We start from the raw sequence: 288,358 nt of genomic DNA, 5'->3' as shown, positions 1-288,358 counted from the left end.
AGCTGTGGTCAATTTGCTTCATCTCTGTTCAAATTATTGTTTGGGCTCAGCTCATTAAATAATGCCAAGTTGTACCCCATTTGTTTACAATAATAAATAAATAAATAAATAATGCCGAGACATTATATTTGAAAGCAGCCTTTATTTCACCTTTTGTAGATTTCCCTTGACAGCAAATAAATTTAATTTATGGCACTATAAATATTTTTGTTATGATTTCCCATTTTTCAACCACAAATATCAAACTCCTAGAAAAGCCACTCAGAATAATAAAGCAAGAAACTCAGTAAAGAAAAATTTATGTTTCTGGCTATAGTATTTTAGCTTTAAAAATTCCATCTCATAAAATGAGAGTAGGGCAGAGTGAAGTTGAAGTTGGGAGTCAATCAGTTCTGAAGGTTCCCATCTCTGGTTTATAAAATAATAGAAGTCTAATGTTTGGGGAGACTCAATTACCGCTATTGCCACCTGCTGGTAAACTTATGTCTCATTTAATTCAGTTAGTATCTTTCCCACCCCTAATTAAACAGTTTGAACAAAGAGAGAGATGTACAGTAGAAGTTTTGCAGGTTCAGAGGTCATCACTAGTTTTCAGATACAGTGGCTGGTGTGTTAGATGCATTAGGAGGGTGGATCATGCTGAGCCATGCCCTTCAACAGGTAGCACACAAAAGACAACCCGTCCCAGTGTGCAGATTCACTAAATATATCTACTTTCCAGTTCATCCAAAGATAGATTTTTTTCCCCTTGAAGAGACCTGTTTTCATAAACAGTGAACAATTTTGAGTGTTTATTTTTTAATGTTTAATCAAAACCTTTGGATCTTGCAAATAAATATTACCATCCTCCAATCCCTCCTCGTCACCCCACACTCACACACATGTACATAGGCATGGGTTTCTGGTTCTGGCACTGAAATTAGTTTGATGAACAGAGACCCATTTAATCTGCATGAAGCCTTTTTCTTGCTTCTCCTTTTCTTTCACTCTTCTGCTTTTTAAAACCCTACATTTCGTATTCAATACACTCAGACACAAACACTTAAAAATGCACAGTAGGGCTAAGGTAAACCAGAGTACTCTTTCTGGTAGCCCTTATGTATTTTCTTGTTTGTAGTAGCATAAAATCCTCAAATGAGCTGGAATCTTATTAAGTAGAAGAAAAATTGACCATTGCCCTCTGATGGTATCACCTCATAACACTAATTGACCATAATGCTTCCCCCCTAATACTGTGAGATTCTGAAGTAACTTTTGTTTACCCATTTACTTACAGAGGAACATTGGGTTGTTTCAAGCTCTTGGTGATTACGACTAGAGTTGTTATAAACATGCACATAACGATTTTTGTATGGAACTAAGTTTTCATTTCTTTAGGATAATACTCAAGTGGTAGACTCATTGGGTCTTAGGGTTTATGTACTTGTTAAGGAATGGCCAAACCATCCTCCAAAGACTTTCCCATTCTGCATTCACACTTGCCATGCATGAGAATTCCAGTTGCTCTGCACTCTTGTCAGCAATGTCAGTATTGTTTTAATTTTAGCCATTATACTAACTAGTGGTGATTCCTCATGGTTTTAATTGACATTTCCCTAATGGCTAATGTTGCTGAACAACTTTTTGTGTGCATATTTATCATCTGGCTATCCTCTTTGGTGAAGAATGCATTCAATTATTTTGCCCATTTTTAAAAAAATATTGAGTTGTTTGTATTCTGTTGTGTTTTAAGAGTGTGTTTTAAGAGTCTTTTGGTGATAAATCATTAGAAAAAGTGTAAACATTTAGGATCTCTTTGTGTAAACCTATTTAATTCTGTTTACTTATGGGTAATTTACATATGCAACACACATAAGTCTGTTAATTAAACTTTTTCATTACCTAGAATTGTGGGTATTTTGAATGATGAGGTGCTTTCCAAGGAGATCCAGAGGGAAAGCTGATGAGTTGCCCAGGTCCATCTCTAGAAGAGCCATTTGCCTTGATGAATTCCCCAAAGTCCAGGATTTAGTTTTTAGCTTTTGAAGTTCAGAAATATGATTTAACCAGTGTCCCAAAAGCTGTCCCCACCTGAGAACATTTATTCATATTAGCAAAGCTCTCAGGAACAATTGTGCAAGGTCAGTTTGGTAGCTAACATGTTTGCGGGAGCCTCTGGTGTCTCCTCCCTCAGACCCATACAATATTCATAAGGTTTCTTGGTGAACTTACAGTTGGAACAAGGGGGTCTTAGTTGTATCATTGGTTGTGATGAAATTCTCACTGGGCCATGATGAAAAATAATAGTTTAACTTTTCCTAATTGTTTCAATTTTAAGGGCTATCTTTTATTCAGAGTTTTTATTCTTAACTTTGATAAATTCTATACAAGTCCCCCCCCCCCCCCATGGGGTTTAGTGATGACTTGCTTGCCTGGAAACCATTCTGAAAGTGAAAGGTCATTCTATGCTCTAATTTCAGTTTTATATTCTGAACTGCTGAGACCTTGGGAGCTACCACCCCTTTCCACCCATCTATATATGTTTATGTCAACAGAACTTGACATTCAAGTCCTTGTATAATCTGACTCCTAGTTTCTTATTTCATTTCAATCCATCTTCCCACGTGAATCCTTTCCAGGTAAAGCAGTCTGCTTGCAATTTGCTGTGTTCTCTGTCGTTTTTTTTTTTTTTTTTTTTTTTTTTTTTTTTTTTTTTTTTTGCTTCTGGCTGTTTTCCACGCAATTTCTAACACACCTCTCTCCTCCGCCTATCTTCTTGGATATTTTCTAAGTCAGAAATGAATGCAGGGGATGTGATTGTGGCTCAGCATTAGAGCTCTTCCTAGCATGTGTGAGACACTGGGTTCGATCCTCAGCATCACATAATAAATAAATAAAGTTATTAAAAAAAAGAAGTGAATGCAGGACCTATCTTCAGGACCATTCCTAGGGCATATATCCCATAATTCTTTTCACTGTGGGTGACCGTGTATGGTGGATGATCAGAGAGCACCTCCACTGGATGGAACTGAAGTAGGAAGTGAGATGCTTCTGAAGCAGGAAGAAGGGAGGGCTTCTTCAGAAATCCTAGCACATCTCGTAGTGTATAGCACAGTGCTTCTCACTATAGGTGCTCAGGAAAGGTTTGTCAAATGATTAAGAAGAAATAAACAGATGAGAAATGGTATATTTAAATTCTAGCCACAAAATTCCTCTTTCACCAATGGTTACCGATGTATTTTGACCCTTGCACAATCTTATGCACACATCCTACATAAATATACCAATCAAGGACTCCCTTGGGCTTTGTCCTCAGATGTACATGAGTGGGGCCTGCACACCAGCGTGCCTAGGCAGAAGAAAAAACAAGCAGGCACTCCCAACTGGGAAGCCATGTGCAGTTCCTCCCATTACTACTGGCAGAACATCCTTATTTAAAACAAACAAGAGAGCTGGAGGCAGGAACTCAAGTGGCTGGCTATTAGCAAGTTCCGTTATCAAAACACAGACCTGGTCTTTAAATATATAAAATAGCACACTCTGAAAATCCACACCTGACCTTTAGCATCTCTGCAGTGGAATCTCCTCTAGCATGGTTCTTTAGGACCCTTTGGGACTATGTCTTGTTATCACATGGAGGCTATTTTTCAACTTGACTCTGCTGAAGATCCTGTCATTCATGACAGAAAAGGCTTTTCTCCCCTTTCTTTGTCTTCTTCTCTCAGGGCAAGGACTGCTCCCCAAAGGCAATCCAACTACCATTTTCCACCTCGTCTGTGGCTAGTTAAAGGAGTTTCTGAGGGTAACAGAGAAGTCAGGCCTGCTGTCCAGGTCCCAGAGACAAGAAGGGCTCCTGCAGAGTCCAGCAAAAATGACTAAAGAAGGGAGTTGGAACATAATCCAGAGCACATTTGGAAGATGTGGTTCATTTCTGGTTTCTGATGTCCATTGAGTGGTCCCATAAGCTGGGCTGCTTACGAGCAGGCCTATCCAAGCCCAAGGCGAGGGAGAGAAGCTTGGCTAAAGCTCCTTCAATTTGTGATGCTTGTGAATCATCATCATTGTGGTCATTGTCACAGACACCAATCCTCATTGAGCTACAGATGGAAAAGGGATGGAAACAGAGGAATTTATGTGACCACAGGTCACAGCCTGGCAGTGTTTTTAATGTAAATTAGATCTCTTAGCTTATTTGTTGTCTTTTACCTTTTTCTCTTAAAAAGTAGAGAGCATTAAAATACTGGTTACATAAATACTCTTTTTTTTTTTTTATTGTAATAACCTGCTTACGGAGTTGAATAAAAAGAGATACTTCAATTAAAAATACTTTGCACAGAACTGAGCTTATAGATATAGTTAATGAATGACAGTTATTTTATCAATTTCTGATTTCTTATTAGCAAAAATTGCATTATATTAATTGGAAATGCCTACTGAATTCATTCTTGGTCTCCTAAAAGAACTGCATTATGAGATTGTGTAGTGTGATCTGAACTATACAAGGAAGAAGAAAGGTTAAAGTTAGTGAGTTAGCTGGGTGCAGTGGTATACAACTATAACCCCAGCCACTTGGGAGGTTGAGGCAGCAGAATCACAAGTTCAAAGGCAACCTGGGCAGCTTAGTGAAACCCTGCCTCAAAATAAAAAATAAAAAATAAAAAGGGATGGGGATGTAGGTCTTCAATGGTAAAGTACCACTGGATTCAATTTCTTGGACCAAAAAGAAAGAAAGAAAGAAAGAAAAAACTTGAAGGAACTGTAATCAAATTAAAAGTGGTTGACTCTTTGGGTGGTGGTAGAGTGGTACAGTTATGGATAAATTTTCCTCTTTTTTATACTTTATACATTTTTTATGATTTGAATTTATTGTTCTTATATCTGGAAAAATCATGACTCCTCCCCAGTTTTATTTCCCCCCCAAATGTTGCATTGTTGAATGCAGAAAACTTTTTCCAACTCAATTTATTTTTGAAAGACTTTGCCATTTTCCAGTTAGGTAATCCTGAGTAACTATTTAACCCTTTGAATCTTTGTTCCTCCTCAATAAAACAGATAATAAATACGTTCTTCCCTCAAAGTGTACTGTGAAGATGAAATGAGAAAACAAGTGAATCACCTCACTCAGAGTCGATGGATCACAAGTACCCCAGAATAGGTGCCAGAAAACCTGTGGAGACACATCTTTCATTTCTCACAGGGTAAGGATCAGAAAGAGCCCATTTGGACCAGTCTTGAAAATGGAGCAAATTCATTCACTTACTGCCACTGTCACAATCTGCCATTGCATGATTTTTTGCTATTCAATTATGCCTGAGAATTGCTTGACCCAAATTTCAGAAGATTAATGCAGTCCTAAGGGCAATCATATGAGTGTAAATAACGCAATGATGTGGTAAAACGCAGGCACATGTGCTTTGGATTTGGGAAGACCAGAGTTTAGATTTTACTAATTACTAACCGTGTGATCTTGGGTAAGTGACTTAAGTTTCTGGCGTCTTGATTTCCTCATGGTTGATAATTCTAACTAACATCCATGGAGTCCTTATTACACACCAAACACTGGGTTAAATGTTTTATATGCATTAACTCATTTAATCAATATAGCAACCCCATGCTGTGTAGTTCTTGTCCCCATTTTATGGATAAGGAAGAGGTAAAGTAAGCTGCTTGAAGTCACATGGTTGTGTGCAGTAAAGACTGGATTTTAACTCTGGATAGTCCAATACCAGAGTCTGTGCTCTTCTCCACTCTGCTGTAGAGTAGGCATTCCAAGCTCAGAAGGTTATTTAGGGGTGCTGATGGAGGAGTTGCAGACACAATGTTTCTAATGGTTGAAAGTAAAGAGATGTGTTACAGTACAGTCATACAAACTTTGGCATCTCTCCTCACATTACTGGGGCTCATCTCTTCTGTATTCCTTTTCTTGACTCTTAGAGCACTTCAAGGAAAGGCAACAAATTTTAAAAAATCCTTTCTTTTGTTATACATTTTTACAAAATGTCTTTTAGATGTTACTTGGTGATAGTTACCGTTTACTGAGTACTTGTCAGTTATCAGATACTGGGTTAAGGAATTTGCATGCTTTATCTCAGCTTTCAGCATATCCTAACGGTAAACTTATGAATTAAATTTCATTAGCCCACTTTTCAGAGAAGGAAACTGAGAATCAAAAGAGTTAAGAAACTTGCCCAAGTTCACATGGGTAGTTGATGGTGGAACCAGAATCCAAGCCCAAATCTGTTGAATTTTGAAATCTCTGTACTTAATCTTATTACATTAACCCCCATTCTCCTCCTTTTCCTCGTCCTCCTCCACCTTCTTCTTCTTCTTTTGTTACATGGTAAGAGAATGACATAAAGGGTCATTCTGGGATTCAATTATTCTAGAGAGATATCTGACCCTTGAACTTTTCCTCTTTAGTTTGATGCTAGGCAAATAGGATTCACTATAGCAAGAGGCAGGGATGATCCATTGGCCTAGCATCCTAGGATTGAGATCAGCATGTCAAATCTACTATGCACCTTTGCAGTGGGCACTAGTGCTATCTGCCAAGTGTTTTATTTTCCTCACTTGTGGGCATAGGGTAGATTGAACTTCTGGGATTCTTGTGGTCGAGTGGAATCATTTAACTAGCTATAGTCTTTGAATGTTTTTCTTTTCTTTTTGTTCCCTTGCAGGGCTGAATTTCTCTTGCAGTATTGAATCCAGCACCTTGAGTTTGCTAGGTAAGTGTTCTCTGACTGAGTTATACCCCCAGTCCTTGGCCCATGAGTTTTGTATGGAAAGGACATGTGATACTTCTAGGCTCAATCCTGGAGCTTGTTTGACATTTTCTAGAACTTTCTTTTCCCTAAAATCAGCAACATTCAAAATATCGGTTACTCCATCAGCCTGAGTCTCCTGATGATTACAGTGAGTGAAGATCCTTACTGACTTGCAATGAATATGTAGTGTCAGTGAAAAATAAACCTTTGTTGTTTTAAGTCACTAAAATTTTGGAGTTATTTGTTACTACAGCACAACCTACTCTATCCATACAAAGTAGTACTTGGATGTCAGGTGCTAGTTCAAACATACTCTGCCTGTGAAAAGTATAGGGAAGGGGAGGAAGATAGAGATCGAGATAGGGAGAGAGGGAGAGAGAGAGAGAGAGGGGAGGGAGAGAGAGAGAGAGAGAGACAAGAGGAGAGAAGAGAAGAGAGAGATCGATTTTCAATTCTGGCAGAACTTTTAGGAGGCTGTGTCTTTTACTTTGAAGAAACATCAAAGAACCATGAGGGTTAAGACTGTCTTGCTCATTATTTCCACTGCTCAGTAAAGTGACTGACACTTACTAAATATTGTTGAATTCCTAATATGTTGGATTATCATCTCATGAACAATAAAACCTTTAGGGATACATATTCCTGGAACATTTCGTTTGGTTTTGGAATTTAATTTAGTCAAAATCAATACAACTTCCTAGTTAGCTTTTAAAAACCATGCTAGTTTAATTCTTTGCTTTTCTCACTGGTCCAAAGTTTCCATCCCTGGGGTCTCAGGACATGGGGATACACACATTTTTAAAAAATTAACATAATACTTATGCTTTCAGAGGGGATGTTGAAGCATGTTCATATTTAAATATGAGTTTTTCACTCCTTAAACTTTTTAAAATAAGTAAATATATCAACTCCAATTAAGCTTAGTCTGAAGACCCAGGTTCCTTTCATGGAGCACAGAGTGCTGCTGTGCATGGGTATGGTGGAGGTGACTCATTCTGTAGAGCAGTAGCCACATCCTCAGAAGGGGCACCCCGCCAGATTCCACAGGCCAACGGGAAAGTGTAGGAAGGGAAGAGAAGGAGAAGAGGGGACACTGCTGCCAGCAAGAAAAATGGCTTGTGGTTCCAGGAAAGACTGCAAGGTTGAATGCCTCTCCAGGTGATTCCAAATGCCCCTTCTCCTTCTTGCCAACCATTATCCCATAACTTATTCCAGGAACCATTTTGCCTGCAAGCCAAAGTTCCTGCCTTCATTAGACTGTGATTCCGGGAGTACAAGTACCATGTCTTTATTCATCTCCTATTCTTCCAAACCCACACTCCATGCCTGGTGCATGAAGGTTTCTAGCTGATACTAGCTGCAGTCAATAAGCTGACCCAGAGAGGGGAACCCCTGAACATTTGCCTCTGGACCCACCTGAGACTCAGGATTGCTCACTTTTCAGTCCACACCTTCATTTGTAGCTGCTTCCATCTCTTATTTGATTCCTTTGCTGCTGGAAAAGTGCTGGGTGGGGACTCAGCTGACTTTCCACCCAGTTACTTATGGGCAGCTTGGGATCAGTGCTTGGGACTGGCTTTACTGAAGGAATGAAGCCTACTTTATAAGTCAGAGGAGGGACAATAAGTGGAGTACACACTTTGATTTCTGTCTGTGATGCCCAGAACTGGGACTTCTGGTGGGTTTGTTTCTATCAACAAATCAGAGAATTAGAAGACACTGCAGGGCCTAGAAAAAAGACAATAGAGGCCACAAAAAGATATGGTCTAAGTCTTTAGAAATAGTTTGTCCTAAGAGATACAAAATGAAAATCCATACACAAAGGGTGTGATTAACCATCTGTGAAAAAGACCAATTAATTACCCCTGAGTATATGATATTTTGTGCCAGATAAAAGACAACAAATTAATGAAGGAAGTGTCAATATGTTAAAGTTAGATATAAATACTTCTAAAATTGAACTGAAGCTGAATCTCATGATTGATGTTTAAGAAGCAACGTTAGACTACAAAATTTTAAGTCACCCTTTTACCGATAGCAATAGATGGAACGACAAGGACCACCTAATTCATGGGTAACAACTAATCACAAGTAGGAGAACACAGAAAAGAAATAGAGCTGAACTCAAGAGAAAGAAATGTCTCTGTGGGTTTGCCAATGGTCAGTCGTGGTTATGGATATTTTTAAGGGAAGAAGGCATGTGTGTCACGACAACCTACTTGTAAGTTTTAACTCTACATCACTTACCTGTTGTATGGAGAGAAGCACCTGAACACAATGAACTGTATGCTTTATTTGCAGGATTATTCTTCTGATTTTCATACTAGACTTTTCAGTTGAAAATACTCTTCTTAAAGTTGTTTAGAAAATGTCTTATTTGAAAAACCCAAAGACAACTTCCATCAGCTCCAACTCCTTTTATTTTACAACTATGTCCATTTGTTGAAATGCTGTAAATACTCTGCTCATGTATGTGAGCTTACAGAGACTTGCTCTTGGAGAGATGCAACTTATGATAGTTCAGGGCAGCAGATAGCACACATCACATGATGAAAAACACATGAGTACAAAAGAAAACATTTTACTTATCTAATTTTGTGAGTCATGCTCATAATAATATACTCTTCCAGGTACTTTCAGCATCAGGGAGAGTGGGCCATTTATATTAGCACAGAGAGGGGTAGAATCTTGTCCCCATTTCCGGAGGAGTTACTGGTTGTTTTGTGGCATCTTAGTTGCTCATCCTCCTTCTGGCACCTTCCCTAGTGAAGCGTGATGACAATCTCTCATTCCCACCGCCATCATTTCAGGGACATCGATCACATGGGTGATGAAGTAGGCCCAGGTGAGTACAGTGGCGTACAGTGGACATAGTAAGCAATCATAGGAAAAATAACCTCAGTTTTCCCACTTATAAAATGGGTCTGTACATAATCTCTGTTCACTTGATGAGTGTCACAACATTAAAATTAAAAAATCTGCCTAGCTAGACATTCTACAGAAGTACTGCAACTACTATATTTCAAATTTTCTTTTATTAGTATATTATTTTATTTGTGCTTTATGATTATACATAATAGTGGGATTCATTGTGACATATCCATTCATGCACATAATTTAGTCAATTTCATTCCCCAGTACTGCCCCTTGCCCTCCTCTTTTCCCTCCCCCTGGTCTCCCTTCTGTTTTCATAAGGTACATTTTATAAAGTTTTATACAAGAAGATCATGCAAGAATTCCATTTTCATTTTTGTTAATTGGTTCTTTTTAGTTATATATAATAGCAGGCTCCCTTTTGATATGTAACATGGAATATATCTTATTCTAGTTAGATCCCCATTCTTATGGATGTACATGATGGTGGGATTCACTGTGTTGTTTTCATATATGTACATGGGAAAATTTGTGTCGGATTCATTCCACTCTCTTTCCTTTACTTATCCCCCCTCCCAGGGGTTGGGAATATGGCTCAGTTGGTAGAGTGCTTGCCTAGCATGCACAAAGCCCTGGGTTCAATTCTCAGCACTAAATAAATAAATAAATAAATAAAACATTTATCCCCCTTCCCTCTATTTCCCATTGTCTAATCTACTGTATTTCTAGTTTCCCCTCCACCCCCTCCCCTCTCCCTTATGGATTAGCTTCCACCTATCAGAGAAAAATTTGACCTTTGATTTTTGGGGACTGGCTTACTTACTTCACTTAGCATGATAGTCTCCAGATCCATCCATTTGCTGGCAAAAGTCATAAAGTCAAAGAATTACATTTCGAATCTCAGCAAAGTATTCCTTGTTATTAAATATAAAAAAAAAATAGAAAAAATTAGAGTGTAAACATTCCTAAAGCATGATGTGAAAGGTAATGACAAAAAGGAGGCTCTCTCCTGATCCTATCAGCTATGCAGCTATCTGCAGCTGCTGTCTTTGCATAGTTTCCTTCTGGAAAACTGCAACCTCCCCACCCTCCTCAGTCTATGTGATTGGTGTGTGTGTGTGTGTGTGTGTGTGTGTGTGTGTGTGTGTGTGAGGGAGGGAGGAAAGCATGCACATACCCCCACCCTCAGGCTCTTGTCTGCTGAGGACCCAGTGGGCTCAGGTCTCAGGAAGAACACAGAAGCTGTGCCTGCTCTGCCAAGTGAGGCTGTGATTTCCTTTGTTCCTGCTACTGGAGCCTCCTTGGCTGATTAAGTCTGGGGCTTCACCCAGGTTTTGTTGGCCCATGAATGGAGCCTCTTCAGTGCTCACTGGAGTGCAGTATCATTGATACTTCCTCCCCTGCCTTCCCCCAACCCCCACCCCCGACTCCTGTACAGCTGAGCTGATGGATTAATCCTGTTGTGTGCTTGGAAGGCTCACAGGCAGAAGTGCAAACTGGGGTAGAAAAAGAGGGTTAGGGTTAGTCGGGGTGATGGAGACCTCTTTATTACATCTAATCTCCCCATTTTGCCTAATTGGGCTTAATGGAGGCCCGGAACAGAATAGAACAGTTGAAGGACCTGGCCAATGTCTTGAAAAGGGTTAGGGCAAGCCTTGACTTGCTGGGCTTTCTACTCTTACCACCCCAGGATCTTCTCAGGGGGAAGTTGACAAGAAATCTGTTGCTCTTTACATAAAGCAATCATACTGTATCTAGACACAGAACAATGACCCTGAGACTAGATACAGAACAAAAACACTGCATCTGAACACAATCAGCAGCACATATCTACGCATCTTTCACATTTTTACAGCAAAGGGAAGGATCTGGTGACTAAGGTCCTGGATCTTTCTTAGGGAAAATGAAGATCCCGAGTTCTTCCTAGTAAGAGTTCGAGAACTGTTTGCTAATGAATGTCTTGCCTGTAGTTTTTATTTTCCTTCAATATCTTCCAGTCTCACACACATGCTCCTGACACTTTGGATCTGCAGATATCTGTCCTCAGTCCAGGAAGACACTTTGGTTTTTGACAATTTTCCTCTTGAGAGACAATATTTTATAGCATTTATTACTTCCTGATATCACCTATGTTGATGTGTTTGTTGCCTCTCACTAAAATATAAGCCTAATTTGGACAGGTACCTTGTTTTGTTCACTGATGTATCCAGTGTTTGAGTGCTTAACATAATGTAAGCAAATAAAAATGTGGAGTGAATGAACTACCTTCTTGTGCATTAGCACTGAAGAGGAAAAACTGCACTCCAGCTTGATGGAAGGGAAAGGACTTGTACCTTTGTGGCTGTCACTCCTTCTCAGACCCTTTTTCCTCCTCACTGGCTCTTCAGAACTCCAATCATTAGTTTCCTTTATTTCTCAAAACAATCTGGTTACTCATCTTCACGAGGGCATATAAATAGCTGACAGTCATTGAAAAGTATCACTTTCCAAGCTGGGCATGGTGCTGCATGCCTGTAATCCCAGTGGCTGGGGAGGCTGAGACAGGAGGATGGAGAGTTCAAAGCCAGCCTCAGCAAAAGTGAGGTGCTAAGCAACTCAGTGAGACCCTGTCTCTAAATCAAATGCAAAATAGGGCTGGGGATGTGGCTCAGTGGTCGAGTTCAAACCCCAGTACCACACACACACACACACACACACACACACACACACACACACAAAAAAGGAAGAAAGAAAAAAAAATCACCTTCTAGAAATAAAAGTATGTGCTTGTGTGTGTGTGTGTGTGTGTGTGTGTGTGTGTGTGTGTGTGTGTGGTGGGTGGGGTGGTATCACATGAAAGTAGAAGGGAGACCAGTAGAGTAGAGGAAGGAGTCCAGCTGGAGAGAGCAGGGGAGTCAATAAAGTTACGAAATTGTGTTATGTGTATGTCACAATGAGACCTTCTATTAGGTATAACTATTAATTATAGGTATAACTTCTATTAGGTATAACTATTAATTATAGGTATAACTATAATTAATTTTTTAAATTATTTTAAAAATAAGAAAATAAAAGAATCACCTTCTAGGGGGCATTTCATAAAAAGCCTAAGCCTTAAAACAAAAGGATGAATCCCTAATAGTAGAACTATAGGTATTGTCTAACAGGTGGAAGATGGTGTAGGAGGAAATGGACCTTTGTGGGGCTCATTGTAACCTAGCATGTTCATAGCCTTAGAATGCTACTGGCCATGGAAATGGAATTCCTAAAATCCTCTGCCCTTGACCATGGAATGGTGAGAGAGAGCTCCATCAGTAAACAGGTAGTGTTATAAATGATGTGAGAAAAATAGGTCCCACTAATGTTGACATTCCCTGTGTAAATTAGCAAAGCATTTAAAAATGCAATTTAGCAATATGTAATAAGTGCCAAAAAATATCTAAACTATTTGGTCCAAACATAATAAATACTACCACAAATTTATTATAAGAAAATAACCAAAGGGGCTTAAGATGTAGCTCAATTGTAGAGCCTGAGGCCCTAAGTTCAATCCCCAGTACAGGAGTGGGGTGGATCTCTGGAGAAAAATAATGAAATAATCAAGAATGAAAGAAAAACTTTCTGCACAAAAACTAGATTGTCATATTATTTCTAATAGTTAATCTTGGGGAAAAACTCCTAAATCATGAACAATGAAGAGGAAAAAGCCAATATAAACTACACAAAAATGTCAGATCTGAGCTACATTGCATCTAAATTATTTACTAGCTGTGAAGATTTGGTTAAACTATGCAACAACTCCAAGATTCACTTTCCTTCTCTATAAAATTCTATTTCTCTAAAAACAGCATCTACTTTATAAAACTATGAGGATTAAACAAAATCATCAGAGAAAAAGTATTTGGCACAGTGTCAGACACAGGTATTACTTATCATTTCAAAAGGTGGCATTACATCTTTGTGGAATGAATCAGTGGACCAAAGTATTTAAATCCCTCAACATTCTAGTTAAATGGATATTGGAGGAGCCCTATTGAGGCTAAGGTTCCTATTATAAGTACATATCTTTCTACCAATATTGCTTTTAGGATTTGATTCCGAATAGGCAGACTCAGAGTATATTTGCCCAGAATTTGCCTTATATTTTCACCCGCAAATTAATAAAAAATAACTTGGCTTTGAGGACCAGGGTAATAAACCATTTCTTTCAACTATTTTGCTTGGGTGCACTCTGTGCAGGAAGGAGAATTGTGGGTAGATAGAAAAGGAAGGAGAATAAAAAAGGTCCAACAAATGAGATATTTCTTTCCTCTGACTTCTCAGCTATTACTTTTTTTTGATACTGGGGATTGAACCCAGGGTGCTTAACCACTGAACCACATCCGCAACCCTTTTTTGTATTTTATTTAGATACAGGGTTCTCTGAGTTGCTTAGGTCTTCACTAGGTTTCTGAGGCTGAGTTTGAACTCGTGATCTTCCTGTCTCAGCCTCCCCAGCCTCTAGGATTACAGTTATGCACCACAGTGCCCAGCTCTGAACTTGGTTGGTTGGTTGGTTTGTTTTTTTTCAGTTGTCAATGGACCTTTATTTTGCTTATTTATATGTGGTGCTAAGAATCGAACCCGGTGCCTGACACATGCTAGGCAAGCACTCTACCACTGAGTTACGACTCCAGTCCTCTGAAATTGTTTTTAACCATGGAGCCCTTCATGATGTTTTGACCTCCTCCCCCTCTCCCTTTCAACTCCCAGCTTAATCATTTGGGCCATAGTAGCTCCAATCTGATGCCATTGGCATGTTGTGCTGACCTGGAACTCCTCAAAAACCGGGGACCAATTCCTGATGGGGAAACTCTGAGAGTCATCACTGATAAGCACCCTGATCTTGGACTGTGAAAATGTATAGCCACAGTTTGTAAACGTTATCTTTTTCTCACTTGTTCTTGCCCCTCTATTTATCTACTGCAGACTGGGCTCCAAATCTGGGAGTTTTTTCTTTGTAACTGCTCATGAGATGGTAATTTGAGATTTTTGCCTCCCTTGTCTATTTGTTTTATTGGTGTGTGTGTGTGTGTGTGTGTGTGTGTGTGTCTTATGTTTGTAGTGGAGGTCCTTGGACTTCTCCCTTCAACTTTATGCCCACAGGCAAGGCGAGGTATAAATCCTTGGTATAGCCTGTGTGTTTTGAACTTTAAGTAGCTGTTCCACTTGTATATCTTTAAGTATTTGGACATATTTGTATCAACTTTTGTGTTAACCAAAAAGAACAGCTTGCCAAGAGAAGCATGTGTTTTCTACTTAAGGGTTTCTAGAATGATATGACTCCCCAACTGAATGACAGGAGGCTAAGCTTTGCAAAGATTACAATTATCTACCATGCAATTACTGGATTATTTGGGAAAGCACACATGGCCACATTATGATTTTTGCAGGTCCTTGGTAATTTTGCCTTTGTACACCCCTTCTTCTATAAGCAAGTATTGAACATTATAAATTATATTCATTTTCCCCTTTTGATTTCATAATGAATTAAAATGTTTATAAGCCTTTTTTATTGGTCAGTACTATTTATACATTTTTCCTTGGTAAGATAAAAGATATTGCAACTGTTTCTAAATCAGCAACATGTACAGACAATAACCCAATAAACCTGAAGATATTACATCATCTGCAAGAGCAAATAACTCTGGATATTTATTTTTAAGTTGCAGATATAAAATTTAAAGACATTCCAACAATTATTCCTGGGCTGTGGGCTCCTGGCCCTGTGCCTGCTCTGCCTGTTGGATGTGTACCTGGAACTGGGATGTGGCTACGGTGAAGAACAGTGGTGAACGGGTCCCAGGACCCTTCCCACAATGCTCCACCACTACAGTCTTCCATTTCCAATATCCAATAAATTAGCTGTTTTTCATAAAAAACCTCTGTTACAGTTTGAATTAGAGGTGTCTCCCAAAAGTTCCTGTGTTAATACTGGAATGTTTGGAGGTAAAATATTTGGATTATGAGAACTGTAACATAATCAGTCTATCCTTATTTGAAGGGACTGGGTGGTAACTTTAAGCAGGTGGGGCATGACTGAAAGAGGTGGGTCATTGGGAGCGTGCCTTGGAAGGATTCATCTTCCCTGGGGCCCCTTTCCCTTTCTTTCTTTGCTTCCTGTTCACTATGAATGGAACAGCGCTCCTCCGCCCTACTCCCACCACAATGTTCTGCCTCATTTGGTCCCAGAGCAATGGAGTTGGTCCATCATGGACTGAAGCTCTAAAACTGTGAGCCAAAACAAACTTTTCCTCCTCCAAGTTGTCCTTGTCAGGTATTTTTGATCACAGCAACAAAAAACTGACTAATACAATGACATTTCTTGTTTATCAGCAAGAAGTAAGTATGCTGCAATGGTTAGGAGCATGATTCCTGTAGCCATGCAGGAATTCAGAGATGAATTCCAGCTCTGATAGTTACCAGTTACATGACCTCAGCCTCTCTGAACCTTAGTTTCCTCAGCTATAGGAAAATAGAAATAATACATAACTCATAGTATCATAAGAGTTTATGGAACTGATGAATATTAAATGCCTTAGCCCAGTGCCTGGTACTTTGGGTGAGCATACACTAAATAACAACTATTAAAATGTGTTTATCATTTCTGTTTTGGGGCTTTGGTGCAACATGAATTTGGTCACTTGGTTCAAAATGTAACTAAATCTTGAGGTGGCGATGTATCCCTGTAAGAGTCAGATGGTTCTATCAGAAAAGCTTACTTGTGCCTGGCCTGGTGGAGTACGTTTGTAATCACAGCGTTTTAGGAGGCTGAGGCAGGAGGATCACAATTTCAATGCAAGCCTCAGCAAACTTAGCAAGGCTTTTAGCAAATTAGTGAGACCCTGTCTTAAAAAAAAAAAAAAAAAAAAAAAATTAAAAGGGCTGGGGCTGGGGATGTGTCTCTATCAGTTCAATCCCTGGCTTAAAAAAAAAAAAAAAAAAAAAAAAAGTTCACTTGTGACACACATCAACTGCTTTACAGACTCAACAGGTAGCTCCACATGCCAGTCCCTAACCTATTCTAGCTTGAGTTTTTAGATGCAACATGCTATATTCTCACTGTAGCTAAAGGCACCTAATTTAGATCCTCCAACTTTTCTTGGACCACTGTCAAGTTTCCATCCTTCTGATTGCTCTCTCTCACTCCTTCCCACTTCTCAGTTGGCTTTTCCATTTTAGTTGCCACTCCCCCACAAATCTAAGTTTCTTCTTTCTTTCATTTTCCTAGTTCATTCCTGCATCCTTCACATATCCTAAAAAGTAACAGAAGCCTTTCTTTTACCTGGTGTGAGGTGCTACACATGCAATATCCCATTTAGTCTTCTAAATATGCTGTACAGTTGTCTCCATGACCTTGCTTTTTGCACATGAGGAAACTGAACTTCAGAGCAGTTAAGCAAATTCCCCAAAATCAGACTGATGAGATATTATTTCTTGTACCACAGGTTTAGGATGCTTTTTCTATTAAATAAATCCATAAGCTCTTATCTGCAGTTTCCAAACCTAAAAAGAGCTCTAAACCTCACAAAATATTTTTTCTCAAAAAATATTTTTAGTTAAAAACCTGACCTGAACTGACATGTGGCTAGTTATAATGTTCATTTATTTCATTAGTGTGGTCAGTAAAGTTAGGGCTTCGTAGTAATAAGCTTTTTCTACTATAATATGCTATTACTTAAAAGTTTAAAAAAGAAGCAAATGAGCCCCAGACCAGAGTATTCCCCTACAACTGAGCAGCACAGGTCTCTTGTGTCCTAGCAGTGACCCTGTAGAATAAGTGAAAACAAGCATGTTGAAATTCTGGACCACTACCCTGCAGCTCAGCCAAAGTGATATTCCATGTGGGCGGATACTGGACTTCCCATCCAGGTCCCAGCAGGGCTGATTCGAATTGGCTCTGCAGCAATTTCTCAGTAAGCAACCTTGGGCCTTAGTGAAGCAAAATAAATCTCCCAACTTGGCTATGGAGGAGAGAGAAGAATGAATCCTGTTGCTCACAAAGGGGCCTGCTGGGACAGCTCCAGCAAAAGGCAAGAGCAAAACAGGCAATGGAGTGTCCTTTCTTTAGGCTACCAAGATTTTTGAGTTACAAGATTATCTATTTGACAGCTCTTCAGTGACAATTCCTACCCTGCCCTTTAAAGTGCTGAGTTAGAAGTATGTGGGTGCCCAAAATGTAATAATATGAGCTCAGGAGAAAGGCACATGAGGTACCCTGTGGACTGGAGTCTAGAATTGAAGGTATCTCACCCTGAAATTTCCCTCCAGTGGGTGGTGTGCTTCATTTCCTTCTTGCCAATGAGAGGAAGTTAAATCTCAGGCGCGAATACAGCCTTTCCAGGTGTCTGAGATCTGGAACCCTGACAAGGTGACATGGGGAGAGGCAAGGGGTCCATGGGTTTGTGTTTGTGAAGCTTGAGAAGGCTCATATCTGTTAGGGAACTGTCAGAAGTGAATTCTGTGAAGTCCGTATGTATAGCATGCTCTGATGGTCCTGTCACATGCTGACCACTGACTGGAAACCAGGAGAGTGCAGAACCTCAGCCAACGGAGAGAAAGGCAAGCTGCGTAGGCCTTAGGTCTTTCAAAGCAACCTCCAACTTCAAATCTCAGCTCCCCATCCTTACTTGAGAAGTGACTGCAAATAGATCCTTGGTTTCTCCTTTCTTGAGTGGTGTCATTTCCATTTGGATCTTACTTTAGTGAAAGGATATGATCCATCCCTCACCAGAACAGGGGAAAATACACTTTTAGGTATAGAGCTGAGTCTAATCTAGCACAGTCTTGGTCTTTGCAAAGAGTGCCAGGTACCTTGTCTTTAATTCCTGGGTTATGTCTCAGTTGGGGTGAGGAGGATGGGAGAGGAGGCCCCCATGAAAGGGGATAGCACTGAGCGTGGGGCTTGCTTATGTATTAGTTTCTCTTATCAGTTGGATGAAAAGGGATAAAGAATAGTTTTTCATTTTCACTATCTTGAGGCCCAGGGAGGCACTTGGATGTCATCAGAAGCAACTGCTACTGATAGACTAAAGAGTACTCAGAGCTGGAGAATTCTAGATTAGTAAAGATACCTGGACATCATCACATACTATCCCTCTCATTAAGGGATAAGAATATCGATGCCCAGAGAGGCTGAGAGATGCTCTTCAATGACTGAAGAAATGTGGATTAAGAAACTACATAGTTTCCTTGTAGGACCAGAGATAATTTGGTGTCGCCAGGCTCTGGAACCACTAGCTACATCTATTTCTTCCTGATAAAAAAGAAGAAAGTTCACCCAGGCAAGCTTGTCTTTTCTTATATGTGGAAAAAGAAAAAAAAAAAGAAGAGCTGGATGATGATAAGCGTTGGCAGGGATGGGGCACAAAAGACCTCATGTACTATTGGTATGAACATAAATAGTGGAGGTATTCTGGAAAACAATCTGAATCTACCTAGTCAATTAATATTTAAAAACCTTATGATTCAACAATTAAAGTCTTCAATGTACTATTCCAGTGAAATGCTTACAGTGATTCATAGGACATGATTCAAGAATGCTTGCTTATTTCAGCTGGGTACAGTGGCACACGCCTGTAATCCCAGCAGCTTGGGAGACTGAATAAGGATGGTTGTGGGTTCAAATCCAGCCACAGCAATTTAGCGAGGATCTAAGTAACTTAGATAAAATGTAAAAAGGACTGGGGATGTAGTTTAATGGTTGAGTGCCTGTGGGTTCAATCACCAGTACTAAAAAAAAAAAAAAAAAAAAAAAGAATGCTTATTTTAGCACTCTGGTGTCAGTGTGGTGTCAGGGAGCTGAGGCCAAACTGGCAGTCTTTGGAATGGATAAAATTTGGTAAACTCTGACAATAAATCTACGACATAACCCTGATTATTCGATGAATCCTGATTTCAGATTAAAATGTGAAAAAAACATTGTCTTAAAATCCATGGACACAGAATAATATCTATTGCAAGAATACATTCACACACGTTAAATAAATTACCCAATAAGCGTTTGGGTGGGAAGGCAATGGCATATGGTGATTAAGAAGTAATAAGCCAACTAATGAAGGCATTTTATATAAACCAAAGGTGATAAGAGTTAACTTGGAACAATTGTGAATAAAAATGTGAGAAGACAAATAATAATACCTGCTTCAAATTTGTGGTGACAACTAATCAAGGGAACCCAGACACAGTCCTCAGCATGAAATAAGGTTTACAAGTTGTTTCTATTCTCTTTCGTCTTCTTTGTATTTAAAGATGCTGCCAAGGGTGGGTGTTAGATGAAAAACTTTGGCATTCTGAGTATAGTTCACTTCCTTCAAATATGAGTAAGTCTGAGTTTGCTTTGCATTCAAGTTCCAGAACACTGTTGATAAGTGTGGAAAACAGCAAGCAGATTTTTGCATGTCTGACACTAGAAATCCATTTGATTATTTGTTTATGGAAAGATTGAACAGCCAATGAGAGAGAAGGGCATCCGTGAGGACGCTGCTTTGCTGGCTGAAGCCAGTGTTTCACGGATGCCTGATCTCTAGGAGTTTTTTGAAGATGCAACACAAAAGCAATCCAATAAACAAATAATGTAGAAGCAAAGACTCTGCCAGGGACCACTAGGAAATGTGTTAGCAGCCTGGGAAGGAGGTTGTGCGTTGTTGAATCAGTAGCACGTTCAATCTGAAAACACAAAGCATTATCTTGAAGGAGCATTTGAGAACAACACTTCTTGAGTGCCTTGGGAAGGAAGAGTAAGGACTAATGATGTGCAATGAAAAGGTGATGGCTATCCTAACATCTTCACTTTAGAGTCGGGAGTAAGAGTTTATCTTAGGGACTCAATTAGACCACTAACGAATATGCTGAGCTATCTCCATTCCAGAATGAATCAAGGCTCCCAAACTTCAGGGGAAAAAATCAATCTTGGTGGTTAAAAGTCAGGCAATAGTAAACATCTTCATCAAAATGGACAAGGCAAGAACCTCTGCAAACTTTCCAGAGACAGCCAGCCCCGTGACTATGTTGGCTACCATGAGAAGAGCTGCGGCCATCAGTGCCGTTTTCTCCTGGTACCACTCTGGATTTTCTGCACTAATGGAGGTTTAAATACAATGAATTTCCACCCACAATGTCTACAATATATGCCATCATGAGGTATTAGAGAGGAAATGAGTGTGAAGTCTAGCTCTGTGTCCCAGTACAAGGGGACAGAGATTGAGGAAAGCAGCTCCAGAATCCCCAACTTTCTGGGTTTATCTTCCTTTTTTCTTTCCTTTCTCTCAAGGTTCATCCAAGTGGCTGTTTCCCATTGTGTAAGGACTCTCTGGGGTCTCCAAAGTTCAAGAGCTCTATGATGTAATATGTGGGGCACAGAGGAAAAGAATCTTTCTGTCCATCTCTTGTATTCACAAAGCGTCGTTGGAAATGAGCAAGGAAAGCTGTTTTCCTTAAATTTATAGACCAAAGACATTTGGGGGAAATTAAACAGTGCAAGGATTTAAACCTAAATAATGACCATATCTTCCATTCTGAAGGGTTCTCATTGTGTTCCCCTGTGAGGACAGAGCTAGCCAGTTCTGAGTGGGCAGTCCAGCCTGTGAGCAGACTGCTTCTCTGGGGGCATCATCGGGATCTATGAAAGGAGGGCATAGCCGGGCAACTCACAGCTTACTCATTGGCCCTCAGTTTCCCAAACTCAGAGAATCTCAGCATGGGGAAGTTCCTCATAGATGACTTGGCGTCCCTGTCTAAAGTTTAAGTTTGACATCTGACCAACAGTTAGTTGCTATGCAGGGAAGGGATTCACAAAGGCAAAACAAAAAACAAAACAAAACAAAATTAAAATCCATCAAACAAACAACAATGAAAGTTTAAAAGTTTTTCTTCAAACTTTAAAAGATTAAAAGAAATTATTACTCCTTTACTTTAAACAAACTCCCCAGTGGACTATTGTGCCTCAAAATTCAGTTGATAGTTCCTGAGAATCGGAGGCCTTGGTTGGCTGGTGATGACATCATTTCAAAAATACAGGGATGAGGGTCTTAGGGGTGACAAAACTGAAAACCCAAGATCTACATGGAGCCTCTCTTCATAGTTTTGAAAACAGATTCTCAGGGGGTTGTGGCAAGTTATGCAGAACAATCAGGTGGACTTTTTAGAAGCTCCCAGAGCAATAAACTAACTTTCTGCCTCCAAGTTCAAATAAAGTCCCTGAATAAATGAAGATTTTTTTTCTCAGATTCAAGATTAAATTTGACTAGGTTGCATTCCATTTTTTCACAGTTATAGGATGCTGAGGATGGAACATGAACAGAAGCTAGCCTGTTTTCCCCAAATTTCCTTAGAGACACAGTTGGCCCAAACCTTAAGAAAGGGCTGTAGACACCATGTGTGAGCTCATTTCCTCTTCCTTTTATAGGAATAGAGCAGACACCAGCTCCCAAATCTGAGATCCTGTTTGTCTCAACAGTCTGTTGCTAATGTCTTAAATGGTGCTTAGGACTCAGCACTTTCCTTTGCCAGTGCTAAACAAGCAACTGAAGTGAGCGTCACATGAAATTCTGTGGGAATTGTGCTGTGAACAGGTCAACAACATGACCTCACAGAACTGAAAGGTTCATGAAAAACAAGGACTTTCAACATTAGGACATTTTCTATGTGCTTAGAGTTATGTGTAGGGAGCAGGTTCTGATTGAACAGGGAAGTTAATACAACAGAAGAATGGATTGCTGGATTTTGTTCTTTATCATCATCCATATGGAAAATGATTTTGGTTCATTTAAATATACTGGATTCTCAGGGAAAGGAAAGCATTCCATACAGGCACTACAAGGTTACAGACATTAAATTAGGTAAAAAAGTTTTCCTAGAATTTTGTTAATGCTGAGCCTCAGGTAGACTGGGACCAAGTGAAAGAGATTTATCTCCAGGACTTTTCATGCTTGAAAAGTTTACTGGTTCTAGAGAAATTTTCAAAAAGGAAACTGGGCTTCTCTTATTTAGTCACTTTACTTGTATGAGATCTAACTATTTTTGGTCCCACTAAGATTTTCAGAGAATCCAGGGAAATCCTGGATTTTTAGGTAATGACGAGGTCCTGGAAAGTAGCAAAGGCATGAGAAGAAGACCCAATGTCAAGAGTACAAGGGGAAGAGAGTCACCACACCTAATTCCAGATCATTTCATTCCCCCAGAAAGGAACCCTATCCTCCTTAGCAGTCTTGTTGGCTGGCATGGCAGGTCTGCCTCAGGCTACCACGTTAAGCGTCCATTTGTTCATTCAGCAAACATTTATTGGGTACTTACCAAACTCTAGCTTGGGATAATTTAACCATCTCCTTTGCAGAAGGGGCATGCACAACACTAAGTGCAGAGGTTTACCTGAAGGGTTACATAAATTCTGCAGGTGTGAGGTTGTGGGAGGTAAGGGTGGGCTGTTTATCAATGGTTCACTGAGAGTCGGGAGGAAGAAATTGGGATGGACAAAAGTATACAGTGAAGTTGTATGTTCTTTGGGAAAGCTTGCTGTGCCGCTTAGACGTCTTAAAAGTTCATGGCTTTTAGGAGTCATTACCTCCTCAGAGGAGGTGTTTGCCAGCAAACCAAACCCTGACAGTTTTAGACTCCTACGCCTCTCCTTCACATTTCCTGCTCTGTCTGTATCCAGCTGTATAATTTCTTTCCATCTTTGACAATTTCCGTATTCATTTCTTTCACTTAGTTTTCTCCTGCATGTCTAATTATTTTTCCACCTGAATATTTTTTTTTTTTCCTTTATCACCTTTTTCTATTTTCTGTTTTTCTCCTTTTTACTCTTTCTCCTCACACCCACCATGCTCAGAAAGCTCAAGTGAAAGAGTTACCACAGGAGGGACTGTTCAGAGATAAGAAAGAGTGTCTCCTTTCCACACACACTCGCATTTAGAGGAAGTGTGAATTCTACTGGGCAGCCTCTTGGCTGCATGCCATTATTTTAATTACAGTAATATAAAATAATATCTATTAAGCTTGTTCTGCAAATCAAACACTGTGCTAAACTCTTTTTAGGCTTCATCTTGTTTAATCCTCACAACAATCCAATAGGGAAGGTGCTGTTATGATCTCTATGTTTCTAGGTGGGAAATCTGAGCCTTGAAATGATGAGATCACTGTTTTAATGTCATAAGCTAGGAAATGGTGGGAAGTCACCCAAAGCCAGCTCTGTTTGACTGCAGTACCTATGTGGTGACAATATTGTCTTACTTATATTCTGGGCTTTTATCTTTCTGCCAGTCCATCTCCTACTTAAGTGAGTTCCCTGTTCTCTTCCTAGAGTCAGGGCAGTTGGCTTCTTTCCAGTTTGAGTGAGCAGGAGGATCCTTGGCCTGGGCTCAGTTAGGAGTTCTATGGAGCATTGTAACTGCTGGTACTAGGGCAATAAAATCTTAACGGTCTCCAGAAAAGACGGCTGTAAATTTTTCCAAAGTCCAATTTGGGTGTAAAGGTTCACGCCTCTCTTCCCCCTCCTCCTCTCCCCTCCACCCTCATCTCTGTTAACTGCCCTGGGTTTCATGAAAGGGGCCATGCATTAAAACAAGGCATGAAACCCCAGCAGCCTCCAGCTGCAGCTAGGTTTGTGTTTTGTCTAAGAAACGTTCTTAAAAAAAAAAAAAAAAAGACAACTTTTGGAATCAGCTTTGTTCAGATCACAGACACATAGTTTAGGCTTAGGGGGAGAATATAGAGAAAGAAGAGGCCAAGAAAAAAGGACAAGAAAGATAATAGAAGGGAACAAAAAAAACCCCTGAGGATGGAAGGATGCCCAGAAGAAAGTCTGCAAAAATGACACCCAGGGGGTTCTGGGATATTTCCTCTCTGTTATTTTCATATTGTTACCTGGGTCTTGACAAGCCTGCTATGATCTTTCTGCAAAATTCATTTTTCTGAGCTGGGAAATAAATAGCAACAGAGGTCTGAGAGGAAAGGGAAACTCATTTCTTCCTTCAGGGAGCAAGTGAGCAGGTTGCAGGACCCTTGGAGGGAATAACATAGGGGAATAACAAAAGGACCCATTTTAGTGTCTCCTTTCTGCTCCAGCAATAATTGACTTACACTGAGACAAAACATGAATTTGGGGCCCAGACCTTGGAAAGTGACCACTGGAAAGATACTAAGGGAACAATGTGACCTAACTCTGGGCCCTCAAATTACAGCAATGTTGCAGCGACTTTTCTCCCCATAAAGAGTCTGTCCAGAGGGGGAGGCTGGAGGACTGAGGCTCGAGATGGAGAATGGAAGGGCTCAACAAGGGTGGCTGAGATCTAATGGGACTGGGGCTGTGATAAATAGGACAAAAGGGTTTTATGTGTCCTGTGAGATAAAACCCAAAATGCTTTGTCCAGTCCCTATGCATTTCACAGGAAATTAAATCTGTGTTTGTCAAATTCCTTTACCCTTACCTCATTGAAAGGAGGTGAGGCTGGAATTGGCTTATGTACCAGAAACTGCTAGGATTTCTTTCTTTAATTAATTTTGAATGCCTGTCTGATCAAAACTGAAATACAGGCAGGACCGTCAGCAACCAGGCCCATCCTTCGATGGTCAACTGGAGGAGGATACACTGCCAAAGTGTGTGTGTGTGTGTGTGTGTGTGCGCGCGCGCGCGCGCGCGCGCGCGCGCGCCTGAGTGTGTGTGCACATACTTGTGTGTGTACGTGTAAAGGAGAGGGTGTGGATAATTTGCACTCCAAATATGTGCTAAACCCCAAATCTCAAATTTCAGTCAAATGTTTAAAGAAGCATTGAAAGTATTGGAAGTTACCAGTTTTCTTCCTTTCTTCAGATGTTATTATTATGGGGTGGTGGATACGCCAATCTATTTATCTATTTCTTATTCTTTCTTCCTTTCTTCTTTCTTCCTTCCTTCCTTTTTCTTTCTTTCTTTCTTTCTTTCTTTCTTTCTTTCTTTCTCTTCTTCTTCTTCTTCTTCTTCTCCTTCTTCTCTCTCTCTTTTCTTTCTCTTTTCTCTCTCTCTCTCTCTCTCTCTCTCTCTTTTTCAGGAGCTCCTGGAGGGCAGAAATTATGTCTTACATATCTCTGTCCTCTCAGAGTCTGGTAAAGTATCTGGCATCCAATAGGCACTCAATGATTGTTATAGGCAACAGGGACACACTATCCAAAATAGGGCACCTTGAGAATGGAGAAAACTTCAGGAACAAAAAGGTCACTCTCTTACCTTCTCCTGCCTGTCTGCAGGAGAGCCATAAATGAATTCTCTGACCTACTCTCAGAAGGACCTTCATGGCAGGTGTCTTCCCCTATGCCCAGAAGAAAGGAAGGAAAAGATGAAGACACCAAGAAGAATCCAAAGAAGTGGGTCTTGCTAAGCTCCCTGTTTATTACATTAGAGCACATACCCTCTGATCTAATCATACTTCCATACAACTGTTTACTCTTCATCAAACCTAAGCATAGAAATAGTTTCTCTAAGTCTTTGGGTCTTCATTTCTGAAAGCTCCTGTGTCACATGAAGCTTAATTTTTTGTGCTTGTCTCTTGTCTGTCATTTGCTGTCGGGTTCAGCCATGAATCTCATCATGGATGAGGAAAAAAGGTTAACTTTTCTCCCCTACAAAGGGAAGTAGAAATCTTTACCCAGCTCCTTGGGCACCTCTTCAGCTTCTGCTTGGGGCTTCCTTCTCCTTTAATTCCTATAGACAGGAACACATGGTTTCTCTCTGAAGCCCCAAACTTGTCTCTTTTTCCTCTTTTTATTTTTTACAAATTTTTAAAAATTGTCTTTGTGGTGTGTGTGTGTGTGTGTGTGTGTGTGTGTGTGTGTGTGTACATGGTACGCGTACAGTGCTGGCAATCAAACTTGCACGTAACAAGCAAGCTACTGCTGAGCTACAACCCCAGCATCCCATCATTGACCTCCAAATTCTTTTGTACCTACCTCTCCACACAGCCTCCCCACATATTCTGGCTCTTCAGGATCCCTTGTTTGGGGAAAAGAGAAGTGCCAGACAGATACCTTATATTGGTGACTCAAAGCAATCCCGCTGGGATGGCTCTTTTAGGACCCTTTTCCTGACCAGATTTTCCTCTGCACAAAGTCGAGGGCAGGAGGCTCAGACTTCTCTGCTCTCATCCTGCAACAGAGTGCAGCAGTATAGTCTGCTGGGTCTCAGGGTGAAAGGGGGTGAGGCACAGTGAGCCTTGACATCTGGAGAGAGGCAGGAGGTCAGGGGGCTAGAAGGCATCCAGAGGTCCTGAGGTCTCAAGACACCACCAGTGGTAGGGTTTGCACACAAACTCTTGTAGGCATTATGGTTACTGTGAGAGGCCACCCTTTAGCTGAACCCTCCAAGCTGTGTTTCATCCAAATTTCCTTTCTTCCCAAATCCCAAGTTCACAACAGCATAAGACATCTTTGCCTTAGTTTCCTTAAGAGATCTATGTCCAACCTCTTTTATTATTATTTTTTCCCTTTTTCTGTACTAGGGATTTAACCCAGGGCTACTCTGCCACTGATCTACTTCTCTAGCCCTTCATAATTTTTATTTTGAGACAGGGTCTTACCAAGTTGCTGAGGCTGGCCTTGAACTTGCCATCCTCCTGTCTCAGATTCCTGAGTGTCTGGGTTACAGGTGTGGACTACTGTACTGGCTCCACTCTCTTTCTTTACCACAAATAGCTTGACTCTAAAAATGATTCTTACTGCTTTCCAAGGCACTAGACTTTAGCTCTCAAACTACCCCAGTAGTTCCATAATTTTAGTGTGGTTCAGAATCACCCACAGGGCTTACCACAGGTTGTTGGGTCCCACTCCAGATTTTGTTCAGTAGTTGTAGGGTGGGTCTCAAGCTTTGCATTTCTAACAAGTCTCCAGTGGATGCTGATGCTACTGGGGGAACCAAATCAGACCCAAAGGCTCCCAGATTACCACTCATCCAGTCTCTCATTCAAAGTGTGTGCTACCCTTCATTGGATTTGTTTTCTGTTTTAGGCGCTTCATCTCATTTAATCCTTACAACAATCCTACCGGGTAGGGTAGCTACTGTTAAATGTTATTCTAATTTTTCAGAGGAAGAAACTGAGGCACAGAGAGGTTGTATATCTTATCCAAAGTAAGTGATGGAGCTTGTCAATATTGCCTCCGAAGCTAGTGTATTTAATTGCCCTGCCTTAATGGGCTAAGAATTTTTTTCCCCATGGGTATCTCAGATTATCTACTCTTAAAGCTCAGGGCTTTGTGAACAAGGTGCCTTTTCATTCTGGACCACCCTCTTCCCAAATTTCTCTTTGCTGCTGGCTAAGTACAACAAGAGAAAACACACATTTAATCTCCATTAAGACTTGCAGACTTTTTGGAGAGGAAGTCTCGTCTGACTTGGGAAAGAAACTTGAAGTACTGCAAATTTTAAAGAAAGGCAGTTTTATTGCTTCCAATAACATATGGTAATACAAATGAATGACTAAAGGAGCATTTCCAAGAATTCCTCTTAGCTTTTCAACTAAATAAATATGGCTCATTTGCATACAATCAACTGTATTTAAGATGACTATTCGGCGGACTGGTTTAAAATGCACAAGAATTTTCCAGCTGACTTTTTAGAGGTTTTATGTGGGTTCCTAGGTTTGAAATGTGCAGGTTTCAGGCTCATCTCCTCAAATGGATGTCTTTTCTTTTGCTTCTAGGTTCAGGTTTTGGTCTCTCAGGAGACCTCTCTGGCAGAAACCACAAACACGTAACTGTGATGTCAAGGCTAAATGTGATGCATCCCAGGCAAGCTAGAATTTGATTTTGAATAAAGACAGCACAGACCCTTAGTGCTTTGCCTCAGCAGGAATTCTCTCTTTTACTGGGAGTTTGTGGATTTTTTTCCCCACAGATATTTTACTGTAGATTGTCTGGAGGGGTCCAGGGAATCTGCAATATACATGTTCTCAGATTTTATTTTGTCCCTCCCCCCACCCCCCACCAAAGTGCTTTGCTTTGTTTTATTTCTGAGGGAGTTCGGATGAGGTCCACTTTGAGAAACACGGCCAGATTGAGGGGAGGATGTGGACTGTGAGATGAGAATGGGTTTTTAGAACTGCTCACCAGTCCTCAATTGTGCAGCTCCGACTCTTGGCTGAAAGTTGGGTTCACTTACAGCTCTTCTCAGAAACACCAATTCCTCAGGCTTTACTCAGAATTATTGAGAGTGGTATTTTAAGATTGGACCTGGACATCAGCATGAAAAAGCAAACAGAAAAACAAAGCAAAACAAACTCCCTGGGTGAGTCTCATGTGGGAGGGCAGTGTTGAAAACCGCTAAGATATAGCTGATCTGGAGCAACGGATTTAGGGGTATATTTAGCTGAGGGCCAAGAGTGGATAAGTAGAGGTCAGGGTAAGGGTGGATGGGTGTGTGTCTTTTCCAAATTAGAGTGAACTGCAGTGGCTGGAGGACCCTAACTTAGTAAACAGGTGCAGCCCAGCTAGGACGTCTGGGGCCAGCCCCAGGATTCATTCTCTCTCCACCTCTTTGGCCACTGGCTTAAGGTATCCTGGGCAGGGGCCTCACACTTGGCAATTAGCTCTCTGTCTTGGACTTCTTTCTGGATGCTAAAATCTGGCAGCTGCACCAACCTCTGTAACCCAGTGGTTTCTAAATGATATCCCTTCAGCTTTGGCCCAGGGACTCTGGCTTTTCTGTTTGTTTTCTTTTTTTCTTTCTTACTTAAGAAGCTCAAGAGAACTCAAAAGCAGACCCTTGAAAATTAAGCATTCTTAATCACATAAAGGTGTCTGTGGGGTGGGCTGAAGAGGGTTTGGGGGCTTTCATCTTTCTGTGTATCCCCTTCCTTCTTCAAACAGTCTTTCTGGGCTCTTATCCACCCAGCTCCTTGCGGGATGCCCACCCCCATCATCTCCATGTTTGGGGCCCAGAGGGTAAAGGAGGAGAGGGGGCTGGCCAGAGGGCTGGCGGGGGAGGGAGGAAGCCCTCGGCCCCCATGCTGGGCCCAAGGAGACTGTGAGAAAGCCCCTCTCCATCTGCAGCCCAGCCCGGTGGGAGTCAATTAATTCTGAATAACCTAAACCGACAGAGGTATTTGCATTCACAACCTGACTGATGACCGTATAAAATTGATTTATGAATTAAAGTGCTTCCCCTCCCTTTATCCCGATTCAGTCTGTAATTGATTATACGTGCTGCAGCGAAATTAAATAAAAGAAAATTAAAAAGAAAAGAAAAAGCAAAGTGAAAAAAGGGAGAGACCCTTACTCGGGGGTCCAACATTCTCAGGACTCCCTGGGATTAGCCATTCTATTCATCACTTATCATTTTTTATTTAAAAAGTTACTTCCCTCTTTGTCTCCACCCCACTCCGCCCTCCCCATCTCCACCATGGCCAGCATTCTCCTCTCCAGCTTCCTGCCACTTTCTGGACCTTTGGGATGTAATGAGTTCCCTTAGCCTAGAGAGAAGCGGGCATGCGCAGGCATCTCCCAGGTAGCTCTGCTCCACAAAAATTTGAGGAATAAGCAAAGGCATCTTCAATCTCTGCCTCTCTCTGCTGTGTTGGTCTTTCATTTTGTTCCATTTCTGACTGACTCCTTCTTTTGACTGTCCCCCACTCTACCTACCCACAGTCAAAACTTTCTTGAGAAAATTCTGTCATAAATATGTTTTCAGCAAGGATTACATCAAGTACCAACTTTTTAATGGATAACTCATCTCAGCAGAAATTTCCCAAAGAAAATAAGAAATTCAAATAAAGGAATACATCTCTATTTGCAAAATCTCAAGTTCCTTTTACCCAAGGAAGGAATGCTTTATTAGTGGGAAGGTGATCTTAAGTGGGGAAGAAGGGGAATTTAAATTCAGTGCACCTAGAGAGCCTGAGAACAGACTTTGGAATCAGCTGGACTGAGGTTCTGAATATTACTAGCTTTGTATCGCTGTGCAAGTCAATTAACTATTCTTAACTTCTGTGTCTGTTTACGATAGAGACAACTGTGGACTTGAATAATGGATATTAATCCCCTTCAAGTGTGGCTCAGCAAATATGGCAGATACTCGGCAAAGACCAGAAATAGAGCCCACTGCCTTGCTTAATCTGCTTATGAAACAAGGCAGCTCTGACTGAAGGGTGTTCTCTTCATAGGATGCTGGATGGTTCTCTCCCAACTCAAACTCATTGCTGCTGTTTAAGTGACAAACATACAACTGCTTTTCATTACAAACTAAGTCATGAGAGCAGTGTTCTCTACCTTGGCATCTTGAGAGATGGCACACAAAATATACCATGAGGAAACTGCCTCACTCAGTCTACCCTCAATGCTTCCTTATCTTTTTTCTTTCCCCTTCTACCACAGGATGGCCAAGATTTTATCCCTAGTCTGACTACTTATTTTCCTGCCTCAGTTGCTGTCTTAAGAAGTCTCATTCCATCTCTATACCTTTGATTGTCCTTGACAAGTACAATATTGGCTTAATTCTTCTAAGATTTTATATATATATATATATATGTATATATATATACATATATATATATATATATATAAATACAATATATGTTGATGGACCTTTTTATTTAATTAATTAATTTAAATGTGGTACTGAGAATTGAACCCAGTGCCTCATACATGCTAGGCAAGCGCTCTACCACTGAGCCATAACCCCAACCCCTCCTCTAAGGTTTTAATGAGCAGTTTAGTGGGAAACCCATATTAACTGTTTTTGACCACATTTCACAGAAAGTTTAACAAAGTCAGGAGCAATTGCTTGGACCTGGCTGGCAGAGCCTATTTTGTTGATACCGCTCATGGTATTCCCTGCCCAGAAGATTGGCAGGTACACAAAGCAGGAATTCCATGAGAGCACAAAAACAGGGACTCTTGTCAGGAAACGTTCAGTAGGTGGGTTATATGATGAGAAAATTTCCATTAGGTATTGAGGCAGCTTGAAGTGGGGGGCTTACATGGAGAGAGAGTTTTTAAGTGGTTGGGAATCTTCCTTCTGCCCTCTCTGCAGGGCTAAACACTGCCTTCTTGAGGTAAGGTTAGGCACCTTGAAGTTTCACATATCTTGGTTTCCTCCTGGATGAAATGCAATAAAGGAAGGAAAATGCATATGCTCTTTTCATTTCTTCATTGCTTGGGATAATTTTGGGTTACTAGAAAGCCTGAAAGCAAATTATGAGAGGATATGGGTTCTGAGGTACTAAGTACTGGGGTACTGGGTACTAACTACTAAGGTGAGTTCAGAAAAACCATAAGGTAAGTAAGACAGAAATTGCTGTGAGTGGAGCCTGAGGAGACATCACCTCTGCAACTGTGCTAGCAAAGGACCTCAAATTTGTAGAAGAAGAAGAAGGAGGAGGAGGAGAAAAAGAAGAACACTCAAAATACATCCTAAGTGTATGTAGAGGTTGAGAGGACAGCAACTTAATATAGAAAAGGAGTCTGTAGAAGATATCTAAACTGGATGGTTCTAATTACTAAGCCCTTCTCTTTTTAGGTGAAACAAAGAACTTGATGACTATTTCCCAAAGGTCAAGCAGGGCTTAAAAGCACACATGTGTAAAGATATTAAGATTGGGGCTATCTGAGTATAGTATTTAGTTAGCTGGGTGTAATGAATGGAATGCTTGTGTCCCTCAATTTCATAGGTTGAAATCTTAAGTTCCAAAGTGATGGAATAAGGAGATAGAATCTTTGAGAGGTGATGAGATCATGAGATTGGAGCTGTTATGACAGATTATTACCTTATAAGAAGACATTGCTGGGTACAGTGGAACCACACCTGTAATCCCAGTGACTTGGGAGGCTGAGGCAGGAGAATCACAAGGTTGAGGCCACCCTTGGAAACTCAGAGAGAATTTGTCTCAAAATAAAAAAATGAAAAGGACTGGGATGTAACTCAGTGGTAAAGTGACTCTGGGTTTTAATCCCCAGGACCGGAAAAAAAAAAAAAAAAAAAAAAAAAAAAAAAAAGAAGGAGGAAGAGGAAGAGAAGAGGAGGAGGGAGAGGAAGAGAAGGAGGAAGAATCATCTCTTTTAACTTATGAGGATACAACTGGAAGGCAGCCATTTGCAAACCTGAAACTAGGCCCTACCAGACATCAGATCCACTTTGTATCCATCAGATACACTTTGATTTGGACTTTTCAACCTCTAGAACCATGAGAAATAAATGTTGTTGTTTAATGTTTAAGCTATCCAGCCTATGATGTTCTGTTATAGCAATGTGGACTGAATAAAGCACTAGGAATTGGCTTCAGAAGATGAAGGGCATGGACATGTTATCTCCAAGTGACCTTTAACAACAGAAGCCCGAGTTCCATGGGCCACAGGCCCTATGGGATTGGTCCCTCTGGGTGAGCTGAGACTCTCTATCCTACACAGTGGTGGTGTCTTACAGCTGTACCTCTTGCCCTGTGATCCGCCATCAGGCAAATTGGACATGAATATGACCTTAATCTTTGCCTTGTTAGGCTTGGTGGAGGACCAAGAGCAGTTGTAAAAATTCGGAGAATTCTGGGAGACCTACTGCTGTCTCTCAATTTCAAAATGAGAAAAATCTTCATAAAAAATGTTGATAGTAGCTTTATTCATAGTAGCCAAAGCTTGGAAGCAACGAAGATGTCCTTTGATAGATCAATAGGTGATAAATTGTGGTACAATAGGATAGTATTCAGATAAAAAGAAATGAGATATAGAGCCACAAAAAGTCAGGAAGAAACCTTAAATGAATATTGGTAAGTGGAAGAAACCAATCTGAAGATGCTGTGTATTGTATAACTGTATGATATTCAAACTACATGACATTCTGGAAAAGGCAAGATATGGGGACAGTAAAAAGAGAGTGAGAGATTTAGGGGCAGGTAAGGAGGGAGAGAGGATAGGTGAAGCCCAGGTGATTTTTAGAGAAGTAAAACTACTCTGATACTATAATGGTGGATAAGGTTCATTATTCATTTGTCAAAAATCCACAGACTCTATAACACAAAAAGTAACCTCTCATGTAACTACAGACTTTAGTTAACAATAAGTGTGTCTCAATATCATCTTTTTGATTGTAACAAATGTATCACACTAATAAGAGATGTTAATAATAGGGGAAACTGGAAGAAGGAGGTGATAAATGGGGAGTACAAAGGAATATATGGAACTCTACTCTGTTCAATTTTTCTGCAAACCTAAAACTACTCTAAAAATAAAATCTAATATTTTAAGAAAACAGGGAGAGAGCCCTTTGTCCTTATTGACTTTTGAGCTCTTTGTTTGAAAGATCCTGCATAAAGATCAGTTTATTTTATGATTCTCATTGAGAGAGTGGGAATGATTTCTGAAGACATGAAACAGTTTACTACTATGTGCAAATAGATGTAGCATGACCTGGTGACACTTAGGGCATGAGTGGCCATCATTAATGGTGACAGGTTCCTCACCTAGGACAGTCTATAAAACCCACAAGCAGAATGTGATCCTCCTTAAACAATGACTTCCTAGGAACTTCTAGAGACAGACTGAACAAAAGACAAAAACTCACACCTATGGTAAGAGGGGCAAACTGCAGAGAATGGATAGAGGGAGGGTCGTTGAAATCACAAAAATTAGGTGCAGAATCAGTTTGATCATAATAACAAAATCAAACAGTCTGGGCAAGTCACTCAGCCACGTGGATGCTTTTCTTTGAGCATCTTCCCTCTGGTATCCCAGGAGTTTGCCTTCTATTTTCAGTGCAGACTTCTCCACAAATGTCACAGAGAAAGTGTCTCTGTTGGTTTCAGGGAAAATCGAGTCTTACTCCTAAGCTATAACTTTAGCATCTTCCAAAGTTCTAGTTGGTCTTCCTCATATGGTCCCTCTACCACAGAGTGGCCTAAGCTTGACCCAGTTCTCATCTCTGCTGCTTTCTGTGCTCTTGCCCCCACCTAGGATGATCTTTCTAAATGCCAGAACCTGGCTCAGTCTGGACCTAATTTCCACTTGGCCCAATTTCCCAGTCAATTCAATGCTCTGGTACTCAGCAACTACACTTGAAGGAAGTTTTTATTTTTCATGTATTTATTTATTTTTGTGCTGGCGATTCAACCAGGGCCTCACACATGCTAGGCAAGTGTCCTACCACTAGGCAACAACCACAGACCTGTCATTTGTATATAGCCCTCTTCCTAATTCAGCTCAACAAATTTGTCTAACTTAAAAAAAAAAAAAAAAAAAAAAAAAAAAAAAAAGGCTCTGCAGAATCTGCAAAGAAAAACAATAGCCCTTTTCCTTGGAACTTGGTTCTGAAGCTAAGAATCGCAAAGTTAAATGAATAGAGAGCAATTCCAAGCCAAGATAATAAACAAGGGCTTGGCAGTGAGGGCCTGCTTATGTATGCATGTGCCAAGAGAATTCAAAAGAAGGAATAGATACCTGTGGGAAAGGCTCACAGTGAAGACTTCTGGAACAAAACTGAAGAAGGGTAAATGGATTTCTGAGAAAGATCTAGTAGAAAACTTGGTCGTTTAATACATGCACTTCCTTTGTTTCAGTAAAATGATTAAAAACAAAGAGTCTAGGGGAAAGACATATATGGTACAATAGTAACATATTGCTTTCAATTTTTCAGTACACAGTCCCTACTGAATTCAGGATAATTATGAAGTTTTCCAGGTGACTTCAGGATACTTTTATAGCATCCTTTCCTGCTTCTCTTATTTTGACTTGACTTCTGGTGATGTTAGGATATGAACTTAATAAAGGACAAAAATATAAACAGCGACTGGCATGGTGGTGCACGTCTGTAATCCCAGTGGCTTGGGAGGCTGAGACAGGAGGATTGAGAGTTCAAAACCAGCCTCAGCAACTGCCAGGTGCTAAGCAACTCAGTAAGACCCTGTCTCTAAAAATAAAAATACAAAATAGGGCTGGGGATGTGACTCAGTGGTTGAGTGCCCCTGAATTGAATCCCTGGTAACCCACCCCCCCACACACCAAAAATAAAATTAAAAACAGAAAGACTGAAAAGTAAAGTTGCCAAATATAACTTAGGGAGCTTCAAATAAGAAATAGTAAAGAGTGCAGGGTTCAGGGCAGACTAGTAGGAGTGGCTGCAGGGAGGAAAAAGGAGGAAGAAACTTACTGGTTATGTACTTTGAAAGACAAGTCTCTTTCAGTTCTGCAGGTGAGCAGGCCATCAGAAAACCTGACATTCACCTCTAGAGGCTAAGGAACAAAGGTACTCAAGAGCACCATTTATGTCATTAACATTCCGTCTTTGGAAAAGGACGATGCCTCAAAGAGTGTCGTGATGCTTAGGTAATTAAAGCATATTAAGCACTTGGAACAGTGTCTGGCTCGTAGGTACTATGAGAACTGACTTTGATTATTCACATACAATTAGCACACAAAAGAGCAAACAAAATAAAATAAAATAAAAAACCCGGTTACTGTTAACATCAACATTCAGTTAGTATGTTATTATTGTTTTTTTTTTATTGTAAACAAATGGGATACATGTTGTTTCTCTGTTTGAACATGGCGTAAAGGCATACCATTTGTCTGATCATAAATTTATATAGGGAAATGTTGTTTGATTCATTCTGTTATATTTTCCCTTTCCCCCACCCCCACCCCTCTTTTCCCTCTGTACAGTCCTTCCTTCCTCCATTCTTGCCCCCCTCCCTAACCCTAACTCCAACCCTAACACTAACCCCTCCCGCCCCCCATTATTATATTATTTTTAAGTAAGTGCATATTTGCCTTTTCCAAAATAAATGATATCTAGGATGAGAATGATTCAGGTTAAATGAATGTTATTCTGGGTTTAGTAACGAATTCATATTTTTGTTCAGATGAGGAAGTAAACCTTAATAATTATATCAAGATAACCTTTGATGATGGCCTGATATTAACATGTTTGAAACAGGAGAATGTTAAGACTATTTAAAAACGTATTTTTCTGATTAAGGAGTAACTTCAGGGGATAAACCTTTCTCACTGGAAATAAGTGGGCTTGTTTCATTAGAGAAACCTTTTCCAATCCTTGATTCAATGTTACAAACCTGCTTAGAAAAGGGAATTGTCAAATTCTTTGAATTTCTCTGGTGGTCTGCATTTCTTGTGCCACATCAAGGTTCTCTGATTTGGGAGGTATATCTTCACATATAATAGGCCTGGTCCAGGCATACGGTGGCACACGTAGGGAAAAAGTTCCCCTGATGGTTCTAAGCTATGCATTTGGTGGAGCAGAAGAAGACCTGGCTGGAGAACTCCTTTGTTCTGACAACTTGGAGAGGAACATCTTAGTCATGACTTACTTGCTCCCACAAAACGACGAGGAGTGCAAACAATACCTTAGCTACCTGAATGATGGCTCTTCACATTCCTTCAAGCTAACAACAGCTAGGAGTTTATGAATTGTGTTTCTGAGGACAGCCCTATGGTTCTCAAATCCTCATGGTGATGGTAGAGAAAGGAAGAGTCTTCACATTTGATTTTGACCCCTAATCTTTTAAAAAAAAGCACTATTCAGCTCTCCAAAATTAAGTTCTCTAACTACAGGAAGTTTGCTTATCTGATTTCCAAGAGATAGTCCTTAGGGGCTCAAAGGGAAATCTTCCATCAGATGCTGGATAACTCAGCAGCGCCCTGGAAAATAGTCTGCACCACTGCCCACGGAAGCTTGTACCTGCAGAAGGTGATGAAAGATTGTAGTTGAAGTGCAGTTGGAGGGAAAAGTTACTGTTTTGAGAAAAAAGTACAGAAAACTTATCCTTAGTGCTGAAAATTCAAAATGAATTTTAAAGTCTTTTTTGTTTGTCAGAAGTTAAATATTTATGCAAGTATTATTTTGAAATAACCAATGAATGCAAAAAGGCAACACTAATAATAAAATAGTAGAAATAAGAGTCAAAGTCATAGGTTTATAGGGACCTTAGTAACAGGTCTGGTTTTGAAAAACAACTTAAAATTCTTTCAACATGCACAACTTCATGTGATATTCGTAGCAGAGCTAACTGCTTTTTATTTTGAATATCTTTAAAGACTACATTCTCTAAAGGTATGAATTTTTTAAATACAAATATCTTTTGGAAGACAATTCACTGAATGTGTGGTGAATCATTCTTTAAGGTGTGCTAACAAGGTATGTTTTCCCAATTTTCTGTGGTGTAAATCGCTTTATTCCATAAACATCACCATGAATAGAAGGGAAAGAATAAATGTACCTGGTATAAAAACATGAGGTTGCCCAATAAATGAAATCTATTGTAAAATTAAAATTGGATTTCAAGTCTGAGGATGAAGTTGTAGGAAGTTGGCCACCTTTGATTCTGAAATGGGCTTTTGTAGTAGTTCTCTGAACCCCTGGAATAAAGAGGGTTGATTTGTGATGGAATCTCCAGAGCCTGCAGTCATATATTACAATATGTTGTAAATCCAGAGGGTACAATATAGATTTCACAGGGGGCCCTGGGGTTAATTGAAATTCCATCTGTTTCTTCTGTGTAGCAGACATAGTAGCCTAGGATATTTGCTCACGATAAGATATAAGTCTTACAATTTTTATTTTTTTATTTTTAACCTCAAGTATAAGTTTGCCTAAATCTGCTTTTTCCTACTTCCACTTCCTACCTTCAATTAAAGAAAAAAAAAGTTTAAAAGACAGCCTTTATTTTCCCCACAGCTGCCCCCGGCAGCCCCCCTTCCCTCCAGTGCATGCCGGGTAATGCCATGTATTCTTAGGCTCCCAAAGGCCTCCATTACTGTCAATTAGTTACGGAATGCTACAGAGATTCATGCCTGACAGCTCGAGTAAAGGCAGGAGAAATGGGCTCAGTAGGGAGCGAGGGGCCTGATTCTTTTTTGTCCACAAGAAATACCTTTCTCAGCAAGGCTTTTAATGGCCTTCCCTTCTTTCAGTCCCTCTGCCCAGGCGCCCCCCACGATCCCAACACACGGCATATACACATATGCTCATATATTCATACACTGGCGTGTTTGTGTGAACATGGCACAGGACTGTGAGAACTCAGAGCAAGAGGCTAGGTTTCCCTATAACCTCTGAAAACAACAGAGCTTTAAAAGTCCTGACTCCTAACTTTGCTATAGTCAGATTCCTAACTTCTCTCCTCAGCAGGTGTCACATTGCTAAGTGTCTCCTCGGCCTTTGGCTTATTAGTATATTTTCCTTCAATAACTCTCCTCCTTCCAAAGCAGAAATGGTCTAGCCACAGACCCTGTGTAGGGAACCCACTGCTCCTGTGCTGCTGCCCCATGGCTTGGGCAGTGGATGGTAGCTGGCCATTGCTACCACACCCATGTTCTTCTGAATTCTTTATCTTTTGTCTTTTTCTCCTCTACTTCCCAACACTTATCCCTTCTTCCTCCTCCTGTCTGGATCCTTCCACTTACTCTGAAGACTTGAGGCCAGGGATTTTGTTTCATTCATGCATCTTCTTTCTCTCCCCTTTCTATCTACCCCAACATGTATCATTATGGGACTTTGCTCATGTCCTATGCCCTTGCTGTCCTATTGCCTGGAACACTTGTTCTAGATTTTTGAACAAATGTCTCCTTCTCATCACTTACATCTGAGCTCAGATGCCACCAACAGAGTCCTTTCCTGACTTCCCAAGCTAAAGGAGTCAAAACTCATGTCCAGTTGCTCTTTCCCGTCACTCTATTTTATTCTCTTCATAGTCTGACTCATCATCTGAAACTGTAACCTTCATCTGTATGGTTCCATGTGTGCTGTCTGCCTCCTCCATCAGAATGAGTTTTAATGAGGATGAAAGACTGTTTTGTTCACCAAGGAACCTGAGCTCCATAGAATACCACCTGCCACAAGCAGTACTGAAAATGAGTGAACTAAAAAACATTGTTTGTTCTCAGGGTTAAGGAAAACCTAAGACTGCAGGGTGCCATGGTTCACATCTATAAGTCAGACACTCAAGAGACTAGAGCAGGAAGATTGCAAGTTTGAGGGCAGCCTGGAAAACATATCAAGGCCCTTCCTCAAAAAGAAAGAGAGAGAGAGAGAGAGAGAGAGAGAGAGAGAGAGAGAGAGAGAGAGAGAGAGAGAGAAAAGAAAAAAAAAAAAAAAAAAAAAAAAAAGAGTAAGAGTTGTGGATGTAGCTCAATGGTAGAGCACCCCTGCACTCCTGGATTCAATTCCCAGTAACACACACACACACACACACACACACACACACGCACACACAGAGTAAAATCCAGCATCACACCAAAATGTCTTGCCTGCTCCTGGTCTGCTTTCTATTATATGAGTATTGGACTTTTCTCACTATTCAAAGATACACTAAGAAAAAGTCTAATAAGAAGATAAGAGATGCTTAGGAAATAATGAATACAGTGCTTAAAGTGGTCATATTCCTTCAGATGGGTTTGAGAAAGATGACAGGGTAAAGGTAGCAGAAGATGACATGCCAGGAAAAGGCAGCCTGTGGCAATTCATGCCTGGATTCTTCATAGTTTCAGGCCCTTCCTCTCCTAGAGCCCAGCCTTCTGCAGGAGTCCCCCACAGACAGGAGAAGGGAGATGTTCTCTGACTGTCTCATCCAGCATGTGAGTAAGGGAAGGCAGGGTGGGGAGGCCGTGGAAGAGGGTAGAGTGGTGGAAACCAGTGAGACCTGGGGCTTGGAAGTGACTCTTGGAGACAAGGGTAAGGCTGCAGCCACATTTCTTGGTCCTTGCAGTCTGAGGAATAATTGGGAGAACTCTACCCACAGTAGGACTCTAGGCAGCTAACTGCTTCTACTTTATATTGTCAACCCATCACCAGCTTCAAGATGCTTCCAGAATCATCAGGCTTCACATTAATGCCATCTGAGGTGAATTTCGAATGCTGTTTTCTTCCTCAATTTGCCTTACTTCAGTGCTTTTCAATCTTAAATGCACACCGTTTACCTGACAATCTTATCAAAATGCTGATTCAGAAGAGGACACTGGGATTCTCCAATAAGTCTGGGTGACCAACAAATTCCCAGGTGATGCCATAGGCCACAACATACTAGTGTTGGTCCACTGGTCCACAACACACGGAGTACAAGACATCTCTTCACCAGCTTGGCCAGAAGGACAACCAGCTTTGTAGAGATGGATGGTCTGTAGTCTGAATAAAAGAAGTGAAAATTTCATTAATACCTATTTTGGTTCTGCAGAAGAGAAAAGTGCTGTATTTCTATCTGTGATTCTTGTAACTTCCTTATTTGGTAAATGAATTTAGGAGGTGCTATGAAATAATAAATCAACTCATGTCCTGGATTTATTAAAGCTGTTTGTCCAATGTAAATTTCTATTTTTTTCCACACACTTGAATCAAAAACCCTTGCAAAGTTTCTCCTGACCTCCCCTTCCCTCCCTCCCATCTCCTCCCTTCCCCTGCCTTCCCCTCCCCTCTCCGAAGTTACTTCAAGGTGCAGAAGGAAATTAGCTATTGTTATGATAAACGAGGTTACTTGGAACAGAACAGACTTGCTGTCTACCTTGCTTCTCCTTTTCTCATCTGCTAAAGAAAAGGCGGAATATGATGAGGTGAGATAAATACAATTTTATAGTGCTGTGGCTGGAATGCGTATATCCTCCAAAATTCATGTTGAAGTTTGTCATTGTGACAGTATTAGGAGGTGGAACTTGTAAGAGGTGCTTAAGCCTTGAGGGCCCTGCCCTCCTGGCTGGGATTAATGTCACTATGAAACGACTGGATTTAGCCTTCTCTCTCTTTGCCTTCTGTCTTGTAATGTTTTATGCCAAGTTACGACCCAAGAAGGCTCCTGCCATATGCTGGCACCTCTATACTGGGCTCCCTAGTCTTCAGAACCATTAGCCAACACATTTCTGGTCATAATAAATTACCCAGTCTCAGATACCCTGTTATAGCAGCACAATCTGATTAATACACACAGGTGGTCAATACATAAAGTTTAGTTTGGAAGGAAGTACAATAGGAATATCTACACCTGCACATAGTTTGTTTTGCCCCAGGTGTTTGTGCTCATAAACATGCAGGTTTGGGACTCAACTTACAGAGGCAACTTACATTTGTAAATCCAAGGAAATTCAGAAGAGGATAGGTAGATTTACTAAATCTGAGCTAGGTGGCCACTGGTGGGGGGCGGGGGGGTCCAGATCCAAAAGAAACAAGCAATCTAGATAGGAAGATAACAAGCAAAAACTAAGCATAAAAATTATAATTTTCATAATTTCATAAGCTGCCAGAAGCTTAAGGGAAGTAAATGGAATTTATGGGAAGAAGAGATTAGTTTCAAGTAAGATGGTCAAAGAAGGTTTTCTGAATGGTAGGATTCAAATTGAAATTTGAAGGAAGATCAAGTCAGGAGAGATGGGAATAAGAGGGATGTGTATATCAGGTGGGTGAAAGGACAAAATATAGTGTAGATATTAGAGAACATGAAGTGTTTGGAGTTTATGAGAAAAAGTTTCATTTTTTTTTAAGTTTCATTGATTTGAGGGTAAGCTGATAGAGGGAGAAACAGTGGGAATGACAAAGTTGAGGTTAGATTAAGGAAGGTCTTGAATATTTGGCAAAGGTTGAACTTGATTCTGTAAATAATGCAGAACACTGAATGTTTAAGTAGAAAAGTACATTTTAACAAAAACATTTTAAGAGATTAATTTCAATAGCCCATGTATGGTGGATAAAGGCCAAAATTAAGATGGAGGCAGAGGGAACTAAAGAGATGAAGTAGAGGATCTAAAGAAATCACAGACTTTTATGACTGGTGGGATGTTATGATCCATAGTTGGGCAGAGATCACAGGCTTGAAGTTAGCGAATGAAAATGAATGGTTATCGGGGAAATAAATTCAATTTGACATATTTTAAGCTTAATGAAGACTAGGACAGGGGCTGGGATTGTGCCTCAGTGGTAGAGTGCTTGCCTAGCATGTGTGAGGCATTGGGTCCGATCCTCAGCACCATATAAAAATAAACAAAAAATAAAGGTATTGTGTTCATTTATAACTAAAAAAAATATTTAAAAACAAGACTAGGACAGACATGTGGACAATTAGAAGACAACAGTAGACAAGTGGAAGAACAGCCCTGCTTAGAGGTGATCCTAACTAAGGCCATGGGGTGAGTCTGGGAAATGCCCACCTGGGAGGGCTTCATAGAGAAACAGCAGGAGCAGAATAAGCAGAAGCCTGTGGAGAAGTAAAAGAAAGAGAGAGTGTAGGACCAGGCAGTGCCCACAGCACCAAAGGCTGCAGAGAAACCATGCAAAATGAGATTAAGGACAGGTCCCCCGACCACAGGGGGACTTTCCCAGTGTGGACCATAAAGTGCAAAGGTGGAAACATGTAACAAGAGGTTAAGGAGCAGGCAAATCATAACAGTTGGAAACTGTGGACTTTCCTTTAGGAAAAATAGGAGGAAAACTGGAGGTAAAGTCTGGAAACATGGAGAATGTTTGAACTGACCATAGTTTTAGGAAATCAGCAAAAGGAAAACGGAAAGTATAATGTAAAGCTGCTACCCCGCCCTTTACACTGCAGTCATTTCCCGGCCTCCCAACTACTGTCAGTCTGTGAACATCCTAGCTAGCTATTGGTTCATCAGGCAGCTTGCAAGTATCCTTCTCCGTTATAGGTCCCCTGTTAGCCCCGGGAATTCTACTGCTTAAGGATAACTTCCCCGCCATCTTTTCTCATGCTTTCTCTCTCCTACTCACTTTCTTTCTCCCCCTCGCTTCTCACACTTTCTCTTGTACGTGCCCTTTCTCTTTTCCTCTCATTTTCTCTCTTACCCTGCAGGGAGACACTCTGTTTGCTTAATAAACCCTCTTATGTCAATTCCCACGTCCCGCGTGGTTTCCTGTGTTCTTACAGAAAGTATTACTAAATGACAATTGAAGGGAGCATGAATTGGCCAAGTCAACACAGCACAGACCTAAAGACAGTGGACAGTGGGCATTACTCAGGGATGGGAACCAACACAACAGGCAGCAACAGCATGCCAGGTGCTCAGGAAGGCAGCACAGAGGCAGCTGTCCACACGGGTCAGTACACTTGAAAGGGAGAGTCCAGCCACCACGGCATCTCATGAGAGGAGAAGGATGATTAAGAAAGGTGACCAGGAACAACCAAGAGACTATTTCAACCCCAAGCATCCCAATTTAAAGGGGACTTGTGCATTCACTGAAGAACAAGCCCTCCCTGAGTACCATATCAACACAGAGCCTTAGCATGTTGGGGATAGAGAAGTAAAGCATTCCTGCCCCCAGGGAGCCTCAGAGAAGTTAGTGAGCCTGAGAGGAGCCCCCTTGAACCCTGTGAGAGCATCTGCTTCATGCAGCAGAGACAGGATGTAAATACTGTGAAGAGATGGCTGGAATAGAGCCTGCCAAGAAGCTGCCTGGGTGACAGGGTGGGAGCCAGCCCCTCACTCAACACCTTTCCGTCCTCCCCAGTCCTAACAGCCAAGTCACACGAGCTGCACCTTCAAGAGACTAGAGATGGAGCCAAGGAGTTCATTGTGATTTTCTTACATGTGAAAGGCACCTGAAATCTCCAGGCACTATCTGCTTGGTGTCAGATGAGAAAGCAATATGGGCTTTCCTTTTGTGTCTGTGTGGGACACTTTGCTCAGCAGAGCAAGTTGAATTAGGAGGAAGAGAATATGTGGGAGGTAGAGGGACATTTGGAATCCTTGATAGGAAGGCAACAGCCTGAGATACCCCACAACCCACTGACATGGGGTGCAGGAGCAACCAGAGAAGCTTTCCTGAGACAAGGGAATGTCTGCTCTGGCCTGCTTTCTATTTTATCCCCATACTACCTGGGGACTCTTCACTCAATCGCTGGAGAAGTTCTGGCTCTGCCACCTACCAGGTGTGTGACTTGGACAAGGTCATCTGAGACAACTATTTCATTTCCCCCTCCAAAGGGGCAATGATCCTTGTAGGACAAGTGCTGGAACGAAGCAGTTGCTTGTTGTTGTTTTCAGTTTCTCTTACCTTCCTTTTCATTTCTTGACAATAAGGGATTTTTCTTTTATCCAGCCACAATGCTTGGAAGCAGAGATGGATCTGTCTCAAGTAATGAATCATTTGCCCAGCTCTGGATTAGTGACTGTTATTTGACTAATGCTGCTCCAATCCACTGAAGGGAACTGAGGTTTTCTAATGGCCGTGTGCATTAAGATCTATCTCTGTCTTGGTGTCTCTTTCTCTTACATGCCTACACACGTGCATGTGCGCGCGCACGGAATGGAATGAGTCCATTCAGAGCTACTAAATTAGAATCTTGAAGAGGTGAGGCCTGGAATGTATTTTTAAAAGCTTCCACCCTTGGTTAAGAATGTAGTTCCTATTCAGACTCAGGCACCCTGTGGGAATACATAACAATGGTGTAGAAACATGGACAAATTATTTTCTGTGAGCTAAGTAAGTTCAGAGGCTGAGACTTCTTCAATCGCGCACTTAGGAACAGACTGAGATTTGTCCATTGCAGAAAAGTTCAAGCTGAAAAATAAATTTTGTTTTTCATTTGTTCTTTTGTGGACACCAACACAATTGAAAGTTCAAGTCTTGGCTTGCTCGAATCTTTCTACTTTTATTGGCTGCACATCACTTTTGTCCCATTGTGGATCTCAGCTTCACCTGTCACCACTTAACTCCTGTCTTTCCAAAAAGAGTGACAACCTCCTCAACTTCAGCCTCTCTTGGGTTCCCCAGGCATCCTGGAAGGAGGGAGGAAGGGTGCATAATAGAAGAAGGAGGGATTAGAGCCTGGGAAGAGAGGTAGAGGAGTGGCAGGGAGGAGAACATCCTGCTGGAAAATTCAGCAAATCTTCTCTGAGAAAGTAACTTTCAGATATGTCTAATGTCTTGGTCACTGTCCCACACTTAAGTGTGTGTGTGTGTGTGTGTGTGTGTGTTGGGGAGGTGGGGTGGCTGTATACTTAGAGTTGAAAATAAAAAAGCTCTCTCTATTGACTCCTGAAAGGCCGAGATAAAGAGAACCACATGGGACACATTGTGAGAAACGAGAGCTCAGAAGCTGGCCTCCTTTTTCCCATTATTGTGCTATTCTCCCCCTTCCCCCTACCCCTCCCGCCTCAAAATGTCCTCCCAGCCCCCACTCCCCTTTCCCTCTCACAGCCCAAAGACCCTCTTTTCAAGCGCTTGCTGCTGAGGCCCCTCAGCGGAGCCCAAGACCTCCATTCAGAGTCACTGATTTGGGCAAAATCCCTTATTCACCCCCTTCCCACCCCCCTGCCCTATCAGCTGAGCCTCAGTTCGGACCTCACAAAACAAAACAAAACCAGCCCATATAATTGATGGTGGCTGCCGGAGGACCCCCTCCGCTCTCCCCCAGGGGCTCCTGCCCAGGCAGCTTCTATTCTCCACATTTCCCTCCCTCCCTGCCCCCAATTCCTGCTGGATTTTCGTAGTTAACAAGTGCGCACTGTTATTATTGTGCCCCTATCATATTTATCCCCTTTCAGAGCTGATCTGCGCTTTTGTTGGAGGCAACCGGCGCATCTTTTGACATTTCAGCCTTTCTGGCTGCTGGGGGGCGCGGAGAGTGGAGGCGGCGGGGCAAACGGAGCCTCTGGATGGAGTAAGCAAGGCCAGCGGAGGAAGAAGAGAACAAAACCCCAGAACAAGGGGGACGGGAGGCGAGAGAAAAAAAACATTGTAACTTGTTAGTGACCCAATGGGAAAGAGGCTGGGGGAGGAGGGCGCTAACGAGTGTGATCCAGTTGCGTTTGAAAGAATCGCACTTCCAGCGAGGTTGAGGTTGGGAGGCGGCCGTCTTTATTACACCTCTGAAGAACTTCAGTTTTACAAGTTCACAGAACACGAGGGAAATGAGAGAAACCGAGAAAGAATGAAAAGGAATGAGAGCAAGAGCGATTCAGAGAGCAAGAGTAACAGAGAAATAGGGAGAAAAAAAAAAAAAGCCCACATATTTTGGGTAGTCTTTAATGAAAGACATAACTGCAAGGGGCCAAGAGACTGGGCAAAGTTTTCTTAAGACCTTTTTAAATACAAAGCTTAGGACACATCTCAGAATCCGCAAAACTTTAGATTAGTAAACTTCCCAGGTTCTTTCATATCCATTTCCATTGAGCAGTTAGAAGTCCTGGGATAGAAATAATGTCTGGAAGTGTCCAACGAACGACGGCGGAGTGTTGAACTATCAGTGGAGAAGAACTTAAGGAACACGCAGCTAACTAATTTTCACTTGACCTCCCAGAGAGTGGCATTTTCATCCCAGTTGTGACCATGAGGAAGTGGAACAGCCCCTGAGCTGAGGCCCAAGGTGGAGCAGGGGATCAAGAACATCTGCCTGCTGGGCCCACAGCCAGCTGCTCACAAAACCACAGCCATGGTCCTTCACGGTCGTGTTTCTGGGGAAGAATGTACATCGATGAGGAAATCTGAGGGACGGAATTCCAACATTCTCCTTAGGAAAAGAGTGCGTGTCCGTGTCCAGAGGACATTGTGGGGAGAGATTAGCCTGTGGGATTAGTCATCTTCTGACTTGGTTTTCTTCCCTTATAAGACAAAAAGAGCACTCTCATGAAAGGGTTCCTACAGGGACCGGCTCCAACCTCCTAGCAGGGTGCTCTTTCACTTTTCTAAATAGTATGTTGTAGTCATAAAATCCTGGTCCTTCCCAATGGCTCAAGACATTTACAAACATTAATTCAGCCTCAGGATGGTGCTGGGTGATATTTATTATTGCCCTCAGCTTCCAGATGGTGAAATAGGTTTAGAGAAATTAAATCTCCAGTGCAAGGTAACAGCATGGTCGAGTGAGGACCCCAATCCATAATTCCCAGACTGAAATCCACCTACCTTGCTGTAGGATCAATGTCATCCTACGTGTTCTTCAACAAAATTTCCAACAGTTCATTTTTACTTTTATGCCCAGCCTTTTCCCCTTGTTTTCTTCTTATGCAAATTTTACTTTTTATTTATCGACTTATTTTTGGTACTGGAAATTGAACCCAGGGGTGCTCTACCACTGAGCTACATCACCAGTTGTTTTTATTTATTTTATTTATTATTTTGAGACAGGGTCTCACCAAGTTGTTGAGGCTGGCCTTGAACCTGAGATCCTCCTGCCTCAGTCTCCCGAGCTTCTGAGCTGTGCTCCACCATGCCTGGCTTGTACAGACTTTTAAAGGTGTCCTTTATGCCTTTTATAATCTACCCTGAAGGATGAGGGTTGAGATTCTTACAGGTTTACTTCAGAATAAACCTATCAACTTTTATTTTCACATCATACAATTTTTACCCCACATTAGGTTTGACTTGCTTGTAGTCAGAGGCAGAAACAGGATTCCTGCCCCAACTCCCTTTACTCAGAATTACAGGGCATGTTTTAGCAAAAAGAAAGAAAAATAAAACAATTGCTTCCATGACACTTGATATTTTATAAAAAGTTTTCAAATAGCCTTTCAGTTGAACTTCACTGTAGCCCTGAGAGTTACACAGATCAGGAAATTGAATCAGACTTAAAAAGTTTATGTGTCTGAAGTTGTACAGCTAGGAAGTTGTGGTATTGGAGGAAGGGGAGACTATATTCAGGCCTTTTAGGTCTGAGGTACAGAATATTTTGTGCTAGTGCAAGAGAGAGTCTTTGGAAAATAAATTTTCTCTGTTTGTAGCAGTAAAGTTAACATTGGCAATATAGTATCTCAAAATAATTCAACCTTGAGGAAAATTTGTAGGTATGATAGAGTAGAATATTTCCCAGGCCTCACTAAGGAATCTAGAATCACTACTTTATTTTATTTGTTTATTTATTTATTTTTGAATCACTACTTTAAAAGCAGACAGATCACAGCAAATGTAAGGTGAACTGAAACAATTTTGATGTGAGGACCCACAATTTGGAAAGACATTGAAATGCTCTCTTTGTGGGCATAATTTATCCTGGCAAACTCCACATTTTGGAGTGAAAAGTATCATCCATTTTAGAAAAGATTGTGTGTTCTGTTGATATTGGATAAAGTGTTTTAATATATTAATTAGGCCGTGATAGTTAATATGCTGTTCAAATTATCTGTCTTCATTAATGTTTTGTCTAGTTCTATTAGCTGCTGAGAAAAGGGTGTTAACATCTCTAACTGTGACCATGGACTTATCTGTTGCCCTGTAGGGCCCGCAGTGGTAGCTGGCTTTGCCCTAAGATGGCGCCGAGAAGCCCAACCGCAAAGAAAAACAACTTTAAGGAAGTGCTTTCTATTGGCTGACTGATCTCCTCCGCGTCTGTGCTTAGCTCATGATTAGTACATGTCCTCATTACCCACCATTAAGTCTCCAGGAGCCCAAACGCCTGACCCATTAAGGTGATTGGCTGTTATGTCCCATAAAAGCTGCATACTTTGCACGGCTGAGGCAGGCAGGCAGCAGCTGCTTGACGAGAGAAGAAGAGAGGCAGCGGCGGCGGGAGAGAAAAGAAGGAGAGAGAGAGCTGCGCGGCGAGAGGAAGAAGAAGAAGAAGACGGCGGCGGTGAAGGAGGAAGAAGAACCAGGCACTCGGCTCAGAAGCTCTCCCATAAAAATAAAGACCTTAAAACTTCATCTGAGAGCCGAGTCTTCATTGTACTCGCTGGACGAGACACTTATCTATTTTTCCCTTTAATTCTGTCCATTTTGCTTTATGTATTTTGAAGCTTTGTTATTAGATGCATACTCGTTTATTGTTTTATCTTCTTGATGAAGCTAGTCTCTTATCATTATGAAATGCCCCTCTTTATCTCTGAAAATATTCTTTACCTTGAAGTTTGTTTTCATCTGATGTTATCTTAGCTCTATGCTTAGTGTTTGCATGGCTGACCTTTTCTACCCAGTTTGTTTCAACCTTTAACATTTAGTCAATATGTTTAAATTCCTATTTCTAGAACTGCCTTTTGCGAATTTTATTACTTGGACTAAGAGATTGAGATCATGATCATTCTGAGTGAATCAATAAAAGGAAATCTCTGAACTCCAGCAGTCAAGATCAGGTGTGTGTCCCAGCTGACAGAAGTAGCTAGCTGCTATGACCCATGTTAAAACTCATCATCTGACCTCTCCACCCTTCTCTCTTCCCATTCAGACTTTCTACAAATTTTCTTACCTTCCAATTGCTACTTTCCACCTTTTCTCTCCAGAAATCAAATGCTAGTCTGTGATCTTGTCACCTTCATCCATGATCAGGAAGGTTTCCTTCACTCAAATGTCCCTGCCTCCCTATACTCCTACCAAAAGGCTCAAGCAGAAAATCCCTTTGAGTTCTTTCTTTTCCTGGGTTTTCTCCTTAATGCTCCTTTTGTTTCCTCTTTAACCCCTTGGTGTGGTAAACTTGCTTGCATGTCTGCTGAAATAGCCCACATTTTTCATGTTCTTCTTATTTTCTCCTTCGAATCCCTCTGTAAAACTCATTTCTTCTGTTGCTCTCCCAGTTTTTTCCTCCTTTCCAGCCACATGGACTCAAGTAGATGTCTCACTGTTTATTCAGGGTTTTGTTTATGTTTAAATCAGACAGTCAACGCCTTGAGGCTGGGGTTTCATTCTCAGAGTTCCACGCTTTGCAAAATGCCATCTGCACTTACCACACTATATAAATAATAAATAATCAGACCAAAGAATCAGTTAAACGGGTGCCAGGTCGCTGATTAGCATAAGTACTCAACCATCGAAAGAGTTGCTGCTGCTGCTGCTGCTGAGACAAAAACGTTTTCTCCAAGAAAAACAGAGTAGCAAAAAAGAATCTTGGAAAAGACGCTTGGTCACAATTCAATTTGGACGAGGTAGAGGACCAAATGACTGGAAGGGAAGGCTCCCAGGGCTCCTTCTCACCCTGTCTCTTAAAGGAGCTTTCATTTGGGCTGAGAGCTCTCTGGAGGTCTTGTTCTTCTCCTGTACCTTGGCACAGTGCCTGACAGGAAGTAGGCGTAGAAGAGATAGATTTCTTGGACTGGTCCCCTGAACATGGAGAATTAACATTTTGCTCATCTCAGTGCTGAACTTTGGTTATTCCTTGAGACAGACCCTTACTCTTAATTAACTTCTGGACATATCCAATTAACACAGGAACTAGATTGCTACATTAAACTACATTTGGTATTCATAATTTGATGCTCAGAACAATAATGAATTATGTGTAATAGGCTCTGGTTAAGATGGCAGATGGATATGTAAGTATCTAAAAAGTATATAATAGATGTTTTTATTATGTATGGCAAAATTTTCATTTTTCTCTAAGCCTCTTATAAGAAAGGGAAGGCTAGGAAGATGACTTACCATAAACCTTCTTGATTGTGTGAAGAGGACTTCTTCAAGAAGACTCAGTGCCTCTGAATTTGAGGAGCTCTGGGTTTGTGAATTGGCAGGAGCCTAGAAATTGGTTGAGGGGACACAAATCTCTATTATGGTGATTCAATTCAGACTGGTATTGGGCAAACATAGAGCTTTTCTGCATGTATGAATTAAGTAATACTTCAATAGATTTTATCTATTCATGTTGAGTACCTGACACCAAGCCTTCTGAGTTTCAAACCATTCTGTTTATTGCTCTATTGCCTATGACAGCGAATATATCCACCTTGTTTTGGTCATTAATTGTGCCACTTGGGCCCCTGCCACCCCTAGATCCAGTCAATCACAATGAATTCAGGGGAACCCATTAGAGGGCAACAGAAAAGATCAAGGATGCTGGAGTTCCCTCATGGATAGATCTATTACAGACTTGGTAAAAGGAATGTCCTCTGAACTCTCTTGGGAGACATATTTGAAGGGAGTGGTCTTTCATGGTAATCTATTCTTTTATATTTATATTTATATTTTATTTATTTATTTATTTATTTATTTATTTTGCCATACTAGGGATTAAAGCCAGGGGCACCTTATATCCCCAGCTCTTCTTCTTCTTCTTTTTTTTTTTTTTTTTTTTTTTTTTATTTTGAGATGGGTCTTGCTAAGTTGTTCAGGCTGGCATCCAGTGAATTTTTTTTAATCTGTTAAAATCCAGTCATCTAGATAATAGCCATTCTAATTTAAGTGAGATGAAATCTTAGAGTTGTTTTAATTTGCATTTCTCTAATTACTGGAGATGTTGACCACTTTTTCATATATTTATTAATCGCCTGTATATCCTCTTCTGTAAAGTGTCTGTCCAATTCCTTGACCCATTTATTGATTGGGTTCTTTGTATTTTTGGTATACTCCAATTAGAATGGCTATTATCAAGAACACAAACAATAATAGATGTTGGCATGCATGTGGGGAAAAGGCACACTTTTACATTGCTGGTGGAGTTGCAAATTGGTACAACCACTCTAGAAAGCAGTATGGAGATTCCTCAGAAAATTTGGAATGGACCCACCTTTTGATCCAATTATCCCACTCCTTGGTTTATACCCAAAGGACTTAAAATTAGCATCCTAAATAATGCAGCCACATCAATGTTTACAGCAGCTCGATTCACAATAGCTGGGTTGTGGAACCAACCTGGATGCCCTTCAACAGATGAATGGATAAAGAAACTGTGGTATATATACACAATGGAATATTAATCAGCCATAAAGAATAAAATTATGGCATTGGCAGGTAAATGGATGGAACTGGAGAATATCATGCCAAGTGAAATAAGCCAATCCCAAAAAAAAAAGATGGAATGTTTTCCCTGATAAGTGGATGATGATACATAATGGGGGTGGAGGGGTGAGAGAAGAATGGAGGAACTTTAGATTACATAGAGGGATATGAGAGGGAGGAAGGGGCGGGGATATGAAAGATGATGGAATGAGACAGACATCATTACCCTATGTACATGTATGATTACATGAATGGTATGAATCTATATCATGCACAACTGTAGAAATGAAAAGTTGTACCCTATTTGTGTACAATGAATCAATATGCAGTCTATAAAAATTAAAAAAAATTAAAAAAGAATCTAAGTCAAAAACAATAAAGTGCCTTTCTTTTTTTGAGAAAACAAATCCAAGGGTCTATTTTGAACTTTGGATTTTTATGGTTTTGTAACTTTATGCATTGGTCATTTGAAAAATATTGATTCACTGAGTTATGCAGATCTAAATTTTGATGTATTATATCATACAAGATTAATATTCATATTTTTTAATATCAGAAATTGAAAAATAGTTAACACATAGGGGGAGAAACAAGTTTTCCATTACTGATTTTCACTCTGAAGTTCAATTTTTGCCAGGCACAGTGGCGTATGCCTGTAATCCCAGCAGTTTGGAAGGCTGAGGCAGAAGGATTGCAAGTTCAAGGCCAGTCTGGGCAACTTTAGCAAGATGGTAGTTTTCAAGACAACCATCATACACACATACGTTGCAAGTGTTTCATAGCTACATTCCATTTTACTACACAGAATATTAAAAAGATGTACCTTCAAGTGTTAAAATTCAAAATATCAATATCTTTACTGCTCCATCAGAATATTTTTAAATGCAACTTGCATTCTTTTTTTTTTTTATTGAGTGGATTACAATGACTACCTGTACAATACAGCATTTGCTGCCTGGATTCTTGGTTCTAAGACTCCGGTAGCATTATCCATTATTATTACTTTTGCACCATCTGTTGAATTATCAACATAGTAAAAAATGGCAGTTAATATTTTGGGATTTTTATGAAAATAGATTCAAGCTATCTGAACAGTATAAATTGAGTCCAGAGTTCAGTAGACCACATCTTAAGAACTGTTACTACACAGTATACAAAGCAAGTTCTGGCATTTTTATTTAGAGTAGGTCATTTTTGCATCTAGGTTTCAATGAACCGACCACTGTCAGAGCCATCCCAAACACTCTCAGCTGCTCTGGTACTTGGAATTCAGGATCTCTGTGCGGTACATCCTTAATGCATTAGACCATACCCAACACTGTATTTCTTCTGTCCCTATCCATCACTCCTAGGATTCATTCCCATACATTTTCCAAATTTCTGTCAATAAAAATGGCCAAAAGTATGTAATTCTTTTTGAAAATTTTGCACTTTATCATGGGTCACCCACTGTTATGCTAACCTCTAGGCCTTCTGAGACTTGAGTCTGATCATAGGTCTAGAAGTAATGAAAACGTTTAAGGTAGATCTTCAAAAAACTCAGGAGTTTCTTGCAAGGCAAGGACCCCCAAATCAGCCACAGCAGGTGGTGAAGAATCAGGTAAGGGGAGATTAATTTCCTCAGGTAGGAAGGGAAAGGACCCTCCTTCTGGCAAAGAAGTCCAGAATAATTTAGGTATTTAAGGGCCCCAGGTTTGTCAGGATTCACCCATGTGTCCCTATTGAAAGATCAGCTGAAACCTGAAAGCCCTACGTCATCATTTTCTCTCTCCCAAGTTCTCCAGCATATAACTAACTTCATTGTCTGTATTTCTATTAGAATGTTCTATAGGGCCAGTTGCTTTGTCACAAAGAAACCTTGACTTCTATGGACAATTGATCCCATGCATTTTTAAGTGGTAGATGACAATGAGAATAAATTTTGCCTCATTGGGCTATGGACTACTAGTATCCCCTTCACCACTGGAAATAGAGTAATTAATGCCTTTAAGTCTAATCATATCAGAGTTTTAAGTCCATAAAATCCAAGTTAGTTCAAAGAACCATGCCTAAGCTTCTCTGAAATCACTTCCAATACCAATATCTTAAGGTTTGATCAGAGAAGCAGAAAGATCAGTGATATAACATTAGGGATTTTTGACAGGGATTAAACCTTCGACAGTCATGTAAACTGAGGAAATAGTATGTTTAAGGCTACTGAGTCTGATATTGGGCCCAAAGTCACCAGGACCAATAGACAGGAAAGAAAAATAGCCATGAACTGGGGGAAGGAAAATACTTGTCAAGTACTATTACATTCCCTCCATTCTTCTGAGCCCCATAACAATATCCTTGTCTACTGTACACCACTGGCCTTGCTGGCATTGGTGTCTAAAGTCTGTGACTCTTCTGGCTCTATTTTGGGATAGTAACATCCTTGGCATCTCTTGACCTTTCCATTCTTGAACTAAGACCTTATTCTATATGTGTCCTTGATCCAAGTATTCCTCTCTGCTAAGTATCACCTGAGACCCTCTTTGGCAAATTCTCCAGATAGATTTGAATGCTACAACCTTGGACATCAGAAAGTAACAGAAAGCTAGATTTCTATGCCTTTCTCTGCTTAATTATTCTGTTCTACTAGGTTTGCATTAAAGTAACATATTCTATGTTGATCTAAGAATAGCCTAGCAGGTAATATCCTTCCAGATCCTCGACTGAGAAGCCAGAATAAATATCTCTCTCCTTGGAATTTACTTGACTTAATTAGGTGCTTCTAAAACACTCTGCCATAGTCCATGGTGTGTGTGTATGTGTGTGTGTGTGTGTGTGTGTGTGTGTGTGTGTGTGTGTGAGAGAGAGAGGCGGGGGGAGAGAGAGAGGCGGGTGGGGGAGAGAGTGAGAGAGCACTCAAATGAGTGCTTTTCAGTCAGCAGCATGGTGGTCACCTAGATCTGTGAAACAGAAGGCCTTGGTCTATATTTTTTGCTTATTTCATGGTGTAAATATTCCCACCATGGCTCATCTCAAGCTACCAAAGATTTAACAACCTGCTTAGAAGTTTTCAGAATATTTAACAAGAGACTTTGATAGCTAGCATAAGCAGACTCCAGTATTCCACTGTCTGGATCCTTCCTTTACCTGCCTTTATTTATTCATCTCTTCTCACAATTCCCACCAGAAAGAGTAAGTTTTCTTTTCTTGTCAGTGTCTCATATCTTTCTTCCACTATGCAGTGTCAAGTCTCTTAGTTTGAGGGATTATATTATCTAGCCAGGACTTTTGGGGGTGAAGGGGAGAACTCGGTTATTTATCAGGACAAAAAATAAGTGAGAACTGGAAAACTGGAATGCCTGCTTTCCCTACTTCTGACCTAGTCTTCGTAATCAGGAGCCATGTCTTCTGTAAAAAGTGGGAAATACTCCATGATCTGAGTCCTCTCTGCTTCCCTCCAAAGAAATCCAGGAAATCTTTCTCATCTAAGCCTGGTTTTTTAACATCTGTTTTCTTTTGCATTGTCTTCCAGTGTTGAGGACTACAAACAAGCATCTATGTTTTTAATATTTTGATACCTTTTTCCATCAATACATTTATCATTGATCCCATTATAGGTCATTGAAAGGAAAGCCCTGTCTTTGAAATCAGATCAAGATATAAACTCAAGTTCTGACATCAAATAATATGTGGTCTTGAGCAAGTTTCTTAAGTTCTTAAGAGTTTCAATTCCCTAGTCAATGAATTGGGAGGCAGGGGGACCTTGGCTTCAAAGGCATTACCAACTCTTCCCAGTTTGCCCAGGACTATCCTAATTTCAAAACTAAAATTCTGCTTCCTGAGAACATTCTGGGTTTTGGAAAAAAGCTGAGATGGCTGGTCAGCCTCCAACACATCACGTAAGACACCATCTTGGGGCTGGGGTTGTGGCTCAGTGATAGAGTGCATGCCTAGCATGTGTGAGGCACTGGGATTGATTCTCAGCACCACATGTAAATAAATGAATAAAATAAAGGTCTGTCAACATCTAAAAACAATTTTAAAAAAAGAGACCATCTTATGTAGATGGAGCTGCTGTCCTCACGGTGGCCGGGGGATTACTGTGTGGTGAATGTGTTCCATTTTGCTTTGCTCTAGGCCCACTATGCGGGGTTTGCCTTCTGTTTTGTGGACATATCTATGGATGATAAGTCACCTCAGCTATACAATTAATTACTAGACTCAAAGGAAGATTTTGAAGATTCATTTCAGATAATTCTTCTTCCACCAGATTAGTTCTCCAAAATGACCCTTTGAAGAATACCTCTGTAATCCTCTTGCTAAGGAAAGCCCATGCTGTCCAAGGTAGATATGAATCTCCTTTGCTAATTCTGCTGGAATAATCCCTGCAATCAGAGAGATGGCCAGGCCACCAAGCTCCAAATTCCATCCATCCTTCTGGGACCTGCAAGGAGTTGTTCTTCCACAAAGGCTTTATTTAGCCTGGCTTAATAAGACTCTTTCTTCTTAAAATATCATGTGAGTTTAATGCTGATGACAGGGTTTGGGCATTGAGCGTAGAACCAAATCTACTCCCTGAGAAAGTGCAGCTGTGCACACTCCCTCTCCTCAGTATGAGAGGTGCAAGCCTGACAGGTAGGAAATAGCTCCAGAAGGGCCTGTTTGGTCTCAGGGACTCCTTCCAACTCTGACACCTCTGCTTCTGCTAGGCAGAACAAAACGACTCTCTCAGAGGCAGAGCTAGGGATGACATCAATATTTTTCCATCTGGAAGGAATTGAAATCACCAGCTCATTTTTTGATAGTCTCCACGGGAGTAAAGGTTGTGATTTAAAATTATGACTTGGAATTCAATTTAGGACAAATGACATTTTTTTCCCAATTGCACCAGCTGGTCCATATGCTGCATCTTCATTATCAGCATTCAACCTCACAGACCTTTTCTAAGTTTTCTAAGGTTCTTCATAGTTGGAAATAATGAAACTAATTCTTCCTGCGACAATACGTATTTAGGGTACTGGCTGCAAGGGAGGGATTAATGAAGTTCTCTTTGAATTCCATCTCCTTCTCCTACTTGTGAGCAAGCTATACTAGAAGTAGCAGCAGAAGTGCCAGGATTAGGAACCAACATAGCACCTGGCATACAATCATGGTGGTGGGTGAGACCAGGTTTCTGGCCCTGGCTGTATCACTCAATTAGCTAAATGACCTCGCTATCATTTTACCTATTTGGAAGTAAGGGGTTATGTTGAACAATCTTCAAAGCTCTTCCATTCCAAAGAGCCAATGAATTCTACGTCAGCAGCTTTTCTACTTCCTCTGCTTTTCTTTGTTTGAATTCCTCTTTTCTTCTCCTTAGAAGCTGAGCTGGTGGATGGGCTTCCCTGGATGGGGAAGAGAGGGATGATGTTTATGGTTGGCTAGGAGAAGGCATAGGTGTTTCCTTCCTTCATTTTCCTCCAGTCCTTCCTTCAATAGGGGCCTCCCCATGACACGAAATGGCTTTTCCATGGCCTGGAGACCTGCTCGCTAGCAGCCATACTGTCCTTTCTTGGGTCATTCCTTAGGTTCCCTCTAAGTCCATCATCTCCCATCTTGGGGGAAGGCCCCTGTATGTGGGGTAAACTGGCTGTATGAAAGCAAAGTCCTGATTTGTATCATTTGCCCATTTTCATGGTTTACATATTCTTTTTGCTATCAATTTCCAGGAAGCAATAGTTTAATAACCTGCACGAGAATTTTCTGAATACTTCACAGTCTGCTCTCGTGAACCAATCTGAGCCTGGCAGAGACTGTAAGTAGGAACCAGACCTTACTCTTCTTTCATCAGGCCCTGGTGTCAGCCCAATGCAGTGCGCACAGTAGGCACACATTGGGTGCCTTGATTGAGTGTTTTCAGGCTCATTTAGAAAAGTCTTTCCTTACCTTCATAATATTTCTTAAGAAAGCAATTGTAATAATTTTCCAGCCCAGTCTTAGCCTGAAGTCCCAATTCATTCCATTTTATTGTGCTATTTTCAGATCACCAGACTTTGGATTCTTTCTGCTTCTTTTCTCTCCTGATACTTTTATTTTGAATGCACAAACACTTGTGCATGAAAACAAAATTAAATCTATGCTTTCCTTCTTCTTAGAAAAGAGAAGGTGCTGCTAGAGCTAATTTTAAGCAGTGTGATCTCCTCTTGTGGGCCATTTCAGCCTTGATTTACTCAAGGATTCCTTCTCAAAATGCCATGTATGCAATCTCTGGAAACTTAGATTGTGGAAGATCCAGAGACCAATTTGCTACTGCTAGCAAAGCAGGTACTGATGATAATTTCTGTGGGTCTTTTCCAAAACTTTACTAAATTAAAAAGGTTATATCTGTTGGGCTTCTTCTCCTTCTAGTTCTTCTCTTGTTTAACTTGCACCCTGTCTTTATTGTGTAAGTTTGCTTTGCAGGGCTGTGCCATTTGTGGCTCTGGGACAAAGTGTTCCTTTTCCAGGCAGACACATTTCATCTGGAGCCAGCCCTGACTTTTCTTTCAGCTATTAAATGTAAGCAAGAAAATATGAAAATGAATAGCACAAATAAGGTTTTATGGCTTTCAACAGCAACAGAGGGAGCCAGGAAAGACAATAACAGAATTCAATCTTTCACTCTCCTTTCCCATTAACTTGATTTTGGTTTCTCTTCCAGAATAAATATTTGACAGATTTCTTCATTCGTGTGGAGCTGGAGGAAATGCAATAACTTTGGCTCAGGTGGATTAATACTGCTTTACCTTGGCAGTTCTGGCCTGTGGAGTTTAGTGTTCAGTTTATGATTCCTACAGGCCACATGGCAAAGACCAAATAAAGGCAGCAATGAGGTCACTGAGTAGGGGTCCAAGGCTAGAGCAGCCAAGAATAGACATCACAGTTGGGTCAAGGCTGAGGCACTGGAGAGATGAGCTCAAGACAAGACTGTGAGTCCACTGATTGCACTCCTTCCCCAAGCAACAGCCCTTTCTCTAAGGTGCAAAGTCACAAGAGGACCTTTAGAAGGAGAGGAAATTCTTCAATAATTGATCAGCACTCTCATTCTTCATAGACTTTAGAAGTCAAAGGAGGCTGATGGCAAGTTAGCTCAGGGAGCCATAACTCACACACACTCCAAAAAGGCACAAGAGGAGGGCCAGTCTGAAGCAGAACCATATGCTTTTTCTCGGCATCTCATCTCCTGCTTCTGCTATTCTACATTCAGTAATGGAATGGAGTGTTTTTTTTCCCCCCCTCTCACCCCAAATTCATAGGTTTGAAATGTTAACCCGAATGTGACATTAGGAGGTGGGATCTTTGGGAAGTTATTAGATTATGAGGGTGGAACCCTTATGAATGAGATTAGTGCCCTCATGCAAAGAGACTTGAAAGCTATCTTCCTCTTTCTCTTTCCCTCTCCACTCTCTCTTTCTCTGTTTTTTATCATGTGAGGATGCTGCAGGAATATGCCCATCTGCCAACCAGGAAGCAGGGCCTCACCAGACACTGGATCTACTGGTACCTTGATTTTGGATTTCTCAGAATTCAGAACGGTGAGAAATTGTATGTGTGTGTGTGTGTGTGTGTATGTGTGTGCATGTGCGTGTGTGTGTGTGTGTGTGTGTGTGTGTGTTTATGAAAAGTTAATAGTCAATAATGGGAGAATTTGGGTAAAGGTAATAAACTTCTTGAAATTTTCTCTTGGTTGAAAGCTATTTCAAAGGTATTCCTAAGATTAAATAATACTTTAAATTTTTTTATTGGTTTTAGTTAGTTATACATGACAGTGATACATCATATATAATGGAGTATAATTTCTCATTCTTCTGGTTGTTCATGATGTAGAATACCACTGGTCATATAGTTATATATGTACACAGGGTAATAATGTCTGATTCATTCTACTATCCTTCCTACCCCAATACCACTTCCCCTTCCTTCATTCCCCTCTACCTAATTGAAAGTAACTCCATTCTTCAGTAGCCAACCCCCAGCTTATTGTCAATTAGCATCCGCATATCAAACACTAGCATATTAAAACATTAGCCTTTGGTTTTTTGGAATTGACTTATTGCACTTAGCATGATATTCTCTAGTTCCATTCATTTACTAGAAAATGCCATAATTTCATTATTTTTAAAGGTTGAGTAATATTCCATCATATATGTATAACACATTTTTATTATATACATTTGTATTATATATATTATATATATATATATCAATTTTTTAATCCATTCATCTGTTGAAGGGCACCTATGTTGGTTCCATAGTTTAGCTGTTTTGAGTTGAGCTACTATAAACATTAATGTGGCTGCATTACCGTAATATACTGATTTTAAGTCCTTTGGGTAAAAACCAAGGAGCGGGATAGCTGGGTCAAATGGTGTTCGTTCCAAGTTTTCTGAGGAATCTCCATACCACTTTCCATAATGGTTGCACCAATTTTCAGTCCTACCAACAGTGTATGAGTGTACTATACACTCATATCTTTGCCAAAATTTATCATTGTTTGTGTTCTTGGTAATTGCCATTCTGAATGGGGTGAGATGAAATCTTAGAGTAGTTTTGATTTGCATTTCTCTGATTGCTAAAGATGTTGAACATTTTTTCATATATTTGTTGATCAATTGTATTTCTTCTTCTGTGGTGTGTCTGTTCAGTCCCTTAGCCCATTTATTGATTGGGTTATTTGTTGTTTGGACTAATGACACGTTAACTAACTCAGGCCATCTCCTTCCTGGCGGGTGAGAAAGATCAAGGCCTCAAAGGCGGTTTCAAAAGTTAATGACGATGAATTCGACCACCATCAGGGATTGGTTAACAACAGTTCCGCAAACGTGATCAACCCGTGCTTGCCATATAGTCCTATGGGACTCTCACCTGCGTGGAACACCCACCCCCCTTGCTGACCTTTAAGCTGATTGGTTCCCGCCTAGCCTTCACCCTACATAAAAGCTGTGTGACTTCCTCAATAAACAAGTACCTGCTGTGACTGGTCTCCCTGACGCTCTGATTGTCCTCCGCCTGGAGGGCTAGGGCTAGGAGGGCTGGGTGCGGGTCAGTCAGCCCTATCGTTCCAGGTCTGGCCTTGTTGGGGATGCTCCCTTCCCTTGTCGCTGGTGGAGAAGAGCAAGGGGGCTAAAGACCTCAACAATTTGTTTTTTGGTGTTAAGTCTTTTGAGTTGTTTATGTATCCTGGAGATTAATGCTCTAACTGAGGTGTGTGTGGTAAAGATTTTCTCCCATTGTGTAGGCTTTCTCTTCATGTTATTGACTGTTTCCTTTTGCTGAGAAGAATCTTTTTAGTTTGAGTCCATCCCATTTATTGATTCTTGATTTTACTTCTTGCACTTTAGGAGTCTTGTAAGGAAGTCAGATCCTAAGCCAAAATGGTGAATATTTGGGTCTACTTTTTCTTCTATTAGGCAAAAGGTCTCTGGTCTAGTGCTTATTAATTCTGATCCACTTTGAATTGTGTTTCTTGTGAGGTGAGAGATAGGGGTTTAATTTTGTTTTGTTACATGTGGATTTCCAATTTTCCCAGAACCATTTATTGAATAGGCTTTTTTTTCTCTGGTGAATGTTTTTGGCTCCTTTGTCTAGACGTTGTCCTTGAACCTCCAGCCATAGCAATCAGAGAGGAGAAAGAAGTTATAGGGATATGAATTGGAAAAGAAGAATTCAAACTATCACTATTTGGGGGTGACATGATTCTATATTCTGAAGAGCCAAAAAAATTCCACCAGAAAACTTCTAGAACTCATAAATGGATTCAGTAAAGTAGCAGGTTATAAAATCAATGCCCATAAATCAAACCACTTTACATTAGTGATGAATATACTGAAAGAGAAAACTACCCCATTCACAAAAGCTCCCAAAAATAAAAATAAAGTATTTGGGAATCAATCTAACAAGAGGTGAAAGACCTCTACAATGAGAACTACAGAAATTCTACAATGAGAACTACACTGAGAACTAAAGACAGAAATTAAAGAAGACCTTAGAAGATGGAAAGATCTCTTAAATAGGCAGAATTAATATTGTTAAAATGGCCATACTACCAAAAGCATTATACAGGTTTAATGCAATTCCAATTAAAATCCCAATGACAGTCTTCACAGAACTAGAAAAAACAGTCATGAAATTCATTTGGAAAAATAAGAGGCCCAAAATAGCCAAAGCAATCCTTAGCAAGAAGAATGAAACAGGAGACATCACATTACCAAACCTTAAACTATACTACAGAGTAACAGTAACAAACATGGCATGGTATTGGCACCAAAACAGACACGTACACCAATGGTACAGAATAGAAGACAGAGACAAACCCACATAACTAATACTTCTTAAAGTCACAAGTACCATTCTTGCACACAGAAATTATTTATTGAGCACTTGCTAAGCTCTAGGGTCTGCTCAGGCACTTACGACATATTAGTGAATAAAAGGGGTCACCTGTCTGCTCTTGTGCTGCTCCTGTGTCAAGTGGTGCTCTGTGTGTCTGTCCCTTCCTTCTAAGTTGAGAGAGGAAACTGTCCATACTGTTCTTATAAGCCCAGGAAACCTAGAGAAACTCTTTTAAGGCAGAGCCAGGTCTCCTTGGCAACCTGTACATGCCACCCCTCCCTGTGGTGGACACATGTGGTCTTCACAACAATCCAAATGTCTTAGCCCCTGCTCTCCACTGGGCAGAGCTGCCCACTCAGGGTGTCTGAGGCAAATACACCAGAGCACAGCGTCTCATTATTGTAACTTCTAAACACGTGGGCACAAACCCTTACAAAGGCTTGGTTACTGGTCTTAACCACCTGAGGGTGGTCCTAAGAGGCCTTCCTCGAGGGGCTTGATGGGGCTTCGGTTTAGCAGATATGGAATATCTAGGTCTCAGGCCCCATATTCCCTCCAGTCTGGGTTGGCTTTAGTAGGAGCCTGACCTTAACCTTGAGCCTGATGTCCCCCTGGCTGCCCTGGCAATGACCCCCACCTGACCCTGGCTAAGCAGCCTCCCCAGCATAAAAAAGACACATTGGGGAGGTTTGGGCAGCAGGGAGAGGAGTTTGGTGAAACACTCAGCTAAAGTTGTCTTTTACCACAGAGTAGACATTGTGGTTTTGCTGGAATCACATTCAGGTTCATGTGCATTTGGTTTTATGAAAAATGCAGGGCCGTTTGCCCAGGAAATGAGTTGACCCACCAGCCACAAATGATATTTTGGCTAGAGATAAGCTCCTGTAGTGAGAAGAAAAATTCCCCTATCCAACGGGGAAGGCTTTCAGGGACAAAGGGTGGGAAGAGAGGAAGAACCCTGGGATCCTGGGTTTTATTGGTGCTCTGCCACTAGTGAGCAATGTGATCACAGGTGGCGAGTTTCTCCCTTGGTGCCTCAGTTTCCTCATCTCTATGATGGACAGAGGTGGAGCAGATGATCTCTCAAAGCCTTTCCAGCTCCAGCGTGCCAACTATACATGATTGTGTGCATTGTTTGTGGGATTGAGTGTAAAATGAAAATGTAGGACCCTTTGTTAAAAAATTATTCAGAAGTTCAAGACTGTAGCAACAGAGCATTAAACCAAGCACCAGGCCCTCCTATACATGGGGCCTCATTTACCTTAACAGGCAGCATGTCCTTGAAGGTAGACTCAATTCTATGTGCCCCCATGATTACCCTTCTCTGATCACACTTGGTGGAGCATTTGCAAAACAGAGTGGGAAGAGCCCAGCTTTGCAGCTAGAAAGGCTCAGTCTTTATTTTTGGCCCTGTGGACCAGGGTGTGATCTTTCTGCTCCTTGCCTGAGTTTCCCCATATCTGAGACAGAGGTAATCACTCCCACCTAGCACAACGGTTGTGAGAAATAAAGATAGACACAGGACCTGTGGTGGGGCTCAGTACAAGCATTGCTGGTGTTGCTGGGTACCATGCATTCACATTAAATTCACCAAATTCCATCTGAAACAGGATTTCATGGTGCTGTGACTTTTAGCAGCAAGGTGATGTTAGAGAGACAGTCAGATTCAGAACAGATTTTATCTAAAAAAAAAAGAAAAAAAAGGTCACGAGAGTTGTTTTTTACAGTAAGCGCATCTGCAGGGCTCTGCTCTTTTCTCCTGCTAGTCGGGACAGCATATGGGTCTTGAGAAAACCATTTGCATTTCACATTCATTTCGTGGCTATGATTGTTCTCATGTGCTTTTATATCCACATGTGCGGTTTTTCTCAGATCTTGTGCAGCCAGAGAAACAGCCCAGCCCCTCCTCAGGACTCTCCGCTCTAGTTAACAGGGCTGTGAGTCTGTGAGTCAAAGTGAGCTTCCACCAGCAGGGGAAATGCCAGGTGGCCACGTGTTCATTCCTTTGTTCATTTGCTCATCACTATTTGAGTACCTAATGTGTGCAAGTCATGGTCCCAGGTGCTGAAATTCAAAGATGAATTAGAACCTTTGAGAAGTTCAGGAACTAGTGGGAGAATAACTGAGTATACAGAACATTTCAAACACAACAAGGTAAATATTTTTATAAAAATCTTGGAGGTGGGGGAGATAAAATGACTCCCATGGTTCAGTTTCCATCTGGATGTGCTAGAGATGGGAACATTTAAGTTGGGTGTGGAAGGGTGAGTAGGAGTTTTTCAGGAAAAACTACACCCATCTGAAAGGAATTGTGGAAACTCTGCTGACTTTGCAGAACTTTAAATCCTTTCTGGTCAATTCCCTGAAACATCTCTTATAGGGGCATCAGTGTGGAGTCCCAATTTCACAAACTCTGTAGGCCTCTGTGCACAGCGTGCCCTCTTGCTCGAGCAGGGTAGGAATATCTAGCAGTGAGGTTCCTCTACTCTCCTCTTTGTTTTAGTTATGTGATTTGTCACTCCTGACCCCTTCACTTTTTCCTCAGGGGAAGATGCCCTTACTCCTTGCAAAGGCAGCCCTGCCCAAGGAGCCAGATCCCTTCCCACCTCTTTGCAAGACTTTGCTTATTAAGTTGTCTGTCTTATAGCTTCAAAATCTTCTACTTCTCTGTTCCTTTTACTCTGTCAACAAACAGATTCCAGTGTTGTGCAACCTAAAAACAAACAGAACCTTTCTGAACCAGGCTATGCCCTGGAGCTATTGTAGGACCGCCTGCTTTCCTCCTACTGACTCGCTGGTTGAGGAATTGGTCTCTTCTAGCTCCACCGTTACATTCTTCTCTGCTTTCTTACATGCCTCTCTGCTCCTTACCTTCCCACAGTTTGGCTTCTGGCTCCCCGCTACTCTCACCTCCTGCAAGTCAACAGACCTCTGGGTCAACAGATCACTGTCTGTCGCCAGCCCTCATTCACACTGACTTCTGCCCCACTGAAGTCCTTGAAATGTTACAATTCCTTTTTTTTTAGTACAATTTTTTTTATTTCTATGACTGTGCACGATGCAGAGTCACATCATTCCTGTAGTCATACATGCACAGAGGGTAAAGATGTCTGTCTCATTCCACCATCTTTCCTTCCCCCGCCCACCCCCACCCCTCCCCTCATTTCCCTCTATACAATCCAAATGTCACAATTCTTGAACTGTCATTTGTTCTGGCTTTCACAGTGTCCTCTTGCTCCTGCTTGCTGTCCTCACCAGCCGCTCTTCTCTGTCACAGTTCCGTCTGTCCTTCCTCAGACATCTTGTATTGTCCCTTCGTCTCAGTGATAGGCCCTCAAAGTCAAAGCTGGTCCCTAGTGCCTCAGCTCCTCGGAGCCTCACACTCCCATTTCCAAGCATGTCTGTGACCTTTGACCCACTGGTATCCAGTACTGAGCTCATTTCCTTCTTTCCCTAATCTTTATATTTTGATGAGTAGTAAATCAGCACCCCAGCACCCAGACTCAAGATCTGACGATATTATTTCTTACTTACCTCTTCCCTTCTTCCACTTCCAATTAGGGCTCCGCTTCCCGAATCGTGTTACTCTGACATGGTTCCTGCCACCTTTGTTACGAAAGCAATGGCTTCACCTTCCCTGTCCGGGGATGCCTGATGCTCTGTTTTCATGCATTCCCAGCCTACATGAATTCACCTCGTAAAGCTTCCCTTGAATGGTGTCACAATCCCTTGCCTTTCTATACTCACCCATGTTTGTCTCTGATATTAGCTGAGTATTTTTAAAACCTCTGATGTTTCTCTTCAAGTCAACCAATTCTTACCCAGTATCTAGCAGAGGATTAAGGGGGTGTAGGCAAACTAAAATCAGTTTTCTTGATAAATTCTAAAATCCCTGTATTCCTTTAGAAAATATAGTAAATGGCAGAGCTTAAGACTTTGGCTTATTCCTCAATAAAAACATTTACTTGAGTTGAGTGCTGTGTGTATTTGTTGGGACACGCAGGCACGCACACACAGAGACCATGCTGGGCAGTGTGGATACACAGACCTTGCTCTTAAGGAACTTGTGGCCTCTTTGGAGAAGGGGGATGAGGGAATAAGCCATGGCAACATCATCACACTTTAATTAGGACATGTATAGCTGTGTGTGGTGCCTATGTCAGTGGGACCAGGGAAAGGAAATTGAGCTGGTATGGACTGGCAGCTATAAAGAGCAGCATTTTATTTAGACCTTAAAGAATAAGCATGAGTTTGCCAGTGGAAAGGGGAAAAGCAGGGCATTTTGGATAAAGGGAACAGGAAGACAGGTGTGTGCGTGCGAGTGTGTTTTGTGGAGGGCAGGGGAAAATATGTTCATAGAAGGGAAGCTGTCTTATGAGTCAGAGTAGTGGTTCTGCGTGGGAGATGGATTTGTCCTCTGATGGCTCTTTATGGGGGTGATTTTGTTCCCCAGAGGACACTTGGCAATGTCTCCAGGCATTTTAGAATTGTCACCACCTCAGAGGGGGAGAGTGTGTGCTACCAGCACTTAGTGTGTAGGGGTTAGAGATGCTGCTAAACATTCTATAATGCACAGGACGGACTGCTAGAAAAAAGAATCTACCATTCCAAATGCCAATAGTGCCAGGGTTCAGAAACCTTAAGGAAAAGCATGGTAATTCTAGGAAGAAATAGCTGACGAGTTCTGAAAGATAGATTAGTGTTATTTTGCAAAAGGTCTTAGATGTCTATCAATATAACACAAGTTTCTAGAAAGGTAAGAATTTTATGTTCATTAATTTAATTGGTCTCATTTGATCAAAGGTACTCATTCATAGCATAATTCAATAAAAAGTGATAATGCTTACAAGTAACAAAGAACATTTTCTTTATAAGATTCTTAGGATTTAAGTGTTGAGGTCTTTTGATTGTCGATCTTCTAATGGAAAGGCATCTGTGTGTCCTGGCTGTTTCCTAGCTAGATTCCTCTGCCTCTGCCGCTCCTCCACCCCCACTACCACAAAGCACCCAGGCTATCTGTTCACTGAGGCTTCTAGTGAGGTAGATCCAGAAAGGACAGGGTTGAGCTCAGGGTGAAGATGGACCTGTGCCTTCTGTAAGGTCACAGCTAGGTTTGGATTCTCAGGAAAGACTGGCTCTGGATGTTTGTGAACAGAAGTCTGGAGATCACTTTTTCTAAGTCATATTTATGTTGGAAAGGCTGAATTTATGTTGATCCCGTCCCCTTTTTTCAGTTTCCCATTACGAAGCCCTGACGCACACTCAGTATTGTGTGTCAGATCCTCTCTATCATGAGGAGGTTAATAATTGACTGGAAGTTATTTGGGAAACACAAGGTCTTCTAAGCCTATTTCAATTTTCTAAACAAAGATATCTCTCAAGAAATTATTAAAGTGGAACATATCCTTTGTTTGATCAAAGAACAATTACCGAAGATTCTTACTTGTGCTTCTCAAAACTGAGTTTAGGGCTTGTCACCTGAATTAGAAGTGAACCAGAATATCCCTCCCCTCCCTAGAAAAACAGGAGAAGTGGAGATGAGACTACCTTCGTGTCCAGAGTCCGTAGAAGCTAGGAGCTGATGGCCCCAGCACTACTGACAGGCATCATACCGAGAACTCCAAGAACAGAAGGTCCCCCATGCCCTTTGAGGAGGCTACCAGTTCCCCATATCTAGGGCCCACCTGGGTCGTCTGGACCTCCAGTCCCATCCTTCCCCTACCCCAAAAGGCTTCTGGGAGGCCCTGCACTTTGCACCCAGGTATCAATAATACTTGGTCCCAGCCATTCAGGACGGGAAACCATTTGCTCTACTGCTGCCTTTTCCTCTGGGAAGCCAGATGCCATGTCCTAGAAATTCCTTACCGAGGCCCACAGGGGGCATCCCCAAGCAGGACGGCATCATGGTGGGTAGGCTAGCCAACCACAGGATGTGAAAACCACGACTCAGTTCATTTGAAGGATCTGTGTCCCAGATAAGAGGGGAAGTCATGAGTTTTCTAGCCCAGCTGGTTGTGGGAGCCTGAATGTATACAAGCAGAGAGAAAGGAGCCAACCCTAAGCATCACAAAGTGCCTGATTCCTCAGGTGACAGGAAGCAGGATGTTCCATGCAGTGGCTTCCTCCTCACTTGTGACCCTGGGTCCAGCCCACTCTGGAGGGGAGAATCAAGGGCTATCCAAAGAAACAGGACTTGGCATTGGCACCAGGTGAGCCTTTGAAGAAAACATAGCAGTTATTTGTAATACACACTCCTGAGAAACAGAAAGCAAATAAAACAAAAACTTTAAGCTTGGGGAACATTTCTAAATACTAGAGTTTTTGATGGCACATTCAATGGGATTCAGTGGAATCCACTGTCACTGTCATTCTACAATGGCATTCAGACACTGAAGTTAAAAGGATACAACCCCTGAGACCAGAGCGGAGAGATCACAATTTAAAAGGTCCGCAATCTTCTCACCCTTCCACTTAGAAATTGTATACCCCATCTTAGGGTTGCCAATTAAAATACAGGATGCCCAGTTCGTTTTGAATTTCAGAGACACAATGAATATTTTTTTTTTTAGTACAAGTTTGTCCCATGATATATTCATTGATCTGAAATTTAAATTTAAGTGAACACCCTGTAGTTTTATTTGCTAAATCTGGCAACCCTATTCCAGAGACAATATGAGATGGGAATTTTCCATGTATTTGGGCAGTATCAGTGCCCACGCCCTTCTCTAGGGTGAGCATCTGGGCCCTCTCACTAAGGTTGTTGCCAAGATACATATAACACGACTCTTCAAGCCCAGCCATCAACTCCAGCTTGTGTTGATCTGAAGAGACCAAGATCTGTTTTAATGCTGGCAGAAGAAAAAAATAATTGAAAATGGACTCACGAAGAGATAGTGTGTCGATCTCTGATATGGTATATTTTTAAAATATTTTCTTCATTTAACAAATATTAACTAAGCATCTGAAATGTTCAAGGCATTTGGAATAGAACAAGGAACTAAATACCCCTGTTCTGATAGTGCCTGCAAGTTCACAGGGGGAGGTTTTGTTTTTCTTTTTTCTTTTCTTGGTACTGGAGATTGAGCTCAGGGCTTCATACATGGTAGGCAACTGCTCTGCCACTGAGATACATCCCTGGCCCACAGGGAGGGATTTTCATAGTTAATTTTAATAGCTTTGATTTTTAAAAATTTTTTCATTAATGCATCATAGTTCTACACAACAGTTGGGCTCATTCTGACACAATCACACATTCATGGAATATAATTTGCTCCATTTCGATCCCCAGTGCTTCTCTTCCACTCCTCTCTTCTCCTCCCCTGTTCCCCTTCCTCTTCTTTACAGGTCTTCTTTCTATTATTTACTGTTTTTTAAAGTTGATGCTTTATAGAGGTACATAAAGGTGTAATTCACTGTAGCATATGTGTACATAGTGTAATTCTGTCGGGTTTCATTCTGCAGCTCCTCCCTTCCCAACCCCTCTCTCTGGTCCCCTTCCTGTACTCTTCTGATCGTCCCCCTATTTTCATGGTATTTCCTGCTTTGTCCCCCTTACTTTGCTCAACTTCCACATGTGAGAGAAGACACTTAACCCTTAACTTTCTGAGTCTGGCTTATTTCACTTAGCCTGATATTCTCCAGTTCCATCCATTTACTAGCAAATGCCATAATTTCATTCTTCTTTATGGTTGTGTATATATACCACATTAAAAAAAAAAATCCATTCACCTATTGCCACGGCATCTGGGCTGGTTCCCTACTGTGATTTGTGCTGCTATAAACAACAGTGTGCCTGTATCACTGTGGTATACTGATTTCAGTTCTTTTGGATAAATACCAAGGAACGATAGCAGGGTCACATGATAGTTCATTCCTAGTCTTCTGAGTAATATTCAGACTGCTTTCCAGAGTGATTGTATTCACAGTTTGACCAACAATATTTGAGTGTACCTTTCCCCCACATCCTCACCAGAATTTATTATTACTTGTATTCTTGATGATCGCTATTCTCACTGGACTGAGATGATTTGCATTTCCAGTTGCCAGCAATGTTGAACAGTTTTTCATATATTTGTTGGCCATTTGTATATCTTCTTTTGAGAAGCATCTATTTAGTTTGTTTACCAATTCATGATTGAGTTATTGTTTTTATAGTCTTAAGTTTTTGAGTTCTTTATATATTCTGACTATTAATCCTCTGTTGGAGGTAATGTCCTTTGTTTTTAATCTTAAGTTGACTCAGTACCCTTGTCACTATTTGAATATATCTGCCTACTGATTTGATCATGTTTTCTTATGTACTATTGAGGCAAAATTTTTGCTATGCCAGCATCTCCTATGGTATATTTTATAAGAATAAACAGCAATAAATTCTGGTTTAAAAAGGAAGCTTCTAGAAAAATGCCTCTCCTAACTTGGTTTCTTAGCATGTGTGAATGTGTGTGTGTGTGTGCGTGTGTGCAATCATACAGATAAAGTGTGTCTGTGTGTGTTGGAAATGTTGAGTGTATGGAGACTATCTTTCTTGACGAGCAGTCAAAATCCAGCACTTTATAAAGATTTCCATAACAACTTCTTGGGCAGAAAAGATGGCCCCTCGGTTCAGCAGCAGACACTGAAACGTGGTTTGGCTTTGCCCCTTGGCACAGTTCTAGGGTGTTACGTTCCACCAGAGGCCCTGGTGGGAGGAAGCACTTGTACCTTTGCAGAAACTCACCAAATCAGGCACAGACATGCTGGCAGCCTTGATGGTGGGACCTCACTGATCTGTGCCCAGCTCTCAGGAGGTAACTGGCAAGAGAAAAGAAAGTAAAACAGCAACCAAATCCCTGTACACCTTATAAATTTGACTTGGAAATTTTGCCTCAAGGCTGTAAAAGAGTAGAAATAATGATTCCATTTTTCTCTAAGTCCAACTTTTGGGCATTTAGTCTTTAATGTGGAGAAAATGATCCAATTATCTGATTATCAGCTTTTTCCTTTTTTCTTTTTCTTTTCTTTTTAGTTTAGACATTTCCAGGATGAGGTGATTCTGCTCCTTGAGAATAAATTTAGGTTATGCTACTCCCATCCAAAACTAGGACTTCAAATCACATGACTCTCCTCCTCTTCAGGGGCCAAGCCTTGAAATCAGGCGCTTCTACTTTGCCTGCGAGACATTTCTTTGATTATCTGAATCTCCTCTGCCAAGGATAAATCGATTTGTCTCCATTCTGTCTGAGGTTGTCAAGCTGGGATTATCAGGTTCCTCTTGGTGGCTTCAGTGACCAATTTAGAGGGGAGTGTGTGTACAGCCTCCTGCCGCTCCCTGGTGGAAACAATGGGTATTGAACAAGACACACCAGGACTGATTTCTCAAGCAAAACTTAAGGTGTCAGTGCAAAGGCTCACGGGTAGTAAGTACTCTTCAAGCTATTCATTTGCACTAAAATGTCAATCTAGATGTTATAAATGAAAGATAAATTAAATGAATGGAATAACAAGAGTTTGTCTTCTTAGCATTTGGAGCTTCAATCTCACCTTTTTCTGTTTGCTGGGAACTCATTTCTCTTTCCCAATTTTTTTCTTTTCTTCAACCCTTATTTCATGTATCCTGGGATAATCCCAAGATTCCTGTAGGGTTATCTTTCAGCACTTCTGAAGAGTGAGAATCAGCATTTGGCCCAGGAAATGGGTGTATCCTTATACACTCCACATTTTAAACCCCAATTTTTATCTATTAATTCAGATCAAATTCCAAATCAAAATTCATTTCAGGAATGTAAATGGAACATGTTAGTCTTATACCTTCTGGCATTTTCTCAATGCAAGTGAGACTGTCTCCTTAAGACTTTTCATGCAAATTCATATTGAAAGAGAATATGTTAATTTTTAAAGCCCTAAAATTGAGAAAATTCTCAAAAAAATTTATCCAGGTAGAAGCATATGTTTTTAATTAAAATATACCACATGAAGCAAACCTTTTAGAATCAAGGAAAATTTTTGAGACTAGTATATAGGAATATTAACATATTATACATCAGTGCATGATAGGCCTTTCAAATGTGTTCCAGTGATTTCTAGAGCTATTGTGGTTTTATTTTATTTTATTATTATTATTATTATTTCTTAGTACTAAGGATTGAACCCAGGGGCACTTAACCACTGAGCTACATTCCCAGTCCTTTTTATATTTTTATTTTGAGACAGGATCTTGCTAAGTTGCTTAGGGCCTTGCTAAGATTATGAGGCTGCTTTTGAACTTGCTATCCTCCTACTTCAGCCTCCGGAGTTGCTGGGATTACAGGTGTGTGCCACCACGCCTGGCTTGTGTTTTGTTAATTAATAAATTATTAATGCCAGGCTACTACTTGGTTCATATTAGAAGGCTTTTCTACTTCCAAGTTAATTAATTCATCCAGCATGTTTTCAATGAGTATTTGCTGAGTGTCCTATGGCAGTACTATGGGAGGCATCTCTCACTTGCATGAAGCTGCTTGTAAACTGAGCCTAATATCTCAAGAACGAGGCAGACCAGGCAGAATCATGGGAGAGATGGGAGAAAAGTGAGATGGGGGTTCAGAGATCAGTGAAAACCAGGGATGTCTGTGCTGGGACTTTATTTACTTTTTTATTTACTTGGTGCTGGGGACTTGACCCAGAGCCTCATGCATGCTAAGCATATGAACTACCACTGAATTATATCCCCAGCCCTTGAAACTAGGATTTAATGGATGAATAATATTTGGCCATAAATTAGTCTGTCCATCAGGACTTTGGACATTTCTTTATAAGGAATAATTTTTCCTCAGGAATATAAATTATAGACAGGGACAAAGTGCCATATAAATGATTTTCTCTCAGGTGACTTTTGAAATGTGAGAATTAAGGACTGTTCAGGTACTGCCAATTCTTGTTTGACCTCTTTTCTTTAACTACAAAAAGATTTCTGCTCCGGTCCTTAAAATACTCTTCTCTCTCTCACCCAAACACAATAAAACGAAAGAGGAGGTATGAGTGTTTTATTTGCTTTCTCTGTCCCCATTTTTTTCCTTAAGCCATTGATGCCATTTATTTATTGATGTCATACTCCATTCTGGCTGCTGTAACAAAGATGCTGTAAACTGGTTGGCTTATAAACAACAGATATTTACTTCTCACCGTTCTAGAAGATAAAAGTTCATGACCAAGGTGGCTGCAGATTCAGTGTGTGTTGGGTGAGGGGTGGAGGAGGCAGAGGGGTTCCATTTCCTGATTCATATATGGTGCCTTCTTGCTGCGGCCTCACAAGATGAAAGGGCAAAAGAGTTCCCTTGGGCCTATATTTTAAGGGCATTGTTTTCATCAGCTTTTTCATCACTGTGTCCAAAAGACATGACAAAGACCAGATAGAGGAGGAAGAGTTTATTTTGGCTCACGGTTTCAGACGTTCAGTCCATGACTGACCGACTCCATAGCTCTGGGTCTGAGGTGAGAATGTGAAGGTAGAAGGGTCTGGCAGAAGGAAGCTGCTCAGGACATGGCAACACGGAAGCAGAGAAAAATTTCCACTCACCAGAGACAAAAATATAAAACCCAAGGACAGGCCCTCAGTGATAATACTTCCTCCAGCTACACCCTACCTACATGCAGTTACCACTAGGTTATCCAGATTGGTGGATTAAATCACTGGTAAAACTGGGCTCAGCGCACACACCTGTAATCCCTGTGGTTAGGGAGGCTGAGGCAGGAGGATTGCGAGTTCAAAGCCAACCTCAGCAGTGGCAAAGTGCTAAGCAAATCAGTGAGACCCTGTCTCTAAATAAAATACAAAACAGGGCTGGAGATGTGACTCTGTGGTCAAGTGCCCCTAAGTTCAATCCCCAGTACCACAAAAAAAAAAAATAAAATAAAAAAAAAAAAAATAAATAAATAAATAAATAAATGAAAAATCACTGGTAAGGTTACACCTGTTATAATCCAATCATTTCACCTCTGAAAATTCTTGCATTGTTTCATACATGAGCTTTTGGGGGAGGTCTCATATCTAAACCATAACAGTCACTGATCCTATTCATGAGGGCACCTATGGTCATGACCTAATCATCACCCCAAAAAGTCCCATCTCCTAATAATGCCTTGGAGACACAATGTTCAGGGGAGAATATTTAGTAAATGTTTATTGTGCATCTATTATATGCCAGATACTCTGCTAAGTACTGAAAGGCAACAGATATCAAGCATACATATGGTCCTTTCCCTAAAAACAAACAAACAATATTGGCTGATGATAGCCAATTAAGCAACAGAATAATATCACTTTGAGGCTGGTGATGTAGATAAGTAGTAGAATATTTGCTTAGCATGCTCAAGGTCCTGAATTTGATCCTCACTAAAATCAAAACAGAACAAAACCCTCAGTGTACCCATGGTGTGCTGCCTCACCTTGAACCCAGAGCAAAGAAGTCAGCTTTCTGTGGACTGTGATCTCTGAAACCATAAGCCCCATATAATTTTTTTTCCTCCTCTAAGTTGTTTCTGTACAGTATGTTGGCCATAGTGATGAAAAGCTGGCTAAAACAAGTATCTATAAAGACCTCAAGGTATGATATAGCAACACATCACAAAGGTCAATAACCTGGACTGTGAAAAGGAGACTGGATTTAAATCCGGGTTCCAGTGAATACTTGCCATGTGACTTCAAGCTAGGTTCTTAATCTCTTTGAACCTCAGTTTTTGATAGAAATATACTCCTAGTTTACCTGTGTCCGAGCAGGTGTTCCTGGTCTGCAGTGACTGCTCCAGCTCTGATTCCATCTGGTGGTATTCCCTGCCCTCCAGCTTCACCCTCACTGCTGAAGGGGAAAGAGAGAGTGTGGAAGAGGTACAGCTACTTCTTAATAGCACTGGTCTGAAAATGGTGTCCTTAGGGATTTGGGCACAGTTAACTCAAGAGAGACTGGAGAAGTTGCCCAATTGTGCACCCAGGAATAAGGAGAGCACAGACAAGATTTATAAGGAGTAATCTGGGCAGGAAAGTTAAAAAAATAGGAAGCTATTGTCAGAAAGGGAAATTTCTGAATTTATGCTGTAGAGATGGAATAATCCTGGCTAACCTTTTGGGTTCTCACTTGAGAGTGAATGGCTAAAGTGAAGTGGATATGACGGTTACCAGAGATGAGAATAATGAAGGATCTGGAATGACAGAGGACTTAGGATGGAGAGGAAGTAGTCTCCCAAGAATAGTCTCTTCTATGAAGGGGAAAAGGAATGAGGAAAACTCTTCCCTAGCCTCTTCCTCACCATCCTAATGCAACATCAGCACCGTCTCCCTTAGGATCCTGGGTACTCCATGATGGTGCCCTGCGGGAACCCCTCCCCCAGGCCTGGACCCCAGCTTCCCCTCCACCTTCTTGCTCCCACCATGTCTGGGGCTCTTCACTGAGCAGTCCCAGCTGCCACTTTCCACAGGGTGAGGAAACAGATTCTGGGGATGCTGCAGAGTGCAGGCTCCTGGGCCGCCGGCCAGGGCTTGCAGGGACTGAGGGGGACACAAGCTGAGGAAAGATGCACTCCTGCTATCTTAATTTTGATTGTGGAAAGCACTTCTCTTACAGGACTGGGGTCCATAGTCGGTCTCTGTAGAATCAATGGCAGAAACATCAGCAATGGCTGGAGTAGGGTCCTACCACTATCCTTTACACTAATTTTGCATTCAAACAGTGAGTGGACTTTGAGATGGTTTTTCTAAATTAGGGATTATCTGTGTTAAAATCTTAGGCTGGCCTCTCAATACTTAAAAAACTTGTGTTATCAATAGGCATTTTCTTTTCCTTTACATTTCTATCAGATTCTAGGAGTTGAGGTACAGTACTGTCAGCAGTGATCCTTGCTAAAAAGAGTGCTTTGAGTTTGTAACTTAGATATTTAAATCTTTAAAAATAACATCATGATATAGAAGTCGTTTGCTCATTCAACCTAATTCAAAAAGTAGAAATTTAGAAAATAAATCTCTCCTGTATTGTCAAAAGTCAGAAATAGCTATGATTCATATTTTGACATTGTTTTCATTCCAGATACATATTTTCTTTTTGCTTCTTTCCCAACTGGCAGTTCTACTATATATGAAATTTATAATTTCTTTTCTTCATTTAGTAAAATGTGAGCATTTCTCTGTGCCACTCATTACATATTTTACACTGTGACTATAGCAGAATCTTCTAGCTGTTCACCAAAACGCATTTCCTCTTCCGGGTATGCAGCTAGACTACATTTCCAGGTTCCTATGCACGTAGGTGCAGTTAGTGCAGGAGAGCTGCTGGGATGGGTGCTATCATCTGGAGCACATAGTGGGGTGGATCTGTTCTCCCCTGTTCTCCCTTTCCCTTCCTATAGCAGGATGCAGATGATGAAAAGGCACTCAGAGGTTCCAAAGTCACAGAGTGAAAGGAGCCTTAATTTTTTATAATCATATTTTGAGCACAGTATGGATGAGAATAAATCATCTGTTGGGTTTGACCTATATTTTCAGACCTGTTTGTCTCAGCTGTTTTGCCTACCTTATTTTTCATTCCAAGGGCATATCATAATTTTAAAAAAGGAAATGTTTCCCATTTCACTGCACTAGATTGTTAAAAAAAGACCTTCAATGACCTCAATTTCCAAGTATCATATTTTAGGTAGCATGTATTGGACCCCAGTAATATGTATACATTTTCAAATTTTTGTTATTGTAAATGACAGCGACGAGCATCCTTATGCTGGATTCCTTGTCCATTATGGGGCTCTATGCTGTTGAACTTGCTTAATCCTGGAAATTAAGAAGTCTTATCTCTCCCTTTTGGTGCTTAAGCCAGTTTTCTTGCCTCTATAATGTGGATGAAGTAGTATTTTAATAGGCTGTGATCTATTTAGTTCCTATAGACACTCTTATCAATTAGACACAACTAATGATCCCTCCTAGTCCAAACTGGTTATCATGTTTCTATCATTTATTACAGTGAGCACACACAGCTTGTCTTTCACAGTTAATCCTTACTAACTGGGCTTTGTCATTGTGGGATCCCATCATCCCCAGCGAACTCCTAGAGACCATTTCAATGGCAGTATCTTCTACCACCACTCTAACCTTCAGAAGACAGCTGGCACAGAAGATACTGCGAAGACCCTGGTAACCCCTTATAAATCTAATTCTCAATGCCTCAGTGGAAAGTGTGATTTCTGAGCCCTCTCAGGGGACATGGGGGTGGGATGGGTGTGCAAACCACAGATTATACATACACTCCAACAATCCATTTTCCCTAAGCCTTTGGATTCCTCCCTTTACGTTGTGCCAGCAAAATTCTGGCATCTTAACCTTACTGAATGTAGGTTACCATTAGGTTCAAGGTTTTATCACCAAAGAAAATGGTAAGACACATTCTTGGCTTGAAGACTTTCTGTGATGACCCACATCAGTATTTGGTCTCTTTCAGCATTTTATATTCCATGCTCGGTGATCTAGTAACCTTAAAATTCAACATTACTTTAGTTGTTACTAAGATTAATCAGTGTTCTAATGTTCACACATGAGAACTGTGAATCTATTAACTCTATTAGGTTGTAATTCTGCTCTGAAGCTATAAGGAATAAGTAATTCTTTTAGGGCTACTATAGAAGCCCTCTGGTTCTCTGTGACTTGAGCTAAAAGTTACAGTCCCAAGCGTGGGTCATTTTCTGTAGGGTCTCCAGTGCATTCAGAATCATCACTGTTGCTGTGAAGGAAATCTCGTTCCCTCACAATCACAATCAATCTTGGGTGACTAGGTACAATGACACACTGGGCATTTCTAACGTCCATTTTCCCCTCATGAAGAGATTGTTCTGTGTTCAGAACTAAGGACTATGCCAAACCAATCTCAGATACCAAATTGGGGGGAGGTGTGTGTTTCCTGGCATCTCTTCTGGTTCCAAAAACTGTTATCAGTCAGAGTCCTTCAGTAAAACACAGTAAATATTATGTTTCACCAGAGAGAATTTAAGGATTGTAATAGTGATTACATTGATGTAAGTGAAGTGCAAAACCACACCGCTGAGATAACACAGAGGTATCTGTGAAAGTAGCTACAACCCCTGAAACAAATCCAAGAATTTGGGATTAGCAGAAATTAGACTTTTAGAGGAAGGGGACCACAGAATTGGCACTCAAATCTTTGGGAACACCTTCTAGGCACAGCTAGTACCTCTGAGGGTAGTTCTAAGAGTGTGTTAAAGGGAGTCAGGGCCTGAAACCTACTGCCCTTACCTGGGCTGAAAAGTGGTTGTTGCTGAGCAACACTGTTGGAAGTAAGGAGGTCAAGTAACTTGTCTCCTCCTCCTGTCTTCAACCTCCCTCTAGTGGCCTGTATTGGTATAACAACCAGTTGGCAAAGAAAGTAGTTTTTGGAGTCCCAGTCCCAGTATCACAAAGCAGTTTGAAGCACCAGATTTAAGTTGAAAGGCCATAGGTGAATGGGCCAAAAAGTATGTCTGAATATTTTGGTGCATGTGCACATGCTCACACATGCAAACACACACACATCTCAAGACTTTGGTGCACAGTATTTTGGCATTGAAAATATTTTTTTTTCTCACTACAGCACTAACACTTCTATTTTTATTTTAAAATGGAAGATATAAATAAGCTCATAGAAGGAAAAATCTATCATATTGTTTGAAAAATTATCATGGCTAGTACTTTTGTTATGATCCCCCAGATTGTCTCTTCAATGTGTAGATACATATTTTTTTCATGGAATTGTCACTGAATGGGGGTGGGGCAAGGAGGTCCCTACAAAGATAACTGAACCTCAGCTAAGCTTGGTAAATTCTTGACTTTCAACACAGAAGAGAATTTCAGGACATTTCAGAAGCAAAGCACAAGCAAACATCTATTAAAGGGAAACAAAAGTGTACACACCAAAAGCGAGGGTGCAGGTGCCCCTCACTTTTTAGAGAAGATGAATGACACACCCAGGATTGAACTCTCTTATTACATATAGAACTTTGCTGGGAAGAAATGTACAGGTTCTCAGACAAGTTTCTTTGAAAGTCAACCCATGACGATCATTATATATTTGGGGTTCAGAATGTCTTTTTGGTCAAACAGCCTAGCCACGAATCATTTGTGGGTACATGATGTAAATCTTCGAATCTGGTGACATTTAAATTATGTTTTTGTTCTAATTGATCTGTTGCAAGCATATGTTGAAAATTATGTTCATCTAACTAAAGGGACAAGTATGACTAGTTATGCTCATAGATCGTGGTCTCCAGCTACCAAGGGTCTCTTTTTATCTCTCTCCCAGAGTTATCTCACTAAAGTTTCTTATGTCCTACCTCTATGGGGCTGGGGCAGGAGGCTTTAATGGGAGGACCCTGCATTCTACCATGCTCCTTAACAAGTGCAATTCCACTTTTATGTATTTGTTTTGTGCATTTGATTTCCTTGTAAGATTATGTGTGGGGAGGAGGGGGAAGAATTCCAATGCCAAAACATTAGAAAACAACAGATTCACTGTGTGGGTACAAATTGTTTTCAATTTTCATGATTACAACAATGAAGGATAACTTTGTATCTAAATTTTTGGGCAAAGAACTAGTAACAAGACATCAGACTTTTTTCTGTCTATTTGATAGTACCTCAAAATTATTTTAATTTGTATTTCTTGGATAATGAAGTGGACAACATTTTGGATAGATAATGATCATTTGAGTCTGTGACAATCTTTCTTTATAGTACAGACAACCAAAGCATGGCCTTAAAACCTGCCTTCCTAATAACCTGCATTCCTTCCGTATCCCCCAGTTCAAGAAAGTTCTGGGGACTGGGGTTGTAGTCAGTGGTAGAGCACTTGCCTAGCATGTGTGGAGGCACTGGGTTCAATCCTCAGCACCACATAAAAATAAATTTAAAAAATAAAGGTATTGTGTCCATCTACAACTAAAAGAAAGAAAGAAAGAAAGAAAGAAAGAAAGAAAGAAAGAAAGAAAGAAAGAAAGAAATAAAGAAAGAAAGAAAGAAAGAAAGAAAGAAAGAGAAAGGAAAGTTCTGATTTCCCTCCATTGCTCATCCAGAAGATCACCCCATCTTCCACTCTTGGTAATGACCTCAAATCCTTCTCTATTAACACAAAGGCTCTCATTTTTAGGCTCCCTCACCTTTCCATCACTGTGCTCTATCATATCCATATCTACTACCTATCTATATTTTTATTCCTGACTCAGAGACTAAAGGCACTTTGATCCTCAAGTCAATTCCTTTACATAAGCACTTGATACCACTCCTGTTGTCACCTCTGGTACTTAATATGGTGCTGGGAAAACAGCTGATGGTCAAACGATTTTGTTAAATGAATCTTGTCCCTCAATTCTCTTCCTTTTGTCTCTTGAGTATGTCCAGCTTTTCTTACTCTTTTTGTCCCCTTCTCCTTAGCATGATTAAGTAATTTCCCATCTGCAATGGCCAGTTTCATGAGTCAACTTGGCTAGGTTACACAGTACCTAGTTACTCAACCAAACACTAATCTAGGTGTTGATGTGAAGGTATTCTGTAAACGTCCAAAATTCATTTTTCTTATGTAAAGGAGACTATCCCAAGTAATGTGAGTGAGCCTGATTCAATTAGTTGAAAGGACTTAAAACTTAGGTTTCCCTAAAGACAAGAAGGAAGAAGATGAAATTACATCATGGACTGCTGCTTCAGTTTCTGCCTGAGAATTTCTCCTCTGCTGTACATATTTTGAACTTTCCTATCCAACCTCCACAATCACATAAGCCAATTTCTTTAACAAATATCTTCATATCCTACTGTTTCTGCTTGACTGGCGGACTTCAGATTGACATATCATCCTTAAAAATCTGAAAAAAAGCAAAACAAAACCCTTTTTGATTCTGTAGCTGTTGACAAAAATTGTCTTCCCTTCTCATTTAAGTTTCTAAAACACATTATTTTATAGCCACTACGTCCATTCCCTCCCTTTCTAATGACATTGGAGCTATTTATTCAACTCGTGAACTGGACATTTTCTTGTGGACAGCCAGTGGGCCATCTCAAATTCAGTATATCAATAGTTATCTCATTATTCCTGCCACCTATCTAATTTGGTTCTTCTTCTGCATACCATCTCTCAAATGCAAGATGAAAATATAGAAGACACCCTAGACACGTAAATATCTAAATAATAGACTTCTACGTAAGTCACATTCTCAGTCTCCAGTGCAGGTGGTAAGGTTCGGGCCTTCAACATTTCTATCCTCTCCTTCTAATCTCCATGTCTCCAGCCTCTTCCTTCTCAAATATGTTCTTTAGAGTGCTCTTCCTCTGATGCAAGGTGAGCAAAATTACCCTGCTGAGGACTCAGCAAATGAGTCTTGTCACATGCAGTAAGGGCCCCCGCAACCCACACTAGGGACCCACGGTAAAGCCCGCCTGCCGCTGGGCTTCTGGACCCGCCCCGCCCCTTTCTCCCGAATTGGCCTCACCCCCCTCCTCTGCGCTCCACTTAGTCTCGCCCAGCTCCGCCCATCGCAAGCCCTTCCCGCCTCCAAGATGGCTGCTGCCGTGCCGCCGGGCCCGGAGCCGTGGAACCGCGTCAGGATCCCCAAGGCGGGGAGCCAAAGCACAGTGACAGTGCGGGACCCCGGCACCGCCCTGAGTGAGTGAGAGGCCGGCGAGGGAGCGCCGACGTTTCCGAAGGAGCCTTCGGGCCGGCCGGCGCAAGTTGGGTGGGGCGGGACTTCCTGAGCCCGGGGGACGCTGGGAAGGGGCGCAGGGCGCCCGCAGCGCGGGGCAGTGTGCAGAGGGGACCTGTGGCCTCCGGTTCTGGTTGTTGCAGTGAACCCACGTGCTAACGCAGAACCTGGCTCAAGGGGCCCAGGGCCAGCGTCAAGCCCCGCACCCAGCGCACGGCAACTGGTGCTGGGTTCAAGTGCCGCCTGGGAACAGGCAGTGTTGGCTCAGGCCACCAGAGCGTGCTCTTTGAGTTACCCCCTCCGGCCGGAGGAGCTGGGTCGTCACCCAAGCACTCTGGGCTCCAGGCGCAATCTTGCTGGACCTCTGGCTCTTTATTTGTGAAACAAGAATTTGTCTCCCCTACTTCTAACCAGCACGATGGATATCCTGATGCAAATTAGGAGAGTGCTCTGTGAACTTAGGTGTTAGTAACGCGAAGTATTGCTGGTTTTGGCAGTAGGAAGTAGTAGGTGGGAGTCTGGGAGAATTATTAAACCTTTTTGTGCCTAAGGTCACTTTCTTATGGGAATAAAAATAGTACTTTCCTCTTTGTCTGCCTTGAGGAATGCGAGTCTATATTATAGATAAACCGTTTGGTACCCTGTATTTGGTATGGCGATAGACAAATTATATCAATTATTAAAATTACATTAATAGAAAAATGTAGTAAGGTTTATTAATGTCAAATACAGTCTGTCGAATAAATCATCACACCCCCCTTCCCATCTATCCATCCTCCCAGTTTACAGATTAATCTTCCTTCCTCTATTCAAAAACTTAAAATAGAATTCCTGTTAGGCATGGGAAATTGGCCAATTCACTCCTCATCTCCAAGGCAGCCTAAGCTGTCTTGAGTATTTGGAACAGTAAGATAATTCTGCATATTTTGTAGAAAACTGCCATTGTGTTACCTCCACCTATAGTGCTTGTGTTCCCTTAGAGCCGTAGAACAACTGACTTCCTTTACTTCACACCTTTGTAGATTAGGAAACCTCTGGGCACTGGTATTCAGTCAGATATTCAACTAATACGACTTCCAGTGGATGTGGTGGTTTCTTTTTTTGAATATGATCATTCTTCTGTTTACATGAGAAATTGGCTTCAGAAACCCCTTGAATTCCAAAAATCTACAGATGCTCAAAGTCCCTTATATAAAATGGTACAGTATTTGCATAGAACCTACACACATTCTTCTCCATACTTTAGATCATTTCTAGATCACTTATAATACCTAAATACAATGTAAATGTCAGGCATTCTTCTCCATATTTTAGATCGTTTCTAGATCACTTATAATACCTAAATACAATGTAAATGTCATGTAAATAGTTTTTTTACTGTATTATTTAGGAAATAATGACAAGGAAAAAAGTCTATAAATATTCAGTACAGATGGACTGTCCCCCAAATATTTTCAAGGTTGGTTGAATACACAGATTTCACCAATGAATACAAAGAACTGACTACATATTCCTGTCTTTTTTTTTGGACCAGGGATTGAACCCTGGATTGCTTAACCACTGACCAACATTTCCAGCCCTTTTTCTCTTTAGAGTAGTGCCTTGCTGAGTTATTTAGGGCCTTGCTAATTTGCTGAGATTGGCTTTGACCTTGTCATCCTCCTGCCTCAGCCTCCTGAGTCTCTGGGATTATAGGCATGGACCACTGTGCCCTGCTTTTGTCTTTCTTAAATGTGATATCCAAATACAGTTCCTTTTGACTTTGAAAGCTGTGAATCTATCCATTCTGTTTTGCTTACATGCATAGCAAAATTGGAGATTTAGAGAAGTAGATATGCCCACCTTCATGGTATTTAAAATGTACGCCAAATAAGTGGTTGTATTCAGATGAAAGATTACTTAAGTCATGGTAAAGTGCAACGTAAAGATGTATGTATTCTAGTTTAACAGTTGTTCTCTTAATGATTTCTTAGAGTTTAAATCATTGGTCATCATTTTTCAACTTATATACTTAGAATCTTTCATTGTGCAGTTGAGGCTGACTATATTAATTTTGTTTGATTGCTTTAAAGCAAATAAGGAAAGATGTTTCTTCCAATGTATTTTTCATATAATATCCTTAATGTAGAAATACACACCAAGTCTTATTAAATGTCTCTGCTTTAGACCTTTGCATTGCAGCTGTAATTAAAGAATGTCATCTTGTCACACGATTGCTGAAGAGCCAAACCTTAGATGCAGAAGCAGATGTGTTATGTGCAGTTCTTTATAGCAATCACAACAGAATGGGCCGCCACAAACCCCATCTGGCCCTCAAGCAGGTGAGGAAGAAGCCCTATGTTCAATACCCAGATTGTTATTTGATGTAGATCACACTGTTACTATTTTGTTATTATGGAACACTCAGTAAATTATTTGTGATTTATAGGTCTGTAGCCCACAGTTAAATGTGTGCCTTTATTTTTCCTGAAATAATTTCAAAAAAGTATTTTTTGTTTGAAAGGAGGTATGTTTAGATTGATTTTTTTCAATTTTTTTATTTTGTGCAATCTATAGAACAGTGTCTTTGTTCATTTCAAAGATAAAGTGATTTGATCAAGGCAAAGGTATCAGACATTGACAAACAATTATCTGAGCATATTTAAATCCTAAAATCCTAAAAAGAACAATGTTTTGGTTCATTTATTCTGGAGCACATAATATAATCAATAGTATTTGGAATATATAGCAAGTTTTGGTATAAAGTGTTTTCATGTAATTATTGGAGCTGTAGACAAAATTGAGTCCTCGAGCTTGGACTGCACCACAGAGTAGAAACTCTTAAGCCGTGTTCCTTATGTGTTCCTTTATTTATTCACTTTATTTGTATGACAGAATCACCTTACAAGTATTGTTTATAACTTTATTTGTGCCAGGCACTGTGCTTGGTTCTGGGTGTATAGGAGTGAAAAAGACAAACATTGTCTCCAATCTTATAGATTTATACTTTCTCTTCCCATTATTTAAGGCAAAAAGAATAAAGATCTCTTCATCAAAGAAAGATCTGGGATCATGGTCTTTCCCTAAAAGTTCCCTAGCATAGCTTCTATCTGAGTGGAAGTAATCCAAAAGCAAAACTGTTAATTCTTAGGTTTAACATATTTCTCCTCCTGACTTCCAGGTTGTAAATAATCACCTGGTCATAAAAATTTGGCGTTCTGTTGTCTCTGTTTCTTCCTTTTGTGTAGCCTCCCTGCCGATTTAAAAGTTGGAACTTTCTCTGTAACTGGTCTCCTCTTCAGTTCTAGTGGCCATGTACCTGTTTAGACTTCAGCTTATAGTTATAATCCTAACTGCCATTTTTTTAGAAAATAAATTTAAAAATGGTACTTGGTGCCTACTCAACACTCTTCTAAGAATTGGGTTGCACTGGTGAACAAAATGGACAAAATATAGTGTGGAACTTATAGAGCATTTTGGAGAGAAAGATAATGAATCAGTCAGTTAATCAGATAAGCAATAATGGTATGTCAGTGGGTATAAGTGCTATGGAGAAAAAATAGAGGGGGGAATTGCAATTTTAAATAAAGTATATTTTTATTTTGGAATTTAGTTAAGCATTTTATGTCATCTTATTTTTACTACTAGAAATTGGAAAATGTCTCATACTACTTTATCTTCTAGCATGCCTTGTTGAGATAACATTTGTTCAGTGACTAAGTCACTTTTCTCATATTTGTGGTACTTTACAGACTTTTGAAATTTAGTAGTTAATAATTTAATACCTCGTTTTAATAGCTTCACTAATATAAATCATCTTGCCTCAGCAAAATCATAAATACTCATTTTGGCTCCTTCTATCATGTTCTGCCATATAGTAATTTCTTAATCACTTGTATTTGAGCAGTTTGTTGAGTTGGATAAATTCCATATTTGTAACCAGAAGCAATTGTTTTGGGCTTTGGGTTTCTTTACCCTTTAAGAAAAGGTATTCTGTGTGTTTAGCTTTTTTTCATACTTTGAGAGTAAGGTTTCTTTGCTTTCCTGGTCATATCAGTGAACCCTGACTGCATTATATATATTCTAACTTGAGCTGCTCTTCCTTTTTCAGGTTGAACAATGTTTAAAACGTTTGAAAAACATGAATTTGGAAGACTCAATTGAAGATCTGTTTGAGTTGTTTTCTTCCATGTAGGTGATCCATCCCTTTGCGTTGTGGTGGGCTGAGAACTTGATGTCCTGTTATGATTTCCCTTTAGATTTTCTCTGCTTGGTGTTGGGGTATAACCAATTATACCTCAGCTGTTTTAATAAGGGGCACCTAGTGTTTGTGGTAGTACTTCTCCCTCTATTGGTCTGTGGGAGAGACTGGAGTGACTTTGAAAGCTGGGTCACAGTAGGCTGTATTGAAACGTCGTTTGGTTATTATTGAGTATAACTTTTTGAGCTTAACGTGAGTCTTCTCTTGAAAACTGTTATAGAAATACTTGGTGTTTAAAAATGAAATAATACACTTTTCTGTTTCTGTCAAGTGAATGTCAGCCTGCATCTACCAAAGCATGTGTCATCCCCAGCCAACCAGTGGTGGAACTGGTATTGATGAAGGTTTTGGGAGCCTGCAAGTTGTTACTCCGCTTGTTGGACTGCTGCTGCAAGGCATTTCTGTATCCTTGAATCTACTAAAATAACTTCCTGTGAGTGGGCACTGTCTGCACCTATTTAACAGTATTTTTGTTTAAAAGCAAGGGTTCTATAAGTGTTATAACCTGTGGGAATTCCAAAAATTTTGCTTCTTGGCCTTCTTTTCCTGATAATTGGTGAATATGGCCATGCCAGTCATTCTCTGGCACATATTGTCTTCAGAGCACTGATAGCTAGAAAATTCTTAATCTTAGAAGCTAAATTTAATAATGGAGTGTTTATTACTATATTTTTATATTTATGTGACATTAAGTGGAACATGTTCTAAGGCTTCACGAAGATTCTTTTTACTTCCAGTTTGTTTCTTCTTTTATAACTGTAACTTGCAAAACAGATTACTTCTATTTTGTTTTCCCACCTTAAATTAATTCTCCAGCTTAACTGTGAAACATCTAGGATTGCAAGAGTTTATTATTTTAAATCTTGTGATGATTGGGCTGGTGAGCAGATTGTGGTATGTACACGCCCTTTCTTTCTTTTTCATTTCTCTACCTTAATCAAGGTTTCTTATTAGTAGTTTTCATATAGTTTCATTTCATATTGTTTTTTAATGGGATGCTGAAGGTACAGGAGTCCCTTTCTTCATCTGATCAGTTTATTTTGGTAGATTGGGAAGTGAAGTGCTGATGATTATGTCAAAGGAGTAGGCTTTGAATATGAAGCCACAAGATTCAACCTAACACTTAACAACTGAACAAACAAATTCCTAGGAACTAGGATTTGGAATAAAAAAAAAGGTGGCAGGGATTGCACTGCAATTTATTTTTTTATTTTTTATTTTTTTGGGTACTGGAGATTTAACCCAGGGCACTTGACCCCTGAGCTACATCCCTAGTGTAAGGAAAAAAAAATGCTCAGCTTGGGACCTGTGGCGATTCTAGCCGCGCTGCGCACTTCCACTGAACTGCCGCCAGCTCGGTCGTCTCAGTTGCGGCTCACCAATAGCTCCCAGAAAAATGTACCACGGACACAGGCCTCACCCAAGAGACTTTATTATGTGGACAACTAACATGTCCGCTCCAGGGTGAAAAGAAAGGAAAAAAGGGAAGATGACGTGTGCGCTTCTACCAGATATTGGAATCTCCGGGCTGGAAGGAACCAGTAGCGGAGGAGAATACTTGCAAGCTGACTGATGAACCAATAGCTATTTAGCACGTTAGGACATAATGTGGGAAGCAGGAAAATGGGGGCAGCATAAGCCGGAAATTCCTGTAATGTAGGAGGCGGGCAGAGCGCAGATTGACAAGTGGCTGGGAAGCGGGGTATCGGCTTTGTATTACACCTAGTCCTTTTTTTTTTTTTTTTTTTTTAATTTTGAGACAAGGCCTCAATAAGTTATTTAGGGCCTCTCTTAGTTGATGAAGCTGGTCTTAATTTGGCATCTCCTGTCTCAGCCTCCCAAGCTGCTGTGATTGCAGGCATGTGCCACAGCACCTGGCTGGGTTGTTTAAAATAATATTCTTGTACTGGTTATACCATGATTCTTTTTGCCACTTAGTTTCTAATTTTTAATGAAAGTTAGAAATACAATTTGACATTCCTCATGTGCTCTAGATTTTCCTTCCACCTGAAACACCACTGTTTTTAGAGGCCTGTTTGGTTGGTATAAAGAATACTAGCACTATTTGCAAATTAAAGAGACATTCTCTTGAATTTCTCAATATATATTGTGAAAATGATCTGATGGATAATTAGACTCAGAATTGGTTCATTAGCTCTAATTTGAATGTAAGAAAACTGAAAAATGTAGAAAATTCTTTCTGCACTCAGTGATTGAAAACCTTGCTTTGATGTTTTAACTTGGATATATCATGTACTATTTCTTTTTTTTTATTGTTTGTTCTATTTAGTTATACATGACAGCAGAATGCTTTTTGATTCATTGTACTCAAATGGAGTACAACTTTTCATTTCTCTGGTTGTACACATTGTATCATACTATTTCTAATCACTTTGCTTTTTCTGCTTTTTCTTAATCAGGGAATACCATTTGAATTACTATCATATTGTTAAAATGCTTAACATTTGTTATTCTGTAATGAAAAGTGATTTTAACTTTTGCTGGTTACAAAAATGATACATGTTTATCTTAAAAAAAAAAACCAAACGTGAAGAACTTGAAATTTGCTTAAAATCTCAGCATTAAAATAAAACCACCCATTAAATTTTTATGTGCATCCTTTGACATAGCTCTCTAGGTAATATTTTGTTTTGAGTAATATTTTGTACTTTTTCTGTTTGCTGGATTAATACAACTACTTGCAAATATGTACCACAGTGGTGGTGTAGTTGTTTTTAAATCTATACTGGTAGAGCTTAATAACCATTTGTTTTCAGTTTTGAATCTTATAGTTGATTATGTAATTACTAGCTAATCTATGAGCTCCTGCTTCTTTCTAGGGTTCTCTATAAAGGTGTTTTAAGAAGATTGATTTCTTTATATGAGCCATTGTTTGGATTGCTTCAAGAGATTACTAAGAGTCAACCCATGCCTTACTTCAAAGATTTTACCTTTCCTTCTGACATTGCTGAATTTCTAGGACAGCCTTATCTTGAAGTCTTTAAGAAAAAAGTGCCTACCGCTTTTGCAGCAAAAGGAGTAGCTAAGTTATTAAACAAACTCTTTTTAACAAAAGAACAATCATCAAAGTCCAGCAAAGACACTTTACTTAAAATTTCCAAAAAAACTAAACAAATGAAGACCAATGTACAGAATAATGTGGATCTTGGACAGCCAGTAAAGAATGTCTTCAAAGGTAATTTGTTTGATATAGGACATATTCTAATTAAATAAAACTTTTAAAAGCATGATGTAGTCATGCATTGTACTGAAAGAAAATCCTCTATCTCACTTCTGAATGTTAACCCACGTTGATTATCATTAGAGAGGTATAGTTACACCTATGTTTTCCAAGCTTGAGCATTTAAAGTTCTTTGTTATTCCTTCATAGTTCTTTGCTTGCTTTATTCACTTTATTTCTTTTGTAGTAACTTGGCAAGAAATGTCGTGTACTTAAGAATTTCTTGGAGATTTGAAAGTAGCATGCCTGAAATTTTGTATCTGTGATTTTTCTACCTTCACAGAAGAGTTGACAGGATTTGGTGTGAGGTCTTTCTGCAAACAACTGAAACACAAAGTTACTGAGGTTTGTCTGGCTTAATTTAATACATCTTATGATTTCTGCTAATTTGTAAAGGATGTTACTCACCAAGAACAGGGAATAAATTCTGGATATAAACAGTGGAGTAGGATTTATGTGTATGCTTTTTTTTTTTTTTTTGACTCATTGTACACAAATGGCGTACAACTTATTTCTCTGGTGTACATGATGTAGAGTAACACTATTGGTGCAATCATACATGTACATAGGGTAATGATATTTGTCTTATTCCACCATCTTTTCTTCCCCCTGCCCCTGCCCTCCCCTCATTTCCTTCTACCCAATCCAAAGTTCCTCCATTCTTCCCTTACCCTTTCCCTACCCTCTGTCATGTATCAGCATCCAATTATCAAAGAAAACATTTGGCTTTTGGTGTTTTTGGGTTTGGCTTATCTCACTTAGCATGATATCCTCCAACTCTATCCATGTACCTGCAAGTGCCATAATTTTATTCTTTATGGTGAGTAATATTCCATTCTGTATATATACCAGTCTCTTTATCCATTCATCTATTGAAGGGCATCTAAGTTGGTTCCACAATCTAGCTATTGTGAATTGAGCTGCTATAAAATAGAAAAAGCGATAATGAAATTCATTTGGAAAAATAAAAGACCCAGAATAGTCAAAGCAATCCTTAGAAGGAAGAGTGAAGCAGAGCAATAGTAACAAAAATGGCATGGTACTGGCACCAAAATAGACAGGTAGACCAATGGTACACAATAGAAGACATAGAGACCAACCCACATAAATACAGTTATTATCTCACACTAGACAAAGGTGTTAAAAACATACAATGGAGAAAAGATAGCCTCTTCAACAAATGGTGCTGGGAAAACTGGAAATCCATATGCACCAAAATGAAATTAAACCCCTATCTTTCACCCTGTACAAAACTCAACTCAAAATGGATCAAGGACCTAGGAATTAGACCAGAGACCCTGCACCAAATAGAAGAAAAAGTAGGTTCAAATCTTCATCATGTCAGCTTATATCAAACTTCCTTAACAAGACTCCCAAAGTGCAAGAAATAAAAATAAGAAAAAACAAATGGGATGGAGTCAAAATAAAAAGGTTTTTCTCAGCAAAGGAAACTATCAGCAATATGAAGAGCCTACAGAGTGGGAAAAAATCTTTACCACACACTTCAGGTAGAGCACTAATCTCCAGAATTTATAAGGAATTCAAAAAACTTAACACCAAAAATACAAATAACCCAATCAATAAATGGGCTAAGGAACTGAGCAGATGCTTCACAGAAGATATACAATTGATTGACAAATATATGAAAAAATGTTCAATATCTCTAGTAATTAGAGAGATGCAAATCAAAACTGCCCTGAGATTTAATCTCACTCCAATTAGAATGGCTATTAATCAAGAATACAGCTAACAATAGGTGTTGGCAAGGATGTGGGGAAAAAGGTACACTCATACATTGCTGGTGGGATTGCAAATTGTTGCAGCCACTCTGGAAAGCAGTATGGAAATTCCTTAAAAAACTTGGAATGGAACCACCATTTGACCCAGCTATCCCACTCCTTGGCCTATACCCAAAGGACTTAAAATCAGCCTACTTCAGTGACACAGCAACATCAGTGTTTATATGTATGTTTTTGAATGAAAAGAGGCAGGGAAATTTTTAATGCTTTCAGTTAATTCAGTTAATAGAATGCCTTCAGAAATGTTTTAGTAGGAGTTTCTTTAGAACTTTAAAGTGACCATAAGATACGTTTTAAGTATGGATTCTGAACATCATAAGATCTATTATAAGTATGGATTCAGAGTCTGGATGAGCTTTGCAATCAAACAGATATTTTGAATCCAGAACTTGGTTTATACTAGGTTCTCTGGCTGTCATACCTGTATTTTTGTAATAATAGTATGAACCTCATAGGGTTTGGATAGTTTTAATGCATACAAAGTGCTCAGTGGGTCTGCAGTGTGGTTAAGCATTTAATTGGTGTTGGACATTATTAGCAACTGTCATCATTTTTGTCATCATCCTCCTCATGAGGCTTTTCTTCTTATTGATGTTCAAACTTTTAACATGATTCCTCTTTATGCCTATAAATTTTTCTTGTTATGAACTTAACAACAGCTAAGTACGTCAGTTTCAACCCTTTTTACCATAACTATTTTTACTGTTGTTTGTCTTTGTAAAATGTCTTTCTTCTGGTTTCATTTGTGGATTTTTTTCTTCCATTCTACTTAATAATTCTCAATCATTTCTAATAAGTCACAATTTTTTTTGGGGGGGGGGCACTTTTTACAAGGACTCCAGATTATGTTTATATTCTGCCCAATTCATGTTTATAAAAAATAATAGCTAATATTTTCTGTGTCTGACATTGTTCTAAATGCTTTATAAACATTAACTCATGCAAGCTTCTAAAAAGTACTGTAAAGTAGATGCTCTTATTACTGATTTCATGTTTCAGATGAGGAAATTGAGGCATAGAAAAATTAAACTGTTCAGGCCACACACTGAATAAGTAGAAGAGCTGGGGTGCAGGCAGTATATTTTCCAATTGTTCCAATTCCCAAAATATTTTTTTCAATTCTGACTCAGAGAGCTATGGTGCCTTGTAACCCTTGAAACTTCTGCATCTTGTCCATGTGCTTGTAGATGAGCAGGTTTTGAAGCTGATTAGTTGGTGTCCTTCTTATTCAAGAGTAATCATTACCACATTTTTAGTTGTTGGCACTAATATGCTGTTTGCTTTTAAGGGCAAACTTATTTCATTGATCACCAAACAAAATGTTGATGGGTCTCAACTTTTATATTTTCTATTTCCTTTTTAAGTTCTTGTTGAGTGTGGGAAATTGGGAAAGAAGGTAAGCTTTGAAAGGAGGATTGAAGCAGACTCAGTAGGTGGCATATTTTCACAGGAAGTACGAAAAGTTAGTAAAATCCAAACTTGACTTGACATACAGAAAGAAGGGATTGAAAAAATAAAGGTGCCTTGTAAGAAAATGGTTTAAGTGAAATAGAAATGTTGCCGACTTAAGCATTTTTAACATGTTCACTATATGTTAATTAAATGATTGGTAGGTCTGCTTTGTTGCATACTTTGCAGGCTCCACATCCCCCCATCCTCAAGTGTAACATTTCTGACCCATCATTGAAGAAGGTTACTTAGGGGATAGAAATAAGTATTTTTCTGCTCTTAGGCTTTGACCACTATTTAACTGTTTGGAGTTTCATTCTTGTGTGTATGTTGATGTGTGCACTACAATATTTATACTGAGTTTCCTATGTCCATCTAAGTCAACTGTCTTAATACAAAGGAGGAAAAAAAAATCAAATTGTGTTAGGAGCAGAGGATAAAAAAAATTAAGTTTTTTAAGACAAAAGAATGCAGCAAAAAGTTTTCTTTTAAAAAGACTATTTTAGACTTTTGATTGAGTCAGCTTTCCTTCTTGTCATATATTTACAAGCCATTAACAAGCCATATTTATTTTCCTCACCTTTTCACATTTCAGGAGACTGGTTTTGAGTTAAAATGTTCTCAGTCTAAACTGAAGCCAACGAAACATTCTTCTCAGAAAGTGATAGGAACTCCTCAAGCCAAAAGTTTTGTGCAACGATTCCGAGAGGCCAAGACTTTCATACAACTCTCTGAAGAAATCCAAATGGCAATTACATGGTGCAGGAGCAAAAAACTCAAGGCTCAGGCTACCTTTCTGGGTAACAAACTTCTTAAAAGTAATAGGCTTAAACATGTGGAAGCTCAAGGTTATAGGTAAGGATATTACAAATATTATATTTCTTTACGTTTTCTGTTGTTGCTCAGGGCAAAAGTGTATATGTTCAAGTCTCTTCTTTACAATGGGATGTCTAGACAGTTCTAGTAGTGCTGAGAGTGAGATCTACTCATATTGCAATTTCATTTGTTGCTTTTGTCATATGGGCATAGTTATATCATTGGGAGAAAGAAAATAAACAGGTTACTTGGACCTACTCACTAATACTCCTTATCATTCCCGTTTATTCATTCAGGACGAGTTAAGAATGTCTGGTGTGCAAAGCCTGGGGACACAGCTGAGTAGATAAACTAGTCTATCCTTAAGAAGCTCATGCTTTAGTGGGAAGGTGGCCTTTCTGCACACAGTGCAGCCGGATGAGAGTGTGAGAGCAGGAGGGGGAGACCACCTCAAGGCCCACACCAGGCTGCCAGCATCAGGGCCAGGCTAGGTGTTCACAGGAGTTACTACCCATGTATTGATGGCTTTCTTTTCCTGTGATTTTTTACACTCAGAACTGTTTATGATTGTAGCCAGTATTGCCTGAAGGACTGTTTAACAGTTTCACACATAGATAGGTATAAAGATCTTTATTCTTCTTCATAGAGGCAGTCATCACTCTGACTAGTTTTTTATGTTCAATAAATGTTCTATCATGTACCATAATTTCTTACTGATAGTTATAGACATGTGTCTATCCAGTGCTTTATACTGGTTCCTGTGGATGAACTACTGTAACTATCTAAAATTTAAGGTTTATTTTAAAAATTATGAAAATGATGTTTCTGCTTTAGAAAAAAATTTGTATATAATGGGGGTTTTGTAGCAAGTTCTCACAAAGATCCTTGGGGGAAGTTGTTGAGTATTCCTAGGGATGTACTGGAAGGGTCTTAACACTGGGATCCCATGACTGTCTGTAGTCACCTCAAAGTTATCTATGCTAGGATTGGAAACAGCTAGAGATGGAGAGAGGCCTTTTGTTCAAGATCGGGTTTAGAGTCAAGGGTTAGATGAGGCAAAGAAGATAATGATTAAAAGCTAATGAGAAAGGGGAGGTAACTTGAAGTTAATCAGATTGTTGTATGTATGTATGAAAATGTCATAATCTCACAATTATGTCTAATTGCAAAGCACAATAAAATTTATAAAGAAAAAAAAAATAAAGATCTTATCAGCTTGCTTGAAGGGGATAGCTCTGAACGCCCCTCCCAAAAAGAAGTTAATGAGAATAGTCACAAAATTGTTTATTGGTTAAATCATTATAGTCTGTACTTCCCTAAGTGCAGTCCTCTTTTATATTGTCCTCTTTAGCTGTTTTTTGTAACACACTCTATAACATATTTAATTTCTATAATAACTCCATGAGATAGGCAGCGTTATTCTCATTTTGTAGATGAGGAAATGGAGGATTTTGCATAAGATGTAAGTACTGGAGATCTAGAACCCAATGCAGGTTCTCTAATTCCTGTTCTTATTCATTCTCTTTCCATTTCAATATAAGAGTTATACCCACCCACCTTCTCCTCAGTTAAATGTCATTGCTTAGAGTAACACAAAATAGTTTTGAAACAGAGATTATGGATTACTTCAAATGTTTATTTGTTTTAAAAGTAAGGAAGAAGGTGGAGTAGGGGGTTTAGACCTTTGTTAATATTTAAAATTCGGCTTTCAGTGAGGCAGTTCAGCAAGCATTGGTGAACAATATGATAGTGTACCCTATTCAGAAGCCAAACACCTCTTAAAATCAGTTGTTTGAATTCTGAATTTTGCAGGCTTGGAGATGACATGCTATAGATTTCATTTCAGGAAGCTCAAGGCTGTCAGTTTGTGTGTGGCAGAGGCCCTGTGTTCTCGATTTTCATGAACCCTCTCTGCACTTTGATTCCTTTTTCGTTGTTCATTTCTTGCATCAACATGAGTTGCTTATCCACATATGGATAACTGTGTACTGATGGATTTTTTTTCACTTGTGATGTTTTCCCATTTCCATTCCTGATATGTTATGAGGACATAGTTCACCAATAAGCCACTCTACTGTGCTAGGTAGCTGTAGCATTTAATTTTTGTTAAAGGTAAAATGAAGACACATTTGCCTAATCTTAATCAGAGGGAGGTTTTGCTCTGAAAAGATAGATTTGGGTTGAAACTCCAATTTCCTTACTTTCTTGTTATGATTCTAAGATTATAAAGAGGGAGAGGACTTGTAAATAAATTGTATCCTTTTCTGTTGGAAGTTGGTAGAAAAGAAACATATTTAAAAAGTGTTGGAGAATTATTTTGCATCTTAACAAGCTCTGACTTTACTCTTCTTTTTGTCTTTTAGTTTGCCAAAGAAACTGAAGTGCATAAAAACGTCTGTTAGTAACTGTCTTCTTCATGGCTCAGGTATCAAAACTTCAAAGCATCTTTTGAGACAAAGAAGATCACAGAATAAATTTTTACTGAGACAAAGGAAACCACAGAGAAAGTTACAGTCAACTCATCTGAAGGAAATACAGCAGTTCTCTTCACAGAGTGCTACTGGCACCAGTGCTAAGTGGAGATTCTCATGCCATATAGTTCAGAGAACTGATCCCAGTCCTAACAGTAAGCAGCTCTTGAGTAGCAAACTTTTAAGTCCTGTCAAACAAACTAAGGAGAAACAGATTCCTGAAAACCTCACAGGAAGAAATGGAAATGAAAGTGATTCATGGATAAAAATACAAATAAACAAAGACAGTATGCCAGGATCTGTTAAGGAGACAGATGACATTGATGACATTTTTGCTTTAATGGGAGTTTAGATGTTCATATGTGAGACTTTCAAGTAGTTAACAAGCTGAGTCAGTCTTCTGCTGTTTTAAATGGAACTTCTGAGACCTGGATGTTCTACTTGGTCTCAGAGGAGCTGCTTCTGTGTAACATCATTTCATAAACATTTATAGTTGATTTGTGCCATGATCAACAAGTATTTATTTGGCTTTGATTACATGCCAGGTGTTAAGATGGAAAGTCTGTCATAGCCTGCCCTTGAAAAACAAACTAACTCCTTGACTGGGCCTGATAGGTCCCTGAAAATTTGAATAGTTTTATGATTTACCAGGGAATGAAGACCTGAACAATTAACTGCAAAAACTTCTGTGCCTTAAGGTAAATGGGGAGTGAGGTTGGAGAGTAGCAAGGAAGTACCCTAGAGGGTTACTTAGTCCTCATTGACTCAGTTGTAGCTAAGTCTGCCTCTAAATATCAAGTTTGTAGCTTCCAACAATTGTGCTGTCTTGTTTATGTATTAGACAGTATTATCAAAAGGCTCAAAAGTTTTGTCATTAATTGTATTTATTACCAGAGACTGGGCACAACTATTAGTTCTTTTCATGTGTTCACTTATCTCACAGGAGGGCATATTAAAATGTTTTTGTAGTTTTCCAAGAGATTTTCAGTTATTTATTTATTGTTAATTTATGTGGTGCCAATCAATGATTTTTTTCCCCCCAAATAAACCTTTTCCAAAATGGATATAAGGTGGCTTGTGGTTATATGTGAAGTACAACAGGATAACAAAGAAGTAAAGGAGAAAGTATTAGGAGACACAAAAATATACCCAGGAATAAGGGTAGTCATCAATTTGTAATTAGGTGCTGATGCAATTATCTGATATTTGTACATGCTTATACAACTGCTTTGAGAGGGTAAATCTTCCATCTATTTCCAAATAATGATGTGAAATTTGAGCTATTGTTCAAATACTGACAACTAGAATTAGGTTAATATGCTTCTCAGGTAGTCTTAAGTTTTATATTGTTACAGAGACAGGAAAAGAACACAGTGCCCTCATATATATTCTGCATCCTTCCTTTCCTCAGCTATCCTATTTTTTTCCTCTGTATGTCCTTTGCATTTTTTAAAATCCAGCTTTGTTCTTTCCATCTGTTTTCTGCATTTTCTCACTTATCTATGCCAGTGGTTCTTGAACTTTTCAGATTTTTTTTAATCACTGGTGGGTTAGTTAAAAACAGAATCATAGCTTCTTTCCTGAGACTGATAAACATGGACCAGGGATTGGGCCAGAATCTGCACGTTTATTTTAATAGGGAGCCCAGGTGATCTTGACTGAAGTGGCCCCAAATCCAGAGCCAATGAAATAAACACTGGTTTAGCTTCTCTCCTGAAGCCCTATTAAACATCCTGTTTTAAATCCAAGTTCTTAACCTCTAGTATTAAGACGGCCTGTATTCTATCTGGCTTTTTGACAAGTGGAAGTAGCTACTTGGTACCTTAAAACATGAACAGTGACATACAAGCACACTCCATCTCCAGACATGAGAAGCCTAGGGACTGCTAGCAAGAAAGCCATCACTACATGAGACTCCTCAACCTTGTACCCCAGGACCATAAGCCAACATAAATCTCTTTTCTTGATTTTTTTTTTTTTTTTTTTTGCGGTGCTGGGGATTGAACCCAGGGCCTTGTGCTTGCAAGGCAAGCACTCTACCATCTGAGCTATCTCCCCAGCCCTCTTGATAACTTTTAAAGAAAAATTACCAAAAACTTCAGGACAATACCAAGGATGTTGTATTCATGACAATCTAGAAATGTGATCAACATCTAACTGGCTTTGTACTCAAGTGTATTTCCTTTACATATTGGGAAATGAAGATGAATTAGTAAGAGAAAAACTGGTGTGGTATAGCTTTGTTACCCATAGGGCCTGGTTTATTTGCTGGCAGTTGTTAATATTCAAGTACCTACTATCCCAAGAAACCTCTTGGAAGACTTCACATCCTAATTTCTGATTTAGAAGATAAAATGAAAGGTCTCTAGAGTTATGATTTAAGGCCCAGTCTTGCTGCTACTTTTACTTTTGACGTGATTCCACTGAGCTAATCAGTGTTCCTATGTTTAAGTTTCAGAATGTGAAGTGGCATTTTTGTTCAATAATCATAAATTTTTACAGTTCAAAGAAACTTTGGCTAACATCCCTCAATGAAAAAATCAGAGTGGGTTAGTAGTTTAGGTTGAATTATAAAATCTGGGTTGGACTATCAGCCAAATATTTTTCTATTTCATTAATATTCCTTTGGATTAAGTATCTTTATCTCTTTTCTCTTTGCAAATTAATCTTGCTTAAAGGTCATTTTTTGTTTTTTTGCTTTTCACTAGAGAAAATACCAATTCTGTAATAACAATGTTTTGTGATAAATACCTATGAATTTTGCTGTATTCCTTGGTTGGTTTGAGTTTATAAATATGTAGCTGTCTTCATATATATCACCTCATGTAATACTATTTTAATCTTAATAGTTTGTGTGGTTATAGTTACAAATGAATTTAAGAGAAACCAAGTAATTCCCCAAAGACCTAGGTATAATAGATGTTAGAACTGGAACTTGAACTGGAACTTGCATTCCTTGTTTTCCAATTCTGAGTCTTGTGTTCACCTGTAAGTGAATGATTCCAGCCAGAAATTATTGGTGTTCCAACATGGACTGACAAGTTTTACCAAGAATAATTCTTTCACTATTTAACTAAGGCTTTAAAAATTAATTACAGGCATACATATGAGTATTTATCCTTCAACTTACCTATTAATGCTTAATGGAAAAGCAGCTACTTTTATTTAGTCCATTTTAATACTTGAGAAATACGTGATAATTTTCTTTAAAAGATAAAGGCCCAATAAATAACATGGCAAACCTTTCTCTACATAGTTTACATTTTATGGATTTTTAAAAAAAATATGTTCTTGCTTGTGAGTTTGTTAAAATAGGAAAATCAGCTAGCATTTGTTCTACTGAACAGATAATTATTATAAACCTTCTGTCCCCCACGCACCAAATCATTCTTGTTTGGGGAAGATGCAAGTTTTAAAGCTGAAGTGATCCTTCTGCAAGTTACTGATACACAACATTTAAAACAATATTTAAATTTTTCTAGATGTTGAATTCCAGTGGCACACAGAATTTTGAAACTTCATCTTTGAAACGAATGGATACCATTAGTTAAGATTTCCTGTTATATTTGCTATAAAACATTTCAGCAGATGGATTCCAGAATAGGTCACAGAGCTGTGAAAAGAAAAGAAATATAATTTTCTCCCTTACCTCAGGTAGTAAAAGATCTGAATTTATCTAACAAAGTTATTTACAAACTTTTGTGATTCCATGTATGAAGCAAAATGTCTTTTAATTTGTTCTGCCTTTACTCTCTTCCCTCAGCTTCTTACAGAATTTTATCATCTGATAAAATTCTGAACAGTATCTGATCTGTTTCCCTCATAATTCTAAAATTTTTACTGTATCTTTTATTGTTTTCCAGTACCAGTTTTGATGTCTTTAGTTTGTTCTTTTGGTAACAAAAATTCCACCACCTTGATAATTTAGAACTTTATTCAGGTAGGTTTTTTTGTTTTTTGTTTCTTTGTTTTTAAGTCACCCTCACCATTATTGTGACTTTTATTTACCTGTCTGTCTTCCTATATCCACCCATAAAACTATCCTTCCCTCCCCCCCTTCCTCCCCATCCATCCATCTATCCATATGGAGCCCAACCAAATCACTTCTCAAGTTTTCTAATACACTGTGATTTTATATACAGGTGGAATATTTCCTGCAGTATCACTAATTCCTTTCATAATTAAGTGAGCATTGTAGACTTTTTGGTCAAAGCTGCTTCCTTGAGAAAAGCCCATAGTGATTTTTATAACTGAAGTTGTACATACACAAACATTTAAAAGAGAGACACAAGTTGGATAGTTCTAACAGTATGACACCTTGAGTTTTGTGTAACAAACACTTCTGTCAACTCACAATTTTCTGACCTCAGAAACACTTCTTATCTGTTTGGAATTGTACACATAGACAACTACAGAAGCAATTATGTAGTACCTACTTATAGATTTCTTCCATGCCATTTATGAAATGGATTGATCCCAGTATCTAACCTTAGGGAAGCCTTTCACCAATCATTGATACTTTCTGGCCTGCTGGGCTAGAGTTCATACATAAAGATTAGTTAGCACTTGACCTTTGCCTGCAAGCTTGAAAGCCAAACCTTGCCAGTCTAAATGTCCACCCACAATTTACCTTCTCCTATCACGAGTATACAAAGAAAGAAAGAAAACCTGACTTATTTTATAATAACCATTTGTGACTAGGCTGAACTCCCTTCTGGAGGGCTGACCAAGGGCTTGGTCATGCAAGTAAAAGCAAGAAGTCTACATAACTATTTTCTGCATGGGGTTTTAAGAGTTATGAGTACTTTCCTATATATGGTTACTGTATTACAGTGAAAGATTAAGTTCTTGAAGTTCAGTAGGCTTCCATGTCTTAATTCGTACACTGAAAGTGGTATAAGACTTTCTGTACTACCTTGGTCACCTATGTTGAGTATAGTAGCAGAAGTGATTCCAAGGTCATGCCAGCAGAGAATATTGGCATATCTAAAGAAGAAAATGTCCCTAAAAAGTACCAGGAATCTGACTGATAATCTGGGTCACAGGCCTGACCCTGCCATCCCTGGACTGACAACTGGCAAGAAAGGAAACTAAACATTATTATGTGCCTCACGTATGTGGCAATCACATTCTGGCATCACATTTTTTTACCAGAGAGAGAAGAGACTGAGGAATGAAATAAGCTGCTTTAAAAGCAGTAACCAAGAAGTAGAGAAACTATGCTCTGCAAGACCAGAGTGGTCTTTCAGCATATAACTCTCTGCAATTCTCAATTTCTCTGATTTGTAACCTCTGTGAAACAGGCATGTTTACTATGAGGATCAATGAAGTATTTTGAATGCTCAATAGCCTCCCTTCAAGACCATCTGTTTTCAGACAGCCCTAATAGTTCTTAATATCAAGCCATGGTCTGACAGGAATGGTCTAGAGGCAGAGCCTGCAGGAGTATGGGACTATTGCTTGATCAATGCATTGTTTTGAACACCATAACTCCACTTGATGTAGCCTAAAAAAAAAAAAAAAAAAATCCCAATTTTCTCCAGTTACACTGTGGTTAATTCAAACTCAACTTATATCAACTAAATAATATTTTTCAACAAATGATTTTGTTTAAACATGATGTGCTAATCTTATGTTCAAGTGATCTTTTTAGCTGAAGCTTCACTTCCTTCTTATTAAATAGTTAAATAGCCATTTTTATGACAATGCTCACAGCTCTAAGAATTAAGATTTCCCTCCAATCTCTAGGAATTTCCAATATGTATGTGGGACAGACAAACAGGATAGATAGCAGAATGTAAGTCAAAAAAGAACAGCATTTTGTAGGGATGAAGGAAGAAAGGTTCTGATAGGCATATTCATAATTTAAATCTGATCTAGATTGGCAGGACCTAAAAAGGCTGCTTTTGGATATCTAGATTTTATCTGGTTTCATTATTTTCTCTTAGCAACTAGCATAGTGCCTTCCACAAAGAAGTCAGAGTAAGGAAATCTCAGAGGAGTTGTGCTCTATCTTTGCCACAGAACATGTTACTTACTGTACCCAAGATACATGAAGAAAGTACAAACTCATGCTTTGTCACGAAACCACATCATAACATCTCAGAAATTACCAGCTCGGGAAATAACCCATTCTGTCTGCTACCACTAATTATTCTGAACTCATATGAAGCATTTTTTCTTCCTATATGTCCTTTTAAAGGAAAAATGTAAAAGGAAAAATTTAATCCCTCATAGCCTGACTGGGCTTTTTATTATAAACATAGTTGTTTCTCTTTCAAATTAAGAAAGAGTTCTTTATTGTGGCTATTTTTAAAAAGTCAAGTTTTCATTTCTGCCATGGTCTAGGGCTGAGCTAGGCTGAGACAGAAAGAAAATGAAATACCTTGAAGAAAGATCCAGTGAGAAGAACAGAAGGAAAAAAACAAAAAACAAACAAAAAAACCCAGAAGTACTAAAAGACTGTACCAACAAATCATGGCTAAGTATATAGTCTTTCAAATTTTAAGTGATACCTCAATTTAAGAAACACTGACAATATTAAAGGTTTTTAATACATAAAGTTATTAGAACAATTCAACTTTTACCTTACAGGAAATAGCTGAGGAAAACATCCTTGTGTTTGAGTGTTGACAAATTTCTGGATCTCAAGTACTTGTTTTAAAAGATGTCCTTTGGAAGGCTTGTCAATTTTTGTTAATACCATCTATAAGAAAATAAAATTTTAAGCATTAGAAATAAAATATTTCTTATTATGCAGTTATATACACTTTAACTACAATTTTTCAGTTACAACTAAGTGACCCATGCATATTTCTTGATCTCTCTGTACCCATTTCCTCATCTACAAAATAAAAATAACCCAGAAAGAAGTTGCTCTAAAAATGAAATGAGTTAATGTATGTAACATATAAAATGTACATGATGTGTCTATTATTGAACAGTGTTTCAATTACACAGAGCCTCGATATCTTGGACTTAAGATTAATAAGGAGGATCCTGGAACCTGTTTTTAACTGCCATCAGCTGTTTCATATGATCACAATATATCTTGTGATAAAATATATATAAATGAATATTAAGTTGATGTACATAAAACTGTGAACTTATGATCACAGTTGAGTTCTAAAATGATCCAACCTTATAAGTAATATTCTAAAAGAAAAAATTTGAAATTGGGCTATTTGTAGATTTTATCTACTATAGTTACAACTCAGGTAAATTAAGAATTTTACTTGTCCAAATACATCTACATACTGAAGAAAGATCAAAGAATGGATGCTTAAATTAAATTGATGGATGCATCAATTAAGATGTAAAACACTGATCCATCAGGTTTTCTCGGAGGAATTTCTGTAAAATTAAATTTCCTGATGAATCATTTATGCCTTCTATCATGAAAGTGCTAATGGCAGGAGAAGTGAGAAGCAGAAAGTATATGGTTGCTAATGACCTGTGAATCACTTCAAATAGGAGTCTTTCCTCACAAAGGCAAAATGTGCTGAAATATGTGTGCATATATGTGAATATACATACGTGTATAAAATGTGTGTGTGTGTGTGTACGGTCTTTCTTTTGTTTTGGTAGTACTGGGGACTGAACTCGGGATGTACTGATATTTAAAATGAGATATTTCCCTCAGTTACAGCTGAGGAAAATACATAATTTTATAAACTGGTACTTATGTTACTAAATTATGAACACTATTAATTAATAAAACCAGTTTCACAATACTTAAGCATTTTTACTATGTACACTATCATCCTTTGATGCCTTCTAAGTTAGCGTGATTCACAGAACTTTTACAAACCCCAAGATTTTCACAATTCTAAAGAAGACAAAAAAGTGGCTATTAGATGAGGCAATGTGGATCCTGAGTTCAAAGCCAGCCTCAGCAAAAGCAAGATGCTAAGCGACTCAGTGAGACCCTATTTCTAAATAAAATACAAAATAGGGCTGGGGATGTGGCTCAATGGCTGAGAGCCCCTGAGTTCAATTCCCAAGAACCACCCACCACCACAAAAAAAAAAAAAAAAAAAAAAAAAAAAAAGGCTGGAGATGTGGCTCAGTGATCAAGTGCCCCAGAGTTCAATCCTGGGTACCCACTACCCCAAAAAAGTGGCTATTAACATGATTAGATTTAAACTCCATAAAAAAATTAGATTTAAACTCCATATAAAAATTTAAATTTTTATAGTTCAGAAATTTAATATTATTTTTCTCTATATTGTGCAATTCTTGAAATAGAACTGTCACTTGACTACCTATAGAGACATATAGGTAAAGATAACATTTAGTGGTTTTCTGAAAATTAGTAGAAACTGAACTATAGTCATTAAGTTCTTTACTTGTCTTTATAAGGGAACTTTAAGAATGCTATTTTATCTAGAAATATAAGAAAATAAAATTAATGTAGATACCAGACTACTAATCTGTATTTTATTCTAGGTCAGCTGACAGAAAGAGTGCTAGTAAGATATTCCCAGAAAAAAATTGTTTCTTTAAGAATATAAAAATATGTGCTTCTATTTATATTTGGTAAGTATTATCTGCCAAGCTGCTGTTAAAGAGCTATTAACATGTTTTAGACAACACTTTATATTTCCATTAAAAAAATGGAAAATGAAAGCACTAAGGAACACTAAGTGAACAGCTTAAAATACTTTTACTTTGATTATAATTTTAAAAACTTAAAACTGAGAGAAGGAAAAAAGTGCCACTCAACATAAAGTACCAACATAAAGGCACTTCCTTTGTATTTTGAGAAGGTAAGACCAATTCATTCATTAAAAAGTATTTGCACACATCACACTGAAACAGAACTGATGTTTCTAACTGCAACCATGAGTCAAAAGAAACACTTACCACATAAGGTAATGCAAATTCTTCACACATTTCTACAGCAATATTGTCTGTTTTTGTAATTCCAACGGCACTATCCACTAATAAAAATGTTCTCTTCAAGCTGTAAGAATGTAGAAAAGATTAATGGCAATATAAGATATATTCATTCATCTCTCCTACCCACCCTTACTATACTAAGGAATTTCCCTTTAAGTATTTTTGATCCAAAATTTTAAAATTTCTTTAGGCAAAAGGAATTCTAAATTCACCAGGAAGTTCATCCTATAATCTAATAGGTCTCAAAGCTGTTTACTTCCAGTACTTAGTTTGCTAAATATTAATTTATTTTAATAAGCATGTATTAAACCTAAGTCTGACTGGGATTTTTGTTCTGATGAGTAAGTCCCTTAAACTTTAGTGGGGGGAAAAAAAGACACAAATCAATTTTACTATATGTTATCACAAGTATTTAACTTTTTAAATATTATTTTAAGATTAACAGATAACAGAAATCAGACACATGATATTTTGCATTTTCTTTTGTAAATATTTCACCTTAGTTCCTATGTAAAGTTACAAAACTAATACAGTTACCAACACTTTTTGTTTTTAAATTGGTGGGCCTAGGGATCAAAACCAGAGCCTCTAGCATGTTCAGCAAGCACTCTACCACTGAGCTACATCCCCAGTCCTGAACAAATTTTTATAGTTCAGAAATTTAATATTATTTTTCTCTATATTGTGCAATTCTTGAAACAGAACGGTCACTTGACTACCTATAGAGACATATAGGTAAAGAGAACATTTTCAGAGGATAAAGCTGAGTATTTTAAAAATAATCAGAATTTACTGAAGTTTATTTAAATCTGATAAATATCACATTAACCAATAATTTTCATTTTCAGAAATTATTTAGGAGTTTGGTTTAAAAAAAAATGAACAAACTACTGAAGTACTCTAGAGTTTCCAATTTAGCAAAACACTTGAAAATAAGATTACAATCACCTACAGTCAGAAGCCAAAACACACCATTTTCCTAAATATTATAGAATATTATGAGAATAAAAAATGGACCTTCTAAATTAAGTCATTTGATAAAAATGAAATGTTGATCATGTGTAGAATACTCCACTGATAAAAATAAGAAAATAAATTTCCTTACTTCCTTCGTTCTTTTAGATAGGCCTCTACCATGTCAACAAAATCTTCTGGTGCTCTATAGCCATAACCTGGCATGTCCACCACTGTAAAATACTTTCCAACTTTGAAAAAATTCATTTTCTTTGTATGTCCCTGATAAATGAAAAAATAAAAGCTGACTTAAAATGTCTTTTATATATTTCATGTGTTGCAGTGTTTTCTATTCAACTGTCAAATATTTATTAAAAGCCCTGTATACAATCCCAGGTACTCTATGACACAGGAAAATGACAGAAGGGAAATGGTTGAATATAAGTTTGGCTCATACTACTTTCTCCTTCCAATTCATTTTTCTGAAAATAGACTCTGTATTACTTAAGAACTTTAGATTCCATATAAGACATATGGAAACATACAGGCAAAATGTTATGGAGTCTTGCCTATTTCACTCTCCATGGAAAACATCACTCTGTTTCAAACTGTGTGACTGCCATAGTCATAATAGGCTTTTTTAACATCTAGATACAAAACCTGGTAAGTTTCTGACCCCTAGATTATTGCTCCCCTATAGTCAAGATGTTTTTATGTTTTATTATGTGAGTTTTAGTGCTCTCATTAAACCTTTTAAAATCATGTACAACACTATAATTTTAAAATATCTGCCCAGCTAAAATTGATGGAAAGATGATAATAAGTGGTTTATTCTTTTGTCCATGGACATTTATTAATCATAAAAAGAAAAGACAATTTAGTCAATTGTTCTGATTGTAGGAAAAATATTATCAAAGTCTTCTTAATGGTGATTAAACTTTCAGTAGGCTTATCTGTCCATTAGAAAATGATTTTAGAATTATATGACTTGACAAGACTGAGGTTGACAATGTAAAGAATAAATGTCATCCATGGTCCTCTTACATTGGAAGGGGATTCACCCTACCTAGAAGTTATAGTTTAGTCAGTTTATATGGTAAGGCAGGGTAGGAGTGAGGATGGAAAGGTTAAGGAAAGAATTATTAGTGATAAATCCAGAGAATCAACTACATGAAGAAATGGCAAGCAAAAGACTAGTTAAGTCTCATGGAAGGGCTCCAACTTAAAGAAAGGATCAGGGAGCAGTGAGCATTGGAGCCAGTGGTTTTGCCATGGATTGATATTAAGGTACCTGGGGTTGATTTGACACTATAAAATTTGACACTATAAATGTCATCTTAGATATTGGTAGGTTCTGCCTTATTAAGGCAAAGGAGGAACCGGAAAATGACAGAAAGTTATCATAGTAGGATGGCTGGGATAAGAAGCATATGGTTTGGTCTTGGAAAAACACAATATGCCTGACAGGTAAATGTGTAAGAATGAGTGTGTGCGCATGTGGAGAGAGAAAATTAGTAAGGTATAAAAGATTGCAGGAAGAAAAAGGAAAACAACAAAACAAAACAAACAAAAACCCATTAAAGCTATTTCCCCTAAAATCAATGTGGAACTAGATGATCATTATTTAGAAGGAAATAGTACAATTCTAATAAAAGACTTCGTTAACTCTTTGGATGATATGGACAAAGAAAGCTTTCCTCAAGATACTGGCAAGACTACTAAAATTAATTCAGTCATACTTGCTTTTTTTTGGAGAAATACACAGGATGAATGAAATGTCCTACTTTAACTGTTTGAAAAATTCTTTTTCTCTAGGCACTTACCAATTATTTCTTTTATCTTCCAATATTTATTACTCATTTTACTCAATTTGAAAGGTAGTCCAGATATATTTAAAGTATCAACATACCGGTTTTTTGGAGACTCTAACTTCAACCTCTGGGGCCAGGGAGAATAACGCCTTTATTAGGGACGATTTTCCAACATTGCTTCTGCCTATAAAACATACCTTACACAAGAAAAAAAGATAACTGAGCACTAAGAGAACTGACTACTAGTTTATTAATTAAATGTTATACCCCTCACAAAACGAAACTATTCAGTCTTGTCAAGGCACATAAAAAGTGGCTTCTGTGTGGTCAGATCTCAAATTCTAACACATGGCTAATATTTATGAACTATTTCAAGGTGCTAAGTACTATTCTAAGCCTTCAACAATATTTTCTTTCTTTTTTTTGGGGGGGCGGGGTGTACTGGGGATTGAACTCAGGGTCATTCAACCACTGAGCCACATCCCCAGTCCTATAATGTATTTTTTATTTAGATAGGGTCTCACTGAGTTGCTTAGCGCCTCAATTATTCCAAGGCTGGCTTCGGGATCCTCCTGCCTCAGCCTCCACAGTTGCTGGGATTACAGGCGCATATGCCCCACCATCCCCAGTTCAACTTTCTTTTCTTTTCTTTTTTCTTTTACAACATACCTATGAAATGGGTAATATAATCATCTCCATTTTGTAGATGAGAAAATATAACTAGCCCCAATTATACAGTGAGAGTGAAGGATTTGGGATTTGAAATCAGGACATTTATATCCAGAACCTGTACCTTTAATTTCACTATGCTACTCAAGAATATCTGCATGTTTTATTAAGCATTACATGTTTGCAAAGCTTTCTGAAGTAACAAAAATGTTATTTCACTCTAAAGTACACCTACAGCTTGGAAGCATATTTTCTTAAGAATTCCCATAGTATATTGTAACACCAGGGTATTCCAGGTTTTTTTTTTTTTTTTTTTTTTTTCCCTTGATCTTTTTGGTTCCAAGATTTTCTCCTTTGTTTTGTGGGAAGCAACAGAATAGTCTTGTTAATCACCATTAGTACACATGATTTTACTTTTTAATGGTATTAAAGGGTAGACAACTTCAACTAATTCTAAATGAGGTCAAAACTGGTCCTTGGAGGACACTTTGGAAATGTGTAAGGGCATTTTTGGTTATCAGTACAACTGGCAGGCATTTAGTGGACAGGGGCCAGAGATGCCATATATTCTACAAAACTGTTAGTCTTCAAAATGAATGATATGAGTCTTGCATAAGTTTCAAATGCTTGACTGATTAAACCCAATGCTAATATACAAACAAAACTGAATAAAAAAAATAGTATACAAAAGTCCATTAATTATAGCAGTTCTTCATAATTCAGAAGAAAAATTTCAGGGCAATGTTCCATTTACAGGGCAAAGGAGATCTGAGCCGCCTTTTAGCAAACTCAAAATATTAAATTGCAGAACATGCATAAAATGTACACTCTGAAATTTCACTAATGAAGTTTAAAAATCTCATTATTGCTATCTATAGACGATTATTCCTGAAGATGAGAAATTTAGATAGGGTGAAAATTACATATTGATAAGGATCATCTCATTTATGGATCTATCACGTCTCCTTCCCTAACTTGTAATTTGTCCCAGGATGTTTTTCTACTTCAATTAATTAGGAAAAAATAATGGGCAGAATTTTCTTTTTGAACTCTTAGTTCAAGTTTCAAAACCCCTTAAAGTCTTCCGTATTCATCATTATAATTAAAACTATGTGTTTTTTCGTCTCCACTTCTGGTTCTGGGGCCAAAAACCGCCAGGCAACTGGTCTACCACTGAGCCACATTCCCAGCAAAACTATATATATGGTTATCTAAAATATGCCTCCACACAAACCCAGAAAACTTTTCTGGTCGTGTGAAACTAGTGGTAGCAGAATTCCCCCCGCGGGCCTTCTTCGTAAGCTGCGGCAGGTGGGGCTCGGGTGGTTTGAGCGCTAACCCCTTGCGGGCGGTAAACCCGTGCAGTTGGAGCCCTCACCTCAGGTCGAGAGAGGGCCGGGGCGTGGTCGAGCCGGACCGCGGAGCTGACGTACTCAATGCGGTTCCGCTGCGAGGCAGCGAAAACGCTCTCCGCCCTTGCGATGTCCTCCAGGCTAGGGTCGAAGACCCTCATGTGAAGGTGGGGCCTTGTGTCCCGGACGAGGTGCTGCTCGAGTTCCTGCAGCGGGTACACTAACTTTGTCAACTGACTCTTCGGCAGCCGCAGTACCTCAGCAAAATTCTGGGACTTGCTGTAAGCTCGACTCTGGCGCCCCACTGCCGCCGGCATCTCAAAGAGCTTCTCCATTCCAAGCCGCAGGCCCGGCGCTGCCATGTTCCTTTCCTTGAAGCCCCGCGGCGGAGTCCTTTTCCCACGGCCTGGACCGCGCGTGCGTGAATGCCGCTGGCGCGGCGCCTGCTGGGAATTGTAGTCTCCTCTGGCCTTTCCCGCTTCTGCGGGCGGTGAACCCCGTGATCAAGCCGGTTGGGTTCCTCAAACACCCTTGCCTTAACGACTGTGCCCCGGACTAGTACCTTACAGCAGGAGGGTGTCAAACGGTTTCCAGAGGTGAAAGACTTACCTTGCTATGTGGTCCTGATACGAAGGTCCTTATCTCCATTGCCAATCTAATAAAGAGGACAAAGTTTTTAGAAAAAGGAAAAAAAGTTTAATTTGCTAGGAAAACAAAACAAAACAAAACAAAACAAAACAGGGGATTCCTGTCCCATAGGCTGTGATTCTCTGTCAGAGGGAACGCAGAGGTTTAAAAATAGGAATACAAGGGCTGGGATCAAAATATTGTCAGTAGATATAATTAATTAGTGTTCATCAGGAGTTCTTGAGCCCTTGCTTCAGTTCCCAGGTTTCGAGTTTCTTTAGCCTTGCGGGCATGACACTGGGGTAGAGAATATGATAGGTTACCCTGGGACAGGACAAATGTTAGGATTGGGGAGAAGCAAGAAGAAAAAGAACAACAACAACAACAACAAACAACGACACAAGTCTGTTTTAAAATAAGCCATCTGAGGTGAAGCCGCAAGGTTTTACTCAGGCATAAACTGGACCCTGACTACAGTCCTTGGTTCCCAAGTGAAGGTGTAATGTGGTGTGATGCTCTGGTGGATTCCAAAGTCTTTCATTTTCACGATTTCTTTTGTTGTTTAAGGGATGGTTAACCCTTGTCATGCATTCATATAACTAAGAAATACACTTTTTATTTTTATTTTTTGAAAAAACAACTGGTGAGAAATGTGGTTGGATTAGCATCTCATTTTCAGGAAGAGGGAGTGTTATCTCTGCTTTTCTCTAGAGATGCAGGAAGCCTCATTAAAGTTTGGAGATTTCTTACAAAATAAAAGCAAAACTCTTGCTTCATGGAAGTTCCATAACAACATCTTATTTCACAAGTTTCTTCTTAAAGCAGTTTAAACTGATAAGTGGTGAAATGGGAGATAACAGGTTTCGGTTTGATGAATTGAATAACTGAAAGATATTCCTGTGTAAAAACCAAAGATCTTATAAAACACCAACAGAAAACAGAAATGTAGTGGTTACTCACGTACTCTTAGCTATTTCTCATGTTGTTTGTTGTTTGGTAACTTTGTTCAATTCTTGAATAAACACAATATAAAAATTAATAAACAAAACCCAGGAGTTTCTGGTAGCCAACACAGCAATTGGACTAATGTTGGCTGGCTAATATTTGATTGATTCTTGCATTAGGCCCTAGACTCATTCCCCCATAATAAAACCTTTATTATATACAACCAGAAACCTGGGATTCATATGTTGCTGTGTATCTAATATGCTTTAAAATGCTTTCTAAATATTGGAGCCTCAGTTTTGGAAATAAACCAGAGGATAAAGGATGTTTCACAATTCTCAGAGGAGTTTTGGAGGAATTCAGGGATTAATAGATGTCATGGTACTCATTTTGTAATATTTCATGAGTCTGAATCCTAAATCGTTGTGGAATTCACTTGACAGCGAATCATTTTGAAATCATTTGGCAGGACAGTTTTTGCAACTTAGGACCATCTTTGCAAAACTAAATTGTCTTGTCATGCAAAGGGTGGCAAGTCAAATAGATAATCCACTGGAAATATATATAACTAGGAAAATTACTTGACAATTTATTTAATCATCTTTTCCCCTCTTTCATTCCATTCTTTTAAAGCATATAAAATTTCAGAAAGATAGTTTACATGCTGTTTTTTTTTCCTGGGCCCATGTGATCAAACTCTTCCCTAATTTCAAGTAGGTCAAAGATAGAACATGGACAGCAGTAAGACCTACTAGTGGGGGAAAGGAGTAGAATTTGGAGGAATTAGGTTAAGAGAACCAACTCCATTACAGAGCTGCAATGGAAATAATAGAGGAATACAGAGAATTCCGAGTCCAGGAAAGTCAAGCCAAAATCAGCATCAAAGGGAGTCAGGTCTGGTGACTGGGGTGTTGCAGTAGGACTCTGGTTTCTGGCAATACTCTGATCTAGTTGTTGGCATCATTCTGGTTCCTGGTGGTCTGTGCACATGAAGTAGGACTTTAGTCAAGCACTATAGTATGGGAGTTAGAATCTAGCCTTCTAGACCAGAGCTTGGTCTGGGCTTAGATTCAGAATTTGATTTAATCCTGGGACAGGAGGGAGGAATACAGATTAAAAAACCATGCTATGTAATACACACCTTCAACTTACAATATTCAAAAGAGGAGTCCTGATAGTCTCTCATTCTTCCCTGACCTGGTCTGTTTTACAGTCATTCTCATCACAATAATTGGTAATCCCAGTCTCCCAAATGACACAGCCAAACTACTTGGGAGCAATTCTTGATTTTTCCCCCTTACACTCCACATTCACTTTGTTAGCAATTCTGGTTTTACTTTCAAAATGTATCCCAAATTTAACACTTTTTTGGCACATCCACTGCTACCATCCTGACCCATGCCCCATTATCTCCTACCTAGTTAACTCCAAGAGCTTCCAAACTGGTCACCCATCTTTGCCCTTTGCCCCCTTCAATATATTCCCAGTATAGCACTAATCATTGTTTTGTTAAAATATAAGCTAAAACCTCCAACATCTTCTTTTCTCACCCAGAGAAAAGCCAAAGTTTTTACACTAACCTAAAAGGCCTACATGGTCTTCTTTTCCTGTTCCCACTCTTACTCAACTGACTTCATCTAGTATTATTTTCCCCCTTCTCTACTCTGTGCTAGGCACACTATTCTCCTTGCTGCCTTCAAACTAACTCCTTACACTGCTGCCTAGAATGCTTTCCTAGGTGATCACATGACTTATTCCTTTCCATTTAGGGTGTGTTTATGGTCTTTCTCAGAATAACTGCCTTCTGTTTTGAGAACTGAGGAGGTCATTCACCACAAAGTTTAACACATTTAAAAAATTTATTATGATTTGGACAGACATTACATACTTTAACCCATAGCTTAGAGTCAGTTTTATCTCTAAAGTTAATCTTACCTAAATGCCATAGTTATACTCAGTCAGGTTGAGCTACCAAGAATAGGAGGAAGGTAGGACAGTGATGAGATCTTACCACTAGAACAGGGTCATCTCAGTTGTTCCTTCCATCATACGTACCTCTGCAATGAATGACCATGGGGTCCAGAGTGATCTCAATTTATGTTCAAGTCCTAATGTTGTCAAGTTTAGGGAATTCATCTAAGAGAGGAAGAAGGTGATCTTTGTAAACATAGATAGGTGGGCAGAATCTTGGACATTAAAAAGGTAGCAAGTAAAGTATACACATAAGTTAACTCTCATTCTCGCCTAGTCATGTTTGGAATACCCAGACAGAAGCAAGGGCAGAAGCAAGGGCAGATACACTAGAAATACTTACTTCTAGTTGAAGAGAGAAGTAATGAATTAAGTCCTGGCATTTGATTTACACAAGACTTTTTCCTACCATCACTTCTCCTTATTTTAATAATATTACTGAATGCATGCTATATATGAGAGTTGATCTGGGTACTGGGACTTAACTGTAGGATAGACCTGATCATGTTCAAATTGTGACCTCAAACTCGTAATAAGACAAAATTATTGTGGAAAGGAAGAAGGAAGAGGCATTATATGAAAGAGACTGACGCAGGAGAATCTTCAATATTCAATTTAAATTGCTTGAATTGTAATAACTACTCTCTGAATAAATGATTTAAATTTAACATGCCTTTAATTACATTTTCTCCAAGTTGTGTTTTTCATTTAAAAATTTATATTACATATCACCTACACATTGACACAAATTTGTGGCATATACATTACAAGCAACATGATGTATGAATTTTCCATCTAATTTATCAATTAGGTATAGGTTACTGTTTTTGGGATTTATTATATAAGCATCATTCCAGAAAGAATAGAGTCATATCTACCATAAATCTTCTTTAGAAGCTTATCAGATCATTGAATTTTATTTATATCTCATTAAATTACTTTTAGAGAATGTTTCTAACTTCAGAGAGTTTCTTTTTTTCTTCAGAAAAACTTTTTGAACTTTCTGTTAAGGTTGTGTCTGCTGTACCAACAAATTCCTCTAAAGAGATCAGGAGATTAAGTATCAGACAGTACTCATGTGTGGGAGGTGAGTTCTTAGAATGATTTGGGGTGTGGAGGAGAAGCACAAATTCACTTCTCTCCAGATTTTTTTTAATCAATAGAGAGAAAATCAATTGCCCTAAATAATCATCATTTTTCTCTTTGATAATTGTGTATTTGGCTCTGTCATACTAGTGCTATTAAAATATATTGAAACACTTTGCAACACTCAATTTGTGTTTTTATATTAGTAGCAAACTCAGAGTTTTGTTTTGTTGAATAAAGCATGGATTTTGGCTTTATTAATTAACATTCTGATTAATTAACATTTAACTATTCTGGCTGATTAATTAACATTTAACTATTTGTTACTTTGGTAGGCAAGACTATTCTAATAGGCGATATTTTTTGTACATATCTCTAATTCACATCTTACTGCCTTATTGCAAGTGAACAATATGCTCTTTGACACCTGAGAAGTGAGACAATGTTCCACAGGCAAATATGCTGATATATATTCCAGCTTTTAACTTATTCTCAGGTAGAGGGTCAGATGTCCCTAGGCTCAGCTCCCAAAGGTGAAATACTAGGATTCATAAGATTCAGCATGTAGTTGTGCTCATGGCTATGGTTTATTATCATAGCAAAGGGTACAAAGCCGATGGGGTCTGTGGAAGTCAGGCACTAGTCTCCAGAGTTCTCTCCCAGTGAAGCTGTAAAGACTGTCCTTAATTCTACTGGCAACAGGTGTGATGGGTGAAATGCTGTCCACAGGAAAGCTCATGTGAGTGTAGGAGTCCAGGGTTTTTATCAAGGGCTGGCTGTGTAAGCACCTAGTGTCTGTGCAACTGACTGTGTTCAGTGAAATCTCAGATTCTCAGAAAGAAGTCAGTGGTCAGTATTGCTATAGTTTGAATTAGAATGTCCCCAAGGGCCCATGTGTTAAAGCTTTGGTTGGTCTCCAGGGAGGCACTATTGAGAGGTTGTGTAAACTTTAAGAGGTGGGGCACAGTGGGAGGTCTTTAGGTCACGGGCAGGGGATGGGGGGTACCCCTGGAGAGGATGTTGGGACCCTGATTTCTTCCTCTCTTTCTCTTTTACTGCCCAGCTGTGAGGTAAGTTTGCTTTGAGCATGTAGCTGTTTCTTTGCTACATGCTCAGTCCATGATTTATTGCTTCACCACAGGCCCTCAAAACAACAGGATCAACTGATCATGGACTGAAACCTCCAAAGCTGTGAGCCTAAATAACCCTTTTCTCTTTATAGGTTGATTGTCAAGTATTATAGTGATGGAAAACTGACTAAAACAAATATAAACAATATCGTTCATATAAATGGTTTAGTTGCAACACAATACTCTTACCATTTAAAGAAGATTTTCCATCAATGGAGAGAATTGTTTACCAGTCATGTTCTCAGATGTTAACCCAGGGCCAATTATATAAATTATATAAGCAAGTCTTTTTTTAAAGATGGACATGATATATCTTTATTTATTTATCTATTTAGTTAGTTATGTGGTGCTAAGAACTGAACCCAGTGCCTCACACATGCTAGGCAGATGCTCTACCACTGAACCACAATCCCAGCCCCTAAGCAAGTCTTTTTTAAAGATACTAGTTTTAGACATTCTATGTTAACTGTTTCTGCATATATATTATTAAAAGTTAAAAGACTTAAAAATGAGAAGTTTCTCATCTACCCTTATTGGGATGTTGTATACTTATAGGAAAGTTCTGTTTTAAATAAAAATTCTAAATTCTGCTTTAATTAAAAATTATCTGTGGAAATTTTTGAGAAAATTGGACAGACCTGCCCTTGTCATTGGGTCAAGGAAGTTATAATCAAAGCTTCTGCTTCAGCTATCTATAATGAAGTATTGGATCTCTACAGAGCAATGCAATGAATTTTAGTCAATGAGCTGGTATGAACAGCAGGTTCTCAAATGACTAAATGAGCTCTTGGATATTTAGTTAGAGTTCAGTGCAGCTAGGTTATTAAATATTCCCTCCCTCCTTACACATCTTCTTCCATGGGTTGGACAATAAATTATGAAAGTTTTTTTTTTTTGTGTGTGTGTGGTTACTCTCTAGAAAGGTATAATGCTTGAAGTAGAGGTAATAGGGGGTTGCCCAATGGGCAGAATCTAATGAATGGAAGGCAAATAAATAGTTAAGTCTATATGGTCTTCATGCTGTGATGCTCTCTCTACTGCCTAGATTATTTCCCAAGAATCTAGACTTGCACTCTTCACCCCAAATATCTTATTTGCCAAGGTCGGTGATTTTACATGATAATAGGACCTCACAAACTCACATTATGAACCCAACAAGTTCTTCAAGTGAAGACAACAACAACAAACCATTCTAGAAGTAATCAGAGAGAATAAACCTGGTGGACAAAGAATTTAAAACAAAACAGTAAATATCTTCAAACAAATAAAGGAATAAACAATAAACATGAATCAAGAAGCTTCAAAGAGGGACCAGTTGGACATATTGAATACAAAATATATTATTGTTGAAGTAAAGATCTCAATGGGTGGGTTTAAAAATTAATCTCAAAGGATGGGTTAGGCCAAGAAAAAATGGTGAGTTGGATGATTAGGTTGTAGAATATTTCAAGAAAAAATTAGGAAGAGAAAAAATATGAAAAATTCAAAGGTTAAGAGTAGTGGTGGTAAAAAGAAATTTTAATATAAATATTATAGGAATCAGTTAAAACAAATGGAAAGAGGGAATATTTAAAATCATAATTACTGAAAATTTTTAGAATTAAAAATGTAAGATTTTGGTTTGGAAGGATTCATATAAAAGACTATATAATAGAAACCCACCACTTAAACATATCGTATTAACCTTTAAGAGGGTCAAAGTAAAAAAGCAAATGCTAAAAGTTTTCAGAGGATACATGCAGGTTACCTACAAAGCAACGATAAGAGTCAGATTAAATTTTCTGTGTTCTAGCACTGGATGGAAAATAAGACCAAAGTCATGTTTTTAAAGTTTGAAGAAAATGAATACCAAACTTAGGATTTTAGATGTAAGCTATTAAACATGTAAAAATGAAGAGTCACAGCATGCAAGGCCAGAGTAAATTTCCTACAGAACAATAATTTTAAATAGCACTTTTGAAGAAAGTACTCAGGCAAGGAAAAAAATAAATCTAAGAAGGAGCAATGAAATCTGTGGCATATGGGTGAATAAATAATTTAACAATGTTGTTTATCTAAGCAATGACACAAAGTATATTCCAATGATCCAGAACTGAATTTCCAGTCTAAGTGGTTGCTGCTCAAAGTGCTATCCAAGAATGGTTTGTTAGCCATCTACATGAGAAAAGGAGCTACAGTAGGAGTGCACATGAACAGACAGATGCCAAGTTGTTTGTGAACCAGTGCCTGTTCATACACCACACTTTAAGCAGTCCTGGTCTATTGTTAGCACCGTGGGGTGGGTGTGGGGTGGAGGTATACAAGACACGAGAATGTACCAAGGAATATATCTTGGTTTTGTGGTGGAGAGAAGATTTAGATATTGATAAACCTTAAAACTTTGTAAGAAAAAGTAAATAAAAGGATGAAGTTTTCAAAGTTGAGCTGCTCACCATAAGAACAAAGTAGTATACTGATAATTTAAAATAGAATAAGAAAATTGAAATCATGTATAGAAGTAGAGAAGGGTAAGTAAATTGAAAAAGTATGGTCCATAGGAAACTGGGAATATGATGCAGGAGACCTACTATGAAATGAGACCTATAACAACAGCAATATGATAGCTGTAAGTAATTCAAACTGACCAAAAAAAGTTATAGAACTCTCATATTAATTAAAAAACAAATAAAACAATAGAATTGCAAGGTTTAAACCTATCAAAGAATTCAAATCTATCAAATAGTTTGATTACAATTATTCCATAAGATAACTCTAAAATATACCTATAACATAAACAAAACATAACCTAACCCATATTTTAAAATGTGGCAAAAAGATGGAGTGGGTCCAAACCAGAAGGTAGTTGAGCAGATACATATCTAGAATATAAGGAATTCAAGTATATCATCAAAAAATATAGTTAGCCTGTATTAGGATTCTCTAGAGAAACAGAAATAATAGGATTTATCCGAATATACAGAATGGTATTTATTATGAAGGATTGGTACATGCACTTACAGAGACTGAGAAGTCCCATTTTCTGCCAACCACAAGCTGAAGGTCCTGGAAATCTAGTGGTGTCCTTCCAGTCCTGAGAAGGTCTGAGAATCAGGAGCACTGATGTCTAAGGGTAGGAGATGACGGATGTCTCTGCTTGAGGAGGGAGGGAGGGAGGAAGTGGCAGATGGGCCAGTGGAGAATATGAACAAATAGAATGAATTCACGCTTCCTCAGCCTTTTGGCTCTATTCAGGCCTTCCTTCAATGGATTGGATGATAGCTAGCCACATTGGTGGGAATGTTCTTCCAGAGATAATGCTTTACCAGCCATCTGGGCATCCATTAACCCGTCAAGTTGACATATACAACCAACCATTGCATAACCTAAATAAAAAAGAGAAAAGATTAGGCAAAATATATAAATATTCAATTCTCTAAGAGGAAAAACTGAATCATGAAGAACCAGAAAAACTTCTAGCATAATTATACAAAGGCTTATGAATTATATGTTTTATGACTGTTCCGAACATAGATGACCCATCAAGAGAACACTCAAATGTATGTAATTATAACTAATTTGGCCATCTTTGAAATTTTTCCAACATTTTGTCTTAAATGAACCATAGGTTTATGTTTAAAAAATTGTTTGGAAGTTATATATGATAAGGTAGGAGGAACACATTTTATTTAACATTCGTTACCTTGACTTATACTTTAAAATATAGAAACATGGGATATGTGACCATCCATCTTTTCTCTCACCTAACCCTCAAAAATATCAGAAGTGAGCCTAATAAAGACGGAAGAATAATACAAGAAAACTGCAGCAGGCTTTTATACATACTGTGGAAGATTATACAAATACAGGAGTAGCTAAGTGGTGTACAAATATCCTTTTGCTGCTGTAACAAAATATCACAAACTAAATGCCATTGTAACAACACAAATTTATTGTCTCAAAGAAATTCTGGAGGTCAAAAGTCCAAAATGACTTTTAGTAGGATAAATCAAGGTATCAGCAGGACTGTGCTCCTCCTGAAAGAGCTTGAATCTGCTTCTTTGTCTCCTCAGCTTTGAGAGGCAGCCTGCATTCCTTGGTTCACGGCCCCATCTTCAATCTTCAAAGCCAAAAGTGTAGCATCTTCCATCTTTCTCTGCTTCTGCCTCTCTTCCCTCTAAGCACCACTGTGTTTACATTGAACCCACCAAGATAATCCGGGATTATCTGAATTTCAAGACACTTAAACTAATCATATCTTCAGAATTCTTGCTATCTAAGGCAAAGTATTTATAGATTCTAGGGATTAGGACATGGTCATCTTGAGAGCAGGTAACATTTTCTTTCTATCATAAGTGGAAAATGTGAAAGGGAAGGCAGATGGAGATTGGTGTACTGGATAGAATATTTTTACTTTTCCCTTTACATAATTTTATACTGTTTTTATTATTCTTGACAAGCAGATATTATTTTTATAATAGTATCCATTTTAATTGACAATTTGGTCCCTCAATCATCATTTATTTTTGTAGGAAATTAGTTTTATATTATATATCTCTGCTTTGTAGAAGCATTTTTCAATGTCTTCTTAGAGTCATTGTTTAATCCCATTTAATAGAGATACAAATTGGTGTATGCTGAGAGAAATTGAGTTACCTAATATTTGTATTTGAATAGAAAGAATAACTTTTGGAAGAAAAATAACAATGGAATATAAACTATAAATAAGGGAAGAATGCTCAGAAAGTATTTCAGCATGTCACTTCCTCAAAATGGATTCTAATCTGTGTATTTAGTCTTATTCATTAATTCTGGTGTCCCAATGCCAAGTTTTCTTTTGTTTCCAAAAGGGACCATGGTCAAAATCAGGTTATACATCTAAAGACATATTTAGGTTATACACCTAAAGTCAGCTGTGGTGATAGTTTGTCCTCTTTTTCTTGATTAGGTCATGTGGACAAGCCAAATTTAAGCAGTCATAAATCACATCATTTTAAAAGAGATATTTGATACATCTTGCTGTGGTTTGGACATGGTTTGCTCCCCAGAATTCCATGTGCTGCAAGGTGGTGGGACCTTTGAAGATGGGGTCTAGTGGGAGGTAATCAGGTCCACCCTTGGAAGAGATGCATGCCCATTTCCCAGAAGTGAGTTAGGTCTTTGGGACTACATTAGTTACCGCAAATGTGAGTTGTTATAAAGCAAGTTCATCATTTTTAATTCATTTTCTTTCTTCCTCTCTTGTCAAGTGACCTTTTTCTCTCTCTCCTGCACGTACTCTCCCTACGTGATCTTCTGGGCCTTGAGGCTCCATCAGAAGCTGATTGCTGTGTAGATTTGGACCTTGAGAGCTAAATCCACATCCCTTCTCTCAAAAGTATCTCCCAAGACATTCCTATGCCTGGGTGTCCTCCTTCTGGATGAATGTGTCTGAAGATAGATATTATGAAAGTGATTTGCTTTTGAAAGTTAGGGCATGGCTGCTTTGGCCCCATTGCTGTCGGTTTTGAGATACTTGTTTTGAAGAATGGGGATTTATAGATCCACTTGTGTGCTAGCTCATGCTTGGTTCATTTCACCAGGGCTGCTATCAGTGTACGTTCAGTCATAATGGGTTTGTTTACTGTTAGGACACATTCGTTAGAAGCAGGACACCACTTCTTATAGGGTTAGTTGCTTTATTATGTTCAGCCAAGTAAAATATAGAACCCTAAGACAAAAAAGATCTTATCTACTTCCTTTTCTAGATGTAGAACATTCAGCAACATTTTCAGCAGTCTCATAATCCTTACTTCTTCTTTTCCCAAGCTGAGGTAATCATAACAGTATTTTTTATAAAATTCCCCTAGAAACACTTGCAATCATATTAAACCACTCCAAAATTATTTGGCAGTACTATATATTAAACACATGAATGGATTAGATCACACAACAAAGAAAGATCAATAGCCAGGAAAATAGTCATAGAAACATGATATAGATGTTAACGTAGCACAAAATGCAATACAAAACATGAGCAATGCCTGACCCAAGAGAAGACCAGATTTCACAGAAAGAACCAACAGAGATTTGTCCACAGAAAATTTATTCATTTAATGTTCCAGAACATCAAAGAAAAAAGTCTGGTACTGGTAGAGAACTGGAAATTATAAAAGTGATGTGAGTATTTTTTAAATTAAATAGACATTGTAGAACATAAAGAAAATAAAATAATCCAAAACTAAGTGGAAGATCTAAAGTTTGAACCCAGGAAGTTCAAACTTAGGAGCCATAGTCTTAAGAGTTACTCTCAAAACTAGAAACTGTGACATCTTTAATTTAACATACTGGAATTCAGCCAACAAACTGCTTTTCAGTTATTCGCTGAAAACATTACATTATTTTATAAAATATAAACAACATGATCAAACATGTAATTTGGGGACAAAAATTTTAAATCACTGATACAATAAAACCATGACAGTTCAACTGAACATTTGTCATGCCCTAGAGAAAGGCCCAATGAAGTTTGAATGAAAAAAAATAATAAAATCGAATGATTGCAGGCAAACGTCAGCTTCTATGATTGAAATGCATAATTTTTGTTTCATATGATTTCCCTAAAAATTTTTCAGAACTCATTTATTTATTAATTGAATACTATCTGAGACATGTAAAGTAATCCCACTTGGCTCCATCTGGAATACTCCTTTTAAAAATGTTCTCATCCTTCTTGACTTTAGTCATTAGGGTGCTTGGAGATCAGATAATACTGGTCTCTTTTCATAATGCCTTGATGGTAATTTTTAGCCAAGTATATAATTGGGATTTTAATTTTTTAAAAAATTTATTTCTGTATTTTTCTGGACTTCCCAGTGGCCAGTCGTAAATGCAAATGACATAGCTATCTGAAATGGGAAGCATCTTAATGCAGAACTACTTCAAGTTTATATCTTCAACAAAATTTCCCATAAATTTGGTTTTGGGGGAATGAACACAATTTATTGAATGGAATACCACTGTACTTGAGGCCAGAATTAGGATAGATTATTTTCCAATATTTATCTACATGGCAGACTCTGTGAGGTGCCATCTGATCCCCTGCAATGAAACACTTTGTTACTCCAGTTTTAATGGTGTCTGCAGTTCAATTCCCGCATGGATTGCCTTTCCCAAGTAGGTCCTTCCTGTGGCTCAGTGACTGACTGATGCAGCACTTTAAAGGCCTGACCCTTGGAGGCCAATAGAGGATAACTCTAGAGGATAGATAGTTCAAGTTACAGAACTCTGCATGGGGTAGTTGAGTTGGGTGCAGACCTACTTTACAGTTTGACTTCTGTCCTTGCCTACCAATCAGTTCCTGTTCCTTCATTTCCACAAGTGATAGACCCTGACATTTCTGCTGAATGATCATCTTTCACATTAGACCCCATCTCAGAGGTTGATTCTCAGGGTACCCAATGATGATGGTCTTCAAATATTCCTCAAATGAGGATGGAGTTTATCATCCATCCACCCATCTGTCTATCCATTTCTTTGTACTATTGTTTTTATTAAGCCATCCTCCAGGCAATTCAGAAGATTAATTATTATTCTCTTTTTTTTTGCGGCCATGGGGATGGAACCCAGGGCCTGTGCTTGCAAGGCAAGTACTCTACTGACTGAACTATCTCCCCAGCCCCATTATTATTCTTTACAATAACATTTCTTCAGGTTATAACATATATACTACCCATTAGATAGCCATTTGTTATGTTTAGCTAATTTCCCAAAGTTTTAAATTAAATGTGCAATGTTTAGGCATATTAACATATATTGTGATCAAAATCTCAAAGTGCATCTGTTACTGAATTTGATGAAAATATTAGCTGATTTCACCAAATTATCTTTTTTTTTTTTTTTTTTTATTGTAAACAAATGGGATACATGTTGTTTCTCTGTTTGTACATGGCGTAAAGGCATACCATTTGTGTAATCATAAATTTACATAGAGCAATGTTGTTTGATTCATTCTGTTATTTTTTTCCCTTCCCCCCACCCCTCCCACCCCTCTTTACCCTCTATACAGTAGTTCCTTCCTCTATACTTGCCCCCCTCCCTAACCCTAACTCTAACCCTTCCCTCCCCCCCATTATGTGTCAACCTCCACTTATTAGCGATATCATTCGTCCTTTGGCTTTTTGAGATTGGCTTATCTCACTTAGCATGATATTCTCCAATTTCATCCATTTGCCTGCAAATGTCATAATTTTATCATTCTTTATGGCTGAGTAATATTCCATAGTATATATATACCACAGTTTCTTTATCCACTCATCAATTGAAGGGCATCTAGGTTGGTTCCACAGTCTGGCTATTGTGAATTGAGCAGCTATGAACATTGATGTGGCTGTATTTCTGTAGTATGCAGATTTTAAGTCCTTTGGGTATAGGCCAAGGAGTGGGATAGCTGGGTCAAATGGTGGTTCCATTCCAAGTTTTCTAAGGAATCTCCACACTGCTTTCCATAGCGGCTGCACTAATTTGCAGCCCCACCAGCAGTGTATGAGTGTACCTTTCTCCCCACATCCTCGCCAACACCTGTTGTTGCTCGTATTCTTGATAATCGCCATTCTAATTGGGGTGAGATGGAACCTTAGGGTGGTTTTGATTTGCATTTCTCTTATTACTAGAGATGTTGAACATTTTTCCATATGTTTGTTGATTGCTTGTAGATCTTCTTCTGTGAAGTGTCTATTCATTTCCTTAGCCCATTTGTTGACTGGACTGTTTGAATTCTTGGAGTAGAGTTTTTTGAGTTCTTTATAGATTCTGGAGATTAGTGCTCTATCTGAAGTATGATTGGCAAAGATATTCTCCCACTCTGTAGGCTCTTTCTTCGCATTGCTGATAGTTTCCTTTGCTGAGAGAAAGCTTTTTAGTTTGAATCTATCCCAGTGGTTGATTCTAGCTTTTATTTCTTGTGCTATGGGAGTCCTGTTAAGGAAGTCTGGTCCTAGACCAACAAGATGAAGATTTGGACCTACTTTTTCTTCTATAATCTGCAGGGTCTCTGGTCTGATTCCGAGGTCCTTAATCCATTTTGAGTTTAGTTTCGTGCATGGTGAGAGATATGGGTTTAGTTTCATTCTGTTGCATATGGATTTCCAATTCTCCCAGCACCATTTGTTGAAGAGGCTATCTTTTCTCCATTGCATATTTTTGGCCCCTTTGTCTAGTATGAGAAAATTGTATTTATTTGGGTTTGTGTCCGTGTCCTCTATTCTGTACCATTGATCTACCTTTCTATTTTGGTACCAATACCATGCCGTTTTTGTTACTATTGCTTTGTAGTAGAGTTGAAGATCTGGTATTGCAATACCCCCTGTTTCACTCTTCCTGCTAAGGATTGCTTTAGCTATTCTGGGTTTCTTATTCTTCCAGATGAATTTCATAATTGCCTGCTCTATTTCTGTAAGGTACGTCATTGGGATTTTAATTGGAATTGCATTGAATTTGTATAGCACTTTAGGTAGTATGGCCATTTTGACAATATTAATTCTTCCTATCCAAGAACATGGAAGATCTTTCCATCTTCTAAGGTGTTCTTTAATTTCTTTCTTTAGTGTTGTATAGTTCTCATTGTAGAGGTCTTTCACCTCTTTTGTGAGATTGATTCCCAAGTATTTTATTTTTTTCGAGGCTATTGTGAATGGGGTAGTTTTCCTAATTTCTCTTTCTGAAGATTCATCACTTATGTATAAAAATGCGTTGGATTTATGGGCATTGATCTTGTAACCTGCTACTTTACTGAAATCACTTATGAGTTCTAAGAGTTTTCTGGTGGAATTTCCAGGTTCCTCTAAATATATAATCATGTCATCAGCGAACAGGGATAGTTTGAGTTCTTCTTTTCCAATTCGTATCCCTTTAATTTCTTTGGTTTGTCTAATTGCTCTGGCCAGAGTCTCAAGAACGATGTTGAATAGAAGTGGTGAAAGAGGGCATCCCTGCCTTGTTCCAGTTTTTAGGGGGAATGCTTTCAGCTTTTCACCATTTAGAATGATATTAGCCATGGGCTTAGCATAAATGGCCTTTACAATATTAAGGAATGTTCCCACTATCCCTATTTGTTCTAGTGTTTTGAGCATGAAGGGGTGCTGTATTTTATCAAATGCTTTTTCTGCGTCTATTGAAATAATCATGTGATTCTTGACTTTAAGTCTATTAATATGGTGAATTACGTTTATTGATTTCCTGATGTTGAACCAACCTTGCATCCCTGGGATGAAACCCACTTGATCATGGTGCACTATCTTTTTAATATGTTTTTGTATGCGATTTGCTAAAATTTTGTTGAGAATTTTTGCGTCGATGTTCATTAAGGATATTGGTCTGAAATTTTCTTTCCTTGATGAGTCTCTGTCTGGTTTAGGTATCAGTGTGATATTGGCTTCATAGAATGAGTTTGGGAGGGTTCCCTCCTCTTCTATTTTATGGAATACTTTGAGAAGTATTGGAATGAGCTCTTCCTTAAAGGTTTTGTAGAACTCGGCTGAGAACCCATCTGGTCCCGGACTTTTCTTTGTTGGTAGGCTTTTGATGACTTCTTCTATTTCAGTACTTGAAATTGGTCTATTTAAATTGTTTATGTCCTCCTCATTCAGTTTAGGCAATTCATATGTCTCTAGAAACCTGTTGATGTCTTCGACATTTTCTATTTTGTTGGAGTATAGATTTTCAAAATAGCTTCTAATTATGTTTTGTATTTCCATCCTGTCTGTAGTGATATTTCCTTGTTCATTCCGAATTTTAGTGATTTGGGTTTTCTCTCGTCTTCTCTTTGTTAGTGTGGCTAAAGGTTTATCAATTTTGTTTATTTTTTCGAAGAACCAACTATTTATTTTGTCAATTTTTTGTATTGTTTCTTTTGTTTCAATTTCATTGATTTCAGCTCTGAGTTTAACAATTTCCTGTCTTCTACTACTTTTGGTGCTGTTCTGTTCTTCTTTTTCTAAGGCTTTGAGCTGTAGTGTTAGGTTGTTTATTTGTTGAGTTTTACTTCTTTTATTAAATGCGCTCCATGAAATAAATTTCCCTCTAAGTACTGCTTTCATAGTGTCCCAGAGGTTTTGATATGATGTTTCTTTGTTCTCATTTACCTCTAAGAATTTTTTAATTTCCTTCTTAATATCTTCTGTTATCCATTCATCATATAATAGCATATTGTTTAACCTCCAGATGTTGGAATAGTTTCTGTGTTTTACTCTTTCATTTATTTCTAACTTCAATCCATTATGATCTGATAGAATACATGCTAGTGTCTCTATCTTCTTGTATTTGCTAACATTAGCTTTGTGGCATAATATATGGTCTATTTTAGAGAAGGATCCATGTGCTGCTGAGAAGAAAGTGTATTCACTCTTGGTTGGATGGAATATTCTATAAATGTCCGTTAAGTCTAAATTATTGATTGTGTTGTTGAGATCTATGGTTTCTTTGCTCAATTTTTGTCTGGAAGATCTGTCCAGTGGTGAGAGCGGCGTGTTAAAATCACCTAGTATTATTGTGTTGTGGTCTATTTGGTTTCTGAAATTGAGAAGGATTTGTTTGACATACATAGATGAGCCACTGTTTGGGGCATAGATGTTTATGATTGTTATATCTTGCTGATTTATGCTTCCCTTAAGCAGTATGAAATAACCTTCTTTATCCCTTCTGACTAACTTTGGCTTGAAGTCCACATTATCGGAAATGAGGATGGATACTCCAGCTTTTTTGCTGAGTCCATGTGCATGGTATGTTTTTCCCCATCCTTTCACCTTTAATCTATGGGTATCTTTTTCTATGAGGTGAGTCTCTTGCAGGCAACATATTGTTGGATCTTTCTTTTTAATCCAGTCTGCCAGTCTATGTCTTTTGATTGATGAATTCAGGCCATTAACGTTCAGGGTTATTATAGAGAAATGATTTGGTTTCCCGGTCATTTGGTTCATTTTTAAAATTTTGTTTATTTATTTGTTTGACACAACTTGTTTCCTCCTTTATTTGACAATTCCTTTAGGATAATTCCTCCCTTTGCTGATTTGCTTCTTTGTTTTTCATCTCTTCCTCATGGAATATTTTGTTGAGAATGTTCTGTAATGCTGGCTTTCTTTTTGTAAATTCTTTTAGCTTTTGTTTATCATGGAAGGATTTTATTTCATCGTCAAATTTGAAGGTAAGTTTTGCTGGGTATAAGATTCTTGGTTGGCATCCATTTTCTTTCAGGGCTTGAAAAATGTTGTTCCAGGACCTTCTAGCTTTTAGGGTCTGGATTGAAAAATCTGCTGATATGCGTATTGGTTTCCCCCTGAATGTAATTTGGTTCTTTTCTCTCACAGCCTTTAAAATTCTGTCTTTATTTTGTATGTTAGGTATTTTCATTATAATGTGCCTTGGTGTGGGTCTGTTGTAATTTTGTGTATTTGGAGTCCTGTAAGCCTCTTGAACTTGATTTTCCATTTCATTCTTCAGATTTGGGAAATTTTCTGATATTATTTCATTGAATAGGTTGTTCATTCCTTTGGCTTGTTTCTCTAGGCCTTCCTCAATCCCAATAATTCGTAAATTTGGCCTTTTCATGATATCCCATAGTTCTTGTAGATTCTGTTCATGATTTCTTACCATCTTCTCTGTTTGTTCAGCTTTGTTTTCAAGGTTAAATATTTTGTCTTCAATGTCTGAGGTTCTGTCTTCCAGGTGTTCTATCCTATTGGATATGCTTTCTATGGAGTTCTTAATTTGGTTTATTGTTTCCTTCATGTCAAGGATTTCTGTTTGGTTTTTTTTCAATATCTCTAACTCTTTATTGAAATGATCTTTTGCTTCCTGTATTTGCTCTTTTAACTGTCGATTGGTGCGATCAATCAATGCTTGCATTTGCTCTTTCATCTCATCATTCAATGCTTGCATTTGCTCTTTCATCTCCTCGTTTGCTTCTCTGATCATTTTAATTATGTACATTCTGAACTCCTTTTCTGTCATTTCTTCTGCCATGCTGTCATTGGGTTTTATTGATGTAACATCTAGATTTGTTTGCAGCATTTTCTTTCCTTGTTTTCTCATGTTGTTCAGATATCAGTGGACCGCTGAGATATTGCAGATTTCCTCTGTTGATTTACAATGACCCTGAAGATTTCTATATATATCCCCTCTTAGCCTTCAGTAGGCTGAAGTCTTGGAGGAGGTTGATAATGCGGTGCTCCACAAGGAAGCTGCCTCTCTAGGAGTGGTGGCCTTCAGGTGGGGTATATTCCCTGCTAGTGGGCAGAGGTGCCTCCACTTGTTGACCAATGGTCATCCAAAGGGGACCTAGGCTGTGGGCTGAGGCAAGGCCTGTTTGGGCCTGAGCCTCTGGTTTTACCGTCCTTGTGGGAAACCTCACCCAGCAGGGAAGACTCACCCGGTGGGGAGGTCTCGCTGGTCAGTTTCCTCCTAGAGGTTCCCCTCAATTTACATCTACTGCCTGGGCTGGGCTGCCTTCCTCTGCAAAGTTTCCAGGGGCCCGGCCCTACCTCCTGGGCCTGGGAGCCTCACCCTTCGCAGATGAATCTCCTTAGGCTGCCCCTCCTCAGAGAATTTGCCCATAGGCCTGGAACCTTCGCTCCGCCCTAAGCCTGTCTCTGTGCGGCTCTTCCACCCAGAAGCCTCCTAGATCCTGGGACCCTGTTCTGCACCTAATCGCCTGGCTGCGTGGCCCCTCCTCTGAGCAGCCACCTGTGGCCCCGAACAATCGCTCTGAGTCCCAGAGACCCGCCACTGGCCTCTTCCTCCAGACAGCTGCCCAGTATGCCGGTGCGGTCACTAGGAGTCCAAGAAACTCACTTCGTGCCTCCTCCTCCCACCAACCACCCGTAGCCCGGGGCAATCAATCACTCCGAGTCGAAGTGACCCTGCCCGTTCCTCCTCCTTCTCCAGATAACCCCCCGGGTGTTCAGGAGCAGTCCCTCTGAGTGGCTCTGAATCCACGTGACCCGCTGCACGGGTCCTCTGGGCCACCGCCCGGAGCTCTGGTGTGGACCCTCAAGACCAAGCGTCCCACCACGCTTCTCCTCCAGGCAGCCCCCCTGTGTTCAGGAGCTGTCACTTTAAGACCAAACCACTCACCACTCGCCTTCTCCTCTGAGCAGCCGCCTGGAGCGCTAATGCAGTCACTGCGAGTCCAAAGGACCCGCCGTGCTCCTTCTCCTCCTTCTCCTACTCCTCCGGGCAGGCCCCGGGGTTCAGAAGTGGTCAGGGTCCAAACAGCTCGCCACGCAGCCCCTTCTCTGGCAACCGCCTGTAGTTCCCGTATAGTCGCCCGAATCCAAGCGGCTGCTCCTCTTCCTCCTCGTCCTCAGGGCAGGCCCCGGGGTTCAGAAGCGTCGTTCTGATTCCAAACAGCTCGCCGCGCGGCTTCTCCTCTGGCAACCGCCTGCAGCTCTGGCGCAGTCTCTCCGAATCCAAGTGGCCACGCTCCTCTCCTCCTCCTCAGGGCAGGCCCCGGTGTCCTGAGTCCACACAGTTCTCCCCGCCACTCCTCCCCCGGGCAGCCGCCGGAGCCCCAGTGGCTGCTCCGAGTCCCAGCGCTGTGCCGACCGGCCTCCTCTATGGCGCTCCAGCGGGGGGAGGGGCGTCTCGCCGGCAGTTCTACTTCACAAAGTTTCCTGCATTCCGGGACCCCCGTCCCATCCGGGATGCCCCCCCAGGGGGTGAGAGTCACCCGGCTACTTTGAGTTGGTCCCAAGCGTCTCAATATCTCCTCTCTTGAATCCTGAGTTCTGGAGCAACACGTAATGCAGCCACCCTCTAGGCCGCCATCTTGAAAACCCTCACCAAATTATCTGAAGGGGGCAGCAGAGAATAATCTTAATGTAAATAGATGATAAGTGACCAAGCACAAGGTTTGTTTATTGAAACAAAACAGATAACTATGAAGTCAATGTGTACAATTGGAAGAAAAAGTGAGGGAATAGATGAATAGATCTATTTATGGATGATGTATCAGAGACAAGACAAAGAATTAAAAAGCAGAAAATTAAAGAGAGTCTAATTAGTCACATAGTTAAGAAATAGATTTTGGAGTGAGATTTCTTAGGCGTGAATCCTGTCTCCATCACTTATCATCTATACAGGTGTCTTTGTAAAATTTTTATGACTTTAATTTCTTAAACTATAAAATGAGGTTAATAATATTTAGGGTTGTTGAGAATATTAAATGAGGCAATATTTTAAATTATTTAGAACAGGGCCTGGGTGTTAAGCTTAAGGCTTTGACAAACATTTACTCTGAATATGGCCAGTGAAATCTAAAATTAACACTAGGCATCCAATAAAACATAGTTACTAATTTCTCTGTTTGATGTAGCAAATATCTACTCCTAAATATTTCTTTTTGTACAATCTATAAAATCATAATAAAAAATAATCATTAACTTTCAGGTGGCTATATTTTTCTAACTTTCTAAGGCTAATTTTTGTGTAGTGAAAATTTTTGAGTTAAATATCAGTATAACAGTAGAATGTTAAAATAGATATGTACATTTTGTGAGGTTCTTTTAAGTTACCAATCAACACATTTAATTGTGCATGGAGGAAGAGCCAGGATTTCAGGCGAATCTTGAGAGCTTGGGTTGATGAAAATTGCAGAATTGGAAAATAGAAATGGGTATGTCTAGAAGTACAGTCATTTAATTTTACAGTGCACTGCAGTGATTGTTAGATTCAGATCTCTAATTGTGCCATAGGGGGCACAATAGGGACAGGGAGGAAATAAAATAGTGGAGTATTGTAGAGTTTGGGTTTCTTGAAATTTTTCATACCATTAGGCATTGTTCTTTTACCTCTGTGAAATTTCTAAGTTAGACTTGAGTAGTGGTAGGACAAGGTAGATTGAAGGAAATGGGACTAAGTGTTTAGCTGGTGTGTTTGTGTGTGTGTGTGGAAGGGTAAATCAGACCAGATATCTGAGCCAGAGAGCTCACCAAAAGTAAAGATGCCAAAGAAGCAGATATTGGGCCATTTTTGCAAGGATACATATCCAGAAATTTCAGCTATGGTGCCCAGGAGCAGGCAGGTATTGGAATTCCAGGTGGTCAATATTCAAATAAAAGATGGATGATCAGGTAGTGATGCTGCAGAACAAAGAGCCCAGGGAACAAGAGGTCAGGAATAAAAGGCCATAGAGTCTGCAGTAAATATGAAATCTCCATGTTCAGCTTCTTCCTAATGGGAGGAGTCCCCAGGCAAGACTGCTGTGGCCTACCTTAAATGGTTTCAGATTGTGGCTAAGTCTGAATCTGACTTGGAGAAAGAGAAGTATACCTGATTGGAAGAAATTTACTTCAATGGCATTTGTCGATAGATGAAATAATTTTGAGTAAATCAGCAGTGCAAGTTCGGGGCATTATAACTTAGATGAGCTCTAAAACTTACTAAGTCTTTTTGTTTTAGCTGCTACAACTTTAATTGGCATCTCATCATTCTGGTTTTTTTTTTTTTTTTTCCTTCTCACATGCCCTAATTCTCAGTAGGTATTATTGAAGAACATACTGATGGAGCAAATGGTTTGTGATTCTGGCTTGACCTCTACCTTTCTCTTGTTCCATTCTTGCTCTTCTGCTGTTTTCTGGGTCCCTGTGGCCAAGGCACAGCCAAGAAGAACGTGGGGCCTTTAGATTTTTCAAAGAGATACATTTACCGGACAAATATCTTTCTCTTATTATACTGAGTTTTGGGGTATATTTTTGGTGCATGATTTTGCTAATTAACCCATGGTCCCTTTATTGTTTTGAACACTTGCTCTCTTTAAGAAGTAAAAGTGGGAATTTGAAGGTGGAAGAGATAAGAGAGTAGAGAAAGAAACAATCTCATCCGGTCGAATCAACTTGGTGAATCGTTCTTTTTGATACCACTCAGCTGACTCAAACTGCTGATTGCAGGTTGTGGTCTGATCTCAGATGAGAAGATGGGAGTGTGCCTATTAGAGTTGTTGCCTGAAATTTCAAACCAGAAGAACTCAGTTGGGAGAACACGGGTTAGCAAATGTGAAATATTTTGCTCTCTGGTGTGTTACCAAGTCACTTTGAGACTTTAAGTGGAAGGTCATTTAGCCCTTCTGTGGTCAGATTTGACTGTGTCATTGAGCAAACATTAAAATAAATGATCATCAAGAATTTTTGATGACGTGTGAAAAAGTTGCTGTCAATTTATTAAGTGGAAAAAAGGCTATAGATTTGATTAAGAAATGCACCCCATGTCATTGGACTATTTATTGCATAGCAAAGACAACTCTAGGTCTGTTATCAAAACCCATGGTCTGATCTGCTTTATGTGGTGGAAATCAAGAGTCTTATATTTTAAATGGCATTTTCTCACTGATTTTTCTCACGCCTAGTTAAATGAACAAAGAGAAGATCGCAATAGCTCACTCATTGTCATAACTCATTTTCTGTCTTCCGTGCATTAAGGGAGCTCATTTTACTGTCTGAGCCAAATCAATTCACTAGGAAGAAAGCAGAGAAGGGGAAGGGGAAAATATATATATAGTTTAATGGTTGGCAAGAGGGAAGATGGAACTGCTAACTTAGAAAAAAAAAATGCATGTTGTTTAATCTTTTTCCTGTTTGCAATGTTTTCTTCCCCTTCCTGGAGAGTTTTGCCTTGGGGTAGGAAATTCTTACTACATAGAAGACTTTTTTCTTTCTCTCTAGTGTATCTAAATGCATACTAACTGACAATGTTAGGCAGAGTTTTCCTGGAAAGTTGGAATTCCAGATGCGTGTCAACTAAAAGATGAGTGTTTATTAATTTTGTTAAAATGACCAATCTAACTCTTCAAAGATGAAAGTGATTGTCAATGACTACTGAATTGTAATATAGAATAATGATCCCCAAGGTATAAGTCTATGTCTACTTATGAACATATCTCATTTTACAGGTCAAAATGGACTTTGGGGATGCGATTAAAATAAAGATCATGAGATGGAGAGATTTTCCTGGATTATCTGGTGAACCCAATATAGTCACAAAGGGTTTTTATAAGAGGGAGGCAGTGGGGTCATGATCGGAGAAGGAGATGTGACTGTGAAGTAAAGGTTAGAATGATGTGGCTACAAGCCAAAGAATGCAGACTTCCTCTAGTAACTGGAAAGGACAAGGAAGAGGTTCTCTCCATAAGCCTCCAGAAAAACTATAGTTCTGCTCATGCCTTGGTTTTAGTCCTGTAAGATTCATTTCAAACTTCTGACCTTCTGAATGGTAAGATACTAAGTTTGCCTTATGGTAAGCCACTAATTTTGTGGTTATTTGTTAGAATAGCAGTGGAAAACCAAACTATTTATGATGCTTCCAGACATGTATGCAGATTTCCTTTCTAGACAGAAATTGCACTCAGGATTTTTAAGCAGAAATATTTCTTCCAGATCTGAATACTAAGGTTGTATGCTTCAACCTGGAGAAAGCTTCTAAAAGTTATCATGACTGGGAAATGTATAGCCATGAACCAAAAACAGAGAAATATCCTGCCTTATTTTTTAGAGTAAGTTTAGACAAATCCGTTGTCTTGGGCATGTTCAATGTCTTTCTGTAAAGTTTATCTGTGAGCAGCAGAAGTGAGAGGAGAACCAATGAGCTGAAAGATAACCCCATCAATCTGCTTCCTCCGTCTTTGCTTCAGCGCCTTGTACAGGAAATCTAATGCTGTGTCAAGTTCCAGAGAACAGTTTCTTCTCTTCCAAGTTACTAATCAGACTAAAACACATCCAGTAAGAGAAGGCTAGGAGGAAAGAAGCCCCTGCCACTGCTGGACTAAGAGGAACCAGCACGGAGAAGTCGACAGGAGGGAACCTCGTCATGCTCACAGCGGCTCCTCTACCTGTCAGGAGGAAAAGTACTGAGTGAAGGGCAGAAAACAAAACAGAAATGCTCTGCCCTTGCAGAACTCACAACCTAGGGCTACTCTTGATGTTGACCGTCTTCTTCGTCTTCTTCCTGGCGGGTGAGTCTGGGTTCTCTTCGGAAGAATGACTGACGAAAGACCTGTCCTAGCTCCTCTGGAGTTTTCCTTGCCTTTCGTGTGGGACAGTGCAAGCCAATTGTAGCCATAGATGTAGAACATTATCCACAGATTTATTTGACTTCATCATCTTTAGTTTCTGTTTTCTCTTGCTTATTTTACCCTATTCTTCCACAGTATGTGCTTTTGTATGAATTGCCTTACTGCCTCTTTCTTATCCCCCCACCCTTCTTTTTTGGACAAAACAGGCTAAATTAAAACATACTAATAGCAATCAAAGTTGTCTGGATTCTCTTTATCTTCTTTGCCTCGTTAGAAAAAAATTAAATAATTATCCCATTTAAGTCCACATTGTTGATAGTGTAGATTAGGAAAGTTTATTGCTTTCTATTGCTTTTTATGACTAGGTACTTTTAAAATATAATGTATGCATGCAGTTTTGCCCTGTGATGTGTGTCTGTATTTTTCTTGAAGGTGCGTGGGCTGTAGGAGACACTTTCTGAATTAGAGGACACACTCCTTATCTTAGGTTCCTGTAGGAGTTGAAGAGAATGTGGGGGCTACTGTGGGGGTGTCCTGTTTCACTACAGAGGGTTGTTAGGAGTCGATGTGGGAGGGAGTTTGCAGGTTTCACTTTTAGTAGATGGAACAGCTGCAAGGGAACAATGTAGTTACTTTTAAATTTTATAAATTTGATAATTCAAAGAGAAAAGGTATTTTTTTTCCTCATTTGAATGACTGTCAAATAATTTTTGTCTATCTTCCAGCAAAAAAAGAAATATCACAGGTAAATCTTACTCGTGAGTGCATATAAAATGACCATCCTCGACTACTGTACCTTTCTGAGCATTTTCACATACTTTTTCTCTTTTAATCTGCACAGTAACCTGTAAAGCAGGCATGGAAAATATCATTTTACAAAGATAGAAACTGAGGCTTAGAGAGGTGAAATGATTTGTTCAAGGCTAGAACCACTAGTATATGTTCACGCTCAGTTAGTAAGTCAGAGAACACCAGGAAACATTTGAGAGAGTGATTTTCTTCAGTGTTTAACCCTTGTGCTACTCTCTGCATCTCACTGTACCACTGTCCAAAAACCACTGAAAAAGGCGAAGCCAATAATTTGTTATAAACTTAGTATGGACTGTTATTCACTATAAAATAGTGATCTGAATCTTTTGATAGTTGGAATCTTGTTTTAGAAAGCTATTCTAGAAGCCTGCTCAGTGCCCAACTTGGTCAGGGGAAGCCAGATAGTCAAGGAACTATATATGTTGATTCAGACTATTACTTTTGGGAAAGGGAAAAGCATAATGTGATGAAAAGATAATAATTTAAAATTTAAACATTGAAAGGTGTGAAATTTAAAACTGTTTCTGTGTATAGCTAGGAGATATTACAAATGTCAAATCTCTGAAGTTTATTTTTGTATCATTATAAAGTTGTCAAAATGTTTAGGCATCAAGATATTTAAAAACCCAGTTATGTGCAATGATTTGGCATGATAAATTCACCAAAAAATGGTTTAGGAGAGTGAGAAGAAAACCACTGGGGTCACGGCTTCATGTCTCTCTTACTGTTACTGCTTATTACGGATACTGCCTACTAGAAGCAAATCACTACGCCCATGACACATTCACCAAGGAGCAAGAGAGATCTTGGCTTCAAGTTAACCATGCTTAACTCTTTACTTTTGTCTACTTATTTGCTTATAACTTCAAGCAATGTGGAGGTTAGTAGACAAGATTTAATAACAAAATACCTGAGGGTAAAACTAAAGGTAATTGTTGTTGTCCACCCCAAAACCAAGTTCCAAACCTTGAATCTGGTCCTCCTCCCTTCCGCTCCTCATATTCTCTGCTGCTTCTTCCTCTTTTTAGTCCTGTTGTCTTCTAGATTTCTTTTGGTATGTGTTCAAATTTTATTTTCCCATTTCAGTTAAAACCATTGCACCTTTAACAAAAGTTGCCGTTTTTACCAAAATGAGTTGCTGAATAGGAACCCTCACTTATTTTATTTTATTTTATTTTATTTATTTTTGGCAGATAATTTTTATTAATTTAACATTATCTCCCACTAGAGGGCAAGCAGGGAACAGAAGTAGATAAAAATTAAGATAGCTATGGGATAGTTTGAGCAGAATTGCAAAAGATGGAGAAAGAGATTAAGAGCAGTTGTGAAAAAAAGAAAGTTGTCTTTCTTTAATTTCAGCCCTTTTTTTTTAGTTGTGATAGTTGTGAATTTACATATTATAATATTTTATAGGTGTATTTTCCTATAAATATTTATGTTAAAGCAATTACTAAATGCATTGGAAGTCCTTATTAAGAGCATGGAGTATATTCGAAGCTGAGATGAAGTCATTGGGGAAGATTTTTAAAATCAGTACATCTTGAAATTGTCTTTGAACCCAGGAACAATCTGGAGAAAGTTGAAATGATGGTGGGTTGCCTTGCTGAAGGCTTCCTGGAGAAGGGTCTTGAGTTGGGCCTTGAATGATAGGTTTGGCAAAGTCAGTAACTTTGTAAAAGGTGGAATGATTTTAACTGGAGCAGGAAAATATAATTTGAACATACACCCCAAATCTAGAAGATGGAAGGGGTAAAAGGAGGAAGAAGTGGTCTCAGATAAGAGGAGTGGAGGAAGGGGGACCAGGTATGATGTTGGAAACTTGATTCTGGGATGGATGATTGAAATTATCTTTTGTCTCCCCCTCAGGTATTTTCTCATTAAATCTTGTCTACTAACAAGAAAGGCAGAGAAAGAAATTGGGAGGGGGAACATGTAATGTGAACAAAAGCAAGGGAGTTCAGGGGAGAAAGAAGTCCAGTTTGATGGCACAGATATTGTGTGCTGCATGATAAGAGAAAGGCTGGATTTCAGGTGTCTTTGGTAACTGAGTAGAGGAATCTGACAATTGTGCAATAGACAATGAGGAGTCATCTATTGTTTTGTGAACAGGAAAGTAATGTAATAAGGTGATATTCTGGGAGAATAGTATAGCAGCAGAATCCCATTGAATGCTGGTTGCACTAAGTAAAAGATGGATTTGGAAGCAGGAGTGGAAAGATTCTACCTCCATGTTCTTATTTAGAAAGTTTCATGATCCACATTGTTGGCTGAGAAAGGAGTTTGTAGAGGAAGATATTCAATTCAGTTTAGGGAGGGAGAACACTGGAGAGGGAAATTCCCATATGTACTTGGAAATATAGCAAAATCCAGGATTTGTGAGCAATTTATGAAGAGGATAATCCCACAAAGAGACTACCCATCAAAATAAACATAACAGAATAAGCACTGGAAATTTCCAGGTTTGGTCCTAGGAGCCTAACTATCTCTTTCCTCTCTGTAACAGAGGGCAGGATCTAAGAAGAGATAGGAAGGGACACTTATGAGCTATGAATTGTGTGGATAACCTTAAATAGGAGGAAAGAAACTTTGCTAAAATCGAAGAATGAGTTGAGAAGTTAGGTTCAGGAGGGCTCGTAGGTTAAGAATGGCAATAAGGAGAAGTGAGAAAATTACAGTGTTCATTGTAAATAAACTGCTTCCCAATAAAGTTTTGAATATTCCAATTAATGGTGCTCACTAATAAAATCAAACAGACGTCAGGTGGTTTTATGCTGAATCTAAAATATTGGTCTGTACAGTGACTAAAATATAAAAGTCAATAATATATTTTTGCCTCTTTTCCCTTAACACCTTTGACATGCTTTTGCCAACTTCTGACTGGGATTAGGGAGCAGATCTGTGTTTGTGAAATAATTTTGGAATGGAGTAATGCCGATACTGCTACCAATAGCCATTACTTTTAAAACAATTACAATAATAACAATGATAAATATCACATATTCATGTAACTCACATAGTAGTCACACTCACAATTAGCTCATTTTTTTTTCTTCCACATATCATTCAGGCATCAACAGTAAGAAAACAATTTCCAGTTTTTCCTAGATAGAATTTGTGTGCCTTGCATATCTGAAAACCTAGACCCCATTCTGAGAACAAAATCTCTTTTGTGTTTGAGGGAAGCAATATAGAAGAGTCCCTGGATTGAAGGAGGACTGGAAGTTTTTCCATTTCTAAAGAAATAATTTTCTTCAAAAACCTCTAGTACTTTGAGTTACTGATGATGTTGCAGGTTATCAGACAGATGTAGTTTTGTGTGCAGAATATTTACTGGCAGTGGGAGAAATCATCCTGCATTCTCAACCAGCAATCACCCACTCCTAACCCTTCAGGGAGCTCTCCGGATAAAATGGCCTTAGAGAGTCCCTGCACTGTCAAATTGGCTGACCCTTTTACCTTAGTCTCAGTCACTCATTGGATGAGGACTGTCCAAGGAAAGGTCCAACTTTGGGCAGAGTAACTGAGGCAGATTGCTGAAGATGCTGGAGATGGAATGCTGTCTGTTGGTGGTGCTCCAGTAACAGTTGCAGAGACTTTCCTTGAAGGAGATCCCAGGGCATGTCCACATCCACCATAGTTGTGGTTTCCAGTACTCTTCATTCCTTCTTGATTTTCCCAGTTTCTGTCTAGTATTATTTCCCTTTAGCTTGAAAATTTTCTTTTGTCATTTCTAGAAGTGTAAGTTTTCTGGTAAAGAGTTCTTTTAGTTTTCTTTGATATGAAAAAGTATTTGCTTTCATTCTTGAAGCATATTTTGGCTGGATGGAGAATTTGAGGCTGACATTTTTTTTCTTTCAGTACCTTAAAAATGTTTTACTATCTTGAATTAGAAGTCAGTTGGCCCCACACATAGTTTTCCTGAATATAATGTGTTATTTTTTCTGACTGCTTTCAACATTTTTCTCTCTATTATATTCAGCAATTATAACATGCCTATTTTATGCAGCTATTTTCATTTTTAAGGAATTGCTTAGCCTCTTTAGATAGTAATTTCCTCATTTCTGTAATGAAAGATATGCACAATGCTATTAAGAAGTATAGAGTTAGTTTACAGACAGGAAGAACTTTAGAAATCCTTAAATAAAATTCTTTCATTTTATATGCAGGTAAATAAAGCCCAGGCATGTTTGAGGAATTGAATTGTTAATTATATCTATCACTTAACTTTATAGTGGATAAGCTGAGATTGAACACCTCTTTAGTACCAAAAATAGAGGGGAAAGAGATGCGGCAAGTGGGTTTGGGAAAATCTAGGACATTTTGATGAGGTGCACTTGAAATGACAGCAAGATTTCAGGAGGAATAGCAGCTAAAGGTTTGTGATTCTTATGCAGGAAAAATAAGTTACAGCTAAAATGTGCGTCATTTATACTGTCGGCCAATAAATAAAGGAGTGTCAGTTATGTGTTAGTCACTGTGCTTCATGCTGGGGATACTTGGTCAAGGGAGATGTAGATCCTATTTTCATGGAGCTTAGAATCTGGTAGGGAAGGTAGAGATTAAATACATTGTTGCAAATAAATAAGAAAAAGTGTGAAAGGGAAAATATCAGCTTATGTAGAAACATGTCACTGGTAAGTTTGATCTGGTCTAAGGTTTAGGAAGCTTCCCTGAGAAAGATGTTTAAAATGAAGACAAACAGAAAGAGCTAGATAGAGTTGTGAGATGAGCATTCCAAGCAGGTCAAACAGCCTGCATGAAGCACCAAGGAAGCTAAGCCATGACCACAGTGGTAGAAATAAGGAGATAGGTGTGGAAAGGTTAAGTTGAAGTTCTGGGGGTTAGGGAGAAGGACGACGGAAGATGCAAAGAGAAAGGAACAGGTGGGACTTTGGGGAAATACCCTCACATGCATACCTGAGGAAAATAGAGCTTGCAGAGAAGATATGGGAATAAGCTGTGAAGACAGGGAAGGATACAGAAAGAGGGAAACATATAAGTGTCATGGAGGAGGAGAAAGTGGTTAATTGTTGATGCCTTCTCTAAGCATTCATAAGTGGATTTGGGAGTAGCATTGAATTGGGAATACATGTGTAATAGTAAACCATGTGTTGTTTCAAAGAGGTTGAGGCAAGAAGTTTTCGAAGGCAAATAGAGGGGGATTATAATGTATTTTGAAACAATAATTCTTGGCTGTGAGGACCAGTAACAGGGGCGGGGGCAGTCTAAGAATAAAGGCAGTTGTTGGGCAGATATCCTTGCAGAAGTATTCCCTGTATAAGATTATAATAGCCTTTACACCATTGTTTATAATAGCTCTTATCAGACATAAATATGGGATTTCCTCCTTCATAACCTTCTGGTTCTATTTATTTTATTCTGGTTTTAAAAATTAAGCCTTAATACAAACAACCTTGTTTTAATTCAAACAACTTTTATGGTATCAAAATCTGCCAAGCAGAACATAATGCTGCAGAGTAGCAAAAAGTTTAACTCTCAAATGCTGGCGACCTTCGAAATTGCATTTTGAGTAGAAAGTGTGGGAGCAGCCGATTGCTGCTATTGTGGAGGGAATGTGTGGGAAGGAACTTGAGGCTGTGGGCACAGACTTCTCATTCTGGAAGTTAGGTAGCAAAGAAAGGGGAAACGATTGTAGCTGAAAGGGGAAAGCAACATCTAATTTTTTTTTTTTTTCTGTCAACACAGGGGAAACCTGGGTGTGCTTGAAGGAAATTATTTGAGAAAATTCAGTGACTCAGTAAAAGTGTATTTCCAATCTGTATGTGTTCATGTAATTTTAAGGTGGTTAGTGATTTTTATTTTTTTCTTGACATTTTCTTACTTTACCATGAAAGGCTCCTTTCTTCTAAAGAGTTATCCATTATGTACTAAGGGAATAGTTGATTACACAATCCATTTTGGGGTATTGACAATTTTTTGAAAAAAATGTCCAACTGGTAAATATTTGTAGATTCCAAATAATGAAATCTAGTTATTTTTAGTCTCCAAGAAAAATCATTCCCTCTATTCTTAATTGACTCCCTCCTAAATGTTCCCCAGGGTTTGTTCTAAGCCAGTAATTTTAAGATAGTTGCCGGACAGAATCTCCTACAGAGCCCAAAATATTAGAGATCCAGGGTGCTATCTCAAACCTACGTACTCAGACTTTTCTAGGGTCTAGGCAAGTAGACTTCATGAATCTTTGCAGGTGATTCTGATGGGAGCCAGAATTAGAAGCACTGTCCTAGGTTTTCTTAGCTTGATTTTTATTTTTATTTTTTTGCTCAAACTATCCCTGCCATCCTGTTCACCTCCTGATTGATCCATCAATCAATGTGGACTTTTTTTTAAAAAAATATCCCTAGTTGGTAGGCTCCTAAGAGCTGGGAGCTTGCCTTATGGATTCTGTCAGGCCCTATTTGACACTGAGTAGCTACTCCCATGTTTGTTAACCTAAACTTCCTGAAAATGTCTCCTTCTTAATCTTTTTGTTCCTTTCAGGGATGAAATACCTGTTTTTTCACAAGTAACTCTCCAAGTCTCATGACCTTCAGGACCCTTCGGGTTATTTTCCTGGTTAGACTTCTCCTTCACTCCTGAAATTCTACCTCTCCCTTTTCCTGTCTACAAACATAGTGTGCTCCCTGTTCTTAAATGCTTCCCCTGGCCTCACTGCTCCAGGCATTGTTTTATCTCTTCCAATCTCCGATGTGAACAGGTAAAGCCACTGTCCTGTTTCTCCCTCTTTCTAGGTCAGAATTCTTGAAAGACTGAGTCTACATTCGTTGACTGGATTGCCTCTGCTCGGCCCCTTTCAGTCTGGTTTCCTCCGACCTTTCTACTAAAAGTGCTCTCTTAGATCTTAAAGGTCATCAGTGACATGCTTATTACGGAATCAGACATCTCCTTAGATCTTACTTTAAGACTTTCCCCACAATTTGATCTTGATTTTTCCTGACATGAATTCTCTTACCCTGGCTTCATGGCGCTGCATTTACCATCTATTTTTCTTCGTTGTTTTTGCTAACTGCCCTGCTTCCAAGAGAACCCTGTGTATAAATGTTTTCAAAACTCTGGATTTGGTCTTTCCCCTAATTTCCACATCAGAGACAACAATTTGGCAGCCCATGGGATAGATCTGGCTGTGGATACTTTTAGTTGACTCAGGTAATATTTTTAAAAATTTGAATTAGCTGCCAATTAATAATAAAATTGGGAAAGATTTTTACCTAAAATCCATTACTTACGGTATGGGGTTGCTTGAAGATTAAGGCAAATGATGCATATGAAGTACTTTGTACTGTGTATTAATAAACATTCCAAAAATGACAACGTTATTGTTTTGTGATCTTCAATGCCTTTGCACATACTTCATTTCATAACATTTGAATAGTTCCCTCCAGATTGACTTTTTGATTAGTTTCAGTATTTTTTCTGAAATAAAAGCCATGCTGGAATTAATATTTTAGTATATATATCTTTACATATATGAATGTGCATATATATTCAATATCAATATATTCGCTGAACACATTATTCCTTGTGATTACTGATACACACTTGTACAACATCAACTAGTTTTAGGCTAGATGACAGTAAATGCCTCGAGACAAGGAAAAAAATAAAGGTATAGCAAGATGCCCTAACCAGCTGATGCAGATATTATGATTATATTGTCTTGAAAACTAGGATGAAATTTATTATTTACTAGAATTCTCTTTTGCTTTTGAAATTTTATCCATCCATTGATTATTATTCAGTTCTTTTTATTTTTTATTTTTTTATTATTCAGGTCTTGTGTTTTAGAACTTACTACTTTTCTTAACCATGTCTCATATTTTCTTTTTATGAACCATGTGACTGTTTTATTTTTATCTCTGTGGTATATCTTAAGTATTACTAGCTTAATCACCTTCAACATATTACTTCTTTAATCAGCCTATTCATATCTTTTACCCCAGTTTTCTTTCAGTTGGATTGTCTATTTCTTTTTTATTGGTTCGTGTGTTTTCTGTATCATTTTTTATCTTTTTGGTGGGGAAATTAACCTTTGTTTATCATAAATGTGAACAATTGTCCAGGTTTTTGCTTGATAGCATTATTTAATTACTTAATTTATTTTTGGTCATACAAAAGTTTTAAATTCTTTATAGAGTCAAATATCTCAATACTTTTGTTTAGAGTTTTTGTTTCATATCAGGGTTAGGCGGGTTTTCACTAAAGTAAGCAACTGTTGCAGTTTGCCTGAGACTTTTTCCTGGTTTTAGCATTGAATATCCGGCATTGCAAGAAAGTCCTTGGTCCCAGCAAAGCAAGATGTTATTCATCCTATGTCCTGTTTAAGATTAAAAAATCAAAATTACCCATTGTTTCTTTTGCTACTTTAATTTTTGACTTTTACATTTAAATCTTTATTTTATTTTATTTTGGTCTGAGGAATGAGATTTTGGTGTGTTTTTCTCTAATCACTCTGCTAAAACTTTGGATTTCCACCCAAAATTTTATTTACTGAAAATCTAATTAGGTGTTGTATGCTACTAAATTGATATATTTAAAAGTAAAAATCAGTATTATAAAGTATAAGAACATGAAATGTATGCCATTATCAGTAGTTCAAATTTTATGTAAAGTGTTAAAAATAAAAAAGTAAATGCTAATTTATGCTTATTATATTTCTTTATCTATCTTTTCTTTTTTATTAACATTACAACATATATTAGAATTTACTATATACATATATTTAAAAATAATTATAAAGTTGATACCCAGGTAATTAAGCAGTTGACTATTGCCTGTTCCTCCTGGTTGTATTCCCCTGCCTCTGCTTTAAAGCCATTATCTTTTGGGAGAATCATTCCATGCTTTTCTTTATGTTTTATCATGTGTTTATACAGTCCAAACAGTAAGATTTATTTTAATTCTTTTTGGTATTGTGCATAAATGGAATCATTGTATATATTCTTTTATGGCTTCTTTTATTCACTCAATATCATGTTTGAGATTTACCCATGTTTGAGTTTGCAATTGTAGTTCATTGATGTAAATAATTTTTATCCTAAAATTTCAAATATTTGTAAACTAGTTCTCCTCCCTGAAAAGCTCTGTTGTAAAAATAATGAACACGATTGCAAATCAGAAGTTTTGTATTTAGTATTTCAGTTGCTTTCACTTTTTGAAGCAGGAATTCATCACAATTGAAATATAAAACTATGAGGCATATGAAACGGAAAGTTTTAATTTAAAAATCATGTTGCATTTCATATTGATATAATGGCAATTTTTTCCTTTTTCATTCTCTTTCCATAGGAAAATATATTTGTCTCAGGGAAAAAAAAAAAAAAAAAAAAAGAAAATGAAAAAAGAAAAAATTCTGAAAATTTTCTACCCCTGCCCCTGGTTTTTTCTTTAAATACTAGCAGTTCCTTTAGACACACATCCTTTGCATATAATATTAGGTTCCTTTGGAATGTTCGTTTCTCCTCCTCCCCCTCCTCCTCCTCCTCCTCCTCCTCTTCCTCCTCCTCCTCCTCCTTCTTCTTCTTCTTCTTCTCATCCATTAGATCTTGTATTAGTTACCTGTTATTACATAATAAGCTTACCCTCAAATGAATATCTCACAGTGATCCAAGAGGAGAGAGAGAGAGAGAGAGAGAGAGAGAGAGAGAGAGAGAGAGAGAGAGAGAGAGAGAGAGAGAAAGGAGAACATGAGGAGGACCATAGACTTAATACAACCTAATCCCAGCACTGATGTTATATCACTTCTGCTACTTTCTCTTTGCTAGAAGTGAGTAAGTAGGTCCCGCCCGGGCTCAAGAGGAGAGAATATTACAAAGACATGAATATCAGGTGGGAGAACACTGGGAGCCATCAGAGAGGGTGCCTACCACAAATCTCAGTATCAGGATCTATAGCTTACCATCCATTTTCCATACTTTTCCTTTATTATTATTGCAATCTCACGTAATTGTGTAATTGTTTGATTAGTTAATGTCTATTCCCCTTATTAAATTAAAAGCACCTTGATAAATGGAATTGAGTGTCCAGCTATTGTAATTGATTAAATGACTTAATAAAGCTCAAGCTTCTCTCCATCAGTTCAAAAGTTTTATTAAATCTGATATGTGATATAATAAACTCAGGTACCACTCAATAAAAATTTATAGTGAGAAACTGATCATTATCTTAAAATGATATCTTAATAGTTTATCTTAGTAATCTACTTCTAAAATTTATCATAAAATTAATACCTTAGTCTTCAGTAAACTGTAATAAAGAGAAAGATTACATAGATACTTTTTCCCTATCATTACTGTTTACTACTTGGAAATAACAGCATTTGCATAAAAAAGGTCTTGTTTTCAATCACACCTGCAGGGTCTACTGATTTTAATTTTATATCAGAAATAAAATTGTACTTCGAGCTTCCTCCCCTAAAAGATATAAAGTTCCTGGACTTTCTGTCTAGCTACCATGAACTTCCACTAGTCCCCAGATGGTTCTGAGAGGACCACTGTTTTAGAATCAGAATCAGAAATATAATTAACCCATTTGGATGACAACAATCTGATTTTCAGGACCTCTGAAAAAGAGACAATTTAATTCCACAACTTCCTTTTTTAAAAATTTATTCTAATTAGTTATACATGACAGTAGAATGCAGTTTAACACATCATACATAAATGGAATATAACTTCTCATATGCCTGGTTGTACATGATGTAAAGTTACATAGGTCATGTAATCATATATGCATGTAGGGTAATAATGTCTAATTCATTCTACTATCATTCCTACCTCCATGCCCTCTCCCCTCCCTTCACTACCCTCTGTCTAGTCCAAAATACCTCTCCCCCCTCTCCCCACTTTATTGTGAATTAGCATCTGCATATCAGAGAAAACATTTGGCCTTTGGTTCTTTGGGATTGACTTATTTTGCTCAATTGAATCCATTCACAACTCCAAAATTTCTTGGGAAATACTCTTTTATCTAAGTTGCAATTACAAAATGTAGTTTATAAAATGCAGTAAAAGCATTCACTAATTAAAATATTAATTTGCTATTTTAAACTTTTTTGAGACAGGAGATTCATAGTAAGTTTCTGTAGTGTATTGACTTTACCATACTGGTGATAAGAAAAAATCATGTACTTGGTGTGACAAAATAAAAGTTGCTCTGGTAAAGTCATTTGAAATTCTAGATCTCACTCTCAAAGTCACATTCATTTTAAATGAAACTTTGACTCTAGGAGAAAAAACTATTGCTTGATTTTAATGGACTTAATACCTCCGTTTACAGTGTGTTGATATTCTACTTATTCCTTACTTATTGCATATGAATTCATTTAATTACCTAAAAAGATTCAGGAAAAAAGAAACAAAGGAAGAAGTCAACTCATATCCCTATGTTTTCCAGTCATTAAAAATGGCTTCAGACTTAATTCATAAAGGCTCTAAATTTTTAAAAATAACTTTGAAGAGTTACTGAAGTTTGCAAGAAAATAGTTTTGAAGTTTGAATCCTAGAATCATTAAACGAAGAAAGAAATAATTTTGTTTTTTTCCTCATGAAATGTCAGGACATTTTTACGGATTTCAACGTATATTTATTTGCATCCTATATTTTAGAAGTAATAAATTTATTAAGTATTAAATAGCAATAAAGATGACAAGTTGTAAAGATTGTAATAAGCAATAAGAATTAATTCTACTTAGCTTAGTATAAGTTTAGAGGCTCCAAGTATTCCTAGTCCTATAAAGAAATATCAATAAAATGTAAAAATGAAACTATTCTTTCTTGGGTTATATAGTTATGAAAGTATAGTGTCATTTTTTTTTTTTAGTCTGCAGTTTTATCAGACCTATATCTGTGTGTTGTTTGTGTTCCATCAAAGCCCTGCAAGTGAATGAAAGTGCAGGAAATATTAACTTTATTTTTGTTTCCTATCTGGAAACATTAGGAAAAAAATAAATATTAACAATGATATTAACTATTTGAGTTGGGCATAATCCATGCTCTATTTTGGTTAATAATAGTTACTGAATCAGGAGTTATTAGGAATGGTGAAATTTCAGAAATGCTATTTCTAGATTTTTTTTTTTTAGAGTAGAGAACACACTATACAGCATTTTACAATAGATGAAAACTGTTTAGCATCACAAGAAAGTCATGTGCTGTTTCTGAGAGCCCTTCCTCTCGCTGGAGGAAGCTTCACGGAGTCTGGGTTTGCACAGTCATGGCTGTGCAATGTCTGCTGCGTGGGTGGTATGTGTTTGCTGGGGCATATGACAGTGATGACTTGGGAAAGGAAACTTCTGGTGCTCGAAGTTACTAAGAGGTTTCACTAGTAGTAAAATCACAAAACAGCCTTACATCTGCAGATGGCTTACTTAAATGGAAAAGGAGTTTCTTGTTAACATTATTTTTAGTGGCGAGAGTTTTTGTTTGTATTTTGTTTCATATTTGTGTGGTTATACATTCTAATGCTCTGTGTGTTAAATCCTCATGTTTCTGACACTACTTTTAATACTGCATGTTTCAAACATGGAGTGTGAATGGAACATTGGAGTTTTATCCCAGAGCACTTTTAAACAGCCAAGTCTTAAGGGGTGGGGGTGATTTGCCCCCACACATGCAAAGCCTTTCCTATTATTGACATCCCCCACTGGAATGGTACATTTGCTTCAGTTGATGAATCTACACATTTGACACACATCATCACTACACAAAGTTCTAGTTTGTTGTTTGTTCACTCCTGGTGTTTTATATTCTGTGGGTTTGATGTTAATGACATTTTTCTACCAGTCTAATATCATATAGAGTAGTTTCACTATCCTAAAAATCTTTTTTTACTTCACCTATTCATTTTTCCCTCTCCCCTTAATCCCAGCAACTCATGATCTTATACTGTTTTCATAGTTTCACCTTTTATAGAATGCCATGTTGTTGGAATGATACAGTATGCACCCTTCTCAGACTGGATTTTTTCACTTAATAATCTGCATTTAAATTTCTTCCATGTCTTTTCATGACTTGTTATTTTATTTCTTCTAAGTAATATGTAATATTCCATTTTCTGAATGTGCCACAGTTCACTTATCCATTGACCTACTAAAGAACTTCTTGATGCTTCCAAGTTTTGACAATTAGGAATGAAGCTGCTCTCAAAGGCTGGAGTTGCTCTCTTTGCATGAGCAAGGCCCTGGGTTCATTCTCCAGTACTGCCAAACACAGAGGAGGAAGGTATGAAGCTGCTATTAATATCTGTGTGTAGGTTTTCATGTGGCCAGAACTATAAAAGTAACTTTATATCCATGTTCATATCTGTATTTTTTTTGCAATCCCTTTTCTTGTCTAACTTGCATTAGTGAGACCATCCAGTTGAAAAGCAGTGATGAAAGTGGTCATCTTTATCTTGTTCCTGATTTAGTAGGAAAGCTCTGGTTTCTCGCTATTAATTATGATGTGAACTCTAGGTTGTTTTTGCAGAAATTCTTTACGAAGTTGAGAAAATTAACCTCTATTCCTAGTTTATGGAGAGTTTTCTTTCTTTTTTTTAACTCATGAATGAGTGTTGGATTTAGTTAAGTGATTTTTCTACCTCTACTAATATGATTATGTGATTTTTCTTTTTAAGTGATGTGACAAATTACATTAATTGATTTTCGGATGTTGAAACAGTCTTGCATATGTGTGATTAATCCAACTTGGTCATGGGGTATAATCCTTTTTATATTCTTGGATTTGATCTACTAAAACTTTGTAGAGCATTTTTTTTTCATGTATGTTCATAAGCTAGTTGATAGTTTTCTTGTGATGTATTTTTCTGGTTTTTGTTTAAAGGCAATATCTGTCTCATAGAGTGAATTAGGAAACACTACCTCTGCTTATATCTTCTGAAAGAGATTGCTCAGAATTAGAATAATTTCTTCCCTAACTATCAGGCAGAATTCACCAGTGAACACTTCTGGCCCTGGTGTTTTCTGCTTTGGAAGGTTACTAATTATTGATTAATTTGTTTAATATATATAGACCTGTTATGATTGCCTATTTTTTCTTGTGTGAGTTCTGGCAGATTGTCTTTCAAGGAATTAGACTGTTTCATCCAAGTTACCAAATTCGTGGGTATAGAGTTATTTATAATGTTCTTTTCTTTTTCTTTTTTCCAATGTCCTTCTAATCTGTAGTGGTGTCCCCTCTTTCATTCATGTATTAGTACCTTGTATGCTTTCTTTTGGTTAAATAGTCTGGAAAGTGGCTTATTAATTTTATTGTTCCCTTCATGAAATAGATTCTTAATTTTGTTCTTTTTAAATTTATTTTTTATTTTTTTATTTTTATTGTAAACAAATGGGATACATGTTGTTTCTCTGTTTGTACATGGCGTAAAGGCATACCATTTGTGTAATCATAAATTTACATAGAACAATGTTGTTTGATTCATTCTGTTATTTTTTCCCTTCCCCCCACCCCTCCCACCCCTCTTTTCCCTCTATACAGTACTTCCTTCCTCCATACTTGCCCCCCTCCCTAACCCTAACTCTAACCCTAACACTAACCCTTCCCTCCCCCCCCATTATGTGTCATCCTCCACTTATTAGCGATATCATTTGTCCTTTGGCTTTTTGAGATTGGCTTATCTCACTTAGCATGATATTCTCCAATTTCATCCATTTGCCTGCAAATGCCATAATTTTATCATTCTTTATGGCTGAGTAATATTCCATTGTATATATATACCACAGTATCTTTATCCACTCATCAATTGAAGGGCATCTAGGTTGGTTCCACAGTCTGGCTATTGTGAATTGAGCAACTATGAACGTTGATGTGGCTGTATTTCTGTAGTATGCTGATTTTAAGTCCTTTGGGTATAGGCCAAGGAGTGGGATAGCTGGGTCAAATGGAGGGTCCATTCCAAATTTTCTAAGGAATCTCCACACTGCTTTCCAGAGTGGCTGCACTAATTTGCAACCCCACCAGCAATGTATGAGTGTACCTTTCTCCCCACATCCTCGCCAACACCTGTTGTTGCTCCTATTCTTGATAATTGGCATTCTAATTGGGGTGAGATGGAATCTTAGGGTGGTTTTGATTTGCATTTCTCTTACTACTAGAGATGTTGAACATTATTACATATGTTTGTTGATTGCTTGTAGATCTTCTTCTGTGAAATGTCTATTCATTTCCTTAGCCCATTTGTCGACTGGATTATTTGAATTCTTGGAGTAGAGTTTTTTGAGTTCTTTATAGATTCTGGAGATTAGTGCTCTATTTGAAGTATGATTGGCAAAGATATTCTCCCACTCTGTAGGCTCTTTCTTCACATTGCTGATAGTTTCCTTTGCTGAGAGAAAGCTTTTTAGTTTGAATCTATCCCAGTTATTGATTCTTGCTTTTATTTCTTGGGCTATGGGAGTCCTGTTAAGGAAGTCTGGTCCTAAGCCAACATGTTGAAGATCTGGACCTACTTTTTCTTCTATAAGATGCAGGGTCTCTGGTCTGATTCCGAGGTCCTTAATCCATTTTGAGTTTAGTTTCGTGTATGGTGAGAGATATGGGTTTAGTTTCATTCTGTTGCATATGGATTTCCAATTCTCCCAGCACCATTTGTTGAAGAGGCTATCTTTTCTCCATTGCATATTTTTGGCCCCTTTGTCTAGTATGAGAAAATTGTATTTATTTGGGTTTGTGTCCATGTTCTCTATTCTGTACCATTGATCTACCTTTCTATTTTGGTACCAATACCATGCCGTTTTTGTTACTATTGCTTTGTAGTAGAGTTGAAGATCTGGTATTGCAATACCCCCTGTTTCACTCTTCCTGCTAAGGATTGCTTTAGCTATTCTGGGTTTCTTATTCTTCCAGATGAATTTCATAATTGCTTGCTCTATTTCTGTAAGGTACGTCATTGGGATTTTAATTGGAATTGCATTGAATTTGTATAGCACTTTAGGTAGTATGGCCATTTTGACAATATTAATTCTTCCTATCCAAGAACATGGAAGATCTTTCCATCTTCTAAAGTGTTCTTTAATTTGTAGAGGTCTTTCACCTCTTTTGTGAGATTGATTCCCAAGTATTTTATTTTTTTCGAGGCTATTGTGAATGGGGTAGTTTTCCTAATTTCTCTCTCTGAAGATTCATCACTTATGTATAAAAATGCGTTGGATTTATGGGCATTGATCTTGTAACCTGCTACTTTACTGAAATCACTTATGAGTTCTAAGAGTTTTCTGGTGGAATTTCCAGGTTCCTCTAAATATATAATCATGTCATCAGCGAACAGGGATAGTTTGAGTTCTTCTTTTCCAATTCGTATCCTTTAATTTCTTTGGTTTGTCTAATTGCTCTGGCCAGAGTCTCAAGAACCATGTTGAATAGAAGTGGTGAAAGAGGGCATCCCTGCCTTGTTCCAGTTTTTAGGGGGAATGCTTTCAGTTTTTCACCATTTAGAATGATATTAGCCATGGGCTTAGCATAAATGGCCTTTACAATGTTAAGGAATGCTCCCACTATCCCTATTTTTTCTAGTGTTTTGAGCATGAAGGGGTGCTGTATTTTATCAAATGCTTTTTCTGCATCTATTGAAATAATCATGTGATTCTTGACTTTAAGTCTATTAATATGGTGAATTACGTTTATTGATTTCCTGATGTTGAACCAACCTTTCATCCCTGGGATGAAACCCACTTGATCATGGTGCACTATCTTTTTAATATGTTTTTGTATGGGATTTGCTAAAATTTTGTTGAGAATTTTTGCGTTGATGTTCATTAAGGATATTGGTCTGAAATTTTCTTTCCTTGATGAGTATCTGTCTGGTTTAGGTATCAGGGTGATATTGGCCTCATAGAATGAGTTTGGGAGGGTTCCCTCCTCTTCTATTTTATGGAATACTTTGAGAAGTTTTGGAATGAGCTCTTCTTTAAAGGTTTTGTAGAACTCAGCTGAGAACCCATCTGGTCCCGGACTTTTCTTTGTTGGTAGGCTTTTGATGACTTCTTCTATTTCAGTACTTGAAATTGGTCTATTTAAATTGTGTATGTCCTCCTCGTTCAGTTTAGGCAATTCATATGTCTCTAGAAACCTGTTGATGTCTTCGAAATTTTCTATTTTGTTGGAGTATAGATTTTCAAAATAGCTTTTAATTATGTTTTGTATTTCACTTATGTCTCTTGTGATATTTCCTTGTTCATTTCGAATTTTAGTGATTTGGGTTTTCTCTCGTCTTCTCTTTGTTAGTGTGGCTAAAGGTTTATCAATTTTGTTTATTTTTTTGAAGAACCAACTATTTATTTTGTCAATTTTTTGTATTGTTTCTTTTGTTTCAATTTCATTGATTTCAGCTCTGAGTTTAACTATTTCCTGTCTTCTACTACTTTTGGTGCTGTTCTGTTCTTCTTTTTCTAGGGCTTTGAGCTGTAGTATTAGGTCGTTTATTTGTTGAGTTTTACTTCTTTTATTAAATGCGCTCCATGAAATAAATTTCCCTCTAAGTACTGCTTTCATAGTGTCCCAGAGATTTTGATATGATGTTTCTTTCTTCTCATTTACCTCTAAGAATTTTTTAATTTCCTTCCTAATATCTTCTGTTATCCATTCATCATGTAATAGCATATTGTTTAATCTCCAGATGTTGGAATAATTTCTGTGTTTTACTCTTTCATTTATTTCTAACTTCAATCCATTATGATCTGATAGAATACATGATAGTGTCTCTATCTTCTTGTATTTGCTAACATTAGCTTTGTGGCATAATATATGGTCTATTTTAGAGAAGGATCCATGTGCTGCTGAGAAGAAAGTGTATTCACTCTTGGTTGGATGGTATATTCTATAAATGTCCGTTAAGTCTAAATTATTGATTGTGTTATTGAGATCTATGGTTTCTTTGTTTAATTTTTGTCTGGAAGATCTGTCCAGTGGTGAGAGAGGTGTGTTAAAATCACCTAGTATTATTGTGTTATGGTCTATTTGGTTTCTGAAATTGAGAAGGATTTGTTTGACATACATGGATGAGCCACTGTTTGGGGCATAGTTGTTTATGATTGTTATATCTTGCTGATTTATGCTTCCCTTAAGCAGTATGAAATGACCTTCTTTATCCCTTCTGACTAACTTTGGTTTGAAGTCCACATTATCGGAAATGAGGATGGATACTCCAGCTTTTTTGCTGAGTCCATGCGCATGGTATGTTTTTCCCCATCCTTTCACCTTTAGTCTATGGGTATCGTTTTCTATGAGGTGAGTCTCTTGCAGGCAACATATTGTTGGATCTTTCTTTTTAATCCAATCTGCCAGTCTATGTCTTTTGATTGATGAATTCAGGCCATTAACATTCAGGGTTATTATAGAGATATGATGTGGTTTCCCAGTCATTTGGTTCATTTTTTAAATTTTATTTATTTATTTGTTTGATACAACTTGTTTCCTCCTTTATTTGACAATTCCTTTAGGATAATTCCTCCCTTTGGTGATTTGCTTCTTTGTTTTTCATCTCTTCCTCATGGAATATTTTGCTGAGAATGTTCTGCAATGCAGGCTTTCTTTTTGTAAATTCTTTTAGCTTTTGTTTATCATGGAAGGATTTTCTTTCATTGTCAAATTTGAAGGTAAGTTTTGCTGGGTATAAGATTGTTGGTTGGCATCCATTTTCTTTCAGGGCTTGAAAAATGTTGTTCCAGGCCCTTCTAGCTTTTAGGGTCTGGATTGAAAAATCTGCTGATATCCGTATTGGTTTCCCCCTGAATGTAATTTGGTTCTTTTCTCTCACAGCCTTTAAAATTCTGTCTTTATTTTGTATGTTAGGTATTTTCATTATAATGTGCCTTGGTGTGGGTCTGTTGTAATTTTGTGTATTTGGAGTCCTATAAGCCTCTTGAACTTGATTTTCCATTTCATTCTTCAGATTTGGGAAATTTTCTGATATTATTTCATTGAATAAATTGTTCATTCCTTTGGCTTGTTTCTCTAGGCCTTCCTCAATCCCAATAATTCTTAAATTTGGCCTTTTCATGATATCCCATAGTTCTTGTAGATTCTGTTCATGATTTCTTACCATCTTCTCTGTTTGTTCAACTTTGTTTTCAAGGTTAAATATTTTGTCTTCAATGTCTGAGGTTCTGCTTCCAGGTGTTCTATCCTACTAGATATGCTTTCTATGGAGTTCTTAATTTGGTTTATTGTTTCCTTCATGTGAAGGATTTCTGTTTGTTTTTTTTTCAATATCTCTAACTCTTTATTGAAATGATCTTTTGCTTCCTGTATTTGCTCTTTTAATTGTCAATTGGTGTGATCATTCAATGCCTGCATTTGCTCTTTCATCTCATCATTCAGTTCGTGCATTTGCTCTTTCATCTCATTGTTTGCTTCTCTGATCATTTTAATTATGTACATTCTGAACTCCTTTTCTGTCATTTCTTCTGCCATGCTGTCATTGGGTTTTATTGATGTAACATCTAGATTTGTTTGCAGCATTTTCTTTCCTTGTTTTCTCATATTGTTCAGGTATCAGTGGACCGCTGAGATATTGCAGATTTCCTCTACTGACTTACAATGTCCCTGAAGATTTCTATATATATCCCCTCTTAGCCTTCAGTAGGCTGAAGTCTTGGAGGAAGTTGATAATGCGGTGCTCCACAAGGAAGCTGCCTCTCTAGGAGTGGTGGCATTCAGGTGGGGTATAATCCCTGCTAGTGGGCAGAGGTGCCTCCACTTGTTGACCAATGGTCATCCAAAGGGGACCTAGGCTGCGGGCTGAGGCAAGGCCTGTTTGGGCCTGAGTCTCTGGTTTTACCGTCCTTGTGGGGAAACCTCACCTGGCAGGGAAGACTCACCCGTTGGGGAGGTCTCGCTGGTCAGTTCCCTCCTAGAGGTTCCCCTCAATTTACAGCTACCGCCTGGGCTGGGCTGCCTTCCTCTGCAAAGTTCCCAGGGGCCCGGCCCTACCCCCTGGGCCTGGGAGCCTCACCCTTCGCAGATGAATCTCCTTAGGCTGCCCCTCCTCAGAGAATCTGCCCGCAGGCCTGGAACCTTCGCTCCACCCCTAAGCCTGTCTCTGTGTGGCTCTTCCACCCAGAAGCCTCCTAGATCCTGGGACCCTGCTCTGCACCTAATCGCCTGTCTATGTGGCCCCTCTTCTGAGCAGCCACCTGGGTCCCCATACTATCGTTCTGAGTCCCAGAGACCCACCGCATGCCTCTTCCTCCAGACAGCCGCCCAGTATTCTGGTGCAGTCACTAGGAGTCCAAGCAACTCACTGTGTTCCTCCTCCTCCCACCGACCACCTGTAGCCCGGGGCAATCAATCACTCCAAGTCGAAATGACCCTCCCTGTTCCTCCTCCTCCTCCAGGTAACCCCCCGGGTGTTCAGGAGCAATCACTCTGAGTGGCTCTGAATCCACGTGACCCGCTGCACGCATCCTCTGGGCAACCGCCCGGAGCTCTGGTGCGGTCACTCGAGACCAAGTGACCCACCGCGCTTCCCCTCCAGGCAGCCCCCCTATGTTCAGGAGCGGTCTCTTTAAGTCCAAACAACTCACCACTCGCCTTCTCCTCTGAGCAGCCGCCTGGAGCGCTAATGCAGTCACTGCGAGTCCAAACGACCCGCCGCGCTCCTCCTCCTCCTCCTCCTACTCCTCAGGGCAGGCCCCGGTGTTCAGAAGTGGTCTGAGTCCAAACAGCTCGCCACACAGCCCCTCCTCTGGCAACCACCTGTAGCTCTGGTGCAGTCACTCCGAATCCAAGCGGCCACGCTCCTCCTCCTCCTCCTCCTCAGGTCAGGCCCTGGTGTTCTGAGTCCACACAGCTCTCCTCGCCACTCCTCCCCTGGGCAGCCGCCGGAGCCCCAGTGGTTGCTCCAAGTCCCAGCGCTGTGCTGAGCGGCCTCCTTTTTGGCGCTCCCAGTTGTCAGAGTTCACTGCTCCAGTGGGGAGAGGGGCGTCTCGCCAGCAGCTCTACTTCACAAAGTTCCCTGTGTTCCGGGACCACCGTCCCATCCGGGATGCCTCCCCAACGTGAGAGAGTCACCCGGCTGCTTTGAGTTGGTCCCAAGTGTCTCAATATCTCCTCTTTTGAATCCTGAGTCCTGGAGCAACATGAAATGCAGCCATCCTCTAGGGAGCCATCTTGAAACTCCCCTTGATTTTGTTGATTTTCTATATTAATTTCTTTTTTCCAACTTCATTTATTTTATCTAATTTTACTATGTATTTTCTTCTGCTTTTTTTTTTGGAGGGGGGAGGGGAGTACCAGAGATTACACTCAGGGACACTCAACACACAACCACTGAATCACATCCCCAGCCCTAGTTTGTATTTTACTTAGAGACAGGGTCTCACTGAGTTGCTTAGCGCCTCACTGTTGCGAAGCTGGCTTTGAACTTTTGATCCTCCTGCCTCAGCCTCCTGAGCTGCTGGGATTACAGGCATGCACCATGGTGCCTGGTCTTCTTCTGCTTCTTTGAATTTAATTTCTTCTTTTATTAATAGTACCATAAATTTGGAGTTTGGCTGATTTTACATCTTTCATCTCTTGTATATGCATTCAATGCTATACATTCCTTATAAACACAACTTTTGTTACATCCCCAAAAGTTGGGAAAGTTTTATTTTCATTTACTTCAGAATCTTTTTAAATTTGTGAGACTTCTCTTTTCATCCATGCCTTATTTAGATATGTATGGTATAATCTCTAAAAATTTTGGGATTTTCCATTTATCTTTCTGCTAATTTCTATTTTAATTTTGCTATGCCTGAGAACAGACATTGAATGATTTCTGTTCTTGTAAATTTGCTGAAGAAAAAGTAGGCCCAAATCTTCACCATGTCACCCTAAGATCTCAATTCCTTAACAAGATCTCTAAAGCACAAGAAGTAAAATCAAGAACCAATAAATGGGATGGACCCAAACTAAAAAGCTTCTTCTCAGCAATAGAAACAATCAATAATGTAAAGAGAGTCTACAGATTGGGAGAAAATATTTACCACATACACTTCAGATAAAGCATTAATCTCTAGGATCTATAAAGAACTCAAAAAACTTAACAACAAAAAACAAATATCCCATTCAACAAATGGGCTAAGCAACTGAAGAGACATTTCACAGAAGAAGATATACAATCGATCAACAAATAGATGAAAAAATGTTCAACATCTCTAGAAACTAGAGAAATGCAAATGAAAACTACTCTGAGATTTCATCTCATTCCAATCAGAATGGTCATTATCAAGAATACAAGCAACAATAAATGTTGGCAAGAATGTGGAGAAAAATGTACACTTATACATTGCTGGTGGGAATGCAAAATGGTGCAACAATTATGGAAAGCTGTGTGGAAATTCCTCAGAAAACTTGGAATGGAACTACAGTTTGACCCAGTTATCCCACTCCTTGATTTACACCCAGAGGACTTGAAATCAACACACTACAGTGATGCAGCCACATCAGTGTTTGTAGCAGCTCAATTCACAATAGTTAAAACTATGGAACCAACCTAGGTGCCCATCAACAGATGAACGGATAAAGAAAATGTGTCGTATACATATATATACATACACATGATGGAATACTACTCAGCTTTAAAAAAGAATGAAATTATGGCATTTTCTGGTAAATGGATGGAGTTGGAGAATATTATGCTAAGCAAAAGAAGCCAAACCCAAAAAACCAAAGGCCAAATGCTTTCTCTCATATGTGAATATTAATTCAACATAAGTGGGGTGGCTAAGGAAGAATAGTTACTTTATATTAGGTAGAGGGAAGTGAAGGGAGGGGAAGGGATGTGGGGGTGTGGGGGTAGGAAGGATAGTAGAGTGAAACAGCTGTTATTACCTCATGTACGTATATGACTGCGTGACTGATGGTGATCAATAAGAAAAATGAGAGCTTACACTCCATTTATGTATGATCTATCAAAATGTATAAGTGCATTCTACTGTCATGTACAACTAATTAGAACAAATACAAATTAATAAAAAAATTTAAAAATTTGCAAATATGCATTTTATGGTTTCATAATGTGATTTATTTTTTTGGTGCAACTGTTAGATTAGCTTGATGTGAATCTGTTATAGGGAGAAATCATTTATAGATGCCCATTATGTCCATTTGATAGACCATTTTGTTAAGTTCAGCTAAATTCTGCTCATTTTATGCCTGGTGTTCTGTCCATTTCTCATACAGAGATGCTGAAGTCTCCAACTATAAGAGTGGATCATATATTTCTCCTTAAAGTTCTATCAGTTTTTGTGTCATCTATTATGATGCTTCTTTCTTAGGCACATACATGTTAAGGATTGTCATGACATTTTGCAGAACTGACCCATTTATCATTATGTAATTTTTCTGTCTCTGACGACATTCCTTGGTCTTATCTCTTCCCTGTCTAAAATTCATACAGCTACGACTGTTTTCTTCTGATTAGCGTTAGCATGATATGTCTTTCCTCATTTTTAAACTATATATGTTCTTATGTTTATGGTGCATTTCTTACAGACAACATACAGGTTCATCTTACTGTTTAATTCATTCTGATAATGTGTCTTTTAATTGGTACATTTAAACTTAATATTCAAAGTGATTACTGCTATATTTGGATTAATATCTATCATACCTATTACTGTTTTCTATTTGTTGCTCATATTCTTTGTTCATTGTATTTGTTTTCCACCTTCTTATGCTTTTTATGGTTTTAACTGAATATTTTATATCATTTTTTTCTTTTTAGCATACCACTTGTGCTATTTTACTTGCACCATTTGCAATATATTTATAATTAGTCCAAGTTCACTTTCAAATAATACAATACTGCTTCATGGGTAACATGAGGACTTTAAAGTAAAAAAAAAAGAAAAAAAAACTAGTCTTAAGTCTTCCATCCTGTTCTCTGTGTAATTGCTTTTTAAAATAAACTGGAATTTAGGAATTTTTCAGAAACTAAGTTTGAGGTTCATGAGGACTATTTTGACTGTAAGAAATTCTGTAGAATCCAAAGGGAGAAAAGCATGTGGGTTGCAGAAACTGTTGAACTAGAAAGTTGAAGTAGATAAGAACTCTGATCTCTGTTCCTCCTTTTGATTCTGCATATTTTTTCTTTATTTACTTCCAAAGTAGGAAAAAATAGGGAAAGAAGGAAGATAACTCAATTCTGATTCTGAAATCCTTGAGGAATGGCTCTGCTTTGTCCATTTGGGTGAGGTTCCCATCATTGGACCAACTTTAATTAGGAAGCGGCATATAGGGAAAGGAGTTTAATCAAATCAGTTCATGTGAAATGCCCACACTGGGTCAATCAATCCCCCTAGCTGAGAAGGGGGTTGGGAGTAGAAAAAGGGGAAGACAGGGTTACTTTGTATAAAATGGCTGACAAAGCTTGGTGTTTCATAAATGGGAATCTTTAACATTTTGTAATGGTCAAGATATTACCATACTTTTACCTCTATGTGGCACAACTTCTAATTTCTGTTTTGCAATGATTTCTGTGTAATTTTAGTGATGGTTAATGGATTGCCTCTCCTGTTGAATGAGACTTTGTGGAGAAATAATGGACCCATGTATATAAGAATATAAAATTGATTTAATTTATACTTCTCTAAATATTCTCTAGATTCAAGTAGTTCGTGCATGGATGAAAAGCAGACGACATTATCTCCTACAGAAGGTAATATGCTTCTTTATTGAGGGCCAGCACTGAGGGGATGGAGAGTTGAAATTTGTTAGAAACAGTGACTGATGGCTTGGCTCAGTCCAGCTCATGTCTAGCTTTAGAATATGGCAATCTCGTTGCTGTGGTATGAGGTACCCCAAATGACCCTATCACTACTTGCTCTCCAAAGAAGTCTCAATCTCACTTGCCTCTACACCTCTGTCAAGTTGGAATTGTGGAAAGAACATGGGTTTAACTTCCTGTCAGGACTGAGTTCAAGTCCCATCTCTTTCTTTATCTAGTTATGTGATCTTTATTTGACCATGAAAGGCAAGGGCTTGAAAGTACCCAGAGGAGACAAGTGACACTATAATGGAAGCAATATATACTGAGTGCAGAGTTTACTACAACCAAGGTTCATTCACATAAAGGTTTACTCCACCATAGCTGCTTCTGCCCATGTTGAAGAGGTGATGTCACTGACCTCACCTTTGTTAGAGGTGAGCTGTGGCAGATGCATTGGTTGAATAATCACCTCTCCATAAACCATTATCAGTCACAGACAGCTTATAGTGGTTTATGGGAAGTATGAGAGTCTGTGTTAAAAATTGCTTAAAGGGGTTGGGGATGTAGCTCAGTTGGTAGAGTGCTTACCTCAAAAGCATAAGGCCTTGGGTTCAATCCCCAGCATTATAAAAAAAAAAAAAAAGCTTGAAGATCATAGAGCTTAATTTTTCCATTAAAAGATGGACAAAAGGGTCAATTTTTATATTTAATCCTGATAATTAGATTGAACATACAGAAAACAAATCTTTGATAAAAATTGATAGCTGAACTATCTGAAAGTGTATGTGTAACTGAACTGTAAGAAAGGGAAAATTATCTAAAGGCTATGTTTGACAATATCACACCTTGGCAATCCAAAACCAAATATGTTGTTTCTTAATTTATATACTACACCACTTTTTCACCAGAAGTAAATATCTTTAAGCATCTATCTCTAGACCTCATCATTTTTCATTTTCATGTAATTACCCATCTGATGAAGCAGTAGATTATTCTGAACTCTGTTAATTTCATTGACTTTTTAATTTTCTAAAACCATAAAAAGTTTTCAGTTAGTTCAACCTGAATTTCATCCGAATTACTTTTAGTGTACATATCTTATACTTTTCACATTTATGTCACTAGTTAGGAATTGACATTTAGATTTGATGTTACTGATATTTTTACTTATCAAAACTCATGGGGAGACAACCACATGACTAATTATTACTTTATAAATTATATGATAGATCCAACATTGCTCACTACAAAAACATTAGATTTAGGACACAGTTTTTGTCATTTAATCTAGAATTCTCTTTTTTGTCTGTTTCTATATACCAAAATTCTGATTTAATTCCAATATTCTTATAATGCAGAGTCTTTCCATGGTAATGAATAAATTAGGATAAATTGGCCAACATTTGGATTTGGTTTAATACATTTTATATATTTTGCGAATGTTAACTTATTGTGTAGGTCTGTAATAACATCACCAAGGAAACCAGGTTCTAGTCAACTTTATGTAATCTGCTGTGAACAAATTGAAAACAAAGTTCTTAATCAAAGTTTTCTTTTCTCATTCTCCTTGTGTGCGTCCAGTTAATATTTCACTGTCTGTGCAGACAGGTGCAAAGGTTGTGCTCTGTTGTCCTTTTATTCCACGATCAAGTGTGTTGGTGATTGTAACATGGCAAATAATCCTCAGAGACAAGCCTTTGTGCAGCATTTCCTACAAGAGAGAAACAAATGAGACTTTGGAGAACAACTGTGCTGATGGGAGAATCACCTGGGCCTCCGGACCTGACCAGAGTCCTCACCTTCAGATCCATCCAGTAGCCATCTCTCATGAAGGGAATTACAGGTGTCAAATGGCAACAATTGATGGGAATTTCGAACATAAATATCACCTCCAAGTGTTAGGTAAAGAAAGTCACATATTTTGATATATTGGGTTACTGGATTTGTGTCTGAATCAAATGTCTCTCTAAGTCCCATATCCCTGTGTTGAGAATGAAGCATGATTTCCCTTACACCTCTGCAGTGCCCCCTGATGTGACTGTGTTTCCAGAGAAGAATAGAACCGTGGTGTGCCAGGCAGTTGCAGGCAGGCCAGCTGCACAGATATTTTGGACCCCAGAGGGGGATTGTGTCCCTGAAAAACAGGACTGGGTCAATGGCACAGTGACCACCAGTAGTACATGCCATTATCCAGATGGCAACGTGTCCACCGTGACCTGCTTTGTCTCCCACCCAACTGGCAACAGGAGTCTATCCACAGATCTGCTTCCTGGTTAGTATTTCTAGTTTTTTGTTTGATTTTTCCATTCTTTTAGAGGAATTATGTTAGGAAGGAAAAAAGAATGTACAGGGAAATGTCATTCATACTTGCTCTCTTTAGCTTCCACGTTATCTTCTCTCCAAAATAAAAAGATAGGTCTAGAAGAATATTACATAAATTGTGGTAAAAAGTGATATTTTAGGATATAGTTTATTCCACTTTTAAAGCTCACTTCTATGCTAATAATAATGGAGTTGAATAGTGTATTTTTAAAAGAACACATATAGTTTAATTCAAATATTTCATTCTCCCTTCCCAGAGCGCTGATGGTCAGTCAGGCTTTCTCTCTGAGGTAGGAGGCTTGGAGAGTTTTTTCCTGAAACCACTTTTCAGAGCCAGGCCTCCCTTTAGTATGCCCTGCAGTCTGGCATCTCATCTCCACCCTCCATGATGTCTGGATCCTTGACCCTGAGTCTCTCTAGTTCACCTTCCCTTTTTCTGTTGGTTGGGGAAGGTATGCCTCACAGGGTGTGGCCGGGGTCTTGGCAGCCTACCTGTTGTAACACAAACTTTCATAGAAGCTCCTCAACTTTCAGCCCTATACTTTAGCCTCCTGCCAGGTACCACCTTTTCTATTGCTTTTCCAAATTTATCTCTTTCTAAAGCTCTATTTTATTTGGAATTGATAAATAATAATTTTATATATTTATAGGATATAAAGTGATACTTTGATACATGTGTACATGGTAGAATGCTCTTTCAGAGTAATTTAGCATATTTCTCAACTAAAATGTTTATCATTTCTTTATGGACAGATCATTTTAAAATCCTCTTTTAGTGATTTTAAAATATCTAAAATATCTGATGCTTTCTATTCTTTCTGGGGTTTTGTAGGCACTAAGATTTTCACTTACTTCACTAAATCATTTACAATTCCTTCATTTGTTTACTTTTACTTAAAAAAGAAGTTTTAATCTTTCATCTGTTCTTGTCTTCATAACTGTTCTCTTGGTCTTTGAAGTCTATTTTTAAAAACTTTTCTTACTGATATTTTAGTAAGTTTTAAGGAGGGATAAGAGCAAAGCCTGTGTGTAAACTACCATTTTCAATATTCATTCCCATTTTGTTTTAAAAGAGTCTAGAATTATTTATTAAGAAGAGTAATTGTGCCTTGATGGTGCATAAAATCTACTGTCCAGTGTTATGACAAGATACCATAGTCAGTCATAGAATATAGAGTTGAAGGGATCATCTAGTCCAAACTCCCATATAGGGCAAAGATCTACTTTGCCTTCCCTGCACATTCAGTAAGAGACAGTTTATTAGTTTGGAAGAGAGAATTTCAAAAACAATGTTCTTTTTACAGTAAAAGTCAAATATTCTTTTTCATATAAAATACTGAGAAATCTGACTTTTAAAAGCATGAACTATTGAAGGAAGTTGGGGGGACGGGATAGCGGCCTGCTCAGCCTCCACTTCCCTCTCCATCTGCTGCCCTCCAGCCACATTCATGCAACACCAGGAACACAGTTTTGAAAACAGTGAATGCATTTCAACTCATTGTACACAAATGGAGCACAACTCTCATTTCTCTGACTGAACATGATGCAGAAACACTGTTCATGCAATCATACGTGTACATAGAGTAATAACATCTTTCTCATTCCACTATCCTTCTCACCCCTACACCCCCTCACTCCTCTCTGCCCAATCCAAAGTTCCTCCATTCTTCCCTGCCCTTCCCCACCTCCCATTATGGATCAGCATCCACATATAGGGAAAACATTTGTCATTTTGTTTTTTGGGGATTGGCTTATTTCACTTAGCATGATATTCTCCAGCTCCATTCATTTACCAGCAAATGCCAGAATTTCATTCTTCTTTAAGGTCAAGTAATATTCCATTGTGTATATATACCACATTTTCTTTATCCATTCATCTGTTGAAGGGCACCTAGGTTGGTTCCATAGTTTAGCTATTGTGAGTTGAACTGCTATAAACATTGATGTGGCAGTATCACTGTAGCATTCTGATTTTAGGTCCTTTGGGTTTAAACTGAGTAGTGGGATAGCTGGGTCAAATTATGGTTACATTCCAAGTTTTCTAAGGAATTTTCATCCTGAAAGCAGTGCTTCTTGATCTGGCAGTTTCATTTTGACTTGTGCAGTTTGAGTTACATTGTGGCCAGCAGCTAACAGATATTTAAGGTTACTGCCTTGCCTTCATCATAGTTTCAATGCTTGAGCAGAAAAGTGACTTTAGAATTAGGGTTATTTTCCCAACTACTTTCCTTTATAATGACCCATTTTTTTCTAAATGCTGAAGATGAGAAACACTCTGTTTGTACTTATAACAGTGATATCTAAATTTCATGTCTTTCCTTTAAGAATTCACTATTTATGAATCTTAAGGCAACAAAATCCTAAAAATTATGTCTTGCTGGAAACTCTAAAGTGTAAGCTGATAATACAATTTAATATAATAATTTCTTAATCTATCAATGGGCCAGAAATGTTTAAAATAAATGTAAAAAATGAATTTCATATACAGTGAGACATCATTGAATCACATACATATTGTGTATTTGAATCAATTTAATTTTTTTAGAGCACTTTAGGTCCAAACCAAATTTGGGTAGAAAATACAGAAAGTTTTCATATAACCCTGATCCACCCAGGCACAACCTCCCCTACTACTGACATCCCACACCACTATTATATTTATTACAATCCATGAACCTACATTGGCACATTGTCCAAAGTCCACAGTTCATGTTAGAGTTCACTCTTGATGATGTACATTCTGTGGGCTTGGACAAATGTATATTGACATGTATCCCTGATTCTGATATCATAAGGAATAGTTTTGCTGTTATAAAAATCCTCTGTGTTTCCTCCTTGCCTTCTATTCCTGGCAACCACTGATCTTTTTATTGCTTCTCTTATGGTTTAGATATGAGGTGTCTCCCAAAAGCTCATGTCAAGACAATGCAAAAAAGGTTAGAGGTGAAGTATTTGGATTATGACAGCCTTAACCTAATCAATGTATTAATTCCTAAATAGGGATTAGCTGGGTGGTAACTGTAGGAAGGTAGGGTGTGGCTGGAGGAGGTGGATCATTGGGGGCATGTCTTTGAGGTATGTATTTGGTCCATGGTGAGGGGTATCTCTCTTTCTACTTACTTCCTGGTGCCATGTTCCCATTGGCTTCCCTCTTCCACACCCTGACACCATGATGTTCTATCTCCCTTTCAGCCCAGAGCAATGAGTTGGCTGTCTATGGACTGAGGCCTCTGAAACCATGAGCCCCTAAATAAACTTTTCCTACTCTAATTGTTCTTGTCAGGTCTTTTGGTCCATAGCACTGAAAAATCTAAAACAGTCTTCTCAGATTTGCCTTTTCTAGAATATCATACAGTTGGAATCATATAATAAGTAGCCTTTCAGTTTGGCTTGTTTCACTTAGTAATATGTGCGTTAGTTAGTCAGCCTTTTGTCCTTGGGACCAAAATACCTGACAAGACCAATTTAGAGGTGCAAAAATTTATTTTGGCTCACGGTTTCAGAGGTTTAGTCCACCATGCTCCGCACGTTGCCTTTCTCTGGGTCCAAAGTCAAGTGAAGCGTTGTGGTGGAAGGGCAGCAAGGAGGAAAGCTGCTCAGTTCATGGCGTCTAGGAAGGGGGGGGGGGGAGACAGGGAGAGACAGGGAGAGACAGGGAGAGAAAGGAAGGAAGGAAGGAAGGAAGGAGCCAGGGGCACAGGATACAGTTCTCAAAGGCTGACCCCTAGGAATTCACCTTCTCCAGCCATTCCCCCCTGCCAGTTAACTTGATCAAATTTGGGTGGACTGATTAAGTTATAGCTTTCATAATCTAATCGTTTCACCTTTGAACATTTTTGCAATAACATAGGAGTTTTTGGGGGATACCTCACATCCAAACCATAACATTATACATTTAAATTTTCTTCATGTGCTTTCATGGCTTAATAGCTAATTTCTTTTTATCATGGAATAATATTCTATTATCTGAATTTACCACATTTGAATCACACATTTTTGTGTCTATGGTTACAGGTGCCAAAGGATCAGAAAAACTATATTATCTATTCATCATCATCCCTGTTATTTTGATCATCGGTTTCATTTGGTTTTTGAAAATCAGTGGTTACAGGTATTGACTGATGAATTTTTTTTTGGTTGTGGCTTTATTGGACCAGAAAAGAGTTAGACATATGGAATTGACTGACTTGCTAACTTGGAATATTAACAGCCATTCTCTCATAGTCAAAAAGAGTACCTTGGAGGTGTTAGACTTGTATACTTTGAATGATAAGAGTGATTTTGCAGAGTACTGAGGCATGCAAGCATGGGGAATTAGGTCATTTAGGGCAGGATCTTGGGAGAGACAGTAAATGCTAATTTTTTTATTTAGGAAAATAATCATAATAATTCCTTTAATGTACCAAAGAACATATGTGACACACATATTCTACTGCTTTAAGTTTCTGTTGCATAATTTTACTTCCTTTTCCAAAATTCAGAATTTTTTTCTTTGAATATATTAACCACAAGCAATATTTTTAAAATTTATTTATTTTAATTAAAAATCATAAATTTACATAGGGCAATATTGTTTGATTCATTCTGTTATTTTTTTCCCTTCCCCCCACTCCTGCCACCCCGCTTTTCCCTCTATACAGTCCTTCCTTCCTCCATTCTTACCACCCTCCTTATCCCTAACCCTAAACCTAACCCTAACCCTAACGCTAACCCCTCATGCCCCCCCATATGTCCTCATCCGCTTATCAGTGAGATCATTCGTCCTTTGGTTTTTTGAGATTGGCTTATCTCACTTAGCATGATATCCTCCAATTTCATTCATTTGCCTGCAAATGCCATAATTTTGTCATTTCTCATGGCGGAGTAATATTCCATTGTATATATATGCCACAGTTTCTTTATCCATTTATCAACTGAAGGGCATCTAGGTTGGTTCCACAATCTGGCTATGGTGAATTGAGCAGCTATGAACATTGATGTGGCTGTATCTCTGTAGTATGCTGATTTTAAGTCCTTTGGGTATAGACCAAGGAATGGGATAGCTGGGTCAAATGGTGGTTCCATTCCAAGCTTTCTGAGGAATCTCCATACTGCTTTCCAGAGTGGCTGCACTAATTTGCAACCCCACCAGCAATGTGTGAGTGTACCTTTTTCCCCACATCCTCTCCAACACCTATTGTTGCTTGTGTTCTTGATAATCGCCATTCTAATTGGGGTGAGATGAAATCTTAGGGTAGTTTTGATTTGCATTTCTCTTATTACTAGAGATGTTGAACATTTTTCATATATCTGTTGATTGCACAAGCAATATTTTTCACTCATTTCTGGTAGTTCATTCCTGATATTTCATGACTTCTATCGAAATTAACTTTGTCATATTTTTTTTTTGCATTTTTCAATCTAAACAATGATATTTCCTGTATTCATTTCAGCTTATTTCATCTTTATAGAAAATGTAAATTGAAAAAAACAGAAGCTACTACAGTTGTTGAGGAGGTAAGATAAGACAAAAAAAGAATATTTAAAAACTTAAGGTGCATAGTCTGAATATTTTAGAAACATAATTTGTAACTTACATCAATTTGGTTTCCATCAAAACTAAAAAATTCTGATTTTACAATGCTGATATTTAGGTGTACTTATTTTTGTTAATTATCTATCAAGTACTATTTGCGCATTACCCAAATCCACATTTTCATTTCATAAACTGTATCCTAACTGCATAATATTTGCCTTCTGTGGACTTTGAAGAAACTGAATTGGTGTTTCCATTCCCATAGAACCATCTTTAATTCTTGACTTCCCTTTTTCAAGACAATTATCATTTTCTTTGTACCCAAACTGAAAACTTATCTTATATAAAGTAGCTTAATAAATCTTCAATTCTCTCCTTTGAAAAATACTTCTTATGAATCCAACTACTATGTATAATACTTAATAAAAAAAGAAAAGTACTTCTTGTGTCACTCTTTTCTCCATTTCTTCTTCTGCACAGCTATTATCTCACACACAGATGTAAGTAATCAACAAATATTTTTAAATAAGGTCTTAGAGCAAGATCTTGTTCCTATGTTCACATATGCTCAGAGATACAAATATAAGTACTATTGGTATGTACTAAAGCTGTGGACATCTGTTAGAAAAACACAAGTAATTTCTATAATGATTTATGGCCTTTGTGAACTGATTTTGACTCGGAGTTCTTTCTTAGGATGAAATGCAGCCCTATGCCAGCTACGCAGAGAAGAACAATCCACTTTATGATACTGCAAACAATCTCAGGTGAGATGAAGTGAAGTCGATGGCACCAGTCTCCATACTTTATAAATTATTGGACTCTAGCACCAAGAAAAACAAATCAAGATACAGTCCAACTACTGTTTTGATTTTCTTACAGTTCTTGAACAGAAGACCTATTCTGAAATTAGTTTTTCAAAAGGTCTTAGAGGACAGAGCTTTTCTAATGGTTTTGCATTTCTATCTTTCTGCAATTGTAATTTTAGATTCTTAGCTGCTATTAGTTTTTTGAAGAACTGATGTTATTATCACAAAGAAAGTGCATGCTCATGATAAAATTTGAATGGTGCAACACAATAAATAGTGAAAAATTTCCTCAAGAAATAACTTTGAAGAAGGAAGAATCATCAATAGTTTATTATGTATTCTAGAAATTTCTATGTACATATGACATGTGTATATGACTGTAGTATATGTATCCATTTATATATCATTTTACATATGTTTATGTACTACATAAGTACATAGTATATATATACACATGCACACACACTTCTTGTCAAGATACAAATGGGAACATGCTGTAATGCTGTTATGTACTTATAAAAAGCTAATAATGCAAATCTTAGAGATCTTTTCATATCAGCAGAAGCAAAGCTACCTCATTCTTTTATGGTTACATAAAATTCCACTATATGATGGTTTCATTAGCCACTTCCCTAGTGGTGGACTTTTGGTTGTTTTAAGTTTTGTTTATGGTATAAACTATACAATGTCAAATGTTTTCTGGATATATCTCTTTGCATTTATTTAAGCGTGTCTGTGAGATAATTTTCTTCAGCAGAATTGGTGGATCAATTGGTGTTTATTTTTATGCCAAATCGTATGACCTTACCTTCTTTTCAACAGTGTTTGTGCCTTTCCCAATACTCTCATTGTGATAACTGAGAAATTCTCATTTCTGCAGTTCCCATTTTTCCTTTCCATTAACCAGTGGTCTAATATGATATAAAATTATAATAAGAATTATACTATTTAATAATAGTGGATTTGTATTTTTGTCATGTTTGCAAGAGAGAGAACACACATGTGAAGACATTGTATTCTTTTGAACTCATTGCATCTCTAAAGAAATGTGGACACTTTATGCCTAAGTTTTGCAGACATTATAAATTGGCATTATGTATTTTTATGCTTTACATTTTATTCTGATGTATTTATCAAATAACAAATGTCTATGGATGATTAATCAGCTAAATGTGTTATGGAGGACTTGGGGAATCTACATAATAAGAGAATGGCCATAGAATGACATGATCCTTCTGTCTATTTTTCTGTGGAGCAAAAATGTTTATAATATGCATATTCATAATTTTTAGTATCATGAAAACATTTTGATTATAAAAATTATGAAGAATAAGCTTGTTTATGCCATAGCAGGAAAAACATTAAAAAATTTTTCATCATGATATGATATAAATTAAAACAAAATCAGTTGTTTTACCTGAGACATTTAAGACAATTACCTTGTTTTATTAATATGTTCCCCTCCCTCCAGACATTTAGCTATTTTAGGTTTATCATTAAAGGGATTTTTAGTCTATTTTGGATATAAAACTACTATAAGGACACTTGGCACGTGTCCTTTGATACTTTCATCAAACCATTTTGACTTCACCAAAGAAAACCCCAGTGTAGGGCTGGGGAGATAGCTCAGTTGGTAGAGTGCTTGCCTTGCAAGCACAAGGCCCTGGGTTCCATCCCCCAACACTGAAAAAAAAAAAAAAAAAACCCAGTGTATTTTTTCTTCATATGAATATTATTGAGCAGCGTGCATAATAGATAATATTATGCTGTCCTTGAAGTTTATTAATTTTTCATCCATCTGTATTTAGGATAAGGCTCATATTTAGGTATAAGACTGTTTAAATACTGAAACATAAAGTAAAAGTTGATAATGTCATAGCAGGCATAGGAAATGTGCTACAGTAAAGATTCCAAGATAGTTTATAAATGTTACATTATATTGTACAGGAAAAAACTAATGAAAACTGCTGGCTGTGGTGGTAAAACATGGCTGAAAATTGGAATTGTGGAGAAATTTTAAAAATTATAGATTCCTCAAACTCACTCTAAATCTGCTGAACAGGAAAGATAAGGATTAGTTCAGGAAGCAGAGGCTGAGAGAGAATTAGGAGTGATGAGAGTTAGTTGGGACAGGAAGTTATACTTGTGAAAGATTAAAGGGTGAGGAAGCGGCTAGGGAGGGCAAGCCTTTAGACAACGATGCTGATCTGAATGAAGCCAGTGAAAGGAAAGAGGGGAGGCGCACATTTGAGGAAGAAGAACCGGGATGGCAATATTAGAATTGTCCAAGTCCTGACCAAACCGATGGGCAGCTGGAGTCAAAGTGGTCTTTCATATGAGGAGTTGATCAACCCTGATACCCCCTCAAGATTAGTCACTGGCTGGGGGCTGTCCAGGAAGAGCATAGCTTGGCTCAAATGCCAAGATGGCTCCTGAAGCTGTAAGCAACAGGAGATCATCAGTTAACTGCACTTCTTGCAATGGACTGGTAAGTTTTTTTTATTGTTGGGGAATCTGAAAAGCACGCTTACGTGACTACGGTATTCTGTCTCTTTATTTACAAAAATATATAACTGACTTTTATTAAAAAATTTGAGAACTTTATAAGGGAGTTTAAACCACACACATTCATTGTGACTACTTACTGTTACGGGGCGCAACTTAAGAACAGACCAATCACCACTGAGAAGTCCAAATTTGAGAGTCTTTATTAAGCTGGCCAGCTGACTCACACAATGCCCCAAAAATGACTATTGGGAGAACAGTCCCAACCATAGGGTGGTAGCGGTTCTTATACCAAAGATCATATCAATCATAAGTGACTGTTGCTATGATTCGAAATTACAAACTAACATCATGAGATCATCAACAGAGGGAGACATGGGTCAAAACGACCCTTACCTAGGTACAAACTAAAGAAAGGTTACTAACATCCATACAATCACTGTTCACATGGTACATTGTTTAGGAGCAATAGGAATCAAAAGAGAGCAATTTTTCATTACATAAGAATTGTCATTTTGTATTGTTAAACATATCACACTAAGTAACTGATGATGGGGACAGAGGAGGGGTGTTCCCATGGGAGAAGCTAAACAATTGTTGATGGGTACAGAGGCAGGGTGTTTCCATGGGAGAAGTTTATTTCCTGTATAACATGGAGTCTCAGAGCAAAATGGAGTCTGTTTAGTCATTTCCCTTATAGTCTGGCCTATAACATTCTCATGGAGCCAGCTCTGTCAGCCCATCACACTTACAAATTTGGTCATATTTTTACAATCTTATTTTATATGTCTCATTTACTATGCTCTCTCCTGCCCCTTCATTTTATTTTATTTTTTTCCTCTATGTATTTTACTGGATTGGTAAATTCTTCTCCCTCTACCCCACCTCCAATAGTTTCAAAGTTATCCATTAATAATGCATTATAACATATCTCCATTAGTAGTTATGCTTTATCCATGAACATCTATAAATAGCTTTATTAAGGTATAATTGACAAAGTGTATGCATTATTAAGTTTATGCATAGCTTTTCACTTGAGAAATCATTATGATAGTCAATGTAATGAACTTGTCCATCACTCTAAAAAGTTTCCTTATGTTTCTTTATAACTGTATGCCCAAACTCTTATTGCCCCTGACCTCTGCTCCCTAGGTAACATGGATCTGCTTTCTATAACTATGTTTTAATTTGTATTTTACCCTCGATTTTATTCCAGAAATTTTATAGTTTTAGGTTATACGCTTACATTTATGATTTAAAGTACTTTTGTATATGTTGTGAGATATGGATTAAAGTTCATTTTTTTTGCATGTGGATATCCCAGCATTCAAATACTTTGAATTTCCATATGAATTTTGAAATCAATTTGTTAATTTCTGCAAAAATGTTTGCTTGTGCTTTGATTAGCTTCTGTTAAACATACATCAGTTTGAGGAGAACAGATATCTTAGCAACATTGAGTCATCCAATCCACGAGCATAGTAGAACTCCCATTTATATAGGTCTTTTGCGTTTTCCCTGCAATGTTTTATATTTTTCTGTGTACAGTCCTTGCACATCTGTTGTCAGATTTATCCCTAAATATCACATTTTATACTTTTTGATGCTATTCTAAATGGCATTTTAAAAAATGTTAATTTCTAACTTTTCCTTGATATGGTGGAAAAATACTATTAAATTTTGTATATTGACCTTATATCCTGCAACCTTGTTAAATGTATTGGTTCTAATAACTTTTTTTGTACACACTATCAGATTTTCTACATAAAAGATCTTAACATCTCTGAGTAGGGACTTCACTTTTTCCTTTCCAATCCAAGTGACTTAATGTGTTTTATTCACCTAATGTACTATCAAAAACCTCTAGAATTAGGTTGTTTGAAAGTAGCAAAAGTGGACATACTTGTCTTAATTATGATTGTAGGGGGAAAGCATTCAGACTTTCACCATTAAATAATAATTTATCTGGGAATTTTTTCGTAGGTGCCCTTTACTAGATTGAAAAATTTCCCTTCTATTCCTAGTTTTCAGTTAGCTAAAAAAAAACAAAACAAAACAGGAATGGATGTTACATCAAAGCCTTTTCTTTATCTATTAAGATGGTCAAAATAATTTTCTTTTTTGATTTCCTAATGTGTTGACCTCATCTCTGTTTCTTTTTGTATAGTTTTTATTGCTATTAAATTTAGTATCCTCTTCTTCTGCAATTTACAAACTGATTTTTATTCCATTCTCTGTATTTTTTTAAACCTCAGCTTTAGTTTTTATTTTTAGAAATTAGATTTGGATCTTACTTTCTGTCTTCTCTATCCTGATTTAGCTTTTGGAACATATGAACTATATTCATGAAGATTGTTTAATGCTGATTCTTGTATCTTTGTCAGGTTTTGCCTTAGTGTGGATTCTATTTTTTTGCTTCTTCAAATGCCTGGTAATTAAATTTATTGTCATAAATATACATAACATAAAATCGATTATTTTAACTGCACGATGTAGTGGGACTAAGTATATTCTCATTGTTGTGTAACCGTTACCACCATCCATCTCAAAAGATTTTCAACTTCCTTAACGGAAATTTTGTACCAATAAACAACTCCTGTTGCCTTTTCTCCCCTGCCCTTGGTGACCAACATTCTATTATCCGACTCTATGCATCTGACTAGTATAGTTACCTCATATAAGTGAAATTGTATAGTACTTATCTTTTTATGGCTGGCTTATTTCACTTATAATTATCTGTGGCCTCATCAATGTGATAGCATGTGTCAGACTTCATTTTTTTGGCTCAGGTATCGATGCTGCTACGAACAAACTTATACAAATATCTGTTCATATCTCTGGCTTTCAAATATTTTGAGTATATACTCAGAGGTGGAATAACTGAATTATATTGCTATTGTATTTAAAATTTTTGGGAAACCAACATACTTCTTTCCATAGTGATTGCGCCATTTTACCTTCCCTCTTGCTGTATGCAAGTTTTCCAATTTCTCCACATCCTTACCAACTCTTAGGTGTGAAGTGGCAATTGTGTTTTTGATTTGCGTTGCCCTAGTGATTAGTGACATCAAAATCTTTTGTTTATTGACTATTTGTATGTCTTCTTTGTTGAAATGTCTATTCAAGTCCTTTGTTCATTTTTTTCTCCTGGAATTTTTTCGTTGTTTTTTGAACCGTAAAATGTCCTAGGCTTCTCCTGTACCTTTATTGCCTCTGATCTAGAATAAACCATTTCCCTAAGAGCCCTGATTCCTTTTGGTGGGAAATGGTGTAAGAATCACTATCTGGATTTTGGGTGTGCTCATAACTGGAGTGTGCTCATTATCTCTGGAGTGACATTGTTTTTAGGATGAGCTTTCTCTTGGCTACTGTTTGTCTTTTAATCTCTATCCTTTACACCCTCTTAATCTCTATCTTTCCATGTCCCAAAGATTTAGATGAGTTCTTTTGTTAAGTATCACATAACTGAGTTTTAAATATCAAAAATGACAATTTTGATATTGTTTATATGCTTAAATATTTAAGTATTAATAAACTATATGTTTACTCAGAATTTTCTATATAGCTCCTTTGTTCTTTTCTTGCTTCCTTTTGGATGTACAGAGTCTCTAAAATTCTATTTTTTTTGTACTAGAAATTACTCATTCAACTTCTATTCCTTTGAGATTGTCATTCAAAATTTAACATTCATGCTTAAAATCAGATACTACCACTTACACAGTTAAATGACTGTTGAGGGCCATCTTGGACAAGATGGCACCTGGCAGTGAGCCAAAGGGCACTGGATACCAAAATAAGGAAGTACCCCAAAAGGTTGCTTGCCTACTAGTTCCTTGGAGACTTATGACGGGTTAACCTCAGGCTCTAGGATTGGCTATCTAATATCATGCCGGGCTTGGACAGCTCCTGATCCATATAGTGCTATGCTGACATTCCTCTGCATGCTCTCCTGCATGAGAGAAAGCTTTGCTATAATTGGCTGATAAGCTAGGAGCCTGGGGGAGGAGAGAGGGAGAGGGTAGAAGAAGGGAGATAGTGGCAGAAGAAAGGAGGCAGGAAAACAGGGAGGATGCAATAAATCTCGTCAACTAAAGATTGGTGGTGTCTCCTTTCTCCACGCCGGTTCCGCTGGACGGAACAAATGACCTGACAACGTTTTAACTCCAATTATTCCTTCTTTTATTTTAGAGTTGTTGTCATGTAATATTGAAAATTTAAGCTGACATGGTGGCACATGTCTGTAATCCCAGCAGTTCTGGAGGCTGAGGCAGATCTCAGGTTCAAATTTAGCCTCAGCAAGAGCGAGGCACTAAGCAACTCAGTGAGACCTTGTCTCTAAATAAAATACAAAATAGGGCTGGGGATGTGGCTCAGTGGTGGAGTGTCCCTGAGTTCAATCCTGAAAAAAGAAAATTTATCATCTTTTAAAACCATTCTGTAGACCAACTAGATATTACTTAACCAAATATCAGCTTACTAAGCTAGATATTAATATTAGTGGTTTAAAAAGCTTGACCCACCCATTTACCATTTTTTTTTTTTTCTTCCTCAGTGTTAGACTTTTCTTTGGGGCTCATTTTCTGTTTTCTTATTCTTGTTTTTAAGGGTATTGTTCAAAAGTTCAGGTAGCAAAGGTCTGTATTAGTAAGATCTGTCTCAGTTTTTGTTTCTCTACAAAACAGGTCTTCATTTTCTCATTTATGAAAAAAAATATTTTCCAGATGGACTACTTTCTTTCTCTCCCTTTTTCTCTTTCTTTTCTTTTTCTTAGTGCTGGGGCTCAGGGCTTTGAGCATGTTTATCAAGTACTTCTCCACTAAGCTAGACCCCCCAGACCATCTTTTTAATTTTATTTTTTTTTGTTTGAAATTTTTTTGTGTATCGTGAATCTGAGGATTTAACTTTAGTTTTTTTTTTTTTTTTTAATTACTATTGGAAAATCTGTAGTTATTATCCCTGGTAAGAGTAAATTTCACCATTTTTATCTGTTCTCTTTTTTTGAAATCTGTTGAAGTGTTCACATTCTCTGTTCCTTGACTAAACATCTTTTTAATAATTCCTAAACCTTGTCTTTCCGTGTAGCAGTTTTTTGTGATTTATTTGGATCTCCCTAGAGACTACCAATGTATCTTCACCTTTGTCTAATCTACTGTTTGTTATTCATTAATTTTAAATAAATATTAAAAAATATAAATATCAAATTTGATTCTACAAGTTTTATTTAGTTCCTTTAAAATATTTTTTCATGTTTGAATGACATTTTGGATTTCTGCAAACATGTTAAACTCAGTTATTTTATAAGCTCATTAAATATACATTGTCCAAATTTGTTTGAAAGTTATAACACTTAAATCTTTTGACAGGTTTGTTTATTTTGCTTTCTGTCACCTCCACATATGGATATTTGTCTTTTTTAGTTTTTTAAATAAATTTTGAATTTTTAATAACTTTGTGATCTTATGTTTGGCTGTCTATATCTGTGAGAAACACATTGGAAATGGGGTGAGAGAAGGTTCTTTCAAAAGACTCACTCTTCCTCCCAAGTGTTACCAAGCTGGGGCCACTGTAATTGATTTTCTTAGCTTAGAGTTTCTTAGATAACATAGATAATAAAAATTCAACTCTTAAACCAGTGTTATGGTGATGAATTCATGGTAGAGACCTTTTCCAAATCTTTTCTTCACCCAGATCTTAGTGTATGACAAATAACTTCATCTTCCTCTCCTAATACTTGGATTTATTTAAAGTTTATCCCAGCTTTTTGTTTGTTTGTTTGTTTGTTGGGAGTTGTGTATCTCAGTCTTAACTCCTTACCTTGTATGGTTCAAGGTTTTCTTCTTCCTCGAAGGTCATTAAAATTCAAGTCAATAGATTCCAACTACCACTTTCAGGATATTCTTTGTATTACCTCCATCTTCTCCATCTTTCCAGTCCATATTCTTGCTTCCTTTCAGTTTGGATTCCAGAAATTCTCCTTGATTTCCTGTGAGCTCAACTAAGCTTTAAAACCAACTTTTTTCGGTATTTTATTCCTCATTTTTGGTGTTTTTAGTTGACTATTTTTCAGAATATACAATTAACAATGTCCAGAAATTGAAGTTCTAAATAGAATAATATTTTTTGTCTATTTCCTACACTAGTTCTCTCAGGGATCAGTTGCTTTGCTTCCTAGTGTGTACGTGTCAGTGTGTCTGTGCTTCTCTCTTTCCATGGTATTGGTTTCCTTAAGCAGCTGATGCTGGTGAGAGAGATTGAGGAGTTTGGTAGTTAAGAGTACAGACTATAGAGTTAGACTGGATTTGATTCTTGTCTCTTCCATTTCTTAGATATTTGACAAGGAACATATGGTAGTGATAGGTGGTCAATTGTACTGAAATGGCAATATTTGAGGATTAGTTGAACTAAAATGTAAACATCTACCAGTGCTTGGTAGATGCTATAGATTTTACTAGCATGACTTGTATGAATGTTACCTGAATGCTACACTAACCACAGGGTTTTTGGGAAGTGTGAGTGAAGGCAAGCAAATAACCAGGCTTCCCCAAAGGTAAAGATAGGGACTGTGGACCAGTTTCCATCAGGATGCTGTGATTACTTTAAATAAAGAGCAGTTTAGTGGATCTCCTATGTGAGATGGCATATTTGCTAAAACTGATATAATAAAGTACTACAGAATTGAAATGCTTAGCCAACAGAAGTTTATTGTCTCACATTTCTAGAGGCTAGGAGCCCCAAATCGAGGTAGGGTTTCTTCCTTCTGAGAGCTGAGAGGAAAGGATCCATTTCATGCTTCTCTCCTTGTCTTGTAGAAGGTCACCTTTATGCTCACATAATATTCTGCCTATATGCATGTCTCTGTCCCAATTTCCCATTTTATTAGGATGCCAGTCATATTGAAATAAGACTCATTCTCATGACCTCATCTTAACTTGATTTTCTCTATAATAACGCTATCTTCAAATAAGGTTACACTATCTTCAAATAAGAAACTGGTGGTTAAGATTTTAACACATGAATACTGAGGAGACACCATTCAACCCATGAGATAAAAGTGCCTTTTCATTCCTTCCCATCCAGTGCAGCAGAGGATGATTTTCTCCAGTCTACAAATTTGCCACCATAGATCCCTTGTTTCATTTAAAGTCCGATGATCTCTATGAATTTTGGATGGGTGCAAATAGGACTCACAATCTCTACTTTAGAAGGCGGAACAAGCTTGTTAATACTGTATCCTCCTTTATTAGCTTCATTTATTAGTTCTAACAGCTTTTGTTGAATTTCTAGGGTTTTCTTTTTTTTCTTTTTTTACTCATGACAGCCAGTGGCTATTTATTGAAAGAAGCAAAGGAGAGCTGGGGTGCCATCCTCAGGCCTGGATGTGGCTCTTCGCACTGAAGGCCAGGTAGTAGATCACTAGGCTAATTACTGCGGCCAGTACCTCAGTGGAGACCAAGGGCCCATGCTAGGCACCCAGAAGGTCCACGCTGACTGTAAACAGGGGTGGGATGATTGAAATGTCCTTGTTATTTCTCTGAGCCTTCCTTAGGAGGCTGTAGGACTCCTCATCAAAGAATCTGACCTTAGAGGTGCCTGCATGGGTGCTCTTATGGTCTAGGCTCCAGGACACCTGATAACGACCCACATCCTGGCCCCTGGTGACAGGGAACAGTTTTCCACTGATATCAGCATAAAGAGCCATGTTCTGGACCCTGTTCTTGCATGTCAGGGAGAGCTCCACGATGAAGACAATCTCGGTGGAAAAGACAGCATCTGAAGTGGTGTAGTAGGAAGGGGTGATCTGGGGCTCCACACAGGCCTCTGAGCAGCAAGAGAGGCGGGACAGCAGGAGTAGCGCCAAGAAGCGCGACGCGTAAGCGGCCACAGCAGCCAATCGCGCCCAGGCGGGCAGCGTCCGGCCTCCTGATGTGGCTGGCGGCACTCCTGTAGGGTTTTCTGTATATGAAGTCATGTAATCTGAAAACAGGAACAATTTTATTTCTTCCTTTCTAATTTGGATTCTTTTTTTACTTGTTTTTCGTGCTTAATTTCTTTGGCTAGAACTTCCAATACTATGTTAAACTGAAGTAGTGAGAGTGAGCATTTCTTGATCTCAGTGGAAAAGCTTCTGGTTTTTCACCATTAACTCTAATGTTTCCTGTGGGCTAAATTATACTAAAAATTATTATGTTGAGGTACATTCCTTCTAAATCACTTTGTAGAAAATTAAAAAAAAATTATGAATGGGTGTTGAATTTTTATCAAATGTGTTTTCTCTACCTATTGAGATGAACACATGATTTTTATCCTGTGATAATGTGGTATATCCCAGTCACACACACAGAACACCCATTAGTTAATATTTATATGTTGAGCTATTCTTGTATCCCAAGAGATAAATCTAAATGACTATGGTGTATGATCTTTTTAAAATGCTGTTGAATTAATTTGCTAGTGTTTCCTTTAGGATTTTGGTATCTAACTTCTTCAGGGATATTCTCCTGTAGTTTTCTTTTCTTGTGGTGCCTTTGGATCTAGCATCAAGGTAATGCTAGCCTCACAAAATGAAGCTGGAAGAGTTCCCTCCTCTGCAGTTTTTTTTTGAAGACTTTGAGAAGGAGTGCCACTAATTAGTCTTTACATGTTGGGTAGAAGTTTCCAGTGAAACTATCTGTTCCTGAGACTTTCTGTTAGAATTTTTTTTTTTTAATTACAATTCAATCTCAGCACTAGTTATGGCCTGTTTAGACTTTCTAGTTACTCATGAAATGGTATGTTTCTAGAAATTTATCCTCTTCATTTAGGTTCTCCAGTTTGCTAATATAATTGTTTATAGTGGTCTCATGATACTTTTTTTTTTTTCAGCAACATCAGTTGTAATGTTTCCTCTTTCATTTCTGATATTATTTATTTACATCTTCTCTCTTTTGTTAGTTGAGTTAAAAGTATCAATTTTATCTTTTCAAAAAACTTGATTTTAGTCTTGTTGAGTTTTTCTGTTCTCTATTTTGTGTATTTTTGTTCTAATTTCTATTACTTCCTTCCTTCTGCTAACATAGGATTTAGTTTATTCTTATGAAGGAGGGATGAGGGCACAGAACAAATGGAAAGCGTAAGATTATTGCCTGTTCAAGGAAGATGTCAGGAGAATTTATGAGCAGAAACTTTAGCCTACTGGTCAGCTACCTCAGTCTTCATCTTCACACTCCATTGAAAAATGGCAAGAGACAACATAATTCATATTGATTTAGCCAGAAAAAAAGTTAAAAAGAATAAAAAAGAAATAAAAAGTATAAAGTAGGAGAAGCTAACACTCACTTAAGTAGAGAATTGTTTGCACTGTCTTTTTTAGTATTTCACTTTTAAATATTTTGTGTCTCACTGTTTCATACTCTTAGACAGAGAGATCATGCTTAATTTCTATTGTAAATTACCCCCCCCCAAATTCATAGAAACACACAAGCAAAATACAATGAAAGATAAGGGAAACTACCCATGAAAAGATCTTATTATTATTTTTTCTTCTTCTACTGCACTGTCTTTGACTGACTTCAGATAAGTTGCTTAAACTTTCTCTCTACTTCCTTATTTATAAAAATGAACAAAGTGATAAGAATTATTTTGACATAGTGAAGATCATTGCAATTGAGTATGAATTATACATGTTTCTATGGAGAAAAATGTAGGAAAGTGATTCTCAGGATGCATATAAATAAATATATAAATAAATAAATAAAGATCTATTAAATGAAAAATATACGTATATATATTTGTAGATATATTTTAAAAAAGAAATGTAGGAAGGTCTATCAATAACTAAAAAAAATACATATATGTATATTTGTAGATATATTTAAAAAAAGAAATGTAGGAAAGTGAAGAAAAGGAAATTTGATCTTTATCACCTCAACTCTGCAAACAGAAAATGTTTATTTTTAAATTGCTCATGAACCAAAACTACAAAGGGCTAATAAAGCGAGGGACATTTCACCCGTGCTAATGATACAGTAAAGAAAAGTAAAAGATAGTGGGGCAGAGAGGAAATCATGGTGAGAAAATACACTAGAACATTTCTCACTAGAATGTTTTATGTTTTTAAAAATGCTCCTCTTTCTTCTTCTCTTCCTTAATTCCTTGGATAAGAATTTTAGAAGAGTCATTGAATGGGGGGCTACTCTTACAAGCTTCCAGATAATGCTGACACTGCTGATCTATAGATCATACTTGATTAGCAAGGCTTCAAGGAAGTCTTATTATTTGAAAAGACAGGCTTATAATAATTCTTAGGATATATCATTGCACCATACTAAAAACAAGTAAAGAGTTTAAAGGAAATTCCCACATAAATGCAAATATCTTTATAAATGGGCATGTGCTATTTAATCCACTTTAGGGGGAAATTGATTAATTAATTAATTAATTCTTGCAGAGGTGGTCAGGAGGGAGGCAGTATGATGTAGAAAAGGCCTGGCCATTCTCTGTGCTCTCTCTTACTGACTGGGTTTGAATCTGCTCTGTTCCTTTGGAGGCAGACTCTGCATCTGTAAAATGGGATGGTTATTTTACCCTCTCAGAGAGTTTTTTAGTATGGAATGCAGAAATGCCTCTCACAGGGTAGGTGCTCAATAATCATTTTCTTCTCTCTTTTCCACCTTATCTTTTAAAGAATTTATTTATATATTTATAAATAACTAATGTTTTTACATTCAAACCAACTTCAAAATTTATGTCTGATTATCATTTCCTCATGCTCTTCATTTCAGGGACTTTGAATGATCAAGGAAGCTTTGATAGTGAGAATAATACTGATGTTAAATTGGACATTGAGACTTAGAGCTGTCTCCTACTAGTAATATTTGTCAAATTATCTCATATCAGTTTCCTCAGAGTAAAATGAGGGCAATGTTTTCTCTCTCAATGGGATGGTGTAAAGTAAGTGTAAGTAAATATAAAACTACTCCATGCTAGAAAATAGTGAATCACCAATATTAACTACTAAGTATCCTTTGCTTAGTATGCTTGCTTCCTCTAGGTTGCCTTCATCTATCATAAATGTTCTTGAACAGCTGGGCACAAATTTGTACACATGCATTTTCTTTCCCAGAGGATGTATTTATATTTATCCCCATTTGTCACTTTAACCAATGAAGAAAACGGAACTAGGATGAGCTTAATGATCATTGGCCTTAAGTCATGTGATGATTACACAGTGAATGAATACAAACTTTTGTTTTGAGACTTCGCCTAGTGTTTCATGATACATGGGGAAATGAATTCATGGAGAAGTGATAAAACTAAAAACAAAATAATAAAGTAAATCAAAACTCATTAATTGAAAGAAATCTTTATTTTAAAATTATATAATTCTTAAATTTCTGATTTTTGATGTTAAAATATCTCTTTAAAAAATAAATGGCTGGTGCGAGTAATTTTTAAGTGTCTTCACTTTAAAATATTTCCATTATTTTTTTAGCAATTGATAACACACCATCATCTAAGTACCTTTATTGTAGAATAGAAGAATACCACCTTAAACAAGTGTCGATGCACAGGTTATCTAGAGAATGTGCATATAGGAAGATGACTACGAGTCAGTAGAAGATTATATTTAGAGATCTCTCTACTCATCTTTGTTTTAGTTTTTCTTTTTATTTTCTTTCTTCCCCTGCATCCACCTCCCTCTTTCCCTTCTCCCCCTCATTTCTCCCTTCTTTTCCTTCCTTTTAGCTGATTTAGTTTCTCTGGTATTAAGGAGATAAAGATACACTGGAAAGATTTTGAAGTGACACATTTGAGACCTAGTTTGCAAGTACCCTAATTGTAAATCCAAGGGAAACATAAAACTAAGGTGAGTGGGGGACCAAGGAAACAAACAAGCAAAAGTAAATGCCAAAAAACTGAGGAAGGAAACCAACATTGATCAGGTTCTGCTCCTAATTCATTTTAACTCCTTCCCTTTATGTCCCTTCTCTGTGGGTCCTTACCCTCCTGACATTTCTTCACTTCTATTACACAAGGAGTGGAGTATTTAAGTAGCGTTCGTGTCAATCGTCTTCTGTATAAGAGTCTTTTTTCACTCTTTGCCTCCAGGAAACATCTCTGCATTTGCACCTTAGCAATTCATCCATGTTCAAAAATCTTGGAGTTGGTTATCCTGTTGTTTTAATCTCCCAGCACTCAGCAATGTTCCTTCAGATACAGGTAGCCCTGGCAGTGCCCAGCAGTGCAGGACAGGAGTGTCAGCTGTTCTGTCCAGAAAGGTGCTGTGTCTCTTACCTACTTTCCAGGTCTTACCTAACTATTATCCTTCGCCTGGATAGTAACCTGATCTTCCAACCCATCTCCCTATGCTTAGACTCTTCTTCAGAGACATCTTTCATGATGCAAGGAAATCACATCATAAAATAATCCTCTGTCAAAACCTTCCTCCTATTTCCAGACTTTTCAGTAGCTCCTTACTTATTCTGCCACTGGATGAAGTATTTATTCTTGAGCACAGAGATCTAGACCTCTGTTAACCAACCCATCTTGAAAACTCTTTTCTTATTGTATATGCCTTTCTCATCAGACCCCACTAAATTGCTACCATGGACTCAGTTTGTCCTTCATCTATGTGTGAGCTTGCCCCACACAATTCTTCTTTCAGTAGCTACACCTCAAAGATTCAGTTCTAAAGTCATGTTCTGTTTGACTTGAGATAGTCAATACTGGGTCATTTATGTCTCACTTATGCTTTTTTAGACAGTGGTATGCAAGGTAAATTATATGCTTATTAAATTTTGGGTTTTTAGTTATTCAGTAGAGAAGAGACATGTGGTTTGTATCTGTAGTTATATGCATATGGACACTCATATTTATATCAAGTAGATCTATGAAGGATATTATTTAATATTTATCTTTAGGCATTAAAAGTGTTTTAGGTAAAAGATATTGTTAGTGAGCAACATTGAATAGTGCCCTCTAAAATGATGGATTCATGGAGATCTTTATCAATTCTTTCTTCCTATGTCTAGTGTTATGATCTGGACTGGATCATCCTCCAAAGACTCAGGTACATAAAGGCTTGGTCCCTAATGCAGTGATGTCCAGAAGTGAGTTTTTAGGAAATGATTGAATCATGAGGGATTTAACCTCATCAGTGAGGAGGTTAAACCATTTGAATGGATTATTGAGAAGTGGGACCTAGTTAGAGGAAGTAGGTCACTAGAAGCATGCCCTGGAAGGGTTTATCTTGTCTTTGGTTCCTTATTATTATTTCCTTTCTCCCTCTTTCTTTCTCTCTGCTTCCTGGTTGCCATAAGCTGAGAAGATTTCCTCTGCCTGTCTTCAGGCCCAAAGCAATGGAGCCAGCCAACAATGGACTGAAACCATGAACCAGAATAAACTTCTCCTTCTTTTTAAGTTGTTTTTTTTTCTCAGTTATTTGTCACAGAGACAGAAAATTGATTAACATATCTAGTTAATACTTACCTGTTGATACTAGTAGCTACAAAGGCTGTGACCTCTTGCCCTTCCTATGCTCCTGACAATGGTGATGCTAACAACATGGGAAATAGTCTTTAGAGACAAACCTTCCCGCATCAGAACTTGCAGGTGAGATAGAAGTGAGATGATAGAAATGAACTGTGCTGACAAGAGAATAACCTGGGCTTTCAGACAGAACTGAATCTTGCCCTTCAGAGTGGTTTGGTGGCCATCACTAATGGATATTGAGTGTGTATTCTTCCAGTGCTCAACTGAGAATTCCAAGATGGCCATCGCCTTGTTGTGTGGGTAAAGAAGCACATCCATTGGCAGAATGATACACCAGTCCAGGTCTAGAATTGAGAGACAAAATTTGCCCAAGATTCTTGGAAGTATGATTTCCTTTTGACTTTTTTTTGGATAATTCATGTCACCTATTCCAATGATTCAAATTTACTAATGTTGATATCTGCTGAGCACTTATTTCACATTAGGTGCTTATCTAGGTATTCAAGTGTATTAATTCATTTAATCCTCATAATAAGTGTAATTATGATTAGCTTTATTTTACAGAAACTGAAGCATAGAGGTGCTAAGCACCCTATTTCATTATATGTAAGATACAGATTATTTTTCACATGTTAACATCTTGAAAATGAGATGTGTATGTCAGAGCCACAGCAGGAGGCAAGTTACACACCCTAACTGGATAATTTGAGGAGTTTATTAAAGAGGTGTGTACTTTACAAATATATGGCCAATTCAATGGTTGGAAAAAAATAAAAAGAGATACTGAGATCTCTGAAATTTGTCACCTCTGGGAGACATTTCACTCCTTGGCTTCAAGTTTCAAAATAAAGGAATATGGAGAGTGTAGGATTTTTGTTTTTGTTTTTGTTTAGAAAGGTCTGGCTATAAGACAATGATTATAGTAGTGAGATAGAGAAACTCATAATATCTCCACAGGAATAACATTCTGACCTCATTCTCCGCCTACCCTCTGATCTTAATGCCAGTTTTACAGCCAGTGTTTTCACAGGGCACAGAGAAAGTTATACGACTAGGAAACAGGAGTGGCAGAATTTGAAGTCAAACAATCTGATTGTAGAGGAATGCCCTTACCTAACATTCACTAATACTCCTCACTAACCATGCATGAATTCTTGCTTTGTAAAAATTAAACTTGAATCAACTTTCTGTCTCATTTATGGTCTTCAGAGGTGGCTCTTCTTTCAAGGAAAAACAAAACTTAAGTATGCAAAAATCAACAGAATAGATCTTTTGGGCCACAGAAGGAAATTGCATCACTGGGCATGAACCTCAGATTAACAGGACGATGACTATGAGAAGCACATATACTGGGTGGATGGCAATTTGTCTCATGTGACCTGCTGTGTTTTACACTGAGGAACAAAAGTCTGATCAGAGGTAAGTATGCTTGTAGTTACTGGTCTGATTATGAAAACGTCTGTATTCACTAAATTAGCCCCTCAGGAAATTTTAATAGGATTACATTGGATTTTTGCATTCTGTTCTACAAGTTATTATCTCTTTTATATTTTCCTTCTCTCTATATTTTATTGTTGCTGCAAGATTGGTCTTCTCCGATTAATCTTCCACTTGACTATTTCTTTTCAACTATCTACACTCTTTTTTAATCCATCATTGAGATTTAATCAATAACATTATGTCTTATTTCTAAAATCTTTGTTCTTTCAGTTTACTTTCTCTCTTTTTAAAAAAATCACCTTAACCATATGTTATTTGATGATGGTTTTCATACTGTCCTATTATTTCTAGTTATTGCTGTAATAGAATTACAAAATTAAAGAACTTTATGTTATATGGTAAATGGGTTGGGAAAAACCAGAGAGTACTTTGCAAAGGAGATGAATTTTATACCAGGCCTAAAGGGTACATAGGAGTTTAAAAAGTTAATTAGGCTGACACAGTCAAAAGAGGACAGTCTAAGTAAAGAGTTTTGCATATGCAAAGGCAGAGAATCATGGAATTTCATGTTGGCTAAAGAAGAAACATGGTGTGGCGGGTGGGTGGTGAGTACAGCAGAGGTAACAAGGGGCTTCAGAAGCAGACAGACACCACAGATGAGCCCAGGGGCCAAGTGGGACTGTGGTGAGAGAAGGTACAAGAATAATTTAACTTTTCAGCTCCAGCTGATAATTTCCATTTGAAAATGAGAACCTGGCACTATCAGATCTTTGTTTCTCAAGACAACTTGACATCTAAATTTTATATAAAACTTTAGTCATTTAAAAAATATATTAGCTTAAAACAAATATAAAGGTCTATAGTTCAAATTAGTCCTATATTTAAAATCTCTGGCTTGGTTATAAAACATTACAAATAAAGACCCAGTTGTAAAAAGCCATGTGTGATGTTCTCAGGAGTTTGGATTTTACCCAGTAGGCAATGAAAGGAATGGAGGATCTCAAGTAAAGGAACAGCATAACCACAAGACATTTTGTTTGTTTTTGTATGGACTAGAATTAAAACAAGTTGGTGTCAAAGAGATCAGTCCGGAGCCTATTTTAACAGTCTGGGATGGGTATGATAAGTGCTGGGCTTGGATATAAACAGTGAAAAACCTTAAATATTCAAAATACTTGGAAGATGTTTTAGTTATAGAATCAACAAAAATTTTATATCAATTAAATATGGGAGTTCAGTAGGGGTTGCTGATGACTGGGTATTTTCCTTAATGTGGATGATATTGTCACTGATCACATAAGGAACATTGTTTCAGTGAATACATTTTGAGATGAGTTGGAAATACGTATGTAAAGCACAGGAAATGATGAATGAGATTCAGATTTGGAAGTAGTTTTCTTGTAAGCCATAGGAGTAAACGAAATTTCTGGGGCAGAGGATTGAATTGGATAGAGAAACAGGCACAGGATGGAATCTGAAGAATGCCACGTTTTTAAGGGTGGGACAGAGAAAAGAAACTAAAACAAGAGACAGAGTACAGTTAGTGGAGAAATAAAATCAATGGAACCAAATAAAGAGTTTGAAGAAGAAAGCAGCAAAAATATCAAGTTCCTTAAAGAGATTAGGTGGAATAGGAATTTAAAATTACCTTCAAAGTGACCATCACAAAGGCAGTTTCAATGGAGTGTTGTGGAGAGTAGTGGTAGCATGTAGGAATGACAGGGGCTAACTCCTCTGTTTTTCTTTGAATTATTGTGAAACGTATCCGGAAACATTTCAAAATACTTCAGGTTCCTTTGTGCAATATCACAGTACTAACAAGATCCAAACAAATGTAACAGATTCCCCATTTATATCTCCATGTAGATTTCCATCCCCCTACACTCTACCTTTTTGACATATTCAGTTGGATATTTAACAACTCAAATTCAACATGTCCCAAACAACTCCCTTTATCTTTCCAAACATGCTTCACTCCCAGATTTGTTGATGGCACCTCCATTCTTTTACTTCTGGGGACTAAACCCCTTGAATGGTCTTTAAATTCTATTTCTTTCTCTTTCTTTTTTGTTGTACTGGGTATTAAGCCTGCAACTTACCACATGTAAGGCAAGCACTCTACCACTGAGCTACATCCCCAACCTGTTTTTATTGTATTTTGAGACAGGATCTCACTAAGCTGCCCAGTTGGCCTCAAATTTGCAACTCTCCTACCTCAGCCTCCTGAGTAGCTGGTATTACAGCTGTGTGCCACCTCTCCTGACTTAAATCCTCCCTGTGTTACATTCCATAAGTAATCCATCAGCAGCTCCTGCAGTCTCCACCTTCAAATATTTCTAGATTCCTACCACTTCTTAATCCTTTTACTACTATCATCCTGATCTAAGTCAAAACCAGACCTGAACCATTGTAATACATTAACCTCATAACTGGCTCCACACCCCAGCTCAAACCCAATCTATTTGTAACACAATAGTCTGAGTGAGGCTGTTAAAACTTGTGGATGATGTTGCTCCTCTTCTTTCATCACTCTAGTGGATCCCCACAGCTTTAAGGAATCTGCCTCCCACTCCTTGGCACCTCTCTGTCCTTACCTCCCTTCCTACTAGGTAGGCTCCCCATTGCTCACTTGCTCTGGTCACTCTATTTCTTCTCTCCATCGAACTTTCATGGGATTTTGCAACTGCTTTCATGGATTTTTGGATTACTGTGTTCTTCTTTTTTCTTTTTTTCTCCTCCAGATATTACAGGTTCCTCACTTTTTTCAAACTTTTGTTCAAAAGTAATCTTTTTCTCTAATTTCATCCATTTGCCTGCAAATGCCATAATTATTTTATTATTCTTTATGGCTGAGTAATATTCCATTATATATATATATACACACACATACACACACACACACACACACACCACAGTTTCTTTATCCATTCATCAATTGAAAGGCATCTAGGTTGGTTCCACGTAGTGGGGGGCGAGAGGGAGGTAAGAATGGAGGAAGAAGGGACTGTATAGAGGGAAAAGAGGGGTGGGAGGGATGGGGCAAAAGGAAAAAATAACAGAATGAAGCAAACACTATTATCCTATGTAAATGTATAACTACACAAATGGTATGCCTTTACTTCATGTACAGAGAAACTGTATGTATCCCATTTGTGTACAATAAAAATAAATTAAAAAAAGTAATCTTTTTAATGAAGAGGAACCTGACCACCAAATTTAAAATTGCAACCAATTCCTACCCCTAAATTTCCATCCCCACATTTTTTTTACTAAGGTTTTGAAACAAATAATGTAGTTCCTACATCACTAATAATAGTGTTTCTTGACCATTTTCTCATTCTTTAGTACAGTGATTTTCAGAACCATCTATTCCATTGCTGAATAACTTGTCTAAAAATCACTCCAAACAGAACTAGAAACTTGCATCCTATATTCCATAATATTGGTTATCATCTTTAAGAGTATAAGACAAGGAATGGGTTATGAATTCTTCAATCCTTTGTTTTAATTTGACCTTCATGAGGTTTATACATTCAAAATTGGAAACCTACTCCAAACGTCAAATGGTAAATAAGAAAAAAAATTTAATGACTCACATCACATATTTAAACAATATATATTGCCATACTCCATGTATTTGTACGGGTTTCTATTTTTTTGGTAAGGCAAACAGATCATGGATTTATTTCTACATGTGCAGTTTTGTGGTGATCTTTTATCTTCTTGCTGCCAGTGTCCCCACAAAGCTTTCACGAGCAGATTGATGAACAGGCCCTATATTGTGTGTGTGAACGTAAACACACACGTATGTATGGGGAGGGATGAAAATAGTGATGAGTAGTCTCATTTCTGTTATAGTGTTTTATCCTTGTCTGATTTATCTGGATTGAAAACAAACAGATTTCTGTCAAATAAATGAAGAATAAATCTCATGGAACCACTAAGCAGAGTGAGAGTGTGAGATGCCAATCCCAGATGGTACGCAGACGCTCTTGGTTAATCTTTTTTTTTTCTTTTTTTACTATTTTTTTTTTTTTTTTTTAACCAGGAATTGAATCCAGAGGCACTTTACTACTGAGCCACATTCCTAGCTCTTTTTGTTATTTTTACTTTGAGTCAGCGTCTCACTAAGTTGCTTAGGGCTCGTCTGCAGAGGCTGGCCTTGAACTTGGGATCCTCCTGCCTCAGCTCCTGGAACCACTGGGATCATAAACATGTGCCCCCACAACTTTCTTGGTTAATCTTATCAACTATTTGTGGGATCATGAGGGAAAAAGTGGATTTGACAGACCCTCAATCTTGTGTCATGATTTGTTTATGAAGTGTCCCCCCAGAGCTCCTGTGTTTATGCAGGAATATTCAGAGGTGAAATGATTAGATTATGAGAGCTGTGACCTAATCAGCTGTGACCTAGTTTGAATGGACTGACTGGGTGGTAACTGTAGACAGATGGGGAGTGACTGGAGAAGGAGGGTCACCAGGGGTGTGCCCTGGCAGGGTGCATCTTCTCTGCAGCCCCTTCCCTCTCTGTGCTTCCTGGCAGCCAGGACTGGGCAGCCCTCCCCCACCATGCCTTTCTGCTTCACAGTGGACCCAAAGCCACAGACTGGGCTGCTCATGGACTAAGCCTCTGAAACCAGTAAACAAAAGAAACTTTCCCTCCTCTGTATTGTTCTACTCGGGTATTTTGGTCACAATAGTGCAAAGCTGACTAACACGAACTTGGAGTGGCATTGACCTTAGATTTCTTCATAAATTTGGAATAGCAAAGACCTGTGTCTATTTGATGTCTGTGCTATCATTTATCTTTAGGTCATCCTCACGTGGCTTAGTGTATCAGAATAATGTCTATGGAACATTAAGGAGGAAAAATGAGAATCATAAGAAGCAATTTTCATTCCTAGGGAGTATGTATTCTATTTAACTAATTCATTTTAGAATCACCCATTTTTAATAGAGTTCACCTAATTTTTTTTCTCATTAACAATATTGACACCAAAGATTGAGAGTAACTAACCATTTGTAATGAAAACTTTTGTGTCTTATATGCATAATTTTTGAGATATGGCAGGGAGTAGCAGTAATCTTTGTGGGGGAAAATAACAGAAAGAAACATGTTCCCTTTACAAGTGGAAATTTATTAAATTTACAGTTGTCAGTGATGTTTGTGCAGGAACATAACATAAAAAGAAACAGATTTCCTTTTATAAGTGGAAGTAAATTTGTTATTCAGTATTGCTTTGCAGAGAATAACTAATCCAAATCAGATTACACCGTCTTTCTTTTCCAACTTCCTAATGTCTCTGACACTCTAGAGGGTAGGCAAGAATAAACTTTGGTTTTCCAAGCTTGTTTTAGCTTAGCTGTAGCAAAAATGGGATGCAAGGACCCAAGGCAGTCCTTTTAAAGAAGTTCTTAAGGTTGTTTCTGTTCTCACAATAATGTTAAGATGTTATTGCCTTTTAAAAAATATTGATTTTATTAAATGTCAACTCCTAATAGATGTTTTAAAATATCCCATTTGAGGAAATGCTAAGTAGACATAAAACACTTGTGATACCGCTGAAAGTATGATGGTTTTTGGCTTTAACACAAGTACTTAGGTGGTTTTTTGAGTTTTGAGTTGAATAAACTGCTTACTATTTTTTTTCTGAAACACCATTTTACCTGAATGAACACATGACACACACTATGGTTATTACAGGTTGAGTTCCTCTTAGCTGAGAAGCTTGTGACTGGAAGTGTTTTGGATTTTGGATTTTTTGGATTGTGAGATATGCATATACATAATGGTATATCTTGGCAATGGGACCCAATTCAAAGCATGAAATTAATTTATGTTTCACATGCACTTGATACATATAGATTGCAGTTATTTTTATGCAATATTTTTAGTGCACCTGTTTTGACTAACCGGTCACATGAGGTCATGTGTGGAATTTTCCACTTGTGGTGTCAGGTCAGTTCTCAAAAAGTTTTGAATTTTGGTGCATTACAGATTTGAGGGTTTTTGTTTGTTTGTTTGTTTGTTTGGTTTTGACCCTTAATTTACTTCTGAGTGCACATTTTCAAGATACCACGTGACACGTTCATATTATTACTTTAACAGATTACAGAACAAGTTCTTGTGCATATTTGTGTTTTCTAAGTGCATTATTTGGGATCTTTACTATAAAGTTATGTCTTCAATATGCTTTAAGAGTGTACTTTTTTTCTCTTTTTCAAGTTTTTTTCATTTTTAAAAATTTAACTTTTAGAATCTATTGATGGTATAAATTAATGAGTTTTGTTGTGACATTTTCATACATGTGAATGGAGCCTAAAATAAAAAAGAAAAAGAGAGAATTTCATTACTTGTTTCAGTTGATATGAAATTTATATTATGACCACCTAAGATTAAATTAATTTTAACTTTGGAAGCATTCTTTAAACATTATATACTTACAGAACATTGTCAAGTGCAGAAAAGTTAATAAAAATTCATAAATTGGCATTATTTGGTTGATGTGAATGGACCTGAGTCTTTGGTTTTAGATTTAATAAAAACATCAATTCCAGTAGTTGAGATGTGTCCTTAGCTGCAGACTTTGTTCTCTCTTTCTCTGTTTTTCTTTTGTTTTACATATAAAGTGACTTCTGGTCTTTTCTTTAAAATTAAAACTGGCAGAACTTTCATTTTTTTCCTGATTATTAATTTATACATTCTCCAACCTTAACAACCTGCCCCCTTCTGCACAAACACAATGTATGTAAGTCATTATGACTATTTATGCAGTCTAGCGCATTGTGGAATGTAGTCTAACCTTCCTTAAATAGTGTCCATGCTTGATGGAAATAGTTTTCCAATTTTAACCCTAGTAAGCATTTGAATTTTTCTACTCATTCCTCTTACTGCTCTTGTCTTCTCAAATTGCAGTTTGCTATATGATCTTCTGGGGCCTTTCAAATCTTGAAACAATTCTGTCAAATATGTTATAAATCAGCATTAATATTTACTGTGGGAATACTAATCAGGGATCAATTAGGCTTTTATTTTTCCTAATTTTTTTAAAAAAATGACCTTTTATTTTTGTGAAAATGAAATATACTTATATGAAATTCAACAAATACAGAAAAATCTAAGTGCTCACAATTCCACCGTTCATAAACAAACAGTGTATTAGCTGCATATTTTTCTATGGATATATATAAAAAGGAAAAATTAATAATTTCACAAAAATACTTTCATATAAAAATCTTATTTTAAATAGAAAGTATTGTTACTTGATCTGAAACAATTTCTAATTTTGAGGTAAAATTTTTTTCCACAATATTCAACACTAAGAGTGAACACAGAAAAATGAGAAATTATACTCATAATTATAATCATAAATTTACATAGGGTAATGTTGTTTGATTCATTCTGTTATTTCCCCCCCACCCCTCCCACCTCTCTTTTCCCTCTATACAGTCCTTCTTTCCTCCATTCTTACCACCCTCCTTAATCCTAACCCTAAACCTAACCCTAACCCTAGCGCTAACCCCTCCCACCCCCCATTATATGTCCTCATCCGCTTATCAGCGAGATCATTCGTCCTTTAGTTTTTTGAGATTGGCTTATCTCCCTTAGCATGATATTCTCCAATTTCATCCATTTGCCTGCAAATGCCATAATTTTATCATTCTTTATGGTGGAGTTATATTCCATTGTATATATATATGCCACAGTTTCTTTATCCATTCATCAATTGAAGGACACCTAGGACATCTGGCTATGGTGAATTGAGCAGCAATGAACATTGATATGGCTGTATCTCTGTAGTATGCTGATTTTAAGTCGTTTGGGTATAGGCCAAGGAGTGGGATAGCTGGGTCAAATGGTGGTTCTATTCCAAGCTTTCTGAGGAATCTCCATACTGCTTTCCAGAGTGGCTGCACTAATTTGCAACCCCACCAGCAATGTATGAGTGTACCTTTTTCCCCACATCCTCGCCAACACCTATTGTTGCTTGTGTTCTTGATAATCACCATTCTAATTGGGGTGAGATGAAATCTTAGGGTAGTCTTGATTTGCATTTCTCTTTTTACTAGAGATGTTGAACATTTTTTCATATATCTGTTGATTGCTTGTACATCTTCTTCTATGAAGTGTCTGTTCATTTCCTTAGCCCATTTGTTGATTGGATTATTTGTATTCATGGTGTAGAGTTTTTTGAGTTCTTTATAGATTCTGGAAATTAGTGCTCTATCTGACGTATGAATGGCAAAGATATTCTCCCACTCTGTAGGCTCTCTCTTCACATTAGTATTTTATGGTTTACCATAATGATGTGTAAAACATTCAATGAACTAAAAAGAAGATGTTGAATAGAAAGAGAAATCTTTGTAAACATATACTTCAATGAATTTGGATCATTGTCTCGTTTTTTTGAAAAAAAAAAGAGAGAGAGAGATCTTTGCCAATAAGATATTAATTTTTAAAGGATGATGCAACTAACCATTCATTTTTTTGTTTTTGTTTTTAAAAACTAAGTTGATTAATTTTTATCAGTTCTTTTTAGATATACATGACAGTAGAGTGTATTTTGACATATTATACATACATGAAGTATAACTTACTCTAAAGAGGATCCCATTCTTTTGGTTGTACATGATATGAAGTTACACTGGTCATGTATACATAAATGAGCATAAGAAAGTTATGTCCAATTCATTTTACTGTCTTCCTATTCCCATTTTTTCTCCCTTCCCTTCAATCTCCTTTGTCTAATCCACTGAGTTTCTGTATTTCCCCTCCCTACTCTCCCTTGTGATGTGGTAGCATTCACATATCAGAGAGAACATTCAGTCTGTTTTTGTTTTTAGGAATTGACTTATTTCACTTAGCATGATAGTCTCCAGTTATATCCATTTACTGGTAAAGTCATAGTTGTTCATTTTTATAGCTGAGTAATATTCCATTGTGTATATATACCATATTTTCTTTATCCATTAATCTGTTGAAGGGCATCTAAGTTGGTTCCATAGTTTAGCTGTTGTGAATTGAGCTGCTATAAACACTGATGTGGCTCAGTCACTGTAGTATGCTGATTTTAGGTCCTTTGAGTATATACCAAGGAGTGTGATAACTGGGTCAATTGGTAGTTCCATTCCAAGTTTTCTGAGGAAACTGCTTTCCAAAGTCTAACCATTCTTTCTTTATTTATTTTTTCGGTACTGGGGATAGAACTCAGGGCCTTGTGCTTGCGAGGCAAGTACTCTACCAGCTGAGCTATCTCCCCAGCCCTAACCATTCATTTTTAAAGTCATGTTTTCACTGTCAGTGCCATGCCACAAAAGAAAAGAAATCTTGCTTTCTTTCCACTTTCTCATTTGTTATTTCTTATTTTTACATTTTTGAGGGTTTAAAGCATTTGCATTCTGTTGTTTAGCCACAGTTCCTTCAAATATTTAGTCTTAACTATATATTTAATGAATTTTTTATCACCTACCATTTTTTAAAATTTTGATTATCTCTTGGTTGATTAGACATCACCATCTAGAATTTTGTTGGTTGTTTTAGAGAAACATAAGAGAGAAGAAGAACGGTTAAAGGAAGGAATGTTTATATTTGTTTTCTCAATCTCTCCTGTCCACTTTAATATAGATATACAGGCAAGAAAAAATAAAACCTATCATTCCTCACTTTAATCCAGGTGTCTATTTCTGCAATGTAACTCATTTGACATGTTGTAGGATCTATTGCCTGATAATATAATAATGAATTAATAAGCAGGGCTAGTTTTCATTCTGAGAGAGGAAAAGAAGAAAAGGAAACAAACAAACAAACAAAAAAACCCAAAACCCAGATGCTGAAGAACAAAGCCAATTCTGACTCATTATCAAAATTATTTGGAGACTACTGAATAAACACTATTTTTCTCAAATGCTACAGAAATTGTAGCATGCAAACGACCTTGACTGTGGTTTAGATGAGAAATAAACAAAGGATAGTGTATTCTAAGCTATGATGCTTGCAACAACCACAAGAGACCACACCGTGAGAACCTAATACCTGCTTTGTGTATTCATATATTTGTGTTTGTGCAATTATTGCTATTATGAAATACTTGTATTAGTGGTGGAAATATGTGTTACAACATCAACCTGAACAGGAAGTTGATGTGGGTAACTATTTCAGTGTTAAGTATGCACTTTAGAAAGGCCAGTGGAAGAAAAAGGGAAGTGCTGTCCAGAGCAATGGGGGCTGGTGATTGTAGTTGGCTGGGTAAGGAGTCTCTAGAGACCCTGGAAACCCTGGCATGTCCAAACAAAAGCAAGCGAAGTCATATCTGATGAAAGGCCTTAAAAATGTCTAAAAGTGACTTTGAAAGTGAACATAATTTTCATACAGGATGTAGGCTATCTCCAGTGGAAATAGAAGAGTTTACCTTTTGACAACAGCAAGAATCCAGGGGTTTGGAAAATGCAGAGTGGTTAGGGATTATGGCGTAGAAATGGTCCAAGGTCATTTAAAGGCAATTATATTGAGTAACATCAATAAAAATGGTGAAGTAGGAAACTCCAAAACTTTGTTCCTCTAGTTCTTTGTAACTCTGAAATTTAATTAAAATACTTTATCGCAACCAAGGGAATGCTTAGTGAAGAGAAAATTTACTAAACTTCAGTAAGAGAGAGATATGGCATTTTACCTTACCTGCCTACCATCTCACACCACAGCTGGATAATGACTAACAGAGGGGGCAATACAAATCTTGTTCTCAAAGAATTGCGGTGGCAAGTTTTGGCTTGTCTAGTGACTCTATGAGGGTGTGGCCCCCAGATGGGGAGTTTGCCTTTGTTTTTTCCACTTTGAAACTATCTCAGGGCTGAAATGTCTTGAATGGCATTTGCTAAAAACCATTTAAAGGAAAATGTTCTAGGAATGGCTCTCTCGGGTGAAGGATAAAAAATGGGGCAAGCAGGACACTGTCCAAAGAGCCTAGGAAGAAGCTGGGAAAGGAGATATATGAGAGGCTATGAATTTTGCAAAGCTTCCATATACACTGGGGAATCTAAAATCTGTCCACTTTACTAGGGCTGGAAGTATGCTCAGAAAAGATCTGATAAGACCCTAAGTTCTCACATCTGACTGACATTCAGGCAGGAAGACAGTGAAGTTTAAGGCAGATTTGTAAGCTGCCTGGTGAGTGTTGAAGGTTTTCCTAATGTACACAGAACCCATCTGCAAAGACTAGGAGATGTTTTCTTTGGGTTGCGTATGTCTAAGGAAATTACTGCCAAATCAATAACTAATTAATAAGCTAATGGAAAACAGAAGTCATTAGGTACACACAACGAAGAATTTAGATTTTAAAAATTAGTTTAGAAAATTCATTAAACAAACAGAAAGAACTATGACAAGTAGCAGCAACAAACCCAAAGAAGAAGGAAGAACCTGATTTCCAGAGGTATTGCATTATAATATTCAAAATATTTAGTTTACAGCAATTAAAAAAAAATCTGAGGAATGCAAAGACACTAGAAATTTTGATACATACACAGGGGGAAAATAAAGAAAGACAATAGAAACTGCCTCTAAGGAAACATGGACAATTTCTTACTAGTCAGAGGGTTCAAATCAAGTATTTTTACTTGCCCGAAGAATTAAAGAAGACCTTGTAAAAAGAAACAAAATAAAACCAGAAGAGCCCAATTTCACCAAATTAAAAAACAACAACAACAAAGATAGAAATGCAATAAAGGAAAAAAACAGAAACTTTGGAGCCATAAGTACAATAACTGATGTGAAAAAATTCATGAAAGATATTCAATAGCAGATTTGAGTAGGCAGAGGAAAGAAACAGAGAACTTTGAAACAGAGAAATTGACAATCCCAATTGAAATTATCTAGTGTGAGAAGCAAGAAGAAAAATTAAAAGGAAGAAAAATGAACAGAATCTAAGAGGCTTGTTGGAATATTATCAAGTATACAACATGTACAACAAGGTACAGAAGGAGGGGAGAGGAGGGGAAAGGAGAGGAGATTAGGGGGCAGAGAGAGAGAGAGAGTAAGTGAGAGAGAGAGACAAAAAGAATATTTGAACAAATAATGGTTGGAAAATTCTGAAATTTAATGAAAGACATGAATTTACATATCCAATAAACTCAATGAATGCCAAATAGGATAAATTCAAAGAGATCCACACTGATGCACATTATAATCAAACTGTCGAAAGACAAAGACAAAGTGAGAATCTTGAAAACAGTAAAGAGAAGTGATTCATCATGCCTAAGAGAACTTTAACAAGATAAACAGTAAGTGACTCATCAGAAGTGAAGAAAGTCAGAATGTGATTGAATGACATATTTAGAATATTGAAAGAAAAATAATTATAAGCCGATAATTCCATATCTGGCAAAATTATCTCTCAACATTAATGAGAAATCAATATATTTTCAGAAAAGCAGAAGTTGAAGGAGTTCATTCCCCATAAAAAATAACTCATAGCCATATGAGAAAATAAGAAACACTAGTAAAGATTGATATGTGTGTAAATATGTCACTATTAGTTTATTTTTAATTTCTAATTTTTCCCTACATAATTTAGAAGGCAAATGCATAAGGTTCATCTATTAAATGGGCACACATGTTTAAAAGATGTAATTTATGACAATAGAAATTTTAAAGGAAAAAGATGAAATTGTACAGAACCTAGTTTCTCCTTTTTCTTTTTGTTCTATTGAACCTAAGGTGATATTGATTCAAACTAGATGGTTATAAATGCAAGTTTTAATTATAATACTGAGCTCACTCACATAAATAAAAAATGCAAAAATAAAATGAAAAATAAAATAAAATATTACTCTATAAAAGAATCAGATTTTAAAAAGAAAGCACTAAAGAGGAACTGAGAAACAAAAACCAATGTATAAGATACAGTGAAAACAACTGGAAAAATAGCAGAATTAGTACTTTCTTATCTGTAATTATGCAAGTATAGATTAAATTTTGCATTTAAAAGTCAGAGATTAGAGAATGGTGGGAAAACAAACATGATCCAATTATGTGTTATCTAAAAATGAGATTAATTTTATATCCAAAAAACACAAGTTGAAAATGAAAGGATGGAAAAATATATTTATGTAAGTAGTAACCAAAAGAAATATGTACCCAATATCAAACAAAATAAATTTTAAGTAAAAAATAGTTATAAAAAGACAAAAATGGCATTTAATATTGATAAAATGTGAACATGTAGGATACAACAGGTGATAGAATAATTATAAGCATCCACACCTAAAAACAAGCTCCAAAATGCATGAAGTAAAAATTGACAGAATGATAGGAGAAATAGTTCTATAATAATTATGGGAGGTCTCAGTTCCCTACCTTCATAATAGATAAAACAACTAGATAGATGGTCAGTATGGAAATAGAGGGCTGAGCAGCAATATGTACTATGATACAGGTAGATTTAACACTTCACCCCCAAATAACTGAAAACTGGTTTTTCTTAAGGGGATATAAAATAGTCCCCAGAATAGATTGTATGTCAGGCCACAAAATAAATCTGAATAAATTGAAGAAAATGCAATAAAATAAAGAAAAAATCTTATCTGAAAACAATGTAATGAAAAAGGAAATCAGTCTCCAAAGGGCAATAAGGAAATTCAAGAATGTGTGGAAATTAAACAACTAATGGGACAAAGAAAGAATCATTAGGAAATTATGAAATACATTGAGATGAATAAAATTGAAGATATACTATGCCAAAACTTAGGGGATGTAGTGATATTTCTCAGAGGGAAATTTATAACTATAAATGCTATATTAAATAAGAATATCTCAAATCAGTAACCTTAAATATACAACTTAAGGAAATATAAAAGAAGAGCAAACTAAATCCAAAGCTAGCACAAAAATGAAATAATAAAGATTAGAGTGGAGGTAAAGAAAAATCAATGATAGGGAAATACTACAGTCAATAGAACCGAAGCCCGGCTTTTAAAAGTTGAATAAATTTGACCAGTTGGCTAAAATAGAAAGAGAGTAGGAGGCTCAAAATTATTGAAATTAGAAATGAAAGCAGGGGCATTACAGCTGACCTCATGGAGAGAACAATTATGAGAGAACACTATGAATAAGTGTACACTGATAAATTAGATAACCTATGTGAAATTAACAACTTTTTAGAAACACACAAAGTACCGATATTGAATCAATAAGAATCAGAAAATCTGTGAAAGGCTGAGGCAGGAGGATTGCAAGTTCAAGGCCAGTCTGAATAACAGAGTCCTCATCTCAAAAAAAAAAAAAAAAGGCCAGTTATGTTCTCAGACATAGAGCATCTCTGAGTTCATCCCCCAGTAATGAAGAAAATAAAGAGGCCTGTAACGAGGCCTATGAATAGACCTGTAATGAGGAAAGAGATTGAGTTAATAATCAAAAAAGGAACATCTTAACACTTTTGGTTGGATTGTAAATTAGTGCAACCACTATGCAAATCAGTAAGGAGGTTCCTCTCAAGACTAGGAATGGAGCCACCATATGATCCAGTTATTTGACTCCTCAGTGTTTATCCTAAAGAATTAAAGAATTACAGTCAGCATACTGTAGTGATACATGTGTGCCCACATTTGTAGCATGTTTATAGCACAATTCACAATTGCCAAACTATGGAACAAGCCTAGGTGTCCATCAGTGAATGAATGGTGAAAGAAAATTTGGCATATATACACAATGGGGCCATAAAGAAGAATGAAGCTATGTCATTTTCAGGAAAATGGATGGAATTTGAGAGCACGATGTTAAGTGAAATAAGTCAAATGCAGAAAGTCAAGGGTCATGTATTTTCTCATATGAGGACAGGGAAAAGAAAGATGGCAGGGGAATCACATGAAAGTGGAAGGGAAATCAGTAGAGTAGAGGAAAGTGATGGGGCGGGGTTGGGGGAGGTAGAGGAATAATCCTGGGGAATGTCAATGACCAAATTTTATTGTTAAAATGTGTGCATATATGAATATATAACAGCAAATCCCACTATTATGTATAATTATGATGCACCAGTAAAAAAAATGTGGAGGGAAAGAACTTCCCTACATAGAAGAGCTCAGTACTAGATGTCTTCATTGGTGAATACTATCAAACATTTAAACAGTTAACACCAAGACTCCTCAAATTCTTCCAATAAATATAAGTGAAAGGATCACTTCCTAACTAATTCTATGACAGCAATATTAACTTGATACCAAAGCCAGACAAAGATATCACAAGAAAACTACAGACCAACATCCCTTACATGTATTGAAAAAAAAAAAAAAAAAAAACTACAAAATACTGACAAACTGAATCTAGTAGCATAGTAAAAGCATTATACAGCATGTTAAGTGAAATTTAACCCCAGAATGTAATGTTGGTTGAACATATGAAAATCAATGTAATAAGCCACATTAATGTTATACAGATAAAACCCTACGCATGACAATCTCAATGATACAAAAAAGAAGAAATCCCAAACCCACTAGGACTAATGAAGAAATTCAGTAAGGTTTAAGATACTAGAATAACAGGCAAAAATGAGATGAATTTCTGCTGGATGCAGTGGTAAATGCCTGCAATCACAAATTTAAGGCTAGACTCAGCACCTTAGTGAAGTCCTATACAACTTTGTGAGATCCTGTCTCAAAATAAAAAATAAAAAGGGCCGGGGATATAGCTCAATGGTAAGGCACCCCTTCAATTCCCAGCACCAACCAACAAACAAACAAACAAAAGAGAGATGCTCTTCTATACATTAGCAATGAACAACATGCAAAGGATATTAAGAAAACAATTCCATTGACAACAGCATCGAAAACAATAAGAATCAATTTAAGCAAGGAGTTACCAGACTTGTACAGTGAAAATTATAAAGCATTGCCAAAATAACTCCTGAAGATTCAAGTAAATGGAAATACATTCTGTGTTCATGGATTGGAGACAATATTGTTAAAAAGACAATACTTCTCAATAAGATCTACATATTCAATGCAATCCCTATTAAAATCCCAATGACATTGAACTGAAAATCCTCAAATTCATGTGGAATCTTAAATTTTAAACCAAAATAGTTAAAAACAATATTTAAAAAGAACAAATTTAGAGAACTCACATTCCTAATTTCAAAACTACTTAAGAAGCTACAGAAATCAAAATAGTTTGGTACTAAAAAGACAGACACAGGTCAGTGGGTTGGAATTTAGAGACTAGAAATAAATCCGCACCTTATGACCCACTGATTTTCTACAAATAGGCCAAGGCCATTCAATGAAGGAAGAATAGTCTCTTCAAAAAGTGATGCTGGAATAAATGGATCACCACATGTGAAAGAATAAAGTTCATGCCATATACAAAAAGTAACCCCAAAAAGATCGGAATCCAAAGAAACCAAAACTATAAAGTGTTTACAAGAAAACATTTTCACTACCTTGGATTTGCAATAATTTATTTGTTATGACACCATAAGGACACATGAATCCAAAGAAAATATTAAAAAATGGACTTCATCAAAATTATGAATTTTGTGGTACTGGGGGTTGAATCTAGGGCCTTGCACATGCTAGGAAAATACTTTCTGAGCTATATCCCCAGTTCTTTTTAACATTTTTAAATTTTGAGATAGGGTTTCACTAAGTTGCCCAGGCTAATCTCATACTTGTGATCTTCCTGCCTCAGCATTCTGAGCAATTGGGATTACAGGTGTATTCCACCATATGTGATTTCAAAATTACAACTTTTTTTTTATTGTAAACAAATGGGATACATGTTGTTTCTCTGTTTGTACATGGAGTAAAGGCATACCATTTTTTGTGTAATCATAAATTTACATAGGGTAATGTTTGATTCATTCTGTTATTTTCCCCTTCCCCCCACCCCTCCCACCCCTCTTTTCCCTCTATACAGTCCTTCCTTCCTCCATTCTTACCACCCTCCTTAACCCTAACCCTAAACCTAACCCTAACCCTAACGCTAACTCCTCCCACCCCCATTATATGTCATCATCGGCTTATCAGCAAGATCATTCGTCCTTTGGTTTTTTGAGATTGGCTTATCTCACTTAGCATGATATTCTCCAATTTCATCCATTTGCCTGCAAATGCCATAATTTTATCATTCTTTATGGTGGAGTATTATTCCATTGTATATATATGCCACAGTTTCTTTATCCATTCATCAATTGAAGGACATCTAGGTTGGTTCCACCATCTAGCTATGGTGAATTGAGCAGCAATGAACATTGATGTGGCTGTATCTCTGTAGTATGCTGATTTTAAGTCCTTTGGGTATAGGCCAAGGAGTGGGATAGCTGGGTCAAATGGTGGTTCCATTCCAAGCTTTCTGAGGAATCTCCACACTGCTTTCCAGAGTGGCTGCACTAATTTGCAACCCCACCAGCAATGTATGAGTGTACCTTTATCCCCACTTCCTCTCCAACACCTATTGTTGCTTGTGTTCTTGATAATCGCCATTCTAATTGGGGTGAGATGGAATCTTAGGGTAGTCTTGATTTGCATTTCTCTTATTACTAGAGATGTTGAACATTTTTTCATATATCTGTTGATTGCTTGTACATCTTCTTCTGTGAAGTGTCTGTTCATTTCCTTAGCCCATTTGTTGATTGAATTATTTGTATTCTTGGTGTAGAGTTTTTTGAGTTCTTTATAGATTCTGGAAATTAGCGCTCTATCTGACGTATGAGTGGCAAAGATATTCTCCCACTCTGTAGGCTCTCTCTTCACATTACTGATAGTTTCCTTTGCTGAGAGAAAGCTTTTTAGTTTGAATCTATCCCAGTTGTTGATTCTTGCTTTTATTTCTTGGGCTATGGGAGTCCTGTTAAGGAAGTCTGATCCTAAGCCGACATGTTGAAGATTTGGACCTACTTTTTCTTCTATAAGATGCAGGGTCTCTGGTCTGATTCCGAGGTCCTTGATCCATTTGGAGTTGAGTTTTGTGCAGGGTGAGAGATAGGGGTTTAATTTCATTCTTTTGCATATGGTTTTCCAGTTTTCCCAGCACCATTTTTTGAAGAGGCTATCTTTTCTCCATTGCATATTTTTGGCCCCTTTGTCTAGTATGAGAAAATTGTATTTATTTGGGTTTGTGTTCATGTCCTGTATTCACTAAGTTGCCCAGGCTAATCTCATACTTGTGATCTTCCTGCCTCAGCATTCTGAGCAATTGGGACTACAGGTGTATTCCACCATATGTGACTTCAAAATTACAACTTTTGTGCATCAAAATATGCTGTCAGGAGAGTGAAAGATGACCTACGTAACTTGAAAAAGTATTTGAAAATTATATGTAAGATTATAGTATCCAGAAACTTTGCAAAGAACCCATGCTAGTCAAATAAACAATCTAATTAAAAAATAGCTGACAGATTTGAACAGACAATTTTCCAAAAGAAATACACAAATGGTCAACAAGTATAATATGATGACCACTCTCACTAGTCATCAGAGAAATACAGATCAAAACCACACTGAGATACTACTTCATACTCATACTTCATACTTCATACTTCATACAATTCTACTAATTGTTATAAAGATAATAGTTCTTAAAAGATGGAAAATAACAAATGTTGACAGTAATGTGGAGAAGTTTGAAGACTCATATATTGCTGATGGGAAGTTAGAAAAATTGCAGCCATTGTGAACAAAAAATGGCAAGTTTTTAATAAGTTAAACAGAATTACAATACAACCTAGAAATTCCACCATATGGCCCAAAGAATTGAAAACAGAAATTCAAAAACCTGTACAGTAATGTTCATATTAGTACTATTAGGAATTGCCAAAATTGGAAACAACTCTCAAATCCATCAACTAATGAATGCATAAGCAAAATGTGGTATATCCAGACAACTGAATATTATTTAGCCATGGAAAAGAATGTGTTTGTGCAAGCATGACATGGAAGAAACTTTAAAACATGCTGTATAAAAGAAGCCAGGTACAAAAGACCACATATTATATGATCCCATTTATGTAAAATATCCATAATAGGCATATTATGGATAGAAAAAGGAAGCAGATTAGTGTTTGCCCAGGGTTTGGACTAGGGGGAAGGGAGAGGGATGGCTTAAGGGGTAGCGGGATAAAAATCTCCTGGATCTTAGTATTGGTGACCAGTGAATGGTATACTTCTAAATGATTAAAATGATGAAGTTTATGTTATGTATATTTACCACAATAAGAAATGTAGCTTGTTAGTTATAATTTCTACCATGTATTAGTCAGGGTTTGCTAAGGGAATAGAACCAATATTGTGTGTATGTATAAACAAACAAATAAATAAATTTCCCAGGTTAGCCTTGATCTTGTAATCTTACCTCAGCTCCCAAGTAGCTGGGATTATAGGCATGTGTGACTTGTATCTGGCTACAAGTTGTAAGTCATCTAAAATTATATGGTTAAAAAGTAACTAAGAGTAATTTTTTGGCATTATTCTCTAGGCCTGAGAAAGGATTAAACATATTTGTTGTGAAAATGTTTTATGAGAATATTTTGGTGTATCTCTATGGTGATTAAAACAGATTTGCTTTTGAGCAGTGGTAATCCATTCCTTAGCCTTGATCCACAAAGCCTGCTTAACACTTGAAATGGGCTTGATGTGAACTGACATGTGAAACGTGGAGAACCGGCTGGGCGCCGTGCAGATGTCCCTTTATAACTAGGAGGAATGAAAAAGGCACTGCTGGCGTGGGAGTGCATTGGTCTGCTAGGGCTGCTGTAGCAAAGTACAAGCTAAATGGCTTAAACCACAGAAATGTATTGTTCTATGGCTCTCGAGCCTAGGAGTCTGAGATCAAGGTGTCAAGGAAGGGGGTTGGTTTCTTTTGAAGTTTATATAATATATATATGATGCATTGACTCAGTTTTGAGGCCCTGGTTGGGGCAAAAATGTTTCCTTCTTGAGTACTGGTTGAGGCCAAAACTAAACCACTTCCCTTATCTGGGCTTTCATGCTCCTGGCCACTATGCACCTGCTCAAATTGCCCCATGATCCTACACCAGACAACTAGGAATGGCCCTTCTGCTTTGGAACCCACAAAATTATTCAAGCTGACTGATGCACAGGGAGCCCAGGAAAGCTAGTGAGCATCACCTTGTTTGCAGTAAGATGCTGCCCCCACAACTCTAGCTGTCCCTGGTGTGACCCTTGTGTGATCCTTGTGTGACCTTGTGGCAGCCCTCTCATTTTGAAGTTGTCAGTAACAAGAGTTATTTTTATCAGCGCATCGTGTGGTGTCCCACAATTAAAAGACACAATTGGTGAGCAGAACAGCATGACTATGAACCTGGCTCTGGCATAGCTTCTCGGAGGTCTGCTCTAGGCTTACTCTTTGGTCCAAAACCACCAAAAGAGCAGCTTGGGAAGGAGCTGTTGCCTGTGATGAGGTTTTGCTTTAGATTTGCAGTCTGCTACTATGTCTGCTGATGGTTTTTACATCTTTCCTTACTTAAACTTCCTTTGTGTTGAAATATTAAAAATGAGCAGTTTTAACTGGCTAAACTTGGTGGGCGAGAGACTAGGCTGAATGGGGCCTCCCAATTAGGGCTATAGGAGGGACAAACTTCTTAAGTCACACTTTCCTGGGTCAGGCGTTTCAGTGTGGTTTCTCTCAGCCTGTGGTTGGTAAAGGTCTATTTAAGAGGCCCTCACATTTTTGGCACTAGTGTTTCTTTATTATTTTGGGGGGCAGAACCCGGGCAACCCCTATGGAGGAAAGTGGATTGGCTCCCTCACAGAAGAGAAATGGTACCTGGGTTCCTTCAGAATTGCTGAAGTGGGGTAGCAACCCATCTATCTTTGCTATGGCAGACCTGGCTGCTTTTGCTGTGAACTTCTACTCCCCAGACGCTCAAGGGTATTGTGGGCCACACCCTTGGACACCAGCTGCCCGGTGTTGAATCTAAAGGAGTCCTCTGAAACAAGGGAACAAATAGTTCATCCTCATACCCCCAATCCCATCCCAGTGCTTGCCAAAGATACCCACTAGTTAAAGAATGTATAATGCCCAGTTACTGTGTTTGGGCCTTAACAAGTGCTGCATGTCAACATGCAAGGGGATTGACATGCGGGACAAGGATTATCTTAGGGTAGGCTGCAATAACAAAAATATCATAGACTGGGTGGATAAATAACAAGTGTTTACTCCTCACATTTCTCACAGGAGGCTGCAACGTCCAAGATCAAGACACTGGAAGATCTGTTATTTGGTGAGAGCTTGCTTCCTGGCTTGCAGACAGTTCTCATATCCTTGCATGGTGGGTTATTTAATTTATAAATTTTGGGGGAACACAAACATTCAGTCCATAGCAGGAGCTTAATGTGCTGTCCAAGGAGAGATAAGTTTCCAGTGTCTCCATGTTTACTACAGTCACATTATAAAGCCTCATGGAACATTGCTTATCCCCTTCAGAGTTCCAAATATAACTAATTGTAGCCAAGGCACACATTTCTCCTTTCAAATACACAATGCTGAGCTCTTGGAAAAGGCATTCAGTAGAACTGTCATGTCCCTAATGGGACCCAAACAGCCTATTTATTTGAGACATATTTATTTCTTCAACTCCAATCTGGCAAATGTGTCCAATCTGGCAAATGCATCCCTTAAAGAGTCTTTGTCATGCTCTAGACCTTGATCTCCCTTGGCCAATTCACACCTCACACAAATTTTTAAAATCTTTCCCATCACTCTTACATGCATTCAAAGGGAAATTTATTCCACCTTCTAATATATAAGGACCAATTAAATATGAAGACCTTTAATAAGGTCTGATACAAGACCCATTTAGGTCTGAACTTCTATCACTCAAAACACACTCCCTCAATATTCGGATCATAGAGAGAGGGTAAATTCATCAGGACTTTGCTTCTAAAACCCTCCAGGAAATTGAAATTAGTTCTTCAGGTCTGTAACTGCAGACAGTTTGTATTAACAAGATGGGAGATAGAAATCTCCACACAGTCAATAAAAATTATATTTATAGATAATAATAAAATCAATACCATATTTCAGTCATAAAACCAAAACCATATAAAACCTCCTTGGTGATAAGACATGCTGCAAAAAAAATCAATATCAGACAATAAAAACCTTTCAAATAGGCTGCACACCTTTCTGTTAATGGATGCTCTTGTTTGTTTGTAGATTTGTGATCTCAAAATCTAAACTATCCAAATAAGTCATGTTCGAACCAAACAAATTTGAGCCAAGTTTTAGACTTGGCTATCCTTAATTGAAGCTTTAATTATGCTCCACTCCATAGCAAGCAGGCCTAAACTTTGCAGCTCAGGGTTCTCATTAGTTTGTCTATCATCAACCAAATTGACAACAGAGGCAAAGAACCTGTAGTAATTGGCTGAACCAAAGACCCTTCTCTAGTCTTAAATTCCGGTATTAGCCTACATCTTAGTCCAAGCTTATTTTAATTAGCAAACAACCTGGCACTCTATTAACAACATACACTAAATAAAGCTATATGATTTAAAACCTATTTGTAAGGTGACTGGGGCTGTAGCTCAGTGATAGAGTACATGACTAGAATGTGTGAGGCTCTGGGTTCAATCCCTAGCACTCCCCCCCAAAATAGAATTAAAAATAAAAACTATTAACAGCAAAACCTTTATCATTACCGTTAGAAGTTTTAGACTTGGCCATCCTTGACTTCAGCTTTAAGTATGTCAGTCCATTCTGTGCTTTGGTGCTTTATGGCAGTGTCATGGATGCTTACATCACCTTTGTTAACTGTGCACCCACGAAGCCCCTTGACTTTTAAAGATGTTTGCAAGTCAACCTTCCAGGTCCAATGCTGCATTCAAATTTCATAAACTGCTCAACTTTGTAAAATAGCATACGTTCACAAAATAAAGTCCTATATCAACCACAGTGGGTATCCACTTGAAAATAATAGCCCTATTCAACATCGTAGATGGCATTGTTCCATCCTATGACCTTGGCATTTGAGATAAGTTCTTCAGGATAGCTTCACCCAGGACACTGAGACCATTGTCCCATGTGTTTCTCTTCTAAGGCACTGACAAATTGGACACAGGATATCTTAATGCATTTTGTGCTACTATAGCAGAGATTGAGCAATTTATAAAGAAAAGAAACTTAGTTTATGGTTCTAGGGACTGGAAACTCCAAGATTGAGGGGTAGATTATGGTGAGATCCTCTTGCTGCATCGTCCTGAGGTGGAAAGGCAAAGAGAGGGCAAGAGAGAGCAAGAGAGTAAATGTGTAACTTTAAACACTTTATAATTAGGATTGCTCCATTCATGAGGGTAGAGCCCTCATGACCAAAATGCCTCCCATTTTGCTCCACCTCACAATATTGTTGCATCTGGGATTAAGTTGCAACACATGCCTTTTGGATGGTACATTCAAACCACAGTACATGATATTTATTGCTTTCCTTTCTTTGATAATGGAATGTATTCCCTTACCTGAATTTTCCATTTGCTTAGCCCACGATTCTATTATTCCTTGCTTTCTGTCGAAACATACATCCTTATACTCCCTGTACTTGGTGTAATTACAAAAATTAGTGGAGAGTATTGCTTTCCTATTGATGCCCCATACAGGATCACCTCTAGATGGGCTAGGGTGAGGACCTCCCACTCTTTAGCACCTTCTCCTACTCCTCTAATTTGTCAGTACAACCTCCTGCCCATATCTTACCCCATATCTTAACCCATCTTTGATCATGACCACAGCAATTACCCCTTTACCTCTACTACAAACAAACACATTGACTTTTACCCATACCCTACTTAACTATGTAGATCATATTCTCAATAATGCAATGATTACACCTTCCACTTTGAACCCTGGAATAGAGTGAAGATATTATTGTAAAAATATAACACATGCTTTTAATATACTTTCACTCAACCAAGATAATGTCAAAGATCCTGGAAAGCCCAGATTAGTTTTTTTTTTTTTTGGTCTGGGGGTTGAACCTAGGGTCTCTCAACCACTGAGCCACATCCCCAGTCTAGTATTAAATCCTTTTCTATTTCCTTAAATGATTTGAGGAGCATTGGCATTAGTTCTTTAAAGGCCTGATAAAATTCAGTTGAAAATCCATCTGGTCTTGGACATTTTTTTTGTTGTTGTTGTTGTTGGAAGACTTTTTATTACTGCTTTTATCTCATGGCTAGTTATTGGTCTGTTTAGTTTTCCTATATCCTCTTGATTTAATGCTGGAAGGTCATATTTGTCTAGAAAAGTATTAATTTTTCTAGGTTTTCCAATTTATTGGAATATAGATTTTCAAAATGGTCCCTAGTGATTCTGTGGATTTCTGTGATGTTTGTGATGATTTCTACTTTTAAAAATCTCTAATTTTATTAGTTTGGGTCTTCTATCTTTTAATTTTTGTTAGTTTGGCTAGGGGTTTATCAACTTTGGTTAACTTTTCAAAGAATCAACTCTTTATTTCATTGATCCTTGGTATTGTTTTTTTTTTTAATTCCCTATTTCATTGATTTTGACTCTGATCTTAATTATTTCCCATTTTCTACTAATTTTGGAATTGATTTATTCTTGTTTCTCAAGGACCTTAAGATGCAACATTATTTATTTATTTAGGATTTTTCTGATTTTGTCATGTAGACACTCAAAACTATAATCTTTTCTTTGTCTTCATAATGTCCCAGCAGGTCTGGTATGTTTGTCTATTTTCATTTGATTCTAAGAATTTTTAAATTTCTTCCTGGATTTACTCTATCACCATTTGTCATTCAAAAGTGTATTGTTCAATCTCCATGTGTTTATAAACTTTCTGTAGGGTTTTTGTTTTTGGTGTTGCATTCTAATTTCATTCCATTATGATCAGATAAGATGCAAGAAATTACATACATATATGTATTTCATTTGCTGAGTTGCTTTGTGACCTAAAATATGGTCTGTTTTAGAGAAGTTTCTATGAGCAGTTGATAAAAAAGTGACTTTGGTTGTTGCTGGAGGAAATATTTTACACATGTCTGGTAAATCCATTTGATTTATAATACTTCTTTAGGTTTGAAAATTCTTTGCTGAGTTTATGTCTGGATGACCTACCTATTGGTGAGAGAGGTATCTTATGTAATTTGGTAAATCAACATTTGGGACACAAATATTTACAGTGGTTAAATCTTCTTGGATTGTTTGCTTTACTAGCATAAAGTGTCTTTCTTTGTCTCTTCTGATTTATTTTAGCTTGAAGTCTACTTTGTTGAATATGAGAGTAACTACCCTTGTTTTTGGGGAGAGTGTTCTAGTTGCCTGATATATTCATTTCCAGCCTTTTACTTCAGTCTGTGATTGTCTTTGCTTGTAAGGAAAGTCTCTTGCAAACAACATATAATCGAGTCATGTTTTGTAATCCACTCTGCCAGTCTATGTATTTTAATTGGAGAATAGAGATCACTTATATTCCATGTTATTTTAGGGAGATGTGTATTAATTCCTGCCATTTTGATTTATTTCTAATGCTTAATTTGTTCCTGTTTTTCATTTGCTTAGCTGATATTCAAAGGAGATTTGTCCACTTGTAAATTCTGGGATTTGCTTTTGATTTCTTCTCTGTGTAGTATTTCTTAAGTATTTTCTGTAGTGCCAGCTTAGTAGTCATAAATTCTTTTAGTTTCTGCTTAACTTGGAAGATTTTTATTTCTCTTTGATTTTGAAGGATAACTTTGTTCAAGACAGCAATCTTGGTTGACATTTATTTTGGGGGCAGGGGATTGGAACACATCATTTCAAGTTCTCTTGGGTTTTAAATTATATGCTGAAAAATCAGAAGTATTTCTGATTAACTTGCCTCTAAATGTGATCTGTCATTTTTCTCTTGAGGTTTTATAATTCTATCCTTGTTCTGTATGTTAAGCATTTTAGTTATAGTAAGTCATGAAAAGTTTTTTGATCTTGTCAAAAATGATACATTTGGGGTTCTAAATGCCTTCTGTATCTGAATGTCCTTCTCATTATCCAGGTTTTTAAATTTTCCTGTTATTATTTCCCTGAAGATGTTATCCATGACATTGGCCTGCATCTCACAACACTTTTTGATTCCAATAATTCTTAAATTTGATCTCTTAATGTAGTTCCAGAGTTCTTGTAGATTCTGGAAATGGGTACTTATTTTCTTTTCTATATACTCTCTGAATATTCAAGGCTAGGCATTTTGTCTTCCATCTGTGAGATTCTGTCTTCAGTATGGTCTACACTATTTTTTTTTTGAAATGAGTGTCTTTATTGCTTGTACCGTACAAATACAAAGGACAGGACAGGCCAGTGGGGATGGGAGAGCTGTCAGATATACATCATACACACACAGAAAGGAAAGACCCCCACCATCCCCACCCCACCCCACAATGCCTTTTTATGACCCGCCCAGTAAGGGAGGTGGGATGGGGAGGTCAAAATCACAAAAAATAAATTCCAAACACCCAGAGATGTTGGGGGCAGAGGGGGAGCGTGGACGTGGGCAGGGAAGCAAGTGGATCCCAGGAACCCGCTCCCCCCAGGATGAAGCGCTGGACCACATGGGGCCCGAGCGCACACACGCCACACACACTTGAGGGCCAGACACACTGCGTGCGCATGTGCACAAACACCCCCCCCACACACACACACATACACACAGTAACGCATACCTGCATCCCAGAGCTCAGGGACGCCCGGGGGCAGTCCAAAGCACACACAGGTGTGCTTACAGCACTGACACGTCCTCTTGACCACGTTCACCTTAAGGCTGCAGAATATGGGGCCCTGGAGATGGGAAGGGGTGAGGTAGCCTCCCTGCTTAGAGGTCCCCAACCCCAGTATGTACCAGAGACGCCTCCCCTGCTCCTTCCCGCCCCAAGTCCACAGGGCCCAATACTGTCTCAGTGAGATGTGTAACAGCCGAGGCTGGCGCCCCTCTGCCCCCTCTGTAGAAAGGAGGGGGTGATCCTGGCCCCCGTCCTCCAAAGGGGCTGGGGCCAGACCCAGGGTCCAGTGGGAGGTAAGGCCAGCTGGAAGGAAGCCCTGGTAAGGCACGGGGTTTGGGGGCAGGCAGGCTGGCCCCCGATTGTTCTTTCTGTCTCACCCACAGAGTCAGCAGAACACCTTGGGGAGGGAAGGGAGAGGAAGGGCCAGAAGGCAGTGACGCTCTCCTGGTTCCCCATGATGGAGGGCTCTGGCTCCACTCACAAGGAGCCCCGGCCCCGATCCCACCTGTCCCTGGACATATTGCTTTTCTGACCCCAAAGGGGTGGTGGAAGGTGGACCTCCTCTCGCCAGACCCCTGGGGCCTAGACGACAGGCTTGGAGGGGCCCAGGGTGCTGTCCGCTAGGCGGCCGTCCCACCAGAGGCAGCGTCATCCAGAAGCAGCAGGGAGCCAGGCTGCCTGCGTAGTGCCCTGGCCAGAAGTTCAGGCAGGACCCGGGGATCCAGGCTTCACCCTCACTGGGGCCTGCATTGATTAAAACCCTGAATCTCTCTGTCCTCCCAACAGCCCACACTGCAGTGGGAGGTGGACAGTCCCCCCACACAAAAGGGAGGTTGGAAGCCAAGGCTGCAGGGATCACTGAGGTGAATTGGGGGCAGGACTGAAGGAGGAACTGGAAATGGGGCTGAGGGAGTGGGGGATGGGGGCACAAACCAAAAAGGTAAAAGTTTGTTTTAAAAAGCCACTCAGGTGGTGGATGGTGGCCATGCAAGGATCCCGTGGTGGCAATAGGCTGCTCACTCCCGGATGCTGGCTGAGTAGGAGAACTGGGGGAAGTGCGTCCGCTGGTCCAGCTCCAGAGAGCCCAGGCTGTCATAGCGGTCCGGGGGTGTGATTGTGATGGACTGGGCGGTGAACTCATCATCGAAGTACCTTGTGTCAACCTCAGAAGTGACCTGAGGCTTGAGGGGTGGCAGGAGCTTCTTTTGTACCACGTCCTGCCAGTTGATGCTGAGGAAGAACCTGTGCTCCATCACCTCCTTGGCATCGCTGGGCCCCCCACCGAGCCTGGGCAGAGACGGCCATCAGTGGCCATCAGCGCCCATCTCCCAGAGCAGCCAGGTCTGGGAGATGGGCTTCAGTGCAGGCAGACCTGAGCCTGCAGCAAGGCCACGCACAGCCCTTCTCGATTCTGTCCCAGCCACACAGAGGAGGACACCAAGGCTCAGGGAGGGGTGCTCATGGCAACCTGGACCAGGTGGTCTCACAGCCTGCCTCACTAAGTCCAGCAAGGGAGGTGACGGGAAGGCTTGTCAGAGCCAACCCACATCCTGGCTTGGCCACAGACAACGCGATGGTCCTAGGCTGGGCACAAGACTGCCCAGTCCTCGGAATTCCCACATATCACATAAGGGCAGAGAGGACCAAGCATGGGGCTGGCCATGGGGAAGCCCTCTGAGTGCTAGCTGTGGGCCACCATAGGCTGCACAGGGGACAACACACACTGCGGGCCCACAGCAAAGGGCACGGGCTGGGTGGACAGATGCCAGCCCTCACCTCTGCTCAGGGTCCTTTTTCAGCAGCATAGCCAGCAGGGATTTGGCCTCGGGACCAAGCGTGCGTGGGAAGCGGATCTCCTCCATGACGATGAGCTCAAAGAGGCGCTCGTGGTCCTGGTTGTAGAAGGGTAGGCGGCCGCACATCATCTCGTACATGACCACGCCCAGCCCCCACCAGTCCACAGCCCGGCCGTAGTCATTGTCCTCCAGCACCTGAGGAGGGAGGGGCAATAAGCAGCCAAGCCACAGTCCAGGGGCCGGGCAGGGGACAGGGGACGGAGGAGTCAGTTCTGCCCTCAGTGTCTGAGCCAGGAGGGCGCACGGGTCCTGGGGCCCTCCACCCTGGGCCTACATGTTCCTGGGCCCCCCAGCTCTAGACACCTCAGGCGCCAGGTACTCCGGGGTCCCACAGAAGGTTTTCATGGTGGCCCCGTCACTGATGCCCTCTTTGCAAAGGCCAAAGTCGGTGATCTTGATGTGGCCATCTTTATCCAGCATGAGGTTTTCCAGCTTGATGTCACGGTATACCACGTCCCTTGAGTGCAAGTACTCCAGAGCTGAGACAATCTCCGCACCATAAAACCGTGCCCGATCCTCTGTGAAGACTCGCTCCCGAGACAAGTGGAAGAACAGCTCGCCCCTGTTGGCGTACTCCATCACAAAGCACAGGCGGTCGTGGGTCTGGAAGGCGTACTTCAGCGCAGTGAGGAAGGGGTGCCTGGTGTTCTGGAGGACCCGGCTCTCGGTGACCGTGTGGGCGACTTCATCCTTGGCAATGATGACCTCCTTCCGCAGGATCTTCATGGCGTAGTAGCGGCCAGTGGCCTTCTCCCGCACAAGGATGACTTTGCCAAAAGTGCCCTTGCTGAGGAGTTTGAGATAGTCGAAGTCATTCATGGTCACTTTGGCCCGTGCCTTGCTGACTGCCACTTCCATCTCCTCGGCTGTGGAAGAGTCACTGGGGGAACCACACTTGCAGTCCATGGGGTCCTCGCCTGGGCCCCGCTGCTTGAGGCTGTTGGCGACCATTTGGATGGCCCGCATCCACTCCTCCCTCCCATCTGGAGAGTCTACATGGAAGGTCCTCTCAATGACAGTGGTCCACTGTAGGCAGCGAATGACAAAGGTGTTGGGCCTTGGTCTCTTGGTCTTCATCAGCTGACATTCTGCTGCAGAGAAGTTGTTTAAGGGTGGTAAAGTCTGATCAGGGGCCTCAGGCCTCTCCTTATACCCAATGAAGGAGCCATCACTCTTCAGAAGGAAGTACAGGGGCCTCCACGTCTTGATGTATTCACCACGTTTGTGCAGCCAGCCTTCTTTGATGACAGACACCTCATTCATAGTGGCAGCGTGACACTGTCACCTAGCTTGGGACAGCCCAGGGCAGCAGGACATGCAGGAGGCGCTGTGGGTAGTTTACTCTCCAAGAACTGGAGCAGGACTCGGAGGCCACTACTCACACCTCAAGTCGACTCCAGTCGACTCTACCACCTCCAGGCTTCACAGATTGCTTCTCTGAACCTTAGCTTCCTCATCTGTCACCGGCGGCCGCCCAGCCTCTCCGGGGGGCTCTACCCACGCCCATCGCCACGCTGAGCTAGCTCCAGCTCCTTGTGTCTTCTGGCTGCGGCAGCGGCGGCGGCGACGCCTTCTCCGAGCCAGGCCCACCGGCTCGCGCTGCGCCGCCTCCCCGCCCCCTCCCCCCAGCCCCCCGCTTGCCCTGGTCTACACTATTAAAGAGAGAAATTCAATTGAAAATTTCATTTGATTTATCATGTCTCATTCCCAAGGTTTTTGTTTGAGTTTTTCAATATATCTATGTCCATTGAGTTTCTCCTTCATATCCTGTACTGACTTCCTTAATTCATTTCATTGTTTTTCTGTGTTCTCTTGGAATTCAAGATCATTTTTATAATCATTCTTTTTGATTCTTTATCTGATCTTTCAGTTACTGCAATATCTTTGGAGCCAGTTGCTGGTGAATTAAGAACATTAGGAGTTGTCATGTTACTTTGTTTTTCATGTGTTTTGTGTTCCTGTGTTGGGTTTTATGCATTTCTGGGGATGGATTTCTCTTCCACTCTTATGTGTGATTGTTATGTTTAGATGTGGTAACCACCAAAACTCAAGTGTGAGATAATGAGATAGGTTTGGAGGAGAAATTATTGGGTTGTAGCCTTAACCTAATCAACAAATTAATCCTTGATGGGATTAACTGAGTGGTAACTGGAGGAAGGTGGGGTGTGGCTGGAGGAAGTGATTCACTGGGGGCATGGATATGAGGCATATTTGTATCTGGCATGTGGAGTCTCTCTCTTTCTCTGCTTCCTGATCACCCTGTAAGCTGCTTCTCTCTGTCATACTCTCCTGCCATGGTGTTCCCATCTCACCTGGAGCCCTGAGGAATGGAGCCAGCTATCTATGGACTAAGACTTCTGAAATTGTGAATCCTCAAATAAACTCTTCCTCCTCTATGGTTGTGCTGGTCAGGTCATTTAGTCACAGCAGCAAAAAAGCTGACTAAAGCAGTGGGCCATTTTAGGGCACAACCTTGTCGTGCCAAAGTGTTCTGGGATGTCAGGATTTTGTGAAATTTTTAACGTATTTCCAAATGGGTTTTGTAGTATAGTTTCTATGCTAGTTCTTTGGTTACAATAAGTGTATTTTGTTAAAAGTGTGTATTTTGTGAGGGTTGAGAATTCCACTTTCCCTGTAGCCTCTAAAAAGAATGGCATTATTCTTGTAGATCTGGCAATTGCGTTGTACATAGCAGGGTTATGTGGAGTACACCGTCTATGACTGTTTTTCCCTTAAGAACTCTGTATTGAGATCCCTCATAGGTGTGATGTCCATAGTCTTTGTGTTAATTCTCTGTTTTTGCTACAGTAGGAGAGGATGTCCATGAATGGGTCCTGAGGGTCCCCCTGTTGTTCCTTCTTGGGGTCTGTTTATTACTTTGAGGTTTTTGTCTTTTCCATTTTTTGTTTTAAAGTATCATTGAAACCAGGCATAATGGTGCACATCTGTAATCCCAACAACTCAGGAGGCTGAGGTGAAAGGATCTCATGTTCAAAGCCACCCTCAGCAACTTAGCAGGGCCTTAAACAACTTAGTGAGACCCTGTCTCTAGAACAACAACAACAAACAAACAAACAAACAAACAAAGGGCTGGGAATGTGACTCAGTGTTTTAGCACCCTTGGGTTCAATCCCTGCTACCAAAGGGGGGAAAAAATCATTGAAGTTTCAGCATGTTTAGTTTATGTGTGGAGCAAGCACGGTGCACTCTTTGTTAGCTGGTTTTTAGCTCAGTAGCAAAGATTCTACCCTGTGAATTTCTGGCGTCCCAGTAGTTTTCTAGCACTTCCCACAAAAGGATAAAACAAATAATAGCAACAATAGAAGCAAAAAATATACAACATTAAAATAAATATCTGTTGCCCACTATGACTTATACAACACTAATTACCATAGAAACAGAAATAGTGGGATCAGCACCTGCCAAAAGCAAGAACAATAATTAGCTGTGAACTAGATCTGGTGTTAGAGTAAACTTCAGGTGTCAAATACGCCATCCACAGTAAATTCAGCAACATGAATGGTGGAGGCAGAAATTATATAAACCAAATAATTCTAAAAGATAAAAAATACAGTTCATTAAGAGAAAATAAAGTTTGATAGGAAGGTAAGGAAAAGTTGAGCAATTTCAGAATTTGAACAGCGATAAAGCAGAAGAGATGTGGCAAGCAAGGGTTAATAAAAAGAGAAAAATAAATAAAAGAAAAAGTAAGTAAAGAGAGACAGAAAGAGGAGAATTTGGCTATTAGAGGAAGAAGAAACAATAGAAACACAAATAAAAACAAAATGAACAAAAAACTTATCCTTCAAAAGAAAAGACAAAGAAAAATAGCAATCATTAAAAAATGCTAAAAGTGGGAAAAAATAAATATGTAAATGTACATATATCCACAAACCATTCAGCACAGCATAAATGCACACATACACACGTCTGCCACCACCACCAACATGGAAAAAAGACTCAATGAAAATGAAGAAATTGTTGTCACTGAGTTGGTCAAAACTGTCAAGGAGGCTGGATGATCATTGCCTATTCCTGACTTTCCTTTCCATTTCTTCCTGGGTTGTGTACCCCTTAGAGCAAAAGCGGAGCTTTTTCAAATCCTTTCTCTTTTTATGTTGTTCACTGAGGTGCCAGCTGCCATGGCCTAAACTGGCTGGTTGAAATAGCTTTCAGCTTCCCTTCTCATCAGTTAAGGTAGGACAGGATGAGAAGTACTGTTGATTGGAATTTTGTCTGAACAAACTGGACTGATACACTTTGAGGGTGGGACTGCTTCAGAGGTCTAAGTGGGGAGTTCTGATGGCATGGGTTTTACTAGAATCAGGCTTTTGGAACTTCCTTAGGTAGTATCTGCTCTAGAAAGATTAGGTCAATGCACCCCTAATGCCAGGCAGATGCCAATCTCCCCAGGGTGTTTGGATCTCAAGAGTCCACCAAGAATTCTTCTTGAAGGTCAGGGAAGCCAAGTGTCCAAAGGTCTCTCACATTCTGCTGCCCACCAAAGTGGCCTTCGCAAATTCATCTCTAGGTGTATTCATGCCTGCCTGTTCAGTCTTTTGACTCTCTTCACCTGGTCATGTGAGCCACCAGATTCAAAGGGAAAGCGAGTTGCACCCCTCCGTATCTCTGAATTGAGCCCTCCTGGGTACAATATTCTGTTTGCGCCTGTTTATGTTATGTTCTTCTAGGTACACCCTAAACCTCAAGGCTGGTGCTTGCCAGGACAGTGTGGCAATATTTGCTATGATCTCCTGAGTTCTCACAGCAGCAAGTTGCAGCGCGGGCTCTTCATGATGGCTCGCCATCTCAGCTCTCCTTTTGCCAGTTGAGAAACAGTAATTTTCGAAGACCAGTTTGATATGCAGGCTTGAGATCAGCTAAGTTCAAACTGTTTTCCATTCTGTAGGTTTTTCCATGCCAAATTTGTCCATCGTGTTTCTCTCTTTGTGTTAACCCTCCTCTCTGTGGTGAACTGGTAATGGTGCTGCAACTGGCCTGGCTCCAATGTATTCTTCCTCGTTCTGTGCACAATGCACCTGAATTTCTGTGTTTCCATGAGACCCTCACTGTATGATATTGAATTTCAGTGAATTCCCTCTTTCACCCAACTTTCTGGGAAGAAGTACACCTGCTGCCTGAACCTCAAGTAGTAGAGCAAGTGGAAATTCAGACTTCCTCTAATACATTATCTAGCTCCAATTTCAAGGCCTTGACAAGAGGCTGGTTAGTTTCCCTCCTCGAGTACCTGATTGATATACGTCCATGCCTCAACCACTTCTCTTGTGTGGACTTTCACATTCCAGGTCATTGAGCAGCCACCCTATTGTTCCAGAAACAGCTGTCAGAAAACTAGCAACAGCCCCATATGCAGCTACACCAGATCTCATGAGATAAATCAAATTATTCACTGTACAAGAAGCCATGAAGACCTAGTCCCCTCTCCGTAGCTTGCCATATATTAGTTGTCCTCTGTAGCTCCAGCTTGTGGTAACCCTGCTTTCAGGTGGAACCCCTGTGTAGACCTTCATGGCAGACTTCTCTTATTTGTAGCTATAAGTAACGAAAGTTCTGCCCTTCATTTATCCAACTGTCTTTGTGTTATGACTTTTTGTCGAATTAGTCTTTGAATTCTATAAAGCACAAAGGAAGAATCAATTCCTTGTCTCTCTTCTAGTCTCAGGTGTTACGCTGATAGTCTTTGGCACTTTTGTTACCTTATAGACAAAGTATCACCCTGATCTCTGCCTTCACCTCACATGTTCTTTCCCTGTGTGCATGGTTATGCCTAATTTTCTTCTCTTTATAAGGATATCGGTCATCTTCAACTTGGTCCAGGCTGACTCCAATAGATTTCATCTTAACAAATTGTATTTGCAATGATGCCATTTCCAAATAAGATTGTATTCTGAGGTACTTGGGTTAGAACTTCAATATAAGAACAGTCAATTTGACTCATGACAGGAAGTATTTATTAAAACCACACATACAGCTTTCCTGTGACCCATCATTTTTTTTTATTGTGCTTTGCTTTATTTTTCTATTTGTTATTTTTAGATATACAAGACAGTAGAGTGTATTTTGACTATTACACATACATGGATCACAACCTATTCCAATTAGGATTCCATTCTTGTGGTTATACATAATGTGGAGTTAAACTGGTAGTGTATTCATTTATAAGCAAAGGAAAATGAGATTATTCATTCTATCATCGTTCTTATTCCCATTCCCTGTCCCTTTTCTTCATTTCCCTTTGTCAAATCAATGAAATTCTGTTATTCTCCTCCCAACCCTCCCTACTGTGGGTTAGCATCCACATAACAGAGAGAACATTTGACCTCTGTTTTTTGGGACTGGCTTTTTAAATTAAGCATTATAGTCTCCAAATCCATCCATTTACTGGTAAGTGCTATAATTTCATTATTCTTTGTGGCTGAGTAATATTCCATTGTGTGTATATAACACATTTTCTGTATCCATTCATCTATTGAAGGGCACCTAAGTTGGCTCCATAGCTTGGTTATTGTGAATTGAACTGCTATAAACATTGACGTGGCTGTGTTACTGTAGAATACTGATTTTAAGTTTTTTGGGTATAAACTGAGGAGTGGGATAACTGGATCCATTCTGTTTTCTAAGGAATCCCCATACTGCTTTCAGAGTGGTTGCACCAACTCACAGGCACACCAAATGAGTGAACATTTTTCCCCGCATTCTCACCAACATTTATTGCTACTTATATTTTTAATTATTGCCATTCTGACTGGAGCAAAATGGGTTCTCAGTGTAGTTTTAATTTGCATTTCTCTAATTGCTAGAGATGTTGAATATTTTTTCATAATTTTTTTCACTTTTTTCTTTTTTTCTTTCATTTGTTCTTTTTAGATACGGGATGACAGAATGTATTTATTTGTTTATTTAAATTATTTTTTATGTTTACATAATATTTTTTAACCATTTGTATTTCCTCTTCTGTGAAGTGCCTGTTCAGTTCCTTTGACCATTTATTGATTTTTTTTTTTTCAGGGTCTTTTTTTTTTTTTTTTGGGGGGGGGGGCATTAAGTTTTTTGAGTTCTTTATATGTCCTGGAGATTAATGTTCTATCTGAGGTGCAGGTGATAAAGATTTTTCCCCCATTCTGTAGGCTCTCTCTTCACATTCTTGATTGTTTCCTTTGCTGCAAAGGTTTACAGTTTGATAGCACCCCATGTATTGAGTGTTGATTTTACTTCTTGTGCTTTAGGAGTCTTATTGAGGAAGTCCATTCCTGAACCGACATGATGGAGAATTGGGTCTACTTTTTCTTCTAGAAAATGCAGAATCTCTGGTCTAATGCCTCGGTCCTTGACCCACTGTGAGTTGAGTTTTGTGCAGGACGTGAAATAGGGGTTCAATTTCAATCTATTACATATGGATTTCCAGTTTTCCTAGCACCCTTTGTTAAATAGGCCATCTTTTCTCCAATGTATGTTTATGGCACCTCTCTCTAGGATGAGATAGATGTATTTATGTATGTCTCTGTGTCTTCTATTCTGTCCCACTGGTCTACATGTCTGTATTCCTGCCAATACTATGCCATTTTCTATTACTATAGCTCTTAAAGTCTGGTATTGCAATCCTCCTGCATCACTTTGCTCACTATGGATTGTTTTGACTATTCTGGACCTCTTTTTTTCCCAAATGAATTTAATGACTACCTTTTTTATTTCTGTAAAGAATGTTATTGGGATTTTAATAGAAATTTAACACTTTTGGTAGTTTGGCCATTTTGACAATATTAATTCTGTCAATCCAAGAGCATAAGATATCTTTCCATTTTTCTAAGGTCTTCTTCAATTACTTTCTTTAATGTTCTGTAGTTTTCATGGTAGAGCTCTTTCACCTCTTTTGTTAGATTGAGTCCCAAATATTTCTTTTCTTTTCTTTTTTCTTTTTTTCTTTTCTTTCTTTTTTTTTTTTTTTTTTTTGAGACTGTTGTGAACAGGATAATTTTCCTGATTTCTCTTTCAGTTGATTTGTCATCGGTGTAAAGGAGTGCAAGTGATTTATAGGTGTTAATTTTATATCTTGCTACCTTGCTGAATTCATTTATGAGTTCAAGAAGCTTTATGGTGGAGTTTTTGTGTCTTCTAAATATAGATTCATGTCATTGGCAAATAGAGATAATTTGAGTTCTTTTTTTCCTATTTGTATCCTTTTAATTTCTTTCTTTTGTCTAATTCCTCTGGCTAGGGTTTCAAGGATTATGTTGAATAGGAGTGGTGAAAGAGTGCATCCCTGTCTTGCTCCAGTTTTTAAAGGGAATGCTTTCAACTTTTCTCCATTTAGAATGATGTTGACCTTGGGTTTAGCATATACAGCTTTTGCAAAGTTGAGGAGTATTCCTATTATCTATAGTTTTTCTAATGTTTCAAGCATGAAGGGGTACTGTATTTTGTCAAATGCTTTTTTGCATATATTGAGATAATCATGTGATTCTTGTCTTTAAGTCTATTTTTGTGATGAATTATGTGTATTAATTTTCATATGTTGAGCCAACCTTGGAAAGAACCCCACTTGATCATGGTACACTATTTTTTAAATATGCTTTTGTATGCAATTTGCCAGTATTTTATTAAGAATTTTTGCATCTATGTACATCAGGGATGTTAGTCTGAAGTTTTCTTTCTTTGATGTGTCTTTGTCTGGTTTTGGTATCAGAGTGACACTAGCTTCATAGAATGAGTTTGGAAGGGTTCCCTCTTTTCTGTTTCATGGAATAATTTGAGAAGTACTGGTATAAGTTCTTCTCTGAAGATCTAGTGGAACTCAGCTGAGAATCCATCTGGTCTTGGGCTTTTCTTGGTTGGTAGGCTTTTGATGGCATCTTCAATTTCATTGCTTGAAATTGATTTGTTAAAATTGTCTCAATTCTCCTGATTCAATTTGAGTCATATGTCTCTAGAAATTTGTAGATGTCTTTATGATTTTCTATTTTATTGGAGTATAGATTTTCAAAGTAGTTTTTGATTATCGTCTGTATTTCAATAATGTTCATGGTGATATTTCCTTTTTCATCATGACTCTACTGTCATGTATATCTAAAAAGAACAAATAAGAAAATTAAAAAAAAAAGAATAGTAAGAAAGCATAAATGAAATTTTGAGTAATGAAAATGAGTGCTACCTTGGTTTTGAAAATGTTTATGTGGGTGTATATATATGTACAAATTCATCAAGGTTTACCCTATCTGTGCATTTTACCATATATAATTTATACTTTAAATAATGCTACTTTTAAAATGAAATTGACCAATCATACTATGTGCATATACAAATATAAAGAATCTCACTCTTTTTATAATTATAATGCATCACTAAAAATAAAATAAATTGCTATGTAATTTATTTTTAATAAATAAATTAATAATTAGTTTTTAAAAATTAGTGTCTTATGGATGTACATGATGGTGAGATTCACTGTGGTATATTCACAAATGTACATAGGAATGTTAGGTCAGATTCATTTCACTGACTTTCCCTATCTCATAAACTGCTATGTAATTTATTTTGTTACTTTATTGCTATGGGAGAATGAATGATTCTTGGCTTTTTTCCTTTTTCATTCAGCAAAACTCACTGTATTTCCTTCCCATGACTAATCAGCTAAAATCATACAGAAAGGAAATGAAGATAAAGATAAGCAAAATAATAAGGAGAAATGACATAATCCTGCTGAACTGAGAGTAAACAGAAGTGAACAGGAGGGAGAGTTTCTTTCAATGAGCCCAGTGATTGATTGACAGTGGATTTGTGTTTAAGTAGAACACCACTCCAAATGCACACTTTGGGGAGTACTTTGGCTTTGAGATTACTGACCTCCATCATTATCATGATACCTGGTAAGTGTGACATTCTTACATTTTTGAAAGAAAAATAAAACTATCTTTAAATAGTGATGAGGATTCTTAATTCCCTCATAAGATGCTGTTTGAATTGTTTTGTAGCAGTGATAAACTTGTGCACTATCTAGCACACTTCTGATATATCTTATTCCAGTGATGCACTAACTGTGGTCACCAGGAAGTACAATAGGCCACTAAAACTTATTCCTCTGGTCTAATTAAAACTTTGTACGCTTGGACCAACACCTTCCCTTTTACTGTTCTCCCACAAACTTCCAGTCTCTGGTAACCAGTTTTTTACTCTTTGTTCCAATGAGGCCTACATTTTTAGATTCTACATAAAAGTGAGATCATATACTATTCATTTTCCTGTGTATGACTTATTTCATTTAGCATAATAAATTCACTTAGCACTTCCATCCCCGTTGTCATGAATGACAAAATTTCCTTCTTTTTAAAGTGTGCATAGTATTCTGTTGTGTGTGTGTGTGTGTGTGTGTGTGTGTGCGCCCCACTTTTTTAATCCATTCACCCAGTGACATTTAAGTACTTGTATAATTTGGCTATTGTGAATAATGCTGAAATGAACAGAATACTGCAGATATCTCTTAACATATGTATTTCAAATCATTTGGACATATAGCCAGAAGTAGATTGCTGGGTGATATGAAGGGAGAAGGGATGGGATAAGGAAAGAACAGTGAAATAAACTGACCTAATTTTCCTGTGTACGTGTATGAATATACCACTATAAATCTCACCATCTTGTATATCCATAAAACACTAAATAAAAACACTGTTTAAAACAGAATATATATTCCTTAGTTGTTGAAAGTAGTCTAGAGATGTCAGTTATACCCAGTTGATTGATGGGGTGGTTGAGTTCAGAAATGCCCATCCCAATCTTATGCCTGTTGGTTCTGTCCATTTTGATTTCTCCTTGAAGTTATATCAGTTTTAGCTCCACACATTTTGACACTCTGTTGTTAGATACATGTGTTAAGAATTGCTATGTCTTCTTGGAGAATTGATCAGACAATGCCTATTTTTCACTCTGATACCTTTCCTTGTTCAAAATTTTCTGTCCAAATTAATATAACTATTCACTGTTTCTCTTATTAGAATTATCATAATAATCTTGTTTCTCCCCTTTACTTTTAAACTATGTTGAGCCTTATATTTAAGTGAATTTCATGCAGATGTCATATATTTGGGTATTGCTTTTTTATCTATACTGAAAATTTTCTTTTAATTGGTGCATTTAGGTCATTGATATTCAGACTGATCACTGATGTATTTGGGTTAACATCTACTATAGTTTCTACTGTTTTCCTTCTGTTGCCCTCTTTCCTATTTTTGTTTTATACTGTCTGCCTTTTATTGTTTTAGTGAAGCATTTTTAATAATTCTATTTTCTCTCCTTTCTCAGTATACCTAATATGTTTCTATTTTTACATTTAGTAGTTGCCCTAGAGTTTACAATCTGCATTTACAACTAACCTGAATATACTTTCATAAGTATATTTCACCAATATTTTGCTCCATGGTTAATATGAGTACCACATAATAACAAAATAACTTGAATTTCCCACTCCTGCACCTGATACTCTTTTTTTTTTTTTTTTAACACACGCACAATAAAGCAAGTTTTCAGTAATCATGTTTGAAAGTGTTTAGGACTATCTTGATGGGAAAAAATTTGATATCACCCAAGTGTCTTAGGAACTATGAAATTAGAAAGTTGAAGTAGATAAGGACTCCCATCTTTGTCCCTCCTCTGATTTCACATCATCCCCCTTTTTCCTTTTAAATTAGAAAGAATAGGGAGAGAAGAGACGTAAATGAATTCTTCTCAATTATGATTCTAAAATTTGTGAGAAGAGGCTCTGCCTTGTCCATCTAGGTGAGGTTCTCACCATTGGACCATACAACTTTAATTAGGGAGTGGCATATACAGTTAGGTGCCCGCACCATACCAAACCCTCTAGCTAGAGAAGGAGTTGGGGTGGAAGAAGGGAGACAGCATTACCTTATATAAAAGCATTGACAAAATGAGGTGTCTCATAAATGAGAAATCACTGATTAATACCTTATGAAGAGTTCCGGCCGAGAGCGTGGTGAGAAACGGAGTGCGGCCTGCTCTCCGGGCCCTCCGGGGCCCTCCGGCCTTAGGCCAGCGGGTGAGCTGGGGGGCCCGGGGACAGGCCGCGGCCTCTTTCCTGCAGACTTCGGAGCTCCCGCTGCGACTGCCCACTGGCTGGCCCTGCCTGTGAAGGACCTGCGAGCCTCTTCCCCTGGCTGGATGACCCGATGGCGGCGGCGACCTGTCGGATCCCGGACCCCGGACCCCGCGGGCGGTCAGGTCTCCGGGCCCAGCCCTGTTCATCCCAGCCGGAGCCGCCGCAGAGCTCGTGGCGCCTTTGGGTGGCGGCGGGCGTGGCGGGGCGAGAAGAATGGCGGCCGCCCGGGGCTTCGAGGGCCCTCGGAGGAGAGTGGACGCCCGAAAGCTCGGCCACGCGTTGGACAGAGGAGCAGCGCAGACCAGGGCCGTCCGCGACCGCGCGGGGCGGCTCCTCGAGACCGCGCCTGGTCGGGACAGGCGAACAAAGGCCTTAACGGCCCCGGAAGGTGAGCGAAGCCCGGAGGACGACGACGCGTGGAACGGTGAGCGGCCTCGGCGGTTGGTGTGCGTTCTCCCCGAGAGAAGCGGTCGTGGGCGCGTGGCCGCCACCCTGGGGAGATGTCCTGGCCTGCGTAGAAGGCCTGTGTATATAATATGAAAAAGCTGCTCTCAACTTGCCCCATCCTGTTACAACGTGTGCTGCGTCTGGACATCTCCATGTGAAGAGGTTGCCGAGGTCTGATGGTTAGAAAGTAACGTCTTGCAAATGGCCTTTTGTTTTTAAAAATCGGAAATGTCTCCTGCAAGTGGCTTTGGAATGGATTCCTTAGCCCATCTCTGGAGCTGCGCGTGTCCACGCTTGTTAAGGGGGTTAGAGGACGTGGAGAAGACTGACCGTGAGGCGGAGGAGGTCCTGTGCAGACTGGTTTTATGTAAAAGACATTTTCCTCTTGTAACCATTGTTTTGTGTTGTGCATTTTATTCCTCATTACTGTGTAGATAGTTGAAAATGATGAGTACTTTTTTGGAAATACCTAGGCTTTCTAGATGGTTCTAAAGTGCCTGATATATGGTAAAAGTAGAAGTGGTAACATACAACACGTTTTGTACATTTCTTTTTGTTAAAATTCTTATGAAATTTTTTTGGGGGGGCAGTAGCCAAACCCCCTTTTGAGTCATACAGAGTTGTGTGCTGGTCCTTGGGTGTGCCTACGGTGAGCTAAGACTTGTATGTCTATGGGTTTTGTTTTACTTTGCTGTGTATATAGTGTATATAAAGGACAAATGAATCCTAATCTGCATCTAGTCTGTCTAGATGTTAAAGAGGTTGCCAGTGTATGACAAAAGTAGAATTAGTAAACAAATTTTGTATGTTTTGTGTTAAAATTCCTAGGAAGGATTGTCTTCTGAAAATTTTGAGCATTATAGCCCACTGGGTCAGTGACAGGCCAGAATGCTCATATTTTGAAGACATTTTAAAATTAGAACTATTGTTACATGTGTGCAGTTTATTCAAGACTGTCCTGTACATAGTGGACAAACTGAGTCCTTACTTGAAACATCTAGCCTGGCTAGATGTTTAGAAGTGCCCGATGTATGTTAAATGTAGAGATAGTAAAATATCACTTTGTAAATATCTTTTTGCTAAAATTCATATGAAATAGTCTTTTGGGGAAGGGAACTGTTAAACCATCTCTGTGAGCAGTATAGTACTGTCTGCACCTGTTCGGTGATGTGGAGGAGGTGGGAGGGAAGCAATTGCAAAAGGTAATATGTTAGTGTGTTCATACTTGGGACATTTTCAGACATCAATTTTCTTTGTTTCGTGCATTTCGTTTTGCTGTGTATATAGTGTATATAATGGGCAAATGAGTCCCAGTTTTGCAACATCTAGTCTCTAGATGTTAAAGAGGTTGCCAGTGTATGACCAAGTAGTTAGTAAAATTAGCACATTTTGTACACTTTGTGTTGAAATTCATAGGGAAGCTTGTCCTCTGTAAATGACTTTTGAATATGAATTTGTTCAGCCATCTCTAAGTGTTACATATGCCTGTAATTGTCCACTGGACTGAAAGATAGAGGGATGTGAGGATAGAAAGGTTCAAGGACAAAATGGTCATATTAGAAAATACCTCAGATTCTAACCATTGCTACGTGTGCAATTTTATTTACCAGTGCTGTGTGCATAGTGGACAGGTTATTATGTGGAATATCTAGTCCTTCTATTTATTTAGAAGTGCTTGATATATTTAAAAGTAGAAGTGGTAGAATTAAAACTTTGTAAATAGCTTTTAAAAAGTGATGGGAAATACTGTTTGGGATTGTTAAGCCACCTCTGAACAGAATACTGTCTGTACTTGTTCACTGGGTTGAGGGAGGTGGGAGGGAAGAAGTTGCAAGGGTGTTTTGGTAAGAGTGTGCTAGAAAACTTCAGCTTACCCATTGCCCTGTGATGTGCATTTCATTTAACTTTGCCGTGCTGTATATATGTATATATACTGGACAAAGGAGTCCTAATTTTATAATATCTAGTCTCTAGATATTAAAGAGGTTGCCAATGTATGACAAAAGTAGAGTTAGTAAACTAACACATTTTGTACACTTTGTGTTAAAATTCATAGAAAGGCAGTCTTCTGAAAAGGACTTTTGGAAGTGAAATTGTAACATATCATGTGACACTCATGTGGCACATGTGACACAGGAGAAAGAAGTGGAAGAAATGAAGGATACTAGGCCAGAGTGATCCTACTTAGAAGACACTTTCAGATATAACCATTGTTACATGTGTGTAGTTTATTTAACACTACTATGTACATAGTGGACAAACTTAAGTCCTTATTTGAAACATCTAGTCTTTCTAGATGTTTAGAAGTGCACAAAGTATGTTAAAAGTAGAGGTAGTGAATAAAACATTTTGTAGGTATCTTTTTGTTAAAATCCATAATGAAATAAACTGTCTTTTAGAAATGGAATGATCAAAACAGTTCTCTGAGCAGTACACATTGTATTTGTGCTGTTCAGGGAAGAAGAAGGAAAAGAAAATGCAAAGGGCTTTATACCAACGTATTTTTTGTAAAGCAAGATTGACCATTGTCTCTTCTATCTGAGTTTTGTTTTACTATGTAAATAGTGTATATAAAGGACACAAGTCCTAATTTACATCTAGTCTATCTAGATGTTAAAGAGGTTGCCAGTGTATGACAAGTAGAGTTAGTAAACTAACACATTGAGTACACTTCATGTTAAATTCGTAGGAAAGTCTGTTCTTAAAACCACTTAGGAAGTGAAATTGTTAGTCATCTCTCAGCATTACAGATGCATATATCTGACCCCTGTGTTGATAAGAGACTAGAAGGGGAAGGGTTCTAGGCCAGAATGTTCTTGTTTGGAAGACACTTTCAAATTCTAGCCTTTAAAAAGAGGAGTTTTGCTTCAGAGTGTAGCCTTTGTTCAGTAAGTTGCAGTTTATTCAGTGCTACTGTATGTATAGTTTAAAACTTAGGTCCTTGTTGGAAACATCTAGTGTTTCTAGATGTTTAAAGGTGCACAACACATGGTGAAAGTTGAGGACTAAAGTAATGCCTTTTAAGTATTTTTTGTTACTATATAGGAATGGTTGCCATGTAGGAGAATGGAATTGTTGAATTTGATGTCTTGGAGAATACGTGGAAGATTCACTGGGTGGTGGGTGGGGGAATGAGAAAGTATGCATAGAGAAGCACTCTGTGCCCTTAGATTAGTTCCGATTGTCTAGCCATTGTTATATGTGCATTTTAGTTAGTATTGCTGGGTATTAAAGGATAAGTCCTAATGCCCAAAGTTTGTTAGAAGTAGCAAAATAATCCCTATATAAATATCCTTGTTAGTTTGTAGGAAGAACTGTCTTCTGGGAATGACCCTTGTTAATCCACCTCTTGGAGCTAGGGGCAGTCCTGAATTTAGTCACTGAAATGGTGCTAAGGGAGAAGAGGAAGGGTGAGGGGACGTGCTCTTTGCTAGTAGCTCCATATCTGGAAGGCAGGTTTAGATTATAACCATAGATCTATATGCATTTTGGTAAAGTCCTTGTGTTTATTGTGCACAAAGTTCATACTTTATTTCACAACATCTAAGCTTATAATTGATAGAAAAGATGCATCTGGGACATGGAATTGCTTTGTCTCTGGGCTATGTGTATCAGGACTTGCTCGTTAGGCTGGCAGCAAAGGGGCACAGGGGCGCACACAGGGAAAGACAGGAGCAAGTGCTCAAGGATTGACATTTCCATGTGAGCCACTGGTGTGCATCCTCTGGCTGTACTATAGGAATACTTTAATTCACTGGAAACATGCATTCTTGCTAATACTTTAGTAGAAATCTGGTAACGAAACAAGCTTGGTGTATCCTGTTGCTTTGTCTCATTTTAAATGCATTAAGGGAATGCATTATTTTAGTTGTAACTCTGCAAATATGTCTATCCTAGAGGCCTGTTGCCATTTCTGTCTTAAGTGAAATTTTTGTCCCCAAGAAAGGATAACAGATTGAGTTGGTATAGTGTATTCTTGGTTATCAAAAATACTCATGTAGCTTTGGGATTTTTGAATTGGTGAATATTCATGATGTGTGGAAAAGCATGATACACACTACAATCTCAATCACAAAATGGGATATTGTGTATGTATATGCACGACCTGGAGGGACATGTCCAACTAAGCTGCTTGTGACTGGATGACTTTGTTCTTTGCTTGTGTTTTTGTTTTTCCTGTAATGCACACATTAACATTTAAAAAATAAATGCTATTTTAAAAACAAAACAAAACAAAAAAAAAAAACAAAAACAAACAAAAAAATACCTTATGCATATAATTTTCAACATATAAACATACTTTTATTACTAGTGAAATAACTTCTAATTTCTGTTTTGCAATAACTTTTGTATAATTTTAGTGATGGTTAACCAATTATCTCCCATGTTGAATGAGACTCTGGAGAAATACTGGCTTCCACTCTATTTGAACATATAAAATTGATTTTATCTACTGGTCTCTAAATGTTCTCTAGATTCAAGTAGTTCGTGCATGGATGAAAAGCAGACGACATTACCTCCTACAGAAGGTAATATGCTTCCTTATTGAGGGCCAGCACTAGGGGATGGAGAGCTGAACTTTGTTAGGAACAGTGGCTGATGGTCTGACTGCAGGCCAGCTCATGTCTTGCTTTAGAATATGGCGATCTCATTGCTGTGGTATGAGGTACCCCAAATGACCCTACCTCTACCCTAAACAAGGCACAATCTCCCTTACCTCTACACCTCTGTCCAGTTGGAATGGTGGAAAGAGTATGGGTTTAACTTCTTGTCAGGACTGAGTTCAAGTCCTGTTTCTTACTTCATCTAGTCATATGATCTTTATTTGACCCTGAAATGCAAGGACTTGAGTACCCAAAAGAGAGAGTGACAACGAAACAGGAAAGGACAGATATTAATTGTAGAGTTTAGTGAAAGATTCATTCACATAAAAGATTTCCTGCACCATAGCTGCTTCTGCTCATGTTGAAGTGATGATGTCACTGACCTCACCTTTGTTACAGGTGAGCTGTGGCAGATGCATTGGTTGAGGAAATCACCTCTTGGCAAACCACTCTTAGTCATGGACAGCTTATGCTGTTTTTTGGGAAGTGTGAGATTCTGTTAGATGTTTGTAGGTCTCAGGGTTCAAGTTTTGCTTTAAAAGATGAACACAAGGAGTCAAATGAACATATGGAAGCAAAATTTGTGATCAAATTTCTTAACTGAACTGTGAGTATATGTGTGACTAAACAATAAAGATGAAAAAATTATCTTTTATTTAAAAAAATATTTTTTGTCTCTTTTTATCAAAGTCCTGATTTAATCCCCACATTCTTATAATGCATATTCTTTCCATAGTAATGAATAATATTAGAATAAATAGTTCAACATTTTTTTTCATTTAATACTTTATATATTTTGTTAATGTTAACTTATTGTGTAGGTCGGTAATAACATCACCAGGAAAACCAGGTTCTAGTACAACTTTATGCAATCTGCTGTGAATGAAATGAAAACACAAAGTTCTTGATCAAAGTTTTCTTTTCTCATTCTCCTTGTGTGTGTCCAGTTAATACTTCGCTGTCTGTGCAGACAGGTGCAAAGGTTGTGCTCTGTTGTCCTTTTATTCCACCATCAAGAGTGTTGGTGATTACAACATGGCAAATAATCTTCAGAGACAAGACTTTGTGCAGCATTTCCTACAAAAGAGAAACAAATGAGACTTTGGAGAACAACTGTGCTGATGGGAGAATCACCTGGGCCTCCAGACCTGACCAGAGTCCTCACCTTCAGATCCATCCAGTAGCCATCTCTCATGAAGGGAATTACAGGTGTCAAGTGGCAACAATTGATGGGAAATTCGAACATAAATATCACCTCCAAGTGTTAGGTAAAGAAAGTCACATATTTTGATATATTGGGTTACTGGATTTGTGTCTAAATCAAATGTCTCTCTAAGTTCCATATCTCTGTGTTGAGAATGAAGCATGATTTCCCTTACACCTCTGCAGTGCCCCCTGATGTGACTGTGTTTCCAGAGAAGAATAGAACCGTGGTGTGCCAGGCAGTTGCAGGCAGGCCAGCTGCACAGATATTTTGGACCCCAGAGGGGGATTGTGTCCCTGAGAAACAGGACTGGGTCAATGGCACAGTGACCACCAGTAGTACATGCCATTATCCAGATGGCAGTGTGTCCACCGTGACTTGCTTTGTCTCTCACCCAACTGGCAACAGGAGTCTATCCACAGATCTGCTTCCTGATTAGTAATTCTAGCTTTTTGTTTGATTTTTACATTCTTTTAAAGGAGTTATGTGAAGAAGGAAAATAGGGTGAAATTTTATTCAAGGATTCTCTCTTCAGCTTCCATTTCATCACCCACCTCTCCCCCAAATAAAGAGAGGAGTCTAGAAGAATGTCACAAACATTTGTTTTAAAAAGCCATATTTTAGAATGCAGTTTATTCTCCTTTTTTGTTTTTGAAAATGTTTTTTAGTGCATTCTAGTTATACATAATTATTGGGGTTCATTTTTATATAATCATATATGCCTAAAATATAATTTTTAAATTTCATTCTCCAGTGCTTCCTCTTCCTCTCCCTTTCCTCCCTCCTCCTGTTACCCTTCCTCTACTCTACTAGTCTTCCTTCTGTTAGATCTTGTTTTTAAATTGATAATTTGTAGGTATACATTGTAGCCTCTCTTGTGCCAGGCTAGCTCATACGCCAGGTAAGGGTGCGGAGTCAAGACCCAGACTCTGGGAGTTGGGTGGAAGCAGGCTTGTGGGGAGCAGCCTGCAAACTCGTTTATTGTGGAAACAGCTATACATTTTATAGGTTTCTTGCCCAATTGCAATGTGCCACAGGGGATCAGACCACCAGGTTCCTATGCGGGTTCCCTTGGTAACACTGAGTCAACTTGGGGCAGTTGTATACTTTCCTAGGTAGCCGAAGTGGAATGCTCCTCCCTGCAAGTTTTCCTTACACACTTGAGACGTTCACTGCTGCCAGTCAAGAACTAGGATTTCTCCCAATATTTCCCCCATTTTTATTAATTTGTACAAGGAATTCCTTCAGGAGGACTTGATTGACTTGAACCCTTGTGATTCTTTTGTTGAAAATGGACCACAAACATTTAAGAACTGCAAGTATTATAAGGAAGAGTATGCAGGCTAATCCTAACATTATAGTAGGATTTAGCATTTTAAGCAGGTTCTATTTAAAGGTGATAACACAGATGTCTCCTGGGAGGGAGAAGGGGGCCATGGCTGATGTTCTAAAGTTCCAAGAAGTGAGCATACCTTACATCCTTTATAGGTTAAGGTCTCTTGTTTTCCAGTTCTCTCCCCGCTTTTCTCTCCTTCCTACCTATGTGACTAGGCCTGGTTTTGCAGGTGAGATGCATAAAGTGAGAAGCGAATGGGCAGGGGAAGGGCCAAAGTGATTCAGCCAGGTTAGGACCTAGGGGGCATTAATCAGCAGCTCCTTGTCTGCAGTCCTTGATAAGGGCAGGTAAATCTGGTAATCAATGGGCTCTGCAGATCCTTGACATTCCATTCTCCCAGGGGCAGTCTCCAACTTCCAGAGGCAGATAGCTTTCAATACATGAAAGTGAAATTCACTGTGGTATATTCATATATACCACAAATATATATTCAAATAGCATAATTTGACGAATTTCATTCCTCAGTTCCTCCCTTTTCCTGTCCCTCCTCTCTCCCCTTCGATCCCCTTCCTCTATTCCACTGATCTCCTCTCTATTTTCATAGGACCTCCTCAGTTTCCCCTTGTTTTGCTCTAGTTTCCACATATGAGGGAAAAGATTCAACACTTTCCTTTCTGAGTCTGGCTTATTTCAGTTAGCATGATATTCTCCGTTCCAATCATTTACAGAAAATGCCATAAATTCATTCTACTTTTTGGCTGAGTAAAACTCTATGGTACATACATACCACATACTTTATTCATTCATCTGTTTACAGTCACCTGGGCTGGTTCTGTAGCTTGGCTATTGTGAATTGCATAATCAATAGATGAGCAAAAGAACTAAATAGACATTTATCAAAAGAAGAAATACAAATGGCCAACAAATATATAAAAAGTATTCAACATCCCCAACAATTAGGGAAATACAAATCAAAACTATATTGAGATTTCATCTCACTCCAGTTAGAATAGCAAAAAAGGGAAGTCAGATCTATAATAACAAAAAATGCTGGCAAGGATGTGGCAGAAAATGTATACTCATACATTGTAGGTGGTACTGCAAATTAGTATAATCTCTATGGAAAGCAGTATGGATATTACTCAAAAGACTAACAATGGAACCAACATATGACCCAGCTATCCCACTTCTTGATATTTATCCAAAAGAACTAACAGCAGTATAGTGATATAGGCACATCAAGGTGTATTACTTATTCTACTTTAATGCTCCCTTCTATACTAGTAGTAAATTGACTTGAGTAGTGTATTTTTAAAAGCACATTCATGGTTTTAATTGAAGAATAAAGTGTAATTTTAAACAAATGCTTATGGTTTTAGTAAAAGGATTAAGTCATTTATAAGTTGCCTCCTGGTAAAACTTTCTACGTTAGGGTCTTCCTGATGGAATTTTTTTGTGTGTTTGTGGCCAGGGATTGAACCCAGGGCCTTGTGCTTGCAAGGCAAGCACTCTACTGACTGAGCTATCTCCCCAGCCCCTGGTAGAATTTCTTAAATGTCTTATAATCACATCTGTAATTTAGTTTCTTGATTCTCTGCTTCCATCCCATCTTCATTTCTTTTATTTAAAAATTTAAATATTATCAGAATCAATGTAACATACATATAACATACAGAAATGAAAGTCAAATTGTTCTATAAGGCAGTAACTGAAAGATACCAGCCTACTTGTGCCTTTCCAATCCTACCACTGTGTCCTCAGTTCTTTCAAACCTTTTAGTGTTTCTTGTAGTAATTAATTACATTTTCCTAAACCACATTCTCATAGTGCTGTTTCTTAGTGTATTGAATTTAAACTTTAGGTACTCACTTTCTTATGGTGGATGAAGATTTAACATTATCTTACTCCCCTTCCTCATCTTTCATGTTAGTAAGATAGCAGCACTTTATTAACTTAAGTGACCATTGTTCACACTAATTTATTATTAAGTACTGAATCAAAAAATAAGATCCTTCTTTCTCTTTTGAGTAACTTTTGGTTTTTCTTGGACTTCATAATTGCTTTACTTTTTTGGGATTCCTTAATGATATGTATACCTATTGTTACTTATCACTGATCTCACTGACTGTACTAGAGAACCCTTAGTAATATTTTTCCATTTTTTTCCTTGAAGACAAACTTTCTTGAGGTTTTTCTATGCTCTTCAGCTTTTGTAGGTCACTTGACTTTCTGCACAACTATTGGCTTGGACATTCTCCTTGCCTCAATCTTCTGATTGATCTTATGTAACTTAATTTGAGCTCTTTTTGTTTTCTAGACATCTGGTTTTTTAAAAATCTTTTTTTTTCACATAGAATATCTTTCTTAACTCTTTGGTAATCCTTGACTCTAAATAAATTTCAAATTGAGCACTGAAGAACCAATTAAAAGCTGTACTATCTCATAGTGGTGTTTGTCAACTAGTAAGCTTCAATACATGAAAAAGGAGGTAAATGATTTTTTCTCTTTTAAAAATATTGGTACTTCCTTATGTACCTGAAGGTCTTTTTCTCTGAGACTATTCAGGTTCTTCAGAGAATTACTCTCCAGTGTTTTGCTTTGGAAGGATAAACCTGACCCTTGGCGTTCTGGGAAGGGAGAATGAAATGTGTGTTTGCACATCCACTGTTCATAGTTCAGACTTTCTTTTAATAATGCTCTTCAGTTTGGCACTTCAGCTCCACCCTTTGTGATGTCTGGATTCTTGACTCAGAAATCTCTGGTTTTACCTTGAAGGTGCTCAGGATTATTTTGATTGTAAAAAATATTATAGCATTCAAGAGAACGAATGCATGTGGGTTTTAGGAACCATGGAATTACAAAGTTGAAGGAGATGAGGACTTTCACCATTGTTCCTCCCTCTTCTTCTGCATCATTCTCCCCCTCCCCTCCCCCCCCCTTTTTTAATCTTCCTAAGTAGGAAAATTAGGGAAGATGGGGAGATGGATGAAGCCTTCTCAATTCAGATTCTAAAATCCTTGAGAAAAGGCTCTGCCTTGTCATCTATCAGTGTGAGTGTCCCAACACTGGACTAAAAAACTTGGAGAGTGACATATGGAGAAAGGAGTTGAGTCAGATCAGGTCATGTTGGTCCCATACTGCACCAATCTCTCTGGTTGGAGAAGGGAGACAGGGTTACCTTGTATAAAATGGTTGACAAAATAAGGTGTCTCATAAATGAGAAATCACTGATTAATACCTTACGAATATAATTTTCAACATATTAACCTACTTTCATTACTAGGTGGAATAGCTTCTAATTTCTGTTTTGCAATGCATTTTGTGTAATTTCAGCGATGGTTTACTGATTGTCTCTCATGTTGAATGAGACTCTGGAGAAATACTGGCTTCCACTGTATTTGAACATATAAAATTGATTTTGTCTACTTTTCTCTAAATATTCTCTAGATTCAAGTAGTTCATGCATGGATGGAAAGCAGATGGCATTACCTCCTCTAGAAGGTAATATGCTTCCTTGTTGAAGGCCAGCACTGAGGGGATGAGGAGTTGAACTTTGTTAGGAACAGTGGCTGATGGTCTGACTGCAGCCCAGCTCATGTCTAGCTTTAGAATATGGCGATCTTGTTGCTGTGGTATGAGGTACCCCAAATGACCCTATCACTACTTGCTCCCCAAAGAAGTCTCAATCTCACTTGCCTCTACACCTCTGTCAAGTTGGAAAGGTGGAAAGAGCATGGGTTTAACTTCCTGTCAGGACTGAGTTCAAATCCTGCTTTTTTCTTCATCTAGTTATATGATCTTTATTTGACCCTGAAATGCAAGGACTTGAGTACCCAAAAGAGAGAGTGACAATGAAACAGGAAAGGACAGATATTGATTGTAGAGTTTAGTGAAAGAAAGATTCATTCACATAAAAGATTTCCTCCACCATAGCTGCTTCTGCTCATGTTGAAGTGATGATGTCACTGACCTCACCTTTGTTACAGGTGAGCTGTGGCAGATGCATTGGTTGAGGAAATCACCTCTTGGCAAACCACTCTCAGTCATGGACAGCTTATGCTGTTTTTTGGGAAGTGTGAGATTCTGTTAGATGTTTGTAGGTCTCAGGGTTCAAGTTTTGCTTTAAAAGATGGACCCAAGGGGTCAACTTTTTAGTTGTCAGAACTGGATTGAACATACTGAAACAAACTATGTAAGCACAATCATAGTCCATCTATCTGTGGGTGTATATTTATCTAAACAAGAAGGAAGGAAAACTTTTCCAGATACTATGTTTGGTAATATCACACATTTACAGTAATAACTGGAAGTTTTATTATTGTTTTTATACATCAAACTACTGTTTCACCAGAAATAAATATTTTGAAGGTCTCTTTTCACTAGGCATTATCATTTTTCATTTTCATTGGATGGCTGAACTGGTGAAATTGTACATTATTTTAAGATATATTGGTTTCACTGACTTTTGTGATTTGTAAATAATAAAAAGAATAGAAAATTTCCAGCACACTCAATCTAAATGCCATAATATTTGGATTTAATAAAAGTGCCACATATTTCTGACATTTATGTTGTCAGAAATAGCACCCTCAGTAACAGGCATTTAGATTTGATGTTACTGATAGTTTTGTACTCATCAAAACTCAAGGGGAGATCACTGCCTGATAATTATTCCATTTTATTTTATCTCATGAGAAGCATGAATTGTATGATAAAATCAATATTGCTCACCACCAACATATCAGATTTAGAACATTATAATTTAATTTAGAATTCTGTCTTGTCTGTTTCTAGATAAACTCCTGATTTAATTCCAACATACTTCATAATGCGTAGTTTCCCTAATAAATCATACTGCAGGAGAAAAATTGTTAATATTTGAATTTGCTTTAATACATTACATATACTTTGTGAGTGTTAATTTCTTATGTAAATCTAATTTTTCTGGAATAACAACACCAGCTAGGCAATGTCATAGTAGAACCTCATATAATGTGTTATAGATAAATCAAACACACAGGTCCTTTATCAAGTTTTCTTTTCTCATATGTGTGCATGTGTGTCCAGTTACCACTTCACTGTCTGTGCGGATGGGTACGACAGTTGTGCTCTGTTGCCCTTGTATTCCTTTGACAAGAGTGCTGATAACAGCATGGCGAATAATCTTCAGAGGCAAGCCTTCATGCAACATTGCTTACGACAGGGAAACAAATCAGACCATCAAAACCAACTGTGGTGACGGGAGAATAACCTGGGCCTCCAGACCTGACCAGAGTCCTCACCTTCAGATCCAAGCAATGGCCATCACTTATGATGGGTATTATAAGTGTCAAATGGTAACATATGATGGGACTTTCCATCGTGGATATCACCTCCAGGTGTTAGGTAAAGAATGTCATATGTTGTGATATTTCAGATCATCGGATTTGTGATGAAAACAAGTGTCTCCAAATTTCATATTTCATATGTTAAGACTGAAGCATGATTTTCCTTACATCTCTGCAGTGTCTTTGAAGTGCCCCTGTTCCCAGGGCATAATAGAACTGGGGTGTTAAAGGATATTGCAGATAAATAAGCTGCACAGACTATTTGGAGTCCAGAGGGGGATTTTGTCACAGAGAGAATTGCATGACAGCAACACAGTGACAGTCAGGAGTGTGTGCCACTATTCAGATAGCAACGTTTTTTCCATTTGACTGGCAATAGGAGTCTATCCAAGATCGGCTTCCTGGTTTGTAATTTTTCTAGTTCGTTTTGTGTGTGTGTTTAAGAACTTGATGCTATCACTTCTTCACTCTTAGTTCTTATCTTCTACTCATGTCCAACATTCTTTCCAAAAAGGAATGTACACTTACTGTCTCTTTGTATGTTACCTTACATCTGTCCCTTAACATCTGTCCCTTGGTGTCTGCCTTCCCAGAAAGTGGTTGGACAAAAAACACCAAACATTTCCCAGATGTCAAATAAAATATAAACTTTTCTTTGTTAGCTTAATTAGCTTCATTGTAATTTTTTTACAAATATTAATTTTAGGTATTTACCATTTAATGATGTTCACTAATTGATAACTTTAAATAATATTTATTAATTATTAATAATTAATTCACTTCTTTTTAATATTCAGTATGGTCTCTCCTCCTTTATCATGTGTTTTCCTCACATTCTCACTTAGTTCTCCTCTTTTTTATTCCATTTTTAAAAAAAAAAATTAATTATTTTTTATTTTTTATTTTTACAGACTGCATTTTGATTCATTGTAAACAAATGGGGTACAACTTTTTGTTTCTATGGTTGTACAAGATGTAGATTCACACCATTCTTCCTTATGTTTCACGGATGCATTATAATTATGCATAATAGTGGTATTATTTGTTACATACTTGTATATGCAAATGACATAACATTATAATTCGGTTAATATCATTCCCCAGTATTTTTCTTTTCTATGCCCTCTTCCCTCCCTCTGGCTTCCTTCCTTTACTCTACTGGTCTCCCTTCTATTTTCATGAGGTCCCCCCTTCCTTTTTATTCCTTTTCCCTCTCCAGCTTTCACATATGAGAAAAAAAACATATCACCCTTGACATTCTGTGTTTGACTTACTTTGCTTAACATAATGCTCTCAAGTTCCATCCATTTTCCTGAAAATGACAAATTTCATTCTTTATGGCTGAATAAAACTCCATTGTGTATATATGCCACATTTTCTTGTCTGTTCATCCATTGAGGCACTCAGGCTCATTCCAAAATGTGGCTATTGTGAATTTGCTACTATGAATATGGGTATGCATGTATTACTATATTATGCTGACATTAATTCTTTGGAATAAATACCAAGGAGTGGTATAGCTGGGTCAAGTGGTTGTTCCATTCCTAGTCTTTTGAGAAATATCTGTACTGATTCCATAGTGGTATACTAATTTATAATTCTACCAACAGTGTAAAAGTGTTCCATTCCCCCCATCATCTCCAGCACTTACAATTGTTTGTATTATTGAGTGCTGCTATTCTAAGTAAGATAAAATTTCAATGTAGTTTTTATTCGCATTTCCCTAATTGCTAAAGACATTGAACACTTTTTAAACATCTATGTTTGTTTAAGTTTGCATTTCTTCATTTGAGAAATGTCTGTTTAGTTCATTAGCTCATTTATTGATTGGGTTGTTTTATGGTGTTAAGTTTTTTGAGTTTTTTTTTTTTTTGTATATTCTGGATATTAATTCTCTATCAGAAGAGTAGATAGCAAAGTTTTTTTTTTTTTTTTTTTTTTTTTTTTTTTTTTTTTTTTTTTTTCCATTCTGTAGGTTCTCCCTTCACCTTCTTAATTATTTTCTTGGCTGTGCAGAAGTTTTTTTAATTCAACACCATACATTAATTAATTCTTGGTATTATTTTTTGAGCTTTAGGAATCTTATCAAGAAAGTCATTGCCTATATGTTGGAGTGTTGACCCTACATTTTCTTCAAGGAGTTACCAAATTTTTTATCTAATTCATAGGTCTTGGATCTACTTTGAGTTTGTGTTTGTATAGGGTGAGAAATAAGGATTTAGTGTCATTCTTCTATATAAGAATAACCAGTTTCCCCAGTATCAATGGTTTAAAAGTCTGTATCTTCTTCAATGTCTGTTTCTGGCACCTTTGTCAAGGATCAGATGACTGTAGATATGTGGGTCTTTCTCTGTGTCTTCTGTTTGGTAACTTTGGTCTATGTGTCTGTTTTTCTGCCAGTACCGTGTAGTTTTTGTTACTATAGGTCTGTAGTATAATTTCAGATCAGGTATTGTTATGTCTCCTGCATTGCTATTTTGGTTTAGAATTGCTTTTGCTATTGTGGGTCTTTTATTCTTCCAAATAAAATTTAGGATCTTTTTTTTTTTTTTGGTTCTGTGAAGAGTTTTATTGGTATTTTCATGGGGATTCCCTGTCTGTATATTGTTTTTAGTATTTGGCTATTTTAACAATATTAATTCTGCCTATCCATGAACATGGGAGGTCTTTCTATCTTATGTCTTCTTTAATTTCTTTTTTCAATGTTCTATAATTTTCACTGTAGAGGTCTTTCACTTCCTTGGTTATGTTTAACCCTAGGTATTTTAATTTTTATGCAGTTATGGTCAATGGGATTGTTTTCCTGATTTCTTTCTCAGCAAATTCATTATTGATATATAGGAAAGCTATTAATTTTTGTATGTAATTTGTATCCTGTCCCTTGGTTCTCTTCTTAACATTCAGTTGACTTCTTTGTTTCTTTTCATCTATTCATTCTATGAATGAAATCATCCTTGTCCCTCTTCTCATTTATCTCTGTTCCTTGAATATTCTCAGAACCACACACATTGCTTCAACTATCACCTAATTCTAAACTCTCAAATCTGTGTTTTCTTTTCGCCCAGATTCTGATTCTTAACTCTTCTAGTTGGTGATCAAAATCAACTTTGAACCAGACAGCTTCACCCAGATGAATCAAGAGTAACTCAATTTACATAATTTACCCTTTTATGTGTTCTGCACATTTACTTAATAACTTTAATTTTTTTGTCTTTCTGTACGTTCTTTTAATTATTTTTTCCATATTTTTATCTGTGCATCATAATTATGCACAATAGTGGGATTGATTGTTACATATTCATGCATGTACTTTATTTTATAACAATAAATTTCTTAAGCTAGAAACTAAAAAAATATTCAGCAACATCCCTCTTTCTTACTCCTCATATTCAAAATCAGTCACTCTGTTATATTGACTTGACCTTAAAAATCATTCTTAAATATGGAAACTTCTCTTTCTGCCTTAGTTCATTGTATGATCATCTCTCACCAAGATTATTGCAATGTCCTTATAAGAAGACTACTGGCCCTTAGCTTATTTCCCTTCAATTTATTTTTTAGATTATTTTAGAGGGATCTTTATAAAGTGAAAAATGCTTCACCCAAATGTGTAAGGGGTGTTTTTCTTTGCAAACCAACCAATTCTCTAATTCTCCAGGTATTAACCAGAGTTCTGCAATTCAATTTAATTCTGACACTAGCTACTTGGGTTAGCACAGATCCCACAGATTAGTGTGTCAGTCTCACATACTGCCCCCACTTGATACACCAATAGCAGGTTCCAGGTTGCCACCTGTACTTCTAGCTAATAGGTATAAATTCGAGAAACTCCCACAATCCTCCCATCAGTTTCAATAATGTGCCAGAATGGCTCACAAAACTCAGGAAGCCATTTTATTTACTATGATTCATTGATTATAAAGGAAACAAGGAAGGAACAGCCAAATGGAAGAGATGCATAAGGTAAGGTATAGGGAAAGGGACCTATATCATCTTAGAGAACATCATTCTCCGAGCTCCTTGATGTGTTTCCTAATGCAGAATCTCTCCTAACCCCATTGTTCACTGTCTTTCTGGAGATAGGCTTGATTGACTAAATCATAGGCTTTTGGTGATTAACTCAATATCTCACCTCCTAAGGGATCAGTGGTGATGGTTGTGGTGGTGATGTGGGGCTGAAAGTTACAACTCTAAACATGCCTTGGTTTTTCTGATAACTAACCCCCATACTGAAGATATCTAAGTTCTTCCAGACACCAGTCATCTTGCTATTATACAAAAGATACTCTTACAACATGGTAGTATTTCTAAGGTTTTAGGAAGTTTGTGCCAGGAACACGGGAACAAAGACTTCAAATTTCTCTTTGTATCACAACTACTGATGTCTATGACTTTCAGTACATTGTAAGTTCCTTGAGAACAGGAACCACTTTTTTTTTTTTTCAAATATATATCACTAAGGTCTGTCACAATGCTTGGCACAAATAATTGCACAATCAGGTTCTGATTTATCACAGACCCAATCTATACATTTTCCACTCTATGCTCCAAATCTTCAAATCTTTTTCAAGTTGTTTCTTTTCCTTGAAACATCCTTCCTTCTTCTTTTAACCTTTTTAATCCTGCAGGCCAGAAAAGCTCAGTTTAAGTCCAACTTCTTTCTGACCCCCAGTCAGAGTTGAACCATTCTTATTCCTCAGATGGTTTATAATCTAATGCTCACCAGCACTGTTTGCTCTCTTGTGAGTTCTCTTTTCATTTGTGTGGGTCTGACCTCTTCAGTTAGATTCTGAGCTTTTTGGGGACTGAAGTCATGTTGTCTTCTTATTCCCCCATGGTGCCTAGGTTGCCTGACATTCTCTCAGTTTAGTCTTTGAGCAGATTATTTAATGGAACGAAATGACATCTTGGAGCCAAGAGTTGTACATGGACAACTCACACTCTGCTACCATTTTCATGGAAGAAAAGATTTCAGAATAATGGTCCTAATTAGTCTGCTTTTATCTTTTAAACAAATTCCAGGGCCATTTTACCAATGAGTAAAATGAAATTAGGAAGACAAAAAACACTTTGTTAAAGGGGTTCTCTCTACTCAATGACAAAATCACTTCATGTGTGTTGAAAGTATTATCAGATCATTCTCAAAAATATTAAGAACAAGCTTAATATTTCCAAGGGAAGTTTGTCTTTCTTTCTTTCTTTCTTTCTTTCTTTCTTTCTTTCTTTCTTTCTTTCTTTCTTTCTTTCTTTCTTTCTTTCTTTCTTTCTTTTTCTTCATAAAATATGAGTTAAAAATGTACCAAGTACAAAATATAGATGTGGTTCCTAAATTCAATCATGAATTGATAGATTAGTAACATTTGAATTATAAGTTTTCTTTTTTTTTTTTCTTTTTTTTACTTTGACAATCTATGAACTTTTAGGAATATTTTTAAAGTATTCTTTTAAACCATTGACTATAATTTGTGAATTATCAGAATCTTCAAGCTGAATTTTTACTTTTGCCTATATTTAAAGGTCACCAAACACCAGAATCTCCAGGTTCAACTCTGCTGATAATTCTCTATGTGAAACTCACTCTTCTTGTGGTCACTCTGGTCATTGTGGGATTCGCTTTCCTCCAGAGAATAAATGATTGCAGGTAGGAACTGAGATCTGAAATGGTGAGATCTATTAGAAAGCAAACCTCACTGTGAGACTTTGAGTCCATGGCATGCTGGAATCAGCTTGACACATTTTATAATATATTATATTTGTTGCCTCAGCGGCTTCTTTAACATTAGGCTTGGTGAACAACCCTGAGGCCTTGCAGAGATGTCCACAGTACTGGGGCCACAGTTTTTGCTTCATTGTGATTTTGAACCAAGAGGTGCCTACCTTAACCCACTTCTTGAGATTCCAGTGGGAGAAAGAGGTTGATGGGACTTCTCAAGAATTTACTTCCATGTTTCTATGATTCTGATGACTTGTTTCTTGCTTGATGATGATGATGGTGATGATGATGATGATGTTTCTTCCTAGAGAATAAAAACCGGAAGAGTTGGAAGTCAGTCGATGAGACATTACAAGAAAGAAGCCATTTGTAATCAGCATTCATGTGCAACGTCTAGCCTAAGTGCATTTTAGTACCTTAGCATTTATGAGAATGGACATAATAAGATGGCAATCTGTTTCAATCTCTTACCATACAGTATGTACACATATGCAAAAATTTGGTGCTTTCTCTCATACATGTCAAGAATACCTTATCTATTCTCCCCTTTCCTTCAGTGACTGCTCATTTGCAAAAGTAAAACAATCCTGCTTCTCAGTGTAAAGAAGAAGATGGCTCAGCAACTCAAACAACAATGTTGAGCAGTTTTTATATACCCTTGGGTCCTTTGAATGGTACTTTCATCCAGCTTTTTGGTTTCTTTGCCCTCTCGAAATGCTAATCCAAGTTACAATGGCTGGAGTCACTATAAAAACTGCCTACAAATGAGCCAGTAGCTGACTTTCCATCCCTTTTTTTTCTTGCTAGCAAGTAGCAGGGCAGTCACATTGCATATCTGAACTAAACACTGAGTGAATGACTTATAGTCCTGTTTTAGCAATGCTTGCATTTTAGTAGAATTTATAAGTTATTCTCAACTAAGAAACTGCTAGTGTTCTTGGAGACAATGCTGAAGGTCTTCTTACCTTTTAGAGCTCCAAGTGTCTCAGTTCCATTTGTGGTCTACATTCTAAGTTACAGAGGTTGGATTAATGAGGGTAAAGGGTAAGATAATAGTGAAGCCCTAGTATCTTGAAAGGCCACTGTAAACTGAGACCTTATCTCCACTTGATTCAGATGATAATCCTGTAGTAAAAAAAAATATTGCTTTACTGAAGTAATTCTTTTTTTCTTTTTGGATAATGTAGATTGAATCCAGGGCTGTTTGACCACCAAGCCACATTCCCAGCCCTTTTTATTTTTTATTTTTTTTTTGAGACAGGGTCTCGCTGAGTTGCTTTTGGCCTCGTTAAGTTTGCTGAGGCTATTCTCAAACTTGTGATCCTTCTGCCTCAGCATCCCAAGTCAGTGGAATCACAAGCACACACCACCATGCCCAGCTAAAAAAATCATTTCTTATGTAAAGTTGTGAGTGATTTGGGCTATTACTTTTGTTTTTAATAAATCTGTAGGGGAGAAAATGAATACTTAATACTGGAAGATACTACATTATTCCAGTAATCTGAATAGATGGTGCTTTCATCCTAGCTTCTTGGTTACCCACCAGAAAGTTTAATTCTTACTCAGATCACATTCCAATGTAGTTATTGGGTCTGGGACAGTGGTTAAACTGGTGTTGCTCCAAGATATCATTTTATCCTTTTTATGTTATGACACTACTTTTCTCAGAATACTCTCTATTTACCTAGTGAAGAGGAAACAGGATTTTATGTGGGAGGATTTTACTGGCCAGACTTGGAGTAGTGGTCACTTCTACTCATATTCTGTTGTCTAGTATTCAGTCATAAGGCTGTGGTAATTTGTACAGATCTTGGAAATATGGTCTGATGGCTTTGGAAGAAAAGGAAGCAAACTTGTTGTACCTCTAGCCAATCTCTGCCCATAGTAAATAACAGGACTAGTATTAAGATCAATGTGTAATCTATTAGTAATCTAATATGAATCAATAAATAATGACATTAGGAAATGTATCTATTAGATTTTTTATTAGATCTTTTTATTAGATTTTTTTTTTAGGATATATAAAGGGAGGTAGTCTAGTAATTCAATTCTGTAATAGACTAAAAAAGACTGTTAGAGATTGCAAGTTGCCTGGTCCATTGTGGTCCTCCCCTTTGTCTTTGTGGCCATTGATTATGTTCCTGACTCTATATCTTCACCTCTCTCTCTACCCATGTAAACTTTCAAAGATCTTTCCATAAGGAAAGTACATGCTTATCCACCATATGTAATTTACTTTGGCCAATAAAATGAGGCAGCAGTGGCACTGTACCAGTCTAAGCATGGGTCTCAAGTGGTCCTACCTGTTTCTACCTGCTACTTCAATGAGAGCATGCCTGACCTAGCCTACTGGGGAATGAGAATCATGTAGAGTACAGATGAATCACCTCACTCCATCCTCCCCACCTCCCTGTTGAAGCAAGCCTGGATAACATATAGACAGTTAGCCTTTCCCTAGACATGGGAAGAAACTCAGTCAAGATCATCAGACCTGACCCTATGCTAATCCCAGACATATGAGCAATTGTTTCCACAGAGGCTCTGTGGTTGCTTGTTACAAAGCATTATTGTGGTGTTATTGTGGCCCTTAGCTTAATAGTATCACTTCAACTTCATTTATTGTGCAAATGTATGTAGTTAAAAGGCATTTCTCAGTTTCCCTTTCAGCTGAGTATGACAATCAGTTTTGGCAAATGACACATAAGCATATCTTGTGTGATATTTTCTGAAAACCTTTTTTAAAGAGAAGGGAAGAGTCCTTTTTTGCTTTTCCTCCTTATCTCCTGGATTGCAACACTCCTGTGATGACTGGAGATCCAGCAGCCAACTTGAGCCATGAATGACCTTGAGGATAGAGACTATTCTTTAAGATGGATAAGAAGAAAGATGGAAGAATCTTGGGTCTGATGACCATGGAGCTGCCCTACCAACCCTAGTCCATCTACTTATTGGCTTTGTGTAAGAGAATAAACTATTTTACTCAAGCCACTACTATTTTGGATTTTTCTGTACGGAAAGTCAAACTTAACCCTAATTATCACAAATGCCTAGTTGGTCAATCTGAAGGCTTGTTGTCAATCTTCCAACAGCAGGTTATGTTCTACTTATGTGCATATAGTGATCTATTTTCCTTTGTGACTTAGAGATAATGAAACAGACATAACTTCAGAGGTTAGGAATCACAGAGCCATTTCTATGAAAATTTTGCAAGAACTGTTGGTTTTGTAAACTTAAGTGATGCTGTGACTTATAGTGGGTGGGAAAGGATTTGGGAGTCGGGGGCGGGAAAAGATCACCTAGTAGTCAGCCAGCCAATACTTAGACATGTGAGGACATGTCTGCCTTGCAGGATTGGAAAGATGAACATTCCATTGTGAGTAAGAGAAACAAGGGAACTGAGATCTATTGGACTTTCTTGTTTTAGTTCTTTTTCACTGAATGGACTCCATCATTTGTGGGAGAGATTTATGCTACCTCTTTATCCCATTCTCACCGCCATGACATCAGTGGCACTTGACTGGAAGAACAGAAAATTACAGCCACTCCTCCCGATCCCCATCTTCCTATCCCTACATAAAGAGAATGAAAGGTGCAAAAAGTATTATTTTTCTTTTTTGAACACCCATATGCATACATATGCATGTGCATAAAAATTAATCATGATCTCAAATGGAACAAAATTTGGAGCAATTTTTGTCAAGACATAACCGAGGACCACTAGATGGTGCTTCAACTTAATTCTTTTAACATTTTGAAGCAAGCTAAAAAAAAAAATTTACTTAACCTCAGGCAAAATAATCCTGTATTTTTTTCTTTAATTTTTTCATACAACTGCCTTACCATGAACTAACTAATCTGAATCATGTTCTTCATTTCTTCTTGGGTGGTTTCAAAATAATTACATCAGCAGGGGAATGGGGAATAGTCTAACTTAAAATTAATGAGAAAAGAAAAGTCTTTTCACTTCCTAAACTGGTACTACTCTTTTCACTTAATTGAGTAGAAACATTTTGTTTACTGAATGAGATAGGAGTGGATTTTAACAGCTCATTGCAGGGAAACAGGAGTGTGAGTTTTCATGGTAAACCAAGATTACTATTCATTTCTTAAGCTGGAAATTTGAGGTCACCCAATTCTTGAAAGGCAAACTGCTTGTTAAGTGTTAATGGCTCAAGATTGTTAGAGTTATGAATAAAATTAGCTGGCCTTCTCCACTTCCTAGGTCCTACCCATCATCTTTCAGAAGCATGCTTGGTATTCTAAAGCTAGAAGGAAGCTACAGATAAATTAGGTCAACTTCCTCATTTTTTAAAAAGAGGAAACCAAGACTTTCAGAATTCAGTGGCCACTGGGTGTTAGAAAGAATTGTTCTTGATACCAAGAGGGAGGTAAGCAGCCACCCTATGACCACAGACAATGGCACTTCAGAGGAAGAGGAATGGATATCTCTTTCTTGGATCCCGTCTTCCTAGTAAGGACCAAGAACCCCTATGTGCTTCTCTCATTTGATGGCCAAGGCCACAGGACAAATATTATCCAGTCTCTGGCAAAGAAACAGAGATTATGCTTATCTTGATTAAGCCTTTTGTGGAGCTAGAGCTAAGATCAACACTTTTAACTAGACATATGTCTTGGTGGGAGATGTGAGTGGAGACCTGAACAAATTTGGTGCATTGCTAAGAAGGTAGAACTGGAGAATGGGTGTGAAGTCTTGGTGAAGGAGATGGTAATAGTCAAATTGAGTTTTATAAGATGCATAAGAACTCTTTCCTTGGTGGACCAAGGTGGGCAAGAAAGACATGCCAAAAGAAAATGGCATGGGCAAAGGCAGAGACATATGTTAGGGTGGATATCTCTCCAGGCGATGAGAAAACTATCATCTCACACAAATCTTACATTTCATGAAGTCATCTGGGGACAGGGGACAGTAATTCTACTAGGAATGCCAGGAGAGTTTTGCAGATCCAGCAAATCTTTATGACTTTATAATGTTCTCTGAACAGAATGTCCAAATCTTCTGACTGATTCACCCAACACTGATTTTAAGATCAAGTGAGGAGCCAAGAACATTGGTCTGTACACAGTGGAGAACCAGAGAGCCTGGAAGAGGCATGGGTCTGATGGATAATGTTGCTGACTCTCAGAAGGGTGGGACACTCTTTCTGAACTGGGTGAAGCTGGCAGAGTTGAGACGGCTTTCCTTATTTTGGTTTTCCCTCATGCAACAGGAAAATAATACTCTTAGTGAAGATTAAGAGAGGGTTTTGAAGATAATATTTATATATTTACAAATGCCCTTGTGGAAAGTGGTACAGGAAGACAAAATCTTGTTATTTAGCCTACCTGCTCCCAAATGTGCCTTGTGCACACATGGTATATATTTATTTATACCCATATGAGAGTGTTCTAGTCTCCCATGTAAGAAACAGAGAATCCACACATGAATACCATAGACCCAGGATTCCATTTCCAGTGTGTCTTCTACTAGATATGGAAAATGAAAAAACAAAACAAAACAAAACAAAACCCAGTGAGGCCTGAGAAATGGAGTGAAAAAGGGAGCCATACATTGATAGCTTTCTCAATGTTCTTTTCCAATGACAGAACAATCCCTAGAATGATGCCAAAGCATTGATCCTTCATCAAATACATCTTTCCCCAGTGACAGTACAATGGGACACTGAAGGCAAAGAGATAGACACTGCACGCTGACCCCGAATGCTCCATTCTTCTCCAAGTAAAAATTTGCCCAGTAAGAAGAAATTTTCAAATTCTCACAAATATGTTTCCTGAGTGCCCAAACTGATATGCTCACTAGACCACCCCTCAAAAATACCTATATAAATCCAGTCCCTTTCTTTGTTCAGTGGCTCATTTTTCACCAGGAAAGTGGGTTCACTTATGCCATTTCATCCCTGCATCCCCTGTTCCTGTGTGAAACTTCACTCCTGAATAAACAGGTGAGATGATTCATGAGGTTTGCATCATGACCAGTCTTTTTATGCTAAAAGTTTGGTTCCCTGAGTAGGAATCGAGAGATAACATTCCCTACTTCCCCACAACCTATTCCCTTCCCCAGCAATCAATTAAACAACTAATAAAACCTGGATACTCACCATGATCTGCTGGCACCTTTAAGGCTCTCTGAAAGCTGGGAGGACCCCTAGCCACTGCTCACACGACCTAAGGGCTGAATCTACCAACTGACTGCATTTCCCTACCCTGTAGAATGTAGGCTCTTTGCTGTCCACTTTATGTGGGAGAAATTTGGTGTGAGAGATAGATGGAGGGCCCAAGACAACTGAGTCCAGCTCGGCAGGGCAAGTCTCTGGTGCTTATAAAGGTTTGGGGCCTGAAATCTAACTCCAACAGCCCTTAGGGAGACCAGATGTCAATCGCTGCGTGGAAGAGGTTTGGTGTGTGAAACGGGAGGAGGGCTCAAATGCAACTGAAGGCATCTGACTGGGGCAACTCCCTAGTGCTGCTTGAAGGCTTTGAGTCCAAGTCCTGACTCCAACAGCCCTCAGGGCAGATATCAACCACCTACTAAAATTTTGTGACTTTATGCCATGCGAACAGTAAAGGGATTTATAGCAAACCCTTTGTTGGCATCAAAGGAAGCCTAATTCTGCTCACTCCTCAATCTTCCCTTCTCTTGAACACCTGGCAAACATCACAAATCAGGGACCTACTTGCCATTTTGCTTCTGCATCCACTATTGGCCTTCTCATCTCTTGGGAGAGGTAAGACTCATTTATTAACTGGGACCATGTCCCTCATTCATTTCCTCTGTATTGGACAGAGACTCCACCTTTAGGCTAACTAAGACCCTGTCCTTATCATGGGATTGAGGGAAAGATGTTTCCCCAGTCCCTTGTGGGTAAGTCCAGTTCAAGACTGGCATATTGGTGTCATAAAACACTTTGCTCTCGATTGTCATCTTCTCTGTTGAACCTCTCCAAAGATGGGAACTACCTAATCAATTCCCAGAGACACTCCCTTGGGCTGTCTCTCCTCCTACTTTAAAACCCTTTATTCCCATACTGATCTAAAAATTAAGCACCTCATTGGACTCAGTACTCAAATCTGACCACAATATAAATTAGATAGCCAGCACACATGGTCCAAATATGGAACTCTTGATAAAGAGATTCTACAAGCTTTAGAAAAATATTTAATGCAAAATGGCAAGTACTTGGAACTCCTGGTTGCTCGTTACAAGCCTGCTTTTACCCAACTCCTGGGGTCTGGGTTCTGACTCCGTGGCTTTTACCTACACCTGAGCTAGCCTGGCACACCCTACACTGTACCTCCAGACATTTTTCCCCTTCCACTCAAACCCCTTCCTATATCAACCTTATACTACTTTGCAGTTACTAGCTACAAATTTACAATCCCTTTCCTCATTCACAGTCCTGGAGATAGCAGGTGAACACCCTCCTTACAGATCCCAGGGCCCCATAACCTCCCTTGAGGCCTCCATCTCCCCTTCAATTCCCCTCCCCAGAGCCCCATTGCTCCCCCACCAGATCCTCCTACCCAAAGTCCTACAGCTCCCCCATCAGACTCCCCTTCAGAAACTCTACACTCTCACTTCCCTTTGCCAGCACCTCCCCATATATGGTCAAAACTACTCCCAGGAGGATATGTTTCCACTCCAGCAAATGGCAGGGACTGAGGGATCATCCGAGTTCATATCCCCTTCTCCATAACAGATTTGTCCCAAATAGAAGACAAATTAAGCTTATTTTCTGAAAATGCTGCCAAATATAAGAAGGAATTTACCTATCTGACTCAGGCATATTATCTTCCTTGGGCAGACGTATATTATATTCACTTCTATCCTGACCAATGATGAACATACTGCATCTGGCAGGTTGCTAGAGATCATGTAAATCTCTTGCATAGTCAAAACCCTGAAATCTACCCAGCAGCAGATGCTGCTGTTCCCTCAGTTGAACCTGATTGGACATACTAACCTTAAGACCTGGGGGTAATCAGGTTACAGCATATGGTCACTTGCCTCCGTGAGGGAATGCCAAAAAATTCTCACACCCAAGTAAACTGGAAAAAGATAAAGGAAATCACCCAGGGACCCAATGAAAATCTTGCTCTATTTTTGAGCCAACTTACTGAGGCAGTCACCAAATGTACAAATTTTGAGGTCAAGAGTTCTGGTGGCAGTCTCTTAATACATTTTAACTTTATCAGCTGATCTGTACCTGACATTCGAAAGAAACTCAGACACTTAGAAAAGGGTGCCAAAGCTTTTCATAAGCAATCTCTAAATATTGCTCTCAAGACCTTTAGCAATAGGGAAGATAAGGCCAAAAGAAAAGAAAGAAAAGCATCAACTCGTAGCCTCAACCATCCATAGACCCAAAAAAGCTACTGCTGCTCACAGCCCCACCAGATGCTTTAATACATCTCCTGGGCTCTGTTTCTGATGTAAGCAAACTGAACATTGGGTAAGAGCTTGTCAGAATCCAAGGCCTCCCACCAAGCCATGTCCCAAATGTGGGCAGTGGGAATACTGGAAGGTGGACTGTCCCCAGGGAAAAATACCCCTTTCTTCAGTGCAGCCAGCTTCCCAAGTCCCCTAATACCTCTGAGGAGCCCTACGTTACAGGGTTAGTGAAAACCCTAGGTTACAGGAATGGTAAATGACCAAGCAGTCTGCAAATATTCCCCTTCTAAAGAGATTTTAAGGGCACAACTAACTGGTAAATGTCCTCCCTTAACCCTGACCAAATCAATAGCCAATGGCATGTCTCAGTAAGAAGCATAATACTATTTCATAATTTTCTGCATCCTAACCTGATCTGATTACCAACTAGGGAAAAAAGGGTCAAAAAGCCAGAGGTAGCAATTTCCCTGGTCAGGCCACACTGAAACCTGCATTGGAATGTAAACTGCAAAAGCCAGCAGGCCCAACTAAGAATCAACCTGAGACTAAAGAAAAAGGTGTTTGTTTTAACTTCTGGGCTGCAACACAGAAAAATGATTTCATTTCTCTTTTTCTCTCTCCTACTCTCCATCTCTCTCTCTTACTCACTCTCTCACACTGCATTACTGAAATAATTAATGGCCATGTCATTTCTTCTAGGACTCTTATTTTTTCTTCAATTCCATCTCTTTTTTTGAGCTCGTAATTTTGATCCTACATACCTAGGTTAATGTTTTTCTGATCAGTCCTATTTTTATTGAACTCTAGAGTTTTTAAAACATCTATAACATTGCAGTGGAGATTCACCTACAAAAATCTACAAGGCCTTTGCTTTTGTGTTATGTGTATATTGTGCTGTCTATATATGTGCATGCATACATATATCACATACATGATATCAAAATTGGCATATAGATAAGGAGTGCTCATGAATTAAAATTCAAAAACATGGTTCCAAATGCCTCTAATTCACATGACTTAAAAGGTTCAATTTAAATTGGGTAGACAAATAAAGGTAAAGATGTCTTTAAAAAATTACTTAACTCACAAGTTTCTCAAGGTGGTCAAAGTAATATGAAGTTTATTATAAAATGCCTAATATTCATTATTTCTAGGACTTTTCTTCAACAAAAGAAGAGATGGTAAATACTGTTCAATACACTTGTCTGGTATCTTGGTTTTTACAGTAAAATAAGCAAATCATATTGGATATGTATGGGATTAATTATGAATGTGTTGGTTAGAGACATCTGATTAATTTACAAAGTAAAAATGCTAATGGTTAATATAACATCAAGTACTCCTAACTTCTTGAATTTCTTGGGATTATATACTTGAACATTGTGTTTTCATAAATTGGTAAATAAATAGATGTAATTCTATGTACAAAGGGTCCAAAAGTTTCAATTGTTTTTTAATTAGTGTACTATAAATAACATCAAGCATTTCCTTTTATTAAAATGGAGTAATTTATCTAAACTCAGAAATTTCATAAGGGTTGTTTCAGAGTGTACATAAAAAGAAGTATCAACAGATAGGAAAGAGAAATTTGAAGGTTCTAGGTATAAAAACATGATTGATAGAAGAAAAAAATGTTTCTGGTTAAGAAAGACTTTGTGTGAAGAAATAAACCACATGAGAGTCTAGGAAAGTAAAGGGCAAATTTCAACAAGTTTGTGTGTAACTAAGTTGGTTACATGTATGTGAGACAATCAGTTAACACTTTTTAAGGTTTTTCCCTAAGGCCAAATAGTAATGTACTGATATAAAGCCAAGGTTTGATCTATATGTTAAACTGACAAGTATTTCTTAAAATGTTAATTCACTCTTAACATTGTATCTGTTAAGTTTTATGCTTTATAACAACTAGTCTTGATGAAATTAGGGTTTTATACAACTCTGGTTAAACAGCAACTGTTTCAAGTATCACACTACATTACAGAGTCTAAATTTTCCTCTAAAAGTTAAACTTAATTAATATAAAGACATCAATATAATTGTGATGCTATTACTCTTCTTTGTATATTGAATGTGCTCATATCTTCCAGGTGTACAAGTTTTTAAAGCAGGAAATTTAAAAGAACATTATCAAGCTGCTGTTCTCCAAACTAAAGTTGTCTGAAATGGTGATTTTAAACTTATAAGAAAAATAAATTTGATTGGAGATTTATTCATATGATTTAATGTTCTGTAACTGAACCCAAGTCTTATGTTACTTTATACACTGGGATAATAATGTAAATGTATTTCTAAAAGATAAGAGCCTGATCAATTTTAATGTTAATAATATAAAACATGAAAACATTTTGCCAATTTTCCATACAAAAGAAAAAGTTAAAAACTCTCTCAGTCTTTCTTTGATTCATGTTTTAAATGTAATGTTAAATTATATTAACTAATGTTCATATGGACTCAGGAAACAATATATGCAAACTTTGTAAAATCACATTTAAGAAAGAGGTAAAGATCAACTTCAGAACTAGAACACTTTATCTAAAATTTGTCAACAGCCCCACCTTACCTAAGATAAAGCTCTGCCTCCCACCTTACTACATGTTATAATGACTCTAAAATAGGCCGGAATTCAGCTCATTTAAGTTGTGTTCAGAAGATTGATGTTTGTTGTAAAGATTACTGTGATCCCAAACAGGGCTATAATATATAATGTAGCTAAAACTCAAGATAGCTATACATAAACTGAACATGTTTTGATTCCTGTTAATTTCATTTTGTATTTTCCTTATAAACTATATAACTGCTGCTTGTTAATGTTTTGCAAAGGTACCACTTCAAGAATACACAACCTAGGCTAATTTGAGATAATAAGCCCTCACCTACAGGACAAAGAGGATATAGGGCTAACTTCTAGTACTAATACAGAACCCAACTAAATAAAAGGGGTAAATGACTGTAAGATTGTAGACATTAAAGTTAAAACCAAGTGCTTTTACTTTAAGACTGGTGAGACTGGCTTTCTAGATGTTTAAAAACCAAGGCTTAATAATTGAGGTTAAAATGAAAGGGTCAAGAAAACCAATATTTGGCTCTTGTCCTCTGAGTCAGCCTGATCCCAGGGAGCTAGAGAATTTCTTTAAGAAACTTTGAAACTCTGGGCCACATGACCTCCTGATCAGGGAGATTAATGAGACCACTGGAGAATGGAAAGCCAATTAGTGCACCTGCTGCGAAGAGGAGGGTCATTGGAGAAGGGAGATATCCCCTATGCTTCCAAGGGAAGCCACCTCATCAAGGAGACCCTAAGCCATTTTAGCAAGCATATGGCACTAAAAGAGCTAAGAAGCTGCTCTTAAGTTCTTCAAGAGTGACCCCTATGGAAACTCAGCTGACTCTTAACAGCAGGTATGAACAAGGTCAATTTGACTAGCTTGATCCTAAACATCTAGCAAAAACAGTTATAACCAAAATACAGTCATACATAGGCATTTAGAAGAAAAAAAATAGTTTTTTTTAAAAATAAAACTTAAGATGTACACTTGTGTCCATCCCACATCCCTGATGTTCCCAAACTTCTGAGGTTTGTTCTTTACAAGGCTCATATTTATCCCTGCCTACCAAATTTAAACTAGACTCTGTACCTTAATTTTCCTTACTCCTCAAGTCAACATTCAGCCCCACAACTGAAGACTACCCATTCCAATAACAGCACACACTAGACTACAAGGGCCCCCAACTTATTCCTTTACTAATAAGGCTAGAAACATCCACCAGGATGAAAGAATTCTACCTCACAGCATATGTATTAAATTCCTATGTTTCATTGTTTGAACCAATTCAAGTACAATGTAATGCCTCACAAAACATGTGTTATATTAAATATGAGAATTGTACGTTACAACAATGTGACAATCAGATTATATGGTAGAGTCCAGTACTAATTGTTATAAAGGCCAATAGCCACCTGTCTCCCTGTACAAGTGCTAAACATTTTATCTGGTTGCTAATAGCTGGCATTGTTATCTTAATTGGGATAATCACCTCTGAATTTTACTAAAACTTGGCAAACTCAAGAACATATTGATCAGGAAATTCTAGGTGAGGTTTAACTATTAAAAGATTCTGTTATATGGCAAGGAGAACAAGTACAAGATTTGCAATGGACTCAGAAACTTCAATGCCATTATAATATTGCTCATTTTTGTGTTACTAGAGTTCTATACAATGACTCTGAGGTTCAATAGCACAGTGTACACAATCATTTAATGGAACATGATCCTTTTCATAATGCTTCTTAGGATGTATTAATATTACAGTCTTAAGTCCTGGCCATGGGTAATGCCCAAACATCTACTTTTGATAATGAATAAATTTGGAGCAGTTTAGCTGAGAGGGACATCTTCCCTTAACCCTTTCAAACACTTTTCCACACATGTAACTGGGTTCCTAGCCTTGAATATACTCTTAATTGTATCCCTGACCTTATTTTATATACTTTGTCAAGCAGGATGGAAACAAGTAAACCACCAGGAAAATATGGTTCCATGATTAATCATGCTTGCTATGCTTCAATGGAAACGAGCCCATGAGCTCATGGGAAGAACACCCCAAATCTGATTGGTTTTGACTAGAAATAACAGAGCCCTCAATTATGTTACATGCTCAAATCATCTTCTTAACACTGACAAATTAGTTTTCCATGCTAGAATTATACACTTAACATTAGTAAGCTAACTAGTCTTCATTCTATATTCTATCATTGTTTCTCCTAACTTAACAAGCTAGTTAATTCTCATGTATTACAACACTATTTTTTTAATAAAGTGGTCAGCTCAGCCACAACTGCCAGGAAATATCCCAGAACATCCCTCCCCCCACAGTTCACCACCTGATCTCCTGGAACAGCATAAAAAGAGTTAACACTGCTCACAATGACCTCAGGACTTCCCCCATATGTCCCCCTCTAGGTGACCCCCATATTCACTTCCCGGACTCTGAAAGGAAGCCCCTTCCTTCACGTCACCCCCTCCCAGCTTGAGGCAGCTAGAGATTTTTGATGCCTAATTTCTTCTTTCCTTTTAGAGTTTGGAATATTAGATATGCAAAATGAAGAAAAAATAAATAAAAAAACCCAAAACAGTGAGGTCTGAGAAAAGGGAGTGAAAAAGGAAAGCCATTCTTTCCCAATGACAGAACAATCTCTAGAAAGGAAGCCAAAACATTGAGCCTTCCCCAATGACAGTACAATGGGACCCTGAAGGGAAAGAGATAAACATTGAATGCTGAGCCCAGATCCTCCATTCTTCTCCAAGTAAAAATATTGTCCAGTAAAAACAAATTTTCAAATCCTCACAAAACAGTTCCTGAGTGCCCAAATTGATATGCTCACTAGACCATCCCTTAAAAGTGACCTATATAAACCCAGTCCCTTTCTTTGTTCAGTGGCTCCTTTTCCACCAGGAAAGTGGGTCCACTGATGCCATTTCATCCCCATATTCCCTGCTGCTGTGAGAAACTTTGTTCCTGAATAAACAGCTGAGATGATTTATGAGGTTTGCAATCTGCCCCGTCTTTGTGTGCAAATACCTTCTCTGTTCTAAAGCTCCCTCACGTTGAAGAAAGCCCTTCAGAGGCACAGTCATCACCAGCCAGAAAAGAAATGAGCATCTCTGTACAGTAGAGGGAGGCCATAGAGCAAATCAAGCCAATTTGCAACTTTAACTAGAAGAAGATAAAAAAAGAAAACATTCACGGATTCATGTTAAAAAAAAAAAAAGGCTAATGTAACAGAATATGCTAAAACAAGAGGACTTCATGAAATTCAACTCAATGTTATGACTTTTAGAGAAAGAGAAAATAAATAATTTTCTAAATTGCTGTTCTGATTTGCCTGTTGGTAAGAATGGGATCTCCCTGGGAAAACAAGGATGTACATGAAAAGTCAACCATTTACTGCTGCCCTGTAACCTGATGAAAATACTTGAGTATGTCATGACTTTCCAGTTTCTCTTTCACGCTATCCTTCTGAAAACAGAGCAAGAAACCTACTGAGGAGGGTGGTCTGTGGCCAGGATGAGTTTTACTATGATTCTGAGGGGCATCTTGCCTGCCATGCAGCATCTGGGGGTTCAATGGAGACCACAGAAAGGAAGTGGGTTTCCTCCTTTGTGGGTACTGTGTGGCAGGTCATGCTGCTGGGAAGACTAACCTGGTGTATTGCTGTGAGGCCTTTCAATTGACATGAATGCTTCTGCAGTTCTGAGTGAGGCTGGGTGGGAGTCTGGAGCAGGCGAGGTTATGTATTTTGCGTCTTGCTACAAGAACTTACAGTTTATTTACCAAAAATTCCTGTATTCCCAGTTTTAAGGCTCTTGGCCCAACAACACCATCTGCGACGTGACACCTTTAAAAATCTCTGCCACAGATTTTCCCATATTCCTTGTAATGGAAAATTTCAACATAATTTACAAGACACTGAAAACCAAGGAGCAGCCTAAGATGTCAGCTCCAAGAAGCTACAGTAAATGTCTTGGGACTAGAAAGAATGATTAAACAACTAGCATTCCAGCAAGAAGCATCTGTCTTTTGTCATTCTCTCCACAGCAACATAAAATGTGCAGAGGAAGGCCGCCATTTTAGTAGGGGTGAGGGAGGTCAGCTTCTTGTAACATTTTCCACCATTCCCTTATAACTAAAGCCCACATCCCATTATTCTCCAGCTGCCTATCAAAGGAGGTTCTATGCTGATATAGCTCAAGGTGGCCTGTTGCTATCCATGGCAACCCATGACAGCCATTGCATCCTGGAGGCAGAACTTAGGTAGGATCAGGATATGAAAGCTTATTCTTATACCAAACTGGGCCTGGGTTTTAAAATTTTTACATTTATTTCAATTTTGCTTTTTTCAGATTTCTATCCCAAACATGCTTTCTTTGGCAGCCTCCCCAGAAAACTGTGAAGTCATAGAGCATAAATTATCCAATTCTTACCTCTACAGGATAGTAAAATTTGCAAATTGCAGCTGTTCTTGGGCAAGGGCTCTGGCCCGGCAGAAACCAGCAGATCCCCTGGCAATGCACACGTAGACACTGGATGTACTGTGTGGCAATCTGTCTTCAGTTGTCATCAAATGTCAGGGTGAGGTTGTCTAGGTTTACATGATCACTCCAAATTTTTATTTAATACCTCATGATAAGTACGATGATTTTCTTTAATGACTGCTTCTTACGGAGATTAGGAAGTGAATTTATTCCCATATTTCTTATTTATGGGTAAAAGATTGAGGTAGCTGTACCCTATCTTTGTATTCTTGTCTCCCACTATGAGTTCCTCTTATTTCTATCCACACACCTACTACCCAGCTTTCCCAGAAATTTATCTCTAGTTCTTTCTTGTTCTATTTTCTGCCTTGGCTTGTGCTGTTCCTGCCTTTATTCCTACCCCTGCCCTCTCTTTTGTGTGATAGCATCTATAAAATCTTTCCAGATGCCTTGTTCTAAGTTAGGCATGGCCTCACCATAGAACTTTTTAAAATACTATTTTGTGGAATTCTAAAATCCTTGATTTTTATAGGTATTTGTGAACCTGTGTCCCCAACATTAAGTTGTAAAATCCATAAGAACAGATGCCACAGGCCATTTATTTTTTTATTTCCCTGCTTGGATAATGTCATATGTGTGTGTACATATTTATGTGCGTGTGTGTGTGTGTGTGTGTGTGTGTGTGTGTGTGTAGAGAGAGAGAGAGAGAGGAAGAGAAAGTGCTCAATAAATATATACTGAATTTGAATTTAAACCCCCCCCTGCAAAAAAAAGATTGAGGAATATATGACCAACACAAGGATATAAAGATACTTCTGACTACATGAGTAAATGAAATTCTACCTGTGAAAGACAAAAAGGGAGACAATATTTGCAACACATGTAAGACAAAATATTATTGCCTTGAATTTGTTAACTCCAACAAATCAAAAGAAAAAGACAAAATAAAAATCCCATGGAAACATTGGTAAAAAATGTGAATAGCCATTTTACAAGGTAGAAAATAAAAATATCCAATAAATAGCAGGGAACAGTGGCACATGTCTGTAATTCCAGTGACCCAGGAGACTCAGGCAGAAGGGTGCCAAGTGTGAGGCCAGTTTCAGCAATTTGGCCAGACCTTCAACAACTTGTCTCTAAATTTAAAAAAATAAAAAAATAAATAAAAGGACTGGGGATGTAGCTCAGTGGAAAGACGCTCCAGGTTCTGTCCCCTGTACCTCTCCAATCTAGCTATATGTTCTATCTATAACATAAACTTGAAATGATATTCAAACTAGTAATTAGGAAAGGGCCAATTCACAAGAAAACAAAAAATTTTTTCACATATCAAACTGGTAAAAATAGTAACTTTATAGTATCAACTGTTAAAAGAGACATGGAAGACAGCAGTTTCTAATGGGAGTGTAAGATAACACAGCTGTTTCAAAGAGTGTTGGTTAGTATGACTTCGTAATTGCACGTTTCAGTATCTACTCAAAGTACTATTGCTCATGTGCACAAGGAGGTAAATATTACCACATAATTTTTAATAGCAAAAAATGGGCACAGACCTCACCATCCATTTTCAGGGGGGTGTAATGTTACACAGCACCTGAGGCTGCCTTAGTAGAGAGGCCCTCCTGACGTCTCAGATACCACCCTGCCTGCATCCCTTCACCCCACTTTCTTTCTTCTTAGCACCCATTCCTTCATGTTCTGGCATTAGTCATTCTCATGTTTATTTGGTTATTATCTTTCACCATCTCTAAAATTTAAGACTGATGGAAATGAACTTAGCCTGTTTTTCCTGTGCCATGTGTGCAGGCCCTGCCACGTATTTTCTGGCACACATTAGGGGTTCAATAAATTTTTCTTGAATAAACAACGTGGAGCTATATGTAACAACATGGAAAGATCTTCAAGGCACAAACAAGAAAAAAAAAAAAGGAAGTTATACAGTAATACCTACAGGATAGTTTAATTAATGTAGATACAAAATTAATATTTTTCAATATCATTCTAATGATTTCTTTGTCTTCTGAATCCCTCCTGTTTCTAACATAGCCATTCTAGGTTTTTTACTCAGCAGAAAGATGTAAGTGGGCAGGAGGTAGGAATGTCACCTGTATGTCTCTTCCTAATGCTGTTTTGTAAAGCACAGCAGTTCTTAAAGGAACAGAGAGGATTTTGTCTTCTCCCTTATCTTACCAATTCACCCTAAAAAAAATAAATAAATAAAACAAAACTACCTGGAACTGAGAGGATTTGGGCATATGGAGCATGTGGTTGGGTTGGGGGTCTCTTTCTTCCAGGCAGAACCCGCAAAGCGAAGGGCCCCAGAGGGAGCAACGTCAACAATGAACATGGATGGCATTGGGGCATTCTCTTTAGCAGACACTGTAGGTAGAAGACTGATTCTTGACTCTTTCAATGATGTTGTGGCAAGAGCAGTCTCTAGTTCCAAAGAGCTGGGCAAAGGGGGACAAGTGTTTCCTCACTAATGCCTGTGGCACCCATGGCACGCAGGACCAACAAGGTGCTTTCCTGATGACCAACACATTTAGATACGCATCGTGAAAAAGAGGAGGGAAGGAGCTTTTGATGACTGGGAATGCATTTTTTTTTTCAAGTTGCATAAACAAGTTCTCTAAGTGCTATGATTTTTCTTGCATACAAGAATAGAAGCTGAACTTTTTACCTGTACTATGTTTCAATATGTACCTGGAAAATTATCTGGAAGATTGCAAGATTGACAATGGATGATGGTGAAGACAGGCTTGACCGGCATGTGATGCTTGAGTTTTTCACCAAGAATATATCCGTGTAATTCAAAAAAAGCATTTTTCAAAAAAAAAAGAAAAAGAAAAAAAAAGCAACAATAACAACATCAAGAGGTGCCAGTGCCAGTTCAGTGGGCCAGGGGGATGTTTTTAAAATATGAATAACGTCCATCACCTTTTATCTTGGGTCGGTAGACATGTTTGCCCCATTGATAGCTTGTGTAATCATTTTCTGTGTTCACCTGAATGTCAGAGGATTCTCTGGAGAGGATAAGCTTAAAAAAATTGACAAATAAAAAGAAATGAGAGGGAGAAATAGGTTCAAAATTCTCAGGACGATTTATTGAAAACTCATATTCTGTTAATAAATGATACCTTCCTGTGACAATTGTGGACCCACAGTCTCTATCCTCATCCCTCTGCAGGACACTCTATTCCCCTGGTTTAGTCAGGTTTTGCATCACTGTGACCAAAATCCCTGACAAGAACCACTAAGAGGAGGAAAAGTTTATTTGGGGCTCATGGTTTCAGAGGTCTCAGTCTGTAGCTGTCTGAGTCCATTGCTCTAGACCCAGCACATCAAGGGGGAAGAGCCCAGCAAAGGAAAGCTGCTCAGCGCATGGTGAGGTAAGAAAGCAGAGTCAGAAAGGGGGAAGGGCCTAGGGACGGATGCACCCTTCCAGGACATGCTCCCAGTGACCCTCTTCCTTCAACCATGCCCCGCCTGCCTACTGTTATCACTCAGTCCATTCAAACTAGGATGGACTGATTGGGTTATAGCTCTCACACGTGATCATTTTACCTCCACATATTGCTGAAGAAACACAGGAGCTTTGTTACTCAGCAGAAAGATGTAAGTGGGCACCACTTACACCACATCACCCCTCTCATCTTTTTTTTTTTTTTTTTTTTTTTTGAGATGCTGGGGAATTGAGCCCAGGGCATTGTACTTGCAAGGCAAGCACAACTGAGCTATATCCCCAGCCCTCCCTGTCGTCTAATGATCAACCACCCAGCATCACAGAGCCACGGGTCCTAGGTGTGCCTCTACTCTTGTGAAAGGCCATGTTTCCCCATTAGGAAACACCAGAATGTAAACTCCAGGGATCCCTGATCTGGAAACATGTGGCACGTTTACCAGTGCATCCTCAGCACCTATGAGTAGCTCATAGTTTGTGTTCAATAACTGGTAACTGAAAGGAAAAAAAAGCATTTTTCCAAAAAGTAGAAAGTAAAACAACCTAATGTACTTTCTTGGCAGAAGGTGAGGCAAGAGTTATAGGATTTGCTAAGATTGAACAGCATACTGAGGGCAGATCCAAATAAGGCTGCAGTGTAGCTGACCAGATACGACCCACAGGAAACTGTGTTTCTATACTTTTGTTTTTTCTTCCTGTAGATCATTTTTCTGGCTTGCTTACGGATCTGTTTAGCAGCCTAAAAATACTAGGATTTATGAGAGTTTGTAATTCAAGAATTAATGAAAGGCATATGGGAAGAAAGATGAAATGTTAAACCCAAGTGCTGTTGTGCATATGCCTTCTTAATTATTTGAGAAAACAGCATAAATCTGAAATTTATTACTATCTCATACATTTTAACTGATTTCAGTTTCAAATGTTAAATTGTGTACATATTCAATTTCATGTTCTTAGTGGTTTTGCTTTAACTAGAATGGCTTTAAAATTAATTTTATTTTGCATTACTTGATGCCTCTGTTTCTTGTAGTTCATGACAGGTTTGAAGTTATTTTAGTAAGTTAGTAAATATTTAAATACAAGATTAGTGTAGGAGAACTTTGAAAAACATTTTATTAATAAATCACTAGTGTTTGAGAATCCCAAACTTCTGGTGCATGGATGCACGCCTACAATGGTTTATCTTAGAAACCGTGCCCTTTATCTTTCCCTAACGTGACTCAGTTTCTCCCTGTTCATTAAGTTATGCTTTAGAAGACAGATTCAATCAACCAATAAATTAATCTTCCCTCCCAGGCAGTTCCTGTTGACAGCAAATATTTTATGTATCCAATTCTTCCCTCGTGACTTCCATTGTACCTACCATGATGTAGTATGCATATATCAGATGCATATTTAAGCAAAAAAGACATTTACTAGGTAGCTCATAGAATCTCTGTGGTTAGAAAACCAGCATTGGGAAATGGGCAGGAACAGAGCCATCTAGTGAAGAAAGGCACCAATGTCATAACCTCTAGACCACAGGGGTGCCATAACTTACAACACTGTCATTTGGCCACCGAATGTCAGACACTTCACCACCTCTCATTGTCTGCATGTTTGCATCTCTAATTCTTGATTTAAGATCTAAGTGGACAAGTTCACCTGATGAGTCATGCCCAGAGCACTTGTTCAAACACCAGCTACCAGAGGTCTGCTTGGGGAGAAACAGAAGCTTCTTGCTGACACTGCCAAAGTAAGGAGGTGTCTTGCACCTTGAATTTGCTAGGTCTAGAGGTGCAGGAAATGCTTTCTCTCTTACCAAAATCCAGGAGGTGCAGAATTCACAGAGAAGTGGAGTTCAAAGGCTCAGGAGTCTTAAAAACCCAATAATGTCTTTCACAGGGATTAAAGTACAGTCTTTTAGCTCTTACTGACCCTGAGAGGTTTATAAACACTGGTTCTCTGAATATTAGGTTTTAAATTCCTAACTGATTATATTAGCTTTCTATTGCTACATAGCAATTTACCCCCAAACATAGCAGTTTTAAACAAAAATAAACTTTTTTTTTTTTTTTTCACACAGTTTCTATGGGTCAGAAATTTCAGGAAGCTGAGATAGAGGGTTCTGGGATCTCTCCTGAGGTTGAGTCAAGGTGTCAGCTGGGGCTGCAATCTTCTGCAGGCTTGATATAGGTTTGGGCATCCAGTTTGAAGATGGCTTACTCACTTGCTGACAGTAAATCTGGTGTCAGCAGGAAGCTTCTGGGCCTTGCCACGTAGACCTCTTTGAAGGACTGAGTGTTTGCAGGATGTGGAAGCTGTTAGTAATTCAAGAGCAAGCAGAGCAGAAGCTGCAAAGTCCTTTACAACATTTCTACATCATATTCTGTTGGTTACACAGTTCATTTTCAGTTCGTGTAGGAAAGGACCTCAGTGGGACATGAATACCAGGTTGCAAGGCAAATAGAAACTTCTAAATTATTTATTAAATGTTATAATCAGAATGGAAAATCAAACAGATCCACTCTCCACATGACTCTGAGATATGTAGGCATACTTTTTGCAATGAGGATATCATTGTTACTCAATTTGAAGGCCAAAAGTTTTGCTGACTCCATTAAGTTAGAATGATTAAACAAAACCCAGAAACAATTCAAAGCCTATCAAACAGATTCAAGAATTTTTTTCAATTGAAGCCAATTTGGAATTTCTTTTTGAAAGATACTTCCCGTTTCTCTTCCAAAGTTGTCAGAATAAAATTTAAAAAACTAGAAAATTAAGGGGATTTGCTCTTCTTGCAGCACTATTTGGCTGATCAGAAAGTTTATTTTAAAATATTAGATTCTTTTTGCCTAGAATTATGAGCAGTTATGTGGTTCTGGACACAGATGATAAATGATAAAGATCATTGTTTTTCATGCTTTATGACAAATCTTAACCTTTTTCTTGTTCAACTTTCATGAGTTTGACTCTGTCTTTCTAATCCTATTGGTTTATGAGATCAGAAGAAATGAGAATTTAGACAAAATTCTACTTCTGGGCCCCAAGTGAAATTATATATATATATATATACGCACATATATATGGTATATATATATCTTAGTCCATTTGGGCTGCTGTAACAGAATACCAGAGACTAGATATTATAAACAATAGAAATGTAGTTATCACTTGAGGGCAAGAGAATTCTTGGTAGTCTCTTTAATAAGGGGCTTTGTACTGAGCATGGTGTCACTTGCCTATAATCCCAATGACTCAGGAGCATGAAGCAGTAGGATCACAAGTTCAAGGTCAGCTTCTGCAATTTAGCAAGACACTATCTCAAAAAATATGGGGATGGGACTATGGATATGGCTCAGTGGTAAAGTACCTCTGGGTTCTATCACTGGTACCTTATGGGGCTCTTCTCTTGTGACCTGATTACCTACCAAAGACCACCTCCTAATACCATCACATTGGGGGTTAGGATTTCAAAATGAATTTGTGGGGGACACAAGCAGTCTATAGTATATGTCTCTTTGGTTTTAAATAAGTAACACAACATTTAAGATGATAATAAAGGAGAGAAGAAAATACTTCCCAATTATCAACTTCTCAAAGGCAGAGAACATGGATTCCAATCTAAAGATGAAAATGAACTTATGATTGAGTCCAGAAAGTGCTGAGGAATTTATTGAGTTTAAGGGCATGTCAATCATTTCAGCACTATAAACAGGTTCTAAGTTAGAGGTGTCCCTAATGCTGGAAGCAGGACATAGTCAAAGTTCCTATGAAATTTCATGGTGGTTACAGAGTATGAGAAGATCCCTTGAACAAAAAGGAAGAATATTTAACTGAAACGGTATTAGTCATGTACCGAAGTCAGCTCTTGGTAGCTTGTGAGATTTATTATTCATTATTCAGGTAATTTGTGAACTGATTATAGCTTGAAGTAGGCCATGATGGCAGTACTCACACCACAGTGCCACCAAGTCTCCTTCTGTACCCACCTAGAAAGAGTCAACTAATCAACATATTGTAATGGGGATACCCTGAGAAGAAAAGCTATGATGTGGAGTTCACAGCAACACCATGGTTGGGGAACCAGAGGGGAAACCTGAGCAGCCCTGGGAGATAAAACTGGTTGGACCAACAGAAAACAATGCTCACAGGACAGAGAAAGCAAGTTCAGGGAGATGTACAGGGATTAGAGTCAAGAATACTTTTTTAAAAATTAGAAAAGTGACCTCAGACCAGAGAGGTATGGTCTACAACCTAAAAGAGGAATTTAGAGTTTAGTTAGGTAAAGGAGATAGGAGCCAACACTTATAAAGAGGCACATGGTTCACATACCTTAATTATTTCATCAGTCTTCTGATGTAGATAGTTAGTACTATTTTTATCTATTTTATAATTAAGAAAACTGAAATTCCATTCATCTTTTGGAGGGTACCTAGGTTGGTTCCATAGCTTAGCTATTGTGATTTGAGCTGCTATAAACATTGATGTGGCTGTGTCACTGTAGTATGCTGATTTTAAGTCCTTTGGGTATAAACTGAGGAGTAAGATAGCTGGGTCAAATAGTGGTTCCTTCCAAGTTTTCTAAGGAATCGCCATACTATTTTCCATAGTGGTTACACAGATTTGCATTCCTACCAGCTATGTATGAGTGAACATTTTTCACCACATCTTCACCAACATTTCTTGTACTTGTATTCTTGATAATTGCCAATGAATTGATAAAGAAAATGTGGTATGTATAACAATGGAATATTACTCAGCCATAAAGAAGAATGAAATTATGGCATTTGCCAGTAAATGGATAGAACTGGAGACTGTCAAGCTAAGTGAAATAAACCAATCCCCCAAAACCAAAGGCCAAATATTCTCTCTGATATGTGGATGTTAGCACACAATAAGGGACGGGGAGAGAAGAATAGAGGTTGATTTGATTGAACATAGGGGAATGATGGGAAGGGAAGGAGAATAGGAATAGGAAAGACAGTGGAATGAATTGGATGTGACTTTTCTATATTCATATATGAATACATGACCAGTGAAACTTCACATCATGTACAGCTGCAAGAATGGGACCCCAATTAGAATGTTATACTCCATATATGTATAATATGTCAAAGTACACTCTACTCTCATATATATCTAAAAAAAGCAAAATTTTTTAAAAATTTAAAAAAATCAAAAAACAAAAGAGAAAGCTGACACTCCAAATACTAACAAGTACTGTCGAGGTCCTAACTCAGAATTTTCCCACAGTACTGTTCCTTCCTAGATCTTCTTCTAAGAAGTTGTAAAGGGGAATATAAAAACAAAGTGGAATTGTTCTGGGACCAGAAATCTCCAGAAAGAGCAGGGAAATTAATACAACATCAGTGAAGAAAGATGTGAAGTTCAAAGGAAGACTGCCTGAGCAGGGATCTTTCCTCACTGAGTGAGGAAGAGAGGCTGACTTGAAAAATGGGTTTTGTAGGTAAGTTTCTGTTATAGAGCCAGGAAAGTGTCCAGGGAACTCTAGAATCATGGAAACAAAGGAGCATCTTTATAAATTAGACCAGGGTTCCTACACATAGTAGCAACCCTATAGCTATTCTACAGTCCCTACCTGGAGGACCCAAAGGAAATTGGTGAAGATTTCTCTGTAGCTTACTACTGACTGATAGTGTGCTCCCCTTCATCTTCACTTTACTTCCATTACATCTATTGAACCTCAAGTTCTTCAAACTGGCACTCTTTCTGCATGAACAAGAAATGAGATTACATGCTCCTAGAGGGCAGGAACTTGGCCTTCTGCATTGGTATGTTTCTTGACAACATGACATATTGCATGAACAACAATTCCTTTTCACATAAATGTGTTGAACAGACATCTAAAATCTCTGCTAAAAATAAAATTGGCTGCAGGTTTTGTAGCTCTACCTCTGTGGTCTCATTGCACACACATATGTTTTAGATCTGAGGCTATTAAGGACATGTGTTCTGACCTATTATTTATAACAAACCGAAATGGAAAATGCAACCAGAAGCTTAAAGAATTTGCCTGGAGACTATAAATGCAGACTGTGAGGTGGCCAAATCAGGGATCCAGGAATAATCAGAGAGCATTCAGTTGGACCATGTGGCTCATGACCCTTCAGTGGACTCTTTCTGTCTTGCTGTGTAACTTACCCTGCAGAGGATCTGAGATCATGCACCCAAACTTTCTTAGAATTTCGAGCTTTGATTTATTTTTATTCATGCTCAAAATCCAGAACATTTTGAGTTTTTAATCTGGGCAAGGGCAGCCTCCTATCTCTGTCTTTCCAATAGTAGCTACAACTCTTCTGAAGTTAGTGATGCAGGTTAAACCATTCTTGTCCTTTTTGTCCTGGCAAATAAAAGTACTAGCAGTTGGAACTTCGGATTGTATAGAGTGGAATGAGGGGAGGGGAGGGGTCAGGGGGTGGAAAAGATGGTGGAACGAAACAGACATAATACCCTGTATACATGTATGAGTGCACATCTATGTATAATGAATTGAAATGCATTCTGTTGTCATGTATAACTAAGTAAAATAAATAATAAAAATAAATAAAAGTACTAGGAGTTGAAACAAGATGATTACTGGAAGTGTTCATGTGTTTCCTAGTTTTGACTGTGGAAGATGAGGGAATGAAAGATCCCAACTAAAGGGAAAGCTCAAATCTCCTCCTATTGCTGAAGAAGTCTCAGAATAGTTATGACTGCTGATTCCGAACATGTTTGCCCATCCTTGCTTTTAGACATAACAGCATCTGTGTTAGTCAGTTTTATGTTGCTATGATAAAATACCTAAAATCAACTTAAAAGGAGGAAAGGTTTATTTTGGTTCAAGGTCTTGAGAGGTTTTGGTTCATGGTCCCTTGCTTTACTTCTTTGGGCCTGTGATGACATAGTGCATCATGGCAGCAGAGTAAATAAATAAATAAATAAATAATAAAAAAGGAAGGGCTAGGGTCCCAATATCCTCTTCAAAGACAAACCCCCAATGACCTAACTTCCTTCCACTAGACCCCACCTCCTAAGCAATCCATCACCTTCCAAGAGCACCACAGATTGGTGACTAAGCCTCTAGCATATGGGCCTTTAGAGCATATTTAGATTCAAATCATAACATCGTCCATGAAACACTTGAGATATTTAGAGAATGGAGAGTAACTAAACAGAATATATTATTGCAGCCCAGGTTGTTTTTATTTCCTTTGTCTTTGCCCTAAAATACTTCTGAGTTGAACTTAAATGTAACAGTCCCTTTATTTTATGCATTAAGAGAATGAAAAAATTGAAAGTTTGACAATGGCTCTAAATTCTTTTCCTCTTTCAGGAGATTGATAGGGAAAACACCAGAATTTGTTTGTGAAACCCTGACACTCTAGAAGCCCACATAGTTTAATGGAAGGAATCCAGCTGAAAACCTGAAGATCTGTGTTCTAACACCAGGTTTCAGGTACTAAGCTTTCTCATGCCTTAGTTTGCTCAATTGTGAAATGAAGTTTAGATAATCCTTCCCTAATTTCTTCCCCTCTAAGGCCCTGGGCTTCTGTGGTACCTGCATATAATTGCAAAACATTAGTCTAGAAAAAAAGTCTGGACCCAAAGATAATGGGTCTTAGATCTGAGTTTGTACATTTTGTGGTTTTATTTCCTCATCTCTGAGAAATGAAGACTAATATCTGTCATTTGGTTGCAAGTGTGACGTGAGATTACATATCTTACAGTATTAGAATTGCAAAACCCTTGTAATATTACAATATGGCAGATCAAAAGTTCTAAACCAATGGAATGCGCCCTTTTCAGGATATTAAAAATATGCGGGGACTTCCCCAAGCAGCCCAGCTCCCTCCAGCGGGAAGCACCTTTCTAGGCTAGCTTCTCGGAGCAGACCGCCCAGTGAGAGCCTTTCTACACGGAGCCAGCCACAAGTCCCCAAGCCAGCGGAGACCTCTGACCCACAAGCAGCCTCTGGGACCAGGGCAGGGCAGCCAGAGACTTCTCCAGGCAGACCTGCCCCCTCCTGCCGCAGGCTTTTTCCACGGGACGATCCAAGATAGTGGACTAGAGGGTGACTGCATCTCCAGACACTCCAGAACCCAGGATTCAAGAAGGAGAGGCATTGAGAGACTCAGGCTAAAATAGAACCACGGGGTGAGTCTTTCCGACCAGGTGAAGCTCGGCCCGGGCGGCAGGCCCAGATTTGGGCAGTTTATTAGAGTAGGGCAGGGCAGCTAGAGTCTTCTCCAGGCAGCCCTGGGCACTCCGGCAGTGGGCTCCTCCCACACGGCCAACTTCTCGGAGCAGGCCCCCCAGTGAGAGCCTTTCCACACAGAGCCAGCTCCAAGCCCTGGAACCAGTGGCAGGCTAGGGACAGCTTTCTTTGGAAGCACTGCATTATCAAGTTACTCCAAGACTTCAGGCTACTGAAGGCTGGGAGGTGATACACTGGAAATCTACAGGGACACTATAAGCAAATAAAGAAAATCTGCAATATCACAGAGTCCCACTGACATCTGACCAATATGAGAAAACAAGGGAAGAAAATGTCCCAAACAAACCTAGATACTATATCAATAAAACCCAATGACAGCACAGCAGAAGAAATGTCAGAAAGGGAGTTCAGAATGTACATAAATAAAATAATCAGGGAAGCAAACGAGGAGATGAAAGAGCAAATGCAGGCATTGAAGGAGGAGATGAAAGAGCAAATGGACGCATGAAATGATCGCACCAATCAACAGTTAAAAGAGCAAATATGGAAAGCAAGAGATCATTTCAATAAATAGTTAGAGATACTGAAAAAAAAAAAAAACAGAATCCTTGAAATGAAGGAAACAATAAATCAAGTTAAAAACTCCATAGAAAGCATAACCAATAGGATAGAACACCTGGAAGACAGAACCTCAGATATTGAAGACAAAATATTTAATCTTGAAAACAAAGTTGACCAAATAGAAAAGATGGTAAGAAATCATGAACAGAATCTACAAGAATTATGGGATATCATGAAAAGGTCAAATTTAAGAATTATTGGGATTGAGAAAGGCACAGAAAAACAAACCAAAGGAATGAACAGTTTTTTCAATGAAATAATATCAGAAAATTTCCCAAATCTGAAGAACAAAATGGAAAACCAAGTACAAGAGGCTTACAGGACTCCAAATATACAAAATTACAACAGACCCACACCAAGGCACATTATTAGGAAAATACCTAACATACAAAATAAAGACAGAATTTTAAAGGCTGTGAGAGAAAAGAATCAAATTACATTCAGGGGGAAACCAATAAGAACATCAGCAGATATTTTCAATCCAGACCCTAAAAGCTAGAAGGGCCTGGAACAATATTTACCAAGCCCTGAAAGAAAACGGATGCCAACCAAGAATCTTATACCCAGCAAAACTTACTTTCAGATTTGATGATGAAATAAGATCCTTCCATGATAAACAAAAGCTAAAGGAATTTACAAAAAGAAAGCCCGCATTACAGAACATTCTCAGCAAAATATTTCATGAGGAAGAGATGAAAAACAACGATGCAAATCAGCAACGGGAGGAACTAGCCTAAGGAAGAGCCAAATAAAGGAGAAACCAAATCATGTCAAAAAAACAAAAATGAGTCAAATGACTGGGAATACAAATCATATCACAATAATAACCCTGAATGTTAATGGCCTGAACTCATCAATCAAAAGACAAAGACTGGCAGATTGGATTAAAAAGAAAAATACAACAATATGCTGCCTGCAAGAGACTCATCTCATAGAAAGAGATACCCATAGACTAAAGGTGAAAGGATGGGAAAAAAACATACCATGCTCACGGAGAGCAAAAAAGCTGGAGTATCCATCCTCATTTCAGATAAGGTGGACTTCAAGCCAAAACTAGTCAGAAGGCATAAAGAAGGACATTACATACTGCTTAAGGGAAGCATAAAGCAGCAAGACATAACAATCATAAATATCTATGCCCCGAACATTGGCTCATCCATGTACGTCAAACAAATCCTTCTCAATTCCAGAAATCAAATAGACCACAACACAATAATACCAGGTGATTTTAACACACCTCTCTCACCGCTGGATAGATTGTCCAAACAAAAATTGAATAAAGAAACCATAGATCTCAATAACACAATCAACAATTTAGACTTAACCGACTTATATAGAATATACCATCCAACAAAGAACGAATACACCTTCTTCTCAGCAGCACATGGATCCTTCTCTAAAATAGACCATGTCTTATGCCACAAAGCTACTGTTAGCAAATACAAGAAGATAGAGATACTACCTTGTACTCTATAGATCATAATGGATTGAAATTAGAAATAAATGACAAAATAAAAAACAGAAACTTTTCCAATACTTGGAGATTAAATAACACACTATTATATGATGAATGGATAACAGAAGATATCAGGAGGGAAATTAAAAAATTCTTAGAAGTAAACGAGAACAAAGACACATCATATCAAAACCTCTGGGACACTATGAAAGCAGTACTTAGAGGAAGATTTATTTCATGGGGCACATTCAACAAAAGAAGTAGAAATCAACAAATAAATGACTTAACACTACAGCTCAAAGCCCTAGAAAAAGAAGAGCAGACCAACACCAAAAGTAGTAGAAGACAGGAAATAGTTAAAATCAGAGCCGAAATCAACAACATTGAAACAAAAGAAACAATCGGAAAAATTAACAAAATAAATAGTTGGTTCTTTGAAAAAATAAACAAAATCGATAAACCCTTAGCCACACTAACAAAGAGAAAGAGGGAGAAAACTCAAATTACTAAAATTCTGAATGAACAAGGAAATATCACAACAGACACGAGTGAAATACAAAACATAATTAGAAGCTATTTTGAAAATCTATACTCCAACAAAACAGAAAACCTCGAAGACATCAACAAGTTTCTAGAGACATGAATTACCTAAACTGAAAGAGGAGGACATACACAACTTAAATAAATCAATTTCAAGCAATGAAATAGAAGAGGTCATCAAAAGCCTACCAACAAAGAAAAGGGCCATATGGGTTCTCAGCCGAGTTCTACAAAACCTTTAAAGAAGAGCTCATTCCAATACTTCTCAAAGTATTCCATAAAAGAGAAAAGGAGGGAACCCTCCCAATCTCATTCTATGAAGCCAATATCACCCTGATACCTAAACCAGACAGAGACACATCGAGGAAAGAAAATTTCAGACCAATATCCTTAACGAATATTGACAGAAAAATTCTCAACAAAATTTTAGCAAATCGCATACAAAAATATATTAAAAAGATAGTGCACCACGATCGAGTGGGTTTTATCCCAGGGATGCAAGGTTGGTTCAACATCAGGAAATCAATAAATGTCATTCACCATATCAACAGACTAAAAGTTAAGAATCACGTGATTATTTCAATAGCTGCAGGAAAAGCATTTGATAAAATACAGCATCCCTTCATGCTCAAAACACTAGAAAAAATCGGGGTAGTGGGAACATTCCTTAACATTGTAAAGGCCATCTACGCTAAGCCCATGGCCAATATCATTCTAAATGGTGAAAAACTGAACGAATTCCCCCTAAAAACTGGAACAAGGCAGGGATGCCCTCTTTCACTACTTCTATTCAACATCGTTCTTGAGACTCTAGCCAGAGCAATTAGACAAACCAAAGAAATTAAAGGGATACGAATTAGAAAAGAAGAACTCAAACTATCCCTGTTTGCTCATGACATGATTATATATTTAGAGGAACCTGGAAATTCCACCAGAAAACTCTTAGAACTCATAAGTGAATTCAGTAAAGTAGCAGGTTACAAGATCAATGCTCATAAATCAAATGCATTTTCATACATAAGTGATGAATCTTCATAAAGAGAAATTAGGAAAACTACCCCATTCACAATAGCATTGAAAAAAATAAAATACTTGGAAATCAATCTCACAAAAGAGATGAAAGACTTCTACAATGAGAACTACAGAACACTAAACAAAGAAATTAAAGAAAATCTTAGAAGATGGAAAGATCTTCCATGTTCATGGATAGGAAGAATTAATATTGTCAAAATGGCCATACTACCAAAAGTGCAATGCAGATTCAATGCAATTCCAATTAAAATCCCAATGATGAACCTTACAGAAATAGAGCAAGCAATTATGAAATTCATCTGGAAGAATAAGAAACCCAGAATAGCTAAAGCAATCCTCAGTAGAAAGAGCGAAGCAGGGGGTATCGCAATACCAGATCTTCAACTCTATTACAAAGCAATAGTAACAAAAATGGCATGGTATTGGTACCAAAATAGACAGGTAGATCAATGGTACAGAATAGAGGACATGGACACAAACCCAAATAAATACAATTTTCTCATACTAGACAAAGGGGCCAAAAATATGCAATGGAGAAAAGATAGCCTCTTCAACAAATGGTGCTGGGAAAACTGGAAAACCATATGCAACAGAATGAAATTAAACCCCCTATCTCTCACCCTGCACAAAACTCAACTCCAAATGAATCAAGGACCTTGAAATCAGACCACAGACCCTGCATCTTATTGAAGAAAAAATAGGTCCAAACCTTCAACTTGTTTGCTTAGTATCAGAGTTCCTTAACGGGACTCCCATAGCCCAAGAAATTAAAGCAAGAATCAACAACTGGGATTGATTCAAACTAAAAAGCTTTCTCTCAGCAAAGGAAACTATCAGTAATGTGAAGAGAGAGCCTACAGAGTGGGAAAATATCTTTGCCACTCATACTTCAGATAGAGCGCTAATTTCCAGAATCTATAAAGAACTCAAAAAACTCTACACCATGAATACAAATAATCCAATCAACAAATGGGCTAAGGAAATGAACAGACACTTCACAGAAGAAGATCTACAAGCAATCAACAGATATATGAAAAAATGTTCACATCTCTAGTAATAAGAGAAATGCAAATCAAGACTACCCTAAGATTTCATCTGACCCCAATTAGAATGGAGATTATCAAGAACACAAGCAACAATAGGTGTTGGCGAGGATGTGGGAAAAAGGTACACTCATACATTGCTGGTGGGGTTGCAAACTAGTGCAGCCACTCTGGAAAGCAGTATGGAGATTCCTCAGAAAGCTTGGAATGGAACCACCATTTGACCCAGCTATCCCACTCCTTGGCCTATACCCAAAGGACTTAAAATCAGTATACTACAGAGATACAGCCACATCAATGTTCATAGCTGCTCAATTCACCATAGCCAGATTGTGGAACCAACCTAGATGCCCTTCAGTTGATGAATGGATAAAGAGCCTGTGGCATATTGTACAATGGAATATTACTCCGCCATGAAAAATGATAAAATTATGGCATTTGCAGGCAAATGGATGAAATTGGAGAATATCATGCTAATGATATGCCAATCTCAAAAAACTAAAGGACAAAGGATCTTGTTTTTAAGCAGATGAGGACATATAATGGGGGGTAGGAGGGTTAGGTTAGGTTTAGGATTAGGGATAAGGAGGGTGGTAAGAATGGAGGAAGGAAGGACTGTATAGAGGGAAAAGAAGGGTGGCAGGGGTGGGGGGAAGGGAGAAAAATAACAGAATGAATCAAACAACATTGCCCTATGTAAATTTATGATTTTTAATTTTAAAAAGAAAGAACATTTGAAAAATAAAGAAAAAAATGCTAAAAATGAGAAAAAAATATGGAAAGCAAGATTAATTAGATAAGTGTAGCATCTACATAGGAAAAAGCAAAATGTTAAATTTGTATTAGCAGGTATTTTGTTGAAGAAAAATACAAATAAATAATACACTCATGAAAGAGTACTAAACTGAGCTACTAATCAAAGAAATGCAAATAAAATCATCTTTTGTTTAACACAGAAGTTGAAATATTCAGTATCAAGTGTTGGTGAAGATACAGGGAATGAGTTCCAGGATACACTGCCATGGAGAGTAAGAACTGACCCAGGCATCTTGGAAGGTAATTTGGCAGTGTCACAGCTTTGTGTATGATCCTATAATCAGTAATTACTTTTTTTATATCTACTTATATGTTTTGAAAAGATGGGCAAATATGTTTATTGCATCCATATTTATAACAGTGAAATATTTGAAATGACCCACTTGCAAGTCAATAGGGAAGTTGTTATAGTTGAATCTTAAATGCTCCCCAAAGTCCCATATGCTAAAGGCTTCATCGCTAGTCTGTGGTGCTACTGAAAGGTGGCGGAACCTTTAGGATGTGGGACCTAGTAGAAGGAATTCAGGTCACTGGGGGGTATACCTTTGATAGGGATATTGGGGTACCAGTCCTCTCCCCTTTGTTTTCTGCCACAATGAAGTAAACCGTCTTCTTCTACCTCATAATCTTGCTGCCATGATGTACTGTGCCACCACAACAGGGAAAGGGACCATGGATCAAAACCTTTGAGACCAAGAGACAAAAGATACATTTCCTCTTTTTGAGTTGATTCTAGGTATTTTATCACAGCAACAAAGTTGACTAATGTAGAAGTGGTTCAATGTAGAAAGTATATTTGTAGAATAGAGTACTATGCAATAGTTAAAAAGAGGTAGAGATCCACAAACTGACATGAAACTATCTCTAAAGCATACTGTAGAGTAAAAAGATGTTTGCAGAATAGTTTTGATTACTTATGCACAAATACATACTAACAAAAATATGTATGTATGTGAAAATGCCAAGAAAAATGTTTTGGAAAGATACACAGTAAACTGATAATGGTAGTCACTCTTGCAACTTTGAGAAGGTGAATGGGAACAAAAGGTACTTAAACTGGAACATTTACACTTTGCGTGTGTGTGTGTGTGTGTGTGTGTGTGTGTGTGTGTAAGAAGGTATTCTTGCGTTACTTAGATATTAAAGAGTCTTTCATTTTTTTCATTTTTCCAATTGAAGAGAGCAAGATAAATTGGCTTGAATATTTTCTAGTCAATGAAACTCAAATCTGCCTTGAGTTATTTTCTTTTAGGCAATGTCATATAAACTTCCACATATACTTCATGTGCTAGAATATCACCCTATTTACTGGGTTTGAATCCTTTAAGTAAACTCAGACTTTCATAAACTTTATTCTTTGACTTACCCAAAAATGCAGCCATTGATGATAAAATTTGATTTCCCAAGTGTACAGAAACTATTACCCAGACTCTCTTTAGGTAAAGGTAATTCTGGGATTTAAATCATTATGGAATTATTCTTTTTTTTTTTTTGAAGTTGAAAGCATAAGGTCAGAGAAGGTGGCAGTGTTTATTCAGAGATGAATAATTATCTTAATCATTACTGTTACTGGTACTCTGCTGTGGAGTTACCGTTTGCCTTTGCTAAGAGCAGATAGCAGAATTCCTGAACCCAGCTATAATTCTTCCACTGGATTTTTTAAAGTCTGTCCTTTTCATCAGAAGTTAGTAATTTGAGAAAACACAAATGCGTGCTTAACCCTGGTTGTTAATTTTAGAAATACAAAGAATGTAGAATGTGAATGTTGGTGACACACAGTGACAAACTTTGTCCCCTTCAACAATCTTAAAAGTAGAGAGGCAAGGTAGTATTACACCCCATTTTGCACATTAAGAAAATCAGACTTGAAAAATTCAGAAATTTGTCCCAAGCCACCTGGCAAGTAATAAGTACAATTTAGTTTTTCTCCTCGGCTGCAAGTCTAACACTCTGTCCTCCAGTTGCTCCCTACCTTCTTGAAACTAGGATCTGAAATTTTGAAGCTACAAGTCCAAGCTAACCTGAGTCAGTTAATGTGTCACCTAACATTTGTTGAATACTTACCAGGCTTGTGGCTCCATTGCAGATCTTTCCATAATATTCTCTTTACTTTTATCAGAACTATGCAAGTTATTACGATCCCTGCTTTAAAAGTGAAGAAATGAAGCAGTTTACTGACGCCACCTCAACAGGAAGTGGTGGAGTGAAAATTCAGGCCTGTGACTTCCTGTTCAACAGTCCTTTTCCTTCTAACAGGACTTAGCAACTCCCTAGGAATAGCTCTCAGTAGCAGACAATGAAATCCTTGAATAGTTTATCCCCAAATAGACACATGCCCTTCAGTCAAGGTCAACTGCCTTTTATAGGATACTCATCAAGCAAAGCTGTGTGGTGTGGGGTGTTTTTATATATGCCTGGGAGTCATCTGGTCATATTAGCAAAACAAACCATTTCTAAATAATGTCATCTGTGAGCCAACAAGAGATCCTTTCTTTCACTCCTTCTCAGGGGGCCTCTCTGCTCCTCAGCTGGAATGAATGTTCCGGCTCCCCTTATCCCGACCCAGAGTAATTTGTTTTAATAATGTCTGAGCACTCTGAGGTAATAGTCTCATGACCTCAACTAGTGCATTTAAGGAAGAAAGAAATGTGACTAAGTAGAACCCTTACTCCTTTTCTCTTAGTTTCTAAGTTCAGAAATAACTAGAAAACTATCTGAACAGGGAATTAGGATGCATGTTATCATAAGCCTCAGGAAAACTATTTGAATGAAAACATTTCACTACAGGGCAAATTTGAAAATGGCAGACATTTGGGAGAAAGAAAAAAGAGTAATAGAATCAAGAGGCTTTTCTAGACTGATGATTTGCCTTGATCATGACTACATTATTTATGAGTGCTTATTGTGTATCAGGCACTTTGAATGCAGTGACTGACTCCATTCTTATAAAAACTCAGCAAGGAAGGTTTGTCTTAGTTCCATTGGATAATGAAGAAACTGAGGCTAAAATGTGGCTCTGACAGAATACAAACCTAAATCTATCTCTGGCTTTAAAAATCAATCTTCCTTCCTATACTGGCTCTCGGGTTGAGGGCACAGCATGGAATCCATACTAGTGGGTTTCTGAGTGTTGTGGAAGAAAAGTCCAGGCAGCGAATGTAGGACAATTTCTCATTCATCTTTGAAGGACTTCTGAATTATCTTTCTTGTTTTATCTGAGGTGTAAGCTCAGTCACAGCTGTGGTCAAAAAAAAAGTAATGCATTCCGAAAGTACTTGGTCCATTTGGATAGACGGTATTGAGCTCCGAGGATACTATAAAAAAGTCTGATATAGTAAAAAAATAAAACCAGGAGATGTAAACAGTAGAAGAGAAATACCTCACCCACTTCTGACAAATCCAGTAAGAGCCTTTTGTGTGCCTCATCCTGATCTGATCTCCTCTTTCCCTTCTACAGATAACCACTATCCTTCATCTAAAGTGTGTCACTGTGTTGAAATTTTTCACAGCTCCCACATGTTTATTTGTATCTTTATAAAATACGTTTGATAATTTTACATATTGTAGATTTAATATTTTATGTAAATGGCCTTATACTTATGTATTTTCTGAAAGTTCTGATTTTTGCTTCTCATTATGTCCACAATATTCACCCACCGGTGTAGCTGTAATTCATTTATTTTCATTGCTAAATAGTATCCCATTGTTTGAATATATCACAGTTTGTTTAGACATTCTGCAATTGATGGCTCTTCCCCACAATTTCACATGACTAATAATGTTACTCATCTTCCATGTGTCTCATTATGTATGTGTCAAGCGTTTTTCCTAGGGGTCATCTTCAAAACAGAGTTAGGAAAATATCCAGTTTAGTAAATAGAACCATATTCTCCTAACTCCTACTTCTCCTGACTGCGTCAATTTAGCCAATAGTTTTATTTTCCCAACATTCTGTGCTTCTAGATTTTTTACATTGTTTCGATCTGAAGAACTGAAACACTATCTCATGATTTTAAAGATGCATATTTTAATTATTGGTGATATTGAGTGCCTTTTCACATGTTCATAAACCATCTGTTCTTCTTGTTCTGTCATTTGCCTTTTCATTTTAATTATGTTTTAGATTACTGTTTTTCCTTTTGATTTACAGGTAGTCTTTATACCTTCTAGAGAGGTATGTATCTAGGTATATAGATATCTAGAAAAGATATATAGATATATATCTGTACATACATTCCAAATAACTTCTCCTGTCTGATCTCTTCTCTTTGTATCTTGACCTTAGTGTTGGTTATGCCAAGTAAACAAAATCAATCATAACTTTACAATTTCTGGTGCTACCATTTTTACTTACCAAGAACATTAAAATAGGTTTTCTATGGCGACTACTGTGACTTAAACCATTGATATCACTGATACTTGCAGTAAGTTTCCGTAGAGGTCTCTGTTTTAGACATATTTGGACTTCCATGTAATTTTCCCGTAGGGTAAAACAATTTTCATGTGATCAGCTCATTACAAGTTCTTGAATGTGAATAATTTGGAAATAAGTTTATATTTGGATGCAGTGGCACACATCTGTAATCCCAGTAACAACTGGGATTATAGCTGAAAGGCTGAGGCAGGAGGATCATAAATTCAGGACCAGCCTCAGTAACTTAGCAAAACTCTCAGCAACTAAGTGAGACCCTGTTTCAAAAGATAAAATAAAATCCCCAGCACCACAAAAAAAAAAAAAAAAAAAAAAAAAAAAGATAAAATAAAGATGACCGGAGATGTAGCTGGGTAAAGTGTTCCTGCGTTCCATCCTCATTACCAAGTCATAATGATGATGATGATGATGATGATGATGATGATAATAGTAATAATAATTTATGTAACTTTTTCCCTTGCTTGAGGGAATGAAAAAAAGTGTTTTCTGCAAGGTAATTAACTTTATCATTTTTTCTTTAGTGCTGGAGATTGAACCCAGAGCCTGTGCATGCTAGGCAAGTGTTCTATCACTGAGCTACAATCCCGGCCCCAAATTTTATTATCTTCTTAAAAAACCGTTCCCAATTGAAACTGGAAAACTTACTGACTGTGCTTATGCTGACTGGCGGGGGAGTTCTCGTTGAAGTGAAGATCAAGATTAAAGTTGTCCTCCAATTCATGAGGGTGGTTTCTCAGAGCTAAGTTCTTGGTTACCTATTGCCAACTCCCATCTATCCTATATGGATAATCTATCCTAATTTATACAAGTCCTTGGGAGGCAGTAAGGCACAGTTGTTAAGACTTCGGGGTTAAAAGTCCCATCGCTTTCCAGGAGGACTTTTTGAGCAAATTATTCATAATATATGAACCCCAGTTTCTGCATTTAAAATGTGAAAATGCTACATTTGTCACAAGCCTTCCTTAGAGGTTAAATGAGATCACATCTGTCTGGTACCTTTGCATTAATGGTTGTTACTAACACATCATCTCCATGAAATCCTCATACAATTGAAAAATAGGCTTTAAAAATTCTCCAACTTCTCAAAGAAAACATGCTTCTTTTTTCTAATGGAGGCACACACTGGGACTAAGGATTTTTCTGGAAAAGACACAGCTCTATGAAAGGAACTGAAAATTCTCTCGTTTCTCAGCTCCCCAAATTGAACTATTGGTCTTGTTTGGCAACTCAGCTACACAAGAACGCAGTGTATTAGGCTACACCTTAAAGGCCAATAGAACCTGAAAATATAACCTGTTCCTACTGAGATGATAGAGAGCTAACCCATGTTGCCCCTGGCAGAACATTTTGTTTGGCCACAATGTTTTGCAAAGCTACAGAACACTCTAGTTGTTCTGTTGTATACAATGTGCTTATTCTTTGGCCTTACTCAGCTCTTTTTAAAGCTTATTTGTCTACCCCACGAACACCTCTAAAACACACACACACTATACACACTAATGCTTAAATCAAGCTGGAGGCTATAAACAGAAAGCAACTCTTTGTGAGATAATAATGATTACAGGAATGGTATAAATCCACATCGTGCACACCCATAGAAAAGAAAAGATGTACCCAATTTGTGTACAAAGAATCAAATGCAGTCTGTAAAAATAAAAAAGAAAATTAAAAAAAGATAAAGACCGCTTTCCATTTCCCTTGCCAACTGTGGTTCTATTGGAGTTCTTCAGAGACACCAATTTACTTAGAATGTCATAAATACATGTGTAATTTTCCTAATAGGGACTCAGTCCATTTTGCTGTTAGGAAGTTTTGGTATTTTTCAGGTATCTATCTTAAACTAACAAACAAAAACTAAAAACTTTTTAACTAAAAACTTTTTGGTGAAATAAATATCAGAATAGATTACAAATGGGAAAAGTGAACCAGAAATCTTAGCTTGGAATCTTGGACTACATAATCTACTATCTGTGGGACCTGAAATAGTCATTTTAATCCCCTGCACTGCAGTTTACCTAGTCTGTAAAGTGGGTCTGCTAAAAGATATAAACCAGAGTAAGAACTTGGGCTGCGGGTGCTTAGACCAAAGTGAAACATTAAAAATACTTATGAAATACAACTGGTGCTTTTTTAGACTCTCTTAGGATATGCAAATATATATTTTTCAACATTTCCAAGTGTACCTATTAGCTATTGAAAATGAAAAAAACTCAAAACAGTGAGGTCTGAGAAAATGGAGTAAAAAAGGAAGCCATACATTGAAGCTTTCTCAGTGCATTCTTTCTCATTGACAGAACAGTCACTAGAAAGGAAGCCAAAGCATTGATCCTTCCCCAAATACATCCTTCCCCAATGACACTGCAATGAGACTCTGAAGGGAAGGAGATTAAACACTTAATGCTAACCCCCGACCATTCTCCAAGTAAAAATATTGTCCAGTACAAATTTTCAAATCCTCACAAACCTGTTCCTGAGTGCCAAAACTGATATGCTCACTAGACCACCCCTCAAAAATACCTTTATAAACCCAGTCCTTTTCTTTGTTCAGTGGCTCCTTTTCCACCAGGAAAGTGGGTCCACTGATACCATTTCATCCCTGCATCCCCTGCTGCTGTGAGAAACTTTGTTCCTGAATAAACAGCTGAGATGATTCGTGAGGTTTGCATCCCGCCTGGTCTTTTTGTGTTGACAGTACCATTCTCAGGAGGATAGTAGGGGGTTTCTGCAGAACCCCTCTGATAGCATGTCAGAGTTCAGGTGTCAAAGGGACCAAGACAGCACACAATAGTGTCTGGTTCTGAGGGTCATCTCACAGGAAACCTGGGCTCAGGGAAGAGGGAAACAGCAGCGGTTCCCTGGCTCATTTTCCCTTCTCAAGGTTGTCTGCGGTGGTGGCTTGGGGGAAGTGTGATGTCCATTCAGTGCCAGGGCTTGGGCCGGTTCTTCCTGATGGGGAAAGCTGCTTTTTCTCTTTTCAAGGCAGCTGCTTCTGGTAGGTAGGACAGGGCCTGCCTTTGGCTCACTAACCCAGAATTATTGCTGTCATCTCCTACAGGGCAGGGGTGGGGCAGGAAAATATCCTCCTAAATGTTTACCTCACATTCAGAGTCCATTCAAAAGACCACATCCTAGCAGCGAGGTCTCATCTCTTACAGGGTGGGCAGGGAGACAACTCAAGGCTAATTCAGCCTTAGCAAGAAGCAAGGACATTGTGTTCAGAGATTCCAAGGTTGTTGCAGGTGAGTTCCTTTCCTGGTAAGAATCTCAGCTCTGAATTTTCTGCTGAGAGGAAATGAAAGCCTCACAAACATAGGGATAGTTTAAGAAATGTTCTCCAAGAACAATATGTGCAAACTCAAGATCGTCTCCAATGCATTTCCCTTCAAACCTGGCTAGTTCATTCTGTAGAGGACCCGTTGAGAGACATTTTAAAAGGCCCATGTCTTGCTACGTTTACCAATAGTTGATACACCCGCAGTATCTTAAATATGTATCTGAGTGGTTTTTATTGAGATAGTAGTGTTTTCTTTGTGCGGTGTGTTTTTCTCTTTTTCTCCTAGGAAGGCAGCTTGCCCTCTGAGCCCTTCCCTTGTCTCAGGGGGGTTTTGTGTTGTGGGTACAGGAAGCAAAAATTACCATAGACAATGCTTCTTCCTAGCTCCTGTGTTCTGAAGAACTGACTTCTTGGGAGGATTATGCCAGAGAGATGGGAGAGAAGTGAGTGCTGTTTGAGAAGCTGCCTCCCAAGACAAGAGTGAATGGAAATCTGCATAGAATAGGTAAGATTTGCTCTCCGGACCAAGGAGAGATGCAGGAAGGAGATGAGACTGAAGAAAACCATACCTGAGGCCTTTGGACACTCACAAAAGGCTCCTGCCTTAGCTATAATTTCTCTGCCTTTGGACAGCAGGGAAATAATGGGGATGCCAGATCAATGTACTTGGACAATGAACGTATCTCAGCATCAGGATGAACTAAGGCTGGTGACGTTTCCCTCTATTTCCAGAAACCACATTAGACTGCTAGATTATAACTAGAGTTTGAAGAGAAGCCTCCTTTATATCAAACTCAGTGTGGAGCTGAAGGTTTCTGAAGAAGTTGCTTCTACATTACAGATCCTGAAGATTGACATTGACTGAGTACAACATCATGATTGAGGAGAAAGGGAATGTTGTAGGTCAGAAGCCAAAATTATCTTGGGGTATCTTAGACCTTTCAATAGCTATTTACTTGCAACCTCTGTATCTGACCTAACATTCTTGTGACTGTTATGTAAGACTCTTGGCAGTCATGACTGTGCTGAGCAGACCTCTGACCTCCACGAACTCGAAAGCTGAGATTATGAGATAACATCTGAAACCTATAAGAAAGATATTCCCATTTTGCTGGAGCCCACCTAAATAATGCCCCTACCAATGTACTTGGTACATGTACTGATTTATGACTTCCTCTTTTTCTGTGACCATAAATGTTCATGTCATGTAACCTCTTTCAGGGTGGAGCATGTTATTCAGGGCCACCTGAATCAGTGTTCCCAGACTTTGGTCACTGATATGTGACTCAGAATAAACCATCTCTTACTTCCTTTGAAACAAGATCTGTGTTTTATACAATCTCAGAAAGGAAGAGTCTTGTCAGACATTAAAAAATAATTTTTTTCTACCCACTTAGGTTTGATTCTTGGAGACCTGCTAATTAAACTGACAAAAATATATGTTCAAGACATGACAGATTTTTATTTATGTATGTATACAGGGGTTCAAAGAAAAATGCAACACAAGGAGGTATTTAGAATCTGAGGTTTATATCCCATCTTAGGGGACAGAGAGGGAAAGAAAGCAAAGAAATGAGATATTTTCTCATATCTGAGTTAAAGGAATTCATGAAGGTTAGAATGCACATGACCCCAAGACATAAAATATATTCACTCATTACCAATTGTTAACACTCTACTGCTAGTTTTCATCCGTAGAATCAAATTAGAACTGGCTCTCTGAAAGTGGGAAAAATGAGAGGAAAAATTTGAAAGGCATGAAAGAGATAGCAAGGAATGAAGCTTCACTGGTGAGCTGGAAAAACATAAGGCCATTTGTATGGGAATTTAGTATATGATCTTTTCTTTCTATCCACATCCCAGCTCTCCCCTTGAATTTCTTTCCCTTCAAAACTAAACAACTATTAACATCTGGGGGAAAATACTGATTGGTGTCTAGGAGTTCCTGTATGTGAACTCAATTCCTCTCTCTACATTCAGAAGTTGATATGCATAAAGTTCTTTTAAAACAGGCATCCCATAATAAGTGCAACCATGAGAACACAGGAAATAAATCTAACTGGAAGAGTAGATAAGAAAATGAGAATTAGAAAAGAATCAAACATTATAAAAGCAAAAAAAAAAAAAATTAAAGGATTTAGTACATGCCCTTCAAGAATTATCTTAAATATAAATGGTATTCATTTTTCCAGTTAAAGGACACATACTGGCAGATTGGATTAAAAAATAACACTCAACTCCTGATCACCTGTAAGAAACTCACTTCCCTGGTAAAGACATACACAGACTCAAAGTGAAAGGATTGAAAATAATATTTCATGCAAATGCAGATATAAAGCAACAGGAGTAGCTACACTCATATCTGATAAAGCAGACTTCAAGCTGTTTGGTTGAATTACAGATTGAATCTAGAGTGTTCCCCAAAGTCATGGTAAACATTTAGTCCCCAGTGCAACAATGTTGGATTCACAATTTGATGGCATTATTGGGAAGTGGAAGAAACTGTAGG

At 38.3% G+C, this 288,358-nt stretch overlaps 4 protein-coding genes and 1 pseudogene across 12 annotated transcripts; 2 read left to right on the top strand and 3 right to left on the bottom strand.

Moving 5' to 3' along the window:
- Positions 1-39,791: 39,791 nt before the first annotated feature.
- Positions 39,792-110,268, bottom strand: GTPBP8 (GTP binding protein 8). 4 transcript variants are annotated; one of them, XR_013757317.1, is made up of 8 exons: positions 109,885-110,268; positions 107,936-108,034; positions 106,178-106,308; positions 105,037-105,136; positions 102,759-102,877; positions 71,204-71,277; positions 68,618-68,702; positions 39,792-40,716 (listed from the first exon to the last, which is right to left on the bottom strand). XR_013757317.1 is itself a non-coding variant. In XM_079100856.1 (7 exons), the coding sequence occupies exons 1-6, from the start codon at positions 110,218-110,220 to the stop codon at positions 71,208-71,210; spliced, it is 855 nt and encodes a 284-aa protein (XP_078956982.1). In that variant the 5' UTR covers positions 110,221-110,268; the 3' UTR covers positions 68,611-68,702; positions 71,204-71,207. The 4 variants fall into 4 exon arrangements, 3 of the variants coding, with proteins under 3 accessions (XP_078956982.1, XP_078956983.1, XP_078956981.1); XM_079100856.1 differs by lacking the exon at positions 39,792-40,716 and having other exon boundaries at positions 68,611-68,702; XM_079100857.1 differs by lacking the exons at positions 39,792-40,716; positions 68,618-68,702; positions 71,204-71,277 and adding an exon at positions 98,241-99,784 and having other exon boundaries at positions 102,764-102,877.
- Positions 81,961-98,146, top strand: RMP64 (ribonuclease MRP subunit p64). 5 transcript variants are annotated; one of them, XM_079100848.1, is made up of 9 exons: positions 81,961-82,118; positions 84,322-84,476; positions 86,246-86,325; positions 86,667-86,798; positions 87,212-87,289; positions 89,236-89,591; positions 89,932-89,981; positions 93,480-93,739; positions 96,064-98,146. In XM_079100848.1, the coding sequence occupies exons 1-9, from the start codon at positions 82,013-82,015 to the stop codon at positions 96,521-96,523; spliced, it is 1,677 nt and encodes a 558-aa protein (XP_078956974.1). In that variant the 5' UTR covers positions 81,961-82,012; the 3' UTR covers positions 96,524-98,146. The 5 variants fall into 5 exon arrangements, with proteins under 5 accessions (XP_078956974.1, XP_078956973.1, XP_078956976.1 ...); XM_079100847.1 differs by having other exon boundaries at positions 89,920-89,981; XM_079100850.1 differs by having other exon boundaries at positions 82,023-82,122; positions 89,920-89,981.
- Positions 110,269-134,558: 24,290 nt separating the features above from the next.
- CD200R1 (CD200 receptor 1) lies at positions 134,559-247,495 on the top strand. Its single transcript, XM_079155413.1, has 11 exons — positions 134,559-134,569; positions 160,043-160,096; positions 161,729-162,049; positions 162,171-162,419; positions 231,826-231,879; positions 232,902-233,222; positions 233,344-233,595; positions 237,945-237,995; positions 239,562-239,879; positions 245,339-245,462; positions 245,843-247,495. The coding sequence occupies exons 2-11, from the start codon at positions 160,060-160,062 to the stop codon at positions 245,847-245,849; spliced, it is 1,734 nt and encodes a 577-aa protein (XP_079011539.1). The 5' UTR covers positions 134,559-134,569; positions 160,043-160,059; the 3' UTR covers positions 245,850-247,495.
- On the bottom strand, positions 178,617-179,140 carry LOC306671008 (translocon-associated protein subunit delta-like; annotated as a pseudogene). Its single transcript has one exon. The product of its transcript is annotated as a translocon-associated protein subunit delta-like (transcript).
- LOC306638221 (RAC-beta serine/threonine-protein kinase-like) lies at positions 212,443-216,358 on the bottom strand. Its single transcript, XM_079101453.1, has 3 exons — positions 215,080-216,358; positions 214,697-214,911; positions 212,443-214,207 (listed from the first exon to the last, which is right to left on the bottom strand). The coding sequence occupies exons 1-3, from the start codon at positions 216,037-216,039 to the stop codon at positions 213,937-213,939; spliced, it is 1,446 nt and encodes a 481-aa protein (XP_078957579.1). The 5' UTR covers positions 216,040-216,358; the 3' UTR covers positions 212,443-213,936.
- Positions 247,496-288,358: the final 40,863 nt, after the last annotated feature.

The sequence above is a fragment of the Sciurus vulgaris genome (assembly GCF_902686455.1).
Source record: "Sciurus vulgaris genome assembly, chromosome: 10".
NCBI lineage: Eukaryota > Metazoa > Chordata > Mammalia > Rodentia > Sciuridae > Sciurus > Sciurus vulgaris.
This window is presented reverse-complemented; position numbering and strand designations above follow the sequence as displayed.

Coding starts and splice junctions, on each gene's coding strand:
- RMP64 (XM_079100847.1), top strand. CDS start 82,013: ATGGCTGCTGCCGTGCCGCCGGGCCCGGAGCCGTGGAACCGCGTCAGG. Junction 87,290..89,235: donor GGGCTGGTGAGCAGATTGTG/GTATGTACACGC, acceptor GCTTCTTTCTAG/GGTTCTCTATAAAGGTGTTT. Junction 89,982..93,479: donor TGAAACACAAAGTTACTGAG/GTTTGTCTGGCT, acceptor TTCACATTTCAG/GAGACTGGTTTTGAGTTAAA.
- GTPBP8 (XM_079100856.1), bottom strand. CDS start 110,220: ATGGCAGCGCCGGGCCTGCGGCTTGGAATGGAGAAGCTCTTTGAGATG. Junction 102,878..105,036: donor AATTTGCATTACCTTATGTG/GTAAGTGTTTCT, acceptor ATTTTCTTATAG/ATGGTATTAACAAAAATTGA. Junction 71,278..102,758: donor CCTCAGCTATTTCCTGTAAG/GTAAAAGTTGAA, acceptor TTCTCTTGCCAG/TTACCTCCTGAGAGCTGGGC.
- CD200R1 (XM_079155413.1), top strand. CDS start 160,060: ATGGATGAAAAGCAGACGACATTATCTCCTACAGAAG. Junction 160,097..161,728: donor GACATTATCTCCTACAGAAG/GTAATATGCTTC, acceptor GTGTGCGTCCAG/TTAATATTTCACTGTCTGTG. Junction 239,880..245,338: donor ATATCACCTCCAGGTGTTAG/GTAAAGAATGTC, acceptor CTATATTTAAAG/GTCACCAAACACCAGAATCT.
- LOC306638221 (XM_079101453.1), bottom strand. CDS start 216,039: ATGAATGAGGTGTCTGTCATCAAAGAAGGCTGGCTGCACAAACGTGGT. Junction 214,912..215,079: donor CGGAGTACCTGGCGCCTGAG/GTGTCTAGAGCT, acceptor CTCCCTCCTCAG/GTGCTGGAGGACAATGACTA. Junction 214,208..214,696: donor AAAAAGGACCCTGAGCAGAG/GTGAGGGCTGGC, acceptor GTCTCTGCCCAG/GCTCGGTGGGGGGCCCAGCG.